This window comes from Populus trichocarpa, chromosome 3, assembly GCF_000002775.5.
Source record: "Populus trichocarpa isolate Nisqually-1 chromosome 3, P.trichocarpa_v4.1, whole genome shotgun sequence".
Lineage (NCBI taxonomy): Eukaryota > Viridiplantae > Streptophyta > Magnoliopsida > Malpighiales > Salicaceae > Populus > Populus trichocarpa.
Window position 1 is genome coordinate 17,600,049 of NC_037287.2, and position 237,320 is coordinate 17,837,368.

The following is a 237,320-nucleotide window of genomic DNA, read 5'->3' on the forward strand; positions in this document are numbered from 1 at the left end:
AATTAAAATAAAAATCAAATATTCATTATAGATTTAAAAATTTATCAGTTCAAATATAATTCATCTAGAAGAGAGTGAACCGGAGGAGGAGGAGGATGAGATGAGTCTTTGTCGGGAATGGGAAGTCAATAATGGGGAGAACACATATCACCCATCTGTGATTTCAGTTCCATATATAATTGTTGAAGTTCAGCCGTCTCAACACTAAGTCATTCTATCTCAACAACAAAGTGGGTTGTCCAAACTTCAATTATTTGGTTTAAAATCGCATCGAAATCTTGAGTTTGAATTCTCGAAAACAATTGCGAGCATCCAATAGTTGAAACACTTTGGGTCGTCAACGAGTCCTTGCTTGTAGTGTTTGAGATATTGTAAACCCGATTTTTATCAGGTCCACTTGACAATCTTTCCTCCAATCATAGTTCCAGATGGGTCGAAAGATCGTTCTTGTATCTCTCCTGCAACTGGGTGTTATATGTTTCCCAAAAAAACAAATTCATCAAATTCAAAAAAATAATAACTTAAGAAAAGCAATTGTTGAAATCCAACATACCACGAAGTATTGAGCTCGGCTATCCAAGAGTTGTTGCACCCCTTTACGATGGTTAACATTTCACACGTACGTCTCCACAAAAAGCTCAATCGGTCTTGGTTCGTGTCCAAGAATCATATCCTGCAAGAAACAAATATTGTTGGTTAAACATATTCATATAAAACAACAATTAAAAAAATAGATGTAATAAAAAAGAATCTTATCATCCATTTCACATGCAAAATAAACAAAATGGATCCGCTAGTATGCATGGTAATGGAACCGCGAATATGCATGTTCCGGTTCTCAGCACTAGACGGTGACCGTTACATGAAATGATCGGACGTCACATGCTAAATATATTTTTTCCATACAACCTTTAAGACATGGAGTTCTGAAATCCTTCTAAACCACCACATTTTTCAATCCTGGAAGCTCTCTTTTTTTAGCATATTTTTTTGGCTTTTTTTTAGTCTTTTACCAAAAATCACACAAGCTATATGGTAGAAATGAATTATCGGTTATTAAATGAAAAATAAAATTTTAATATTTGGATAAAAAAAATATTTATTTTGATTTCATTCTTTCCTAGTTGTAGCGTGATTCTCCCCATCGCTCCTTGCGACAATGTTGTTAGTCCTATCCTAGTAAAACTTTTCCTTGCAACTCAAATTTGTAAAAGAATTAGTTCATTAATGTTAATAAACTAATCCAATTAATATAATAAAAAAAATATTTAAGTTAACACTAACCTTGAACTTTCTGAATTATGCATCAATCATTGGTTTCCATTCAGGATTTTTGGAAACCTGATTCCATTGAAACAATTACACTTCCATCGACCATTTCATCGTTGATGTTATCGTTTAGGTAGCCTTAACATTTATAAACCTGAAAAAAATATGTACATTCCTTGATTTTATTAAAAACGGATGATGCACCTTATTAAAATGTTTTCAGGTTTCACCATCGGATGGGTGCACCATGACTCCATCCATCGCATCATGTGAATGATGTCATGTCATTGCTCAATAGGTTTTGGAGACATGAATAATCTTTGCAGTCTATGAGTGATTGGAAAATATCCAAGCTTTCTATATGTGGCAAGAGTCATTTCCCTACCGATTATGAGTTTGTAATGAGCATGCTCACATGTTCTGTACTTGGTCAACTCTGCATTTTCAAGGCAATAGAATATGCAAAAGTTTAGACACATGTTGACTTTCTTGTATCCTAGGCCAAGGGGTTTTATCATGGATTTAACAATGCTTATCGCCCATTCAAAAATCATGTCGTAATCGGCCTCACTCAACTCATGATTTGATTTAATGGTGAACACCTGTGTAATGATTGATAATTTACTGTTATTCGTGCACCCATCATATAATGATTTGCTAGAGTCTTTTAAAAGATCAAAAAACCTGGTCGCGTCTGTATATGATTCTTCATCTATTATTGGACATTCACTTGCATAACTCAGATTCATTCTCATTGTATCTATAATCATATTCCTATAAGGATTATTATTGTCATCTATAACTTATGCACATTGCAAACTAAAAGTTAACACAACCATCCTTCCGACCATGGTCTTATAAGGAACATATGGTTCTTTGTGTGAAAACCAACACAAGTATTTCTCTATGAACCCTTCTTGTAGAGATTGCATAGTTACAACATCTGGATTGAGAACATTTTTATTTTTATCCCTTTTAAATGGACATCTAATACCGCATCCACTAATATTTTTTTGGATTAGATAGTGTATAATTAACAAAACCCTCAACTCCATTACAATAATCTATCCCGTGCAATCTTTCAGGTGAATCTTAATACATCCATAAATGACAGTCCATTACTTATATCAAACCTATATAGAAAATTGATCATGACAACATGTATTAATTAATTATTTGAACTAAGTAAATTAGCTAACATTGGTTTAAATAAAACTTATTTAATATATTTTAATAGTATTCTAATTATTATCAATTATCTATATAAATTAAAATTCTTATACATTTAATGAAATTTTTAGCTCAACAATAAAATTGACAAAATATAAAATGGATCCATTAAATAAGGCATTATTTATTTCATTACAGAACACCTAAGTCACAAATTCAAAATGAATTTTATTAAATTACAAACAAATTTAATTTTTTAAAACTTCAAGTAAACCCTAACATGTATAAATCATACATTTAGAAAATAAAATTATATGAGATAAAAAACTATAAAACAAGTAAACACTTAAACAAATTAAATATATTATAAAAAATGCAATAAAAATGAACTTTTTAAAATGAAGTTTAAATAAAAAAATAGATAGTTTTGCTTACTTAACGTGAAAAATCTTAAAAAAATTGAATCAGAAGAGCGATACTCGCAAACTGAGTTTAAGGGTGACCGAATTTATTTGTGAGAAGTTGATTTATAATAAAATAGATGATTTTGTTATTTGTTGTAGAGCTGATTCAGTAAGAAGAAGAAATAGAAAAAGGTGAGAGGGGTGTTGTTTGACGGATCAATTTCACTTTCATGTTTATTTCTTCGGTAATTATATCTCTATAAATAATATACCAATATACCTTTTGTTTTTTCCCCTCATCGTAATTCTCTCAGTAAATATCAGTAAATATCAAGAGAACATTTACTTTGATGTTTATCTGTAAAAACTATTTTGTCAAAGTAATTATCTACCAACTTACTGGAAATTTTCTCGTTTTTGCTTGTCAATTTGCAAGTAGTGTCAATTGTGCGACGCGTTAGCACATAGCATTTGATATTTTCAGGAAACAAATGTCAGCCCCAGGTTTGGTTTGGTGCACACCTTCAACTTTTTTTCACCCTGTTGTCAGGAAGAGATTACATATACACGCTGATTTGAACCCTCTCTTTTATCATTGATTTTCTTGCTCAGTTTGATGGCCCTTTAATCATTGAAATCGGAAGACCAATAATTGTTTGATTACAAGGACAGTGATCGTACGTACATTTGTACATTTAATTGAAAAAACAGACAAAAACACAGGATTAAACGTCTTCACGGAAACACACAAAAGCCGTTGATTTCATTTTCTCTCTCTCCTCTCTTTATTACAAGGAAAATTATCAGTATTTTCATATTTTGTGGACATGGACAACAGAAGTAGCACCAGCAGTGGGGTCCTCTCGGTTCCTTTTACTAATTGACCGTTTGACCATTGCCCAACTTGCATTTTTAAAAATTTTAATTTATTTTTAAATTAATATTCTTTAGTGTTTTTTAGATAGTTTTAATGCGTTGACATCAAAAATAATTTTTAAAAAATAAAAAAATATTATTTTAATATATTTCTGAGTAAAAAAATACTTTAAAAAATTACCACAACCATACTTCCAAACACACTAATTACCACACCCCCAAATTCTTATTACAGCTAATCAATTTAAACTAAACGATACCGATAGTTGGTTTACATGTTTCAGTGCTTCCTTCAATTAAACAAGATTTTGAGTTTTAATTTTGTAAATAAAATATATCATTGCTTAATGAGTTTTATTTTTTAGTAAATTAACCTGGTTTAACTAGATTAATTAGAGTCCAGTGAAGTACATGTAAATATCAAGATCTAGATAAAAAACAAAATAAACAATTAAAGGGTAATGGATTGAGAAAGTATTTTAAGCTGTGGCCAAGAACCACAAATTGGCAGTTGAAGGCCACCTAAATATATAACATATTACCCTCCAAAAAAAAAAAAAGAATCGTTGATATTTTATGAAATAGCCATGTCAAATATTTTGCCATTTGCTTTCTCCTTGTATCTGCAAAAACAGATGGCGGCTTGAAGGAGAAAAACAAGAGCAAGATCCCCTCCATAATGAATAAATACATGCGCGCATGGACACAAGCGTGTTTCAAACAAAAACAGAAGTACTACAACTCATGCTGACGTGGCAATGCGTGTTTGTTTGTTTGTTTTTTTTTTGGTTTAGAGAATTCAAGAAGATAAGAAGAATTATCAGAAGAGGTATGGAAACGGCGAAAAAAAATATAACCAAAAAAAAAAGAGGCTGTGCATTAATTGTCAGAAATACTTTATTTTTTTATAAATAGAAAACCAAAATAAATTAAAAAAATAAAAAAGAGGAAAATAATTAAGTTAGAAATGAACTTATAGATTAATAAGTACCTAGCCATGTGTAAAAAAGGATTAAAAGAGAAACATCGCTCGGTGAAAATCTTAGAAGAGATTAATTTTTTTTGGATACATGCCCATTAAGTAGTGTGAATTGTAGGCACGCGAGGAGCAGGGTAATTAAGTGGGATAAGGAAATGTAGTGACTGTTTGTTTTCATGGCTGAGTCAAATATATTAAAAAAAATTAATTTTTATTGTTTTAAATTGTTTTTTTATGATTTTTTATTGTTTTAATATGTTAATATCAAAAATAAATTATAAACACTACATTTTCTTGTGTGATTTACTACACTTTCTTGTGTGATTTATTTTTAAAATAAAACATTTTAAAAAACAACGATGATGAAGAATTACAACCACTAACGTAATTCTGCAGAATGAAATGGGGCTACGTCACGTACTAATTCTCTACCTGTCACGCAACAAGAATGAACAGTGTGAATTTTTTTTTGTGTATATAAAGGCTGCGCAAAACTCTAGCATTCCATCCGCTCCAATTGCTTTCACGAGATCACTGAGAGAGAGGGTTTTAGTTAGCTAGAAAATCCTCGGACAGAACTCAGGGGATTCTTTTGCTTGAGACCCTCAGCTTCTCCTGTTTCTCATATATAGAGAGATCAGATTGTGTTTTGGTGTTTTTTCGGTTTATCGAGGAGGAAGTAGAGATGGCAGTGACGAGCATTCTCCATTTGGCATTCACATTCGGCATTCTAGGTATATATATAGACATAACATCATACATGCAGTTCTTTTCTAGATAGTCATTTGCAATAATGCCTATAGATCCTTACTTCTTCTACTTAATATGAACGTGATAATAAAATTATGTTCTACCTATACTCCATTCCTCTAGAGAAACTAACCTTGGCAAAAAATAGGGGAGATCACCGAGATATCTTCTTGCCACCTTGCAGAAATTTTAAAACAAGAAAGCATGAATTTTTTATTTTTTTTGTCAATCCTAATTGTGTTCGCATTCATTTTTTTTTATTAAATCAAAATGGTGATTCATGTTGTTGTTTATTTTTATCGATGACTAACTGACAAATCAATAAAATTCTTTTTTGCCTGATGACAGGAAACATTATTTCAACCATGGTGTACTTGGCTCCAGTGTAAGTGCAGGGCGTTTTCTCTAGCTTTATAAGTTCGATGTGTTCTTCTTCATTCTTGATTATGAAGTTCGATGACGGAATAGTAAGGAAACTCTTTTATTTTTTTTTTTGCAGGCCAACATTTATCCGAATTTTCAAAAAAAAATCAACAGAAGATTTCCAATCGTTGCCTTATCTCATGGCATTGTTCAGTTCTATGCTTTGGCTCTACTATGCAATGCTCAAAAAAGATACAATTCTTCTTGTCACCATCAACTCATTTGGATGTGTCATAGAGACTACTTACATTGCCATCTATATTGTTTATGCAACAAGAGAGAGCAGGGTATATATATACGTACCTTTATCGATTACTACCATTGCTTTATTTGAAACTCAAGGTTTAACTTATAACAATTAACAATCCAGATTAATAATAGGAATTGAATCTTCGGATGCAGGTCTCAACAATCAAACTACTTATTTCTATGAACTTGGGGTTGTTCTCTTTGATCCTTCTCCTTGCACATTTTCTAGTGAGTGGTTCAGTACGTGTTAAGGTTCTTGGTTGGCTTTGTGTTGCCTTGTCCGTGTGCGTCTTTGCAGCACCTTTAAACATCCTGGTGAGTTTTAACATCCGAACCGAGATGCGAGTTCATGATCTTAGCTAGCTTCATGTTTTTCATCTATCGTTTACTGGGTTTTTTGTAGAAACAAGTAATTCGAACAAAGAGCGTAGAGTTCATGCCGTTCACCCTGTCATTTTTCCTTACTTTGAGCGCGGTCATGTGGTTTGCCTATGGCCTTTTACTCAAGGACTTGTGTATCGCTGTAAGTAATTTCCATGCATTACTTCAAAATGACAAAATATCTACCTATTTCAGTTCAGCTCAGCTCAGCCATCAACTGATTCTTTGTTTCCTTGTGAACTTGCAGCTTCCGAACATCTTGGGCTTCATCTTGGGGTTACTTCAGATGCTGCTATATGGGATCTACAGGAATGCACAGAAGGTTGAAGAGAAAAAGAAGCTGCCAGCTGAAAACTTAAAGAGTATTGTCATATTAAGCGCAGTAGGGGGGCCTGAAGTTTATCCGGTCGATGCAAAACCTGACGTGAATGGAGGTGCTGAGGAGCATGACCAGACAGAGGAGTCTAAGGAGGATGAGAAAAGCATGGAAGCTTCACAGGATAAGCTCCAATCAAATGAATGTGCAGTTTGATTTACTACGTATTTATTTATTATAACCTTGTTACAAACTTCCTCGCTGATGATCATACGATGCCATGCCATCGATCCCCTACCAGTAGTAAGTAGCATTAATTTCATGTTGTACACTCTGTATAAGCGGGATGTGTCCGCTTCTCTCCTTTTATAAGGATGTATGAATCAAAAGCTTCCCGCTTCTCCCCTGTATAAGCGGGAAGACTTCTATATGTTAATTTTGTATGTTTTTATCTTCCACATCAATATACTTGACCGAGAGTGCTTGGTAAAACAGACAGTGGAGCTTAGATTAGGCTTGTTTTTATTGAAATTGCTGGCTGGCTGGCTCGCAGCATCTTGCGAACCCATCTTCATGTAGTCTTCTCTGATCGACCCTTGATTCTGGGCAGGCCACGTAAAACACTTCCACCATAAGCCCGTGTATGGAAGGTTCATGAATTCTGTTTCGTTATTGCCGTGGCTTCTAATTTTTTATCTTTCTTTTGCTTCTATACTGTATTAAATTCTTTTAGATGTTTTAAAGAACACTTTTTTCATATTTTTTAATATATTTACAGAAACCTTACAGTTTCTATGGACACTGATCCCAAAGTTCCAATAAAAAAATATAAAAATAAAGAGTCTTCTTTTTTTTTATCTCTAAACCAACCCCTTGGAGTTAGATCCCTGTCATCTAATGCAACATGAGAGAGACATCCATACTTGATTAAACATGGTGCAGCTGGACCAGAGTATAGATAAAAACCAGATAATTGGTCTGAGTATGCGCAACAAGTTGAATTAATTTTTTTCTTAACATAAAAAATTTATCCAAGTGTTTTTTAATAAATTTAAAATATAATGTTTATTAAACAATATTTTTTTAAATATTGATATAATAATACATTAAATATAGAATGATATTTTTTAAAATATTAAGATGGTAACATATTAGATCGATCCGAATTAACTTATCAAATATTTGGGTCATGAGATGACAATAATCTTAAATAAACTATGAAGATTAATTCTTAATAAACTTAATGTTAAAAGAAGAAATTGAAAAAAATTATTAAACAAAAAAATACATGAGTCAACTCAGGTTAATTTGTCAAACCTGCAACCCGGATCATGAGATCGAGATAACCCTATAGAAATAAATCAGAAAAAATTATGAAACTCAATTTTTAACCAACTCAAATTTTGAAGGATAAAATGAAAAAAATCAATTAAAAAAAGGTAAAAAAACATGAGTCAATTGAGATTAACATGTTAAACCCGCTATCTAAATTATAAAACCGAAATAAATTTATAAAAAAACAAATCAAAAAATATTATAAAACCCCACATTTAACAAATTTAATATTGATATATAACCCAGAAAAAAAATATAAAACACTGTACTCAAAATAATATAATATTAAAAAATAAAAAAATAAAAATGTTAAAAAATTAAATTGATAAAAATAAAAATAAAAAACATACCATGCGAAGAACGGGAAAAAGCAGCTCTGGTAAAGTGGTCGTTAACAGGGAAAAAACAATCTAATCTGTCAAATGGTTGTATTTAATCTTTTTCACCTTAACAAACAAATATTTTAAATGCAAGCATTCATCAAGATATTACCACATCAATTAGTTCATAAAATTACATTAATTACTCGGTGAAATCTAGTCGAGGAATACAGAAAGCAGAAATGTTTATTCTCAGAAGGAACCTACAAGAGCAAAAAGAACACGTCCCAGACGTCTTTACTCTCAAAATTTTATAAACACGTCTTGTTCTTTTCTTGCTCCCCTAGCTGATAATGTACACCCTCAGATTATGTTTTTCTTCGTTATCATCATCATCTTGCTCTATGTTTCAACGAAAAGGGAACTAAACAAAGGGAGAGAAAATGGTAAAACAAAGTTTACGAAGAAATTGGCATCAAATTCCTTACAAGCAGCTGTCTGGATGGACAGTCCAAGCAAAGCTTAAATTTCCAAAGTTTCTTCTTTACTCGGTGGTGATGAAGTGCAGGAAACAAGACAATAAGGAAAAATGATGCCAGGCATTATTACTACTATTATTGTGTGCTATCCATTACTGCCATCAAAACTTCCTTGAGCACTTTGTCGTCTTTTTTCTCTCCAATTTTCTCCCCACATCTTGGCCTCGGCAACAGCTCGTTCTCTATCCAAATCCCTGTTTAACATCCTAGCAGTTTCCCTTGGCGAGTCCTCTTTCTCAGACCCATCCAAATCCCATTTGCGTCCAGATCCTCCGCCTTCCTCATTCCTTGATAACTGTCCACCTCTCTCCTCTCTATGTCTCTTCTCATCCCTGTCCCCCAAACCTCTGTAGCCATGACCATTAGGTTCATAGGCCTGGTTCGCTAAATAAGAAAGTGCGGTGACCACATCCCCAATGAGAGGACGTGCAGCAGCTTGCTCCTGGATGCACATGGATGCCACAGCTAAAGCCTGGTAGAGTCCTCTCATTGGATAACGTCCCTGAAGTCGTGGGTCTGCCAATTTTGAGAATTTCCTACGATCATTGAATAATGGACGTGTCTGCATAATTGTAGAACCTCCGTCAACTCACAATTATTACATGAGCATAGGAAATATGTGTGACAACAAGACAATAAAGAATGGGGTAAACTTCAGAATGGTCAAAGATTATTACCCATGTCACAAGGTTCTGTTCTCCATGTGGTCGACTGCTGTCAATGGCTTTACGACCAGTAATCAGCTCTAAGAACACTACCCCAAAACTGTAGACGTCAGATTTTACAGTCAATTGTCCGGTCATGGCATACTCAGGAGCACAATAACCATAAGTACCCATAACCCTGGTGGAAACATGTGACTTGTCCCCAGTGGGGCCAAGCTTTGCAAGCCCAAAATCAGAAAGCTTTGGATGAAATCCTTCTTCAAGTAATATGTTGGATGACTTAAAATCCCTATAAATAACAGGAGGACTTGCTTTATCATGCAGGTATTCTAAGCCTCTGGCTGCACCTGCAGCTATCTTCATTCTTGTGTTCCAATCTAGTGGTTCCTTTTCAGGTGGAAGGTCTGCAGAAGAATCCATCAACTTCCAGTGAGTTAAATAAAATTAATAGCCACTCCTTCCCTTCAGCAATTTGTAATTTAGTTGACAAAAAATATGCAAAGGTGTTCGATCTTCATCAAATACCCGACTTTGCCTTTTTTTTTAGGAATTCCTCAGTGAAAAGCAACTCGAGAATTGTACGCATACACCAAGCATTAACTTCAATCAAACATTATCCTAAAATCTCAAGCATGACACTTCATTTTCCTTTGAGTGCTTCAGTGCCTGTGCGCATATTTAACATCTTAATAGCCTACTGTGTTCAAATATCAATATCTGCCTTCTTATTTGCCGATGAGACCATCATGTCCCTTGTAAATTTTACTTTCCTAATCCAAATTATTCAAATTAAAACTGACACAATCTTTGATCTTTGAAGTATTCATTCAAAGCAAGCAACCAATGAATTGACAGTTGATAAATATTAATGTGGAGGTTAATCTATTTGAATGATTAGACAATGACGATCACAGAACAGTGAATTCCAGCTTCTAATATCTCAAAAATAAAAGTCAATTAAGAAAATTAATACAGACCTTATATTTATTTTGAGCATTGCCTCAGAAATCAACATAACTGTGTACAACTAAACTAACTTATTCAAGCATAATTTTACACCGGTCAATCACCGGTAATGTAACTAATTTACAGTCAGCTATTGAAGCAATGTCTCAGTTCTATGATGACAGACATTACACCTTCACTGGCTATAATGTGATCTAAATGACAATCAAATCCACCTCAGCTACCAGAATGTTTTAGCATCATCATGGTACAATCAATCCAAAAAAGGGAGGAGAACAGAAAGACAAGAGAACAAGCATCAGGCTTTTTATGCACAACCGAGTTTTTCATTAGAGAAAATCAACATCACCTCCCAGGAAAAGGGACGAGAAAGAGAGATCATGATACCTCCTCTAACCATAATCAGTGGCGAAAGCTAATTGGTTCAATAAGCCATCCAAAATGTCCCTACTTGTATATTCTCCAATAACCTAACTGACATGACCATGCTCTTGTCTTTGCTTTAAACAACCTTAACTTTAGCTTCTCTATGACATCAGTCATGATGCTTCTTAGGTAGTCCAATCATTGAAATTTGTCTTTAAGGATATTTTTCACTTTGATGCTCAGCATTGGGCAGTGATTTTATTGTGACAGTTCAATGATTGAGTTTAACACTGATAGTAAGAAGCTAGTAGCCCTTGATAATACAAATAAATGAGAAATGATAAATATTCAAAATTGAAGGTTTAGAAATGCAAGGAATGTTACCGTGAAGGTGATCTTCCAATGATCCCAAGGGCATAAATTCATAGACAAGAAGCCGCTGATCCCCATCAGCACAATAGCCAATCAGGTTCACAAGGTTTGGATGATGTAAAAGGCTCAGCATGAGAACCTCCACTAGAAATTCCCTATTACCCTGGAGGCCATTCCTATCCAATTGTTTTACAGCAACAACCTGCAAAAAATAGGAAGAAAGGAGAAATGAAAAGCACTCAACCATTTCCACCTCTTAAAGAAAAAAATGTCCCCTTGTTAGTCCACAAATGTATAATATGAATTTCAAAGAATATCCCGAGCATAATCCCACCAGACTTTCACTGCAACATCATAATTTTATGCTTTGCGTGAAGAAGAATAAAATTTGTTAAAATCATTCGTATCTGTTGGTCTTCCCTTGAAACACTATCAATTTCAAGCAGTAACAGCAACCTGGGATGGATACAAAGTCAGTTAAAAAAAATTACATTATTGGGTTGGCCTAAGTTTAACTGGCCTAAAGATTAGATGGGCACCATTGATTATCATGGTTCTGATATCTACACAAAGAGTATAACAGCCACGCTCATCTATTGTTGACTTAACAATACTTAAATCCTTGGTCGCCCAATTCAAGGATAGTGATAGTCAAAAGACAAATCCTCATAACTTGATATTTCTGTCCTCGTCTAAGTTGGGGTAAAGGAGAAACCACTTTAGAATTGATCTCTTGTGCTAAACTGTGAATACTATGAATGAATTAGATCAGATAGGTATGCTGTGATAAATAAACCACGGAATAAAGGAAATATATCTCAATTACATTATGCCTTCAGAAATACAAATGGTTAAGGGACCATATATATCACATAGCAGTAACTGATACAGTTTTTGCAGTCTTGTTTTCTGATATATCTGATTGACCAGTGGCTTTAATTTACTTTCATGTGATTATAAATAGCATTTGACTTTGGAATCAATCTTGTATCGGATTCAAATCTGTTTTATAAGGATCCTGAAGTGTTGTTGTGCCTAGCTCTGTAGCGGGGGTTGGCAACTGTTTGTGTTACTTTTATACATAGAAACATTCATCCATCATAGAACAAAAGGTCATATTTTGTTCTACAGTGGTAATGTTTTTATTTTTCAAGATCATCATGACCAATTCAAACTTTGCAATGTCTGACTTCATTTTTTGCTTTTGCTTTGTATAGTGGTGATGCCAATTTCAAATTTTCATTCCTCTCATTATTTCCAGCAAGATAATTCTTCAACAAAAAGGAGAGGGTCTAAATCAGTGCTTACAGGTGTATTAATCACATGAAGCAAAAAAATTAGAAGAATTTACCTGACCAGTGCTCTCAAGACGCCCTTTATATACACGTCCAAATCCCCCTTCCCCTAAGAAACACTCTGGCCTAAAATTCTTGGTTGCAGCTGCAAGCTCACGAAAAGTAAAAATATGAGCAGCTATATTGACACCAGGTGCATCCTTTGGACTCGGTAATTCCCTTTTGGATTGCTCGCCATTGCTTCTTGATTTGAACCTGTCAGCTCCTGTAAATTCCATAAAAAAAAAAACTCAGATCAATAGCCATCAATTACTTTCAACTGCACACTATAATATCAAGAATGTAAGACCTCAAATTTAGGGATATCAATAAAACAGTTGCATAGCAAGGGCCACAAATTGAACCTTCAATCGATGATAGTTCCAGAGAGACTCAATACTAAGAATTTTAGCATAAGTTAGCTTTTGAACAAATTGATAACTGAATTAAGTTACTAATACCCCAATCTTTCCAACCTTGTAATCTCCAATCAGATCCAATCTGAATGCTCAAATTGATCGAAAGATCCCATTTCACTAAAGAAAGAAACACTTTTTACGACCAATATGAAAATCCAGTGGAGTCTACCAGAACCAATCTTAAACCTATCGTTCTAAGATTTGATCAAGTACTGGCAATAAAATAGGGAAAAGTGCATTATTGTGATATCAACAAGCAATCAAAATCAGAGAGTAACCAGATCAGATTAAGCGATGACATAAATAATGAAGAAACAACTAATTCAAAGAAAGCAAAGAAATTGATTATCGAGAAAAAAAAAATAACTAACCAGAAGACAACTTAGAAATGTTAGAAGAAACTGGAGGCAGAGTTTGCTTTAGATCAACAGATTGTTTCTCTTGATTCAGCTTCTCTTCTTCCCTTGAATCAAAACAAGAAAAACAACCCATCTCCAGAAACCAATAACAAAGCGGTTCACGAATCCTTCAAAACTCAGAGATGCAATCCAAAACTCAATCAGAATTTCATTACTCTAAAAACCCATTTGTCTTCTTCTTTTTTGTTTTTGCCTGAATATATGTTTCACCAAAATCCCATCAAAAGAAACATGGAATGAAACTCTGGTAGTTAGGATACCATTCACTTCTCTCTCTATCAAATCGACAAAGCAAAGGAATCGACGAGTTGAAGAAACACCAATAGCAATAGCAGAGAGGGAATATAAAGAGACTTTATTTTCTTTTTAAAAAAATAAAAAAACTTTCTTCGGTGTGTGTTATTGCTTGCTGGTGAGGAGAGGGGGGGGGGGAGGATGTTGGCAGAGAGAGAGAGAGAGAGAGAGCATAGAACGTAAGAAGAGAGAAGCCGGCTTTTGCTTTTGTCTACACTAACTACTAACTGCACACACATCCAACTTTATACAGAGAGAGAGAAAGAGAGAGAGAGAGTGATGGCAATGGCATCTCTCTGTAGACTCTACCCTTCTTTTGTCCATCTTTGACCACCATTAAATACACACCATTTTTCTTTTATTTTTCTTAGCATTTGTGTCTACAGTGTGGCTAAGCCTGTATATTCTTACCGCTTAAATACAGAAATTACCATTTCAGTTTTGGTTCTTGCTTTTTCTAGTTTTACATTACAGAATCAAACGTAAAAACGGTGTGAGTTTATGTAAAAACAAAAAATTAGGTGTCAAATGGCGGGAATTATGGAGGAAACAAGGGGGTTGAATTTGATTATTTTATCTTACGAGTTATGTAGTAATTCAGTAGCGGAATTTTTTGTTTCTATTACAGTTAACGAACGACATTTGATTTCTTAAGTTTGAATTTTATGATAAGAATATGTTTGTTTACGAGTTGCACTCGTGAAAAGCATGAAACATAATTTTTAGTGCGTTATATTTATGTTGCAATATATTTTTTAAAAGTATTTATTATTTTGAAATGTTTAAAAATAATTTTTTTTAGTTTTTTTATTTTAAACAAAAAGATATTAAAATTATTAAAAAACATTAATTTGATAATTTTTCAAAACAAAAATATTTTTTAAAAGCATAAAAAACAAAAGCTAATTACACTTGGGATATAAGATGGACAACATATTTGTTGTTAGTTTATTTTGTGCAATGCCTTGCTTTTATTATATTAATGAGTTTGGTCCATCAATACCAATTACCCGAGGTGCAATAGGGAGAGACCAAAAAATTTTAAATAAAAAAAAATGTTTAGGTCTCTGAAATTATTCGGTATTATTGTTAAACTTAAAAATATAATTTTTTTGAATTTTGTTTTTCATCGGCATAATTTTTTCTCTTAAAGTATTTCTTATTTGTTTTAGTGAACACAATATTTTTAATTAGAATAGTTGGTTCTTTTAAAAAAAACATTTTATAATTGTTAAAACAAGTTTATAAAAAATATTAAAATAGTATGTTCATACTTTATGTGTGATAAAAGTTAAAACAAATCCTAAATATGATAAAATTAAATTCAAAATCTATTTAAAAAAGACCCCACGGTATAAATATGAAAATAAATAAATGGAAAAGCAGAAAAGATAATCCTTCAAAAGGCAACTCATCATACCACAAGAAGTGGAGACACAATGAACCCAAACAATAAAAGGGCAAGAATTTGTATAAACCTGAAGATAAGTGTCATAAGTGTGGTATACATGGTCAACGATCTCGTACTTGTCGAACGTCAAAACATCTTACAGATTTATATCAAGTCTTTTTAAAATAAAATGCAATTGAGACTAATTTTATTCATAAAGATGATTTTGAAGGTCATAATATTTATCTTGATGTTAGAAGCTTGTACTTGAAAGAGTATCTGCTTTCTCTTCTAGAATTTATTACATGATCATGAAATCTATTGAAACAAATGTATTGTACACTAGAAGTGTTTCGACCAAAAATATTATGCTTTGGCATGATCGACTTAGACAATTGGGATCAATAATGATACGATGAATTATTGAAAATTCACATGGGCATCTTTTAAAGGATCTGAAGATTTTTTTATCAAGTGAAAATTCATGCACTGCATGTTCTCAAGGTAAATTAATTACCAAACCATCTCCATCAAAGGTTATTATAGAATCACCATCTTTTCTTGAAAGAATTCAAGGAGATATATGTGGTCCTATTTATCCATCATACAGACCTTTTAGATATTTTATGGTATTAATTGATGCATAGAATAAATGGTCACATGTTTGTTTACTTTCTACTCGAAATGTTGCATTTACTAGATTAATAACACAGATTATCATACTATAAATGTGATTTTCTAATTATGAGAACAATGAAATTGTTTGATACAAGGCACAACTTGTTGCATAAGGTTTCTCACAAAGACCTGACATTAATTATAAGAAAACTTATTCTTTAATTATAGATGCAATTATTTTCATATTTTTTATTGGTTTAATAGTTTTAGAAACTCTAGATACGTATTTAATGGATGTAGTTACAACATATCTATATGGATCGTTAGATAAAGATATCCATACGAAAATCCTTTAAATATTCAAAATGCCTGAAGAACTTTTATAATAAACCCAGAAGTGTTTATTCTATTAAACTACAAAAATCTTTATAAAGCAATCTGGTCAAATGTGGTATAATAATCTTAATAAATACCTCCTAGAAAAAGCGTTTAAGAATAATAAGATTTGCCTATGCATTTTTATTGAGAAAACCACATTCGGATTTGCTATTATTGCAGTGTATGTTGATGATTTAAATCTTATTGGTACTCCTAAAGAGCTTATAAAAACTGCAACCTATTTGAAAGATGAATTTGAGATGAAAGATCTTGGAAAGATAAAATTTTATCTTGGTATACAGATTGAACATCTTTTAAATGAAAAATTTATCCATCAATCGATGTATATAGAAAAGGTCTTGAAGCACTTTTACATGGACAATGCTTATCATTTGAGTGCACCTATGGTTGTTCGATCACTTGATGCGAGAGAAAAACCCTTTTCGACTGCTAGAAGATGATGAAGAAATTCTTAGTCCAGAAGTATCGTATCTTAGTGCTATTAAAGCACTCATGCATCTTGCAAATTATAGAAGATGAGAAATAGCTTTTACAATCAATTTATTGGCAATATATAATTCTACTCCCAAAAAAATACACTAAAATGGGGTCAAACATATATTTCGCTATCTCTGCAGAACAACAAAAATGGGGTTATTTTATAGTGGATCAAACTCATAATTGATTGGATGTGCAGATTCAGGTTATCTCCCTGATCCCCGCAAATGAAGATCACAAACAAGCTATATGTTTACATATGGAGGTACTGCGATTTCTTGGTGATCTGTCAAACAAACAATGGTGGCTACTTCAACAAATTATTCAAAAATTATTGCAATCCATGAAGCAAGTCGAGAATATATATAGTTAAGGTCAATTATCTAGCACATAAAAAAAAAATATAGATTGTCAACCGTTAAAGAGAGTCCTACAATATTGTTTGAAGATAATGATGTCTGCAACATTCAATTTAGAAAAGGTTATATTAAAGGAGACAAAACAAAGCATTTCTCACCAAAGTTTTTTTATACACACGAGCTTCAACAGAAAGGAAAAATTGATATCAAGCAAATTAGGTCAGGTGATAATTTAACAGACTTATTTACAAAGTCTTTACCAGCCTCAACTTTTAAGAAGTTTATCTATAATATTGGAATGCATCATCTTAAAGATTTGTCATAAAACATGTACTTTTAAGGTGAAGTCAATTCAAATTGTACTATTTTTTCTTCGCTTAGGTTTTTTTCCCTATTAGTTTTTCTTTGCAAGGTTTTAATGAGGCAATTTAAATTTTTTGTGAATCCTAAAGTATTCAAATATGGATCTTGAAGTATCTATGTAAAACCTTCTATTGAATTGAATCTTGAAGTATCTATGTAAAACCTTCTATTGAATTGAATCTTGAAGTATCTATATAAAATTTTCTATTAAATTCTGAAATATTCAGAAAACACACAAGAATATTGTGCATTTTTTTCCTTCGCTTATGTTTTTTTTTCCATTCGGTTTTTATTTATAAGGTTTTAATAAGACATATTTTTAGTACATGGTCATTTAAGAAAAAGTGTTATAAAATCTATAATTATATATATTGAATGTCAATTAGAATCTCTCGGACTCCATGACTATTGAGTTTAGTCTATTAGTTTTCCACAACACTTGAGTTTTCTAATGTCATTTAATGTTTTCATTTTCTTTTCCTATAAATAAAGTACTTGTTTTGTATTTTAAAGTATCGAAAAAAATAAATAAGAAAAGGTATGGACTTTTCTCTTAAGTTTTATTTTGAATATGTATGTTTTTATTTGTTTTTTATTTTTTTTTACATTTTCCTTCTTTTTCTTAATATGGAAATTCTTTTATAACAATCACCGGAATATTATCCAAATACTTTATGATTTTCTAAAATAGCCCTTTTTATTTTTGAAAATCACATATAACCTATTATATCTCGATCGATGACGATAACACTCTACTATCTCACTTTCCATAAATGACACTGTATATAAAATTTTTAATACAATATCCTCTTAGTTTAACTTTTATTAATGCTTAAATTTTCCACTACACTCCATAAAAAAAAAAAATCATTAATCACGTGTTAAATTATTTTCGATACCTGGAATGCCCCTTGAAGGACTGTTTCTTAAAATTCTCCTCTTTTTTTTTCCAAGTTACTTCCTTGAATTCATTACATTTTTCCAGGCTCCTCACTGTCAAAACAAATCGATATGCATGAATTATAAAGTAGAATTCAAACCAAGACAACAAGACATAGTAATATAATTACATAGCAGTAAAAACAGAACGCAAATTTACCATGTTGGACTGTTAAAACTCTCACAAAATATTGTAATTTTTTTTTATTTCGGCCACCTAACTTTATTTTTTAAAAATTACATCATTCCAAGTTATATTACCATGGTTTTATATGTTAAAGTTTTTTTTTTTCTTTTTGCGTGCTCTCGTGTATATATGCAAGGTTGATGAATATTTTGCATTGGATTAACGATTGATTTTACAAAATATATTTTAAAAAAAAACACATGGTTGCTTAGCATTTTACGAGTGTGCAATCCCGCTGGAACGGACGCGTTAGACATTGGTTTCCACGGTTCAAATCGGAGAATCCAGTCCTCGTCAAGAAAATATCATGATTCACATTGGCGTCGCAGATTTCTCCAAGTTCACTGTGCCTAACTCTTTAAAAAATAAATTATCATGGGAAGACTTTTGTATTTTTTTTTTAAGTATTTTTAAAAAAATTAATTTCTTCTTATTTTAATTTTTTTTTGACGTATTGATATTAAAAATAAAAATAAAAATAATTATTTTATTTTCTGTGGTTAGATGCCTCTTCATGGAAAATTCAACCTCTTAGAAAACGTAATGGAAATTCATCAAGTGGGCATTTGAAAATGGCAAAATTATTGTTGCCCTTTCGAATTTAACTTGGACCGGTGGATACATGTCATTGTATAGATTTTGTTTTTTTCTTTTAATTTTTCGAGCAGGCATTTGTTTCGTTATTACCATCCCACATTCCCACCGACAATCTTCAAAGGCAGACACAAAAGTGGAGCGAGGATGCTCCATGGATGGGTGTAGGAGATCAAGAGATTAGTAGGAATTGGGAAAGTCTACATTGCTGAAATCCAAATTTTTGTCTTTGCTTAAAGAATGGCGGTCAAATGGTCTTTTCCGAATCGGAGTTTTCAGTCTTGGAATGATGGCTGTGGGCTTCTGCCCCCTGGATTTCGAGGCTGTAATCCTGCTGGATGTACGCGTTGGACATTGTTTTCCACGGTTCAAAATGGAGTGCCCAGCCTCCACTAATAAAATATTGATTGACTGTATCCCGGAGAGAAGGTGAATTGGGGGAGCACGGGCGTTTGCACCCCTTTTTCCGCGGTTTCATTTTATTGTTTTGCAAGCATTTCTCATGATAAATTTAGAATAGAAAGAGATACAGAAGAGAAATGTATTATTTGATAATTTTATGATTTGCTTTTGATTTATATAGAGTTTATATAGTTATACAATAAAACATGTAAAAAAAAATTATAAAAAATATTGATCATCTCAATAATATTTTATTGTCATTGATTGTCATTTTATTTATTTATTGTAAAATAATTAATAATATACTTTGATTATTTTTTAAAAACAACACCTTAAACTCGTTATAATTTTATTTTTTTTATAAATTTGACATATATCATTTCTATTACCATTGTAGTATATGCTTATCTTCAACAATATTTATATTTTTTTACTATAAAAAAACAATTGTATTTTTCTAAACAATACTATTTTTAGCCATTATTCTCTTTTTATAGCTACTAGCCTACTACCACATTTATTTAGCAAACAAATTAAAATCTACCATGTGGTCAAGCTTTAATCATTAATCTAAAAGCTATGAATAATATCGTTTTGAAACTTTTTTTTTTAAAATGCAATTCAATATTGCTATTTTAATAATTTGAGCAGATTTAAAAGAAAAGTTTATTCAAATTGATGTTGTCCCTCTCTCTTCAGAATATTAGAAGAACAACAATGATGCTTGTTTTATTTTTATATTTTTCTAATTATTTTTACATGTAAGAAATTAAATTTATTCAAAACAATATCATTTGTAACTAAAAAAGATTAGATTTTTTTGATATTCATATCATATCCTTTATCCATCATATATAATTAAGATACAAAAGACCAAGTGGGATAATTAAAAGGATTTTATGAAACCTCCCGAGCGGTGCAGATTTTCTTTGACACGGTGAAGCCAGCGAAAACCAAAGCGATGGTGGTTATGAAAGATCCAGTGAACTTAAAGTCAAGCGTGGAACACATGGCTTTTGCTAAGGGTGCCATGAGATCACAGATTTCCCAGCTCAGCACCAGAAAAAAAAAAGAAAAAAAAGAAAAAAGGGAAGAGTCGAAGAAGCAGTGGCGGAAGGATCACATCGCTGATATTATCGGCCTGTTGCGTGACATGGGCAAACCCTACACTCCACTCCTCCTCATTCGACCGAGGCACGTCAAGTAATCCCCACCCAGAAATAAAAAATACTTGAAATTCATTCCCCCGAATTAGAACACACGCAAGAAATAAAGGCAGCTCGAAGATGCTGACTGACTGACTGATATCGATATTCTTTCATGATTCCACACTTTTATTTCAAACGCAGCATTATCTCTACTAAAGACTAGAACCACTTGATTTCTTATGTTGTTATTTATCTGCAGGAAACTAGGAGTTGTTTGTTGACTTGTAGAAAAGTGCCCGTTGACTGTGCCTCCTCCCACCATGTCCCCCATCAAATAGTAAATAATTAATTTTTTTTAGTGGATGGACATGTGAAGTTGCACGATAATACGATGGTTGAGGAGTTGTTTTCCTTTTTTTTTTTAATTACTAGATTTAAAACCTCTGCGTGATTGAAAAAAAACAGTATTTATGATTTTTTTTTAGTTTTCAAACGAATAGTATGCGGTTGACGTGATTGACGAGATGGATTTAATTTAAATAGGTTAAAATTAACCCCTCAACAAAGGAAAAAGAAAAAAATATTGGCCAAAGCATCACCAATTCACCGCCCATTGCAGCACGATGTACAAGTCAGCAAAAATAGTGGACACTAGATATCTGTCCCGTATTGAGGGTTGATATTTTTTCTTTGATGTAAATAATATAAATAAAAAATACAACAATAAAAAAATAAATTAACAAAAAAATTCTGTCATGAACGTATTCAGAGTATAAAAAAAACTCAATGTTAAACTCACAAAGTCTATAACAATGAGCATAAAATTAAGATAATTCTAAGCAGAAAAAAAAATTGAAGATCAATTCTTAATAAATTAAATAAAAATATAATAATTTCATATAAAGTAAAATAAAAAAATTTTAAGTCTTAATCTCTAGCAAATGAAATGTTGTAGGATGAAAATCAAGAAAATATATAATTAAAAAAATATTTAAAATACTCGATTAGATCCCACTCGGGGCAAGATGTAAAATCTTTGACTCGATCATGATATCGGGGTAATGATATTCGAAAGCAAACTGAATAAAATTACGAAGTTCGATTATTGAATAACACAATATTAAAGGATGGAAAAAATATTTAAAAAAGTAACAAAAAAAATATGAGTCAACTCAAGTTAACCTTTTAACCCTGCAACTATAGACAGATGATCGAGATAACCTAATAAAAAGGAAAGGAAAATAAAAGGTATAGAGACCAATTTTCAATAAATAAAATGTTGGGGAATGAAATTGAAATAAATCAATTTTTTTAAAAAAAGCCAACCTGTGTCAAGCTTTGAAACCAACTACTCTGGTAATGAACCTGAGACTAACCACATGGAAAGCATATTATAAAAATTAACAGAACAAAACTCTAAAAAAATGATAGAAACTAAGAAAACATAAGCTTTAAAAAAGGAGGAAAATCAAGCAAACTCAGGTGATCTTTCTAAACCCAATTTAATAACAATAAAAAGAATGATGATCAAATTTGATATAAAAAACTCAAGAATGATGAAATTATGTAAAAGAAATTCTAAAAAATGATCCAAAACAAAAAAAATATAATAAAACCAATATAAAAAAAAACAAAAAAAACTTTTATGAGAGAGTTATGTTGACTTTGTCTTTAAAGTCAACAAAGTAATTTAACTATTAAAAAAAAAGACCATAAAGCCTATGATTGAAAGGCATTAGTTTTTTTTATTATTATAGAGGTAAATCAATAAATTTCCTATGTAAAAAAAATAAAATTATCAACTTCCTGAACAAATTATTGAAGATAATAATATCACCATGAAAAAACTGACTTATCCTCAATGTTTAGAGCAAAAGGTTTTTGAGCCAGAGGTGATTTCATCAAATTACTAATCCAATGAATAATTATTTGTTACTAAAACTACAAGGACTTCTCGGATTTCAACTCTCTTTTTTTTCATTTAATTAGGTCCATGTTTTTTTTTTTTTTTTGAAATGAATTAGGTCCATGTTGTTTCCACTGGCACGGTGACTAATTGATGATCGGTGAACATATATTGCAAGAGCAGGGAGGTAATAAATGTCTGCAAAAGGGCTCTTTAAGACAACATTGAACACTTGTATAACTGTTCTACCTCTTTTTTGGGCAAACAGACGAGAGTCATAATGTTTCCTCCCAGCTCAAAACGGCGTTGCTACAATTAATTCTCGTAATAAAGTCTTGCTCAAATTTAGCTGGCTATTCTTGGTTTTCAGCATAGTTTGTTAAAAATATTGGAGGAATAACAGAGTCGAAACAATTTTAATTAAAAACAATCCAATGTAAATGTGTTATTTTGCTATTTTTTTTAAATTGTGCTATTTCTTTAATATTTTTAATTAATTATGCTAATTTAAAAAAAAATCAATTTAGCCCAAGTATAGGATAAAATTACGTGCATATAAAAAAAATCAAGGTACTGATCTAGAAAAGTTCTCTCACCCCTTGACTTCACTCCCGTTGACTTTTCCTCTTGAATAGATTAACTAATCCTAACTTGGGCACACAATTTGTGCCACGAATCCGCTTTTTATCCTCGCGAAATGTTGCTAATTAGGTGACCCATGCTATGCTGTTCTACATGTAATTTTTTTTTTTCTAATATAAAAACAACATTTAAGCAACGTTGGTGTTTTAAAAATTTGTCAAAATAAAAAAAAATAAAAAGTAGCAATAGAAAAAATAATGATTAAATAAGAAATTAAAGGAGAATGAAATTATAAAAAAATAAAAAATAAAAATCATTACAAGGAAAAAATTAATAATCAAAAGAACAGAGATTAAATCTATCAGATGAAAAAAAATTAAAGAATGATGAAATTAAGATAAATTCTAATTTTATAAATTATTTCAAATAAAACCAATAGTAATCAAATGAACATAGATCAAACCTGAAAATAAAAATAAAAATTGAAGAGCGCTTTGAAACTTAGAGAGTCAGACTCGAAAATCAAGGAGGAGAGAGAAAATAAGGAGAAAAAAAAGTCATCGGCTCTAAACCAGAGGTTTGTTGGCCACACACACAACCTAGGGATGAAGGGGTCACCGAGATGATTTCAATGCCACTTTGAAAGCCATCGTTGACTACTAAACACTCCCTCATGCTCGAGGTAATTTAGTTATTTCACTGTATTTAAAAAAAATTTAAAAACCGATTTATTCTTCATCGATATGATATTAACTAACGAATCCTTGACAAAAGACTATATTATCTCTGATAACTAGGTTTTTTCTTAAAAAGGAAAAATTATCATTATTTTTTCTAATCCACAATGCAATATATTTTGGTCTAAAGTGAAAAACCGAGCCCTATTAATTATTTTTTAAAAATGGTAAGTGTCTCGGAGTATAGAGGGCAGGGAATGACGAATCAGGCGTTGGTCTATCATGAGAGTGAATGATTTATAAAGTCCTTATATGTCCATCAAGTAGACACTGTGGGCTTTGGAACACCAGAAGCCTTATATAACTTCCAACCCATGCCAGGAACTTGACTCGTAAAATAACTCTGTTGGGCTCTTGGGGTAAAGAGGTTTTCAGTAGCATTTCAAACACCGAGGAAGACTGTCAATTCAAAAAGCCCTTTCTTTTAATTTGTTTGAATTGTAAAAATGTAATGCCGAATGACGTGTCATTTTTTATTTTGTTTATAAAAAAATTAAATTGTTTTAAAATAATGTTATCTATAGCATTTAGATTAATGGTTAACGTTTGATCATTAGTTTTAATGGTCAAATTTAACAAGATTTAATTTGCCGAATAAATAATAGTTTAAAAATATAATAGATCAATTGAGCTATTATCATTTTTAAAATTAACAAATGTCTAATTTATGTAATTATGTATTCCAAGTTGACTTATAAGTTATAAAATTAAAATTAAAACAATAAACATTGATAAAAATAAAATAAGAATAAAAGACTACTTGACCACTAAGCATATTGAGTCGTTTTTATCTATTAAAAAAATTAACTCAATTACTCAATTTCCTCCACTTTCTCACAAAATAAAATAAAAAAAACCTCTCGCACTAATTTTAAAAGATAAAAACAAATAATTCTCTTTATAAAATTAGTAATTCTAAACACAAATCAATTATACAAAGAATTTGATTTTTTATATATATACATACACACATGCGTTCCAATTTCTCAATAAGATCTTTGATCTCTTATATGTGTGTTTAATTGTTACTCATTTATTTTTTTTATTTTCTTACGTAGTCACTTATAGTCAATACAAATTTATATTTTTACGTCTTTTGTTATTATTATTTTAATTTGAATTAGTAGTGAATTTATTCCATTGTTTTGATCTTAAATTTCAGTACTTAACTTGATCAAATAAGGCCTGTATAAAATTGCAAAAGTAGATAGTTTTTAGATTTCAAAATCACAAGGAAAAATTGATAAATTTCTTAATTAGAATACAGATACTTCAATACAAAACATACACACTCGATTAGCAATAGAGCAAAATGTTCATACATATGCGGCGGACACTAAGCACACTAACGTGTCAATTTAACGATCACATCAATATGTATTTGATGAAATCGATAAGATTTTATTATTTTAGAAAAAAACTGAGAGTTAACACACTTTAAATAGAAAAAAAAATAAAAAAATTGATACACTGAAATAGAAATAATGGAAAAGTTATCAGACTGAATATAACAATCTCCTGGATAAGCAGCCTTTAACAGTAGATATTTAACGGGGTTAGTCACGCATGGCATGCCCATGTCCTTCAGAAATTAAAGGTGAACACACTTAGAAAGGAAGGATGTTGTGTTGCATGCTTAAATACCGTGAGCTAAGAAAAACCAGAGAATAAATAGGCAAATAGCAGTACATGACTGCATGTAATAAGCTAAAAAGGTGATTAGCTAGCTAGATTTCGGAACGTCAGGAATCCTGATCTTTCGCCGGTAGTCAGCACAACCGTACCCAGCAGCAGCGCCGACTGAATAAGCCTGTGATGCAGGCCACGCCTTCCCTTTTTTTTTACTCCCTTTCGTTTGGTTTCATAGACTTCGTCTATGAATAGCACCTGTTGTTTTGTCATTTTTTGTCTCTGCTTTAGGAGAACATACCAACAGAGGAATAAAGCTAGCAGTAGACAGTAGTGTAATTGTTCCCTTCCCTTCCCTTCCCTACCCCTTTGGATCTCTTTCCCTCCATTACGGTTGCTTACATGCTCTTGCAATTTTGTATCTGGGTAGTGAGCCCAAGGCACGAATTTAGAAATGCATAAAGATTTCCCATCCGAGAGGCTGGAGTTGAGGTGTACTGTAAATTGGAAATAACTTTTATAGGTATATATGAATATATGATGTTTTATATATTTTACGTACAAGGTAAACTTTCAGGTTCTTACTGCATTTTTTTTCTAGATTGGTGAATATTAATTGTGTGTTGTAATAAAAAGTATTGATTTTTTGTAAACGTCTCCTAAATAATCCAAAGTGCCAATTTTTAGAGTAGAAACATGGCTAATTAGAAAACTTTATATTTAAATTTTTAACCTCGTGCTGTGCTGTATAGCTGGAATGATGTGGCATGAATGCACACCATAGAACGATGACCGAGTTGATAATTTAATTAATGCAGCTTCATTAATTCTGTCACATTAATTATTAGTTATAATTATCTTTTCCCGCTACTATATATATAATTGGTAACTGCAAATAATTTTAATGATCAGCCAGCTATAGTCAATTAATTGCGGGAGGACTGCTTATCATTTTGATGATCGGACAAAAACAGTAAGGCAGTTCTTGTTGACAGATATATAAATTTTATTTAATTGAAAACGAGTATAATATTTTCTGAATAATATTGGTGAAAAATGAAAATTGTAATTTTAAAACTGAAGTAATATATATATATATCTTTGCTTTTTATTGTGAGACTAAAACCTATCGGATTAGATTTTTTAAATAGATATCTATACTTAAACTAGCACATTTGCTGACAATGTCAATACTGGATGATAATGTCAGATCAAACCCGGTTATCACTAGAATTAAGGCTCCAAAACTAAATTAACTTGATATTTTTTTTATTTTTTTGGCGCCGTTGATCGTTGTTAACAGCATTAATTAGCTAATTGCCAAGTTAATCACATTGAAAAAATAAATAAATAAGGGAGTATATTTCTTCTTCTTCTTGTTACTATTCTTCTGGTTTTGTGAGGGTCCAGAGAGGGTATATTATATTGATGATATTTATGAGCACGTCGAGCATGCTTAATTTTCCACCTCTTGCAGTGACTTTGCATAATGGCATCGATCTCTATTATCTTTCAACCGTTACGACAAAAGTGTGGTTTCACACGTTAAGGATCTCCCTAATGGCTTTTCATCTCCTGCTATTTTTTGGTGATTTGCTCGCGACAAAATTGAACGAGATCGATTACAAGATATATGTAGTAACAGCACTTTCCAGAAAGAAGATGATGTCGACGAGCAAAATAAAAGTAAAAGGAAGAAGTTGATGCCAATCCAAGCTTAATATATAGACATAATACAACACACAATGGATTATGTGCACAAGGTTTATACCAAGCTGTGGGCGTTAATATATCCATAGAACTCCAGACCTCCCTGTAATAGACAATATACAATGTCCACCACAACAAAAAAATGAGGTCACTAAGGCAACGCTAAGTGGGAGAAACAAAACAAATCAACAATACAGAAACATGTCCATATATATCAGCTTAATTTCTAGACAAAGATTTCAATGGACCAAAAGGCAAAAGCTATCATATCTTGCGATTCCTCATTTAGTAGTTTTTTGGCCAAGGCTATAGCACGCACTGGTTTTTGTTTCCAAGAACCGCATGCCCTTGAACTTCTCAAAACGGACCAGTATAAGTCAATTCACAAAGCCAGAGAAGGATGATCATGGTGGCAATGCATGCAATATTAATATTTTTGTTTTTTTTAATCCAACCCAAATAAATGAAGACCTGGCGTTTGGCTTAAAAGCGCGAAATCTTGACGTCACAGAAACAAACCTTTTAATCTCGTGATCCGACAACAAGGACAGAGACAGCCGTTTACTCTATTCAACTCTCCTTCAGGCTTTGGCTTGTCTAATGTTTTAAAAGCCTTCCTGTTAAGTTGTCTCTCGATGCCTGAGTAGATGTCACCTTTTTAATCTTTTTTATTTTTTCTTTAAGAGAAAATTAAGGAATGGTAAAACTTGTTCACTCTATACCCTCTGCAGTAGACAAAGAATTCAATAGCCGCCTTCTAAACCTGCCAAGTGCCACCTTTGCTTCCACCCAAAGCTAAAATCCCTTCTATGAGTGCCCACATAATGTCCTCTTGATACAGATATATAACAATCCTTTTTAAAGAACTAACCACGAGATTTTCTTCTCAATAAATGTTAATTTCAAGTCAATTCTCACGTTGATCAAAACGAAATCTTCACATCAAGCAAGAACCACAATATCTTCTAAGTTCTAAGCACTTGTTGAGACAACAAAAGACAAACTCCTTGATATTACAGTCATACCCCTCCATAGGCCCCCCTATATAAACCTCACCACCACCACCAACAATTCTATTCAATTACTTCACTCCCACACACTTACATCTCCTTCAGTTTCTTAGTTCTGTTGTTTCTGTTCCGGGTTAGTGTGTAAATTACAAGGAAATTAAGATGCAATATCATCAGGCTGAGTCATGGGGTTACCATGTGCCAACGAGGACCTGCATGGCATCAGACCCATTGGAGAAGGTTGCGAGGCTGGCATCGGAGAGTGCTGTTGTGGTATTTAGTATCAGCAGCTGTTGCATGTGTCATGCCGTGAAGAGACTCTTTTGTGGGATGGGTGTGAACCCAACTGTTTATGAGCTCGACCATGACCCAAGAGGGGAAGAGATTGAGAAGGCATTAATGAGGCTGCTTGGGAATTCAACTTCTGTGCCTGTTGTATTCATTGGAGGGAAGTTAATTGGTGCCATGGAACGAGTCATGGCTTCCCATATCAGTGGAACTCTCGTGCCCCTCCTCAAGGAAGCTGGAGCACTCTGGCTTTGATTTTGATCATCGATCAACAAAGTTAACATCACAAACTGGGTCCAAAACATGGAAATTATCATTACAAGGAAAAAAGAGGAGATTAGTTTATTTTTAATTTCTAATTAACGTTTTCTTTTCAATTTTCTAGGACGTACATTAGCTAGTTGTCTTAGTTGCAGCTCTCCAGTCTAAGAATATTATAATCATCAAAGCTTATATTGTGATGCTTTTCTAACTATGTCATGGAATGGAATGGATGTTCAATGAAGAAATTAATGTGATTGGCCACTCTTCTTTGTATGAAGAATGTCCTTTTCTTTCCTTTGTTGTCAGTGGTCATCAAGATTATCAGCCACGTCATCCATTCGAGCTATGATTCTCCGTTGACTTTGACCAGATTCAGAATTTGCTTTATGCCACGTCAGAACCACCAAATTCAAAACTAAAGAAATACAATTTAGTTTTGAACGGTAAATGAGCCGGATAGATGCCATGATGACTCTGGACTCAAGTCAGCAGGTCCATGTATTTTTTAAAAAATCAAAAATAAATTTTTAAAAATAAAAAATATATTATTTTAATATATTTTTAAATAGAAAAACACTTCTATGATTTTGTATATTATAAAGTACCAGATTAATAAAAAAAAATTATCCTAGCTTATTCATTTTTTCACTTTATTTTTATTTTTTTAGAAATTATAACTCACATTTTAGATCAATCTAATTTTTAAATTTCAATGAAAAAACTAAACTATTCTCATAAATAATATCACTTCAATAACCTATATTACATGTCAATTCATCATATTTCACAAAATTATTTTCCTCTCGTCTCCCATCCCAAAACCACGACTTCTTTTCTTTCTGTAAATCAATTCAATTTTTTTTATTTGTATATGCCAAATCTATTATTGAGAATCCAAGGCATATATCTACAAACATCAATCCTCCATACTCACCAATTTTGAAGATCTGGGACTTTTGACAGGAATTTTGACATTGTGGTCAGGCAGACATTGTTTCTGATGAACTTTAACTCTCTTGAGCAATTAACAATACAAGGCCCATAAGCATTGAACTTCTAAAAGCAATTGTTTTCTTGCTTTTTTAAAGCGTCCGCCCGTGACTGTTTTGGTACTGTAAAGTGTATTTTAAAAATATATTTGTATTAAAAAAATATTAAATTGATGTTTTTTTTAGTTTTTTTTAATAGTTTCAATGTATTAATATTAAAAATAAAAATAATATATAATAAAATTATTTTAATATATTAAAAAAAACACACTCATAAAGACAGAAACAAAGTTGAAACATGTCTAATGGATTAAAATTAATTTTTCTTTCTGATTAGGACATAAAGAAACAAAGTTGAAACCTGCGTCATGGATTAAATTTATTTTTTCTCTCTGTGTCATGGATTATGGCATGAAGGTTTCTGATTGACTTGGAGGTCAGTTTTAGTCTTTCAATGAACTTTACTTCAATGGAGATCAGCTTGATGTGTCCAATGGCATATTCTTCAATGGAGAACTTGATGTGTCCAGTGGCATAAGGGGTATTTATGTGTTTTTGGTAAAGCCCATATTTAGAGTTCAATTGATTTTTAAAATGTTTTTTATTTTAAAAAAATTATTTTTAATATTAGTATATTAAAATAATTTGCAAATACCAAAAAATCTAACTTGAAGCAAAGAAAAAAATAAAAAAAATTTAATATTTTTTAAAAGCGATTTTGAAATGTAAAAACAAACAAGCTCTTAAGCACTATTTGGAACACGGTTCCAAATATCGTTTAATGGAAATTAATTTTTTATATTTTTAAATTATTTTGATGTGTTGATATGAAAAATAAATTTTAAAAAATAAAAAATATTATTTTAATATATTTATAAATAAAAAGAATAGTACATTTTTAAATATGGCTAGAGTTTTTTACAATCCTATCTGAGGTATCTACTGTTGATATGTGAGTGGAAATACCATGTCTTGTAACTTCTTTTAGTGATGGGTTCCTATAAATTCCCATATTGCAAATAAAGTGTTTGATGATAAACCTAAAAGAAATCACGTCCGCCAGTCATTAATCATGTCAATCAACACGACCAAGCAGAGCACTAAGATCATCTCCATCCAAGACTCCTTTCGAGATCACATCTATTGGTACCACACCAAAAACCATCTTCATTCGTTGGTTTAGCTAGGTCTAATGTGCTGCTATTTTGATTTGTTGAATTTGGTGACAGATTTTGACGACGAGAAAAGGATGCAGGTGCGGTGATTAGTCTTTTTTTTTTTAAAATAATTTAATAGCAAAATTATAATATTTAATAAAACAGTTTTTTAGTTATTATTTAGAATATAATAATAACCATGTAAATAATCTAAACTTTTTTGTCAGCTTTTTTCCTTGCGTGGATATAAAATGTTAAATAAATTTAAAAATTGTTTCCACTCAAAATATAAACTGTAATTTTTAAAATAATAATAAAAAAGTAAAATAATGACTAAATTATAAAAGTTTCAAAGTAATTTTAGGATGAAATTTACTAGAGAGACAAATTAAAATAATGATATATTGCAGTATAATTCTAGACAAACAAAATCTCATGTAAATGATTTATAAGGGCTTGCACTTCAACTTTTAAGTGCCGGGTTAAGATTAATATAAATCTCGTGAAAAATTATAAATGAGATTTTTAAAAATATTTAAAAAATATTTTATTTTTTATTTTTTTTATATATACCTAACAAGTGAACCCTTGGACAATTTTCATTTTATACTTAAGAGTTTTTTTTTTTTTTTGTTAAGTAGAGGTAATTTTCATTTCACAAAATATAATTAATAAAAATACCTTATTTATTATTAGAGTTTTTTTGGTTAAATGAAGGCCTTGTTTCATTGAAAAAACAACTCTTAGCTTAAACCGGCTCCGATTACAATGCAATTAGAGTTTGGTTTACAATATATTGCAACATATGAGAGCATTAAAGAAAAATAAATGAGAAAATATAATTTAACAATTCATTTCATAGATGGGAGTAATGATAATAAATACAAAGTAACTTTCACCATGGGAAACCTTGGCCGCAAACTTGAAGATTGCAAAGAATCTTGGGGTCCAGACGAAGCACTAGCAGCCAGTCGATCTGGATATAAGAATTTTTCATCCTGGTCTAAACTCTTCTTGGGTCCAAAGAGCACACTTTCTCATTTGTTATCAGACGCATTCATGCAAAACATTTGCTAGTTGAAGAGAGCAACTCAAGCTGGGTTTTGACTATTGCATGTAAAAACAAACAGTTTGGTCATTGAATAGTGCATGACGAACGAAGAAATTGCATGGTGAGTGTCATCTATTAGTCAAAAATTTGCTGAAAACGCAGACACAAACGCGAAGTGAAAGAAAAAACAATAATGGGTCAGAGAGCAAAGCCACATACTTCATGCAAAACATAAAAAATTTAGGACTCCCTTCGGCGCTGCCCTTTTATGCCTTGGACTACCTGATAGTGATCTGTTCCGATCTGAGAAATAATAGAGCCACCAAATCAGTGTCCACAACCTGCCAATCTGCTACAGAGTTGTAACATGGAGTAAATCTTTTTTCTACATAATCTGCCAAAAGAGCTCTTCACATGTCTTTGTTTGTAGTGAATAGATAAAGCATTTTAGCTATCCTATTACAGTTGGTCCTAACACCAATCTACTCACGGGCTCATTACATGCAGACATAGTATATTTTTCTAGATCTATAGAATAATTCTACATTATATGCTCTTCATAGAGGAGTACTAACTAGAGATGCTTTTAGTGGAAGCTTCTTCCCGCTTCTCCCATGGCTCCAATCATTATTCATGCTCTTCTAGCAACTTTGTTTGCTCTCCCACTTTCTCTCATTGCTGAACCAGCAAACAATCCAACCTCCCGAATCATTATTGTTGGTGTTGTCTACTGTGATACCTGCTCAACCAACACTTTCTCCAGATACAGCTGCTTCTTGCCAGGTAATTTAATAACTCTTAATAAAACAAACCCTTCAATTTCACGCTGAGAAAATTTCTGAAATCTTTTCATTGCCAATCATATTGGACTGATTAGGTGCGGATGTTCACATTCAATGTACATTCCAAGCAATCTCACCAAAAACTACAGAGAAGATTCAGTTCTCTGCTAACAGAACAACAGATAGATATGGAATATATAAAGTGACAGTGCCAGAGGTTGATGGTGTTGATTGTGCGGTGGGATCGACAATTGAATTAGTATGCCAGGCAAGTTTAATACGGAGCTCATATCCAGCCTGCAACGTTCCTGGTTTAAAGATGTCAACAGACGTGATATCAGTCAAGTCAAAGCAGAACAATCTCTGTATTTACAGCATGAATGCTTTGAGTTACAGACCTTCCAAAAAAAATGCTACCTTGTGTGGGAAACACAAAGAAGAGTTGCAGATTTCTTTCAACTCTTCAAAGTTTTTTCTCCCTTACTCCCCACCCTATGGGTTCCCATGGCATACCTTGCCTAACATGTCACCATCACCCTTCCCTCCATTACCTACGCCATCTCAGCCTTTTCCTCCCTTGCCATCTCCTCGCCCACCTTCTTTGCCCTTTCCATTTCCACCCCTCTCACCAACCCCATCTCTTTTCCATCCAACGCCTCCACCAGCATTTAATCTAGGAAATCCAAGGACATGGATACCGAATACCCCTTCATTAGCACCTCCACCACCACCTGAATTTAATCTAAGAGATCCCAGAACTTGGATACCATACATCCCTCCATCCCCACCTAATAACCCTCAGAACCAAAATCCATGATATTCTGCTCCAGTTATCTCCAAATTCATGTTTCATATGTTATATTTCATAATTATATGAAGCTTCTATGTATGATGAAAAACAGATTAGTATAGGAATACAATGTAATCCATTAATCCCTTAATGATATAATTACAGCTACCATTGACTTTCTGTAAATAAATCATAGCATAAATAAACGCTACTACCCATCCATCCATCCACCTGCATGCAAAGCAAGAGCACACACACATACACCCGAGCACTCACAAGTTTATGCTTAAATGTACGGACACGCATGCATGCAAAAAGCAAAAATTCAGTCAGCTGCCATTCCCCTGCTCCAAGTGAAATAATGAACAAAATGCAAGCATAATTAAGACAGTGTTACAAGGAAAAATAAGATTCCCAAGAGATAGATGTAATTTCAAATTTCAACCAATGCTGCATGTTGGAATTATCAAATTCCTGGGTGATGAGGTTTATAATAAAGCCCTTACTGAAGATGTGGCTTCTAACAAGGTTGAGATAGACCGAGTTCTTAAGTGAGTGTGGGTTGCTAGGCTGCGGCGGCCCTGCAAAACAAAGAAAGTTCTTTAGCGAAGTTGAAGATCCTTCGATACTTAAGAAGCTAGTAAAAATAAAGGAGGTAAAAGGTTTAACAAATTTGCGGTGAGTGTTTGCAAAGCTAAAGGGAAGAAAATATGGTCGTTGAAGAGGAAAAAAGAGTCCGTTACCAGTGAGTCATGGACTATAGACAGGAGCAAGGAAGTCAATTCACTTGCCAGCTATGATTTTAAATTATTTAGGAAGAAAGAGCCCAGAAAATCAGGGAGTCATGGACTGTCCGTGTATATTGTACTAGATTATTTTTTTTTGGGTGTCGGATCATATATTTGTTTTTAATGTAAGAAAACAATATAGACATTAAAGTAAAAAAAATTTAAACCATTTGAAAATTAATTTGATGTGACATGTTTGATTTGATGGGTTAAAAAACAACCTCCAAATTTAATTTGATTCAAAATAAATATTTAAAATAATTTTTTTTATAAATATTAAGACTGATATGTTAAATCAATTCAGATCAACCCAAGTTAACCTCATAATCTGCATGTCAGGTCACAAGACTACAATAATCTCGTAGAAAATGAATCAAAACAAATTATAAACTTCAATTTCTAATGAACCCAATGTTAAATGATGAAATTAAAAAAAAATCAATTAAAAAAAAACAAAAAATCACCCCGGTCAACCTGGATTAACCTACCAAACCCTCAATATGAGTCATGAGACCTGAATAACCTAATAAAAAACAAATTGAAACAAATTATGAAACTCAATTCTCAATCAATCTGATGTTAAAAGATGAAATTGAAAAAAGAATCAATTATAAAAAGAACATAAAAAACAACTCGAGTCAACCCGGATTAACAAATCAAACCTGTAACCAGAGTCTTGACATGAATATAATCTCATATAAAACAAACCTAAACAAATCACAAAGTTTAATTCTCATTCAATCTAAAATTCCTTTGTTTTTTAGGTTTTTTTTTTTAATAAAGCAATCTCTAACTCGGTTCGAAGCGTCCTGTGAATTCTTAAAACATGCTTCCATTTAATACATGTATTATTTGTTATTGATGAGGGATAACTTTGGGTTGATCTAAGATGGTGGGGACTGGCCAAAGTTCTATCCGGGTCCGGGTCCTCCAAGACGACCCTACCTGGAGGGAGGTCAGTTCTTTTATAAGGAGTTTTCCGTAAGGGAAAACTTCTTTTTGCGTCCGGACATCAAGGTCCTCCAGGATGGAGGCACGAGGGGCCTCCGGTTGTTCACGGGTGAGTATATCCCTTGGAATCTGAGAATATTGTGTTTCATTGGTGTTACATTCCACGGACGATGCACTAGAAATATTGTAACCGTTTTTTCAATTTGATCTTATTTTTTATTATTAATTTTTTCCTTAGTTATTTTATAAAAAAATTTTAGGTTTTTAATTTTAATTTTTAATTATGATATATTATTTTTCTAATTTGATTTTCATTTTTTTTATATTTTTTGTTCTTTTATTATAGTTTTTTTTCTTTTTAATTTTTAATTTCAATTTTTTTGTTAGTTTCTCTAGTTTATTTTTTATTCTTATTTTTTTAATTTTGAATCTTTTTTTTTAATTTTGAATCCTTTTGCATGATTTGTTTTTCTCAATTTCATTCTTTAGTGTTTGATTTGTTGGGATTGAGCTTCACAATCTTTTAATATATAATACTTCTAGTATAATGATTCGGGTCATAAATTTAAAAAGTTAAGGAGAGTTGATATCATTTTTTTTATTTTTTAATTTCATCATTCGATATTATTTTTTTTAAAAAAACAAAATTTTAGTTTTATAGTTTTTTTTTATTTCCTTTTCTATTGTGTTTTCCTGATCTCATAATCCTAGATGCAAGTTTGGCTGGTTAACCTGGCTGACTCGCCTTTTATTCAAGATTAGATGTTTATCATGTTAACTTGGATTGACTCGTACTAATTTTTTATTTATTTATTTTAATTTTATTTTATTTTATTTTTTTATATTTAATTAGTTGAAAATTAAACAAAAAGGTTATGTTACCTAGTCAGATCCAAGTAAGAAATCCAGTTTTGAAAACAAAAAATCATCAAGATTTTGAGGAGTCCATTGGTTAATAAAAAGTAAAAGATCCATCGACCACTAAGTCATTTCAATAAAGTGGAACAAAAGAATGCAATGGCCATGTAGCTGGATCGCTAATGCCATCAAATCGAAATAATATGCAAATCAATGAACCCCACCACCCCCTCTTGAATAATTAGAAATGAAAGCACTTGCAATTGAGGTATTGGTCTAGTGATAGAAGAGACTTGTTTTTTTTCTCTGCATCTGGGTTTGAATTTTTTTGTGCATGCCTGTCATCCCCGCGGTGCCTTACATACTTACTGGGTTTGTAGGATGTTCAGTGGGCTGTGAGATTAGTCGTGGTGCGCGCAAGCTGACCCGGACACCCACGTAAATAAAAAAAAAAAGAAAAAAGAAATGAAAGCACTTGTGTTAAAGCATACAGAGAACAATGGCAGAACAAAACAAAACATAGCAGTATTACATGTAAAATCACAACAACTTAGTCAGAATGCAAACCCATACTGACAGAAGACAGTAATCATACATAACGTTATGTTAGAGAAGAAACAAATACGAGGCAGACAAATTTATCCTTGACAAAGTAAGGGGCTTTAATCTTTATACAGACAATTACAATAAACCCAAAAATAAAGCAGCAGAAATTAAATTAATTTTAAATTAAAAAGAAACTAAAACATCTTCAGGTTTTACTAGACCTCAAAAACACAAAACACTGTAATTGACAAGATTATATTATCTTATTAATATTTTAAAAAATAAATTATCTAATATATCACTATTTTAATATTAAATTGAGTTGATGATTTTTTTTTCTATTGAAAAACACATTAGCACTTGACATTTTTTTCTTAAAACAAAATAATCCGACGACGTAACGTGTCACAAATATCTAAGTGTAAACTATGCCTATTATTGCTTCAATCATTTCTAGAGCACCAACAGTTTTCCCTACTGGCATATATGCCTTGATGCACATACCACAACTATTTTTATAATTATCATATCATATATGTACTACTACTAATTTACAACCTCTCCTGCTTAAAACTAAATTAATTAACTAAACGAAGTCCAAGAATATTGCTTAATTAGTAGCAGTTCTTTTCAATTTTGCAGCTTAGGAGCTCCTTGGCTTCTAGCCGTCTCGCCCTCTCTCTTAGATCCTCGATAGCTTGGGATCCACCCTGCAGCAAACCATAAAGAGAAAAGGGTCTTGTAAGAATCATGAAATAGTGTTATGGTAATCAAGCTACTAGAATGAATTAAACTCCTCATCCAAACCTTAATCTTCTTCACTAATTCATTCTCTCGTTCGGTCTGCCTGGTCCTTTCTTCCTGTATCATAACTACAAGACACTGAAACTCTTTCTCCAACAGTTCTGTTTTCTTTCTTTCTGCCTCAAGCTCATTTGTTCTCTCTTGAAGCTGAACGAAACAGATAGATAAATTGAAAAGGGGAACATCGAATAGATCCATGGTGTGGAAATCAAATCAAACTAATTATTTTTGTCCTTGATTTTTCTTCTGTTCTTTTTCAATGCACGTTCTCTTTTAATTTCATATAATCTTCCAAGTTTCAATAATGAAAAACTAAGAATACGATATATTTTTTACTCATCTCAATCAATATTCAACATCTTTTAAATTAAAGTGTTAGCGGCACAAAATTCTGATCAACATCTGAAACTCCACGAAGTCGAAGTTCTGAAAATGGAAACTTTCGAAGTATTGTTGCTATGAAAATTCCCATGCACGTTGAGAGTGCTTGAATGAGAAATTGGGGATACTAAAAGAAAACCAAGATGTTTTGACTGATAATTAAGCAAAAAAGCGAGGAAAATTAAAGAGAGTAATCGTTTTAAAACAGATGTGAATAATTGAATACTTGGCTACACTTTTGAATTACTTTCATTCCTTGAATATACAATTCGCTCTTACTTCTTTCAACTGTGTTCTTGTCTAAGCTTTACTTGGAAAAATGTGAAACAAGAAGTGGATTTCTATGACCATGTTCGTCTTTTAACTCCTATTTGAATTGGTAAACCTTAGTTAAGCATGAAATTGAAGAAACCATGACACAGTAAAATTTTGATTTCACTGTTTCAAAACAACATACCCTGACAAATTAACAAGCGCAGCATAATTTGAATTTATTAGTTAAGTTAGGAGCATATACCTGGCTTTCAAGTTTCCGGCACTTGTCCCTTTCATATTGCAGAAGATGATTCTCAGTCCCACAGATTCTATTCAACATGCAAATAACAAGAAACAGAGTATTTAGAAGTCGTGTATATGGCACAACCAAAATCTGAACAAAATGGAGGCTCTGTTTCCAGAGGAACCTTGATTCACGATCCTCTGCTTTTGAGTTGGATATAGTCTTCACGTTGCCATTGGTGGTAATTTGGCCATTCTCGCTGATGACAACAGGCTGCAAGTTGACATAGACATCAAAAAAAAAAAAAAAAGGTTATTACAGAAATATTTATGCAAAAAGGCTTGGGTAAAAATAAAAATAAGCATGTGGAGAATTTACCTTGGGATATGAAGGAGAGGTTAACAAGTGGGTGCTTTGATGTTTGATGGGGTCGTGCAGAGATTTCCTGGAAGCAAAGGGTGCATTATGTCTAACACCTTCGCTTGCATCATTGACATCTGATATTTTGCAGGAATTCAATCCGTTTTTCATTCTGGACTGTCGACTTTCAGAGCCATGTCCATTCTGATAAATTGCATTATCATGTGAGGATCTTTTATTTCCATCAGTGAAGCACTGTCCGTTCTGACTCGTTCGTGCAGAGTGTATGTCTTTATTGCATGCTGATTGTATTGTGTCTGAAGAAAGGTTCTTAGACTGCCTCCTCACAGCATAGCCAATCTTATGGCAATTTGTCCTCCTAAATGCCAACAAAAAAAGTTTTTGAAAATTCAAATGTCAATCACTTGGAAATATCTGAAAGCAAAGCGAGTGAGAAGTACAAACCAATAAGTCTTTTGCAGATTAATCAATTTTGCCTCTAATCTTGAAAGCACACTTGTGCGCTCAAAACCTTGTTTATCATGAGCAGGCTCAACAAAATTTGCTTCCAATACACCTGTTCCAACAAAAAAGCACACCCGGAGAGACGGAGATTTAGCTATATACTCGTTGATGGAATGCAGATTACTCTTAAGTACTTCGCAAGACTAAGAAAATACCTATTACCCCACGACCATCACTTCCAGCAGCATTCCACACCCTCCAAAAAGGCTGAAGAACACGAGTTTGGATAAAATATGACAGTTAGAATGATTACAGATTCCTAGAAACAATTATGATACAAGCCTTGAAATGAATAATTTTGTTCTGTATGCTTGTGCTGGCAATACTGTGAGGATGCAAGGAAAAGGACAACCAATCAGAAAGGAGCTCATAATCGCAAGATTAGCATAAAAAAATACTATTCATGGATTTTATTCCATGCAAATCGTAGCTAAATCTTGTGGAAGCTTAGTTCAAGATATTGTGTAAGAAAACAAGTGCGATTATCTTAATGCTTCAAGCTAGCATGGTCGCTCAGCAATGCAATTCTTTTCTCTACAAATAGCAGGTCAAGTATATATCCAACAGTAGCAGGAATGGATTCTTTTTCATCCGCAGCATATAAAAACCACAGTGTTATTGCAATGTTGCATTAAGACTTTGGTCTTTCCAACTTGATTGCCAGATTCAATCAAGTGGAAAATGATATGTAATGCGCAGAAATATAACCTTGATAAGTCGATTCTTGTGATAAACATTAAATCCCTGAACGTCAATATGATTGCCAGCATCCTTCACAAACCCAATTTTCCCGGTTGCAGCCATCTGCCAAAACAAAAACCGGGTCACTGGAGGGAAACCAACAAAAACCGAAGAAATCGAGGAGTTTGTTAGCGTTACATTCTTATTCTCTTGAACTATCTCTAGAACATTCACAGGCTTGTATGAAATATCCTGCTCTAGCATCATATCCTTCACTAGGTCATGGTGTTCCACTTCTTTCCCGCGCAAGATAATTCTGAAGCTTGGTGGAAGTTCTAGGTAGAGAATTGATGCATAACTCTAGAAATGGAAAGAAACGAAAGAGCACAGTCAGCAACAATTATAGAAATACATAAAGATTTTTTCAAAGTAGAGAGAAGTTATGTTTTTCTTTCTGTGTTTCAACGATAAAAACTTAACAAAAAGAGATAACTAGCCATAGCATGAACTTCCAAGCGAAAAGAGATGACTGAAAAATCGGCATGTACCCCAGTCACCTCAATCCAAGTCCACAAACAACATAACCTACTAATTTGATCCAAGAAAGATATACAGATCCCCTCCCACCCATATATAATCCACTTAGATATTGCAGGCAGGCAGGCAGATGACGAATCATGAAAAAATCATGTTCACGTATCACTTATTGTAGCTTAAGTTGCTTCTAACCCTAATTATCTTGCACTTGAACCCAGGTTTTCTTGGGTGGATCCGTTCTTGAACAAATTGGTCATGGAAAATCATACTTCAAATTATTTCTTCAACGGAAATCACAAAGAATGTTTGGTGGAAACCAATTAAACAGTGGCAAGAAGGCTTTATTTTAAAGATACAGTTCTAACATCTGAATAACACAATCAAGCAAGAAAATTGAAGTAAATAAATAGAAACAGAAAAATATCTATGAACAAGGAGATCCAAATATCTCAAATTTAAGTAAAGATATTGTACGTACTCTTAATGAATGTTGATAAGTTAAAAAATGTCTGGAGTTCGGATATTTTGTTGCCTTTACTACATTATTAACATCTCGATGGTCTCCTCTAATTTGAATGTCCTGTGATTTCCAATTTCCACCAAAAAATATCACATTAGAAACCACTTTCAGATCTGGATTAATTCCAGATGGGGAAAATGTTGACCAGAAAGTAACAATGCTGAAGGCATACATGTGCATCGGTGTAGAAATCCAATTCCAGATGCCCATCTTCTTCCTCCCAAAGATTGTAGATGATGATACGTGTTCCTTGATCTTTCAGGAAGTTAAACTACAATATAACATAGCATGCGATTATAGAATGGGATACAATGAAATAGGAATATAACTTATAGTATGTTTGTACTTGCATCTGGTTGTGCAATGATGCCTTGCCAGTGAGGAGCTTTAAATTATCATTTATACCAGGACGACAATGACTATGGCAGCAAAATGATCTGTGTAGATCATCGAAGGACGCTGAATTATTTGCGAATGAAATGAAATGCAGTTCAAGGAAACCATACAGGGGAAATCAGCAAGCAAGGACTATAAGATAGTATTTTAAGACCAATATATATCTTTAACCTCTATTTTCCCAAGCATTGGCATGGTATTTGAAAGATCTTCTCAGGTCCTAACCTGAGAAATTCCTAGCGGGCATACACTCCAGCTTTTGGAAAATACTTAAAGCTATTTTGTCCTGTCTTACGAATTCTGGATGGAATATCTCAAATGCAATATAATACGTTAATGTGCATGAAAAAAGTCCACAATCTGTCTCTATTTTCTAAACTACATATGATGATTGGTCCTTTTTTCCCTTTAATCTTCTTCCCTTTTCAAATAAATTCATGTTTGTGAGAATGAAAAGAGCAAGTGAATGAAAAGTAGCGCTGAATGGAGAAATATGACATAGTCTCCATCAAGCCTTAGACGGGTACAAACAAGAGAAGGATTTAACATGAAACTTACCTGCTGCAGAAGTTCTTCCTCACTTGCAAATGGCGACCACCGCGATATGGTTTTTAAATTCATATCCCAATCATTCGAAGAAGAGCGAATTTTCTTGTTCCAGCCACGTCCTCCTTTCTCAAAGTCAATCTTGAAATTTCAACAGGAAAATGTTAATTTTTTTCAGGAGAATAGTATGACAAATTAATCGTAAAACATGCATGTCAAAAACTATATCCAAAACAAAATGTCCAGTGGAAATTTTAATTATGGTTAGACACTAGAGGATAACATTGGCTGTCCATTACTTTTTCTCAATCTCTTATATCTCCTATCTGAATAACATTCCATCATTTCTTCACCACACAGATCCTTCCCTACTTTCATTCTTTTTAATTGCTCAAAAGAGAATTCCAAGAGTGTTGTCTGTTGACCCACAATTTACTTAATTCCTCAAATAACAAACTTCTCCAATTGTATAATCATCTCATATCTGGTTCAAGCATCAAAGCATCAAGGTCTTACCATTGGAACCACTATATCTTCCTTTCCAGTGGCTGTTAAAAATGTGTAGGACAGCAGTCCGATACTTTGTGTTACACTACAAAGAAAGAAAATTGCATTATCGGTCGCTGAATGGCCCATGACCAATATACAGAGTGAAAATTTTTGTTTCTGTTCGAGGTGAAAATTGACATCAACAAGCCAGAATTGTTATATCGGCACATCAAACAAGCATGTCAATGATCGAAATGAACACTTTGGCCAAATGAGAGTTATGAAAAAACCTGTTTCCATCCTTCCCCCGACAGCGAGAAAACACAATCACATCTGCCCCAAGCCTCATTGTACTAGTTTTGAAGCCATTTCCATCTGAATAATATAAAACAAAAGTTTGATTAAATGGCATATTCCAGAGTTTCAGTAAGAGCTTATTATTTGATTAAATGGCTTACATTGACCAATAGTATTAGCCATTTTGCTTTTGGCAGAGTATCCAAGAGACATGCATGCCCGCATCCTGTCAGGAGTCATCCCACCACCGTTATCTGTAATCAACATAAGCAAAGATTGGAAACCAGTCACACAATAAATAGGCATGTGTAATATTTCCTCATTAATTCATCGCACAACGAGAAGCCCTTTCTTGTGTGCTCTGGAATCTGTACAAAATACTCAATTGAACTTCAATTTTTTTCTTTTTCACTTGAAGGGTCTTGAGTAGTTGAGCTTCTTAACAGGAATAACTCTTTTATTTCAGAAATTCTTAGGGGGATTTGCATCCGAATTCATTACCACTTGGTATGCACCAAGCCCGTCAAATACAGAACTGACAAGATATCAGCACAGAACAATTATAGAGATACATACCTTCAACTAGCAACATCTTAGAGAAATCTTTGCTGTTATTCAGAACATCTATGCTTACACAAGAAGCTCCATGACCAACCTAAACAAAATCGTCAGCAGTCAAGAAAAAGAAACGAAAAGAAAATTTTCGTTGAAACTATGCAAGAGCAACAAATACCTCATCTACAGCATTGTCTAGGAGTTCAGCAAAAGCTGCAAATAAGAACCCAGATGAATAAAACTCACCTATTCGAGCTAAGCAAACATACACACACATAGATATTAGTACAATTCAACGACCACTAATTACCTCCCAGTGCCCATTTATGGCTGGTTGCGTTTGAATGCAAGAACTTGGGGTGCACCCTGACATGATCCATGCCAACTATACGGATATCAATACATTGATTAGAAAATATAGCAGTACAAAATGCATATTCCTTAATTTTGTGGCCTCTATAAAATGGACGTAAAGGAAGTGACTTTCCAATGCCAGCGAATTATGAAAGAACTCAAAAAACAAACTAAAAAGGGCATTGCATGCCCACTGTTCTTGTAAACAGGAATTAAGTAGCTATTACAAACAATAACACAACTAGAATGACATGCTCACAAATATTGCAAACAAAACAAGCAAAACTAAGCCACAAATTAATTAGAGTAGCATGGACTATAGAACCACCAGAATGATCAGCAGATGAGTCAGCAACGCTGCCTCCCTCATAATCCCCTGCTTTCCAAAACTGCTTACAACCACGTACAACCGGAACAGCAGCCACTTGATTATCCTTGTTATTGTTGTTCTTGTTGTTGTTACCAGCACCGACATGGCCTTCTTGATGATCATTGTATGTTAATGGTGGGGGTGCCGTTCTAAGAGGAACAGGAGCAAGACACCCACGATCAGGCACAGCGAAACCTAAATCTCTCTCTTGTTTCGGTTTCTTCTTCAAAAAGCTATGACCATTACTGTCACAATCATTCAAGGAGTCACTGCTACGTTTAGCAGCGGTACTCCTACCTTGTTGTTCAAGAAAGGAATTGTCGACGTCCATATCGTCAAGACTATCAGAATGAAGGCTTGAAGTACTCCCACCACTAGAAAACTCAAATAACTTGATGTAAAAATATTGGGGTTGTTAATGCAGTCTTGTCTTGATGGAGAAGCAGCACTGTTTGGTCAAACAAGGTTCAAGAATTTCTTGCTTGATTCTTGAAACCAAATTATATGACTTTGAGAGTACTTTTTGTTGGTTTTAAGGGTTTTGTCAAGATGAATCCGAGAGGAATTGTAGGAGAGGGAGTTCGGGAGGGAGACAAACTTCTGTATGTGAGTTGTGAGACACAAGAGTGGTGCGACTCTCCGTTTCTCACCCTCTCTTAATGTTTATCCAGGGATTCGCACATGTTTTGCCGGTAAAGAAATGGTTCGATACCTGAGGCTGAAAGGACAAAATAACCGCCAAGCATACCCTTTCCTTTCCTTTTAAATTAAATATTTTATTATTTTGACATTATCATTCATATTAGTCGAATAGTCCATCATGGTAATATCTAATAGTTTTTTTTTATAATAAATATGAATCTATGTTACTATAAATTTTAGTTAATAATTAATATAATAAGATAATATTTGGTATGTTGGACAATATTGAATGAATTGGACTGGATTAAACAAAAAATTATATTATTTTGTGATTGGTGTACTTTAAACTGGACTAAATAATTTATCTTATTTTGTGCTTGATAAATACTAAATAAGACTTGGTTGATCTGAAACCTAAACTGATATCAGCTTAAAAAAATTAAAAATAAATTAATCGACGTTACTCATTTAAAAATCAAAATTAATTTGCAATATGATAAAAAAATTCAAATCAACCAACAACACGGATTAAAATCTGGATCAATTTGTGACCGTTGCCTTTAACCTCTCAGCTCTTATTCATTATATTCCACATTATTTCTTTTCTTTTGCAAGATAACAATAAACTTTGACCCTGACTTATATTATACATCTTGAATTTGGATTGTGTCGTTGTGTTTATATATACACACAAAACAATGATATTTCTTTGTTTGTTACCACATTAAAATTCTCATTTTCTCTTGAAACAAGTTTTCATTACTCCATTACAGTAAAGGGTTTTGGATCTAAAGATTGAAAAGCCCATCAGATTATTTCTAGCCTTGCTTTTGTTTTTGTCTTTCTAATTTTTGCTGAATAGTTTCTCATAATTTTTACTTTTTCTTGAATGGCCGGGGATCTGGGTTTTTGTTAACTGTTACAGATTTGTGTTTCCTGGGTTTTAATCTAATCCCGTGTGATTAACGACTGTTTCTTTTAACTTAATAGCTTTCAATTTGAGTAGAAAGTTATACAATATACTTTTGTTTTGTTTTGTGTTGGGATTCTGCGCTGCTCCGCAGATAATGTAATTGATTTGAATTACAAATAGAATTTAATTGCTAAAAACTAATAAAAAACAAGGAAATACCTTCTGATTTGCAGAGTAATTTCTCTCAAAAATACCATTTAACAATACAAATCTTTTTTATATATATAGAAACCCTCCACTGTCTCTTTTCTTCTCTTTTTAAAACGCAGTAGCATGTATTAATGGGATATCTCCAAGTCATCCACATCAATCATTTATTTGATGGTCCACTGCAAGCAGAAATTTTGTTTCTTTTCAGCTCAGCAAGAGCTGATGTTGCTGCTCCGGCCAATATTGTTCTTACTGAAGACAATCACAATCAGGAGCAGGATTCGCCAGGATCAGTGGAGGATGGAGAGATTCTCATTGTCTTCCCATGCAGAGGTAACTGGTTCGGTAATGGCCAATAATTAGACGATAAGATTCTCTTTTACTAGTTGATAGGATTGTTTTGGATGCGATGCTATTTGTTGTGATTAAAGCCAATTTAAAATATGACATGTTCTTTGTTTTCTTCTTCTTTTTCTATAGTAAACAAATGAATAACAACAAAACTTATTTTGCGTGAAACTTTATTTCACACGTTTATGATGTCCAGTTCAAAGGAAACACCAGAGATGATTCTGCGATCAACCAAATAAAAGATTTGTTGGGTTGCTTATCATCACCTTCTACCCAAATGCCATTCTCTTTTTGTTACTCAACTTTGGAATCCATTTCGACTTAAAACTTTTTTCGCAGGATAGGCTGTTCGCTTTACACCTCAATCCATCGTTTTGGATATCCAGCCTACACATCAACTTTTTTTCCATGGCCAGTTCATGTCTTTTCATTTTCCTATTCTTGGCTATCAGAACTGACAACAGATCATTTGCAGGAAGAGTAACTCTCCACGGTGGCTGCGTTGGATTACTAGGGATTCAGATTGGTGCTGAATTTGACTGTGTTGGATTACCAGGAACAGTAACTCTGAGAAGGCAGCGTGGGAATTCTGCAACGGTAATACAAGGGTACTTCAACACCTTTTTTTTTACAAAGGGCCCAAGGGCCGAGCACAGATTTGGCCCCAGATCCACTTGATCCTTGAATAGAATAAGCTTAAGCACTTGACTATCAACCTTTAAGTTTAGAAATCTTGCCCCCAAACTCCCAGTCAGATCCAAACCGTACCTGACAGCCCAAAGCTCAGCCTTAAGAGCATTACAGGCACCAATTCCAGCAGCAAACCCAGCTACGAATCTTCCCACTGAATCTCCTCATAAGCCTCGGTAACAGCTCTACAAAAAAGGGAATTGAAATCCCCCTTCCATGCTGACTTTATTTCTGCGGTGTAGTTGCAGATAAGACGAACCATATGATTCTGATTAATATGGAACTGCACGGGGATCAAACACCTTATCATTGCACCATCTCCATTAAAACCAGCAAGCATCACAAAAAATAATAGCCTGACCATTGAAAGCAATCCTCGGATTCTACATTGAAGAATTTATCCCAGAATTCTTTTTCCATAAGAATTTATCTCGTAGCACGTGAATGGTTGACTCGAACTCAGACAAACACAAAGTACAATTGGCCTCCATTGAAAGCTTTCTTCTGCTTCTTTGATCATTCGTTAAGAGCTTATCATTGTTCATGAGCCATAAGAAAGCTTTCCTGTGGGGACCTGGCCATTGCCAAATTGCATTCCATAAAAACATATCATATTATAAAATAAACTAATTTATCTATGTCTTTTAACATACATCTTATTATTTTTCCTACACTCAGTTATTGTGGACAGCATTGCAGAGGACCAATGAATTTCTCCTTGAAGTTTTTTTTTTATATATATTTGGACCCTGTAATTTTATGGTTTTATGTTTTAGCCCTTGTACTTTATTGTCATCACATTTCAATGATTGAGTCTTGTGAAGGGAGAGAGAAAATCATTGGAAAAAAAAATAAAAAGAGAGAGAATTTTTGGTTTATCACATTCTAACCAACCATAAAAGGTTAATTTTTGTGTTAATAAATTTGTTTTAGAGATAGGAGTTCAATTTAGGTGATTTTGTCCTTTAACTATGTTGTAAGAAGTAGATTGAGAGCCTAAAATATTTTTTTTTAGTTTAATTTTTATTTTCTAGAGTAATTGGAGGGTGTTTAGATATTGGATATGGGGTTATTGATATTTTTATTATATTTTAGGGTGTTTTTAAATGAAAACAAGTTGAAAATTAAGTTTAAAATATTCAAAAACCCGAAACCTATTTTTTCAATGATAAAAAAATATTTAAGTGACACGTTGTTTGTACCTATTAAGAAAAACAAAATCGAGCATGCGTACTTGGCCCTTCGGCCCTCTAGATCTCCCACACTTGGGCTTTTTTATTTTGGGCCAATCATGCATGGGCCTTAAAGCATAAATTTACGTGTCTTTTTAATGGTTTTTGCACTTGTTTTTACTTAATAATAATTTTAAAAAAAAATTGATTATAACATTTTTCAATTAAGATTAGAGCTTATTTTCAATAATTATTTTATGAATATTTTTATATCAAACTTGAATTATTTATTTTTTTATACAATCACGTGATAGTATTCGGGACATTAGTTTTTTTGGTTGAAGAGCATGATAAATTCTTATTTAAAAAACTTAGCTTCTAATAAAAAAGAAGAAGCATTGTTCGTAAAAAAAAAAAAAAATTGAATAACAAAAAGGGAGTTTCGTCTAAATAAATACATATTTCTTCTCTTAAATTTAAGTTATTTGAATTCTTATAAATTTTTATTTTAATTGCTTTAAATTTCTATTAAAAAAACCATGTTGTTGATAAAAAAAAAATTATAGATATGTTAAATTAAAAAAATACATAAATAAGAAGAAAATTTTTTGACTGAATAAATATACTTTTTACTCTAGAATTTAAACCCTTAAAACTCTTTTTAAGGTATTTGTTTTAATAGCTATAAATTTTTTTTAAAAAAATGGCTCTTAAAAATAGCCTTACGTGCAGACAAAAAATAAAATAAAATACTAGTAGTCTAAATTCAACTAGCTAGAGACTACCCAAACTCCACCGGCCAGATGACGTCTGATGGCCATTTTTCTTACAACCATGGACCGTCCGTCATTGCATACATAATCCGCAATTAATGAATTGACCACTAACATTTTGAAATTATTTGATGCTTCTAGGAGCAGTGCTTCTCCACTATATGTGCTTGGAATTATTGCATCTTTTTAAAAATATTTTTATTCAAAGATATATTAAAATTATTATTTTTATTTATATCAATATATTAAAGTCATTAAAAAACACTAAAAATGTTTTTTTAATATTTTTTTTAAATTAAATATATTTTTAAAATATATCTAAATACAATTCTAAACACAAAAACAAACAATATTAATAGATGTTATTATTATTAAAACGAAATAAATATTACTAATATCAGTATAAAATCTTGGGTCAGAGTTACAACGTATGATATTAATATTGCACGACCTTTTTATTTTTTTTAAAAAAAAAAAAATTATTGCACGACCTTTTTATTTTTTAGAACAAACACTTATTTTGAAACATTCAATATTGTACTAATTGAATATAATTACTTGATGTCATCTTAGTGATTTGCATTAAATTCCATTCCTTAAAGTAAACTAAAATGATGATTGCAGAAGGGGTGAGTGGTCGCATACCTAGCTAGTTGAAATAAAAGCATAGGAAATAAAAGCTTGCATATAGGTGTGCTGAGTAACCCATTTGTGCCCCGATTTTCACAAAAAAAAAAAAATTAAAAAAAGAAAAGAAGAAGAACTCATGTGCCGATTGCCGAGGGAACCTTATGGTGTTCTTAGCTCTCAAAGGACGGGAAGGTTTTAATAGACCATGTATACAGAAACAAATTCTTGCAGATAACTTCTGGTGAATATGGGAATAGAGTTGAATTATGAGAGAGTTTTCTTCTTAGGAATTTCATATTTATTTTAAGTTTTAGATAGCATTTATTTACTGTCAGAGGAAACTGGATAAAATTTATATGGCCAAGACCCATTACACCTCCATTCGTGCTAGTACAATAAAATTTTACAGAGGAAACTGGATTATTGTCTTTTAGAGATAAAAGGTGTTGGTTTTTTAACAAAATAAATTAAAATATATAAGGATTGATGTAATGTAATCGACTTGATATGTCTAAAAAAATTTCAGATGACAAATAAAAATATAATTTGACTAAAAAAATTAAGATAATATCTTTTTTAAAATATTAAAATGATAATTTATTAGATCGACTTAGATCAACTTGAGTTAACATTTCAAATCCATTACTTAGATCATAAGACCTTAGTAACTCTATAGAAAGCAAATAAAAAAATTATTAGACTAAATTATCAATCAATCCAATATTAAAGAATGAATCTAAAAATAAAATTTAACTAAAAATAAATAAATCAAGTGATGGAGAATCAAAAGGATGATTGAAAAAATTAAAATTCTTCCTGAGCTTTAATTTGGGGCCTTGAAGAGAGAGAAATTATGTTTGGAAGAGAAAAAATTATGTTTTTGTTTTTTGTTTGACTTTGTGATATATTATATATAATGGTAATTAATTTGATCGTTTTGTTTAATTTAAAAATTTATGTTGAATAATGATGCAAAGTATAATTTTCTAAAACTTAATAAATTAGTGTAATTTTAACTAAATTATAAAATGTTAAGAGTAATTTTTTTAATTTGTTATCATCATCACAAATGGCTTATTTGTTATGTTGGCCTAAGCTTTAGGTTCACAAAAACAAAAATTAAAAACTCCAGCAATATATCCCCTCTTGTCACAAATAAAATATCCATTAAAATCGTGCATGGTTATTTTATACTTGATTCCTATTTTCATTGTTATACTATGGACGTCTACCAATTTTTCTTCGTATGTTTTTTCTTCCTATGCTTCCATATGGTATTTTTGGGCTATATATTATTTATTTTTAGATAAGTTTTTATTTTCAAAAATTAGATTTATTGTCCATAGCTGTCTTGTTTCATGATTAGATCTTGTCCTCTACTCTTTCCCCACTCAAACGTGAGTAATGAGTGTCTCTAAGAACCTTTCTTTTTTATTTATGGCTTATAGTCTTTTGAAACTCCTTTCAAGTATGTGATAGGCTGATAGCTTGTCAATAATCTCACAAACAATAAGTTTATCTTCCATTTTTAATTAAGCTCTCCCCCAATAATCTTTATAAAATCTTGAGCTTGTGCCATCCACCATTTAGAAATCAGAAAAGTGGCTTGCAACATATATATTTCTTAGCACCAACCTTAGCCGTCTTAATTGGATACTATTCTGTAAGGGTTTTTATATCTTTTTTGCTGAGGAATAAGTATATATAAAGATAAAAAAACACAAAATTAAAGAGATAATACTGATATTTATACCCATTTTGTTTATATTTTTTTAACCTAGCTCGATGAGCTATATATTCTTCATCGATCATGTTTACGATGCCAATCTTTATCTAATTCTTCCCTGAAAGGATGTAAGCAAACTTTGAGAAAGTTGTTATAGAGTAACCTTTTTTTTTCACCTCATAAAATACGCATCCTTGAATAAAAAAGCTTGTTAAGATTTCCGACACTATTCTCAATGAGTTTCTCCTGTCGCTGCATTGAATTTCTTTTAAATTATCAGCGCTGCTGTAATAAAATCTGGGAAGAATTATATATATATATATATATATATATATATATATATATATATATATATATATATATATATTTGGTTTAATTGATGGATCAAACTGAGTTCCTTATCAAAGATAACGCAAATACGTGTGTCTTTACGTTTTTAAGGTACTTACAAGTACAAGGATAGTCTGGTTTTGAAATAAATTTACAAGTACATGCATAATTGTTTTTTTTAAAAAAACACGCATCCTATTTTTAATTTACTCAAATAATATAACTGTTCGAGGGGAAAAATGAAGCGTCCATGATTTTGTTGTCGGCCCATGTTTTTCTGTGTTTTTTGAGCAGTGATGGCGGCCTATATTGGTTAGCACGCAGTAGCTAGCTTCCATGAATCTTCCACGAATACTGTGATGGTTGTGAAACATATGCAAAAATTTAATTATACCATGAATTGTTCTGGTCAGATTATGAAATGGAAATTCTTTTTCCTGGCTCTCTTAACTCCTCCTAAGTCACGTGCAAGCAAAACTCAAATTTATTATTATACGATTGAGGTTTGTATTTTAGGGAGAGAGAGGTTTGACTTTTGAGTAGAGGCGGAGTTAGGGGACTGGTGGCGGCAGGAGCAGGGGCAGGGGCAAGAATTTTTTATTTTTTTTCTAGCACCTCTTCTTCCATAAATTAGATTTTTAATTTTAAAAATAAAAAAATAATTAAATTTTAGTTTTTCTAAAAACATTTCTTTGATTTGATCATATCAAACTAAAATTCCTAACTCCATCTTTGGGTGATGGCCGCCCGTCTCCCTCCCAAAGATTAAAAAAAAGAAAAGAAACCCTTGATTTGATGAATTTCTTAAAAATAAACTTGTTAGCTATTTTGATATAAAATGATCCTGTGGGAATTAATGAGTTATTTATTATCTTTTAATATGCAATTTCGAACAATACATAGATTTTGAAATGTACATGATTGCAGGTTCTTATCATTTCACCAATACTGGGTCCGCGAATTATATATTTGTCAGCAGTATTTAGCTAGCTAGAGATTAATTCCTCGTTGAAAAAAACAAAAATTATATATATCATATATAATATATACCACTAGCAACGTCGATCCAAAAACAGTTCTAGCAGGTGATCTAAGAAGAAATCTATAAAAATAATATTTTACAGCCATGATAACAAAAAGTAAAACCTGGCTGTCCACTTGTCTGTAAATTTCTCAATTCACAGAAACTAGCCACTTCTTGTCATTTTAGGGATCCCGGAAGCCAAATCTCTCACAAAGAAAAGAAAAGAAAGAGAAACCCATAAAAGGCCAAAGATAGAGAGGTAACAGAAATAGACCTTTCTTGCGTTGACAAGAGGGCATCTTCAACAATATTTTATGTCCATTTGTGGGCTTTATATATGAACTAGGACAGAGCTAGTTATAATCGTTCCATGCCGAGATTGACCCCTTGAAGACGCAAGTGAGAGAACATCTTGTGAGACTCGATCTGTTCTGGTTCCTTGATTTGCCCTCTTCCATCACCCTCTTCATCCCTCCCCCAATTCTTGAGATATACTCCAGTTATGTCTAATATTTTATCTTGAATCATCTTTCTGTTTCACTTTGTTGTCAAAACAATTTCTAGCTGTTTGTTTTCCTTTAATTTGCACGACCACTTCTTCTCTTTGTTTAGTAGATATGAGTAACTCAATGATGCCAAGGATGAAGGTCATGGTTTATTTGGTTTATGACAGAGGTTAACCTGAATCCACTGTACATCTGATTAACATATGATCAAAGCATTCTTTCTCATTTTCTTCTTAGTTAAGTAGAAACTCCATACCCAAATCACCAATTCTTTTACCTTGTTTTCAATTATAAGGATTGAGGAGGTGGTATGTGCTGCTAAGTCCAACAATATATATCAATACTTTTCTTTAGCTATATTTAATTAGTTCTTGCCGTACAAATTTTGTGTATTTCGTGTCATCATAAACATATATTTTTGAATGGATGTGAGCAAGGGGAAAGGAAAGTTCAAAGGTAATCTGATCATCAAGACATGGGAGAGATGCATATCGTTTGGCAGGGGAAGCAAGAGAACGTCAAGACTGGAACGTTCTTTAACACCAAAGAGCAAATCATGCCCGCATATTAAAGTTTCACTTGAAGACGACCATGATCAAAAACATTCCAGGAAATCACGCGTAGCTCCTGAAGGTTGCTTCTCAGTCTACGTTGGACCCCAGAAACAAAGGTTTGTGATCAAGACAGAGTATGCAAACCACCCACTATTCAAGATTCTGCTTGAAGAAGCAGAGTCTGAGTATGGTTACAACCCTGAAGGCCCTCTAACACTACCCTGCAACGTTGATATCTTCTACAAAGTGTTGATGGCTATGGAGGACACTGGTATTGATAACAAGATTCATCGCGGATGTAGCTTTGCCAAGAATTATGGATCTTATCACCTTCTTAGCCCATCGAGGATGATTGTTTTGAATCAGTTTTAAATCAAGTCTATGTAGAATTGTGTTCTTGTTTCGATAATTAGAGCTTGTCAGGTGTGTGTGTGGTAAGGTGAGCTGTGGGTTTAAGCCTTTAAGGTTGAGTTATGTCTTATCCTATGTTTAATCATGTACTACTGTACAGGATAAGCAGAGGACTGGAAAAGTATATCCAGGCCATCTATGTAAGATTTTTACTTCTGTTATGTGAATTTCTGTTTAATTAAGCTGTCTAATATTGCTGGCTTATCATGTGCCTACTTTTGTTTTTATTTTGATATGCGAAATATAAACCCCAACAGGAAATCATTAAATTCAGGATAACAATTTGGGTGGATTAATCAAATTTTTTTAAAAAAAAAAAAACTCTGAAATAATGTTTTTTTTTTTATAATAAAAACATCTAGGTTATTCACTTGTCTAATCTAAGTTGACGGGTTATCAGGTTAATAATAAAGAAGGAAAGAAAACTAATTATACAAACAAGTTATACAGAACTGAAGTATGTGAACTAATTGGTTTTGACTTGGGAAAAATCAAGGTGGTGGAGGAAGTTGTCAGTATGAATCCTCCTTTCCGCAAACGATTCAGCTATGAAAAGGCAAAACATGAGAATCTACACAATCCTTCCCAAAATAAGAGCAATTTAGTTGAAAATGTACGTCTTATGCCAAGGCGGGCTAGTTGCAAATGGTATATGCTTAGTCTTTTTGTCCAGTTCCCTCTTTGTGTCCGCTCAAAGGACAAATATCAGACTATAATATTAATAAATTAATAAAGTTTAGAATCTCAGCTTCAGAGCTTGGAGGATTCACGGTTGGAAGACAATTAACCTCGATTATCTAATCCAAATCTTACGAGACCGCCCATCTGACCACAAACTAAAATAAAATATTTTTCGTCTCTTAAATCGATAATGAAGGGAAAAAAAAAAATAGAGGTATCAATCATAGTCAAGAAAGAGATGCACATTACAATTTATTAGATGATGATGAATCCAGCGATGACATGTAGGGACTCTTGTTTAATAAAAATTACTTTTTAAAATGTTTTTTTATTTTAAAATATATTAAAATAATATTTTTTTTAATTTTTATCACTTAATACATCAAAATAATCAGTTGAAACCTCAGAAAAAAATAATTTTAAAATCAAAACTAGCGTTGAACCGCAATTATAAATAATATAGTAATAAACGAGTTGATTATACAGCACAGTTCAAATCATGAGATTGACTTCTTCCTAGGGAAAATAAAATTGAATCGTAATTAAATGATGTCACACATGGAGGTGTGTTAGCTAGCCACTTGTAGGTGGTGATCGCTCGATTCCTATCCTAAGCTCTGCTATGTCCAAAATGTATTATGAGAATAATTAGTTGTGTTGGAGTAATCAATAAGCCATGTCTTGCTTGTATTCTATTAATTATACTCGAAATCATAAACTTTGGTCGGTTTTTAAAAACATTTAATACGTGGCCCCTTAATAATATAAACGGTCATGCACTCCCTCTACAGCATTGGCAATCCTAGCTTCTCTTCCGAATTTCGGAACTAATTCGATTTTTATTTATTTATCGGTTATTGTTGTCTTAAAGACAGATTTATTTTGGCAATAAAGATTATAATATGTTTTCTCTATTTTTCTTATTTTGAAAAATATTTATGTGACTAAAATTTTATTATTAAATAAAAAATGAGCAATTATGATCAGCAATAGACCATTTCTTGCACCAGGCTACCAGCCAGGGGCATTTCAAATGTCACCCCACCATCCAAGTTGACTACGCATCCAACTTTAATTATTTATTCATTTGTTATTATTTTTGTGCACATTTTAATATATTGAGTCATTCACACAAAATCTCCCCCTTCATGGTTATGACAATTTATTCACTCATGATGGGGGGGAAAGTCAAACCAAACCTGTTCAAAAAGAGTCAACCGAGCTCATAAATAGAAGAAAGCTTACTTAATCTAACTCTCTCATCTCTTATGGAAGTTTTCTCGACCAACTGAACCTTGCACCTAGATCATTTTTTTTCTTGCCAATAAAGAACTTGTATTATTTTAGGCCAACATTTTCATAGATGATTATCAATAAAGATGATTATGTATCGAGTCTCCTTGATTGATCGTTATTTTTATTAATAGCTATCTATTTTTTATCTTAGCTATTTTTATCACCGATGACTTTTTCACAAGCATCATTCTATTCATCAAATAATGACTTAAACTTTTAAAAAAGTATATATATATTTTTATTATTATTTTCTCTTTATCAATAAAGTTTATTAAATATCTGACATCATCAAATAATACAAGTTTTAGATAAGAATCTACAATGCACATAAATACTACAAATCACCATGTATGTAAGAAAGAAGGTAGACTCAAGCTCTCTTATTAATTTAACATACATAATTGTTCTCTCTGCCACACGCTATCTTTTCACACATTCATTTCACTTCTCCTGTGTTTATTAATTTAAACATTATAGAATCATTTATTTTAATTAAAAAAAACTTATTTTACTGGTACGTCACCAAACCAGAATGCAATCATAGAAAACCATATCTAGTATGAAGTTTATGAATTCACAAGATGACGATGTGTAAGTAAATTTTATTATTTATGCCAGCAACGTAATCTTTCCTAGGATAAATATTGGATTAATAGAAGATTAACGTTACTTTTTTAAAATATTAATTTACCGTATATGACAAGATGAGTATACGAAAACTTATTTTTAAAATATAGCCTTAATATTCTAAATAGAAATATATATTTGGCTAGAAGTTTCCATTTTTAAATAACTCCGACATTAAATTATCATTTAGACAACATCATACTTGGATGCCCTGGCAATCGGGGTGCTGCCCTGCCCAATTTATATTTTCCTTCCCTGACGAAATCAATGTCCCATTTGTAGTCGTTGGTTGTAGGTTTTGCTTATGTACATGCATGCAAACAAGAAGTACGAATACATTAATTAAGATCCTCTTGATAATAAAATAAAGCCCAGCTGCCCCCCTCTCTCCCTCCCTCTAGCCATCACACCTTCCAATCCTAGCTAATCTTAGCTACCGTTGGCAGGGATTATATATTTTTCCCTTGGTTTTTTCTAGTTTTCAAATCTAGATCTTAAATCTTGATCTAGTTTTCCTTTAATTGTATCTATAAGTCTAGATTTAATATCTGGATCCATGTCTTTGTTTATTTGTGAAATGCAACAAGTTCCTTCACGAATAATTCAAATTAAAGATCGATTTTAAAGAATTTTATTTGTTGTTTGTATCATTAAAAAGATCAATTATTATCTGAAAGACAATCGGTCGATGCTAACAAGAATTCTTTCAAATGTCAAGTTGCAATTCTATAATTTTATTTATTCAATAATAATAATCTATTTGAAATTTGTTTAGTATTACATCATCAATATCGTTGGCAAATATTTTTGCCCCTGTGAAGGGAGTGGGGAATCACTTCAATTGTACATGTACAAAATATACTTTTTTTTTTAGTTTAATGTGGGTGTTCGGGCCAGCTTGAGCGCACCTCGACTAATCTCACGGGCTCTGAAGTTAACGACCATGTAAGCCTCCAGTGGCCATCATATGAGCAACCACAGGGCTCGAACCTGAGACCACAGAGGGAGCAAACCTCTTGGTCCCAAGCTCTTACCACTGGGCCACCACCTAGATGGTTCAAAATGTATGTACTCTTTTTGTTTCACCATCAAAATGTACTTTTTGTAGGATACAGAGTTTATCCTAAATGACAGGATAATTTTTCATATTTTACTACCTCAATAAAAGTTTTGGTGCAGCCACAAAATTTGTTGAAGAAATAAACTCCAGGTGGAAAACCAGGAAAAATTTCATATTTTCATATTTGAACGGGTTGACCACTCTATATGGATGAATAGAAAAACCATTCCACCTAATCTTGTAAAATAATATAATCTTCTATAACTTAACCATAGGACACCTCCTTAATAATGTGTGTTCACTTTCGTATACAGTCAGCTTTTCAAGAGATATATCGCAACTAAAATGGATTCAGCCCCGTAATGAGTTGTGTCCTTGAAAATGCATTTCTTAAAAAAAAAAAAGATTCTTGTGTTATATAAACAACTAAGATCAACATATCCTAGCCGACGTGGGATGATGATGCATCTGTCTAAGAACCATCTCAATCTAAAAGTTTAAGCTATTAGGTGAGGCCTCAAGATATGATTTATATTATTTTCTAACACACTCCCTCAAGTGAAATCCCTTAAGGCTTGAAACTTGCACAGACCCACATTACCTTGTACTTAATTTTTATCAAATAAATAGGGATTGTGAGATTTGAACTCGTGACCGCTTGGTCATCAAGGCTTTAATACCATGTATAAGAATCATCTCAACCTAAAAGCTTAAGCTATTAGGTGAGGCCCCAAGATATAATTTATATTATTCTCTAACAACGTCATCATAGCCTCTTAAGCAAAGGGTTAGGGTAGCACAGCATGACTGATGTTCCTACATATAATTGTCAATAATTATGTATATAATTCATATTCACACATGATAAGCATTTCAAGATGTATTGTCTTAATTGACGTATGTTCAGCCACTGTCAAAGAACCATCTCAACCCAATAGCTTAAGCTTTTAGGTAGGGTCTCAATATATGATTTATATTATTCTCTAACAGCCACATGATAAGTTTTATCATTGAAAAGATATCTCGTAGAGAAAAAAGAGATCCTTGTGTTGTATAAGCAACTAAGACTCTCGTCTTCTAACCGATATAAAATAAAAATAGCATGACCTTCCTCTACTTTCTTTGATTTTACAGAAAAAGGTATTTTATTTTAATCTTACCATTTTATTAATCCTAGATTGTGAAACTTGATCCCATGACACTTCAAAACAGCATAGTAAATTAGGTTCCACAATGGTGAAACAGAAACAATTTAATCATGGTACCCACAATATCATAATAACCATTAAACACATTCAAAAATCCACTTAGCCTCTAAGCCAGAGCTATCAATAACAATAACAATAAATAAATAACTACGTTTTGATATTGTACAGATGCCTCAACTCGATCAAATACCTAGTCATCTTTGAGCCACTAAAGCCACCAAACATAGATACACACTAGTCCCCAAGCTTGCATTCTTGTTATTCACCGAAGGGTGGCTCCGTTGCTGACGGAATATTGCCCATTTTTCCAAATTTTCAATATTCAAAATACCAGGACAGAAAAATCATGAAAATGAAAAAAAATAATTACAGTTATGCTTTTACTTATTTGTTTTTTCTTTTCCCCAAAAACATGTTTTATAGGCAAGTTTAAAACCTTAGATAAGCTAGGATTCCGATAATGAAGTTAAGAAAATGCAGAATTATGAACTACTAATTTAACTATAAAATTATTGTTATATATCACTAATGAATAAAAATGTCTTCTTAAAAGTCAAAATGGAGTAATCAAATTGTTAAAAACTTCATTTTTATACACATTTAGAGCTAGGCTGCATTTTAAAAAGTTATATCGAAAAATCTAACTACACATAAATAATATAAAATTATTGTTATATATATATATATATATATCACTTCATTTTTATTTAATTTTCTCTCTTTAAATTGTAAGTTGGAATCTACTAACCTTCTTTATACATGTCTAGAGCTAGGCTGCATTTTAAAAAGTTACATAAAAAAATCTGACTATACGGGAATAATATAAAATTATTGTTATATATCACTTCACTTTTATACAACATTCTCTCTCTAAATTGAAAATTGGAATCCATTGACGTTTCTTTTCTTCTTCAAAAAAAAAAACTAAAAAAAAAGAAATAAAATTTGGTACTAAAATGTAATGTTTAACAATTTTAAGGACTGATTAATTAATAACTTAAAAAAAATGAATGACTAAAATAAACTTTGTAAGCAAATTGCAGAGACGCCTTCTATTTTATCTATTTTTTTTAATATCAATCTTTTTTCTTTCAATTGAGCCCTTACCCCTCAAAAATATGTAATTGGGTTATAATGTGGGATTGAAAGGACTTAATTGTGAAAAAAATAATTCAAGAACCAAATTTTAATTTTTTAAAAAAAATTGCCAGCCAAGAACAAAAAAGTAGTTTCATTGTGAGTTAAAACAATGAGCTCTTTTAGTTTTACATATAATATAATATATAATGTACCATTTCCTGTCATGACGGATTGATGTGGATGTAATCGATCGATGCGACACCATTAGCGAGTGTCTCTTTCTTCTTTTTTTTCTGATTAATACACCATTAGCAATTGTCGCTGACTAGAAATAAGCAAATGCTTTATTTCTAGTATCGTGCATGAGATTTTCTATTCCCTTTAGAAACTTATGCAACAAAAGTTAATCACGGAGTATATTTCATTGAATTGATGGAGCATCATTAACCTTTTTCATCTCATGACTTGTTCCTGGAAACATCGCAGGAGAGAATTGGTGCATCTTTTACTAATTTGCATCGTGGAGTGATAATCACTCGAGGACCAATTTCATTTACACGTCAATATTGACTCGGTCATACATCCAGTCACTTCGAATCTTCTTCCCTCGAACACTTGAGAATTATCGGTACCAAGACAAGTACATCGATCCATCTCCAGCATCAAGCATGTTGACTTTCTAATATCACATGTCTTCAGATCTTAATTATAATGCATGAAGACGCTAGCTGTCTGCAAGAAATCTTAACTTTTAATCGACCCTCCAGGGATTTTTGCTATATACACCCGGTAACATTCCTTTTCTTTTCTTTTTCTAGATGCAAACCCGTATCCCCACCTTTTTTTTATCTATAAATGATGAAAACAATTGAGACGAAATGGATATATCTCTGTATTTTATGTTCTGAATTTATCCAAAATTAGTTTAGAAATAGATTTATTTTTTATTTCTATCTTAATTTCTCTAACCAAATACAAATATATCTCTTTTATCTTGAGATATTAACCACACATAACTTATTTAAATAATATTTAAGAAATTGCTTAAAAACCACCTGTATAACAAATGATTTCTTTTAAATCTTAAATGGAGTATCTCAATTCACAAGTATCACACACGTCTTATGATGAATTGCAATTATTTTGATTACATAATTAGTTTGTATGATCTTGCTAGGTTGTGAGGGGATCCAAGTTTTTTTAAATATAAAAAATATACATGTCTCAAGAAACTTGTTGGCATTGTCATTAAACCTAAAAATATAGTAGTTTTTTTAAAAAAAAATATCATGATAATTTTTTGTATTAATATATCTCTTATTTATCTTAGTCAAAATAATATTTTTAATTGGAATAATTGTTTATGTTTAAAAAATTATGATGATGATCGCTAGCTAATGATGGATTTTGACATGTAAAAACAAAAGGTGGCTTAAAAACCTTTCGGCAATAAGGATTTCTTTTAGAGCACGAGAGGATGATCGATAGCCCCACTCAACATTGCATCAATAGACCATAAGGCTATTTAGTTCATACTATTTCTTGCTCGCAGCATCGGATCAACTTAAATTTCTTTTAATGTACAAAATAATATCCATTGAAATAACTTGCAGTAAAAAAAAAGAAAATATTATAAAGCTAGATGTCCAATAATTTTAAGTCAAAATATAAATTAAAAAAATAATTTTAAAAAATAACGTTGAAAAAACAAATTCGAGTTAAATCAAGTTAACTTGAATTAACTCATCATCCGCAATATAAAATCAGGATAAAAAAAAATAGACTTTCAACAGAAGAAACTAGCAAAAAAAAAAACTAAAGTTAAATAAAAATACATTTAAAAAAATTATGAGTTAACCCGGGTTAACTTGATAACCTGCACTCGGGATAACCTCACAAAACAAAAGGCAAAAATATGACAAAGGTCAAAGGCCAATAATCTAATGCCAAATTATTAAATTCAAAGAAATCAATTTCATAAAAAACATTAAGAAAAAAACTTAAGTCAGCCTGAATTAATTCAATTAACCTGTCACCCTCTGTATGAGATCAAGATAAAAAATAAAAACTAGACTTTTAAAAGAAGGACTTAACAAAAAAGATCAAAGTTAAATAAAAAAAGACGTTAAAAAAACACGAGCTAACCCATGTTAATTTGCCTAATCTGTATTGAGATAACCTCACATAAAGAAATGTGAAAAAATCACAGGGCTCAAGGGTTAATAATTTAATGTCAAATAATAAAATTGTAAAAAAAGTCAATTTAAAAAAAATTGAGAAAAAAAACATGAATCAACTCGAGTTAACTTGACTAACTCATTACATGAGATATAAGATCGGGATAACAAAAAAAAAAAAAGTGGAACAAATAATGAAGCTCAAAGTCTAATAACTATATCTCAAATGATGAATTTGAAAGAAAAAAAAAAAGGTTAATTTTTTATAAATGATCTAAAAAAAGCTTAACTTAAATTGGGCAACGGAACCCAACAGAACCTCCTTCCTGAGCACGCGCCACATCACTAGAAAAAAAACATCACCAGAAAAAGAACAACTTGTCGGTCCCTAATGTCCCTGTAGATGGCGGCATTTAGTAACCAAACAACCTCATATATATTGACGAGTGTGTTGCAAGTGTCAATAATTTTTGTGTTAATAATATTTATTTTTTTTGAATTATAAAATAACCTCTAAGTAAACCTAAAGAAAGAACAAGAATGAAAAGACTAAAACACCTTCTTCTTCTTTTAATTTAAAGAGTAATTGTGTCACTTCAAACAAAAGAAAACGATGAATAAGCTCTTATGTGCAAGTGTATTTTATTTTTATTTTGCTTTTAAAAGTATTAGCATGATTTTACTGTTTAAATAATTTTAAAAAGAAACCCTAGTCGAAAGGTATGGATTTTTTTTTCACTTTTAAAAGAAACAAAGTCATTTCACTGTATTAAAAAAAATATACTCACCAATTTGTTCTCAATCAATTATTTTGCAAAGCCTGATAAATTCTTTAGTAAATATAATTTTACCCTTAATTATAAACTTGTTTAGTTTTCCTGAGAATGACAAAAGTTTCATTCCACTGTTATAACAATCAATGAAATGTGTCTTGTATGGTACTGTTTTTGTTCTTTTGTAATAATGTACATAGTTTCAGGCTTAAGACACGAGAAGCTAACTCCATGATTGATAATTAAGAAACATTAGGTGATTTACATCCCCACACTAAGGACGAAACATAAAATAGTTTTATCAATGTACGGAGCTAATTAGATTCAGATATATCGCACGAATTGTGATGGATAGATTAAATAAGAATCTCCTTGTTACCCAACCATTAGGAGATATATGTTCTAATGAGAAGAATTTAAAATTAAAATTTTGTTTTTTCTGTAATTTTAAATTCGAATAATATAATTGTTAATATAATAATTTACATGGTTGTTAACTTCAGAACATGTGGGATTGGTCGAGATACATGCAAACTGTTCCGAACACTCGCGTTAATTAAAAAATAAAAAAATCTCCTTTATACCCGAACTCTTTGCTTATAACATTGATTCTGTTCCTTAATCGTCTACAAATCCCTTTCGGTAATGTCACTTATTCATGTTTTTTCCTTTTCTTTTTCTCTACTTTTTCCTTTCAATTATTGGTATAGTATAAAACAAAACATTAAAGCTTTTTTGAAACAGTATTACTAAAGAGACTAAGAGTCTTTTATTAAGCTGACTCACTAAACTGGTATGATTTTTGCGAAATTAAGGCTTATAGTGTTGTTATTAAGATTTTTTTTTAAAAGAAAATTACTATGGTGCATCGTCCACCACAAGCTAATGCATAATTGAGTTTGTGTCTCAGTAAAAACTTGCTATTTGATTATGTGTTCTGCTGGTCCAATAATTTTATTTAATATATATATATATATATATATATAGAAGCTTCTCGACAGCATTTTTTGCTATAATAAATTCCCAGCCGAAGAATCTAAAATTTTATTGTTGTTGTTTGGTTATTTATAATTTTCTGCATCTTATATGACAAGAATTCGTGTAGTGATGGGATTAAGAATAAACCTCGAGTACAAGGATGAAATTGACTTTTAAGCCTAAAACATCTGCAAAACGGTGCGATCTAAGCCTTAAAAATCGAAGCAATTATCGGAAGTCAAAACTAAGAGTGAAGCAGGAGGCAGTAGCACAAGCACAGAGTGCGAGAGAAAGGGAGACGAAGAGCAGTAGCAGCAACTCGGTGACGATAATCCAAAATGCCATGATCGTCACGATGGACTCCGGGAGTCTGGTTTTTTTTTTAAAAAAAAAATCGGAATTAAGTTTCTTTTATTTATTTTAATTTGTATAGGTGACTTGCTTTGCTGAAGCAGGGGCGAGCTGTTGACAAATTGGGCTTGCGGGCCTGGTTAACTGATTCAATTGTGGATTTTCATGAGGGCTTGCCTACGTCTTGGGCCCTACGAATAACTGTAATCATAAACTTTTTGTTGAAATCGGGGAGCTCATTACTTCGATATGTTGAATATTATAGGCATCAATTTCTGAGCTGCTAGGCAGTTCGAGTTCAAATCAGTGTGAAAATACAATTGGGTTTCAGCTCCTTGCAATTTCAAATGTTCTTATAAATTTTATTCTTCCTCTGGAGGGAGCAAGTGAGGTGCTAAAAAGAGAGTTATGAGATCTGATGAAAATGCGACTTCAGATGTAATCCTACTTTATAATCTTGTTAAAAGTCGAGTGTCCGTGATTTCCCACTCAACGACAAGTATTTGTGTTGATATATATAATCGAAATCATAAAAAATTTACCAAAAATATAAATGGCGGGGAAAGTTTACTGAAGATTAAAGAGAGTTTATCGCGGATTGTAGTAGTAAATTGATTTTCTTGTCCTCCATCTAATCAGCCAAAAAAACTAAGTTTATGGAGGTGCGTGGAACGTTCCATGGAGTTTTGGTGGCGCGTGAAGCATTACCTAGTGGTCAAAAAATTTCTCCTGTCGTGCTGTCAATTGCCTGCAGCATCCTCTTCTTCTATACACAACACATGTTGGGTTGTGATGGACGGATTTTTGTCGTGGTTGTTTTCTTTTCACTCTCCTCCCTCAAAATTCACGCTCAGCATTGAAAATTTCAAGGCAATCTTCTTGGTTGAGAATATTTAAGTATCAGTCCTCACTTCATGTCCTGTTTTCTTATGCATGTTTTCTTTTGAGCCGCACACACAAACATACATTTTATTGTTGCATCTTGCTATTTGTTCAAGTCTCAAAACATTTTTGTTTTGGAAGTGTAGATGGACTGTGGAATTTGCCAAATAAATAGCAGTTGTTAGTGTGACAAGACTCGTCGATGTTAAACCATACTTCAATTTGAATAAAACAACTATTTCCAAGCTCGTTCTTTTAGCAAGTTGTATCAAATATTTACACTAGGGTCAGAGTTCTCCCTGGTCCTTGGGATAATAGTAGCTGCAAGTTTATGTGGAAATATTCTGGTTGCAGCTGATGAGATGTATCTAGCTTCTTTGATCAACAAAAAACGGGAAGTTCACGCAAAGTGAACAACTGATCCTACAGAATGGCAACCATAAATGATGCAAAAACAGTGATCCGGGATAATGAAATAGGATCCCTTGAAATCTAGAAAAAGGGTGGACTGTTAAAGCTAATTAGGACTGTGCTGCAGTCCTAAATGTAATCGATCTAACTTAGATCAGTCGCTTTTTCCCTCCTCATCTACCTTGCTGATCTCTCCCTTCCATCCTCTCTCTTGTTTAACTTACAATTAGAGATTTAGCTTCTCCAAAACTACAACTATTTGTTTTCTTATTGCTCTTCCAGACAATTGAATCTGATTAATCTTTGTTCTCATGATTTGGTAAGCTGACATTACTGTTATCCATCCCATCTCATGGTCCATGGTTCCAGTTCATGACTGGTATGAAATTAGCTTTGAAGTTTTTGCAACAGTACTATAGCTCTTCATCTCATGTTCTCAGTGCCTTAAACTTCAAAGAAGTTGCTCGAACCTCTACATAGTGCATGCTTTTGATTGACCATATGTAAATGCTTTTATCACTTCTCATTTAGGGTTTTTGAGATGTATCTAGAATCTGAATTATAAACAACTGTCAGGTATTCTGTGTTGCCACCAACAATTGCAGCACATTCCTTCTGTTTAATTTTTCCTCTTTTTCTTCGGAACTGTTCTTAAATGAAGCGCGGCATTTGTTCTATATATATACTTGGTTCGATAGTCTTGATGAAGTCGTGAAGATTGGCTGAAGTGCTTGGGCTGGGTTGTTCCCCGCTCTCATGCAATAACAAGTTCGACTTTTTCATGTTTAAGTCAGTAAATTATAAGAGAAAAGGAAAGAATAGCCCCAAGAAAAATGAGAGCTTAGGAGAGAGAAAAATATATATGGTTGTGGTGTCTATTTTGCATATTATGATCGTGTAGCCTCGAGTAGTCGAGTTCCCTTGAATGGCCTTGAGTTGCCTCCCCTCGATTTCTGTTCCAAGTGGTGTTATTGAATGAACTTGTTCTTTCGTTTAACTGGCCATCCAAGACATTTATATGTCTTGTTCACAGTAACTTTCTTTATAAGAGCGGAGTAATGAAGAAAAAAAATTACTCTTTAATATTGGAGTTTAAAAAAAATATTATTTTTTTATTTAATTTTATTATTTTTTATTTTTGCTTCCCTGTTCTGGCATTATTAGATTTTTCTAAATTTTCTATTAGAAGGGTTTTTTAGTTTTTCTTTATAAAGGATTATAATAACTTTTTGAAAAAAAAAACTTAAATAAATAAAAATTAAATATTTTTAGTGTTTTACTTGTAGTTATGATATTCTTTATCTTTGAGTGTTTTGACTTTATAACAAATTTTGTTATCATTTGCATCAGTTGATATTCGAGTCTAACAATGCCTTGTTGGAGGTCATAAGGGATGGGGAAGTTTTTCCTCGAAAAAATAATAATTTAAAACTAGTGTATTGTTTATGTTTGCATGAGTTATTGTTATTGAAAATCTTGATGGTAGGATCTATAATAAAATGGTACAAAGATGTTATGTTATAGATTCATAATGGGGTGTCCTACACAAAAATATTAGAGGTATGCAATGCGGTGAACCACACATAAAAGGACATCCACGGTGAATAACGATTTTTTACTAAGATCTGAACTCAATGATAAGTTCCTGCCAACCCGAGCAGATTGATATATGAATTTTTTTGGAAAAATAAATATTTTTTTTAGTTATTTTTTTTCTATTTTATTTTTCTATTTAATATTATTAGGCTTTTATAGTTTTTCTATTTTAAGAATTTTCTAGTTTTTTCTATATAAAAGGTTGTGATAACATGTTACAAGTGAGATTTGAATAAATAAAAATTTGAATATCTCAAGTGTTTCCTTGTGGTGTTCTTAGTTTTTTAAAGTTTTCACTTGTAAAGAAACTTGTTATTAAATATATTTGTTTATGTCACTCTCTCTTGTTATATTATTGGTGAAACAATTAATAACTCAAATATGATTGGTGTGAAAGTAGATGCTCTCTTAAAAAAAAAATAGAAAAAATAGTTATTGGTGAGAAAAGTACTGATAATTCATTAATAAGCATAAGATATTGTGGTGTCAAACTATCTCTGTTTTTTTTTTTAAAAAAAAAAAAACAATAACTCTACCTTGGTAGTGTATTATCATGCACTCAACTTCATGAGAATTTGCACAGGATTAGATTCAGTCGTAGAATGATTGGGACTAGGCCTGATTTGTTGTTTAGGGCCTTGAAGGATAGGCATCCCTGCTATTAGGCCTTGACCCAAACTGCATGCCATTGCTTGCTGTTTGGGCATGGCCCAAACAGCAGCAAGCCATCCCCTTTTTATGTATATATATACATAAAGGTCATGGGGTTTGATATTTGTTTTATCTGTATTCTGTAGCATTTCAGGCATTGTGTATAACACGAGGTGCGAGAGTATTGTCTTCTTAATGTGCAATAGCAAATGGATTGTGAAGGAATTTGAATGTGGATGAGCTACTTCGGACTGCAATATCTTAGGGAAATTGTTGATTGCAAATTGCTGTAAAATAGAATAGGGAAGTTGTGTTAGCGGCAGAGGAAGCTCCAAGCAAACTTCTGAAGAGGGCTGGCATTAGCATACCCAACAGAATGAATTGATGTCCTCTAATTGTTTTCTCTGAAGGTTCTGATCCATGTTTGCAGTTCTTCATGAAAAGGTTGCTGTTCAGCTTAAAAGCACAGCACAGGGATAACAAACCAAAACTTTCTTCTAAAATAAAAGGCCATGTTTCTTCTTTCCTCTAATCTTTGTAACCCAGATGACATAAAGGAGTTCATATATTTTTTAGTTTAACGTGGGTGTCCGGGCTAGCTTGCACGCACCTCGACTAATCCACGGGCCCTGAAGTTAACGACCATGTAAGCCTCCAATGGCCATCATATGAGCAACCACAGGGCTCGAACCTGAGACCACAGAGGAAGCAAACCTCTTCGTCCCAAGCTCTTACCACTGGGCCACCACCTAGATGGTTGGAGTTCATATTTAACGAGAGAAGATGAGTCTTGGACCCAAAATCGGCTCTCCCCAAATCGCCATTTAAAAAAATATTGAATTTGTAAAGATTAAAATAGTGTTTGTTGGTACGGTAATGATTGATTTTTAAAGTGTTTTTTACTTAAAAATACATCAAACTAATATTTTTTATTTTTAAAATCTATTTTTGATATCAGCACATCAAAATGATATAAAAATATAAAAAAAATTAATTTAAAAAAATTAAAATTACAATTTAATCTTAAAAACAAACATTATCTGGCATAGATTTAACGAGGTTGATGGTAGTTTGGCTAGATGATGACCTTTCTATGGAGAGGCAAATCATCTTTGCAATCTTTTTTTTTAAAAAAAGAAAAGAGCTAAAGCTGGCTTTACATTTCAGTGAAATCTTAAGTTTAAGTGATGGGATGCTGATATTTTCATTTATTAATTTAAAATATTTTTATTAATTAAATATATTATCGTTTTGGAGGTACTTCTACTAGAAAAACCATATTGGAAAATTAGAAATTGAGGAAAGTACTTGATTGGCAAAATCGAAAGAAATTGGTGCACCAGAGTAAAAAACAATACAAAAGGGTTACATACTCAATTTCTCAAAAACACGCAACCGACGACGGACTAAGAAAGAAAGGAAATAAGCAAGCAATCGTCACGCGACACGTCAGAGTCTTTTTCACTGGACGCGCGCGCAAATAGAACATTCGACTGTTTTCTAGAAGTAGAACCCGGAGGAAAACCTTCTGGAACTTGCCAGTCCCATCCGGAATGGAACGAATGTAAAATCCTTCTCTATAAATCTCACACCATGTAGCCTTCAGAAAGTATCTTCGCATACTAAAAGCAAGAAGAAAAAGAAGAAGAAAAACCTCAATTTCCAACCCAACAAGATCCGATTTCAGTTATGGATACTCCATTCTACAGGATTCACCGCAACTACCCTTCCTCTTCCCCTCAAATTCCAGTTCATCACAGAACGACGACGGTCCTTCCAAAGAAAGTGGTTTCAATCCCAGTCCGCTACGTCGGGTCGGAGCGGAGCAGATCCGAATCTGCAATCAAGATCCAGAAGGTGTTTAGAGGCTTCCTGGTGAGGAAAAGCATGAAGAAGATTTTGGCGACAAAGAGACAAGTGGATGAGATTGAGAAGAGGATTTTGATGAAGGAGACTGTTGAATTAATGAGAAGAGATCAGAAGGAGAAGTTGAAGATTAATGAGATGCTAATGAGTTTGTTGTTGAAGTTGGATTCGGTGCGAGGAGTGGATTCTGGTGTCAGGGATTGTAGGAAGGCGGTTATTAAAAAGGCGATTGCGTTGCAGGAGACTGTTGATTCTATCGCTGCTGCTGCTAATGGTGATGATTCTGTTGTGTCAGCTGGAGAGAAAGGTGTGGATGAAACGGGAGAAGGAGAGGAAGAAAATGGCAGTGTTGCGAATGCTGCTGATGAATTGCAGAATGGTGCTGCTGAGTCTGAGGCTGTTGTTTCTATGCTTGCTGACTCAAGAGAGACCCGGGAAGAGTTTAATGGAGCTTTGGAGAATGTTGACATGGCTAGTGAAGGTGAGAGGAACGTGGAATGTGATGGTGATGTGCCGACATCGATGAGTGATTATTGTGATTCGGTGCGAGGAGTGGATTCTGGTGTCGGGGATTGTAGGGAGGCGGTTATTAAAAAGGCGATTGCGTTGCAGGAGACTGTTGATTCTATCGCTGCTGCTGCTAATGGTGATGATTCTGTTGTGTCTGCTGGAGAGAAAGGTGTGGATGAAACTGGAGAAGGAGAGGAAGAAGATGGCAGTGTTGCTAATGCTGCTGATGAATTGCAGAATGGTGCTGCTGAGTCTGAGGCTGTTGTTTCTGTGCTTGCTGATTCAAGAGAGGCCCGGGAAGAGTTTAATGGAACTTTGGAGAATGTTGACATGGCTAGTGAAGGTGAGAGGAAAGTGGAATGTGATGGTGATGTGCCGACGTTGATGAGTGATTATTGTGAACCAGAGAGGGTGCTGGAAGTGGTTAATGAAACTGTGGAATTGAAAGAGGCGGAGAATGATGAGACGGCTTGCCAAGGAGAAGATAGAGATTTGGAAAAACAAGTTGATAAAGATGGTGATTGTATGGGAACGAGTCAGACGGAAAGTCAATCGGATTCCTCTGCGAGTTTGATGGAGGGAGATGATGAAGAAGAAGAAGAACATTCCGGTGGGGTGGAAATTGAGAAGAAAGGGGATGAAGGAGAAGTGAAAAGCAATGATGAGAGTACAAGGAGGGGCAAAGAGTTACTGGAGAGGATGATGGAGGATAATGAGAGAATGATGGGATTGATGGCTGAGTTATTTGAGAGGAATGAGATGCAAACAAGGTTGTTGAGCTCGCTATCGCAGAGGGTTGAGCAACTGGAGAGGGCTTACATATGTGACCAGTTGAGGAGAAGGAAGAAGAAGAGGAATGCTGCTGGGTTACTGGATTGTTTGGAATCAACACCCAAGAAATTGTAAATCGGAACATGCATAGCTTTTTTTAAAAAAAAATGTTTGTTAATGTGTTTAGCGCTCCTACGCTTTCTGTAAGTTTCGGTCCAGCTCTAGCGCAACTGATTGAATAATTCCATTGACGGAAAGTCTTTTTCCCTAGTAAGTTTCGTATTGCATATCTCATAAGCGTTACCTTCATCTGGGCATGGAAAACTTATTACTTTCATACGATTTAAATGATCTAGCAAAAGGAAAAAAAATATAAAATTGGAAGGACGGGATGGATTGTTAAGTTTTGATATGTTCAGCCCATACCATCCAATAGCATCTTCAAAAGTCTCTGAAAACATGGAGACTTAGGATCAGGCATGGGCGTGTGAAAGGCTACGAGAAACATTCCTCATTTTTTTCCCATGCAATTAACCATCTTCTGTTGTGATTTGCATGGCGGGGGTAATCTCTTTTGTACAAGCTCATGGAACCCATTGGCCTTGGAAGAGTTGCATCACTGTTTTGCCCATTATCCACTCCAACTCGGATGATGATAAAGGTACTTGATTGGCGATGGATAGTACTGCTTCTTTTCCACCTTTGTAACCGCATTCGGGAACAACATATGGGAAATCGCTGGAGCGAAAAGAAAATGTCAAGAATAGCCACTGATGTTTCTGTGCATGCCTCTCTCTAATCTCTAGGGTGATAGGAAAGATGATAGATAAAGCAGTTACCTGCCCCACATGACTCGGCTTGCGCCAAAGCTCGAAACAACTTGGGAGAGGAGGGAGGCCAGATCCTGGTATGGGAATGGCATTCTTGACACCCTGAACAGGGCACTGAATTTAATATACACCTGCACGTATAAAATTTCATTTTGACAGATAAAGAATCAGTGGAGTCAACTGGATGATCTGAATGCCATATAAGAAGAGGGAATAGAATTTCATAGTGGAACAAATGAAAAATCCGTGTCATCAACTGGATGATTTGGATGCTACATGGAGAAAAAGTAATTAAATAGATGAAAAGGTTCAGAATAAGGCATTTAACAGCGTAACTAATAATTGAAATTGACTTCAAATTCGATTGAAATGTTTTGATCATCTCGGAAGCTTTATGTGTAACCTCATGAGGAGACTAAAAAAGATGTCTGCGAAAAGAAGTATATTTAATGAGAAAGTCTAAGACACCTTACATAGAGCTTGAGAAATCTAAAAAGGAAATCTAATAGAAAGTAAATTCTACTTGTCTTAATTTCATGCCATCTATGATTGTCTTTTCCTAAAAACACTGTAAAACAAAAGGAAAGAAAGTAGAGGCTGTCTACCACTGTTCTGGGTTTGATTAAAATTTAGGCAGCCTTGGATTCATGAAATGGCAGCATCAGTCATAAATGCAAATCAAGCAAGCATCGAAACCATACCTGAGGGAATTTTGATAGCTTCAGAAGCTCAGAGAAGGCAAAACTTTCTTCATCATTTCTGCACGGTAACATGCACAAAAACAGCTAATATGTCTTCCACCCAGATAAAGATTGAAAAGCTTCATCAAATCAAGAGAAGTTAAGAGACAAGACAGCTTACGTTGGTGGTTTGCAAAAACTCAAATGATCAAGCAAAACAACTGTGGAAGGAAACTCTGTGCATAATTCCTGAATTTCTGAAATATGGAGATTGAGACCCTGAAAAGATTTTACCTTGTAAATGCTATCCCAAACATTCAGGCAAATATTGCAGTGCACTTGGAAGTAAATTTTACATGACGAGAAATAGGGTTCTGTTAGTTCTTTTGAGCTTTTGGTTTGAGTGGAAAATTGGAAATAGATAAGAATGGTTATACCTTCATGCACATGAAACCAACTGGTACACCAAGTTCTCCTGCTTTGGAAAACAGTGCCTTTCCAATGTCATTTGTCATCTGCATAATTTACCAACTTCGATGAATACAGCTTTCTTGGTAATTATCTCAGTGCACTGCGTATGTCAGGGAATTAAGATTTGATGTTTGTTACAAATTTCAAAGGGGAGTTTACATTGCATCTTAATCGTCTAGTTTATGAGTTTCGAAGACCTAGATCAACCCAACCCCAGCACTTCTCTATTTTAATCTAATGCCCAGCAATAAAAAAAATTTATTGATAACTCTCATGGAAGTTCAAGCCCCATCTCTTAACAGTGTACTCAATTGCTATTGAAGATTTTCCTTCTTAACCCACGTTAGCTCAGAAAAGCAGATTCATATCCTACAAATGTACAACATTTTTAAAAGGGTCCAACTACAGAAGTTAAACAGTCCACTTGTTTCTGTGTTTCTTGTAATGAAGACAAACAATAACAAGTTCAAAACGTATCTATCAGTCCAAAGCAAGAGAAAGCAGCCACAGAAAGATCTTCCCCTCCTGCCTTTAACTTATTGAGCTACAAATGTATTAGAAACTTGACAATTTCAGGTAACCACGAGCAAGAATTTTACCTTTTCTCCTGATGACCACAGATATGGGTTAAAGCGAACAGCACGATAACCATCCTAGCATGAATAGACACCAGAGAAAATGTTAGAATGATCTGTCAAAGGCAATGTTACGGCTATGAAATAACAGAAATACACCTTCAAAATAAGTTCTTCGAGATGCTTGAGTCCACTTCCATCTTCTGCAGGATTTGCAAGGCAGCAACCAACGAACTTGTTTGGATACTTCTTCAGGACACTGGCCAAGGAAAATTCTGTCATTAAACAATAGCTTATAGCACTTTTGGAGAAGTACATAGAAAACAGCCAATGAAATTTGTTTTTAGAGGAAAAGTATCATCTATTGTCCTCGTCTTTAAGGATCATGCTCCCATGCTCTGTGAACCACCAGATTTTTTTTTGGAGGGGGTATAATAAATATCAAAATGCCATTTCTTTAACCAAAATCATATGAGCAGAATAACTTATCAAACATTGCTAAACCCCAGACTACTGAACTCTGTCTTTCTATCTCTCGCATATGAGCATTGAGGGGTTTCAGAAAAACTGTCTGTTTATATGCTGATCGCTGAATTAATTACAGTGGATGTTCCATACATTTTTATGAGGCTTTCTACCAATATGCCAGTTCATGTACAAATGCAATATATGACATCCAGATTAACTAACTATAAACACTGAAAACATACAACTTCAACAAACCTTGTCACTAGAGAATGGTCAAACTTATGATTAATGGGCTGTACAATGAGTGCACCATCTACACCTGCTTCTTCCAAGGACTGTAGCGGAGCAAAACAGAACAGCACGAGTTATCCAGTTATTACATGAAAGTTATTAAAAAAAAAGTGTGTAGGTTGGGAGCAGTTTTTCTTTATATTTATTAATGTATTACATGAATTGATTTGTGTTTGAAATTCAAGATTATCGACATGAACATCTAACAAACAAGATAGACAGATAGCAAATATGAAAGGATTGGTTTCAGTTAGCAGCAACCTCTCTCATTTACATTACTTACAGAGTTGATTTGGTCTTGAAAACAAAATCGAGATACTAAAAAACAAACTACGGGGATAGGGAATGACTCGTCATGAATTTAGTCTACAGCAGCACAATGGGATCAAAGAAGTTAAAAGAAGTCATCATGTTTCACCAAGTCGAATGAAGAAATGTTGATGCACAATCAGTTTAATATGACCACAATGTGTACTAGATCAGGATACCGATTTAATACGAGAGTAAACAGTGACTTAATTTCTAAACTGACATTCTTGAATTTCAAAGATCTCAACATAATATATAGGCAACCTTAAACCCAGACAATCATGTAGGTTGATGTAAAGACATATATACCTGCAACAAGAAATCTAAATCTCCACGTAAAGTGGGTTCTTGACCTGGAAAGTAAGGATATTTACCTGCAGCCTTCAAGCACAGCACACCAAATACACAAGAAGAATAAAAGGAATTAGAAATCAGGCCAGTACGGAGAATTTTGAAAGTAGTAGCACTTGTGGGTATTCATCATTAGGCAAGAAGCAAAGCAATTATCTTAGATTGAAAACGAAAGAAGTGGCTGTAAGTGTCTCCAATATTGGGATTTTGGGTTTACCTCTTCAGGAGATGCCCAAACGTGCAAGTGTGAATCAATGACTTTGGCGGGGTTTGTCTTGTTGTCAGCTCCGCTACTGGTGGCCATTCTTGCTGCAGAGACTTGGGTTGGTGTCTCTTTAGTGAAGAGCTTGAACACTGAAACAGTAGACAGATAAGAGTGGGAGGAGTGAGAGGATCTTGCACTAACAGCTGATATCAAGGGCTTCAACAACCCTTGGCCACATGTCATTGACATGGTGAGATGAAATTATAGTTATAATTGTTATCGTGGTTGTTGTTATTTTGGGGTAATACGGAGAACTTTGGGCTTTTGCAGGTCGAAGCGTTTGAGTGGGTTTGGCAATATTTGAAAAAACATGTGTGTGTGTGTGTAGAATGCTCACTTTCACCTTTTCGTAATTCATGAAGGGTTTGGATTTTAGGAATGTAATTAGTCATTTGACTCGCGACATGCACATGGATATATTTTTTTTAATTAAAAAAGTTATATACACAAGTTTTTTTTTCATGTTTTTGTATATAAAAAATATTTAAATGTAAATTAAAAAATTTCTATATATATATAATCAAATAAATCGAGAAGTGTAAGTATTAATAAATAAATAAAATAGTCATTAACAATAAATAAAGATAATAATGAAAAAATCAAGAAACATATAAAGATAGAGATATTTGATATTGCAACACATGCTTTTGACTTCGCTATGTTTAATGATTTTATTTGTTAAAATTAAATTTTTATTTAATCAAAATATAATAAAAATAGACACATGTAAAATTGATTGAATAAAATAAAAAATAAAAAAATATTACATAAGGTTATATATATATATTAGAAATATTATTAAAGAATAAATATTTACTATTTATATAAAACAAAAAAAAATTATTGATGGATTAAAATAGCATGTACAACAAATTAAATATATACAATATAATTTTGCTCTTTCTTAACCATTTTAGCTAAGCTAGCCTTCAATCAAGCCCTCGTAAGGTGAGACAAAAGAAAAAAAATTACTAGAAAAAAAAAATAAAAAACTCACTAACACAGTGAATCCTCAATACTCACGAGTTTTTGTCCACATGGCATGGGGGAACAATATTTTCCCGTACCTTTTATAGTATTTGTAATATAATTATGTATGCTTGGGTTAATGTCTCCAAACGAATGAACATAAAAGAATCATAAACATTTTAATTGAAAAGATAAAAATATAAAATAAATCTAATACAATTTTAGAATGATTCTCTGTATTTTTTAAATAAAAGGTACTTTAAATATTTATTTTATTTTATTTTATCTCGAATAGTAACCAAACAATATATAAAGTTGTGTGGCTCGTTTTACCTTTTTTATAGAAAGATTTGGATTTTAAGAACGTTATAGTATGTAATAAAAACAGTAATTTGAAGTTATGCGGTGAATTTTTCATGATTATATTAAGAATATCCTTTTTATATTACGATAGAACGATGTCGTGTTATTGGTTTTTCAAATAAAAGAATCTCTACATTTGTATTAGGATTCAAGTTGAAAGTGTCTGTACGGGTTGAGTTGAATGGATACGATGAAGGGGTTTTTGGACCTCTATGATTTGCTAGATATATTGTTTAGAATGCTCTTTCATGTTCATGGTATAATTAAATTTTAAATAGCTAAGGAAATCACAAGCATTATTTGCAATATACTTTGCCTTGATGATTATTAAGTGTCTACAGTCAACAATAATGATTTACTGATTTAAAATTAATTATTTAATAATTGATCTGATTTAACCTATAAGTTACCCAGTTAAATTATATCAATTAGTTTTATCAAAATAAATACATTTTTTTTAAATTTCCTCGATGTTAACCTCATTGGATTTGACAAATTACTAAAAATCTAGCAACCCACCAGACTTAGCCGAGCCAACCAAATTTCAAGAGGTCAATATTTTTTTAATTTAACTTAAAACCCGACATGGATTAAACTTAATAGTGATTGTATTGATAATAAGATGGTGGAGGTTGTGGTAGTGGGTATTGTGATGGTGGTAAGATAAAAAAGATTTACAATGTTAGTGATAAAAGCACTAATGGTGATGGATATAGTGGTAAAATTAATGATAATTATAGTAATTATACTAAAAATATTGATGATAATAAATGGTCATAGAATAATGGTTGTTGTGTTAGTATTAATAGTGATGAAATTATAATTATTTTAATAATAAGATAGTAATGATAATAATAATAGTTACAGAGGCAAAATGATAATAATAATGATTATATTGGTGATAGTGTTATAAAATTACATGAAAATAATAATAAAATGATGATTATACTGATAATAAGATATTTGTAGTTAATGAATAATGATACTAGTTCATGGCAGTGATGATGAAAACTTATGGTGGAATGATTATAAAACAATGTAGAAAATTTTTTTCTTTAAATTTGTATTATTTAGAGATTAATCTAAGATTTTTTTATTAATTTATTTTTAAGGAAAATTTTTTTCTAAAAAAATATTATATATATAAAAAAAAACTCTAAAGTTAAAATCTAATTGATATTTATAGCTGATATATCATTCAATGTAAAAATAAAATAAAAAAATCCAAGACATCGATCATTACATAACATATAATCTCCAGTGATTTGCTACCATTAATTTCAGTTGCCCAATCCTAGTTTTTTTAAATTAATATGTATATATTTTAATTAATCTCTTAAATTCTAAAATTAACAATCATATCCTAAAGTTAAAATGAGTTTTTTTTTTAATTTAATATAAATATTCGAATTAATTTATGTATACCCCGACTAATTTTATGGATCAAAATGGAGCATTGGGATGGTTATGGTCCTTGGATATTCGACACTTACCCCCAGGAGATTCTGGGAGGACATACTTGTCATTTTCGTAAACCCAAACACAATATCTGTAATTTCACAATCATCGTCGCATCATCTTCTCTTCTATTTCTATAAACTAAAACCAAGGAAAATCACGCCTAACGCCTTCTCTCTCTCAGACACATACCCATCAATGGCGGCTTCTTTTACAACCCTGGTAGTCCTTCTCCCTTTTATTTTCTCAGTAACCAAGCACACCCCATTTTTCTGACCCAACCAAAAAATGTGTTTTTTTTTTTTGCAGACAAATGTGGGCTCACTATCAACTCCACAAAATACTATGTTGCAGGTAAAATCAGTAAGATCCACCCAGTGTAATGCTGTGAGGTTTCCCACTAGAAATGTGTTACCGTCAAATGTTTCCTCGTCTTCATCGAGCTTCTTCTTCTCGGGTCCGCTTCGTTTTGCTTCTTTTACAACCTCTTCTCCGAAGAAATCCCGTGTTCTCAGCTCCGTTCGAGCTAGTGCAGAGGTTAGGGTTTTTTCAGGTTTTCCCCCCTTTTTTCTGGGATTATTCTATGTTTCTAGTTTATAACGTGGTTTTTATCGGTTCAATTGATTGAGAGTTTTTTTTTTGCTTGAGACCTGGACAGTGAGATTTTTTTAGATTTTAGTGAACTTTTTATTTTTTTAACTTTCTTGAGTTCTGACGACTATATTGAGCACTTAGAGATATACGCTACTGTTCATTGTGTTCAAGGAACAAATTTGGGATCAGAAAATTTGATTTGCTATGTGAAATGTGTATTAGAGTTTGTTTTGTGATGGTTTTGATGTGGAATTAGTTTTTTGGATTGATGAAGTTTGAATTGTATGTGGTTTTGCATATCCATGTCTTGAATTATTTTCTTAAAAAAAATTTCAGGTTGCAGAGTTACAGTCAAAGGTGACCAACAAAGTGTATTTTGATATAGGGATTGGGAATCCGGTAGGGAGGCTTGTTGGGAGAGTCGTCATTGGGTTATATGGCGATGATGTGCCACAAACGGTGGAGAACTTCCGTGCTTTATGCACAGGTTGTGTCATATGAACTTAAGATCTATACTATCCATCAGTTATTTCTTTTCTAAACATCAATGCTTTGAATATTTTCTTAAATCTGGTTTCAATTGTGTATTTTGATCAGGAGAGAAGGGCTTCGGCTACAAAAATTCTGCTTTCCACCGTGTCATCAAAGATTTCATGATTCAAGGAGGGGACTTTGACAAAGGAAATGTGAGTTCTCTCTTCACACTTTTGGGTGCATCTCAACTAAAAGGATATTTTGTTGTCTTGTGATATATTCTTTTGTTAGTCAGCTGAGATTTGAATCCCTGTTTTGTAAATTTTAAGTATACATACAGTCAAAGATACCAACTAATTTGCCGTGCTAGAGGCCTTTATTATTTTTAAAGGCAATCTTCACCTTCTTTTATTGGCTTGCTAGAAATAGTAATCGGCTTAATATCCAATGACAAACCAAGAATTTTGAGCTGGTATGCTATGAGAACTTCAATGTCTCATTTCCATCTCTATTTTCTTACCTCCTAAACATTTTCTTCTTTCAAGTTCCTATTGAATAACTCTCCTAAAAATATATAAAGTGAATCAAGAATCAATAAGATACTGAAAACAAGCAAAACAAAACTAATATTATGATTTTGCAGGTAGCAAAATGAATTTGTGCAAAATATGGACGATACGGAGACTCGAAATAAAACATTAGAAAAAATTAATGAAAACACTTATTTGACTCCTAAATAACCTATACATAACATAAATAAACTGAATAGGTTAAAAAAATAGTAACAAATATGTTTTTGCAAATTTGACCCCTTTGTTATTTTTAAAGGCAACCTTCACCTCCTTTTATTGGCTAGCTAGAAATAGTAATTGGCTTAATATCCAATGACAAACCAAGAATTTTGAGCTGGTATGCTACGAGAACTTCAATGTCTAATTTCCACCTCTATTTTCTTACCTCCTAAACATTTTCATCTTTCAAGTTCCTATTGAACAATTCTCTTAATAGTGCAGGAGGTGTGTTGTTCAGTGTATGAGACCCTTGAAATTTGCCCTTTATTCAATTTCTATGCGTTTGTTCCCCTTTGTTTCTCCGTGTGTTTGTTAAGAAATGAAACATTGTCAATGATATTCTAAGCTCATGTTGTATCTTGTACATGCATCTGTGCCACTACCAACTAGCTTTGTACTTGGGGCATTGTAAGCGTTTTCAATTAGATTTGTATTCTGATATTTGGAAAGACTTGCAGGGCACTGGAGGTAAAAGCATATACGGTCGTACATTTAAAGATGAAAACTTCAAGTGTAAGTTGATACTTCTCATGTATCTATTGTACTAGTTTGGAAACCCCTGCTCAGTAAACTGTAAATCTCACCTAGGATGTTTCCTTGGTCGAAGACAGATGATCGCTTCTCCATCTCTCACTCTCTTCGTGTCTGAGATTGAGCAGTCACTGAACTGAAACTTCCCCATATGAGTGATTGATTCTTCTTGGTCATCATTTTTAAATGTTGGTGTTGGATGTTGTATATTTTATCTATGTGCCCCTGCATGCCTAATTATGAAATCTCATATCTTTTGCAGTGTCACATATTGGACCAGGAATTCTTAGTATGGCAAATGCAGGGCCCAACACCAATGGAAGCCAATTTTTCATCTGCACTGTCAAGGTAGATATTGTCATTTTATTCAGACACATATTCCTCATGCATGTGTGTAGAGGCATGCTCATTTGTGGCTGGGCAGACAAACACGTGATATCCTCTTGTTACAGTTTCTTTGATTTGGCTGAGAATGCTTTGAATCTTTGATGTTTTTTTTTTAAATATAATTGGTGCAGAATCTCAAATAGAGAGATTAAAGAAGGAAAATAATTCCTCTATCTACTAAATTTTCCTAGGGTCTCTCTCTTTGCTATGTTAGGAAGCTAATGTCCCTGCTACTAGCTGGGTTTGGTGGTGTTTATGGTATAAAATAAATTGTCATGGTTACTTGATTTGAGGTATACTGGAGAAGTGATCAATAGAATTAGGATAGGTGGTTGTTTCTGAAGCCAACTTTAACATTCTGCCTTTCTTTTCTTTTCTTATCTTTTTGTTTTTTTTTTTTTTTTTGGGGGGGGGGGGGGGGGGGTAGGTTTAAAAACTGTTAATTGTAGTTAAATTGGGTTTAACTTAACACCTCCCCAGGAAAGAGGATTAGGATAAAAAGTTCAGCAGGGTATTTTCCGGGTTACCCCCCTTTTTCTGCTGGAAAGTATGCAGGTGGTTTTGCCTGCCGGGCTTTTCTGTATGCAACGTGGCCATTGCAAAGAAAGCAGAATTAGTCTATATTTAACACAACTTCTTGTTGACCATACCTGCATTTAGATAGTATATGCAGGTCTTGAAGACTGGAATCCATTTTTTTGTTTGTGGTAGCTGATGGTCTATATCATCTAAATTTCACCAACAATGTTCCATTCTCTTAGAGTAGCTTCCATTTTCATGCTGGCTTAGCACCTATTTGTTATACCTAACGTGGTTTTTAGTAGTCACTAATGGAGACAGGTTATGTTCTACAAATGCTTATTGATTTTGTTGATCAATTCCATCTAGTTAAAAGCTTTGTCAAGTGGTCAAATCTTTGCAGATTTATGCTACGTTTATATGGCTTGACACATGTTTCTTTGTTTTTCTGTTCACGGGAAATGACAGACTCCATGGCTAGATCAGAGGCATGTTGTTTTTGGTCAAGTTTTGGAAGGCATGGACATTGTTAAATTGATCGAGTCACAAGAGACAGACAGAGGAGACCGTCCCACAAAGAGAGTGGTGGTCCTTGAAAGTGGTGAGCTTCCCATGAATGAAGCTTGATGCTATCAATTCTATCCATCACTTCTCCTCAACATCGAACATGAGAGTAGTCTACCCCATTTGGAGGGCTGTCGTTAAACGAGTATGGAATTAACCTCTGATAAAGTTTCTTTCTTCACTTGTATTCATTAGAAAGCTTGAGCAAAAAGGGTTGTTTCTCGGATAGAAAAAAATTAAATAATCACATGGTTGTTGGAGCATATCATTTTCAGTATATGATCCGAAACTTCCACAGCTTTGTTTTAAATGTGCTCATGATGGCATGGCGATGGTTTTTATTTTAAGTGTTCAGAGTGGACTTGGGATGTGATTCCAAGGTAATAGCAGTGAAAAGGTTATGAAATCACCGCACAATTCTTTGTGGGGTATAGTAATTCTGTTATATAATAAAATATATTTAAATAAATACAAATTCAAATACTAGATATTATCTCCTACAGTCAAGGAGTTGTCACAAACATGATTTGAGGAGGATTCTTTGGATCCTTGTATAACTGAAATACCCTCCCCTCTAAAGCCTGTCCAAAATGCGTAGCTTGGAATGAAGAAAAATGAAAGCAGATCGACCAAGGCTCTTGGTAAACATGTCTGTAATTGAGAGATTAGTTGGAAGATAGTGAATCTGAAGTTTTTTCGAAGCCACCAATTCTCTCACAAAGTGACGATCCAAATCAATGTGTTTTGAATGTTTGTTTGATACTGAATTAACAACATTGTGTTTTGAATATTTGTTTGGTACTGAATTAACAACAATAAAAATGGAACTATGACTGTCACAAAGCTTGATCGAAGGCAAGGATGAAGACACCTTGAGGTCTTGAAGAAGATGACCAAGCCACTTGATTTTAGCGGCGGTAAGTGTCATAGCCTGATATTTCGATTCACAGCTTGATCAGGATACCATTAGTTGTAGAACTCCAGAACACAAGATTATCACTAAAATAAATTGCATGATCAAAAATTGATCTTCGCATGTTACGGCATCCAGCCCGTTAGCATCAAAATAAGCAAGAAGGTCTCATGAAGAAGATGGGGTGAGAGATAAACCATTGAGAAATGCCTTCTTGACTTCAAGCCAATAAAGAGGTCAATGACTGGCAATTGCAAAAGAGAGAACAGCCTGAATTGTGGATGCCTTAACAGTAAAAATTAGAGGTTGAAGTCCACGCTGAAGAACATATATATAGCCCATTTTCAAGTCACCACCATCCCTTTGGTGACTCAATTATATACAACAAAACGATCATTAATAAAGGTGATAGAAAAAGAAAAATCAGATGTATGTTTACTAATAGATATTAGATTTCTGGTGAGTCCAAGCACGATTAAAACATGCGGTAATATAAGTGAGGCACCAGTACGGGAAACTGGAAGTGAGGCATAATTACCACCAAGAACAGTAAAATAAACTGGAAGTGGGTTAACAGTAACAGAGTTCACAGCTGGGTTTGCGATGAATTAACTTGTGCCCGAGTAGGGCCTTGGGATACAAAAGCTCCATGAAGCCACCAGAAAACCACCACTGTAACTCACATCAATCATTCAGACATCGAATGTTTAGTTTTGGTACATCAAGTAAAATGTCATGACCGCAAGTTGCAAACGTTGTCTCCATCTTGAACACGTCAGGAATTGGCTTCCTGGTGTTTTGTTAATTATGACTACGCCGACGACGACGTCGCCTCTCTCGTGGGGTGACCATCATTATTATTATTATTATTATTATTATTATTATTATTATCATGTTGTTGTTGTTGTTGATGATGTTTTGTTTTAATAATTGTCGTTAAATAATTCATAGCCAAGCATTTAGTCGGGTATTTCTCGACACTTTCTATCAACTTGTGTTTGCTAATATTAATATTTTTTTTTAAAAAAACAAAACTTGTGGTAGCTAAAAGCCTCGAAGTAGCGTTGATTGATAAACTTAAGGAGACAAAACTCTTTTGAAAAAAAAAATCTATAAAAACCATTTCTAAGAAAATTATCTTATTTTATGTTTGACCATATTATAAAAAATAGATAGAAGATACTTTTTGGTGTTCGAAAGCACACATTGAAAATAAATTTATTTTTATGCTATTCTATTTTATAATAAAAATTTAATGTTTGTTACATTTGATTATTGTATAATATGACTTTGTATATATTTTTCTAGAAATATTATATATGCTGGTTTTCTTATCTTTATATTAGACAAAAATAATACTAATATATTATATATTGACATATACCTATATATTATTTCCTAACAATTTTAAATAGAAAAAAAATTAAATATCATATGTCAATATATTATATATTGACATATATATGCGACACAACATTTAAATAGAAAAAAAATGATGTCTTATGCTTATAAGAAACTTAAACAAGTGTTTGACAATACGTTTGAAAAGCACTTCTAAAAAAATTTGAATTTGTTTTTTACTTTAAATTAATATGTTTTTAATGTTTTGAAATTATTTTAATATGTTGATTTTAAAAATAAAAAAATATTATTAACATATTTTTTTAAATAAAAAATACTTGCGAAAACTGCCTCTTAATTAACAAAGAAGATAATAAAATCAATTTTAATACTATGCTTGTAGCCAGGTACAACAGCTGTTCGATGTTGTCATGTTAAATTTGACTACGTATCTCCATACTCTGCATAGTAAGCAGCCAGCAACACTCGTCTCTGACATTGTAAACGTAATAATAATGTAATGCATGATACAGTAGCCGTAATGATTTTGTCTCAAAAATTCTACCACTCCATCTCCTCAACTTACGTGCTTCGAGGAAGATTTATAGAGGATCTCAACTGCGAGACCTACCATTTTATTCTATTCGTTCAAGGATCCAGTCCTCTTCCGCCACCGTTCGAAACGGCGAAACAGGGTCCCACGACACCAGAAAAAGGACCCCACATGTACTGGCGGCTGACGTTTGTGAGATCCTAATCCGGCCACGTTTACGTTGCTGATGCAGCTATCATAAATCAGAAAGGGGAAAGGGACACATCAATGAGGTGCTGGAGGATGTGGAATTACATAACATCTTTCCTCCCCGGTTGAGATTCTGTCGGTGACTTTTCTGCTGTCTTTTTTCATAAGAAAGTCTTAATTACGAAATGATTACGAAGTCACTAACAAAGTCTCCTATTTGCATCGTTATGATTTTAGACTTTAGATTCCCGTTCTTATCCAATCGCCGAGCCTGCATTTTAGAGTTTTTCCTATGCCATAATTATGTTATTTGTCTTTCACATGCATGATCTAAGGATTGATCAATTACTCGTTAAAAGTTTTCCTCGCTGTGGAATGATCCAACCCCTCAAGGGCCGAAGTTGAAACTCTATCAAAAGCTAGAAGTATAGAATCGATTGTATCAATCATCTATACTGGCATTTAATCATACTAGTTTATATCGTGCTCTGACTTTCATGTTCAGCCCCTCTCCAATTATAAACGGATGTACAGAAGAAACCAAAAGCCTTGAATCATGAACAAGTTTTTTCACAGATTTCTCAAAACATGCCATATTCAGGAATGCAAATTGGCCTTGAAATGATGGGTTCCCACATTACTTGTTCCACATGGAAAAGAGGGATTAGTTTGGGGTGTACCGTTTTTGGAGTGCCCCTTACCTACTCGTGATCACTTGAAGGTGTCACTTGCTTCAGGAAAGCCCTGAATCAAGGCATGTCACCACCACAACCCAACTTCTATCGAGTCATGAGCACTAAGCACTTTCTTTAGTCGGAATTGCAGCAAAAGTCAATCTTGATGGCTTATTACTATATACATACAGGGAAGTTGAACCACTATCAAACTTCCCTGTCCCATTACACATCACCATTTTGTATACTCTTGGTAGGCGAAAGCACAACTAAAACATCCCACCAATAGATATTTGTATGCCTAGGCCATAATGTTGCTAGGGGAATATAATCTTCAACACTGTAGCGCCTGCTCTCTATTCATGAGTTACCTGCTAATGAGAAAAATGCTAAGAGAGGGACCAAAGGAAATATACAATCAAATTAATGCACAGCTGTGCGATGGAATCACCACTCTCAAATTCAATGATCCAATAAAATCAAATCTGCAATGCATCCTGCACTAAAGGAGCCTTTACATAACATCAGGATCCAAAATGCAAATCATGTTGATCATAGCGCTTAAACCATCACGCAGAATATTGACCCTCAGCGCTGCATTTTGGATGAAGTTTTTGAGCCAGTATAACAATATTTACAAAGTCACATGGGACAAGGAAGCTCGAACAAGATATTTACAACAAGCTTTACGAATTCAAATTTGATTGCAACTTTCATGCCTCGTCCAAGATCAACAGGGAAGTGAACTGAAGCTCTAAGGAACAACCTGTGCAACTAAGTCAAACTATCCAACATTTACGTGGCTGACCAGCCTAGTTTAGCCATTGAACAGCTCAAGAATTTGACTTTATTAGACCCAAGTGATAAAGGAACTTCTCTGACTTTGATCGAAAGATATTACCTAAAGACAATAACCCACGTTCCTGGGGCGGAGACTTCGAGTAAGCATCATCATTCACATTAAGTATAGTCAAACCGATCTCTTTTCTAACTGCTTCAATAGTTTCACTCTTCACTGGATGTCCTGATGAATCAGTGACGAAGAAAACATTCACAGCCTGGGAACCTCTGGTAGTAACCTCAGCTCGAGTGACTGAAAGACCGTTTTCCCTAAAAATGCGAGTCACGTCAGACAAAAGGCCGACCCTATCCTCAGAACAAAGTTCCAATCTTACGCCCTGCATCAAGACAGTTCAATAAATCAAATACTAGTGAGATGTTGACAAGTTTGAAACTAGCATTAAAATCAAACATGAGCATATCTGTACCTCAGAAGTTCTCCTCCTAATAGCAGCCTCCAAGCAATTAATTAGTCTTTGCCTCTCTGCTTCGGAATTAATTGGGGACCCATCCATATGCCTAATAAAATACTCCTGTATTACAAGTAACAAATGAGATCCTCCGTAGCAATGTTTAAAAGCATTTGTTTGGTAAAAAAAAAAAAAAAACAGAAAATTATTAAATGCATCTTGAAGGAATAAAGAGTAACCTGGCAAGCCTCCGGTCCTTCAGCTATGATAATTGCATGATATACTACATATTGCATGTCAGTTAACGTGCACACTGTATCAAATATTAGCTTCGGCCGGTCTGGACACCTCAAGTTCACAACAGTGTAACCCTTATCTACACAGTTTTCCACCGTTACAAAACGGTTGCGTTCACTTGCTGAGCTACAATCTGCATCATCCACGTCATAATCACGATCAGCATACATCATCTGATGCAGCCTCCTCTCCTTGTGAGTGGAACCCACGGACACAGCTGTATTGGCACTTCGTTTATCTCTATCACCGATTAGAATACATAGGAGAAGTTGTTTGATCTTAGTGAGCCTATCAGGATCATCAATTGGCAATCCAGTAGCCTCATCAGTGATGTAAACAACAGATGCCATTCTTGAATTGTGGGTCCATATTTCTGAGGCCACCACATTACATTTGAGGCCAGCAAGAACAGCAAAAATTTCTGAAAGCAAGCCTGGTCGATCTCTTCCTGTCAATTCAATAGTTGTGTGCTCCGCAGCTCCTTGCACATCCACAGACCGTCTCAAGGATCGGAAGCTTGGTCCTCTTGGTCCCAGTGACTGTGACATGTAAATTAATTCATGAACATGACTTGAGACTTACATGGCTCCACACATATTGTTGTAAAACTTTCATAGTAGAGACCCAACAACAGCCACCATTTCTTCCTCGTCTGCTCCTTTCTTTATCTCCTTGAGCGAAACTAAGGAGAATAATTAATTTAAAGGACTTGGATCCACAAAAAGAAGTGCCCAGTGACTTCCTCACTGCATCTGGAATTCTATACAATTTGACTTGTCTGTTCCTTCCATGACATTTATATATCTAACCAAGGGTTTTCAACAGTTTTGAACTTCTCTATGAATTTCTCTACCTCCTTTTTGAAAGAAAAATTGGAATTCAGAGAGAATAGAAGTACTATAGTCTAAAAATGTGCACAAAAAATGAGGCCTTGCTCTCGGATTCTTGTCAAAATTTAATGACGAGTGAAAAGGCTAAAAACACAGAGGCACTTGCTGGAGCTAAGGCTCCATTAGGGCATAAAACATTTAGAAAAGAAGTCAGGACTCAGCACCAAAGTTATATGCTTTAAAGTCTCTTTAATTCCACTTTCACATGGAAACTATAAATGTAAATATTTCCATTTTCCAGTTTTGGTTAAAATGGAGGCCAGTTTAGCAGACCTACCTGTTGAATTCTTTCAGCCACATCATCCTCGGATAACTTATTCCCATGTTGATCTGTAACGTGAAACACTGCAAAAGAACCATTTTAAGACAAGAAAATCAACAACAATTAATTGACTTACAGAGCCACCAAACTTGAATGAAAAGGCAAAGGACAAAAAACTAACCATCCATGAACCATTCTCCATCTGAAGAAATGTAAGCTCGTCTGATTAAAAGATTCAAATCAGTCAAAACCTGAACCACCTCTAACAAACTACCACGCTTATTAGCACTATCAACCTGAAAATTATCAACAAAACAAAATCAAGTTACAGACTTTAAACTCACAAAAGCTCATAAAACGAACCAATAACATCCAAATGATTCAATCAAACACCTCAATCAAAGTGGCTGTCCTGCTTGAGGCATTATCAACTGTAACCCTGCAAAATTAAACACAGACAAGAAACAATATCACACACGCATATTGCCAAATCCTTAAAAAAATCTGAACTTTGAGCTCAAGAAATGAAAATTTCAAGAAAACACAACCACCCTTTTCAATTCAAACAAAAACTCGCACATTAAATGAAATTAAAAGCAAACAAAAGTAAATTCACCTTGGAGGGTTCATTCGAATTACAAGCTTCTCAAATTCATCATCCATTGTGAGAGGAGACCAGCAGTCCATATTCTCGATAACAACTAGAACAAGAACAGGGAGAAGAACTAGAAAAAGTAGAGATTTATAAAACCAAAGCAGAGGATTATGTCTGTGTGTGTCAAAAACGTAGAGAAATGGGTTGGCTTTGTTTTGGTTTGCTGGTGTACTTTCTTTCCATCAGTGTCATCAGTTTTTTGTACCTTCGGATTCTGAATTCTGTTGTGTTGTGTGTTTGTTGGGTTCTCTTGGTTTGGACGAAGAGTTTTGGAGGGACTTCACATTAACAACACTAATCCCTTCAAAAAGAAAAGAAAAGAAAGAATAATCAGCATAAGAGAAGAGAGGAGAAAGCAAGGGACGGGGCACTGTCAAACAGGCTTGTTGTCGCCTGGTAACATGGGGTCTACCTACGCCCCTCCTCCCAGAACTTGGTCTCCTCTTCTTCTCCGTTAGAGGGTTTGTGATTATTGATTGGTATCCTTTCACAAGGCGGCTCCAAGTTTTTCTCTGGCTAGTGTAAGTGGGTTTTCAACATTTCTTGCCCTGGTTTTATAGACTCTTTTTATCAATAGCACGTCTTAATACTCTACGGACTGCAGAGTTTCTAACTGGTTTTCAAAAGGCGTTACATTAAATATTGATTTTTTTTAATTATTATTTTTTCAAGATTATTTTCATATACTTTAATCAAAATTAATTTTAAAAAAATAAATATTGTCACCCATATTTTTACTTTTGGTCTATTAAAATAATATTTTTTTATATTTTAAAAATTATTTTTAATATCAGCGTATCAAAACAATCCAAAATATAAAAAAATATATATTAATTTTAAGTAAAAATAATTTTAAATTTTTTAAAAATACAAATTAACCCGCGTTTCAAATACTGTCGTCACAACATTAATTATATTGACATCTGGTTGGACTTTGTTTGGATTTAGGGTTACTCTCTCTTCCTTTGATTTTATGGCAAGCTCCTCGTTAAGCTTGTGTTTGGTATAAAGTTAAAATTTGAAGGAAAAAAAACGTTAAAGAATTAAGATTTAATGAAAATATTAAATATATAAAAAGTGTTAAGTGTTAAGGGATATTTGATCTGAAATATAAGTGAAAGAATAAAATAAGAATAAAACAAATTTAAATTAAAAAATGGAAAGGACACAGGACTTCAAGATTCTCCCCATTTAAAATTTCCTAACCCCTCTCTCATCGCAAACTTAACACTTAACCCCATTTTTTAAAGTAAAATTCTAATCTTCGAGAAACTTTCTCATCTTCTAATCAACCGAACACAAGTAAAAGGGACATAAAAATTATAAAAGTAACTTTTTCATCCTTTTACTCTATGCTAAGGCATCATTTATTTTTATATTTGAAAAGGCGTTTGAAATTGTTTTAAAAATGTGTACGGCTGGAAGATATATCACGATGGTTTTTTTGCCAGTATTTTTTTTATGATTTTGATGTGTTTTATGTTAAAAATAAAAAAATTTATATATAAAAAATCATTTTGATATTTTTTCAAATTATATTTTTAAAAAATATATTACACTACATTACCAAACACACACTAAACATATATAATGTGGGAGAAATCATTGTCTTTTTATTTAGATTCTTCATTTAGAAAAAAAAAATTAGATAGCTTGCCTACACTTCGTTGTGGGTTGACCTGATTTTTTTAAAGCGTAAAAAAACAATGACAAAGCGCTGTAGGTGTATTTTCTTAAAAAAATTAACGACCTCCACATCATATAAAAAGAATGAAAAAAAATACATGTTGTCAATCCCTAGAAATCCAAACAATAAAAGATAAAATTGGGGAAAAAAATCAATGAAAAAAAAATACCAGCAAACTCAAGTGATAAAATTGGAAAAAACCAAGATTATGGATCCAATGAAGGTCAAGACCCAATAATTTAATGCCAAATGAAAAAAATGAAAAAAAAAATTATAATGAATTTTTAAAAAGATCAAATTTAAACCGGACTAATTATCAAAACTGGTGGATCGAGTCATGATTATAAAAGACAAACACGAAAAAATAACAAAAGAAAATTCTCAATCATAAAAAAAATTGAAAAAAATAAAAAATAAAAACAATGAGAACTAAATCATGCATAGAAAAATAATTGAAAGAAAGTACATAGATATTATTGAAAAGGATAAAAAAAAATGATAATTGAAACTAAAAACCTTCATTGCCGTCGAACCGCTGCTAACCAGGCCAAACGCACCATACTAATAGTTGTGCCGCCATGTGACGCGTCAAATGACATGACAGTTGGTGGATTTCGGCCATCATAACATGTCTCGCGCGCCACCCGTTTGGTGGAGGGATAATGACGCGTTGCACGCGTCCACCTTTTATATTGATTTATTAATACTTTAATAATTAAAATTACTAAAAAGCCCATGAGGGCATTCTAATATCACAAAAAAAAAAACATATGGAAAAGACAAAAATACTCTCCCTTGCTAGGCTTAGATATTTTTAAGTCAAAGATTAGACATGTCATTTTACTGTAGAAAAAACATACAAAGAAAAAAAAAAAACCTTTCTGCAAGGCCAAAAGTTTTTAGTTTTTAAGAATATCATCGTCCTTTAACCGTGCAACTAAAATTGAAAATACACAAAAACCCTTACCAAAGGCTTATCTTTTTAGCTTTCAAGGGTGATGAATTAATTTGATAGTATTTAAAAAACATAAATTTGCTATATCACCTCCTATCAATTAACAAATGATATTTTGATCATATGAAAAGAAAAAAAAAAAGACAACTCCACTCCTGAAATCAAGATGATTGTTCAAATGACAAAAATAGTTAACACAATGCTGGAATAAACAATGTTTCTTCTCGCATATTATAGGAAACAACTGATCCCTTTTAATTTAATTTTTTTAAAAAAAGAACAAGAAATCTTGTATCTCCCCTCCCCTCCCCTCCCCTCCCCTCCCCTGAATAGACTGGTTCGGCTACTTGCAGAAATATAGAATCGTTTTCGCCTTTTTCCTTGGAACCTCTATATAGGACTCTGTTCCATCCATGCATGTAGACTAATGAAATACTTGGTGGATGCCAATTAGAGGAACTCATCACAATCATTTGATGTTCCAATTTTATACATCAGTATATTTGGTTATGGAAATCCTTCTCACCCCTCACTCCTTGGAATCGGAATATGTATTTAGTATCTTATATTGGGGAGTGGTGTGCTGCTGGTAGGAATCTGTGATACAACTGAACATTATATGATACCGATAGCACATTTTTTTTTATATTATTTTTTTCACATCATTGGATAAAGCTGGAAGAGATAGACTCGTAAAATTATATGATTTTTGAAAACTTGAAAATTAGTAAAACTGATTTAATTCATGTAAAATTAATAAACAATTAATAAACTCGATCAAAATCATGTAAATCACGAGTTTATTATTGATTTTACAAGTTTAAATAAATTATAAATACCCTTCCAATTTAATTCAATTCGTATTTCTTCTAAATTAGACCAGAAAAATAAATGCAATATTTCTTAACAGGTTTTTATATGGAAATCTTGTGATATTAAGAATAAATTTTATTTTATTAACTCAAACCAATTAATACTTTAGGGATCCAATATCAAACTAAAATAAAGTGTCAATTTTTTTTTTATAAGAAACAATATTTTTATTTCAGTTTCAAATTCAATCTGTGATCAACAAATTTGTTATTATTTATAGATACGTATAATTCATAATTTATATTATTAAATATATGTATAAATTTTTTAATTTGTATTTAAAATCTTTTTTAACAGTAAAATAAATTAAAAAAATTAACAACGTGGGCGCATCTTTTTTACATTTTTTAAAACAATGTTTCAGTCGGCAACATAACACAGGGAATCAATCTAAAGTATATAAAAAAGTGAGCACGTGGAAGTAATAGAAAAACGGGCATAAAGAACAGACCACAGTAATGGGTGTAATTACTCACCATCCCCGTTTCTTGTGCACATGGAGGTTAGAGGGATTCAGAGTCGTTGAAATTTTTGTTGTCCTAGTCATCTCGGACAGTATTACATGCAACTCTGGTCATTTCGGACAGTATCACATGTGACATGAGTGAGCTAGGTATTGCTTCTATGGCCGAGGTGTTTTTTTTTTTTTTTATCAAGTGATTTTAAAAAATTATTAAATTGATTTTTTTATATACTCTTGACATGATAATATAACCCTTGAGTGTACTCGTGGAGATAATTTAGTAAAATATTATATTGTTTTATTTTTTAAAGAGTTACATTGGACAATTGAGTCACCATAATTTTAAAGCTGAATAAATAAAATTAATATTACTAAATTAATTGTTTTATGGTAAATGCTAAATGTACCAAATACCTATGCAACATGGCATCAACCTCATTGGTGTTTATTTAAATCAAAAGTAGAGGGAAGGACAAAGGGACAGATGTCCGTACCAAGCCAGGAGGTAAAGGTTATACAAGGCCCACCTGCCGTGGCAAGGGAGTCATCCGCCTCTTTGAGCTCCTGCTCTATACAGTATACGTGTTTCAAAAATATATTTTATTTTTTAAAAAATAATAATAAATTAATGTTTTTTTTAATACCTCTGTATTGATATTATAAATAAATAAAATTAAAAAAATATTTTAATATATCTTTAAATAAAAAAAACCTTTAAAAAATCATCGCTGCTCATTTGGCTGTGATATGTCTTGTCCTTTCGATGATAGTCAGTGAGCAATCCTCTGCACCACTCACAGGTGACAACTTGAGGTAAAGAATCAATTGTTTTTTTCTTCCAAAAAATTTACCCCCAATGAGAAAAGAAGAAGAAGAACCATCCATGAAGTAACATAACTTCAAACTAAAAAATTTGCTTCTCATATAATTTTAAATTTAAATTATGTAGTTATTAATATGATAGTCATTGAAGACTTATATAGTCGTTAATTTAAGAACCCATAGAATTAATCAAGGTGTATACAAGCTGACTCGAACACCCACATTAATAATAATAATAAAAAAAAAGAAAATATGAATGAAAACCATGAATGCCAGTTAATTTGCATGATTTATCAGCATACTTGGTGATCATATTTTCTTTAACAGCTGAAAGCAAATAGATTGACATGGAAGAGATCATCCCTATTCTCATTACATTATTTAACAAGAGTATTTGGTTGTTGTATTGAAAAAAATAATAATAATTAAGACATAATAAACATGTTTTACTATCTTTTTTTCTTTTAAAAAATAAGATTTCACTTCAAAATTATTTTAGAAACATATATATTTTTATATTTATGTTTAAATGTTCTTTAATTAAGCATGCTTATATTTTTTATGTCTTTTTTGTTATAATATATTAACCAAAACACAGTTTAAACATAATTCCACTTTTAAACATAAAAGATAATATTTATTAAATCTCATGCATAAATTATGTACATCATGAAACAACAATTCAATCTTGTATATATGTTCACCAAACACACTTCAATTTCATATTTTCAAAACAATTATTCACGTAGAATCTTGTGCAATTCTAGGGATTATATAGAAAACTTTATTCCATCCTATCAACATTTTCCGTTTCGACAACTAACATTCCACCACATGGACTCTCGACCTGTTTATTAACAATGAGTAGTATAGGCAAAAAGAGACTTTGTTTTGGTTTTTTTTTATTATTAATATGAGTATTTAGGCCAGCTTGTACGTACCTCAACTTATCTTACAGACTCTAAAATTAATGATTATATAAGTTTTTAATGGTTCTAAAATTTATAAAACTCGAACAAATAATTTCAAAAAAAAAAAAAAAAACCTGCCCTTCGGGCTACAGCTTCCTTAACTTCAGTCGGTAATCAATGCCATTATCAGACGAAGCATAAAAAGAACATCATAATCAGCATCAATTCGAGTGACTGTGGATTCTAGAGCGATTCCGTACAGCTTGCTTTTAAAAGCACTACTTCTTGATTGGGCTGAGCTTTCGGGTGATTCCGAGAGAAAAAAAAATTGCCAATAACTTTTTTTTCTCAAATTCTTGATTTTTTTTCCAAGTTTTCTTTCAAAAAAATTCAAAAATTATCATTTTTTCCGAGTTTAGCTCAATACACTTTAGACAATTCGAGCTTTATTAAATAATAATTATCTATGAACAGGTTACTTATTTATTAATGAATTAAAAAACAATAAAGAATTTTGGGTAAATTCCGGGCGCCCCAAATTTTTTTTTCCTCTTATCCAAGTTTTTTGAAATTTATTTAGGAGAATTACCCGGATTTTTAATTCCTGGAGAGATCTTAAAAAATCTTATCAGGTAATTCAAATTTTTTTGAATAGTGCCAAACTGCCAACCCTCCTCTTCGCTGGATTGAATTTGGATCCTTCAGAGTAAAAACAAAAAACATGTTCCGGCAAGGGAAGTGTCAGTGTGTGCTGTAATGCCATCATCCTTAATGGACTGGACCCAAATTCATCTGTAAGTGGTCCAAGAACCCATTTGATTTGGACCACTAGCCACTTCACAACGTTGAACTGTCCACTTGTAACAAGCGGTTCTGTTGTTTTCGGAAAAGTAATAAATTTTGTCCGCTTACTGGCTATAGGGTTTAACTTTACATTATGAAGTCATCATGCACGTACCAGATCAAGCATGTTACGAAGTCTTGAGTTTCTAGTCACATCTTGTTTTTATATTTTAAAAGTTTTTTTTTTATTTTTTAATTTTAAATTAATATTTTTTTTATTTTTTTAGATCATTATGATACGTTAATGTTAAAAATAATTTTTAAAAATAAAAAAATATTATTTTGATACATTTCCGAGTGAAAAACTGTAACGACCTGACCCAACATGCTGTATATTGTCCGCTTTGGGCCTCCCAGTCCACCCATTTCCAAGGCTTCCACCTAGGTCCACCTCACGGTTTTGTTCTTGGCAGCCACGCATGGCTCTAAAACGCGTACAACATGTTAGCAACCGGCACCATTTATAAGGCCCTGGCTCTGGACGCTCGTTTTTGATATGGGATATCACAATCCTCTCACCTTAAGACGAGCCGTCCTTGCTCTGATACCAAATATAACGGTCTGGCCCAACATGCTATATATTATCCGCTTTGAACCTCTCAGTCCACCTATTTTCACGAGCGTAGTTTTCTTTTCAGAAGGTCAGGTCATCTCAAAAACATTCTTCGTCCTGGGCTTCAATTTCAGAGAGAATTCTAGGCTTGCCATTGTTACACCCAAACCATCCTCTCATTAACATCTCAAGGATTGAGGAGATCTTCACCATCTTCTTCTTCAGCTCCTTCAAATCAGGAACCCAACTCAATATATAAGCCCAAAAACAAATATCAAATACTAAAAAAACTCAACTTTTGGGATATCTCGACCTGGGTTTCTACCGTCCAGGGAGAGATTTGAAACTTCACAACTAGGGGTACCATATAAAAAAACACGAGGATGAATTTGAAAATAAAATAAAGCAAAGGAGAAGATAGACCAGAAACCAGGCTTCCCCGTCTAACAAGTAGTTCCGTCCTTGCTGATATCCACATCCTTCCTCTCCTCGAGCAATGTCGGATTCCGATCTCTATTTCCTGACAAAAAGAGGAGAAGTATACTGGTTTGGGGCAATTTATTTGGTGTTGGGGATGAATTGGTGTACCAGTGAAGGTGGATTAAAGAAGTTTTATGGGTCACTGCTGTCAAATACTGGCGAATGCCTGGTTGGGCTTAGGCCATGTTGCCTAATCTAAGATATACAAATCCTGATAAGATAAAGCCACCTGGGGAGGCATTAGCATATTTTTGGAACTTGTAAGCTTCATTTTATCATTTTTTTAGATATCTTGCCTAGGTTAGTCCCTTTTTTTTTACTTGGATGATAACTAAGAGTAGAACTTGAAGATTTCTTGAGAAAAAAACAAGACTAGAATTTGAACCCAAAACGACCTCACTCCCTCCTTCAAGCAAAATGAGAATACATTGAGCTATAACGCCCGTTGGTTGCACATTACAAATCCACAAGGTATAGTTTGGATTAAAAGATATACCAAAATGCCTGTCATATTACAATAAAATATAAAGCTCAACTAGTGTCTGGATTAAAGACGTTCATATTACATTATCTCAGGAAAAACTAGGGGAAAAAAGGGGGGGAAATCATATAATTGGACTTCATGGACATCGTTCATTATTCCCCAGATTCATGGAATTGTAAGAGCGTAGCAATGTAGCAAAGTTTGAAATGAAGGGGCAACTTCTTCTTTTTTTTTTTAGAGGGCTATAAGAAATTCCAGATATTTTTGATGCTGGCACCAAGAAGAAGAAGAAGAAATCTTTTAGGTGGAAATTAGAGTCGATTTCAGCATAAGCTGAGGGGGTGAGCTGTGTTCACCCCGCTGAGAAATGCAGTATCAATTTCATACCCACGAGTCTGAGCTGCTTAGGATTTAAGTTAATTGGATAATGATCACTTAAGCAGGCATTTGTCAATCTGTGTTAGGACCTACGAGAACTCCTCCTTGGAGAGGAAGAAACGAAATTTCATGCATGGACTGCCGATATTGCAAAGCAGATTTTCATTTGGGAAAAAAGTGAGTTGCAAGGAAATGTGCATTCAGCCTGAATATTAAATCACTTAGGACTGTACCGGCATGAAATATCTATGCTAAAGATTGGAAAACATTCTGTGGTGAGAACTGACCTTTTTTCTCAAAATGGAAATGTATAACTTGTAGGCTTGTAGCCATGTGACGCTGCAGGCAATGAAGCTCAAACTTTCTTTCTTGTTGCCAAAGGTAAAATAGCTTAAAGGGATGACTTAAAGGACCCAACCAGCTATATGCTGCTTGATTCAGAAAGGTTATCGTTGTGGCTGCGGTTAATGCAGGAAACAATATCGAGCGAAAGAAACCAGAGAAATTGGTTTAATTAGATTCACCAGGGTGACTATTCAAGAATAGTGTATGTTGTTTAAACAGGAATATAAACTACTCAATTTTATCTTTCAGAGAAACAATAATTCTTGAAAATATAGGCAAGAAAACACAGAAACATGTAGGTCTAATAGTGGCAAAAATATTTTTCTTTTGATCATCTTGCACCAAAATATTTGTGAAACAACACTCCCGCAAAAACATATATGAAACAAACTCCAAATGTAAACTTCAAACCATGTTATCTTCAAATTTCAACCTGCATATGACAAATTATAAGAAGTTTATTTTTTATTTATACTTCTAAATAAGAAACGAAGAAAATATGTACTCATTCACTTATAGAACTAAAGAAAGGCAGAAAAGCACCTGTTTTAGTAAACTTAGATGAAACTGTTGATCAAGAGATTGGCCAGTGCTGATCAAGTCTTGCACTCATTTCTAGTCCTCAAAGGCAAGAAAATATGGGAATGTACGCTTTACTGTTCTACTGATTTCTAATGGATATCCATCCATTAGAAACTTATCTCGTATTTCTACTGCCTTGATCCTTGGGAATCATCTTTATCAGGAGGTTGCTCTTGCTGCTTTTCTTGATTCAACGAATCCAAGACACCACGACCCTGCACCATCTGATGGTAAAAGGGACTCAAAGCTTGAGGATTTAACATCGCACTGTGGCCATCCTGTGAAAGTCCAAGCTCCAAGCCAGGAAGTTGCTGGTTAGTGCCACTAAACATGGAGTAAAAACTCATTAAGCCCATGTTAATATTTGGAAACTCAACCCCTTGGAACCCATATTTCGGTAAAGTACTGGAGTTTTCGTTTCCAAAATTCGATGTTGATTGACCAGAATTGGGAACAAATCCTAACCCAATTCCACCAACAGATGGCCAGACCCCAGTTGCCACATTAGATATTCCTAATTTAGTATTCGACAGGGTCCAATCATTCCTATCTCTGGACCCAGTAACTCCTGGTCCCAACCCTTCCATTTTTGCATGCAATCCAGTTGAAACAGAGCCCCCCTGCTCTGAAACAGAGGCTCCTGCAGCTGCAAGAGCTGATGCAGGAATGGTCCCAGTACCAGTCGCAGCAATAATCGATGGTTCTGCCTGTTGCAACAACCACTGAATTGTTTCTCCATCAGATTTATGCTCCAATTCTCTTGTCAATTGAAAAATCCTGGCCGCGCAAAGAGCTGGAATCCTTATCCTCCTTCCTCTACCTTCCACTTTCTTGTGCCTGTCTTTGTTGGAGCTTCTCTTTGGTGCTAATTTCTTCTTGCTATCATCTTTGTCCGCCATCATATTTTGAAAATCTTCGATATCTGCAGGCTTGTTGTTATTGCTGTTGATGTTGTTCTCTGACATGCTTGCTTCTTGTGGAGGATTCAAGAAAGAGGGCATCTGTGGTTGATATTGATTTGGGCTCTTAGGTTCCATGGGAACAGGGGAAAATAGGAGCCTCTTTGATTGAAGAAGGTGATCTCAAAAGGGCACGGCTTTCTTGTCCTTTCAATCTCATTTGTCAACATATTTGGCTTCATGTTCAAAGATTGAAATTTCCAACCTTTTTTTTTTTGTCGCAATGTTTCAACTTAAAGTTACTACAAAATGATTAAGGTAACCGCTTTTCTCTTTCATTTGACTGGGCCATATCTTTTATTATAGCCAGTAAAGTTTAATGTTCATCGTGCTAGAATATTTATGTTTCAAGGATGAAAGCTTTTATGTGATCTGACCACTAACATTATTTGTTAAGCAGTTAACACATGAGCTGAACCTAATACATAATTTGACGATACTATGATTAAGGTGGTGGTTGTTGTTATGCTTATCAACTTAAAATTACCTTCCATTTGTCTTACATAATGTACATGGTAGGCAATAATTATCTGTTTGTTGTTGTTGTTTAGTGGTTATAAGGATAATGAACTGCACAAGGATGGCTTGATGGTTAAGATTCAAGAGTGTTCTTTCTTTATCCACTAGGATTAGGAGTTCAAGCTTTTCCGAGAAGTTAATGCTCATAAATTCCTTAATTTCGGCACACGTGCCTTTTTTCTTACGAGACTGAAAAGATTAGCTTATTTCTGATGAAAAAGCGAAAGAAATTAAAATAGAGGTTGTAATTAGGGTGACTCAGGTTTTTGAGTGACCACAATAGTTAGCACTAGCACGTGATTGTCGGTTAGTAGACTTATGGGCCGTGTGCAACTGTGAATGTGTGAAAGCAGTGAGTTTTCCTATTCTAGTAGAGAAGAAGAAAGGAGTGAAGATAACAATTTACATGTCCTGTGGTCCACATTGCAGACAATGAGTGCCTTGAATCCAGGAGTTACATTTAGTTCAAGTTTTTGGATCATGCAAATGCAGTGGACCCTCCAGTTCCTTAGCCTTTGGGACCAATCATGAAACATGGGCTATGCAGACAGTTTCATCTTCCTCGTTAGCCAGCATGATTGCTTATGCAGTGTGTATGCGTGAGAGAGAGGTTGTTCATCTCTGTGTAATCATAAATCTTGTCGATACTAAGTCCAGTTTAACGAGTTTGGAGAGTGATGTGCTGCTTCGAAGTTCATTCTGGAAGTCTGAAAATAAGAGTGTTGTTTTCAAGTTAATATGATTCTTTAATGTGGTTAAATATGATCTATACTTGAAAAAAAAAATGCAATACTACCCTTTAGGGATTTTTTAACCAATTTAAAGCTCCATTATTTACAACCTCAATATCCTTCATATGGTTTTTGTATTCTAGATTTGTATAGGCTTTTGAGGCGACCTAAAATCACATCTTTAGTTCTAAACCATGGAATCTTTTCATTTTTCTATTAGCATAAATATATTTGAAATAGTGTCTATAATAGTGTCTGTGGGTTGCCTTTGGGAAAGTCTCTGCTACAGCTTTTGGTAGACTCTATGAACAAAACATGCATCAAATAAGATGAAAACATCAAATGGGTTGCAAAAGTTACATAAAGAACGATTAGCTGCAAATGGGATATTCACCTTTTGTCTGTCAGACATGATGCAAAAAGGCCTCTCATTTTATATGCTTGATTTATCCATAAAGTGCATATAAAACCATCTATATGTGTCCTTGTTTTCACACTCATCAACAGCATATGCAAGGGGAAAAATATTATTACCTTTCAAACCAACTGTTGTCAACAATACTTCTCCATTAAGGCTCTTGAGATGATTTCATCGATCCTAATAAAAGGTATACATCCATTAACAAATCATTACTTCATCGTCTTCAAACATACATATATTCTTTGAAACTTTCTTGGTGAATGTAATTTAGAGTTTTAATTAATATCAAGTCCTGTTAACACATCAAAACTTGGGATGTATTGTTTTAAGACTCTCTATGACTTCTTTTCATGAAAAAAATAAAATTGTAGCCTTAGTCTTAAATCTTCGTAGTGTTGGTGTGGTTTAATCCCAAACTTTTCATTCAAAGTTTTATTGAGGGCGTCATTGGAAATGTTTGGGTCAACATTAATTATTGAAAGTAACTTCTTTGCTACCCAATTAAAATTAGCTATTTTTATATTTCTAAAACTAACACAACTATGTTGGTCTCGTAAAGACTTCATCATGAAATCTCACTACCAAGAACCAAATAAGTATATATCTTCCACTAACAACCATCATCCATATATGTAGCTCTAACCTTTTCTTTTTTATTAATGTATTTTTTTTCAAATGATATCTATGTTTCACTTCATATTTTTTCATAATATCTATTATTTATGAAGTAAGTGACATTAATGAAAATCTGATATTTTGCAAACTTCAACACCCATCTTAAATGTCTTACTCCTATAGCTAATTGTAAGATCAATAATTTTTTTTTCCTGCTTCTATTCATCATTGCCGCTTTCATCCTCATCACTTTCATCATTACTATCAAAGTTTTCAAACATCAATATCATCCACATCAATGTTTAACTTTCATTCATTCTCCAACTTTGATGCACCCTAAAATAAGTTTTTCCTTGTAAGCTATCAATCCACTTATCTCTCATTTGAAGAAATATAATCCTTATCATCTTTATTAGTTTCATCATCCTTGTAATCGTTTTCACATTTAATACCATCCTTTTCACTAAATCCAACCCAATCACTTCTCATATTAATATCTAAACTACCCACATCAACACCCATTTCAACACCTAATTAAGAATCAACGCTATAACTTTTGACATTAACACCCTTTTTAATACTAACACCAACTTCAACACCATAACTTATCATCTTTAACACCATCATCATCTTTATCTAAACTTAAACCGTCTTCTCCAATAAACAATAGTACTTTATTTCTGCCATTAATATCATCATCATAAGTAGATAAATATTTTGTTCCAAGAGACTTGCCACTAAACTTGCCTGAATAACATTTTGGCATTTTGATTGTCAAATGAGCAATTTTAAAAGTAACATCAACATATATGTGAATTTGTTCCTCTCCTTCTTGTTCATACATATTAACATCTACATTGTCGAGTCATCATCAATTATTTTATTACCCTTGTCATTCCTTATACTAAATCAATACAAGTTTATGTTGTATACTTGTTTGCATGAGAACAATGTATCTATTTAATATTTAAAATTTATAGTTAGAGTAGCAATATCTTAGGATATTTGAAGCAATTCCATGATGAGCAATAATGCATGGCCTTTTTTTTATCATACCATGGTGATTCAGAACTAACATTACAGTAACAAGGGCCAAAATCAAGTTTGGATGAAAACTCATCTTAAAGTCAAGAATAGTGAAATGGTTGAGAATTGGCTGAATTGCTTTGTGGACATATTTTCACAAAAATCTTTGATTTTTTATATTTTTATTTTAAAATAAAAATATAAGAAAAGTAATAAAAATAAACAAGGGTCAAAATCAAGTTTTCATAAAAACTTGTTGGAAGTTTGTAAAATGATTGAGAATTGACCTAATTACGTTGAATTTATATTTTTTTGTTTTTTTATTTTAAAAAAATATTTTAAAAATTAGCATAAAAAATTAAATTACGACTGGCTTAGTAAACCTCCTAATAGAGAATAAAAGGGAAAGGACAAAACTAAAGTACAACGTGTTTACTAAAATTAAACTCAATTTGTATTTCTTCTAACCGTTTGTTTGCAGGAAAGTAGTTTTCTTTTGGAAAGTGAATTCCGAGGAAAGTGAATTCTGGGAAAGTATTTTTTGATATTTGGTAGTGTAATGGAAAATGAACCGGAAAACATTTTCCAGTGTTTGGTTATGTTATGGAAAATGAACTGGAAAATAATTTATTAATGAATTAATTTTTTTTTCAAATTTATCTAATATATAAAAAATATTAAATATAAATATTTAATCACTTATAATATAATTTATTAATGAATTAATGGAATATGTCATTGGGGTCATATTTACTTGAATATAATTGCATCAAAATTACAGTCAAAGCTTTTAAAAAATAAGCAAAGGATGTCAAAAGCAGGAACAGTCATAATTGTGCCACTATTTAAAATTTGAAGCAAAAAGCTTCCTGCAACAACAAGGATTTTTTACAGGAATGGGGAAACGAGAATTATTTGAAATGACACAAAAAAGCCTGGTTGCTAAAAATTCGATACCTTGCGTCCAACCAAATCAAAAGTCACAACCACTTTACTTCTCTTAGCCAGTTCTGCTTCTTCTGTTTCCTCTTGTTTCTTCCTCAAGAGTTGCTTCTCCTGTAAAGAGAATTTTTTTAAAAAAAAAAGATAAAAAGGTAAAAGATAAAGGAGAGAGCTCAACTCCTTGTAGGCAGTTGCAACAGAGAGAATGCAACCAGTATGTTGCATATTGCAATAACTTGAATACCTCATTTGATAGCCAATTGTTGCCTTCTATCTCATAGTAATCACTTTGGTCGTCAATAACAGTTGTACGTGCTGCAGAATTTCGATCATACTCCACAAGCCTTTTAGCATAAGCCTCAGCTGCAAATTTAGCATCAGATGTAGGAGCCGTGCTTTCTTCAAGACCATCATACGTACTTCCTTCCTTTAACACAAGGGCGCCGCAGAAACTGCAAGGCCCCTCTCCTTCTTGTTCGCAGACAATCTTGCCACAGGATAAGCAATTACTCATCAGTCTATGCTGACGGGCTTGACATGGGCATGGCTTCCCCTGCTGGAAGACAAATGACCCTTTGGCAGCCTCTGCAAGTGAAACAACTTTTCCCATTTTGATGTTGGAAAGTGGTTTGCTAGTGTGAATATTATCGCTGAAAAGGCTAACAGAGATTTTGGAGATGAAGACGAGGCAAAGAAAAGGTGCTTCATGGGAAAGTGTTTTCCTTAGAATAGAGAAAAGAAAACACTTTCCTCTCATAAAACTTCTTTTTTCCCTTTGACCAGAATTGAGTTTCCTTTGACTCATTTTTCTTATGTTCACCAAACATGGAAAAGTGGGGAAAATGATTTCCAGAAATTCATTTTCCTAGAAACAAACAAAGCATAATTTTCACCTCGAAGAACCAACAATACATGGCAAAGCCAAAAACAAAAGGATTATTTAAAACACAAAAGGAAATATATTCCTCATCTTCAATGATAAATTTTGCTTGCTTGCACCAGTAACTGGCATGCTCCTAGTGTCCAACGAGTTCATATACAAGAGCTCTTTCGTAACCCACAAAGATAAAGAAAATTAAGTAACCCTAACAAATGACAGAAAAATAACAAAGCGATCTGCTCGCCTTATCCCGCTACACTATTAAGTGTCAAAACCCCCCCGAGTTATTGCTCTATACTAAGGTCGCCCCATCTGACGTTGTATCTTGCAGCTAGATAGTGAGCCCCAACAGGGCCTCGACTACCATAAGGATAATATTCGGGGATAACGTTTTTCTCTTCAAGCTCCTTGAGAACGGGAGTGAAGAGTGCCCAGGCTGCATCCAGTTCATCACTCCTGATAAACAATCTCCTTTCCCCTTCAATTGCATCCAGCAGAAGCCTCTCATATGCATCTGGAATCTCCTTTGAATATCTACAAATGGCATACCAAGTTAATTTGCAATCAAGATATTGTTGGATGGACCTTGCTGCATATAAGGAAGACTTTTCATGTATAACATTCAAGTGATCTTAAACATTACCTTGCTGCATAGAGAAGATTTAGATTGCTACGGTCCAATCTCATTCCCAATCCAGGGACCTTGTTATTGATCTTCAAATCAATAGCTTCATCTGGCTGCACTCGAATAACAAGCTCATTTGTAGCCAGATCAAGATCATTCCCAAAATCCTGATTGTATAAGCTGCCAGGCACATGCCGGAACTGCACCCTTATCTCGGCCCTGGGAAAAACAAGAAAATTACATGTATTATAAACATATTACTCGGTCATAAGAGAAAATGTTAGTTTCTTGAAGCAAACACCTGGTACATTTTGCCATCAATGTAGTAATGCTCACCTCTTCTTATGTAATGCTTTGCCAGCTTTCATTAGAAAAGGCACTCCATCCCATCTTGCATTATCTATGAAGAGAGCAGCTGCAGCAAATGTTGGAGTTAAGCTGCCTTTTGGCACAGTGCTGTCATCGATGTATGCTGGGTAAGTAACTCCCCCTTTTGTGTGGCTGTTGTACTGCCCAACAACAACATCTTCAAGTTGTAAAGGCCTCATTGATCGTAAAACTTTGACCTGCAATCCAACAAGAAATGATATTTAAACTAGGGAAAAAGATTATGCTAAAATGGCTCACTTTCAAGCAAGTAACAATAACCTTTTCGTTTCTGATGTCCTCTGCATCCAAACTGACAGGTGTTTCCATCGCAAAGAGGGCTAGTATTTGAAGCAGATGGTTCTGCATTATGTCTCTTATTATTCCGTAATTGTCAAAATACCTAGTTGCAACCAATTCAAAAGTTTTAACTGTAAGCTCTTAAATAGAATACAGAATTGCAAAGTATACTCTCATTTTATAATGCAAAGTACCCTCCACGTCCTTCAGTGCCAAAATCTTCAGAGAATATCAGCTGTACGTTTCTGATATACCGCCTTGACCATAAGGGTTCAAAAATGAGATTAGAGAAGCGAAGAACAGACAGGTTTTCCACAAGTTCCTTTCCCAGATAGTGGTCTATCCTGAAAAAAGGAATATCCATCTGATCAGACTGTGCTCCAAATCCCTTCATAAAAGCTGATTGAGTTTAGAAATCTTCTACCTGAATATCTGATCCTCTTCTAAGTATTGCTTGAGGGCTTTTGTCAAAGCAGCTGAGGAATCCGAATCTCGGCCAAAGGGTTTCTCAACAATGACCCTGGTCCAGCCAATACTAGATGAAGCTGATGAGCTTGTACATTTCACTGCATCTATAAATATATTTGGAGGAATTGACAGATAAAAGAGGCGATTAGAAACTCTTCCACCCTGCACATGCAACTTTCATTATCAAGCAGAATCCGATTATATAAATGCTCATGTTGTAGAACTATTTATAGAAAATTTGTAAAGAACCCCATTGTATCTTAACCTTAAGAAAAAAAAAAGATTCTACAAAATTCTAAACAACAGATAAAATACTAATTGCATCTCAGTTGCAGCATAGTTCACCAGACATAAAACCAAAATAGTAAAGAACAATGAGAATTATAGTTTAAAGGCGAAATCATGAAAATGATAATGAAGGATGGTGATAACATTTTAAAGGTGCATCCAGCAATATAAAATGCCACCACTTTGCAAGCTCAATCGCCATGCCCATAGTCACAATGACCGGTTGTGAAAATTATATGACCAAATACGTCTTTCATTAACTGCAATGCTGCTTTTCATTCCTAAATGCACCTACCCAACAATTATACCCATAATTACATCGAAACTCTTTCAATCAGCTTGGAAATGGTAAGTGGTAACACCAATATAGAGGTGCAAGAATATTCTATATGATATAGCATTGCAAGTTTCCAATACAATTAAAGGATGTGCATCAATAAAGAGGTGCAAAAGCTAAGGTGCATAAAATCTAGGCATTGCAAGAAAATATCTTAACTCTAAAACTTCCCTAACACCCAATCAGCCAATTTTTTGCACCTAACTAGGAATGTCTACAGATAACAATAATGCACAGTTTCCAATTGACTCCATTAGTCAAAGTGATATACTTATCAGGAAGCCCTCCAATCCACATAACCACAGATGGAAAAGAGAATTTTCCTAATTGTTCAATTTACATGCCAATCACCAATAAGTCATCTACTACTAAAAGAGATAATCCATTCTGTTAAAGTGCTGACCTAGACCCTCATTACCTCATGTTCTTTCAACTTCTTGTCTAACTCAGCAAAGTTTTCTAGTGAATCATATTGACCAGAATGGTAGAAACATCTCTTAAGAAACTGGTCCATCTTTTCACCACAGTTCTCCCTGAAAATTCAGAAGCAGCAGCACATATCATGTCCCAACCTCCAAATAAATCATGGATATTTATAACATGTAAACTTCACGTCAAGGCCAAAAAAATGATCCAAAGTCACCTTTTATCAATCCTGCAAGTAAGTGTCTTGCTAACCATGTTTCTAAGTTCAGCATCAGTCATCTTGCTCCGAGCATAGCCAAAGATTGTAAAATGCTGCCACCAAATAACTTCACAACTTAATATATTATCATAAGCTCAAAAAGAAAACTTTATAAACAATCGAAAATTGAAATCAAACTTTCAAGTGTAGACAGACGACACAAAAAATCAAATTTGAACCTTCGGGAGACAACCCTCGTAATAAAGAGCAAAAAGTGCAGGAAATATCTTTTTCTTCGCCAGGTCCCCAGATGCACCAACCACAGTGATACTGACAGTTGACTCATCTTTATTCACATCAAAACTAGCTGCTTCCTTGAATTCCTGAGTTGAAGGCACCGGAGACAACAACCCACCTTTCAATTTCTTAAAAGGAGTCTCATTTTCAACCAGGGTCGCTGGAGCGGCCACTGCACCTGCAATCATTTACCATTCAAATAAGAACAAACAAGAGGGCATAGATATTCATTATTCACAAAGAGAGAGATCAAGTAATATCTCAAAAAATGACGAGCGAAATTATCAAAAGCAGAAAAATTCTCTGACTTCTATACTGTTTTTAAGTTTATATATATATATATATATATATATATATATATATAAAACCTGATCACAACCGAAGCGATATAGATTAAAGGGCATCCTTGGATTTTATAGCCATAAAACAAAAGGCAAATCAAGCATTCAGCAATCAAAAAGACACACAACGGTACAAGTAGGCAATTTAACCAAACATATCAAAAAATATACAAATAAATCTGCTAAACAATTCATACGACTAAAAAAACAATCGTTTTTAGAAAAAAAAAAAAAAAAGGAAAAAAAAGAGGATGAGAACAATAAAACTAAAAGGACTAACCATCTTGCATGAGAACCACATTTAAATGATAATTTCTTCGAGAATGGAAAGAAACCTTAGCTGGTAAAACCCTTTTCGCAATATAAGAGGAGAAGTTTAATCGTTGATGATTCTGCCCATGGAATGATGATGATGAAGAAGAAGAAGGTAATAGAGAGTATGAATGTGAACGACATGTCGTCGAATAAAGTGCAGCCATTCTTCTTTTGTTTATCTTTGTAGATTGATAACAATCTCTGCTTTCTCTTTTAAAAGTGTGTGTGTGTGTGTGTGTGTGTGTGTTTTGGGAGAATCAAAGAGATGGGTTTTGAGGGAGTTGGCAATGGTGGTGACCGAGGCCTCAGAATAACCTCGGAAACGTCGAGGGGGGAGCGCAATCGCAAGGCCCTTGAGATCTCCGAAAGGCAGCTCTTTTGTCTTTGCAAGCAACACCTGTATTTTTTTTCTTTTTTAAGAGAGAGAAGGAGAATAAATTAATTAATTACTTCTTCTACTCCTTTAGAGAGACATTATTGTAAAACCTCGGCTGATTCAGCGGGTTAATTCAGGATTCAAGAGACATTCAACAATTTATTTTTAATATTATCGATTTAAAACTAAAGAGAAAAGTAGAGAATTAATTTGGATCATTTAACAATTCGTGGTTTATTTAATATATAGTAAATTTGCATAAAATTATTTTTATGTATTTATTTAATATTTTATTGTATTTCTTTATTCTTCAATATGCTATATGGGTGTAATATTCTGTAATGATACTGTTCAATTTTATTTAAATTTAATTAACGATACGATATCATTTTACATGGGAAAAAACCTAAAAACTCAGGAAAAATAATAATAAAGCCAGCATTCTACATGACTGTCAAAACCAAGAAACTCATCTAGTCTGGTGTGCGGTCATAATTGGGCTTCTCGGGTGGTCAAAATCATGCGAATAAACTGTATCATGGAGGGCTAAAAGGGTTGTATTTGGTTTTATATTTTAAAAATATTTAAAAAAAAAGTTAAAAAAATATTTTTTAAATTTAAAATAATATTTTTTGATATTTTTATATTATTTTAATGTTCTGATATAAAAAATAATTTTTAAAAAATAAAAATAATATTATTTTAATATATTTCCAAACAAAAAATATTTCCCACAATTATGTTCTCAAATACTTAAAAAAAAAACAATTGAACAAGACAAGATAGAAAGATTTATGATGCTGTGAGAATACTTAGTTATTTTTAAAATTTATTTTTTAAAAAAATAAATATAATTAAAATAAAAAATTATAAGTAAAGATATTTTTATTATTTTTTATATTTTTTTTCTTTGTACTCAATTTTTTTTTCAATATAGATTCCAAAAAAAATTAGAAAAATATCACTAGAAAAATAAAATTTTCCAACAGGACCCTCGAAAGGCAACTACGAAAAAGATATATAGGAATTTCTCTAAAAAATAATGATGATGCGAATCCTGCTCAAAGACGTCAATTGTGTTCCAAGCTTCAGCACCTCGACCATGGCTTTTCATGCGCCTCTCTCTAGCAACCATTGATTCTTGTTAAAAAAAAAACTTCTCAACAAGGTACATGAAGGAAAATATTTTCAGAAAAATATTTAATTAAAAAAATATAAAAATATACTACAAGTTAAAATATAAAACTAATAATATGACACATTTAATTATGATAATGAAATAGGAACATTAGGGTACGTGCATGATAAATAGAGGACTGATGATGGTGACATGGTAATTGTTATAGTGATACAAAATTAAGAATGATTGTTATTTTTATCAGTAAATAGTAAAGATAAAAGGGATAACAATGGAATCTTGGAGAAAAAAAATTTAAATATATTTTCAAAAGTCATTGAGTTAATGGTATGATTGAGTTAATAATGATGATGATATTAAAATAAAAAATGATAGTGAAGTGAAGTTGAAATTGATGATCTTGATTATCATGATGGTGTCATACATTAAAGTTGATCAAAGAATTATGAAATCTGAATTAGTAATAACAAGTCAAATTTGATTACAGAAGTGACGAAATAAAAGTATAAAAAAATTACATGACACAAAATTCTTAAAGTAAAAAATAAAATAGAACGAGTGAATTTAAAAAATGATGCAACGCAAAAATAATCCATAAAAATTAACAATAACAATTACTCTACAATTAAATCAAGTTCACATGTTTTTTTAAACTTATTTATCTTGTAATCTAATAAATTTAGTAGTACGTCTGTAATCCAATAAGCTTGTAATTTTTATAATCAAAAAATAAAATAAAAAAACATGTTCTTCTATCAAGAATCTCACTCAAATCAAGAATAACTCTACCACTAATTCAAATTTCACTAATTTAAATTTTTTTTAGTTGATGTAAACATAAAAAAAGCCTAAAATAATGATAATAATCATTATAACAATGATAGCGATCATTATTATGATATTAAGTTAATATTAATGGTGGATTGTTGTTATGAAGACATTAATATCAGTAATATATATTGTTTTTTATATCAGTAATATATCATCATGTACATAAAAAAACTCAATTATAAAATATAAAAAAGTAATTTTATGTTGTTTTTAAAAAGTTTTTTTCTAATTTTTTTACATAAAAAATAAATGCAACACTTCAACTAAACATGCTTAAAACAGGAAAACATGATAATATTAAACAATACCTTAGTTTACTATTTTCTAGAATCTTTTTTTTTAAAAGAAAAAAGACTGAAATTATTTTTCCACAAATAAACTCAAACTAGCTTATAAGACCAACTCGTAAATGGGCCGAATGGCCCGATACCCCCACCGCAATCAAAAGAGCACAAGGGCCTAACAATCTTACCTGTCCCAGCATGCCTTAAGAAAATATTATTATTTTTTAACTAACAACCTGTCAACTTTTAATTGGCCAAAGCAAAGAATATTATTTTTGAGTAAATTACAGAGCCATACCGTGAGTTGCATGCAATTTCACTTTAAAACCCATCCTTCGAAAACGAGCCCCTGATAAAGTTGTCTCCATTATAGATTACGTAGGCCGTGTACAATTGATGACGAGTGCTTAATCAGTCCATAGGATGACACGTGTCTGACAGTGAGTGCCTGCATTTAATGCAAATATATTCTGTTCCTTTAATTGGTGACAAATGGGCTATGTTTAAGCAAGGAGCTTCAAGAGATGTGTCGTCTGGCTCGCTGGTTGCTTACGCAGAAAGCGTGATGGGCCGATGACACCTTCAGGACCAAGTCGAGGATTGCTCATCTCTGGGAGCATTGGATTTCCAAGGCACCCTAGGGCTAAGTAAAGCTCCAAAATAGTAAAAGTCCAATTCAGGAGGCTTGTATTCGGGTTAACTCTGAGGCCCGCAATGATCTTGGGCCTACATTCTTATTGGGTACAATAATGTAAGAGTGTTTACGAGCCCGGTCTAAAGAAATGTCATCTATCATATTCTCGACAAACCCGTGTAGTTAAACTGATCAGATCCTGAATTTACTATTCAAATATCACTAGTTTGAGTATCATAAACCTCAGAGCTATTGGAGACTTACCTGGTCAGTTAATTTCATGTTATCGGAGGATTAATCGAGATACGCGTAAGCTGACCCGGATACCCACAGTTAAAAAAACAAACAAACAAATAAACCCGTCTTTACATGACAATTTATGGTCATGTGTCAAAAAAATAAACAAGCTTTCAAATCCTGTTCCTTGTTTTTCGAAAATAAAAGTAGAAATCATAAAACGAAACCGACATCAAAGAACCTCTGGCCTTTGTATTGGAACTTAAAAATGATGAACTTCAATGTATCTAAACCGTATTCTTGCATGTAAATCCAAAATATGAAAATTTACACCTCCCTGAACACAACTTTTCTTCAAGTTTTTATGAAAACAAAGTTTCTATGTAGGAATAACTTGAAGTTACCACACAGTCGCACTTAGATTTCTTTGTGGGATTCGAAACATTGCGGGGAGCGAAACATGTGAAAAGTAGAGAGCCCTTTTATCATGCTTGGGCTTGCTACATGACAAAAATCAGCTTCATATATATTTGTTGTAATATAATGCACTTTCATCAAAATTGTAGGGACGCAAGGGCAATGCAACCATGTTAGGTATTAACACACCAAGAGCTTAGCCACCACCCACCAATGAAAGTTTCAACCAGCCTGCCCTCTTTTTTTAAAACCAACTTGTACATCCAAATAAAATTGACCAAAAAAATCTTCAAGAATGCAAAGAAATGTAAAGAAATTCTTGAAAAGAAAAGAAAAACCCAAAAAACATGGGTCAGGCGTTGTAGCCTGAGCTCACGCTTCCTGCATTGGTGCATAGGCACTATCTAGTGCACTGGCCGCTCGCCCCGTGCACCCCAATGGGCTTACGCCCATGCAGGGTGTGCACCTAGCACAAAGGATGTTGGGCATGCACTCTAATATCCTTGTGGGCTTGGGCTGTCACACTCGAGGCTAGTGTGTTTAGGTCCAAGCAGCGCGCTCGAACCCACTATCATCTCTAATGGGCTCGGACACCTTTCCTGAGCCCAACACTCGCCAAATAATTTTTCTCGAACCCCACGTGGGTCCTTCAATATTTTATATTGATCAAATAAGTATTATTTTAAATAGAATACAACTCAAAATATCACAAGAATAAAATTACACTCCAGCCATTTCTCTCTATAAAATGATAAGATTCATGTGCTATAAATATATCATGAATCCTTTAAGTCAAAAGTTCACAATCTTTTCATTCTCAACATTTTTGTCATACATATTTTCAGAGTCTATCTTTCTAAAATATCATTATATTTTTTTTCTCTATAAAGTTACCGACTTTACTATTAAAGAGTCATCACATCCATCAAAAAAAAATCTTTTACATGTATCAGCTACTAGTCATTTGACTTACCAAACATCACCCACTACTACCATTATTTTTGGTCACTTATCTTATTAGGCATCACCTACTACATATCATTTACCAATCCTCTTAGCTTTCCATATCAAATTGTTATATACCTTAACTATAAAAAATAAATTAAATTACTTGGCTAAAAAATCAGTCGATTATTCAATAAATGAATCTTATTCCTGAACATCTCTTATTTGCTAAGGAAGGAATATGAGCCATGCAGGGGTCAAAGTCACAATGGATGCAGGCTGGCCCAGAAAATACTCCCAGATTCCAAGGAATTCCATTTGAAATAGCGCTGTCTTGCCTCTTAAAAAAGCAATATTCCCCTTGACATTTCAAACCCACCGCTCACCACCCAAAGAGTCAACAGAAACAACTGGATGTTCTTCCATGTCTCACGACCCAACATTACACTGCAAGCTGGTGATAACTGGGTGTTTGTTAGAGCATATTTTATGCAGACAACCAATAATTTTCTTTCCTGTCAATGACTATAGCGAGGTTACACAGGTAGCTAATTTTGTCCATCTCTTTAAACCTCTTTATATTGTGAATTGTTTTATTCTATAGATAACTCATGTCCAATGACTTCACAAATTACTTAACAAGGGAATGGATCATGATTTCAAGTGTCTTGGAATTCCACAGCCATGATGATGTTATATATTTGGTAATAAAGAATGGAATGATTGGGGTGCAAATAAAGCTTTAAAATGAAAATGAAGAGTATGAAAATTAAACTTGTGAGATTAAAAACAAGGAATAAGAAAAATTTACTTAATCATGTCATCTGGAAGTCCTCGAATGATTCATTAAATTATGTAATTTATGTATATTGAGGTACCTCGCTTAATTAAAAAATAATAATTCATGGATCAAGCTGGGAGTTGCAAATGGGCTAAGATAATTAAGAACACCAAATTTTCCTTTACAATACCATATTTATTGTCAACACTTCTGTTTAAAGCACCAGAGCATTTTTTTTTTCCTCCTCTCGCCGTTCCTTTTCAATTAATAAAAGGTAAAAAAATTAAAAATGAAGAGTCCTTTATTTATAAACTGTATGTCAATAGAGATAAATATTTATAAGTACAGATTATTTACAAAGCCCTTCTCCTAAGTTCCAAGTACAGAAAACTTGGCAGATTTATTGTGCCAAAAATAATGACCATAGCAGCAAGGAATACAGCATTTACTCCAACTTTCTGATGGCACTACAGTGTCTGGATCCTAGTAATCATGCCTTACAACAGACTAATAACTGGGCTTGAAGCCACCTTTGCTTATTAACCCTTGCAATGAACTCTTCGACTCTTCTGTTCAGTTCCTCTGGAGGCAATCCACTCTCTCTTCTTCTTCTTCTTCACTTATTTCCTTCTCCTCATGCCTATCTTCTTTTACTTTAACCTCTTCATGAGCATCCTTCTTTCCTTTGTTGGTTAATTCATTAGCTTCTCTACCATCTTCTTCCTTCACCGCTACTTCTTTATCTCCTTTGTTGGTTAATTCATCAACTTCTTCCTTCAGTACTACTTCTTTATCTTGAACATTAGTCTCTTGGTCAACCCAGTTCACCTCCAGTTTACTCTCCTCTGCCTTGTCTTGATGAGTTGACACTCCTCTAAGACTCCAGCTCCTCTCTACATATTCATCATAAATTTCGCCCACTGGAGATGAGTGAGACCCACCAAACCTTGATTCTCCAACAAGAAAGACAACAATGACATTTACCAGTATAAACAAGCACTTGGGGCTAAAGAAGGAGGAAAACTTATTTGGGATGGATAGAGATAGAAATAGCTTCATGGATGAACATAGGGATGGAAACCAAAGAGGAAAGGAAAAAAGCAAACTACACGTCAAGGCAAGGAATGAACGAAACATGAGATTGTAATAAAACTGAGTCTTCAAACTGTGCATAGCTTGAAGCTTTTTAGCCTTGCTTATAGTATCCATTGTTGAAAGAGGTATAATTAACAAGAAGTTTAGTGGGGTTTCTTAGTGAGTTTAGAGATTATGATTTTAATGGGGAAAGCTAAGGAGAACTTAGTTAGAAAAGGCTCAGTGAGGACACACATCTGACAGACAATGGTGGAATGGAGACAAGGACTTATATAGGGAGGGAAAAGGGAAATGATGGAGGATATTTTGGTGGGGATTCAAGAAATCCTACTTTATTGTTGTTTAGGTGTAGAGGAAATTGCTTATGTAAAAAGGCATGGCGGGTTGAGAATATGTTATAGCCTCCATTGCTTTCCACTATTGCTGTTAATGGTTTTGAATTCTCCATCTAGAATTTTACTTAATAAATATGTGTTAGCTAGCGTCAGCAACCAGTGAAGACCCCTAGTTTCTGGATTCAACAATCCAGTCTGTAAAACCAGACCCATAGGCATAACATAAACATGAACTAGGACAGAATTAAGTATGCATGTAGCATAAATACATTGTTTCAATCTATGTTATTCAACAGGAAAATAAGAAAGAAAAGAAAAGGTTACTCGTAGAAAGAAATACATGTTTAATATTCTTCTTGCTTAAGCTTTTGAACAGAAGAGAATTGTGGTGAAAATGGGCATTTCATTTCTATGCTTTTTGAACTTTTGTATGCCTTTTAGTCTATAGTTGAAGCAGATGGCAGCACGTTTGTTGAATGGGGACAATAAAGGAGCTTGTAAGGGAGGTGCAGCGCCCATGAACACTGGTATCGAGGTCATTGTCAAAATACTTAGAAAATTAGGTTGGTAACTTTTTTACGAGGCAAAGCAAGATTCCTATATGTACAACCTGCCATGATCACCTCCACAATCTTTAGTATCTAAACTAACAATCAAATACATGGCCATGCTTGATTTTATAGATGGAAAGCTACTTTATTATGGCCAACTTAACATTTGAATTGTTACTTTACAAGCCATGTGACACATACAAAATTTTCTAGATCGAGTATATATAGTTTCATTTTTTATGTTTAATTTTCATGAAGAAGGTGGAAAATAAAAAAAAAACAAAGAACAACAATGATTTTTTTTAATAGATGGTGCAAAGATAATAGTACTTGTACTTTATACTATTTTTTTTTCCTATTTAAATAAAACAGTAGAGATCGCCTCATATTTTTTTAGCTTCTCTTTGTATAGAACTATGGAAATAAACCATTTTAGCCAAGCTGAGTAATTAATATTCAGACACAGTTCAGCTTGCCTTCATTCAGTGCCTCCCAATTTCCATGACCTGAGTTCTCAGAAAATAAGCTGTCATCATAGTTCCACAATTGTGGTGCATAGATGAAATTAATCAGTCAAATTAAACTTTGAACATACAAGCACTGTTCCATCTTTGGCCAGAAATTCAAGATCATACAAGCACCCTATGAAAACCCAGCAACAATAACAAATGCCGATGAAACTCACTACAAATACTACAAGTGCAGGCAGTGAACCTGCAAGTCAAATGATGATCGATGCTAAATGATCTTAACAAAAAATATATCCTCCTGATTATTTGGGGAAAAAAATATCAGGAGAACATTGCAAGTCTAACTCTGTGGAGAAAAACAAATTCGGCGGCTACTTCTATTCAACCTCTCTCTAGGTCACAAAACTGCAGGGACTAATTCCCTCAAAGTACAAAAGCAACTTTCTCCTGGGAAACAAGTGAAGATGGCTGAGCAATTAAAGGCTCGTAGTGATCAGCTCCAGCACCACACCAGCCTGTATTAAAAATAAAAATTTAATTCTTTAGCCAACAACTAAAGTACCTAAAATTCAATCAAATAGTTAATCTTTTGTGGTGGGTTGTCTTTGTGTACAATATATATATATATATATGGAAAATCCATGACGAAAAATGAACTTAATTTTCACCCTGAACATTCAAATAGATTATGACAATTTCATTACCTGTTCCTTTCATAAAGAGAAAGAAGGGGTGTTCACAAATTTCAGTCCTGGGACGATGTGGGAGAAAGAAAACACAATTTTCTTCATCAACCATTGCATCAGATCCATGTGCTTGCACCTGTAAAATGTTTGACCAGAACATGAGAGCTAAATCATTACAAGTGGAACTCTCTAACAATTATCCATGTTGGAAAGACTTGATAAACTAAACTCAATCAGGTAACAACAGCAATACATAGTTGCATGGTAATGATAAAGTATTTTCTTTCCTAATATTCCTTTTTATGCATTAAAAACTACATAATGTTGAAGTGAGACAATGGCAACTCCTACAAGTCAGATTTACGAGGAAATTTGAGCGTTCGTAATACAGTTAGCTTTTACCATATCTCCATACCAGAAATACAAGTTAGCTTTTACAGTATCTCTAATACCTAAAAGTCAACATACAACTTCTACAAGTCTGGTTTATGAGGAAATTTGAGCGTTCACAATGCAGTTAGCTTTTGCCGTATCTCCATACAAGAAATACAAGTTAGCTTTTACGGTATCTCTAATACCTAAAACACAACATACAACTACTTGCCATACAACATCAGATCCATCATCAATAGAAATTTACATATAAAAATTAAAAGACTAATGGTAGTTTTAATTTTAGGACCATGGAGTTTTAAAACTCCTAATTCTAGAACTCCATGGTCCTACATCAACATCACAGATAGGAATTTGATATTAAAATAGCAGAACAAGAACTCCAAAAAGAGTGGCTATACACAATGACCTCATGCAGCTTGCTAAACAAACACAGACGGAATATGCAATAGCTATCCAACTGAACTGACCATCTATAGCATCTTCCTCCATATCAGTGAAAGGAAAAGCTGTTACTCTAGCAGTGTACAAGAATTTTATTATTATTATTATTATTTATTTCCTACCATCTGCAATCAGTAACTGAAAAAATTCATTTTTCAAATCTCTCCAGTGACATGCATCAGTTCCACAGCTTCACTCATGCAATCCACTACATAGAATGGAACTCCGCAAACTAAAAAAAATAGCCACTTAATATCGGTGATAAGAGAAAGGGAGGCAATCCACTAGATCACATGGTAGTGTAACAAACCAATTTTAGGCTACAAGAGATTTTGTCATCTGAGATAGTTTGATCTCAAGAAATGAATACCAAGAGCAAACCAGACAATATGTGAACAAGAAAAGGAAAAAAAGGCCAAAGGAAATGCCTCGGGGACATAGAATGAATATCTTTATATCCTGACAAACACAAAATGTCCATTTTGTTAACAGATTGGAAAATATTGTGCATTCACTTAAATAACCATATAGTTACCATTATCAAATGGTGCCAAACAATCACAGACTTTTGGCCTATGACAAGACATGTATGTGTAACAAACAACAACTAGGTTGTGAGGCTGTTGCATTGATGGTGCATTTCTGCAATATCAGACTTGGAACCTAAATGTAGTTTATCTAAATTACTAGTTGAATATGCCACACATCTGATTTAGAATAACATGAATTTTACAATCATACTTCTCTGTCACAATTCATTCCTAGCATACTTGCATATACATTGCTCAATTATGTAAACCAAAATATAAACGATTAAATGGATATGTTGATTCAAAAAAGAAAAACAGAGAGAGAACAACAAATTAAACTTCCAAAATCTAGTCCTTACTACATAGATTTCACGCTTGAACTCTGTTGCAAGACACTCAATGGCAATATCATCACCAAAAGCAGCAGCATGACCTTCTCTATTCTCATCTACAGATAATAAACCTTCCTCGGTATACTGCAAAGTGATGATATCATCCTCATCATCAGGTGAACCAGAGATCAACATGTATTTTGCCCAACTCGGGCCATCATTCACCGCTATACACCTCTCTTTGTATATTGACTCTGCCGCCATTTCTCTTCAAATCACAAAAATAAATTCTAATAAAAAAACAAGCAGAAGCAACAACAATCATCTGCAATAAAAAATAATCTTTTTTTCAGTTGTCATTTCTTGAGCCTAAACACAGTGACGATTCACTCTTTCCATTTAGAACCAACAGATCCAAAGAAACGCATTGACAAAACCCTCAACACTTCGTTTTAAATCGGCCAAAAACCATATTCTATACTCTTCTTAGACAAATAAAAATATACAAAAAAATAATGTGGCAAAAACCATCTGCTGCTATAAAATCCCAATATAACATATCATTTCAAAATTACAAACATAATTTTTTAATTAAAGACAGGAAAAAAAGAATAAAAAACAAAAAAATCTTCTTCATTTCTTGAACTTCAAGAAAGTAACACAAACAGATCCAAAAAACAAATAACACAAAAAAAAAAAGATAAGAGAAAGAAACAGTGAAACAATCACCTTTGCATCCCTAAGAGAACAAGCTCCTCGATAGCAGAATCTAGCGAACCACGATCTTCTTTGTTGGCTAAGAGCTTAACCTCTTGAACGACATGTATCCCCCACCCGTTCTTCAGATCCGGCGAATACATATGCTTTATAGCACCATTTATCACTTCCCTCTCTTCCCCGCTAACAGATCCAAAGTCCTCTACAAACCTCCTCACCGTCCTACTCCTCAGCTTCCGCGCGTCCATCTCACGCACCGCCATCGCCCTCTGCGAGGCCGTGAACAGGCAGTTCCCGTCCGCCGAAACGTCTCCCCCGTGCGACAGCCTGAAGACCACCGCCGGATAAGAATCGTCGTTCTTGGGATGCTTCCACAGCACTCCTTTGGTTTGGAGCCTTTGTAAGTGGCGTCTTTGCTGGTCTTCCAACCCAATCACGTCCTCCCACGTAGGTTGTGCGGCGATGGTCAGAGTCTGCTCTGAAAGATCTACGGTGGCTTTTGGATCGTCCCTCCAATGAACAGCCGGTGAAGTTGGCGTTTGAAATGTCGTTTCAGCAACGGCTGCTGTTGAATCGCACAACAACTTTCCCATTTTTGAATTTTCTTTAAATCAATAGCAGCAAAAAAAAAAAAAATTCTTGAATCTTTTTCTTTTCTTTTCTTTTTTATTTTCCTTCTTCAACGGGGAGGTGAGTTGCAGAGAGAGAGGAGAGAGAGTTAACGTTAAGGTTTAACGGATAGATTAAGACGCGGGAGTTTTAAGTACACGTGGAAGAATCAATGTGGTTTCAGAATTTATTGCTCTTGGTTGGTGAGAGACGCTACCGTAAGCCGGTGGACCATTAGGGGCAAATCTGAGCCAGAAATATTTTTTTTTGTTGAAACCAGAAATATTATATTGAGTGTTCAGATGGCTTCCTTTCAGTTTCCAGAGTTCTTAATTACCTTCAACAAAATTACTAATATAATTTCAAGTAAAACATATCATTTATGCCTCATTTACGCGTTTTCTTATTTTTAATGGTCAATTCTTTCAAAATTACAAAATTACCTTTTTTTATGGGATTTGATTTTTGATATAAAAGTAAATTTTTGTGATGATAAACATAAAAGCATAATGATCTAATATTTTTGTTATGTAATAGTTTTCGGAAATATTTTTTTATGAATTTCGAATTTGATTTTTTACTTTCATCATCAAGAAATAATTAATTTGATTTTTGTTGATGATAAAATTGTTTAATTTTGAACATTGAAAACTTAAAAATGAAGTTGGTGGCATGGGGGTATGTAAATGCTGATGTGTCTAGGCAGAGCAAATGGGGTCTTGCCAAGTCATCACAAGTGGGACCTGTTTGCCTACGAGGTTTTGTGTCCGTGAAAGCACGTGTGTGCGAGACTGTGCGGCTTCGGGGAGGCGTTACTTGTGAAAGGCGTTGCATTCAAAGCAACGGTCAAAAATGAGTATTGAAATCCTCAACACCTCTTTTATCCAAACTAAATTGGAAAATTATTGAAAGCAAAGTCATTACACGTACCCGATTGTTTTTTTTAGTGCACCGCACGGGAACAAGCAGTCGGAAGCTCGTATGTTTGGGAACGTCATCATCTTATGTCCACCTATTTATATTTTTTTAAATGAAATAATATTTTGAACTGTAATTGTTATTATAATTTTAAATACATTTTAAATTTGTTATTTTCCACATGTTTCATTGTGAATCGAATAGTTTAGACTTTCTTTTTTTAACATTGAAATTCAGCAAATCTCTTTTTTTTTAATTAGGAAATAAAATAATAAAGTTTGAGAATAAAATTAAATTTCATAAATTATCATGGACTAAAAACTTATAATCTAAAAATTTCGAGGATTGAACTATACATTAAGCCCTAATTTTAACAAAGTCATCTCTATTTGCCATATTTTTCATTTTAGTCTCTTATCTTAGAATCTTGACTTTCCTTAATAAATGTGTTTTAATCTGTGATATCATGTCCATAACCATTTGACGGAGTTGTTCATAATCCGCCGAGAGTTGCTTTATATTTTTTGGTGAGATGAGTTGCGTGTTGTTGCAAGGGCATGAACTCTTGAGACCAGGTGCTCGATACTGATTAGGAGTTCCCAACGGTTGAGACACTACGGGCCGCTCGCAAGTTCTTAGTCGTAATGTTGGAGAGTCTATACACCCGATTTCTATCGGGTCCACCAGACGATCCTACCTCCATCCACAAATCCGGATCGAAATCTGAGTGGGTCGAAAGATTGTTCTCATATCTCTCCCTCAACCGGCTGTTATATGTCTTCTAGAAATAAAAACTAAACTCATCAAATTCAATTAAAAAATAATAATAACTTACGAAATAAAATGGTTGAATGAACATACCATAAAGTGTTGAGTGCGGTGTCGATGAACTGTTGCACCCGTTTTTGGCGGTCTTCACTCCACACGCGTGTCTCAACAAAAAGCTTCATTAGGCTCGACTCGCGTCTAAGAGTCATAGCCTATAAAAAAAATATTGCAAGTTAAATATATTTATAAATAATAATAAAATAATTAAAGATAGATGTCATTAAAATTAATATTATCATCCGCTTCGCATTAGCAATGAACGGAGCCGCCAGTGTGCATGGTAGCCGAACCGTGAATTTATCGGGTTTTTTCTCGACACCGAATTGTGAGCGTCGTATGAACCGCTCAGACATCACGTGCTGATATTACGCCTATATATCCTCCGGGATGTATGGCGGCTTAAAATTCTTCTAAACTGTCATGTCATTCTAGACTGGTAGAGCGTCATCTCTGACATATTTTTTAGCTTTTTTACGCCTCATATCAAAAGTCACGCAACTTACATAATACAAATGTATTTTATATGAGTTAATGACAAATGAAATTTTAATACATAATTTTTTAAAAAATTATATCGTATTGTTTTTTATGTTACCTAATTACAACGTGATTCTCTCAAACCCTCCTCGCAATATTATCATTTGCGTTATCCCACTCAAAATTGTTATGTGTATAAAATTTTTATAAAAAATAAATCAATAATTTCAATATAACATAAAAAATAGTTAAAAATTTAAGTTAACATTAACTTCAAATATTATAAATCATGCATTGATATAAGGTTTCCAATCAGGATGTCTGGAAACCTTGTTCCATTGAAACAATAGAATTTTCATCGATGATTTAAAGGCCGATGTTATTACTTAGGCGGTCTCAATGTTTGTGAACCTGAAAATCGATAAAATTAATGAAATATTAGTTATTCACAAATTGTTAAACACAAACCACCTCAAATTAAAACAAACTTCAAAACAAACTTACATTGAAAGGTCATCCTTCGAATGTGCCTCGTACTTGTAAGAGAATTGATCCCGCTGTGAAGGGACACCGCCTCTAAATTGTGGAACCGTGTTGGAAGAAGTAGCGTCGTGAGTCGACGCAGATGTCTCTTCTTGGTTGGCACCTAATTTTAACAAAAAAATCTCTATTTGTTATGTTTTTCATTTTAGTCTTGTATCTTTAAATCTTGACTTTTCTTAATAAATGTGCTTTAATAGGCTATTATTTGTGGTTATAAAGGTGCAATAAAAAAAAAAACTAAAGAAAAACAAATTAATATGGCAATTTGCAGTGAACAATGGAATGAAAAATAATATTTTCCTCATGTTTTTTAGAATATTATTTAATGTATATCCGAGATTGTGGTATACTTTTTAAAATAGTTTTTCATTTAAAAATATATTAAATAATTTTTTTCATGTTTTTATTTTACATCAACACATCAAAATGATAAGAAAACATAAAAAAATATCAATTTGATGTTTTTAATATTAATATAAATATATTTTTAAAAAGCATTTAAAAACAGAAGTAAAAATAATCAGAAACACATCCTGTGGGTTTTAAGAAAAAAAATTGAACCGGTCAATTCAAACTGATTTTTTCTAAGAAATCTATGGATGTTAAAATCTCGGGGCCTCGACGCCAGCCAGAAAATTGATCGCATTTTTGTTTACGTTATGTCTTTTGTCTTTTGCTCCATGCGCAAAAACAAGAAGTTCCCTGGTTGCTCGAATGGATGCTGTAATGGTCTTGTCTTCGTTTCTCAGAATATTCTGGATACTGTGTAAGGTTTTGGCGCGGATCAGTTGATTCGGTTGCTAGATGATCTGATTTATGTCCAGAGCCACCCCACGTGCGAGTTTTTTTTTTTTTTTTTTAATGATGTGAGATTTTAGTCTGTACACTAACTCTTTGCTTGTTTTAAAAATTCAATTATTCATTTCCATTTAAAAATATTATTACAACAATAAAACAAGACGTGATTGTAATCTCTAGATGGTCTCCACTCCACGCCTAGATTTAATATGATAAATAGGATAAAATTAGAGATAAAAAAAAAAGGAGGTTAATTACATGATTAAATATTTATCTCAATACATTTTAAACAGTGAATCACATGGCTTAATATATTTTCGAATCCATTCTAAAAATAGTGGTTTGGCACGTGCAAGGCTGACAGCATCCCCCATTCAAGAGCAGCCACCAGGCACGTTGTGGCAATTACATTTGCAGCACAGTCACCGCTAGTTAATATTTTTTGACCCTTTCTGTTCGGTGATCATACTTTTGAATGATTCATTCGTTTGCATTTATCAGTAAGATCTCTCTTCTTCTTCTTCTTGAACCACCAATCCCCTTGTTTCAGGTTCTTCTTAATCTTCTGGTGGTATTGTATCGTTGTCGTGGTTTCATTTTGCTTCTTCTGTTTTCTTTGGAGTATAAAACATTCATCCAGCCTTTATCAGATGAATATTAACTTTTGATCACCTTTATTGCTTTGCATATCAGTAATATTAATGTTTTTTTAGGCTGTTCTAGTTATCTTAACCTCTTACGTTGAATAATTTTCCGATTATAGTAGTTGTACAGTCCCGTCTTTCGTTTTCTGTTCTTTTTCATTTTTAAATAAATCCGAATGGCCAGTCTCTTTAGTTTTGATGACTTTCTGTTTAGATATTCATTCATTATCTGATTTCTGTTTGACATTTCATGCTAATTCTGCTCAACACATTTTAACTGCTACCATTTTTTGCATGCCCTGTTCTTATTCTGAACCATCCAAACTTTTAATACAGAGAAATTTATACCAAGTTAAAGGAGAAATGTCGGGTGTCTCTCTCGCTGTGAATCCACCATATGAACCTAATGGAACCACTGTTTCAGCAACAAAGGCTCAGCAAAAGGCTCCGCTTAGGCGACAGGAACAGCAGAATTCGATGGTAGGAGGTTTAATGGGATCATTGCGTGTTATAGAACTTCAACTAGTAGCCTTCATTATGGTTTTCTCAATTAGTGGCCTTGTCCCACTACTTGATCTAGTCTTCCCAGCCTTCACCTCTGCTTATCTTCTAGCCCTCTCGCGCTTCGCTTTCCCTTCATATGGCAGAACCTCATCAGGGATTTTCCAAGGAAGCAGATTTTTTAGATTCTACGTCATTTTGGGAACAACCATAGGACTGTTCTTGCCCCTAGCCTACGTGTTGGGTGGGTTTGCAAGGGGTGATGATCAAGCAGTCCGGTCAGTAACACCTCATTTGTTCTTGCTCTCGTTTCAGATCCTTACTGAGAACATAATAAGTGGTCTGTCGTTGTTTTCACCGCCAGTGAGGGCATTAGTACCCTTGCTTTATACGGTCAGGAGGATCTTCGTTATCATTGATTGGATAAACGATGTGTGGCTTACCAAAACTCTACCAGCAACTGCTCAAGTTAAGGTACGTGGTTCTTAATTTCTTTTCCATGATTTAGATTTAACTTAAATGAGAGCCAATTAGCTTAACATATTTCATGTGGTTGATTCAGGACATTGCGTGGTATTGGTTTGGGAGGAGTCTAGCAGCTGCCAATCTAGCATATTTCTCAATCAATCTTCTTCTTTTTTTGATCCCGAAATTCCTTCCACGGGCTTTTGAGAAGTATTTCAGGGAGATGGGTGAAAATGAATCAAAGATGGCAGAGGACAAGCGTTTTGCAGCTGCAAACAAAACCAAATCAGCAGATAAGAAAGCTGCTTAGTTCACTTCTGTTTATTTATCATAACATTTGGAGCAGTTCTTCTACTCGTGCAAGGTTTTTTTTTGTTATAAAAGGACATATTTCTGATCAGCAACTTCCGAACTTTTACTTTTTATATAACCTCGTAGACTTGAAGCGGTACAAGCTATTTCTACACCACCTATATATATACTCTAGAATAGGCAACAGGAGTCCCAGATTAAGCATGTTACATGTATCAAATTTAAATCATAAACCAGGCCTATGCGATTCCCTTAGAAAGAGAGCATTTGGTATACTTTACTCGTTCCTTAAAGAGTTTAGCCTACTAATTGGTTTCCAGCATATGAAGTGTCAACGCTTGTTGCATGAAATGGCCGCAACACTTTAAGCGACAGGCAAGAAGTGTCCGACCGCCTCCTGACCATTCTGATATATATGTAGAGATATAGTCGAGAAATCACTTTCATAAAAAGATAGGAAGTGAATTGTTGGAGAGAGTTAAGGGACATTTAGTTTGTGAAATTTTTGTTATTTTTAGGATAATCTTGGTGATTTCATTTCATCGGCTTATAATTCAGTCCAATTCAAATCCAATTAAGGTTTCGGGTTTGATCCGACTGCATTACAGCTCAAATATGCGATCTAGTATTCCGCAATGCAAATCTCAAAAACATTCCATGATTCTTTTCATTGTCGAGAGGTCAAGAGACGCTAGTGGGAATAAGAATCTTAATTTCCTTATTATGGGCATTAGGATTTCGTTGCTTTTTGACGACTGCAGAGTTTGTGGTAGGAGTGGGAAGCATCTGTCGAGTTTGTTTAGGCGAATGTCTTGGCTGCTTACGCTCCGCTCCCCAAGTGAATAAAGGCCATTCTTAAGCGGTGGCATGTTTAGACATGTTTTATGTCCACCAATGCAATGCAATTACCGAGGGGATAAAAACAATTGGTATTGTATGCAATTGTGTATGTCGTCGTCTTCTTTTTTTTTTTTTTTTTTTTAACGTAGGTGTCCGGACCAGCTTGCGCGCACCTCGACTAATCCCACGGGCCCTGAAGTTAACGACCATGTAAGTCTCTAGTGGTCATCATATGAACAACCACAGGGCTCGAATCTGAGACCACAAAGAAAGCAAACCTCTTGGTCTCAAGTTCTTACCATTGAAGCAATTATGTATGTCTTGTAATGAGATGCGGTGGGGTGAGACTAAGTTTTTTTTTTTAATGTACAATTTCTTTAAAACACGAAATATATCTTATTAAAAGCTAAAATACATATTTATTTATTTATTTTTACTTTTTATAGATCCCACTAAAAACACTCAAATTTCACCTTTCACGGCTGCCCTGCCGCTGAATCTGCAAGATGGATTCAAGAGTTAGGAAAATGTCCCTGGGCCCTGGACTGATAAACTAGCCTCACAGCAAGGCCATGTCTTCATGTATGAAAACAAAGGATCGCAACTTTTTTTTTTACTGTGTTGATTATTTTTATGTTTTAAAAATATATTTTTTTAAAATAATATTTTATTTTTATTTTTTTTAAATTAATTATTTTGATATTTTAAAATTATTTTAAGGTGTTTATATTAAAAAAAATAATTTTAATATATTTTAAAAAAAACAACAATTACCACGATGCTAAACATGTTTGTTTTAATATTTGCCATCTAAGGGCATTTTACATATTATTATATTATTTAAGGAAAATTATTCAAAGAATCCTATAATTTTTTTTTCACTATACAATTAAAATTTTAAATATTATATTTTGCAACTTAGATTAAAGTAGATTTTGAAAATCAATAAAATAACAATAATATCTTCATATAAATTAAAGCATGGAATATAATCATTACCACACAATTTATTCTTTCTCTTCATACTAACCTTCTCTTCTATTTCATACTCCCCGTAAAAAATTATAGTCTCTTTCTTAAAATCCCTGAAATTTCATCAAAAATCACCTAAAAATCTTAGCTTATCTTTTTTATTGAAATGGCTATGCAAGACTAGATTTCAGGGTCTGAGAGTGTAGTATCAATTATTTTTCAAAGTGTTTTTTTGTTCAGAAATACATTAAAATAATATTTTTTTATTTTTTTAATTTATTTTTGATATAAACACATCAAAACGATTTAAAAACATAAAAAAAATTTAAGTAAAAAAAATTAAATTTTGACCTCCCTTTATTTTAACAGCACTCCTGAACAGGGGCTTCAACTGAATCATTTCACAACATAAACACACTGTGACTGCCATTGTCGACCTCATCTTTTCAATTCCCATCATTTACCCAGCCATTTCCTTCAAGCAATCGACACCTTTTGAAAGTAATGGTTCTTTTTCTTACTCTATCTTGATTTTACGTTAATACATACAGTTAATAGTTTTTCTTATACATTGGTTTACAGTACTCGGATATTTGGTGACTCTTACTCAACCCTAAACCAATGACAAACAAATCAAGTTCATTAAGGCTATGAAAAATGCAAGATTCCCTCAAAACCATGCCCACGACCCAAGCCCATGCCCAGATAGAAAAACCCAAATCAGAAATTTAAAAATTATTTACTAAACTATTGCGTTTTGTGTTGGGCGACCATGCTGCCATGTATTTCGTTCAACAAATTTCTCGCATACTTTCAAATCTATCACACTCAGATTTGACCAATTCCAAAATCGTAACTTTAGGTCAACAAGGACAATAGGTAGATTCCTAGCAATTCTACAAGGTTCACATCCTCAAATCAGTACGTGAAAATATTCAAAACGAGCCATGAGTTTCTAGTTGCTGGATATTAAGGGATGAAGGTGACAAAGTGGGTTTCGACGACGTGAAGGAGAAAGCTTATTGTGCAGACAAAAAGAAGGAAGGGAGTGATGCGGTGGAGACGATGGTTCACGATGGGTAAAGAAGGTAAATGATGGAAAATCTTAACAGAAAAAAGCAAATGATAAAATAAAATAACAATACTATTATTTGGAGAAGGTTTCCCATGTTAATTTAAAAATATTGATTAATTTTGTCACAAAACAATAAGTGAAAGTACCGGTGGCAACGGTAATTTACAAAAAAAAAAAAAAAATACAAGTAAAAAGTCCGGTGGAAAAGGGAAAATGATAGAACAAGGCAGCCACCTCGCCGGCGCCTACTCTAAAGTTCAACTCACCACATAAATATCAGTTTATAAGGATTTGGGAGGTAAACAGATCTGAGGTAGATTGTTCAATAAATTTCCGTTGACTCTGCCAACACGCTTAAATGACCCATTCCATGTTGCATTTTCCCAGGAAGAAACGTATACTGTGATTTTTCAATGCCAAAGCTGCGTGGTCTTGCATGTTTTCCCCGGTCACATCAAGGAAGAACCTTCGCCATTTGCCAACTCCGTCGATCAAATTGCGAAACTGCGCCGATGTCTGTACGAGGAGTTCAGTTTATACCGAAAAGTATGAATAGGATTGCATCTTATTAGATAACGAAGGATGAATAGGATTGAAAAGTAAAAATTATACCGAAAATTTAACATAATTTTATTTTATAAAATAATAAAAAAATAGAAAATAAGAATGAGAATAAGAATAAAGTAGAAAGTATTTTATCAATAGAACTAAAAGTGAAATTTTGATATAATTCGTACATGTATTAGTAGAAAGTATTTTATCAGGTTTCTCTTTCAAATTAATTATCCTAAAATTTTATTTCAGTTTTTCTTATTTAAATTAATATTTTTTATTTTTAACATTTCTAAGAGCTTGTTTGTTTAATATTGTAATAGTAATTATTTTTTAAAGTATTTTTCATTTAAAAATATATCAAAATAATAATTTTTATTTTTTAAAATTTATTTTTAATATCAATACATTAAAATTATATAAAAAAATAAAAAAATTAAAATTTTCCAAAGAAGAACTCGACCTGGCATGGTTGGATTACAGAAACTGCATTAGGAGTGAGAAATTCTTTTTAAAACATCACGAGCTGAGCAATTACAATTGCAAGGTCCAGCCCATAGCGTACACTTTACGAGGCTGTGACTCTGCAGCTTCTGCAGAATGGACAGTAACCGAGGGGGTTGCTTTAGCGTTTTCAACGGAAAAACTTACCCTTCCGTCTGTCTCCTTTTTAAAAAAGTCAAAAATCAGGAGCAGAGAAAGTTAAAATATATTTTGATTCTTTGACCAATCCTCGTCTTACATGTGCAACACCGCACCAGTCAGTCCTCTCTAAAAAACATATTGAGTATCGTGACTGAATTTCTTACACCGTGCTCTGTGCTCGTGGACGGTTGTCCTTATCCGAATTCCGACCCAGAAGACAATCAAATCTAGACACGTAAGAAACCGTACCAGGCCTCTGTGCTTTCGGCTTCGTGCTAGAAATGTTTGTACGATCCGTGGCTGAGAGGAGATGGGCAAGCAAATTGCTTCGCCCACTCGTATCACAAGACAGTGGTCCCTTATCTGTTAAGTAGTGGTGGTGCCAAAACCACGCGCCAGGGACGCCCTTTTTTAAAATCCAGTCAGGGTTCGACCCGCCAAGAATCCGGGTTACGGATCATTTGTTTTGACTCGATCAATCTAAAAAAATAAAATAAAATAAAATTCCACTGATCCACTTTGCTAAAAAAATTTAACAAAAATAAAATAAAATAATAATAATAAAAAAAGGCTAAGAAACACTTTAATATAATTTCACAAGAGCAATTAAGCAGGCTACTACAAGTCCAATACAAAACAATTAACTTGTTACTATTCCAAATCTCATGTATTTGGTAAATACTTTATCATAAACAACATCTTTATTATTGAAAAATTTATATTCTTTCTCTTTCAACCAAGAAAACAAGACATTGTCTGTTTTTTTTTTGTTGTTGGATATATTCTTAAAGTGTTTTTTAAATTGATTTATACATAAAAATACTAAATTAAAATTTTTTAAAATTTATTTCTACATGCTAATATTAAAAATAAAAATATATATAATTTTAATAAAAATATATTTTACACCGGAACAAACATTAAAAACAAACTACCCCATTCATATACAAAACAAAAATCGGAAGCCAAAAAAAATGAAAACCTCTCCCCTCCATTTTCTCGTTTTGTTCTTCCACTTTCCATAGAGACTATCCCATCACAAGATTCATACTTTAATAATTCATACAGTATCCGTAAATAGGAACTTCGTCTATTATTACCGTAAACTTCAACTTTAATAATTCATACGCAGCACCTCTCTCTTCGTTGGTTCTCAAGTCAAACAACACAAACCCTAATTTCTCTTCCCCTTCCCCTCTCTCTCACCTCACCAAATATCACAATAAAAACCAAAAAAAAAAAAAACCACCCTCATCAATTCTTTTCTGTGCCCATCGGTCGCTTCATCGAGAGAAAAAAACCGAACCAAATTCCAAAAAAGGCCAAGAAAGGGAAAATGAAGATAAAGAACAAAGGTAAAGTATATCCATCTCCAACTCCATCTCCATCTCCATCTCCATCTTCTTCTTCTTCTTCTTCTTCTTCTGTTGGTGCTAAAAGAGATGGTGATGTTCTCTCTGTGTTAAAGCTTTTACCTGCTGCTATTCTTGCTTTAGCTTCTGTTCTTTCACTTGAAGACCGTGAAGTTCTTGCTTACATGATTACGAGGTCCTTAAAAACCACTATCACAAACAACCCGTCTTCTTTCCTTCAAGATTCTAAGAAAAAATCCTCCAAGAAACCACAAAACAATAATAATAGCCAGACTAGTAACCATAGAGCTCCAATCTTTGATTGTGATTGCTTTGACTGCTATAGAAGCTACTGGTTCAGGTGGGATTCTTCTCCTAACCGTGAACTCATTCATCAAGTTATCGAATCCTTTGAAGAACACTTGACCAGCGGTGAAATGTCAAGGAAAAGTAATAGAGGTAAAAGGAGAGACAAAACGGGTCATCGGGCCGGTGAAAAACCGGTTCTTGATGTTCCGGGTCAACCCGAGATACTACCAGTTCTGGAGACCAGTAATACTTCCGCCCATGAATCCCCCCCTACTGGGTCGGTTGCTGATGTTGCTAATGTCAATGTTGGTTGTCCGGATAATGGCTTGTCACCTGAGAAGATAACCGAGAGGGAAGAAATGGAGGAGGCTGTCAAGCTTTATGATGAAGTGTCAGAGGAAGTGGTGGCAGCGGAGACAGAAGTGGAAGCGGCTGCTCATGGGGTGGCGGTGTGTAGCCGCCACAAGGGTTTGGCAAGGAAGGTGTTGCCGGATGTGTTAGGGTTGTTAAATTCTCGTTTATGGAGTCTTTTGAGTCCGAATGTGTAAGTTCCACAAAACAGAAATTATTATTATTATAATTTCTTTTTGTTTTTCTAGAAATTTGGATTTTTTCTTTTTGTGTTGGGTAAAGTATATGGGCATGATGGCCCCCTCCCAATGGAAACCACTGCCCAAGAAGTTCTCTCTCTTTTAATATCATTAATGAGTGATATTGCTGCTGGAAAGTATACGTACTTACCAGCACCAAGTCATTTTCTCGGCGAGGAAGTTGTTTGGATGTTTTCCCATTTGACATGTATGGATTAATGTGTTTGCTTAGGAACTAAGCACTGTGATTAGCCAATGAAATGGTGGAGATTATACTATATTGTGTATAAAAATAAACTGGGATATAGGGAATCTCCGAGACATGAAGCTTGCTTTATTTTATTCGGTGCTCTCCTTTTTTTGAATGTGGTTTTCTTTGCTTTCTTTCGATTCCTTTCGGCTGGGTTAACTGCTGGTGGTGGGCCAATGAAATGGCGATTAGACTACATTATGTATAAAAATGTGCTAGCATTTCTTCATGGTTCTGCCCTTTGCTCGAAACGCTCTCTATTTTTGCATTTATTGCTACATCAAACAGATTGGGAGTTTGGGACCCAATGAGATAGCATAAGATCTTGTTGTTTGAAATGGCGATTAGAGGCTGAAGCCTATAATGTTTACCATAGGACGAAGCGTGCGCTTCTAACACAAGTATTCAAGAGAAGTTCTAAATGCACGTCTAATCACTCTCTAGGATTAATTAAGCAAAATTTAAAGGGTGCGGGGAAACACTATGGTTTTTTTATTTTTTCTATCTTTTGCTATTGATTTTTTTCTTTTCAATTTTAGTCTTTGCATTGCCTGTTTGTAGGGCTTTTGAGAGATGATAATTTATTTTGAATTTTTTTTATGGTTATGTGATATTGGGAAAAATATTTTGTGATTGAATGGTGTTCAGTTTCATATAAAATAATTTCGTTTTCATTTTTATATAAGATAATTTCATTTATTGTTTAGATAAAATTTAAAACAAAAAATCAAAATTGAAAAATCAAACAAACAAAGGATTATCCCTTTTTATGTTTTTTTAAAAAAGCTGCTTTCAAATCTAATCCTTTATTTTTTTTTTGGCCATGTTTTTGTGATGGAAAAGTATTTTTATATATAAAAAAGGGTGTTTTTTTTGATGTGTTGATATCAAAAATAAAAATTATATTAATTTGATGTATTTTCAAATAAAAAATAATTTAAATAACAATTGCTAATGGGTTTTAAGTTATTAGATTTTTTTATTTCATTTTTTTATGCCATGTTGATTAAGATTTTTTATTAGTAATTTGTTTCAATAAAAACATGTTTTTATGTGGTCATTGATGTATCGAATAATTATCCTGATATTGCACTTGAGGTTGTAGCCTAGTGGTGGAAGGGGCTTGTTCCCTTTCTCTGCACCAGGGTTCAAGTTTCACTGTGCACGCTTGTCATCCCCGCGGTGCCTTACATGCTCACTGGGCTTGCAGGATGTTCAGTGGGCCCGAGAATTAGTTGTGGTGCGCGTAAGCTGGCCCGGACACCCTGGGTTACCAAAAAAAATATCATAATATTAAATTGATTAATTTTACATGAATGAACAAAAATTAAAGAATAGAAAAACATTGAAGCCCAGGGGGTGAAAATAAAATTGAGACAAGGAGATAGAGAAAATAAAATAAAAACTCAATTTTTTTTTTAAAGCACGTTTATGCCACCAAAACAAACCTCTCAGAACTGAAGTCGGCCGTCATCTTCAGCTATGGCTAGAATTTCATCTCGGCTCAATTGTTTGGAAGTGTAGATGATTTTTGCTGGGCAGTTCAAAGAAAAAGGCGATCGGAAAAAAATATGGTGAAATTGTTGACACAGAAAAGTGTTAAGCAATATTATTGTTTTGTTTTATTATAGCAATTTTATGTTGTTGGGTTTCTTTTTTTTTTTTCCAGTAATAATAAATTCAAAATCAATATATAAATGAGGTAAGCCTATTATAATAGATTAATCTAACTAGTTTAAAGCGTGCTAAAAAATAATTGTAAATTTTGGATAACTAGCTTAAGCAATTTATGAGACTGTTTTAATTTGAAAATGGACAATTTATTTAATGCAATTTAAATGTTTTATAACCTTCTGAAATAGGTCTCGAAAATCTTAAGTCGGGACTATACAACCTTTTAGAATAATTTAATAGAAGATTTTATATGCTGATCTTAAAATCCGAAAAGATATATTAAAAATTAATGTACCAATAAATAATCTAACAATTAGCTAGTTCGAAATTCTATAGGATGTCCGAAAAAGAACAGTATTGTGTATGTGCCCACTTAAAAATTTATTCAGGCTAATTGAAATGCGCCCATTCCACACAATAAGATTGGGCCACGTGCAAGCCCTCTCTTGTCGACTCGATTCAAACCCTCCTGATCCTCTAAGAAGTCTAGCCAAGTAAATAACGAGAATTCTATTTCCTGTTTTTAGTAATTGAAAATGCTGTTCTTTTTCGGACATCCTATAGAATTTCGAACTAGCTAATTGAAATGCGCTTTTTCGGGTATACATTTTAATTAAAAAAAATCAGCTGAATACAAAATAAATCGAAAATCAGCTGTGTCAAAAAAATAAAAATAAATTGTTAGATTATTTAGTTTAAGGTTACCATATTTAGATGAAGTTATGAATTTAATATGATGGATGTAGTTTTATTTTCTTATGTTGTGAATATTTTTAATAAGTTTTATTTATTGTTATTGTATTTTATTTATTTGTATTATTTAAATTAGACTGCCTTTAATTTAATTTTTTTTATGTTAAAAAACATTTGGGCTGGGCTTAGCAAAACACGGGCCCTATAGTATACAATTGGATCATAAGATAAAATAGAATGTCGTTTATTGAAAGACCTAAAGTGTATCCGACAGCTACTAGGTGCCGAAAACGCATTCGGTGAATATCGAACCCTGCCTGTTTCTATTAGGCGAAGTTAGCCTAGTTTCCCAGATGTCAAGTCACATTTTTAACAATTCCTCTTGGCTTTCTTGCCTGAGACTCGGAGGCATTCACGTGTTATGCAGCGACTGATCTTCAATAATTAAGCTAGCTGGAGCTATTGTATTCGGAGCAGTGGTTGCAGGAGGCAATAGAAAAGGAAAGTTTTGATGCATATATCTAATAATAGATTGCACTTTTTGACAATTTCCCTCTGATTCTTGAACTTGTTAAGGACTTGTCAGACGTTACCTTTCTAAATCCATGAACCTTGAATCAAATGACAAAAGAGCAGGTTAATTTGGATATTGACCAGGACGGGATGGATTGAGTCGACCACCAACCCCTGCGTATGTTTAGAAACGATTCGGACGTTAGTCCCGATATCATCTTCATTTGGCCAATCCTGAACTTCTCCCCTGCTAAGATATAAAAACTAAAGAACATGTTTCAAATGTATGTATCACACAGACACTCCTGCATGCATGATACAAAAACATCAACTGGACAGTGATTTCTCTCTCTTAGATCCCATGTTTAACAAGATCCATTCATTTGAAAGGATATCACATGCATGCTCCCACAGAACAAATTACAATTCGACAAGCCCTGTATATATACATATATATATATTCATGATGGATACATGCAGATGTAAAAGTTAGGTTACATATAATGAAATATAAACAAAAGTTTAATGGAAAGTCCGTGTATTTTCCATCCATACACACAATAACCTAAATGCTTAATATAGACTAGCTAGAAAACACTTTATTTTTTATATATTCTATTAACTTTCCATGATTAACATATTAAAATTATCTTACGTGTAAATATCACATAATTTTACCAACAGAGGCGGAGCGAAGAGGAGCTGGTGAGTGGTGACCGGCTGCCACCCTCCAAAGTTCAAAGGCCCCCCCCCCCCCCCCCCATAAATACGACCTTCTCAAAATTAGCAAGTTACTTATTGACTTTTATTATTTAATTTCAAACTACATTTTTATACACGTGGATGACTTCTTTTTTACCCCAGCATATCCACCCCCTCCTCCACACAATAAAAAATTCCTACCTTCACCAGTCATTGCAGCAACTAAACAAATAAGATAGATGGCATCCACTCTCCTCTCTTAATGAGATTGTGGATTGTTGTAGATGCTTGTAAATGTAATCCAGTTAGCTGTATAGAGGCAGATTGTTTTTTCTTTTTTTTTAAAAAAAAATTGAATTTCTTTTTATTTTCTTTACTTTAAATTAAATATTTTTAGTATTTTTATAATTTTTAATATTTTAATATCAAAAATAAATTTTTTAAATAAAAAATATTTTCAAAAACAAAAACTAAAAAGTTAAAGAACGCGCTTGGGTGGTGGTTTAATCAATTCAACATAACGTCCCATCAGATGGTGATGGATGCTGCCATAAGGATCATGTTAATAATTAATATTGCTGCCAACTAGACGCGACATCTTTACAAACTGTTATATCGACGGCGTTTGAGAAAATTTTTGTTTTTGTTTTTAGTTTTTTTTAATATTAAATTAATATTTTTTAGTTTGTTTTTTTAATAGTATTAATATGATAATATTAAAATATTATTTTAATATATTTTTAAATAAAAATTATTTTAAAAAATACCTTGTACTATAATTTCTTGAAAATAAATTTTAATCGTTAAGTGTATTAGTATATTTTTTAAGATTTTATTAGTTAAGTATACTAGGGTAGGTTAAGTGCCTTTATATATTTCTTAAGATTTTACTAGTTAAGTATAATAGAATATTTTTTAACATCCCCTCGTAGGTATCCATTTAATCTAAAAGGATACATTAATTCTTGATTATTTGAAAGTCATGATAATCAACGGAATGTGCCTTCAATGATTTACATTGATGTGCATTTTTATTTATATGAGGTAGCTAGAATGTTAGAAACTAAAGTTTTTTAGTATTTGAATGTGAATTTATCATAACTAGATGAAAATTTAAATTAGATAGATTATGCTAATATTGTTTTTGAGTAGTAGAACATGTTTGAGCCTAAAAAAATTTGATTGCACTAGACTAGAGCAGTGGCTTAAAATAACGATAATAAAAGATTCAATTGTTGGACTAGACTTAAATTTTTTCAGGTAATTTTACATATAGTTTTCCTCATAGAAACACTATGTCGCTCATCGGGTCATTGGATTTCCTAAAATTAGACCTAAAAGTTGTTATTTGAGTTAATTTTGTTATTTTTTCTAGGTATATTTTTGGATTTTGTTTTAATTTTTTTTATACTTTTGGGTTCGTATTTATTTTCTAGTAGATGTAGAGTTTTTAAGTCTATTTTAAAAGTATTGTAAAACTTTAAGAACAACAAACTTTATTACCTTTATTTTTTAAAGAAATAAATTACGAATGTAGAGTTAACACCCAAATTCTTCCTTATCTTCTTTATCTTCAACACTTGCAACATTTGAATTCTGCCGATAAACCATTACTACCGTGCTTGAATGTTTTAGTACTCTATTGTAATGTACTGTGTATTGATAAACCTGCAACTGTAAATGCATATAATGGAGAACAATTATATGGTTTTGGTATTAAGAAAACCAAGATCATTCTATTCCAAACGCATATTTTCTTTCCCAATATTTTCCTTCCATTCCCGCAACAGCCATTTAATTATTGATGCAGTGAGTTTATGGTTCACTGAACCATTAGATACAAAACAAGAATTTTCCAAATCCAAATTGCAAGCGGCTTTCACAGTATCAAGCTATCGCCAACCAGCCAAGCTTAATAGTTCTGAGAGAGTTGCGCATGCATTATTTTCTTCGCCTGGCGAAAACTTCAAAGTTTAAGAAATAAATGAGTGCACCATTTTCTCCGGATATCTCTGGTGCAATTACTCCTTGATCAGAGCATAAATCTCTGAACTGTAAATTATGCTTGAATCAATCAATTAAAATAATGAACATCCTAAACCAAAATAGAAAATAAATAACTATATGAAACCTGCGATTGAATTGAAATCAGGACTCCTTACAGAGAGGTTTTTCAGACAAAATCAGAAATGACAACTCTGGATGGATTATGATCAAAACCAGAATCTGTCACTCTCCTCCTTGCTTTCTTCTGCACAGAAGCATATGAATGTCGAGGAGCAGTCGGGCAGGTACAGAGTGATGATCGGCCTCCTTCACCGCAATCCAGGACAAGCTCAAAAGGCCCCAGGTCCTGAAGACCAAAAACAGCATAAAGACCATTGCTGATTTAGGATGATTTGTCTCCTAGTTTTTTTGCTAATTGAGGTTGATCAGAGCCTCTCGCTTTCAGCCATGATTGGGCTAATGCCTACATTTATTTGCGCTATCCATGACCTTACAGTTTTAAGGCTTTAAACGGCTATTCGATACTATCCACAATTGAAGTTGACGAAGATGATCCAGTACTTTACTATGTCCGATTATTCGAGATTCAATCGTCCAGTAGGGTCGACACCGCCTGCAAGAATTCAAGAATATGAAGTCATCCTCATTCACGACTCCGTTTGTGCATCAGCACCACTTGCTTGACGCTATCTTTGTGCTTGATATTCTTTGCCGCTTGGTAGCAAAAACCCTCCTGGTCAACAGAGGGAGAACTTAAGGTAGCCCCACCATCTTCAAAATTGATTCGAAAATGAGAGTTCACTAGGATAGTGACAAACACCACCGTAATTCGGGATCAGACCTGCACTCGTATCACCGTGGGGATCTGTGTGTCTGGACTTGATGATAGGAAAATGTTAAGCGGGAATGGATGACCTTTTCTAGCGTCTCCTGCATAGTCGGCTCCCCTCATGTTTGTGGCAGTAAACTTTCCACGGGTTCGTATTCTAGTTTCATGTTGGTAATCAAAACAGGTTGGAACAGAAACTCACCTGACCCATAATTTGGATGCAAACACATGGTTTGCTCCCTATATATGCAAGCTTTCATTTCCAGAGCATTTTATTTTTAAAAATATCCATATATCAGGTAATGTTCCCCCCCCCCCCCCCCTAAATTAATACCATGTATTATTATATATTTATTTTGTATAAAATTTATAAGTGGTAATTAAGAGTTTAGAACCTATTAAACTCTAGTAGTGGACTAGACACGTCTACGACTATATATATATGAATGAAAAAAATAAAATAATGTTAAAAAATCTTTATTCTAACTCCATTACGATAAGTAATGTGTCTTTTATTAACACACAAAAATACATTAACATTATGTTTAATATAAACTAGAAGACTCTCTTTAACAAAGTAAGTTATTATTTAGTAATTGTCTAAACATTTAATTAATCATGACACAAAATACATATCTTATTAATTTTTATTGTGATTATATGCGTTTCCATATTTATTTTATTCTATCGATCATTTGACAGCAGAGCCACTTCTTACTATGTTGAATTGTATTGATACTGAATTTCATAGCTATGTATAGAGAGACAAATTGACATCCTCATTAGTCTTGCTTGGTTTTTAATTTTTATGATGAGAGTACTGTCTCGGCATAAAATTGCACGACAAACCCTAAATCTCCCATCTTTGTTTTCATGGCTGCCGAATTCATGAGAATATGTCTTAGGGGATTGCTCATATTCCCCTTCCCTGAAATCTGCTTTTATTGCTGCCAACTTCTTAACTCAGTTCAGTAATTTACTAGTCCGAGATCATCGCTTCACGGCGGGCTCGAAAAAAATCTTAGTGTTAAAAATAAATACCAAGAGTGATGGTGTGTTTTTTAAAAACAAGAAAAAGTTGTGATTTGGATAGTAAATTCGGTTGGGTGAAATTAAAAAAAAATTAAATATCTTACAAAAAGAAATAGAAAAAACTGAATTCAAAAGAAAAAACATCAAATCTTAAATCAAAACAAAATAAAAGGAAAAATAACTTTTTAATATTAGAAAACATAATTGAAAAAAAAATCAATTTGATAAATTTGATAGTACACAAATTAAGAGGGAACAATATCCTGAGATCATGAAATTTACCCTGTATACAATATCAAAGTATATGGCCCAGTTATCTTTGATTAACTTTAAAAAGTAAAATCAAATCGATGGTGATAGATTAACTAGCATATCAATCAATCAGCAGTACAATTATTTACTAGCTTCCGTCCTCGGCAAAGCTTCTTTAGTATTTAGGATTTATAGAGTATTTTCTGCCAGGATTTTTTTTGTTAAAATAAATTTATGGAAGCAAATTCAAGGTAATTCTAGATATCCACTCGAAGTCACTGGTATTAACATGGAAGGTGATGTAGACCAAGCACTAGTAGATAGTTATTAGAACTGAAGTTTGCCCAAACACAGGCTTTAGAAAGCCTAAGAACATGTGAGCTGAGGTCATGCAGTTTCACTCAGAAATGGTTTACAAGCGCTGTCATCACAGAAATCATTTTGAATTTTTTTTATCATTTATCGAAACTATCTGTTCGTTCCAATGGAGCTTTACACATTGTGCTCGGTAGCCCTGTAGGGCTACATTTATTTTTATGATGTGTTTTGCGTTTTGTCTCAATTATTAATTTAGAAATATTTGATTAATAGTTTTATATGAATCCATTAAAAAGTCTCTTTTTTTATCCTCCTGTACACTTACTGAAACCAAAGTTGCTCGATCCTATAATGCTACTTGACTATCGTGGAAAGATTGTTGTTCTCATCAAGGATGACTCTAGCTATTATTACCTTTTGTCTCTAAGCTAAAAACACTTTCCTCATTTTTCAGCTCTCCTGTTCATAAAGTTGCCTGTGGGGCACGGTCAGTGTTTTATAGCCAACAGGCAACAGAATTTTTCCAAACGAGCTAAGAAAACACATCTAATGATTGTGATATACTATAATTTTTTATGGCTTACTCTGAAAACACACAACTTGATCAGTATTTTTGGCAACTTAATTAGCCATCCACGGCAGAAATTTCCAGGAAGCGGTGTAGATCATACGGCCTGAATGTGATTAATAGTAGTGTTACCTGGCATGAGTAAAACCAGGCTCTTAGGAGCTCCATGGCACCAGAACTGTGAAAAGGTTTAGATTTTAGCCATGCCTATGATGTTTACTGCGAAAGCAAATCATGGCAAAGTTTACGATAAAAGAAAATGCAGAATCAAGATACTTATTAAATATAATCACAATTCATTATTGTTCATCTGATAAGAACTTTCAGAAATTAAAATACCCCACCCTGAGGTCGACCAAGGAAAAAGCAAAAGGATAATTCAGCATATTGTACCCCGATAAGAAAAGATCTTCTTCTTTGTCAGTTTGTCCTTGAACTCATTAAACTCCGACATGATGTTGTTCTTCTCAGTCCCCGCTTTTGCATTTGAAGTCTTTCCACGAAGTAACTAGTAGAGTATCATAGGAGTATTAACAGTTAGTAATATTAAAACAATATAGAAATTGCATGCGTGTAAACATGTCAAATTCGAAAGGCACATATAAGGGCCATCTATTACAGCTAATGCCATTAAAATGCACCTGCAAATACAGGTCTATCAGATTTGTGACAGATAAGATTTTGCAACGCTGCTAAAGATATAATGATCAATGTGAAATCATGTAAAAAAATAAATAAATTATCAACCTCATACCCAAACAAGTACATGGCTTATACAGAAACATATGCTCATAAGGTCCAGGACCCATTGTCCATTTGGCCACATTATTTGATCTTGACAAGGAATGGCCAACCCGAATCTTGGAACTATCTCTGTGGTTCTCTCGAGCCACCTTCATCTGAGATCATTGGAGCTTCCAGGTTGGATTTGACATCTTATTCATAAACAGTTCGACTTGTAATTATGAAATGCAACTCCTATCCTAGCCCCTCATAACAACCAAAGTGATTGAAACTGAGGTTTTCTCAAGAGAGAAGAAAGATGAAGGTAAACTCTAATATACTCGTGAAAATGAAAGTATTAATCTTTCTCAATGCTTCTTGATCTAATTGCCGAATCCCACTTTATTGCAGTTACTAGGTTGGATGCACCGTAAGCTTCGGCAAAATGGTAGTGAACCACTGAAGGATTTTGCTATTGGTAGGTATCTTCCATTTTTGTTTTTCTGCAAAACATTTCCTATTTCCAATAGGCATGAACATAGAAATGATGACCATTAGATTTTTGAGAGGGTAGAAGATTATCCATGTAGAGGAAGAGGCCAAATGTAGGTGCAAAATTAATAGGTTGTCATGCATGACTCAGAGCATACACTTGCACAGAAGACAGATTCTTGGCTTTCAGGATCTTATTAATCTCCTAGCAAAGGTAGTTAACCATCATGAGAGACCTGATGTGCGATGCCACTACCAAAGGAAAACAAAAATGATGAGCATATTATAATAGAATTATTTCCAGACTTTCGGAAAAGGCGATAGCTTTCCATGCTGCGTGCTATTATGACTGGAATACCATCCATAAGACCCCGAACGCAGAAAAAATGATAAATTTTGTACCTTAGTTTAGCAAAATACGGTTAAGAACCGAGGCATGGCATTCCTGCCAAAATGCACTACTAGAATCAAGTTCATTTAACGTTTTCCTTCTTTTGTGTGTGTGTGTGGCAGGCAATGCTTGCAATTGCCTTACTGGACAGCCATCACTTGATGACCACCAACACTACAGAAAACCGAACTATGGGACCAGAACATTTAGGCAGGCCCAGAAAGAGCAGCTTCGAAATTCTTTTTCTGGCTTAGAAGCAGCTCGAGTAGAAGAAGAAGAAAAAGAAGAAGAAGGAGACTACGAAGAAGAATCATCAGCTGCAATATCCGAGCTATTCCATGGTTTTCTGGCAATCGGTACCTTTGGTTCAGAGCCAGTCAACACTGACCCATCAACACCAACATTTCCCATCTCTGTCGAGAATATAACTGAGAAAGAGACTGAGGTGACAGAGAATGAACTGAAGCTCATTAATGATGAGTTGGAAAAGGTTCTGGCAGAAGATTGCTGCAATGACTCATCAGGAAGGAACAGTTATGTTAGTGCTGGAAGAAGCAGTCATGGCAGCACTATTACACTCAGTGGCAAGCCAATGGAAGGGCGAGATTCCAATGCAGTCTGTCCCCTGCAGGGATATCTCTTCGGATCATCAATTGAACTTTCAGAGACAACACCAGTGGCAAAGAAGGAACACAGGACATCACTTGGCGAGCTATTTCAGAAAACAAAAATAGCAGAGGAAAATTCTGGGATTAAATTTGAGAGAGAGGAGAAGCGCATGGAGAAGGAAGCTGATAAATCTGCCGTGAATCTCATGAAAAAGACTCTGAAGAAGAAAATGCTCAATGCTTCTTCTAGGAGCTCTACTTCAGCTGGAGGAGGAACTCTTGATTCTGCTTCAGCAGAAACAAAACTGAGCAAGGTATGTCTACAGGTATCATAACTTCTAAACTAAAATCATTATTGGAAGTATATATAATTAGTAGGCCAATTCGAGAATCCCAATTTCAAATCCCAATGGATTGCGATGGGAGGTTTGTAAGATGAGGGAATACAGATACTGTCCCTGTTGCTTTACTCGAGACCTGCTGACAATCTAATGAACTTGAAAATAAGAATTAGGCAAAAGTGACGCAATTCACCAACTCTAACAGTTTTTATCTCCCAGCCATATGTTCTTCAAAATGCTTAGAAAATTCTTGAAATGACCTCATTAAAAAAACAAACACGAAGACAGAAATACAGATCAAGTATTGCACATATAATCGTGCACCGAACATTTTATTGGACCCCGATAAAGTAGTGTGCATATTTTCAGTTTTACTGAATAAGTGCAATATCCTGAGTTGTGAAGTTCCGCTTGATGTGTGGTATGCAGATCCTACACATGTTCCACAGGAAAGTTCATCCTGAAAGCTCAACATCCACGAGGAAGGCCGGCAAGCCCCAAAAAAATGAGAATAAGAAGAGCAACAACAATGGGGGTCAGGTACTCCCGAATGAGGACATCACCATAGTTCCTCGAACCCTTTCAAGGAGGAGCACAAGACGCTTCAAGAGTCAATCTAACCCACCCCACTTCACGTTTACGGGCTGTGAATCTAACGAAAGCAGGGAATGCTGGATTAAAACAGATGCAGACTGTAAGTATCCCTGACAGAACTGCTCTTTTACAGGACCATAATTGGGTAATCAACCTTCAAGTTACATGTTCACTAAATTTATGGTCATCACAACTTGACTGTTTAGAACTCGAGTTCTGGAAAATATGGCTGGGATCAGTTTCTGACTCTTTATGATCAATGAAAACACAAACACATCTGTTCTTTGACATTACATGGGATATTCTTCTGTTTGAGATTCTACTCTAGATTCTTTTAAGTGTGACTTCTTCTATGGTCTCCATGTTCTTTTCAAGCATTGTGAAGATTGATTGTTCAGGGACATAGTGTGGATCAGCTAATTTTAGCATCAGAACGTGGCATCATATGTCTAATTTTGTGCTTGTTTTGGTGGAAACTGTAACTGTCCTAATTCAGTTTGTGTGTTTTGCTTTGCAGACCTGGTTTTGGAGCTGTGAAAGGCAAATGCAGCTGTCAAGTATGGTTTTAAAGTATCTCCTTCAATTGGAAAGAAGTAACGTTGGGTTTGAGAACATTTCCTTATAGGTGATTGTTGCTTGTAATATGTGAGTGAGATTATTATATTATGAAGAACTCGTGTGGGAAAAATAAATAAAAAGGGCAGTTCTCACAGTAACCTGCCTTTTGAGTGATTGTCATGTAATGTAAGGTATATCTGTTTGCGGTAAGCATATGGCAGTTATAATCCAAATGAATTTCGAATGTCAACCGTCATTTCTTGGGGTAAATGAGCTGCAAACGACAGATTGGCCCCAGACAAAGAGGTCACACACCAAACCGAGCCAGAAGGGTACAAGCAAGTTACACAGGAAAAGGTAGCTCAAGCTGCCAAAGCTTTTTTACACAGGAGTGACTAACAGTAACACTAAGGCTTCGTTTGGAAATGCAGCAAGTTATTCTAAGTGTGCAACAAATTAACCACTCATGTATGGTGAGATAGTGAAAGAAAACAAAACAATAAAACTGGATTTAAGCGCAGAACATATTAAACAGCACTAAATGACACGTTAAATTAACGATTGTTATTAAAAATGGCTCCATACGAAGCTTGTAAAAAAAGGCAGAAGAAGAAGAAGAAAGTCTTGCTATTGTGGGTCTAGGATATGGTCACGCAGCAGAAGAATTGAATCCACGCTAAGCTTAATCATTATTAAGACTATTCAAGGACTGTATTGCAGATGTGTTGCTTTTGGTACTGATACCAGCTATCATGTGTCTACTATTCTGTTTTGCTGTTGATAGCCTCCTGATTCGTGCACATATTTTGATTATAGATTTTTGTCTTGGAGCTCTAAGAGGCATTTGCAGCAGTCAAGCTGCTACATTTTGTCAAATCTTATCCATTTACGAGTAGTTCTACCTTTTCCAGTCTTTAATATGGGTAGTCTTCTGGGTCATTGTTGGCCGTATCCCTATAAGCCAGATTGATACATCATTTAATGTGCTAAATCTGTTTCAAGGGGAGCATATTCATGGAGGTGTCTCTACCATCTAATTGTTAAAATCATCCTTGATTGTGACTACACACATGAGCTGGGAATCATACAGGATGAAAAAGGGTAGCAGGTGAGCCTCATCCTCAACCCTGCAGAGCCTTTTTATACATGAATGACTACACAGGTGACCTATCCAAAACATTGGAGCGAATCACTCGCCAGAGTGACCAAGACAGTCGACGATATTTGTTCTCTTTTAAGTAAAATACAGAAAGAATAATTGATGACCAGGATACCGAAAGGCAAAGTATGGAGATCAGAGAAAGTTTCACAATGAGTAGAAAACATTATGCGGTGAAATTGCTTACATGTAAAACTTCGACAGAGACACCTTCATGCCCCAAGATTCGTCAGAGCACCGTAATTTTGTGAAAAACATTACCCCATGCATCATCCCAACACACACCCACGTAATAACCTTGTTATATAACGGAATACGGAGCACTACGTTGCTACTTTTCGGTGTTTTAATAATGTTATTGGCAATTCATAAAAATAAAAAGTTATATACCATTATTAGCTGTTATATTGATAAGAACAGTCTACTTACAGACTTTATTTTTTCTTATATTTCAAGTTCATTTTTTCCCCTTTCATTATAGTTATAATATGCTGTTTATATAATCTTTATCTGCTACAAATGCTATTATTATGTGTATTTAGGAAAATCTATTAGCAAATCATGTGTTATTAAAGTTCATTACGACTTAAACATAAATTCACGTACAGCAACAATGCTTATAACCCATTATTCAACATCTATGAAGTCCGCAATCGCGACCACAACAATCGTAAGCTGAAACCGTGATTTAACATTATGGTGTGATGTGATACAGTATGTATTTAATAATATGGTGTAGAGATAAAAATATTTTCTTAGCTTGGCTGAATCCTTTTGGTTTCTTGTTTTTTTTTGTACTTTGTTGTGGGTAGTTTCAGAAAGCAAGTCTTCCATATTCTTTTGCGTATTGGCGTAAGTGGATCTCCAGTTTGCATTCTCTTCATCTACATAATCTATCTTCTGGATCAATTCCTATCTAGTATCACATCCTCATTCACATAATCTTTCTAGGTCAATTCCCATCTAGTATCAGATCCTCACTGAGAACCTCTAGTTTCTACATCAGCATCAAAATGGAATTTAACCATTTCAATTACTCCCTAGTTAAGTTGGCAGTTGGCCCAAGCATCATAGGACTGAAAGGGGTTTAGGACAACAGGAAACGAGCAATTTCTTCTACTATATATTTCATAATTCAGAAAATACACAGAATGGCATAATTTTTTTTTATCCAACCATATGCTGGGAAGGCTTTCAAGTAAAACCTAGATGAATTTGCCATATTTTTTCTAGTTAATTTAGGATTTTTTTCCTATTTAGTTACTCTTATTATTATTTTTTAAAAAAACTTTGTTAATAATGTTTTTAAGAGCTGAGTAATAAAATTCTAAATTGAATTTTTTGTATGGTAACCCATCAGGCATAATTTTGTGTTGTAATATTCAGTTTTGATCATAAAAAAAAAATTGAGTGATAAAATTCTGAATTGAAATTATTGTATGGTGTAACCATATTAGGCATAATTTTGTGTTACATGTGATTGCTCTATTTCTTGTGCTGTTTCAGTTTGCATCACTTCACCAACACGTTCTAATACAAATCAATGGTGCAAAAAACAATGAAAGGAAAAAGAACAGACACAAAACCATAGCATGGAAATGTCATTAGCATGTACTGTCCATGTAGTTCACCAGCAATTCCTGAACCATGCCTCTATCTGGTATCTTCCCAGCAGCACCATATATTGGAGCTAGGCCTCCATTTATTGGACCAGGATTCTCTTTCACCTGGAAGATTTCAGGAAAAAAAAAAAAAAAAGGGACGAAAAATGAAAAATCAAACGAGTGAAACCATATCCGGAGGTCCTTCCCACTAGCACCTCCCAAAAGCAAACATAACAACCCTAAAGATGAGTAAATTACAAGAGTTACTTTGATAACTCCTTTGGTGAATACAACTTACAGTTTGTACAGATTCCTTCAAATCCCGGAGGAAGTCCTCAACAACGGGTGCATGTTGAAGGGTAATGCAGATATGAATGCTGATTCAACCACATGAATAATTGTAATCAGTGTATAAAAATATGCTCATAATTGCATGCTCAGAAGCAATTCATGAGACTGAAATACAGCAGGGAATAAACTACTTATACCAGCCACTGCAAACAATTAGAATAATAATATTAAATCGAATGCCTCACATCAATGAACAATAGCTTGGCGCCAGAGGTGGCTATCTTCTAACAAGAATAATGAGGACATGGGAGAACCAAGCATAAATGCCCTATATAAACACAGTTCTCCTTCAAAAACAAAAGCCTACCTGTTGGGTCTTTGCAATGCATTCAAATGCCAGCCTTTGGATGACATGATATCATTGACTTCAAATATGTCTAGATCATTAGATCCAAATGCCACAATTGTCATGTCTGGCCTTCCAATGATAAATAACTCTGGTATTTCTTTAATCCTGTAAAAAGAATGAATCATTCTCAATTGTTCAACGAATTTACAACCCAAGAAAATAGGAAAATGAAGTTAAAAACAACACAGACCCTTTCTGTATTCTCTTTGATACTTCCATTATTGCTTTAGTGTTTTCCAGGTACCCTACAGGATGTAATGAAACATCAGGTTAAACAGAAGCATTCAATGGAACATCTGGATAGGCAGTAGGGGAAAACAACATGATAGTACCTTCTAGCCCCAGAGCCATCAACGCCGCCCAAGCCCCAGCAATCAAACCTCCAGGCCTGCTTCCAGCAATAGTAGGAGAGACATAGAGCCCACCTGACCACTCAGTCACTGCAACAACAACACAATGAAAACACAATTAGAATACCAGAAGCACAGGCTTCAAACAGCCAACTAGAAAAGCCTAATGTATAAAACTTGTTATTAAGATAAACTGCCTCTTTTCCGTGTTGATAATGCTTATGAATGCCCAGGAAATTTACTAAAGTAGGTCTTGAAAATCATCCAAAAAATAAGGCCTCCTTTGTTTGATAATCTATTTGATAAATAGTAAAACTTACCAGCAACAAATTGATGCTGTTGGGAAACAGCCGAGCGTACAAATTATCAGTAGCATGCCCCCCAAGATGTCATCACAAGAAACTCATATCAGAAAAAAAATCAAGAATTTAAAACAAAAGAACCACCAATAAAAAACATGAAATCCACAAGTCAAGTAACACATTTGATATGGATCTCGATTATTAACAATGTGAGTGATGCAAGATTTCTGCAATTTGAATCACTGATGATGAAAAAAGGAACAAATAATTAACTATGTGAGCTACACAAGAGATCCACAAGTCAAGGAACTGAACACTAGTTCTGAAATGCCAGGCAGCGTGGTGAGAACTAAAAGCACCAGTATATTATCTTTCATCAACATTTGTACAGCCAGTTCAGGATCCAAATTTGAAATAGAGAGACATACATCACTCATAGTTTTTACCTTTCTAATATCATGATTTCTGTATAGAGTTACAGATAAAACTATAGTTTTTACCTTTCTAATATCATGATTTCTGTATAGAACTACACTTGTTCCTTTTGGTGCCAGTCCATATTTATGCACATCCGCTGATATTGAGGTTACTCCTTTAACAGAAAAATCAAAAGGTGGAATCGGGTACCTGAAATGGGAAGAAAACCTGAACTTGCGGAAAAGCCAGAGCAAAAAAATGAGAGAGCAACTGACAGTCTGATATTTCATACCGTGTACCAAAATCTATAAAGCACACAACAGACAGATGTAGAATAATAACAGAGCCAGTTACAACTATCATTGAAGTTCAACAATGGTCATATGTTGTCCTGGTGGAAGCATAGTGGAACCTTGGACTGGACCCTTTGCATAGACCTAGAAAGAAAAGGAAGTTCAAGGTAGAATAAGGGCTCTAAACCCCTTAACCAAGACCCCATAGCGCTGCCCATGGTGATGGGGTCTCACCATAGACATACATTCTTTGTTGAGCACCATCTACCATGAACAGAGTGCCTCATGGTCCCCTGAGTGTCAGATTTTGAGAAATGATCTTTGTTGAGCACCATCTACCATGAACAGAGTGCCTCATGGTCCCCTGAGTGTCAGATTTTGAGAAATGATTTAAACTAGGGCAACACTGTTCAATATACACCATTTATTGCATTTCCCTGTCCAATTTCCAACAGGAAAGATAACTCTTTTTTTCTTGCAGGAAACTAACATCCTTCTCGTGGACCTACATAACTTAGAGCTTAATTATGACCTCAATATAGACTAGTCTTCGATCAATTGCACTCTCTTGGGTCAAGTAATTAGTGTTATGGGCATTAATATAAAACCATTCTTGGGAATTCACCTAAGCTTTTGAGTTGAAATGATTTTTCGACAACTAAGAGACAAGGCTACAATCTTCTTTCTTGCCAAACCAGTTAATTTTGTAAATTGTCTGCAATCTTATTTCTCTCTTATCAACTATGCCTTAAGGAGAAAAAAAGCCCCACAGCCAAAATGCTATCCAAGAATTTCACAATCAAGCTTTAGCCCCAAATAGTTATTATTCAAGCATTAGAATAACTTCTGGTAGTGTACATTTCACAGAAATATAAAAAGGGCCACAAATTTGTGATATTTGCAGACTCTGTATAAACAAAGAGGCATTTGTAAGAGTTTCAGGGATAATGGCAAAAATGGCAAACAAACCAGTAATCACTGAGGAAAAAACAGTTGCTTGGGAAAAAGATATACCCTAGCTTACAAGCGAAAGGCAATACAAAGCCACCAAGACAAAGGTCAACATGGAAACATATTCCATAGCTATATGCCAATTCACCAAGCTCCTACAAAATCAATTTTGATATTTTGGGAATTAAATGATACTGAACATTGATAAATATGAATAAATTGAGAAATGAGAAGGTAGTGGGTGTGTAGATCACTCACCTCAATAGGATCAATGATGCCATGAGGAAACCCAGGTGCAGATCCAACAATCTGCAGTATCATGGTATCAATATTAGGCCTACTGGTAAGTAAATCTTATGTTAGAGCATTTAATATGATGACAACATCAACACTGGAGCTTTTTCTTAGGGCAAGAGCTCAAGGTGTTGAATGACAAAATGAAACAGAAGGGTTTACAAATGTGTACCAAAACAGTGTTCTTGTTAATCTGCTGTCTTATTGCTTTGACATCAGCTTGAAAATTTTTATTGACTGGAACACGCCGCAGCTTGATGTTGAAATATTGTGCTGCCTTGTCATATGCTGAGTGTGCAGATTCAGGTATGATCCTGTGCTTGGGAAGAAAATCACTCACATTAACAACTTGCAGACCAGGAATTAATAAAAAAAAACAAGGTGTTTGAAATTGGCCTACATTTCTGGTCTTTTGATTCCCTTCTTAGCTTTCATATAGTCACGGGATGATTTCACGGCCAATAATATACTTTCAGTTCCTCCTGAAGTCATGTTACCGCATATTTCTCCTCCGGAAGATTTGTTTTTGCTGCCAAGTAGTGCTGCCGTCATAGCTACCACTTCTGCCTCACATTGTGCTATGGTTTGGAACACGTCCATATGCAGTGGATTAGTATGTGCAAACCTGAAAATGAATTCCAATTAAGCTTCACTAACACATTTATGAGGATGTGTACATGGGAGGAACAGGAAGACCTACACTAATCATCATATGGAAAACCAATATATGAGGGTAAAATCCTTTATTGGACAGCACATAATGTCATAACCATGATGTTTTCAACAGATATTACAATCCCAACCAAATTTAGTGCGTCTAGGGATGAAATGCAAAGAACTAAGCGCATCGTAGGAACCACATTAAAGCATAAGACAAAACTGCGAGGATGAAATAATTTTCTTATGAAGGTGTCAGTGTTAACTACAAACCTGACTAAACTTAATGTCAAAAATGTCATTTTTTGAAAGATCTCTCAAATGCCCGTCTTTCCTTTTTGACATTAACAAAAAAGAACCTGTTCAGTTTCTACAAACACAAATGACAGATATATTCCAGGTTCAACAAATAACATAGTTTTTGATAGTTCAGAGTAAATATGTGTAAGATCAAATTAATAACTACTAAAGATTCAATGTTTCTAAATAGTTTTTAGAAAATAAAATGATCCAAGCAATTATGACTACCTGTAATGCCCACTTCTGCAAGGACACATATCCACAGACAACGCATAACAGATGTCTTCAAATGACCACCAGTGTTCTATGATTAACAGACGTGACAAGAATTTCTTTTCTGAATGAGTAAGCTTAACAATACTATAGAAGTTAGCTCCTCCATTAATTTCCGTGGTCATCATGAGTATGACAAGTACTGAAGGTTGCACTAAACATTCAATACAAACTTCAGGTTTATTAAAACACACAGCATCCAAAATTTTAGTAAATACTATTCAAACTATACCTCAAAGAAAAGACAAGTAACTTGTAATAAAACTTCACACTGACAATAAATAAATAACTAAATAGAGCACTACATGTTCCGTATCTTACTAACATTGAGCATGCCTCATTTATCAGAGAAAAATGTCCTTCAGATTCACTCCCTCCAATGTAGCTGGACAACAAAAAAACAGGTAAAAAAAAAACACAGTAACTTGCTAAACTCGGATAGAGCAGAGAACCATCTCAATACGAAAGCACAATTTTTTTTGTCTTAATATGTGCGGTATTAATAGCAAACATACACGGTACCAGAACATTTTCCTTGCCAAACCACATCATTACTTTTCTCCTGTTTCAATTTCTCTATCACTGCTGCTCCTAAACCTTCCTTTGGTAGCTCCGATCTCCAGCCATCTCTTTTAGATTTACTTCCAGACTGCAACTTCTCCACGACCTGCATGTTCAACAAACCAAGTCCTTTTCCAGATGAAAAATCAACACGATGAAAGAGTTAAAAAATACCATGGTTCTACACCAAAAGGCTTGACAAGCAGAAATAAAAGATCAAAGAAGGGCACATGGTGGCCCTGAGATCGCTTTAAGTTGATTAAGAAGAGGAAATAGAGCTCATAACCTGCTCTAATTAGACTTAAAACTCCCTGATTGTCTTTCTAGCATTAAGAAGGCACTGCTATTGAGAAGTCAATATACAGACTCTTACGGCTTCTAAGTGATTAATGTCATAAAGATACGACATTAAAAAGCATTTTTTAAAAATTTATATTTTTTTTATATTTTTTTATTTCAAATTAATTTTTTTTATGTGTTTGTATTTGAGATAGATTTTATGGTTACGATTTTAAAAAAATAAGTTTAAAAAAAATACGATTAGTTATGGTTAGTTAAATTTAGATACATGTTTGGTAAAAATTATGGTTGAAGTTTATGCATAGCAAAAAACATGTATAGAATGTTTGGTGGAAATGTGGTTGCAGTTGCTTTTCAAAATGTTTTTTACTTAAAAACACATCAAATAATATTTTTTTTATTTTTAAAAATTATTTTTCATATCAGCACATCAAAATGATCTGAAAACACTAAAAATATATCAATTTAAAGCAAATAAAAAAAATTCAAATTTTTTCAAAAGCGTTTTTGAAACGCAAAAAAAAACAGGGTTTCACGGAACTAAGTTAAAAAAACATGTAAAAACTGTTGCATAAAAACTACGTTTAAGACTCAATTTTTTAATGGGCTCTGCAGTACAAAACACAGTTTGGTTTGTTACCAAACACCTTGCTGTGTTTGTTTCACTGCAGAAACTGGAGAAAAACAAACGCAGCCCATCCAACAAAATAACTTACAACCTGTTGTAATTGTGGTAACGGTTGCAGTTCAAAATACTTTTCGTTTAGAAATACATCAAAATGATGTTTTTTATTTTTAAAAAATTATTTTTGAGATTAGCATATTAAAACAATCTAAAAATATAAAAAATAAATTTAACAAAAAAAATATTTAAAATTTAAGAAACATAATTATTTTAATGTGCTGATATAAAAATAATTTTTTAAAAAGAATTTAACATTTCTAAACTAAAATCCTTCGAACCAGCACCTTAAACCACTACGCTATAATCCCGCCCTTAGTATCCTACCGACTTTTTGGGTAGTATCCTCATTAATAAATGCAGCAAATCAAAATCTGCTTAATAGATTCTCCATTCAGCCAATTAACTTAGTAAGCCTGACCGATTCTCATGACCATCAAGAACAGCCTACACGTAACAACTACTGCAATCCACACGGTCCCAGATGAAAATTAACCAATAAGTAATCTATTCATCAACCCAGAAAGCAGAGCAGATCCCAATATTAAATTAACATTCATATTAGTTTTTCAAGGAACCAAGAAGTGTAAACCAGAAAAACAAGCATTTAATGCAACAGTTCTTTTTCTTATATTTATATAAATTTCATTCTGATCATGTTTCAATGCAACTGAAAAACACCCCTTTTAATGTTTCCCCTGCATGATTCAAAATTCCCATTTTCATAGTTATCTCAAGATAAAAATAAAAATGACCCCACAAAATCAGACATAAAAGAATACAAACAAAACCCATCATTTAATGAAATAAAAGAAAATCATCTTTCTCACCTTCTGTTTCTCTGCTTCTATATAACCCTTGACACCAGGCACCATCCTTTTTTTTCAAATTAAAAAACAAAAAGAAAACAAAAAAGACATCATGTGAAAATTATTAAAACGATCCCCTTTCAGAAATTAACATACAATCGATTAATCTCTTACTTGATGGAGGTGATTAGAAACCCTAAAATGGTGGGTTTGAGACCATTATCGTGAACAAGAAGACATAATGATTGAAGAATTCGGGCAGTAAAAAGAGTGAGAAGAGGAGCAAGAAGCAAAGCTAGAGGCTCATAATTTGATAAAAAAGAATTAGCAAAAGCTCTAAAATCAATCAAAGAAGAAATAATACGATCCATCATCGTAGTTGTTAGTGCTGATGAAGATGATGGATAGATAGTATTAAGAAGGCGATAGAACCACTGAGAAATGCGTGTAAGAGTCAATAAAACGTCTGTCCTCCTTTTATAGAGAGATTAAGACACGGCACTGGTCATCAAGACAGATAATTGGATAGATATCGGAATCACCCTTTTTTTTAAGTTGGTATTGCGTGCACGGTACATAATCTGTTTTGTGGAGTATCAGTGTGTATTTGCTAATATGATGCTAGGTTAAAAAAATGTTTTTTAATTGAAGATTTATTAAAGTAATATTTTTTAACTATTTTTAATTTTTAATGTAAAAATGTTAAAATCATAAAAAAAAAAAACAAAAAAAATATTAAGTAAAAAACAGTTTGAAAAAGATTTTAAAAAAGAAATTCAAAAAATAAAAAATAAACACACCCTTAATCAATTTCTTGCCAACCGCATTGATGTTCCCTCTTTCGTGCCTTACTTATTACGTCACTGGTGATTGACTTCTTGTCATTTTAGTTTGTTTTTCAACAACGTTGTTCCTTCTCCTAAAAATAAAAAAATAAAAATAAAAAAGAAAGAAAGAAGAAGAAGGCTGGCGGATACTTTGAATTTATTGTTGTATTATTGTAAAATTAGATACAATAAACATAAACAAACAAGAGACATCTATGGAGACTATTTTTAAGAATATTTCTTTAATATAAAATTATCTTATAAGATCCAATAAGTTTTCCCTCTAAAAACGAGGGTTAAAGAAACAACAACAACCAGGATAAAAAAGAAATATAAGCAAGCCTTGTAAACATAAAAAAAAAATACGATGATTTTTTTAGCATATTTTAATTATAAGAGTACATGGTATTTATAAATTGCTAACATGTAATAGTTAGAAAATAAATTAAAAATTAAAGAATTGTTATAACAGTTAAAAAAATAAAAGAGCTGTTGGGAAATTAAAGAGTTATAATTGTTTAAAAAAATTTTAAAATAAAAGAGTTGTAGTTGTTACAATAATTAAAAAAATAAAAGAGTTGTTGGGGCAATTAAAGAGTTGTAGTTGTTTAAAAAACTTTTAAAATAAAAGAGTTGTTACAACAGTTAAAAAAATAAAAAAGCTGTTGGGGAATTAAAGAGTTATAGTTGTTTAAAAAACTTTTAAAATAAAAATATTGTTAAGATTTTGTGACGGTTAGAAAATTAATTCTAAAAAGAGACGTGATGTTTTACCATGCCTCCACTATTTTTAATTTAGAAAATTATCATGGGTCCCACACAACCATAAACACATCATAATTCTTAAATTTAAAGTGTTTTGGGTCTGACACCATAAATACAAGTTTTTTAGATGTGGCACATTTGCCTAACTCATATTTTCTTAGATTTAATATGATAGTCAAACTCAAATATTTTAGATCTGGCATGTTTACCACACCCTATAAAAATTTATGACAATCACCATCACAATTCCAGACAAGACTCCAGAGCTAATTTAGTCGAGTTTCCAATAGAGTTTTCATCCATATCTAATTTTACAACATGCATGTTTGAATGTTGTCATGTAATAAGAGAAATATACTGCATATGGTAATTTTACTCTCCCAAGCAGATTAATATTCATTGGTTTCGCTAATAGTAATTTGGAAAATATTGGTATGTGCATAAGTCGTTTCAGAATTGGTTTCGCAGAGATAATTGTGAAAAACCGACCATCGACTGAAAAGGAGTCAGTGGTGATCCATGGAACTATCCCTATCATGCCTTGAACACACGATTCTGGAACGTGGAGCTGTCTCTTTTCATTTATCATTGCTGGGGGCAGAAATCCCATCAAGGTCTGCTTTTCCTGTCTCGCATGTGAAATCAATTTTCTTGTTCGATCGTCAAGATCAAGTGTGACTTGAAAATATTAAAATTAAATCATAACTGGAAAAAATAAATTAAATATTTCAATACAATCAAAGGATCAAAAACTAAGTCACCTGTTGACAATTTACAAACCCCCGTCGAGAAAAATAGCCTTCTTGCCACATCAACAGCAGATATATGCCTCAGCACAATCACAGCAGCAACCAGATTCAGATCTCTCGTGGCCTTTTTCTGTACAACTAGCAGAAACAACAATAATAAAATAAACTGTTAAACTCTGAGTTTGTTATTTGAAAATCACCATTTCAGATTTTATAAATTTTAGAGTCACTAGAAATTTACGTGTTCGTTAACTTTAGGGCCTATAAGATTAGTCGAGGTGTGCGCAAGCTAGCCCGAACATCCACATTAATTAAAAAAAATTAAATCATAACAAAATAATAAAAAAAAAGAAGCAAAATGAAAGTTGAGCTTCTTTCACCATCGATAAAACTGGGATAAAGAATTTAAATTGTTTCAAGGCTTGGCTACGCGGCCGGCCGATACTTTTGCCAAAATCTGATTTTTTTAAAATTATTTTTTTAAAATGATTTTAGATTGTTTTTATATGTAAATATTAAAAATAAAATTTAAAAATTTTAAAAATATATTATTTTAATATATTTTTAAATAAAATAACAACTGGTATTGCAACGTGAAACACTACTCTAAAAAGAAGGGCGTGTAAAGCATGACATCTTAATTGTCGGTAGAGATTTTTTATTGGATTGTGTTTTTAATATTTGTTAATATTTTCCATCAAAGCTTCTTCGCAATAGCTTCACTGTGTTGTATAAAATATTTGCATTAAACAAAAAAAAAATACTGATAAATATCGACAGAAGGATCTAGTTGAAAAATGTGTGAAATATCAGGAAGCAATGAATAGCTAAAATTTTGTATTCGGACGAGGTTGAATGAGATAATAAGACAGTGCAAAAATCATCAGGTATATCGAAACTTCTCTCACATAAATGTGAACTCTATCATAAAATTATTTAGATTAATTCCAATCAACTTATGATCTTTTGCTTGAATTAAGGTACGAGCAAAGTTTATTTACTATGATTATACTTAGAGCCAATAATATTTTATTTGAATCTGAAAAATTGAACCAAATTTTTAATTAATATTGATTTTTAATTAAATTTGGTCACTGAAACTGAATTTATTGTAGTTTTTTAGTTTATTTAGTATCGTGGAAGTGGTTATTTTTTAAAAAAATTTTATTTGAAAATACATCAAAATAGTATTTTTTTTATTTTTTAAAATTTATTTTTGATATTACCAAATCAAAATAATATAAAAATATAAAAAAAATTAAAAAAAAAACATTTTTAGAATGTAAAAAGGTTTGGCTGTACAAATTTTGAATCGGTGCCGCCCGAAAACCGAATTTAGGTCCCGTTTGTTTGCTGGAAAGTAGTTTTTTTTGGAAAGTGAATTCCGGAAAAGTGAATTATTTTTTAATGTTTGGTAGTGTAATGAAAAATAAGTTGGAAAACACTTTTCAATGTTTGGTTATGTCATAGAAAATGAGCTGAAAAATAACTTATTAATGTTTTATTTTTTTCAAGTTTATTAAAATAACGAGGAACAAATCTTACAAATTAAAAAGTTGAAAGAGAATGAAATTGAAAAAAATATAATTTCATAAATTATCTCAAATAAAATAAATAATAATTAAAAAATAGAAATCAAATCTAAAAAATAAAAAAATTGAAAGATGAAGAAATTAAAATAATAATAATTAACATTTCATAAATTATTTCAAATAAAATAAGTAACAATTAAAAGAATGATGACCAAATTTAATAGATAAAAAATTTTAATTAAAAAACAATAAAAAAAATAAATAATAATTATTAAAATTTCAATTAAAAATAATAAAATTTTAAAAATAATTTCTCGAGAACTATTTCCGAAAAACAACACAGCTTTAGTATAACCCTAATTCCTAAAATAAACAGCACATGACCTGCACGTGTTTTTCTTTCTTCTTTCCTGCTCTGCCTCCTACTCCCCCGGTCTTTGCTCTCTGTCTGGCTCCAATTCTCTATACCAAATTAACAAAAATCACAACTACACTCCAAGTATCAAGCCCATCTCAGCCACTAACCTATCCAAAGACCACCAGTCTCTATCGCGAGCAGCGGCACTCCACCTCGTCTTGAAAGTTCAAAGGCAAGTTTCAATTTTTCTGTTTCCTTATTTGGACAATACATGAATTAGAGTTTAATAATGATGTCTTTTTTATAATGGTTTTTGGGTTTTATTTAATGATTTTACCGAAAATTGAACTATCATTTTGATTTAATTGAGCTTTAATTGAATGGAATGCAATCCCTTTTTATGTCAATGAATTTGTGTGTGTGTGTGTATCGCTCTTTGTTGCACAATTTCTGTTGCTGTTGCTCTTGAGCATGCCTTCTCGTATTCTGGGTGAGAGTGATGTGTTAGCCGTTAATCTTGACAGGTTCAGTTATTATCTGGGGTTTTGAGTGTCATTGTATTGGGTATTTAACAATTAGGTGGATGGCTCTTCAAGGAAAGCGAGTTCGGCTGAGCAGAATTTGTGTTCAGTTCAAATTGCTGAAATTGGAAATAAGTCCTCTGATTGAATTGGTTTTCAGAATGTTTTAGGTAAAGGGGCTTCTATCAAATCACTGGTTATCTGACTTTTATTTTTTGAATTTCTGTTGTTTTCAGTTTTGCATGAGTGGTTGGCTCAGCTGTAGCTGTTTAGGTTCAAGTGAGATCAATATTCATTACCCACATGGGTACCAAAACGGTGGGGAGGCAACAGCATGAGAAAAGGAAAACAAAGGATGAGGATGATTCCTTGAAAGCCAAAGATTCATTGCTTGTGAGTGGAGGGGAGGGTTTAACTCTGAATAGTGAATGCAAGAAAAAGACGAAGAAGAAGAAGAGTGAGGGCCATGAGGATAGCATTGAGGATTCTGCAGTAAGTTCTAGTCTAAGTGAGGGTAATGTTAATGCAGCAGGCAAGGGTGAGAAGAAGGAGAAGAAGACAAAGAAGAAGAGTGAGAAATATGAGTTAGTAAGTTCTAGTCTAAGTGAGGGTAATGTAGACTTGAATAATGTTGCTGACAAGAAGGAGAAGAAGAAGAAGAGAAAGTTGGAGCATGTTAATAATGAGAAAGAATCTCAGGTGTCCAAGAAGAAAAATAAGATGAGTGAAGTGAGAGAGGCTTTAGGGGAGACCCACATGAGAATAGATGATAATTTGGGATTGCAAAAGAATGTCCAGGTGGATTTTGTCAGCAATTCTGAGTCAGAAGTGAGAAGAGATAGGAAAAAAAATCACAAGGAGAAAAACAGAGAAGGTAAAGCTATCACTGTTTCTTCTGTGCTCAACAGTGTCGATGATAACAGAAGGGGAGAGGTGTTTGAGGTACAGAAAGGCCCTCGGAATGAAGATATTGCTAACATGAATAACAGGGAAGGACAGGGCCGCAAGAAGGAAAAGAAGAGGAAACAGAATAAGTATGATGATGGCAGTGGTGATACTGAGATAGTTAAAAGTGTAGCTGATGGAAAAGATGCTGGAAGAGAGGAGTCAATTGAAGTTGTTCAGGACAAGGTAGAGTCTTCAAAGAAGGAGAAGAAGAAAAAGAAGAAAAAGCTCAATGTTGTTCTAGAGGCTGCATCAATGCAAATTATGGCTGAGACAACAGGTAACCAAAACAGTGTAATAGAAGGTGATGGAGGTAACAGAAGTTCGATTAAAAATAAGGCTAGAGATGGAAAACTAAAGGTCAATGCTGAAGGTGGAAACAAAAGGAAGAAGAAGGCCAAGTCTTTGGAAAATCGTTCAAAAGAAAAAAGTAGTGAAAGAGTAACAGAAATGGAGGAAGACGCTGAAAGCACTCGTCCATCTGAAAAATCTTTATCAAAAGTGACATCTAAGAGAGTAAGTTTCTGTGAAGATGTCGAGATTTTCCCTTCATCTGATGGTCCTAGTGATAAGAAGGCTGTTGGGGAAGACGGCTTTGTGCGAGGGAAGCGGTTCTCACTTGAGGAGGATGAGATGGTTAAAGAAGCTGTTTTAAACTATATTAATGTTCATGGTTTAGGTGCAGACGGTCTAAACATGGTTCTGAATTGTAAAAAGCACCCTGCGATTAAACATTGCTGGAAGGAGATTGGGGCAGCCTTACCCTGGAGGCCTCGTGAGAGTGTCTATTATCGAGCCCATATATTGTTTGAAAGGGACCAGAATTCTTCTTGGACCCCAGAAGAGTATGATCTCATCCGAAAGTTTCATGAAAAACATGGATCAGACTGGAAGACACTGGCAGAAGCCTTGGGTAAACATAGGTTTCATGTAAAGGATACATGGCGCAGAATAAAATTGATCAATATGAAGAAAGGGAAATGGTCTCAAGATGAGTACCAGTCTTTATTTGATTCGGTGAACTTGGATCTGCGCTTGAAAGCTTTTGTTGAAAGGAAGACAAAGCATGGGATGTTACGAGATAATATTAGTTGGACAGCAATTAGTGAGAAGTTGGAAACTAGGACTGATGCTCTCTGCTGCCAAAAATGGTATGATCAATTAACGTCACCTATGGTAGCTGAAGGTAAATGGCTTGATACAGATGACTATCGGCTGCTGATGGAGCTCTACGACTTGGATGCTTGCTGCATGGAAGATGTTGACTGGGACAATCTTCTAGAGCACAGGTCTGGAGATCTGTGCCGGAAGCGATGGAACCAAATGGTCAAACACCTTGGTGACCATCGTAACAAATCATTTGCTGATCAAGTTGATGTTCTCATTAACCGGTACTGTCATGACGTGCTTGAAGCAAGAGAGGCCTACAATAGCAAACCTGCTGTTCCTTGAGGTTACAATCCTTTTGGGTGGTTTATTGCTCCTTTTTTATCCGTGTCTGAAGTGTTGGTGTCCCTGGTTAGGTTGGCATGGAAGTCTTTTTCCCAAGCAACTGAAATTTCTTAAATTACCTTTCCTTTTTCTGCTGCTGTTTTGTCATTGTAATTCATAGATCAATACTTTTTATTATTTTGCTTTCTAGACTGATGCTGTTCTCCACTGAAATATTTCTCCTTGTGCTCTTTTATTTTTTACCGTCTTCATATTTCTTCAGCCAAGAGAGGATATTGAGGAGGTGCCTGAATTTAATTTACCTCGTCATCAAAAGATGAAAAAATGATCTCAAATTTCAGTGAGGACCAAAGCTCGAGGTTCCTTTGGTTTTCATGGAGGAGATGAAGTTTCCTTGCCCATCTTTATTTGTGAATGCAAACAAGCAGTGCCTCTCCAAATGTTTCCATTGATGATGTAATTTATAGCTTGGATATGCTCCAATCTCAAACCCAAGTGTTGAAGTCAAGGAATATATGGACAAGTGGGAGTAGCCTAGTAATAAAGACTCCTATCTTGGTATAACCGAGTCTGGTTCCCCCCTCCCTTGATCCACCCAAAAATAAAAGAAAAAGAAAAGCAAAGTCGGAAAACGATTCTTGAATCAGTTTCTAGAAGTGGTTCAAAAAACGAAAAATCTTCTGAAAAAATCCAATACTGGTCTCTTGTGCTGCTTACCAAAAAAAAAAAACAGATTTCAATCTTATTTCAGGAAGAATACCAGTGCTCATCAAAATCATTTTCTTTTGCTTGTGGTTCAACCACTGTTAATTAATCTTCCTGTTAGATGGATGGAGCGTTATGATATTTGATTAAAGTTAAATATCATAAATGTGTTGAGAAATTTATGAAATATTTTTTAAAAAATATGCATGAAGGACGTAAGAAAAAATTTATTTTAATTATTATTAACTTGTACCTGGGAGGAAGAGGGACACGGATGCCTACAGCTTCTTTTGACAATGTTAAAAATAATTTGATAGATGGTAGGTCTCCCTCCCATTTAAAACAACAACAGACAGCTTAACTGTTTGAATCTCCTACTCTTCCTCCCTGCCATTTCTTCCTCCGAGAAAAAACCAAACCTTACCCTCCTCCCTAAATCCTGAGGCCTCTATTTCCCCTATTTTCCAAAAATCAACATCCCTTCCACTTCCTCTCTTCCTCTTCATGAAACCCACCTCCTACCAACCTTAATTTCCTCTACATTTTCTTAACAATCTTTATTTCCTCGTAGGTACTCGACCACATACATTACGATATAGTCAGTCAGTTACTTTTAACATCTTTGAATCTTGAACTGTTACATTTTTTTTCTTAACAAAGATATGAGTAGAGAGAAGTTTAATAAATTAAGACACGACCATTGTTGTTTTCTCTCTGTATCCATCTTTGTTGTTGCATTTGCTTTATCATTGAGCCCTGCTTATTGTCAAGATATCGGTGGCTATGATGACAATCCAGCCACACAGGAGCTATTTTCAGAGCTGGTTTACAAGAGTTTCTCAAATTTTACCTCCGTGTTCAAGCAAGATATTGTCAAATATTTTGGTTTCTGCATAACAGACGTGTAGATAACTCAGCCACTCTTTTGTATAAATGTAATGTTAGATTTCAGGAATGGAAGCTGATTATTAAAAGAAGGTAATTTTCTATTTTGATTTGGATTTGCAGGGATGAAGATTGGAATATGGCATTCAATTTCTCCAAAGGTACACAATTCATATCCAATTGCGCCAAGAAGACAAAAGGTACGTACAAAGTTTGGAGCCATGAAAACAAGGATTATTTGATTAAGGTTCCAGACTGCTTTTTTTGTGTGTATTTTATAAAGGTATCTGCCTTTTGGGGTTTAAATGAATGCTACACAACTTAATTAGCTCAATGGATATTTTGTTTGAATTCCCTTTACCTTATGGAAAACCAATTCACAAGCTGGAAAGAAAGAGGGATTTGAGTATTTGCTTAATCAGATGGAAGTATCTGAAGGCAATATAAAAAGCCTATACGAAAAAAGCCATAGCAGTCTTTTTTTAGAAGAAGTCGATATATAGAGCATAGAGCCATAGCAGTTCCCTCAACGAAAGAGGGTTGAGGTATAGAGCATAGAGCATGCCTGCTAATTTTCCTTTATTCAATTACAAAGCAAATTATGATGCCTAATTTAACAGATTAAAGTTTAAATTCTTGGTTTACTATCTTACTCGGATCGATGTACTTTGGTACTTGCCTTAGTTCATAAAGAAACGATATTATTGAAATACCTGCTACTCCCCTTAGTTTATTAATCCAATTTCTTTCTGTAGTAATATGTTCCCGACATTTTTCATGTTATTTTGGTGCTTCAGGAGACATGCTAAGGCGTACATGCACAGCAGCAGAAATAAAGTTCTATTTCAACAATCTCTTTGAAAAAGGAGCAAAGAAAAGCAATTATTTGAAACCTAACAAGAACTGTAATTTGAGTTCATGGGTTTCTGGGTGTGAGCCAGGATGGGCTTGTGGAGTTGGTAAAGGTGAAAAGGTTGACCTCAGAAATTCAAAGGACATGCCTTTTAGAACGACAAATTGTGCAGCTTGTTGTGAGGGTTTCTTCTGCCCTCATGGTATTACTTGCATGATACGTAAGTATTTGGAAAACCATCATCAACCATGGAAATAGTTGAGAATTGCATTTGTTATGTGCCCTTGGTATTTTTGCTGCATTCCTTGGGCTAATTACAAGTTTTTTATTAGCATGAGTAGATCTTCTTAATCTGCGTGCATTGGACTGGTGACCACTTCTTTTTTTCTCCTGTATTTTCATTCTCAGTGAGTACCTCACATCATGAATGATGAAACCATTCAAATTATAGCTTCGAATGTTATGTCAATATTCCTTAAAAAGAGTACGGGGATGTGGTTTGCACATCTCCACTCCAGAATCTAGATGAATCATAGGCCTTATATATCCTATGCAAGACTCTATTTTCCATCCGAATACTCATTTCAGCTCCCCCCATGTCCCATTTTTCTGAAGAGCAAAAACTGGCAAGAAATTAGTACGTTGGCAATAAGAAAGTATTAAAGTATTTTCACCTTTAATGGAGGAAAATTGATGAAATGAACTTTCCTAGTCTGAGTCTCTAATTGCAATTTTATAAACTTCTGCCAAGGAAAGGGAGCATGAAGAAACCACTTATTTTTCATATTTTGTCCATGCATTACCAGAAAATAGAAGATGATCCAATGGACAAAAAAGTCTAGAAAGTATCTATTTATTTTTGAAGCTTGGATAGTTATTTTCTCACTTTCCAAGCTTCCTCGATGATTATTTTTTCACTTTTCCGTTTTCACCGAAGTGTTCATTCAGATATGTCTAGGAAAGTACTAGTATAAACTCTCGAGTCTGTATCAAGTCAATGGATCTCCTTAGTATGTATATACCGCTCCTGTTTCTAGGACATGGACTTTTTGAAACATCTAGGAATTTGTCTGATGCATAATAGTGAGATGTGACACTGCCACTTAAAAGAGTGTCCTTGGAAAACAACAACGATTGTATTAGAGGCCCACATATAAAAGGCATTCACCGTTTGGTTCTATATATGTTGAATTGTTTTAACAATGTTTCTGGCTTTCAGTTCTGAACTTTAAATTGTTGTTTACATTGATTTCTTTCTGGTAAGTTAGTTTGTTGGATTCATTGTTTGTGCATATTTTCCTAATTGAGCCACAACTAATATTCTTTATATGTTGGCATTTTCTGTCTGTCTCTGAAGCTTGCCCACTGGGTGCTCACTGTCCCCTTGCAAAACTGAACAAAACCACTGGCATATGCGACCCGTAAGTTCATTCGTGTTTTGTGCTTTTGTAGTTTTCAAGTTTTTTCTTCTTTATCATACATACATTAATATTTATTAGCAGAAATGTTTTGCAGATATCATTACCAATTGCCTCCAGGAAAGCCAAACCATACTTGTGGTGGAGCGGATATTTGGGCTGATATTTTGAGTAGTAGCGAAATATTCTGTTCAGCAGGATCATACTGTCCGTCCACAATTCAAGAGATTCCATGCAGTCGTGGGTATTGTTAAATTATCCTTGAACTTCCAGCAGTAATCTATTGAATTGCATGTCTCACCTCTTCTTTAATTTGATGTTGGCATTTTTTGCTTCAAACATATCACAGCCATCTGTTTTGCTTTTCCTGTTACTAATTAAACTAAGTAGCTTTTTTTCAGACATTACTGCAGGACTGGTTCAACGTCTCAAACAGGGTGTTTTAATCTGGCAACTTGTGAAACACAATCAGCAAATCAGAATATCACTGCATATGGCATTTTATTTTTCGTGAGTCATCGATTCACCTTCCAACTTTCATGATAGTAATGAAACACTATTGGGCACTACATGTTCTGTTGGTGGGAAATATTGATGATATACTTTAAACACGAAATATTCTCATGATCTAAGTTTGCATTATAGGTCATCTTTTGTGCACAACCATCAGATCTAATCGCTTCACTTGTCAATGTAGGCTGGATTAAGCTTTCTGCTTATCATTATTTATAACTGTTCTGATCAAGTTCTTGCAACTCGAGAGAGAAGACAAGCAAAGACAAGGGAGAAGGCAGTTCAAAGTGTAAGAGAAACTGCTCAAGCTCGTGAAAAATGGAAATCTGCAAGAGACATTGCCAAGAAGGGTGCGATTGGATTACAAACCCAGCTGTCACGCACATTTTCTCGTACAAAGTCTAAAAGGCCAGTAGAACAGCTAAAAGGTTTTGGTCAAGCTAAACCCGGATCGGATGCTGCTTTACCACCCATGCCGGTAAGCAGTTCATCTCAGCAATCATCTGGAAAAGGGAAGAAAAAGGGAAAGAGCAACCTCTCACAGATGCTGGATGATATTGAGAACAACCCCGAGGGTCACGAAGGCTTTAATTTGGAAATTGGAGATAAAAATATCAGAAAAAATGCACCAAGGGGTAAGCAGTTGCATACTCAGAGTCAAATGTTCAGGTATGCATATGGACAAATCGAGAGGGAGAAAGCTATGCAGGAGCAGAACAAGAATTTGACCTTCTCTGGGGTAATTTCAATGGCTAACGATACCGAAATCAGGAAAAGGCCTTCTATTGAGGTTGCTTTTAAAGATTTAACCCTCACTTTGACGACTAAACACAAACATCTGCTAAGATGTGTGACTGGGAAATTATCACCTGGCCGAGTTTCTGCTGTCATGGGTCCGTCTGGGGCTGGAAAAACAACATTTCTTTCTGCTTTGACTGGAAAAGCAACTGGCTGCACCATGTCTGGTATGGTTCTTGTAAATGGTAAGATGGAACCAATCCAAGCATACAGGAAAATCATTGGTTTTGTGCCTCAAGATGATATTGTGCATGGAAACCTAACAGTGGAGGAGAATCTCTGGTTCAGTGCAAGATGCAGGTATTCAACTATTAATTCACCATTCATTACTAACCCCAGTTTTGGTAATCTCAATTCATGTAGCCCTCAGAATGATGAGTCAATGTTTGACATCCAACAAGTTTTCATGTATTCAGCAAAATAAATTCATCTAATGTTAGTCCTTCCGGAGTTAAACCAACATGGACAGATACAATTTCCTAACAGATGGAAGTAGAACCTGGCTTCCAGGGACTGTTTAACAACAGAAACTGTAAAATGATTTTCATGTTAATACATTTCAGACTCGTAGATGTTTGAGTTGGTAAACATTTAAACTTAAGAACATTTCTAGAAATTTTTATGCATTAGGTGGTCAATTTCGATTGTACACACATATATATACTGTTTCTACCAAACAAAAGAAGTTACCTGTGCTAAAATTTTCTAAACATATCTGTTATTCCAACTGATGGCATTGGAGCTTCCTGAAACTTCGGAGTTTCGACATGGTGTGCCAAATATTTTTCCTCGTAAGAGAAAACCTTTCTGTTTCTTCTTTCAATCTGCTTGGCATCATTCATATATGTAGGCATTTTGCTTCAACACAACATGAATGTGCAATTGTTCTCTCCTCTCTGTTCCTTCTCTGTTAAGTATTTATTTGCTCTACCTGCTTAGATCTCCCTTTCTCAAAGCCATACCCTTTATATATTGATTTGCTCATGCTGCTTAGATATTTCTCTCTCCCTCTCGTTCATAAATTCACCGTCACAAATGCTGCGGCTGTTCAATAGTACTTGCTTTTTTAGCATATTTGTTTACTGGGTTTTTGTTATATAAACTTTCTGATTAAGTTAGCGAATACATTTTCTGGTTTTTTTTTATTATTATTATTGCAGACTCTCTGCTGATCTACCAAAACCAGAAAAGGTTCTAGTTGTTGAAAGAGTTATTGAGTCCTTGGGACTGCAGGCAGTGCGAGATTCTCTGGTTGGGACGGTGGAAAAGCGAGGAATTTCTGGAGGTCAAAGAAAACGTGTCAACGTTGGTCTTGAAATGGTTATGGAACCTTCACTTCTAATATTAGATGAACCCACATCAGGCTTGGACAGTTCATCGTCCCTGTTGCTACTTAGAGCTCTTCGACGCGAAGCTCTTGAAGGAGTAAACATATGCATGGTTGTACACCAACCAAGGTAATTTACTCCTATTACGATAAAGAGTTGTGTTTCTTGGGGATGTGCTATATTTCAAGTTTTTCTCTGTTCCAATAAGTAGAGATTTCTGATTATGTAATATAGTGGCCGTAAGAGAATATTAACTTTCCTGTTCTTCCTTTGCTTTCTCGGTTGCTTCAGCTATACATTATTCAGGATGTTTGATGATTTGATACTTCTAGCTAAAGGTGGCTTGACAGCATATCACGGATCGGCCAAGAAAGTCGAGGAGTATTTTGCTGGCCTTGGAATTACTGTACCTGAGCGCGTGAATCCTCCAGATTACTTCATTGATATTTTGGAGGGCATAGCGAAACCAAAATCAGGGGTGAACTATAAGCAACTTCCAGTTAGATGGATGCTTCACAATGGCTACCCTGTTCCAATGGATATGCTGCAGAATACAGATGGATTGGGAGCATCCTCCAGTGAAAATTCTGCTCATGGAGCAAGTGAAGTTGGATCTGAAACAGGGTCTTTAGCTGGAGATTTTTGGCATGATTTGAAATCTAATGTTGAGTCAGAGAAAGACAACTTGAAACCCAACGTTTTGAAATCAGGTGACTTATCCGAACGGAGAAGCCCTGGAGTATATCAGCAGTATAGATACTTCCTGGGGAGGTAAGAGCGATCTCATTTCTCTATCTGTGCTGCATGTAAAGTGTAACCCTTTACTATTATAATGATAATAGCGATTGTGCTAATTGAAGTTCTCTCAAGTGAGATAACTTGATTTTGGGATGATTATTTTTATTGACTTTGTGTTCATCATAACAAGCTAACATAATCTTCTTGAATGACTTGTTGCAGGGTTGGAAAGCAGCGGCTACGAGAAGCAAGGGCACAAGCTGTAGATTATTTGATTTTATTGCTAGCTGGAATCTGCTTAGGAACACTAGCTAAAGTGAGCGATGAAACTTTTGGGGTGGTTGGTTACACATACACCGTCATTGCAGTTTGTAAGTGATCGAAATCTCCAAGTTCTTATATACGCAAGGCTCCATTAGAATATTCTTGCTTGGGACCTAGGCTTCTGATGTTGAAAATGTAGGGTAACTTGTAACAAAAAAATCTGCACTCTGTTAGGTGCCTGTTGCTTTACATGCCAATTCGCCTTTTTAAATTGAAAGTCAGCTTCCCTATGTTCCTTTATGAAGTGCACTTTTGTACAAGATTCATTCTCACCAGTCTAAGTGTTTTTGTCGGACTTTCAGCACTACTGTGTAAGATCGCGGCTTTGAGGTCATTTTCTCTGGATAAGCTACATTACTGGAGAGAGAGATCTTCTGGGATGAGCAGCTTGGCATACTTTCTTGCAAAGGATACAATAGACCATTTCAGCACAATTGTCAAGCCACTTGTCTATCTGTCAATGTTCTACTTCTTCAACAATCCACGATCAACAGTCTTCGATAACTACATAGTCTTAATCTGTCTGGTGTATTGTGTGACTGGAATAGCCTATGCATTGGCCATTTTCTTTGAACCAGGTCCAGCCCAACTGGTGAGCATTTGAAGAACAGTTTGCATTCAGAACTCGTTATCTCCATAAATCAAGTTGACAAAACATGAATCCATCATCCATTACCCTTGTATACTAAACACCCAAATCATCCACATACACAAATAGAAATGGTTTTCACTTGCACTAACAAGGCATTTTTTGTGTCGTGCAGTGGTCAGTGCTGCTTCCGGTTGTTCTGACCCTGATAGCAACCCGTACTGAAAATGATGGCGTTGTGAATTATATATCTAATTTGTGCTATACTAAGTGGGCGCTGGAAGCATTTGTGATATCAAATGCTAAAAGGTTTGTGCCTGACCTTGCTATTCCTTCTCCATATGTGAAAATTAATTTGTCTTTTGCATGCAATATACCAGTTCCTTAACCTCTGAATATTGTGCCATCCAGATATTATGGTGTTTGGCTGATAACAAGGTGCGGTTCACTCATGGAAAGTGGGTATGATTTAGGTCATTGGTATCGGTCTTTAATCCTCCTCGTTTTGACTGGCATAGTTAGTCGTGTTGCTGCCTTTTTTATTTTGATTACCGTCAACAGGAAATGAAGTTTTTCTGTGCTTTCTTTTTGTACAAAATAGAAAAGAAAATACCAACTCATATAGATTATTTGAGAGGGATCGAGTTTAAAGCCACGCTGCTACATTGATGTGGGTGTAGATTAGTGTTGAAATTAAACCATACTAAGGTACCTCTGCTTCATTTCTGCGTGATGATTTGTATAGACAGATGGACCTTTTTTCTTCCCTATTTCTTACAACATTACACACCAGGAATAGAAATCTATTACACTTTGCCTAATTCCCTCCAGGTTTTGTGTTTGATGAACAGGATAGAAGGGATACACTGCACCGCCATTTAAGAAAATAATAATCTCTTTTGCCATCTGAATATTGAAATACAAGAGACTTCAAGGTAGATGTGAGATAAATTGAATAAAAACAGGACAGTTTTCTATTGTAAAATATAAAAATATGTAACTGTACATGAATGTCTTCAGTAATTTTGACACAAAAAAGCAGCATTGAGGTAAACAAGGTAAGATGATTATTGTCTTAATAGAAACTCCTCAAGTGCTAGTTCCATTTTCGATGGCTGCATCCAGCTGAACAAGTGCTTGAACCCCTTTTCCCCCCCAAGAAATCTGTAATCGACAAAAACCATGGCCCCTCAGAGCTATGCTGCAGTTCCACCCTTGAACACATCAATTATAACTTGTGAGGTCGACTTAAACATTTATATAACAATATAACAATAAAGAAAAATACGATAGAAAATCAACAGAAATAAATATGATATATATTGACGGCAGATACAGATATTATCACGTTGTTTTGTGGAGTGGCGTGTTCTGTTTCTACCGTCATGTTCAAAGAAACAGTATTGAAAAGTATGTTTGGAAGTAAGGCCTCAAGAAAGCAATGGCAGCAAGTAATACACGTTATGATGTAAATGTTTCTGCTTTAATATGCTATTGTCAGGGACATGGCTGCTTGCTTGAAAACTTAGTCGAATTATACTTACAAACTAAAAAATTAGGAGTCATACACACATGCTTCACCTTTGATATATTTACAAACTATAAAACCAGGGGCCATACGAACCTTCTTCTCGTTAGCTAGTTTTTTTTTATAAAAAAAAAAAAACTTTCCGGAGCAACATTATCTTATCATTCTAAAAGCATGTTTCAATTCTAAGAAAATAACACCCTAATATTTTTTTTGTGCGAGTGTATTAAAAAACATGATAAAATTACAATGCTCGTGTTTTGTGACGAGAAAACCTTTGAAAATGTCATTTTTTTTATCAACCCAACACTGTCAATTTGTCTTTAACCCTCAGCAACTGCATGCAGAGAGAGAGAGAGGGAGAGAGTAAAGTAACGTAGCTAAAATAATTTATACTGCAAGCAAACTTAAGTCCCAAGCAGCAAAAAGTGCCGCAGTGATCGCAGGTAATTTTTGTTCTTCTTTTTTTAAAAAAAAAAGCCACACAAATTTAAAAAGAAAAGGGAAAAACACCCGATAGGCGATAGATACAAAAGCTCATTGGCGACGAGGACAAGAAACTATCTGGACAAGTGGAGGCAGCATAGACTCCAGCAAAAGAAGAACAGTAGCCAGTAGGAACCATGGAGCACCATAGAGTCAAGGCCAATGAAAAACCAACAAAGCAAAGAGAAAAGGAAAATAAAGACCGGATGGTAATGGGTTACTTGTCAGCAAAATTTGACTAGACTAGTCATTCTCGATCGAAGAAACTTCAACGTGGATTTTATTGCAGAGACAAATCACAGTTGTAAACACTACTTTTTATAGAATTATAACAATATTGATAGATAAGATGCTCCACCAAATTTTCTAATGTTGACCAGCCACCGCTGTTTCTATTATTCGATGTAGCGTATTAGACATTAAGCATGTGCTCCTAGTCCTGATTTTTATTATAAAATCTGGGATAGTCAGGATTTTACCCCTGAGCTTATAAAATGTACTTTTCAAAAGGTAAGGTTTTCTCAAATTCAAAAAAAAAAATTATTAGACATTAAGCATGTGCTCCTAGTACTAATTTTGATAGTAGATTCTTAATTAATTTGTACAAGATTTAATATATATTTCCAAATCCCCGTAAACATGTTTTTGTTGATTAGGTGCAGCGTGAACAAACGCAAACAATCCCTTTCATTTTTTTTATTTTTTTTTGTAATTGTAATTATTCATATTTCCTTACATACATCTCAATTAATCTTTTAAATTCTTGAAGTTAATGATAGGTAAACCTTCAATAACCCTAAAATTTATGATGCTCGAACTTGTGACCTCTAAAAACAAACTCATTTCCCTTTTATTTTTTTTATTTTGACATGTGGATGCATTCGCTAATTAAATTGTAAGATTATAACACAGTTGCTTGATAACTGGCTTCTATAATAGATGATGTCCCAAAAAAAGGCCAAACCCCTTTTATTCAATCTGTATAATCTCTTAATTTACTTCATCTTAATCACCTTTTCCTTTCAACAAAGGTCCATTACGTTTAGGAGTACTGAGCACACAAATGCAATCATTCTCCACCATCCCTGTATCGCATTCTATTTTTAGAAACAAACTAGTTACTTGATCCTGTATCGGATAAATTTTTTTTTTGGTAAAAATATAAATATTCAAACATTTCAAATATGTTTTTTTTTAATTTAATTATAAATCAAAATGTCTATACATATATTTAATTAAATATATTGATAATCATTTGTGCCAATAAATACAAAAAAAATAGTTAACATATTTATTCAGCTCATCTTGCTGCAGGCCGACTTTATTTTTTTCCGACACGAAAGAATTAATATGTAGATATTATTAATGTATTTTTTGATATTGAGTAAGAAATATAACCATGAATAAAAAAAATCAATACTAACTTGTAATAAACTAAAGTAAAAATTATATGGGTTAATAAAAACATGTAAGGTTCGAAGTTAATTTTCAACCTAACAAAAGAATAGAATAATCACTAAAGTTAAGTGACATTCATGTATAATGAGAAAAAATATATAAAAAAAAAACTTGTTTTCTAGCAAAAATAAAAAGAAAATAAAAACTAAAAATTATAATTTTATCATTGATACAGTATAAGAAATTGACAAAATATACGATTATACTATTTCTATCTAATCTAGAAGCACCATTTCATTTTATTACATGTATAATAATCACCGGGCTTGAGTGGATGGCAAGAGCATATAATATATAATCTTTATCTTGGGAAGCCAATATTTCGTACATAAAAAATTGTTATACGTTCAGCAATAATTTTAGAAACTTTTCAAACCTTGGAGGATTAGAGCCGTCCTTGAACTCTCCTTGATCCACATATACATACTTTTCAACTCGAAAGTCGAAACGTGCAAATATTCTGCATTCAACACAACTCTCTTTTCTGCGTTTGTTTTGTAATTGCTTTTGTGATTGTGGAGCAACAAACATAATAAAGTATTTGATAACAAATTAAGTTGTATTTTATATTATGAAATTTATTAAAAATTTAAGTTTAAAATATAGTTTTTATAAAGCAGTTTTTACATAGTTTTTTAACTGAGTTTCAACAACCCTGTTTGTTTTCGCGTTTCAAAAGCGTTGTTGAAAAAAATTTAAAATTTTTCTATTTTTTTCTTTACTTCAAATTAATATTTTTTTGTATTTTCAGATCATTTTGATGCGCTGATATCAAAAATAATTTTTTAAAAAAAAATTTATTTTGATGCATTTTCAAGTAAAAACCACTCTGAAAAGCAATCGCAATCACACTTTCAAACACAAACCAAACATTTTATAAATATTTTTTATTACACATAAACTTCAACCATAATTTTTACCAAACACGTATCTAAAATCCAACTAACCATACTTTTTAAAAACTTATTTTTTAAAAAAACCACAACTACAAAAACTACTTCAAAAACAAACACACTCTTAATTTTCACAATTTGTAGGTCACATTAATTTGTTTCCTCTCAAATGATTCCAATGATAATATTTTATAATAATTGTTGGTGAACACTTGTTTGCCAAACTCGGATAATTTTGTATGTTTATAGGAAGTTTGGGAATGTAATAGTGGTTATTTTTCAAAGTATTTTTTCTTGAAAATATATTAAAATTATTTTTTATTTTTAAAAAATTATTTTTTACATTAACACATCAAAATAATAGAAAAATATAGAGAAAATTAATTTAAAGAAAAAAAAATTAAAAAATCTCAATTTTTTTAAAAAACACCTTTAAAACTCAAAAGAAACAGGTATCTCTGTTTCTATATAATTGTCAGAAGCTAAATTTCCTAGAAACTTCAAAGCTAACTAACTAATATGGTTGAAATTCTCTTAAAAAGAAAGTTTTACCACGCCAAGTGAATATGTCAAAATATAGCTAGGTCGCGTCATGGCTTACTCCGCGTATAATTTTGTGCTCGGTATTCTTTTCAACATGATATAGAAAATGGCTCGTAAGAGATTAATCAAGAGTCTAGTCAGATATTTAAAAGGGGACACGTCACCGATCCTACCTGCCTTCTTTTCTTGTTCCTTTTGCCTGGAGAATCGATCTGGTTTCGTGATGACTGATGCCACTAGCTAGCTACATGAGCAAATACGTGTAATTAAAAAAACATGGAGTAGATTATGAGTCTGTAGTCCTTTTAGTTTTGTAAAATAAATTAAATAGTCATTTTAGTTTCAAAAATAATTAATTAATCCCTATATTTTTAATCTATTTGTAACTTGATCCTTCCCGTCAATTTCATGTGCCAGTTACACTTTTCATGGCGGCTGAAAGAAGATAAGACTGCTGGGTCCATGATGCATGCAGTAGTCAAATTCAAAACAAGTGGAGGAAACCAAAAGTAACAATATATATATATATATATATATATATATATAGGTTATTGACAACCGCGAGCTGTTGACGTGCCGCTGTCCAATACTGACCGTCAATTTTTCAAACCGCATGCCATTATGCATTTGGACATATAAATGAACTTTTGTTTTGGTTTTCAGGTACATAAAAAAATATTAAAACCCACACTTTCATTTGTTCATTATACACACACACATATTAAGGGAGTAATATAAAAATATCCATGTAGTGTTGCTAAAAAAATTCAGTTTTTGTTTTAAAATGATTTTTTGATATTATATCATAATTTTAATAATCAAGTAGTTAAGAATTTAAATCTTATTATTCTATTCTTTTCTAATTAAATTAATAAAATTAAGTATAATATAATTGTGGTCGTATATAAATTCCAAGCAAAACAAGCTTAGTTTAAGAAGGTATATTATTATTTATTGAGTTTCATACGATAACTTAAGTTTTTAAGCTATGATGATTATTTTTATGGTATTAAAGTTTTAATGATCAAATAATCATAAGTTTTGGTTTCACCACCTTTATTATTTTAAAAAAAATCAATATAAATAGTATGAATTTATATAAGTTTCAAACATAATGAGCTTTCATTTATATGATATATTACAAAATAATATAAAAATTATTTTTAAAATCTTATCTAATTTTTAAATTTTTAGATTAAATTAATTATTTTATTATAAAACATACATCTCCCTTTCAAAAGTAAAAGAAAAGGTTAATTATAGCAAGATTTGTCTTAGTGTAAAATCATTGGGCTCAGGCTCGGGCTTGGTATCCCGAGCTCAAAGTACAACAGGGGGCAATGAGAGATGGACTCGGATGTTGTAGCATGGACACAACTCTATAGAGGGTATGGGCTCGGGCAAGAAGCTCGAGCCCAACATGCTTGGGTCTAGGCACACACCTGGACGCATTTCTCACCTCTGAGCCTAACACTCGCCAGAGATTTTTCTGGAACTCCACGTAGGTCTCTTAATAATTTATATTGATCTGATATGTATTATTTTGAGTAAAATATAACTCAAAATATCACAAAGATAAAATTACTCTTTAGTCTCTCTTCTCCTTAAAATGATAAGATTAATAGGCTATAAATACAATATGAATCATTGAAATCAAAGGTTCACACAATCTCTCAATTATCTACTGCATATATATTTTCAAAACATCTCTCTCTATAATATTATTGCATTTCTGTCTCTATAAAGTTACTAATTTTATTATCGAAAACTCACGTCCATAAAAATAAACTTTTTATAGGTGTCAGCTACCGGTTACATGATTTACCAAGTACCACCTGCTACTACCACAATTATTAGTCGTCTGACTTACCGAGCATCACCAGCTGCTACTACAACAGCTATCGATCACTTAGCTTCCCAAACATCATTTGTTACCAATTACTAATCATCTGAATTTTTTATATCAAGTTATCAAATATCTTAACTATAAAAAATAAATCAGATTAATTGAACATTAACCAATTATTCAACATATTAATCTTATTCCTTAGCATATGAGATTTTGATACTCCTGGAAAAAAAATGATAAAAGTTAGAAAAATCAAGCTCAACAACATGCTCTTAGGTAGCCAGCTACTGCCATACATATATCCGTTTTAAAAGAAAACAGATTTAAATTGAGCTCGTGATCATGAAGGATGCTTGCTTGAATATCATAATTCTTAACCGGTCTTTCACCATCTTAAAAAGCTAGCAGTACATCTCAAATTTAAAACCTCAAGCTAAACGAATATTATCTTTATCACTTAAAACAATTAACCAAAGATTTATGCTATATTGATTCTACATTTATTTTTATTTTTTTAAATGAAACATACTGAGCTACGTACGATCTCTATACCGATCATATTTTAGGCTAAAAGCTAACATTTACGGGATGGATTAACGGGTCAAGAGTCACCGATTTTGAAAATGTAACTTTGAAAGTACTGTTGTTAGTCCAAGCCTACATAACTATATGCCGAGAAAAAAAATCAAATAATTAATTTAACCATAGTTCTAGCAACTAGCTCTATATATATACGTAGCAGCCCATACAAGGGATCTCGATCGAAGCTTCGTGTCTTGTACAAGTTCAATAAATTTAGTTCAGATCGTGTTGATGTGAAAAGTACAACAACACATGTCAGATATATTATTAATCTATTTACACATTCATTTTTTATATATACCAAAAAAAAAAATCTAGCAAACGTTGAGATATATGACAAAAGGATCGTATCTTGTGGGTGTGATCTCTACCAACTACTGTTTCCTCGACATCTAATGCTGAAAATTCTGTGTTTGAATGGAAGTGTGTGTGTGTCTGTCTAAACACGTGCTGCGACCAAGAAATTAAAGGGCGGCGTCCTCTTCTTCTTCTTCTAGTTGTTTTTTTTTTCTCTCGGTGGGAAACTGTTAATTCTCCATGCTATTATTCAGTATTCACACCCATGGAGCTTCTTAATATTTTAAACCATTGAGTACCGCTGAACGGAATCAAAGTTTGGTCAAAATCAACCAACATATTTAATATCGTACGTAATATTCATAGAAACAAGACTATAAGAATTAATTGCTTTGATGTTTTTATTTCTTTAACTAATCATAAAATTTTAGACTATCAAATTTTTTATATTGAACAGATAAGATGTATTACTCGTCCACTGATCAATCCATTTCCAAGTAAATAAAAGAGCAATATACCAAAAATAATTAATAATTTATATTCAATATTTATTTATTGAATCTTTTTTATAAATATACACAACTAGTAGGGTACTATCTGGCGTCTTTTTAGTTTTTACACACACACACACACACCACCCTATGTATTTAGCACAATTAATGGCATGACACCATCCTTTGTATTTTTAGAAAGAGACCCTACGATAGGATTTATCATCAAGGTCTAGAAATTATTGTAGAATTTTATACCAAGACTTGACCGCTTCTTAGAACTTTATTCTCGTTTTTTTTTTTATAAGATTTTAATTAACTACTTCTATAAATCCTCATGGGTTGGGATTAATTTTGAGTTTAAACTTTTAAACTCGATTAAATTTATACGTGCCGTTTACGCCACCTACCATAAGATAAAGAAGCTAGACCCACGATTAATTAATTAAGCATGCCGCCGCCTTATTGATATTTTGAGAGAGCCTTATTGATATTCTCAGAGTTCTGTTAATTCAACCTTTATTTATAGCTAGCCACACACTCGCACATCCTCTTACTTCTACTCTTTCTCTCTCTCGTGGACGACGACACTCTATTTCTTCCTTTTAGTTTCATCTTCAACAGCTACCGCTGCTTCTTTCATGTCTTTGAACATGATCAACTCTTATGCTTCTACCGACTTTGAAGGTACTAGGGGAAATGGATTGTTGGGATTGATGCAAGAGATGCAAGCTCCAGCCAGTTTAAATTTTGATGACATCTCTCAGAACAGAGGCTTTGTTGGGTCTGGAATTGAGGGGAAATTGGGAAAGAATAAGGGAGAAAAGAAGATAAGAAAGCCCAAGTACGCTTTTCAAACAAGGAGCCGAGTTGATATCCTTGATGATGGATATCGATGGAGAAAGTATGGTCAAAAGGCCGTCAAGAACAACAAATTTCCCAGGTAACTATATCTTTTTTACTAACTAATCTACTATACTCTTTAATTTGTTCAACACGACATGTATGATTTGCTTAATTATAATTTTTTTTCTCAACCTGTGAAGAATTCGAGCGGTAGCAAAATATAGTTGAATATTAAAGTATATTGATATGCTTTGAGGTGACAATTTTTACATCTATAAATTATTGAGAAAAAGGTATAAAAATCTTCCAAGCATCATTTGGGCAATTGAGGCCACGGCTGTTGTGATTTGGGGGGCTCCATTCCTTTTTAATACAAATAAATGAACAAGAGAGGACACTTGTAGTGTCCTGATTTATGAGACTCTTATCCTGCCAATCTTATAGTAAACCATGAAGGCCATTAGTTTTGGAGTATACACGAAAGCAGGATACTCATAAACTTTGGGGTATTTAGGGGCTTGCGCGAAAACGTAGGTTGAGGGGGGCAATGGCCGACAAAATCTTTGAAAGATCATTTTAGTCCCTATTTTCTTTTCTCTTCTCGACTTTCGTGCATATTCTTACTCCTTTCACTTTATCTCGTTTAAGAGAACTGAAAACCCAAGAAATGCATCTCTATTTTTTAGTTTTTTTTCAAGAAAGTAAACAAAAAATAACGAAAGAGATTCGATCTAGATGTATATGCGTGCACGCGACATTATGGCTGAAGCTTGACTTTTTCTTTCTGTAGTTAATTTTAGGATCACTCCAGTCAACGTGTATTTGCTACTGTAAAGGCTAATCCAATAATTACTTCCCTTTTTTTTCAATAATCGTAGAAAGGGAGGCTCTCATATGTAAAGAATGGATATGAGGATTTAAAATGGGGAGCGAATTAAAATTAGAAAATACAGTGGAAAAATATCATTTGTCATGTGCATGGTGCAGTACTACTTAATTTGGCTACTTTTCTCTGTTTGTTTTTATATTTTAAAAGAATTTTTAAAAAATAATTTTTTTTATTTTTTAAATTTTAAATTAATACGTTCTATTAATATATTTTCGAATGAAAATTAAAAAAATATTATTTTGGTTAGTACTGATCATTACAATTTAGTGAAATATTGTCAGCACGTAATATATTCCTCACCTTACTTGCCTCAGTTGAAGTAGCCAACGACAGGAAAGTGATTCATATTCTATCTGATTAAGGTATCTATGATCTGGAATAATGAACAATCTGGATGATGGAAACGTCAAGTATTTTAATTATATTAAGGAAGAAGATATCACTAGGTTAAGCTTCCTGGAGTTACAAGAATTTGATCCCGTTACATTTTGGTGAAAGAAAAATGCTGGATGGTTTCCTTGAGCTCCAAATATCTGAAGCATCTTGCTCAGCTAAACTAACATATGGTTTCCTTGAGCTCCAAATATCTGAAGCATCTTGCTCAGCTAAACTAACATATATAGCTTGATTTACCTTAAACATGAGTGCATATATAAATCTGAATTTGTTTTCTGTGTCTACAGAAGCTACTATCGGTGTACACATCAAGGGTGCAACGTGAAGAAGCAGGTTCAGAGATTAACAAAAGACGAAGGAGTCGTGGTGACAACCTATGAAGGAATGCATTCTCATCAGATCGAAAAGTCTCCAGATAACTTCGAGCATATCTTGAGCCAGATGCAAATCTACTCCTGATCCTTCTAATTAAGTCCCTAGCTAGGCCTGAATATCATCGTTACATGAGGAAATTATGGTATCGAGATATCCGTAGACTTTTACATCAATAAACTGTAGACAAATTAAGCCTCAAAACGCCAAAAACAAAACGTTCTATTAATTATTTTGATTTTATGTATTCACAGCCCATCACGTGTAGAAAATTCTTTCTCGCTTCAATTCATTGTATACTAAGAATACGTGGTTTTATCGAATCCTTTCACGTATATTGCTTGATATACTGGGACTTGGGTTATAATTGCTTAATTCTTCAGATCTCAAAATTATGCTAAATTAGCCCTCTGAATAATCATAATTAATAAATTATGCTCTTGTGGTGCATGTTTGTGCTATATTTTTGTTGGAAAGTGATTTTCAAGAAATCATTTTCCAAATTTTCTTGTATTTGTTTACCAATATGAAAGTTGGTCAACGAAAAACACTTTCCAGTCAAATGAAAATTTGGATTGGTTTTCAGGAAAGTGTTTTCCTGAAAAATTTGGACGGAAAACACTTTCCGGAAGTTGTGAAAAATTTAGAAATGTCATATTATTTGTTGTTTATATTAAATTTGGTCCTCAAACTTTTGATTGCTATATATATTTTGTTTTGAATATTTATTTTTTAATTTCATCTTTTAAAATTTATTTTTTATAATAACTTTGGTTCTCATTTTTATAATTTTTATTTGCTTTTCCCTTATCATTTTTTTATTGAAATTTTTTATCTATAAATTTAATCCTTATTTTATTTGAAATAATTTATAAAATGTTAATTATTATTATTTTAATTTCTTCATATTTTATTTTTTAGATTTGATCTCTATTATTTTGATTATTATTTATTTTATTTGAGATAATTTATGAAATTATATTTTTTTCAATTTCATTCTCATTCAACTTTTTAATTTGTAAGATTTATTCCTCATTATTTTAATAAACTTGAGAAAAATAAAACATTAATAAGTTATTTTCCAGCTCATTTTCCATGACATAACCAAACACTGGAAATTGTTTTCCAACTTATTTTCCATTACACTACCAAACATCAGAAAATAATTCACTTTTTTAAAATTCACTTTCTAAAAAAAATTACTTTCCAGCAAATAAACGGGGCCTTGAAGTGTGAAAAGGGTATGCGTGGTAAATTCTGAACAAAAAAATAATACAGTTCGGTTCACTATAACTAAATTTAATTTTGAATAATAATAACAACAACAACAACACAACGACATCACCACCAAAATAATAATAATAATAATGTCTTTGGATCCAGCGCCTTAGGCGCAAGTCAGGCGCGCGTTGTCCTCGGTTCCAAAGACACGATGGTTAGCTATTTCATGCTCTTTTCGCTTTTTTAAAACAATTAAAAAACTAAAATACCTTTAAAAAACACCATATATGCTATCTTAGGCTTTTTTAAAAAATAATCTTTTTATCATGTTTTTTTTTTAATTCTCGGTCTGCATGGGAGGCAAGTATTCTTTTAACAAATAATAAATGTTATAAAAAAAGATGAATGACGAGTGTGGCAGAGTATGATGACAAAAAAATAGCTAACCATCGTGTCTTTAGAGAGGGTATATGACGGTGCAGCCAACAAGGTGAAGTGTGCAATTCAATTTGTGGTGGTTTAGTGACGACAAATTATTTTTCTCCCCTGTTATTTTCTCTCTTATGACCTTGAAATTCATACATGACCTTCCAAAACTCAATCGTGTTTTTTTGTTTGTATTTATTTTAATTTTAACTCTTGTTATTTTGATTGTTATATATGTTGATTTTTAAGTTTTTGAAGTTTCTTTTTCAATTTATTCCCTCAAATTTATTTTATTTAATTTGGTCATCGTTATTTTTATTGTTGTTTTTTTATTATTTTCTTTTTTTTAATCTTGTTCCTCCTAATTTTATTTCATTTAATTTTTGCGTTTGATTTTGGTCTTCATTCATTTAATTGCTAAATTTCTTATCTTTTTACTAATTTTTTTTTTCACTTTAGTCTCTTATTATTTTCTTTTATTTAGTTTCTATACCAAATTTTGTTATGGTTGTGTTGCTTGATATTTGTTTTGTTTTAAATTATTTTTATGATTGAGAATCTTGCTTTGTTATTTTTTTATGTTTTTTTTTTACAGGTTAATCACGATCTTATGATCGAGGTCACTAATTTCAAATATTAACCTAGTTTAAATTTTTTTTTAGGTCTTTCTTTACAAATTGATTTTTTTCTTTCAAATTTACCATTCAAGGGTTATTGGGCCTTGAGCTCTTTGACGTGTTTCACTTTTTATTTATGGAATTATCTCAATCTCATATCCTAAGTAATGAGTTAGCCAAGCTTAGTGAGTTTTTTGCATTCTTTTATGTTGGGTCATCCCAGGTTTCGGGTTGATCAAGTTAACCTGGATAGACTCTAGTTTTTTTTCCATCATTTTATTGTTTAATTTTTTTTATCCCTGTCTTATTTCATATGTAGCGGGCCAATCAAGTTAACCCGAGTTAACTAAGATTTTTTTCTTTGACATTTCTTTTATTGAAATTGATTTTTTTTTTCAACTTTAACCTTTATCGTTAAGTTATTCGATGTTGAGTTTTGTCATTTTTTCTACTCTTTTTTTACAAGGTTGTTCAAATCCCATATCCATGGTCACACGATAATTAAATTATTTCGAGTTAATTCAAGTTTACATTACATGAACATCTTTTTTAACATTGAAAAAAAAAATTACCCGGCCTACAATGTGGCATGATCACCTATCTAATTTTCTACGAAATAGTGAATCACCATCGTCAATTTATCTTTACAAATATAAAACAAAGTATTAAATTTTAAAAAATCTTTTTCTTATTTTATTTTTTACTACTGTTTAAACAATGATTTTACTTTTTTTCATTAAAATTTTATAAGGATCATTCCCTTTCCGTCTTGACTTTTTTTAGGAATTCCACTCGGGATTTATTTTACAAATTTCATAACATCCGTCATATTGAAATACAACATAACATTGAGAAAATAAAATAAAATTCAAGATATTAAATACCACTTAATATTTTAAATATAACAAAGCACCGTGTAAAAAATATTATATTCTTAAAGGATACCTTTTATAAAATAAAATCTCGTATTCAAAATATAAAGAAATAGATTACATGTATACTCACAAATCGTCGCACTCATAAAGTATAAATACTCTAATTAGTGAATATTAATATTCATAGGATGATACATCCTAAAAAAAACAGGATGATAAAAAAAGATGGAGCCAAATTCGACAACGTTTTCATTATGTCATTTGTGATTACATATAAAAAATAATCTTCTACTTTTGGATTTTTTTTTAATTTCTTCCCATCGTATCATGATAATTACTCAAAAAGCACTAGAATATATATGAAAGAATATTTTGCAAGAAAGAACGAGTGAAAAAAAGAAAGAAATAATACAAGGCCATTCCACTACAAAATATCAAGAATACATGGGGACCAATGCGCAACCATAGGAAAACTTGAAGTCCTTTTCTTTAAATAATGAAACTCGAATAAAAAAACCGTGACGCCAATGCCGCCTCCCCAATGAAAGAAAAACAAAAAACAGAAAAATCGACAAAAATTAAAAGAAAAGAAAATGGAAAAGAAGAAGAAGGGTATTTTCGCATATTCGATGGTAGAGGGGTAAACTTGTAAAATGAAGAACCGAAATTAGAGGTGGATTAGCCGGCCACCACACCACCAGCAAATAATAGGGTTGGTTGGTGCGTTGTAGCTGCGTTAATTAATAGCTGATTCGCTTCCCAGTCTCTGATCGCCCTCTCTGATGTATGCAGTCTCAGTCTCGTCTGCCACCAGACCAGAGCAGACATAAACCTGATCTAGCAAAACCTAGTAACACCGGAAAACACAATTATATATAAAAAATAAAAATATTTTCTTGTTCTACGATCTTATATTCCTTGCTTGCTTGCTTTTCACTCTCCTAAAAAAAATCATGATCGCACTCTTTTGATTCAAAATCAAATCTAGAAAAATTCCATCTCTTTTTATTTATTACTGTTATCAGTGGCTGTCCATGGCTCTTCCTCTCGGCAAGTTAACTATTCTCGTCGGTGCAGGTCAGTTCAATTTGTTTGATTTTCAGTTCCTAATTAATCTATTGAATTATTAACTAATTTGATTGTTTTTTTTTATTTTAATTTCGGATGTTTGGAACACATTGAGTGAGTTTTAGGGTTTTTGGAGGTAAACCCTAGATTCCATGGTTTAGTGTGTGTGTGTGTGTGTGAATATGTTGTTCTTTAGGTCTACATTTGAGGCGAAGTAAGTGTCTGTGTATGTGTGATAATGTTAGGAGGGGTCCTGTCAGTGTTAGTACTTTGGCACTTGAAAAAAAATTGGGTATTTTTTTGGGCGTGTTTGCTTTCTTTGGCTCTACTGTTAATTGCAACATTTGATTGGTGAGATTCTAAGCTAGCGTGTTTGGTGAAGGGATTTTGTTCTGTTGCATTGATGTCATCTGTCATGCTTGATTTACAGTTTAATTACCCAGCTCATTTTAACTAGAACTGTCTTTTATTTTTATAGTTATTAAAATTGATTCTGCTTGTTGAAACTCGTCTTTGAATTGAGGTAAGTGTTTGGCTTTATTTGGTGCAAAAAAAAAACTTGAAATTCACTCTTCTTGCCACTGGGAGTTAATTTAGCTGATGGGATAATTCTAGAATGCTGGGCTAGTTAGCAATTGGGTATTTATCTAGATAACTGTAGTGTCATGAAATGGAATAAGAAGACGTTAAAGAAATTGAAATATGTGTTCGTGGGGCAACAACTTCTAGGCCTTAGAATAAATAACTATCGTATTTAGGTCATGTCTTATTTAGTCGGAGAACTATGACAGCAAATAGGTGGACTGCTGAGGAACACTCTCTTAGGGTACTTTAGTGACCGGCAATTAGTTGGATGGAGTAGACTGGACATCACCTTTTTTGTTCCAGCTTGTTCCTTACCCCTAAACCTCTCACAAAGGTCCTGATCAAGCTTTCATAGAAAGCTTATCCATGCACCTTTCACCATTATTTCTACCACCTCATTGGCCCCCATGGTGATAGTCAATAAATCTCATCTCTGTTATGCATGGCTAATGTTGCTGTCTATTGTATCTTAATCAGACTGCATTAGGAATGTCCATCTGTGATCCTAGCCTTGATAAGCAAATTTATCTCCTTTGTACCTTCAGATGTTTCTTTTTGACCCAAATCAAAACCATCCTCTGTGGAAATAATTTTCTTACTGAATTAGTTGTCTTCTGCTCTTTAGGTATTCTTGGCTCAGTTCTTGCAAAAGAGGGGCGGCTGCCTGATGTTTCTAATTTCGTTTCAGGTGCTTTCAAGGTACTTATATGACTTATTGTGAAGTCTTAGAGATGCACAAAGTTCATTTAATGTTTTGGGGTTTATCTTCATTGATAATAATGATAGTAGACCTGATTGCAGTACCTCCACTATTTATATCTTAATAGGTAAACTATGTTCCATCACATCTGCCCTATTGCCCTTAACTTTGTATTTTCTTTAAGTGGGAAGACTAGACATGCCTTTGCAATGGATAATATTTTTGTTTTCCAAGCCAATTGCTTGTCTTAACTGGCCTTTTCAGTGTCTATAGTGGAGCATGCTGGAAATTGTTTTGCGTTGTTTCAATTCAGTTTAATCTCACGCCGTTTATCAAATAATTATTTTCTTTTGTTTAATTTCTGGGTTTTTATTAATGTAGAACCTCCTTAAATGCAATACTATTTGAAAGCTATTGTGATGTTGTCACCTTGATTATTTGAACGCTGCGCATCAAATTTGGTCTACCACGTTGCTTGTAGCATCCACTGTCACATATTAACTGATGTTTAATCAACTCTTTGAATAAAATATTTTGTCCAGTACTTTTTCTTACTTATTACCTATGTCTTTTAGAAACAATAATGCAATTGCAAATGTAGTGTTAATTCTTGGCTATTCTTAGTCTATTTCTTGCTGATTGATAGTGATTTATCTTGCATTGCAGATTGCTTTCAGGCAACTTAAACAGGATGATTCTACTTCATCAGTTAGCAAGTCTAGCAAACCTCCAAACGACTCTTTGATGGCTCAGGTTTGCATGTCATCTTTATGGTTCTTTATAAGTTCTCCTGTGTTGAAATTCAATTTATAACATTTTTATATGCTTTCATTTTTTTAATCATATTCAGTTGTAAAATAGTGTTGTTGGTAATGATTATGAATGCATTTTAAAGTAACTAAACTAAATCTTGTTTAAAATGTAATTTTCATGCTATGGACTTGTTTTTTTTTTCTCCTTTTCCATTTGGTAGCAAAAGTAAAAATCTCAAAGTGACAGGATAAGGTGGCGGGCAAGAGTAGCAATGCTCATTTTGCTGTGCTTCCATTTATGTAATAGTTTACTTTGAACACTTTCTTTCCAGACATTTGTTTGGACAACCGAAGAAACATCACAACTCGTACTCTCTAAATGACTTATTCTGTAGGAATGAAATTTCCTTCAGCATTCTTTATTTATTTTTTAATGTGAATATCTGAATGTTAAACAGTTGCTCTTTGGAACCAATTTGATTGTTTGAGTTTAATTTCTTCAAATTGTCTTTTGTAATTATATTTGCTCATCATTTCAGGAAAATGAATTATAAATTGCTTTATGTTGGAAGTGTCTGTTAGAGATTGTGAATACTGAATTACATGTTTTGCAGGTTAACAGCCTTCGACAGGAGCTGCAAATGTTGGCATCAAGTAGACCAGTCACAATTGTAACTGCAAATGGGACAGGTTTGGATTCTGATCCTTCTCTTGCATCTGAAACAGGAGATGAGTTATGTTTCATTCATCTTTTTCTAAACATATATCTATGGAATAAACTGATCGAAATGGAGATGGAACTTATCCCATCTACAATGCAAAATATGAAATACGCTAATATAAATGTCTCCCCTGCTCTTTCTCAAATATCAAGCTTAAGTGTGTTATATAATATCGAGTTGGATTTTCCTTTCCAGTTAAATTTTATGTTCTCTTGCAATAATGAAATTTCTGAAAATCCATGATGCAATGCACACCAGAATAAATTTATTGACTATTCTTGTAATGTCCACTTTTCTTGGAGGGGGAGTGGTGTTGTAATGCTGTCAGTCCTAAGTCATAATGTACCTGAAAAATTGATGTGCATAGATATCCTTGTTCTACTCAATCTTTTACCTTCCCTTCTTTATAATGCGTGGTATGTACATCACTGAACTGTATCTGATTTCTCATTCCTCAATGGCATGCTTTGACAGTTTCGTGTTTTGACCTTCAATTAAAGCTGTCTAATGATGTTGCATACACATTGTGAGCATGGGTTTTTGTTTACTTATTTTCTTACCTTTTAATTTCCAATTTGGGAAATGTACATAACTGAAATTTATCTGGATGCTCAATAGTATGCCGTGTTGGTTCATATTTAACCAACAATCGAATTTGTCTTTGCTGTTATACATCTGGGTGCATGAGTGCGAGTTTGTATCTCTTTGCAACTTCATCTCTGTATAATCTCTCGAGAAATCTTAGACTATCTTCTTAATTCTTGATATCAAGTGCTGTTCTTCCATATAAGCAATAACTTTTTACTTGCCCGTCTGTAAATTCCTATAATGTATTGTAGCTTTGATTATGCACTTATTCTGGACTGTTCTCTGACACTCTATAAATATGCAGGTTCTAATAAATATGGTGTAGTTATTGTGGTGGTAGTTGTTGGATATGGCTATGTTTGGTGGAAGGTAATGGTTTTCTTTTTTGCTTGATAATTTGACGTGATGTGTATATAGGCACAATTTTCTAAAACCAAATGATATACCATAAAGATCTGATTCATATTTTTGGTATTACAACATTAAAATGGAGTATAATTAATACTAGCAATAATTTTGTAGAGGTCCTGAAAATATCTTTCTTCCATTGAGATTTGAAGTGCTGTATTAACCATATTCAGCAATTGGAAATAATACTTAAGATTATTATCACCATGCTGCTTGTTGATATATCTTGAGCTTCATCTTGTTCTTTGGTTTGACTGGTGCTCTATTTTTATAATGCTGTATACTTTCAGGGTTGGAAACTTCCTGATATGATGTTTGCAACCAGGCGTAGTTTATCTGATGCTTGCACTTCTATAGCCCAGCAACTAGAGAATGTTTATGCATCAATCCGGGTAAGTTTTTGAACTTTTTGTATCTTTTATCCATCTAATAAAAAAAGGGCTGGAACTTATCATTGGTTGTTTATGGAATTTAAAATATAGAGTGTTCTTATCCCAATGCAAATTCTTTTGGTCTGTAGAGTACCAGGAGGCATTTATCTTCAAAGATCGATGGCGTGGACTCAAATTTGAATGCTGTTGCAGAACTGACAGCCAGCACTCAAGAAAAGGTGGGTCTAACCTAGTTATTAGCTAATATGTTGGTGCAGTAGTTGTACTTACATAAAAAGTATGGCGACACTTGTAGGTTATTGAATTGCGAGAAGATTCAAGTAGGATTGGCAATGATGTTCGATATGTTCGTGATGCCGTTGAAACTCTGGTGATCAGTCTTGATACTCATATTTCCTTTTGCTCATCCAATCTTTATAAATTCATTATAGATGTGAAATCAAATGCTGATTTGATTCATATTCTTTTTTATTCTTTTAGGAACTAAAAATTAGCAGAATTGAAGGGAAACAGGTAATTATCATATCAACATCATACACATTGCTATCAGTTGTTTATTCTACCTGTGGTTACTGTTATAAATTTTGATTTTATATCAACATCATATGCAGTGCTATCAGAAAATATTATTAATTGCACCTGTGGTAACTGTTATTGATTTTGATATATGTTTAGGATTTGACGACCCAAGGAGTAAAGAGGTTGTGTGACTATGCCTCCAGTTTGGAAAACAACTTACTTGAAGAGAATATCCAGGCATGTCATCATTTTTTTGTTTCCTTTTGGCCTTTTCAATACTCTGTTACTGAACTTTACCGTTCACCATGGTCCACAAATTCTGCAGACTTCAGCATCCAGTTCACGGCTGACATTCTCATCAAAGGTAATATTTTTCTTCTGCATTAGGGCATGTGTCTAATAAAACATTGTAAATAAAGTAGTTGTTCTTGTTATTGGAGACACCATATCTATATTTCTAAACTAGATATTGTCTATTTTACCGTCTTGGTTAGTGGGGAGATCTATTTAAGATTGGAATTTAATTACTTTTACTGGACATGCCCAGGCTGAAGCATTCTGTTATCCCAAACCAGAGGCCACATGCTTAAAATAGCTTTGCTTAAGTGCTTGCATATGTTCCAAATATGGTTTCTGGTGCCTAAAGTTTTCACTAGTTTTTGTGTTGTTATTTACCAGGCCGGGGCATTGCCTGCTCCATCAAGTGAACCATCAACTCCTGCTTCGATTGGATCTCAAGAGGTTTGTTTACTTTTGAAAATTTGTTGCCCGTGGCCAAAATAAATTTCTGCGAGCATCAATGAGAGATTGTTGACAATTTTTCTTATATTGCGACTTACCCTGTTTTCCAGTCCATGAATAAGCTAATATAGCCATCTTGCAAGTTTAAAGAATTTCTTTATGACTTTTATTCCATGCTAATAGCTTGCTTGATGTTCCCTTTTCAGTTTTGTTTTTTACAGCATAGGATAACTTCTCTGTCTGGAACTCTTCCCAGCACTTTTAAGAATATAATTACCTCAATTTCCTTTCCTTGATTTTTCCCTTTCTCAGGTTCAAAGGCCCCCTCGTAATGCTGCATCACCCTCAAGCCAGCAGGTTTAGCTTGAATTTCAATTTGCAGTTAACATCTTTTTTTTTTATATATATAATTTCTTGACATCTAACTTTTTAAACGAAACATTTCCGTGTTTCTAGAGAAGTAACGGGATTTCAGGAGTGGCTGAGCTTGCTAGCGGCCTCGGGATTTCTAAAGGTATCCTTACAGAAGAAGAAACAAGTAATGGAACGAGCTGGTTTAAACCTGCATTTCTTATGAGAACGCGAAGCGCAACAAACAGTGTAGTGCAACAAACAAGTTCAAGCAGACAGCAATCGTGATGGTTTTTCCAATGAAAACCATTTTATTTCTGTGCGGCAATTAGTTTTACTCTGGGAGGTCCTTGAAGTTTGGTTGTTCTGGTGATACGAGCCTCTCCCTATGAATATAAATACCAGGATGGTGCTGAATTTTGTAGAGATGCTTATTTTGTAAGGTTAACTATCATTTTTGATATGTACAATGTAGGTTAGGAATATGAATAATTAATCTTTAGAGGGGGGGGGGGGGGGGGGGTAATGGGTTCAGGGTACTTCTTAATACCTATGAGAATTCCCGCTTAAAAGGATTGCGTCAAATAATTATGGAAGAACTCTCCTCGCAATGCCTTGAGCTTGACGAGGAATTCATTTTTTCGATGTGTTGATACTTGAAGTGTGTGTCGTTGGGGCAGACAGTTTTTGGTTCAAGACTGTTAGGCATTCTCATTCCTCGGAACAATCAACATGATATCGAAGACCAATTGAAATAATCTTTCCAGAATGGTACGTTATCCTGCTTGTTTGGTCTCTTGCTACTATCTTCCTGAAATGTGTTGTCAACATGTTTCTTCGTTTATGGACTCCACCCCCATTGGGTTATATTAATATTTTATTTTATTTTATTATATCTTATAAAATACTAAGATTAAATACTAAATGCTAAAATTCAATAAATCTCCTACTAAATGGTGGAATTGGCAACAAAAGAAACTGAAAGATATAAAAAAAAGTGCAAAAATATCTTAACTTGATTTTTTGATTAGTATTTAGTTTATGGATTTTATTTGGTCGATTTTTATTTATTTATTATATGATAAAAAATAATTTATTATCAATCTAATATTTTGAATAAAAATCTCTTTTTAAATAATAAACTTGAAAAAATAATAATTAAAATAAAATCTCAAAAAATAATATGGCTAAGAAAAAAACTCAACTGCACTATAACGGACCTGACCTAAAACGAGGAAGGAACGTTGGCTCGAGTGATGCCCATGCGTCTAGCTTTTTATATTTTATTTTATTTTTATCTTATCCTTTTTTTAAAAAAAAAAAAAACATGAAGTTTTAAAACCAAATCACTCAAACTTGCAACCTTGTATGTGTACCTGTGCTTCAACCAAATGAATTATCACATCAGTTTGTTCCAAGACTTTTAAGATAATATATTAACCATTTTTTTTTGTTAGTTTAGAAAAAATATGGCGCCCCAAGTCTTAAACTCGCAATCTCAAGTTATTTTCACATGTTAATCACTGAATTATGACTTTTTTTTTAATTGTCAGTATAATATAATTTTATGTTTGCAATTTTGTAACAAAAAAAAAAGTGTAAGAAGAGAGAAGCGGCAAGGAAAATATGTTGACGCCTGGTTGGGTCGAGGGGCCAAGTTTCCTGGGGACCACGAGTTAACACGCCATGGTCTACCCTCTGCAACCGAGTTTCATTGGATAATCACTCGTTTCCCGCCAATGAAGCCCTCCTTGGCGCGCTAACACAGAGAGACAAAAAGAAATAGAAAATGATGTTAAAAAAAAAGAAAATTCAGATCAGTTACTACTTCTATTTTCCATTACGAACATAAAGTGGATTTCTAGTGAGAGAGAGAAAGAATGGAGATAGTCAAGCCTCAATGGAAGAAACCTCCTCCATCTGCAAACGACGTAGTTTCCACCCTCCCTCTCTACCGCTCCGCCCCCCCTCTCGAAGTCAGATTGGAAGATTTCGAGCTCTACGCCATCGATCGCCTCCGCGGTAACTTTTCCTTCTTTTCGTTACCTTAATTATTAACTAACCAATTAATTGCAATTTCTAGGGTTTAATTTACTCATAGAAATCAATAAAATTGTCTCTTGATTTTCCAGTTTTAAAAGGTGTATCTGACGGACTTTCTCGCGGAAAAAGACCGGAAGAAATGGAGAAATTAGTAAATGATTTGTGGAAAGCAAATATGAGGCATCCACTGCCATCTGAAGTTACTAACAAAGATATCATATCTCACTTCGTTTTACGTCTCGTCTATTGTAGAACGTAAGTAAGATTGCTTCATTATATAGTTATTTTATACCCAACTTTACGTATTCTCTTCAAAATTTGTGACTATTGTTGGTGTGTGTGTCTGCCTGTCAGAGAGGAGCTGAGGAAATGGTTCCTTTCCAATGAGATTGCACTTTTTAGATACAGATTTCGGCTTCTATCACCCGAAGCTCAGGTGAGATTCATCCATTCATTAGGTCATTAATTTCTTAGTTTAGTTTGTTCCTAGTGTCGGATGCTGATTGGTTTGTGGTTTTGAATTTGCAGAGGTTGCTTATGGCCGAGTTTGATCTTCCATACAAGCCTGTTACCACTGCAGAATTTGAGGTTATTTTAATTAAATATAATGCCAAGGCATTTTAGTTTTTTTTTAATCACTCTTTGTAATTGCTTGCAAACTTTTTTTAAAAATACACCAATGTTTGGTTTTAGGGTTATTTTGACCTATTTTACTTGACAGGGTGTAAAGGAAAAACTGCATCTAGTTGCCCGATCAACTGGTCAGCTTAAACCCACTGGTAAGAGCAGATTGGTTGCTTGTTTCATTGTAATCCCCTCCTTTTTTTAATTATCTCTGCAGTAAGCAGTCGCTGACCATTTTAAATGACCGCAAGTAACTGGATAAAATGTGTTTTGTTTCAATTGTGGTTCTGTTAGTGCACCCCTGAATCATTGGCTGGTTGGTGAATGGACTATTTCATATATATTAAGTTCTTTGATATTAGTCTTCTTCTCAATGGTCGAGAGTGAAACAGATCACATAATGATAACATTTCATTGCACAACCAAAATGCTAAAACAATTCATGCATGAGACCAATTTCCATTTAATTCATTTTCTTAATTAATTCAGTGCTCAACTTCATTTTTCTATAATAGCCTTATTACCCCACACGTTCATTCACTACCACCTCTATGCAAACTAGACTAAGATCCATTCATAGCCAACAATACACCAATTTCTGATTTGAGGCATAATTTCAAAGGAATATGCTGCTCACACCCAGTTGAATAATGAAAGGCTTTTAGATGTTCACATAGCTTGCAGTTTCCTGAATGAGTAGATGTTGCTACTCTTTTGCCCAAATTCAGCAATCTTGAAAGTACACTGGTGAGATAACAAAGAGTGATTTCTGTTATAATCATCTCCTTGCTGTCAAATACCTATTAATAAGGCAGGCTGTCTATATAATTGGTTTACTTCATTTTATTCTGTTTTGGAATTTTAATAAAAATTAACCAATATTTTTGGTGGAGAAAATTATGTTTCATCTTACCTTTTGTTTTACATGTTTAGGGCTTAAGACCATAGCCCATCTCTGACAATTTGTTTTCATTTCACATTTACAATTCTAATCCACATCTTTTTTTTTACTTTATTTCCTTTTTGCAGCATCTGATGCCATATTCTACAAGGTTTGTTTGTTTACCTCTGCTTGATTACTTTACTTAATCAACACAAGAACTATAGTCTTAGCTATTTTGAACTGAAGGTACCATTTGAAGAAGTTCCTGAACTTGTGGCTGGTCGTAGAGTCTTCATCTGCAAAGGCTATGCTTATGTTGCTATGAATCAGGTAGAGCGAATTCTTGTTTCAATCATGGCATTACACCTTGATAATGGATATCAACAATCTGTTAATGTATCTCTTCTTTCATTTTCTAGGTTGTTTCCCTTGTTGTTACCCAGTTCCGCGGTCTTCTATCAAAAGCACTTGTTCTAACAAACAGGTGGTTATTTCTCAATGGTTGATGTTCAAAAGCTCCCTTCTATTTTTTGTTTGAATATCTGCACTGATCTTAGTTATGCAAATAAAAGAACTAAGATTTTGATGTATTGAAAGAAAGGTTTAATTTCCATATTGTGTCCAAGGTCATGTTGATGACTGCAACATGTCTTTCCATTGCTGCACAATACATGCTATGCACTTGCTTTTATAGAACGGGGTTTGCTTTCTTTAACATTGAAGTCTTATGTTGAATGTTTTTTGTTTGCAGAAAATGGACATCTACCATCAGAGAACAAGAGAAGGATCGCCTAACTCCTGTGGGTATTGAATCATGAACGTCTTAAGTTTAGATCGCTATTTTTATTTTATTTTTAAAATGCAGCGCTTCACATGTAATTTTGGTGCCTTTTAGATCGTGGAAACCCTATGCACAAGCTATCTGGGTCCTGACTATTCTCAGGTTCTTTGTTACCTCTTATAAGCTCATTTCTGCTGCCTTTAGATCACATGGTCAAGCTAACCATGAAGAGTTTGGTTCACATCATTTGCAGCCCAAAGAATTTGCTGAAGTATCAATTAAAGACATTGACCAAGTAGCTAAGAGTTCATTTCCCCTGTGCATGCGTCACCTGTTTGAAAAAGTGAGAAATTCTGATCATTCAAACAAGTTTTTTTACCAATCCTCTTTCAAGTGGGGATCTTTAATCTTTTTTTTCTCTTTTCCAGCTCAGCTTTTTCTTCCTGCATAAAGTTGTTAGTTTTCAACCAAGTCTTCACAATTTCCTCTCCTTTTCATTTACTTTTCCATGAATGTTTGTGCAGCTCAGAGAAGATCATCATTTAAAGCATGGAGGGAGGATGCAATTGGGTCTCTTTCTCAAGGTTTTATTGTACTTTACACCTGTCTTGTTAAACTTGTGCATATTAGCTGATTTAGGATCATTACTCATTTTTCCAGCTTGTCCTACATTCTATCCCCTCGTTTTGGTTCTGCCCTCATCATGTACCTGCAGAATTTGTAGTAGACAATCTCCCTTGTGGCTTTGTCTTGTTTCTTTTATTTATCTGAGAAAGAGCTGTATAGCAGTCGATAATGTTTTCCTTAGCCTTTTTCGCCACACTAGAAAATTGGTAACGTGTTTCCTTTATCTGCATGTTAGGGTGTTGGATTGAAATTAGATGACGCTCTTGCATTCTGGAAAGCAGAGTTCTCCCAAAAGGTTAGTAGCTCAGTATAATCTGCACTAATATGTGCAAAATTGTGGTGTTAATTTAACTACCAATTTCTTATAGATGTTGCCGTTTGTATATTTCGCTTTGTATGTTAGGAAGGTGCATTTTATAATAAATTAGCAAAAGGAGGGCAGATGTCTAGTAATCTCTCTCCATAATTAGCATTTTAGATCAACATACAATTTCAAGGTGCCATATTTTTCATATGATATCTTGGTGCATGGAAATCAAATGCTAATCAATAATGTTCCTCATCTTTATATCTTTTGTCCCCCTTTTGTAGGTTGGAGCTGAGAGGTTTGACAAAGAATATGCATACAGCATTCGCCACAATTATGGAAGAGAAGGGAAGAGAACAGTAAGATGTCTAGCCCATCACCATCATTTAGTATGTAGATGTTGTATGCGTCGTCATTGTCATGCTAGACTGGTTAGATTGAGATTATGCATCATATTGCAATTAAGAAGAATTATGAAATGAATATGATTTGGAAATTTAGTAGCTTCAGAATTCAATTTCCTGATTGATATAATTCTTGGTGAATTGGTCTTTTGTCTCTTTTAGTTCTTCTGGAACTTGGTCCTCATTCCTCTGCTTGCATATATGTTCATTTGTTAGTGTATCATGACTGCCTAAAAAAATGTAGTTTTTTTGTTTTTGCAGGATTATACTCCTTATTCCTGTCAAAAAATAATCTCATCAACTCCTGGTGTCGGAGATCATCATGGTTGTCCCTATCGACATTTCAGGTCACTTCTCTTACTAATGTGATGTTTATGATGACATGAAACTGGGCAAAAGCAAAATAATTGCTGCACTCGACAAGGGTTTAGTTTCTTTAAAATCCTAGTTACCTCAACGAACCTAATAACTATTTTGCTTGATTTTGTTATTAATATTTAGAGTATTTCATAAACCAGGAATTCTGACGTTGAATACTCAATGCCTGAAACTTAGTAGTTGATGCTTATAAAAAATTTATGCATTTTCGTTTTGCTGCCTGATTTGTCATTATGTAATGATGTTCATTTGACCTGACATGATATTTTGACTTTGATTTTGGTATGCTTAAGTTGTGTTAGTGGTTATGACAGTGAGGAAAACTTGAGGGCTGCACTCAGCAGAATGGGTGTAAATAGTGGTGAAATGGAGAATGTAATGGATAAAGTGCGAAACAGACATTATCAGGTTATCAGATTGTCAGATTCTGATTTCCCTCCAGGTTCTTGTATTATCTATTTTTAACTTGGATTTACATGTATAAAATTGTCTGCAGTTGGCTTGCACGTTGACATTTGAATCCATTCATGGTTCGTCATATGATGCTGGGATTAATCATCCTAACCAATACTTCAGTGACAGCCAAAAGTTTTTCAAATCTAAGGTACATGCTGATATGATTTATGAACTTTTATCCCATTTAAGTCTCAGAATGTGAATTTTGATACATTTAGAGTTTTGGTGAGGATACGATGTTGAAATTCCACCCCAAAGGAACTGGGATCCAGCCATTAATGGGTCCGAGCAAATATGTTGTCATTAATATGATGATGCATTGCCCTGGTTGAATTATGGAAAACTGATTTGAATGGTCAGAAACAAACAACAGTAAGAGATTATGTAGTAGTTATTCTAACTACTTGTGTACAAGTACTTGGAATATTTTTTTTTATCCTGCTTAACCCCACTCGGGTTGGAATCGCTGATTCAATGGAATTTAGTATTTGTTCCATTTGATTTTTAGTATATCGTAGTGGTCTATGGCACTATCAAACCTAATGTTATGTTTACTATATTCTGTTCTTGCGGTGTCACTTGAGGCATGCGTTTCTCAGTTCCTCAAATATTCAAGTCTGGAGGTCCTAGTTCACTAAATTAAAGAAATCCAGATGCCTTCTTCTATAGCTTTTTCGCTATATGAGAGAAGGTGGAAGCTAACTTTAACGTTTATCTTGCAGAACAATCCCTCTGGACAAGGAGAACCTTTGGACGACCGGTCACCTATATAGGTTTGTCATTTTCTGGACCTAGGTAGCCTCTTCATCAGAACAGTTCATTACTTGTACTGTAGCTGTGGTGGTCGTGCCACAAATGCTAATTTATTGATCGAATAGTCATTTTAAACTAAATTTTAATTCTATTATCCAGATTTCATTCAAGCAAACCTAGCCTGATATTCCTCTCTGCTTGGAAAAAGATTCAAACTTTTTCCACTAGTTGATGTAGCTAAAAGATGTTATGTTTGTCCTATTGTTGCATGGAATGCCCCTCTATCTCCAATTACTCAACAGTTGTGTTCTGGTATGTCAAGGCCTACGCAAAGGCAGAGACAGGGTGGATTTCAATTGAACTAATTTGACGGTGTCACCTTCATTCTCAAGAACTGACCAATTGGAACACAGAAGTGGTCGGCCCACCATTTTCGCTCCATAAATTGGTTGGGTGGTTTAGCTGGAGGATGTCCCACCTGGAACTTGGAAGGGCCATGGTTTCTTGTCGAGTGAAAAATTGTGAAAGATGATGTATTATGTGTGAAGGGGTTTCCTTAACAAACAGAAGTTTAGACGAAAAAATTGAAGAAGAAGAAATTGAGGGATAGAGTTAAGGGTTTACACTGCTAAAATGTCCAGTCTTATTGCTTAATGAACATTTGCAATGCTTTTATACATTTTATTCCAGCTGCTAAGCACCTCTAACTGTTTCTAACTACTACCTAACTAAAATCATTAACTAACTCTACTACATGTTCAGGACTAGTAACTGTAACTAACTTTAACTATAATCACTGCTACTAATTTGCAAGCTTCTGCTATTACTAATACTACTCCACCCTTAGTTCAGTAGTTTGAGCTAGGGGTGAGCAAAACCGGTTCGGTTCGGTTTTTAACTAAAAAACTAATCAAAATCAAAATTTAAAAAACTTAAAAATTCAAACCGAAACCGGTTCGAACCGACCGGTTTTGGTTTGGTTCGGTTCGGTTTTTTTAACAAAAAAACCAGAAAACCTGTATTATGATTTTTTGGGTTTTTTTTGGGTCTTTTTGGGCTTTCTAATGGGTTTTCTGATGGGCTTTCTAATAGGCTTGTAATTAATGTAAATATTATCTAATTTTGTTACAAAATTCTATAATATATTTAATATTTTTTGTCACTAAATATTTATTTATATTAAATTATTAGTGTTAATATTGTGTTTAATATGTTGCAAGTCTTTCTAATATTTGTGTTTTGGAGTTTGGATTCCTCATGCATCAAAGTTTAAATAACACACACATCAAATTAAAATTTAAATTACAAAGCATTGCCTTCAAAAGGGCTTAAAAAAAACAACAAATAACATTACTATAAAAAATAAAACACTTCATGCAAAAAATATAAATCTTCATTGTGCACATCATCCCAATCAAAAAGCACATCAAGATGACAAGAACATTGCACTTTGATTCCGTAATATCATTGACATCAAAACCTGAAAATCAAGATCTAAAATTATAACATGATAAAATAAATTAGAATATGTAAAAATAAAAAAGTAGTTTTTTACCATCAAAGTAACTTTTGAACTAATTATCATCCGTTACTAAATGTAACTTTCCACCAAATTCTACAAAATAAAAAAGTAGACATGTTAGATGATTACAAAAAATTTAATTAATAAATTACAAAATAATAGGTGCAAGTTTATTAAAAAATTTTACTTGACTCAAGGTTTTCGTAAGTTTCAAGATCATTTATCAAGCTTCTAATATCAGTTGAAATTGATCCATGATGCAACCAATTTTATAATTTATAATAGACTTAAATGTACTAAAATTCAAAGAAATTATCAAACTAATAAAAACTTAAATGTCAGGCAAACAAAAAAAAAATAAAATGGAAAGTAATATCAGCCAAAACATCTGCCAAGCTTAAGTTCACTGCCAACCAATCCTAAGTTCACTGCCATCTGCCAACCATCAAATTGTCCTTGAAATTCTGATTAACAGTCTATTTCAAGATGCAATAAGAACAAATTTACATCCTATATTATAAAAGCAACAGATTCTTAGTCATAGAAACCAGTTTTGAAGACAATCCTAACAATATCTGTGCATAATGAAACATGCTGCCAAACATAACCAATTTCACAACATCTATATCTTTTCCTTCCAACTAACATCAAAATGAAAGAGGAAATCACACAATGCTTTTCCAGAACTTGAACTGTAAACAACAGCATGAAGAAAATAACATCTACCTTAAAAAATAACAAAGATGGCAACCAGAAAAATCCAATAGCAATTTCAATACTGTGAAGAGACATATGATGAGAAATCAACAAACAATCAGGAAACAGCAACAAAAGAAAAACATTATGCAACTCCCAGATACTAAAACACCCTAATTTTGAAGAAGAAAAAAATAATAAATACACATAAAACAGAGTAACACACTGCAGCAACAAACAACCTAAAATGATTGACAAAGAACAGGGAAACAAAATACAAAAACAAACTAAAAGAACCAAGAAACTAAATAAAAAGGAAAAAAAATAAAAACAGAGATTGACAGAAAAAAGAAATCATACCTGTGCGAGTTAGGACACGATTTAATTTCGGGTGTGAAAGGCAACTTGAGGCAGCAACAGAACAGACTTTATGGTCTCAAACCAGCCCACAGGTTGATCATGTTTTCCCTTCAAACACATAGTTTGTTTTTTTCGTCACACAACAAGAAAAAATGACAAGGTAGCACAATTTGAAAAAATAATAGGAAAAATGGCATAGTTATAAAAATCAACAAAAAATACACAGAATGCTCAAACATTGATTTTTTTGGAACGATATACCAAAAAATACATAGAATCACAAAGCATATGTAAAAAAAAAAAAAACAGAGATTGACAGAAAAAATATCATACCTGGTGTGAGTTGGGACGCGATTCAAGTTTGGATGTGAAAGAGGGAGGGACTGGTTTGCTAGATTTGGACTTTGGAGTGGTGTGTGTGTGTGTCGTGCGACTCGTGGCCGTGTGGGAGAGGGATGTGGCTGACTGGCTAGGTTGTTTGTTTTGAAGATGAAGATGGTATGGGAGAGCCAGAGAGGGATATGGATGAAGAATCGAAGATGGATTTACTTGATTTTGTTACAGAGTGAGTGAGAGTGTGGATTGTGAGGTGCGGCTGTGAGGATTGAGGGAGCGGCTGCAAGGAGTCGCTGGAGAGGAGAGAATCTAGGGTTAATTAGGTTTTAGAAATGAGAAAGTGTTTTTTTTTTTCGTATTTATAGTACCCCTTAAACCGAACCGGTTCAGTTCGGTTGGGGTTTTGCCGGTTTCTGGTTTCGTAAACCGAAACCGAACTGAACCGAAAATTTTAACAAAAAAAATAATCGGTTTACTCGGTTTTTTTTTTCGGTTCGGTTTTTTTGGTTGTTTTTTTTCTCGGTTTACTCGGTTTCTCGGTTTTTTTGCTCACCCCTAGTTTGAGCTTTTGTAACAATACCCCTTCTTTAAGAGGGTCCTGTTCTCAAGAATCTGTGTAAAAATCTAGAAATTAATCCTGATAACCTTGAGAATTTTATCATGAATTGTACATAATGAAGATCCTATGTCATGAAGCCGATGTTATTCATTTTCTTGGAGCTCTCTTTGGCACAAAGAAAATAACACCCTAGCTAACACCATTAAAAGAGAATTGCTTAACAACCAAATAATACTCCCAAGCATTGGCCAAGCTTTTATAGAAAGAAGAATACTCTTTTTTTATGATGTCCTTAGGCTTGCACATCTAGATAGGCTTATATGATGCTAAGGAATTGTCACCCATGAAAATCCTTCTTAATCCTTTTCATATTGGATTCAGTCTCTTTTTTCTCATTCATTTCCTCAACATCACCCTCCTTTTTCTTCCTTGATCTATAATCTATATAATTCTCAGCTTTATGCACTTTCACATCAAAACTCTTCATCTTTTCATCAAATCAATTCATAATAAACAACATTCTTTTCATTCAAAAAATCAAATTTACTTTATTTTTTAAAAAACCCATTTCTTGTTTCTCTCTAAAACTAATCTCATATTTAGTTAAAGAGAAGCACTTTACCTCATTGAATGTATTTTGATCTATCGTAGCAAGTTTTTGATGTGATGTGAATTAAACATAAACATTCATTTCCTTCGTAGTTGGCTGAGTATTTATTTAGTATTGGAGAGCATTGATAATTAAAGGGATATTTTTCATTTGGAGAAGAACCTAATTTTCAGCGTGAAACATAACAAGCTTCATTGGACAAATGAAGCAAGTCATTTTCATAAATTCATGCCCCACGTTGCGAACATGGATAGCTTTCAAAAGTGTAGTCATTTTTTAGCAACCCTCCTTGAAAGAAGTTGAACTTGGATTGTCCCGATGATTGACTTTTGATTATACTACTTTTGTTTACTGAATCACTACATTGATTTCTTGAAGTTCTAGATAATTTTTTTAACATTTATTCTTCAAATCTCTTGTTGTGTTCCTCCAAAGACTTCACCATATTGTTTTCCATCATGCTTGTTCTTTGATCAATGTAAATTCTTAAAGACTGGTCAAGGATTATTGGCTCTGATACCACTTGTTAATGATCTTACTTAACAAACAAAAGTTTTAAAGAAAAATCAAGGGAGAAGTAAAAGAAATTGAGAGAGATAAAGCTAACAATTTATACTACTAAAAATTGGCATGAGTCTGGCTTACTACTATACCCATTGACCATGAGCTTGGTAGAGTACTAAGCATAAAGAGCTTGTTGATATTATTATAGGCTTTATATTGGGCTATAAGACTCTGTTTACATATTTTTATGACTTTAAACATAAAATATCAATGTTAAGAATATTCATATCTATTCTCCCATTAATATTAATGCTAGGGATATCCTATCTCACATTAATATTGTGTAAGAATATTTATCCCTCGTTAATTTTATCAAGAGAAAATGACTCTTCAGCCCCTCAACTCCAGCAAAACGACAAGGTTTAGGGGCTATAAATACCTTCTAAACTACCCAGACAAAGGGTTCACAATCTCTATTCTCAACAAAAATATCTTCTTAATTGCAAAGCATTTGTCTCATTAAAACTAAGATCAAACACTATTGTTCTTAAGAATAAATGCTCATTCTCTTATTTATTGTAATAATTTGCTTAAAGGTTACATACTTTATCATATGAAGGTCTTCAAATCCCAACAAAAGGGATTATTTTGCAGGTTATAGGCTTTTTACAACAAGTTATAAGTCTCACAAACCATGAAGAATAGACTATCTTGTTAGAACCTGTGATTAACCTATAATCCAACCGTTAAAAAGTTTGTAACATCATAAAAAAATGCATGTGCAAAGTTGCTACTATAAATTTTATCTTTATGCGTTTAAATTAAAGCTTTCTTTAGTCTACCATTACTGATTCTTTGTCTTCCATTTTGGTTTCTTCATTGGAAGTTTCCATAACAAGTATATGATGGAAAGTCCCACAAATTAGCCTCTATGTTTGTGGGATTTAGATAATTTATTTTTAATTCTACTTGTTCTAGATGATAATATATTGTTATCTTAATATATTTTAAAAAAAAATTAAATTTTTTTAGTTAAATTATATTTTTACTGGTTATCTAGGTTGTCCTTAGACTTGTCAAATTAATCAGGTCATATCAGATCGACTTTCACATGTTTTAATTTTTTTCCTACTAGTACAATACTACTCCAAAACAGCCTCCAAAACTAAAATATATCATTTCAATTAAAAAAAAAACAGAATGCCAACCATAACATATTTGTAGCATTCCTTCTAAACTTCCATCTTACACCTCACTGGGTCCACCTCGTGCATCATTTTTTTTTACAATTGGTACCGTTGAAAAGATATCGATAAAATGAATCTAACAAAACCAAGAAAGGTCACCAACGATGGTTGGAATGAGTCACACGAGCAGCCCAAAGACAAGTGAGTTTCGATATGCTTTCGAGATTTTTTTTTTCTTCTTCTCTCTTCTTCTCCTCTTTCTTTATTAAATCTTATTTGTTATCATCAGTTTCGTATAATTCCAAGTTTTTTTTATTTTTCTTTTATACCTCTCTCCTGTCTCCTCTCTCCTTATTAAATCTTATGTCTCAAATTTTACAACCTGAAATTGTCGGAATTACAATTGCTAACTCGCAATCATCTATGACTTTTTAAAATATATTGATTTTTTAAATATTTTTTGCCCTAAAAGAACTCATCTTTTATAAGCAAAGAAATAAATTGCCATAACGTCATGTGTTTCCTTATTTCAGCATCGGGCGTTGCCTTGGCCGGTGAAAGTCGTACTTTTAACAGAACATGATTCTATGTTATGGTTCGGCTCCGTGGTTGGGAAACGTTTAAGACGGAAGAAATGAAAAGCAGATAGAATATATCAGTGGAAGGGAATATTCCTCAACAGAGTTGCCATAGCACTGCTACTTTGCACTGTTATGTAAAAGTATCTTTTAAATAGTTTTTTTTTTGGAATCTTCTTTGAAATAGTTGATGGCTGTAGTGAAAACATATGAACTTTTCCGGGCTTTTTTTTTATGTATTTTCTGAAAGGTTATTTTTTAAAATATTTTTTATTTAAAAATACATTAATTTTTTTTAATTTATTTTTAATATCAGCACAATAAAACAATTTAAAAACATAAAAAAAATTTAAAACTTAAAATATAATTAAACCGCAATATTAAACACCATTATATCTCTTATACTCATGTTGAGCAGTGCAGTGAACCGTAGAAAATATAAAGTGATTCGTGACCTTCTAGGAGGGTCATTAGTCTTAGACTTAGTCATTTTAAATCATGTTGTGAGATTTTGGGTCATTTCTATGCTCACACATTTTAATTTGTGGTTACATGCGATCCCTTAATCCGTTTTGTATATCTGAAGAACAAGGTTTATTGGAAGGGACCATGTGTGGGAATTAACTCAAAGTGCGAGGGTTGTTAAGCCCAAAATTAAAAGTATAGGGGCTAAAATGAATAAATATAATTAAGCCCCTTGTAGGATGAGGGTGGGCGTGGTTCTCCGCCTCTCATATTCTTATTATAGACTTCATAATAGAAAATGTAGTAGCAAGTTGTACCTTGTAGGCTGAGGGTGGGCGTGGTTCTCCGGCAAATAAGGCTTTGCTATGCCGGAGCAAGGCAAAGTTTCCAATTTTTCTCCATCACATTATTTTATTTATTTTGCAGCATCACTGAGATGGGATCTCAATATTCTATCACAAATATGCAATAATTTAAGATGAGAGTTCGAACTCAAAAGGTAGAATAAAGCAAAGGGCCCAGCTTTTTATCGATTTTGTATTTTAAAAATATTTTAAAAATATTTTTGAATAAATTTTAATTTTTTTAATTTTAAATTAATTTATTTTAATATTTTGATATTATTTTAATGTGTTGATATTAAAAATTATTTTAATATATTTTTAAATAAAAATATTTAAAAATAACCCCCTGAAAACAGCCTTAAAATAAAAAATGAGTAACTGGTCATGAAACTTCTGGGACTGCTGCGGGCCCCAGTGGAAAGATGAGATTAGATGTTTCGTCTTCATTTTTTACATTATCACATTAATTAAGATAATATAAAAAATTTAATTAAATTAAAAAATAAAAATAAAAAAAAAAAAAAAAACAGGCTTACGCTGCACTCCCAAAGAAATATAAAAGTCGAGCTTTGATTAGAGACCAAGTTACTAAGTGAACTTTAAATTTTTGAATAAAATGAATAATGCTTTAATGTGCCCCACCACCCTACCCTACCCTACCCTACCCTACCCCTCTTTTTTGTCCTTGGGTGTTCATGCTCCGTGTTGAGAAAAGGATTCCTAGTGGTAGGATACCTAATGTTCGTATCTTTTGGTAATTTCCCCTGTCCCCAACCACAAATACTTGACTTTTTGTGTTTCGTAAATGTCAACAATTACTTGAACTCCACTTAACAAAAAAAAAACCTAATCACTTAATTACCTCTTAACTACTCTTAAATTCTAAAAAAATAATTTATTCTTAAGGTTATAGAATCTTAACAATACTAGAATTCCTGGGGACTCTAAATTTAAATAGATCTAAATCCTAACTGACGTTGAATTTTAATAGCAAACTTGTTTAGTTTTTAAAAAATATCTTAAACTACAACATCCAACGCAATCTAAAGTAAACACTAGAGGAAACGTTTCGAATGAAGATCCAAATGGTAAGAGTAGAGTACTGCACCCTTGTACAAGTCTAGGACTGTAAGAAGTTAAGCAGAGGAGAGAAATTGTGAGGAAAATACGTGTCCAGATCTGGGTTGATCCGAAACTTGTAAAGGAAGGAAATCAAGATCCAACGGATAAGAGAAGGCTACTACAAACAGCTGCGTGGGACTGGGAGGGTTCTCACGAGTATCAAAAGGGTGTTCGGCTCGGCAGCTCAAGACTCGGAGCCAAGGCCCCAGGAAGGAACATCATGGAATGTGAAACACAAGAAACTCACACCTCTCTCTCTCTCTAAGTTGAAAGCAGCAACACTCTGTCCCTTTCCCTACCACTCATTTTTTTTGGATTTTGTTTTTTTCCAGAACACTATTTTATTATATATTTCTTTACTCTTATCACAAGGCCACAAGCCTAAAAAGGAAGGAAGAGAGACTTGGAAAGGGCGAGTCTTTTACTCCTCATAGCAGTCTCCTTTCCATTTCTCACCTCTCCTTTTCTTAACACTGCACTTCCAAAGTTGAATACATTATCCACTTTCCATGTTACTTTCAATAATTCCTATAATCACACCCCTCTCCCCCAAGTCACTCTCATCCGTTCTCTTGTCCTCCTGCTTCTATGCCTTAGCAGATAGTATAAGCTAAACTCTTTCTTTCTCTTTTAATTAACACTATTGATGCTACTTTTGCTAGAGATTTGTTGGCTGTGATCAAGTCAACAGGAACAGAAGTCGTCTTTCCTGTTCTTCTCTACCGTTGCTAATCTCTTTGTTTCCTTATTTCCACGCTGCTTTAGATTCTGAAGTTTGGCTTCTTTATACTTCAACCAGCAGTTCTTTCCTTTCCCGCCTCATTTTAAAGATTTCTGCATCCTGGGGGTTACCAAGGCTGGATTTCCCCTCTTCTATGCTTGATGGCCTGGTTTTTCTTCAGGTACCAACCTCTAAATTTCAACTCTTTTTTCTCTTGAGCCGATCATTTTATGCCTTAATTTTTTATTCAGTAATAGTATAATTTGCATAGCTTAAGAGTGTGTGTCTCTCTCTATCTCTCTCTGTTGCTTGCGATGATGATAATTTTTTGTGAAAGAAGGTACACCCTACAATAGTAACTTGTAAACAGTAAAAGTTCCAGTGACACATGTGGAATAAAGGGGTGGTGGCAGCTTTTGCCAAGAAAAGAAATTGTCTGTTTAAATTAGAGAAAGTTTTTGGCATGCTCCTCTCCCGCAATAATTGTCCCAGTTAGATGCAATCATTCTGGCCTGTAATCAGCTTGTTTAACGGGCTAACCCATTCAAACAAGGTATTTCTGTTCATTAACGAACTTAAGTTTACTTCTGTTGTTTGAAAGCAAAAATGATGTGGGAAATTGTTTTTTCATGAAAACAAATATGTTCAAGGCCTTTTGTGGCTGGGATGAGAGGGCTGACTCCCATGATGTGACAGGTATCCAGTCTTTGAATAGCATCGAAGTGTGCACTTTATTATTAAAGTGCAACGATTGTCGTGGCCCATTTTACTCATTTTCCTACCTTCAGATACTATTGCTCTATCCTATTAACTGCATTTATATGTGGATATTTTGTCATGTAACTTGGATAAAGAGGTGTAAGCTATCGCTTTATCTACAAGCAAAACACCAACTAATTCTTTGTCCGGGTATATTAAGTTCAAAGACAAAATGCTTGACAGTTCTTGCTTTCTTTGATCTTTATTCTGGTAATTATTTGCTGTTCTTGCAGACTGTGCAATGATTGACTTGGTGGATCACTTGGAGAAGCATTTAATGGTAGTGTGGGAAAGAGAGAAATAGATTTGCAAAACAAGAATGCTCTGTGTTTAAGACTCCTTGGGAATTAGCTGAATTGGAATAACAAAGCAGTCCTCAGTTCACTCAAATTACTGTACCTAGCAGTTTAAGAGTACCTCGGGCAACAGGGTATTGTTCAGTAGACTTGAAGCTTGGGCAATTCTGGTGATTTCAGGGACAAGTGTAAGGATCCTAGGGACTCTTTAATGGAATCAGCTTCTTCTGGATCTTTGAAGAGAGCCAGGACACTTAAAAATGCAACCCGAGTCCCCTCATGCTTGGTTGATGGATGCACTTCAGACCTTACCAAATGTAGGGATTACCACAGGCGGCATAAAGTATGTGAGCTCCACTCCAAGTCTCGTCAGGTTTTTATTAAAGGTCAGGAACAACGGTTTTGCCAGCAGTGCAGCAGGTAAGGACTGACATACTTGTGAATGTAGAGAGTTGTTTGAATTCTAGCTACTTCACCTTTTTGCTTTTTGCTAATTAGAATTGATTTTTAATTGAACAAAATGGAGTGCAGCATCCTTTTTGTCGAAGTTGCTGTATGCTCACAGCTGTGGAATTGTTTAAATTCTCTGTGCATGTTCTCCTTGCACTTTGTTTTTGATTTGTTTCCAGCTCTTGGTTGTTGAGTCTGACTCTCTTGTTAAATCCATAAACTTACATGACTATATATTAGCTTTGGAACAACACTATCATGGGGTTTAACGCACATTCTTATCTTCAACAAGTGAGACTCTATTGATTGTCCATCATTCTTTGCATTACACAAGGTTCATTTATAAATTCAGAATATCGGCTCCCTATTTTCCTTCTAATAAAGTTTTGGCTTACAAAATGTTTGGGTGCTATAAGATCAAACAACCAGTTTGCTTTGCTATGATTGTCTAAGCCGATCCAATGAATGCCACTCTGCTGTTATGAAGAGGTCTAAATGGAACGTAAGTTGTGGAAGAAAACAGATTGGTCGAGAAAGGTGTAGTTGATCCAAGCTAATTGATTGGGAAAATGTTTGCGATACGATATAGTAAAAATGAGGGAAAAGATCTAAGATTTTCCCTATTTTGGATGACTTTGCAAAATGCTGTCGATAGTGTATGGCAGCTTAATAACCCATACAGTTCTAGGCTTCTAGCTGTATTTTTCATACCCGCTTCCTTTCCCCCCGAGGTTGGGGATAGCGCCTATGGCCTTTTAGGCATGTAGCAGATCAATCACGCATTCTGGAAAGAAAATTTTTTGGCCACAATTCTCTTTAGCTGGTGCGAAATACTAAATGCCCCTTCAAATAGGTTCCATTCGTTGGGTGAGTTTGATGAGGGAAAGCGAAGCTGCAGAAAACGTCTTGACGGACATAATCGGCGGCGAAGAAAGTCCCAGCCAGAATCACTTTCAGTAAATTCTGGAAGGATATTTTCCAACCAAGGTTCGAATTCTAACTTCAATAAAATTGTGTTTTGGAGAGTTGTCTCTTTCCCACCATTCAGTTTGTCTTCTTGCATCAAAGGAGTTCAAAAGGACACCACAACTTTGAATATTGTTGAATCATATAAATTTACTTTATTGTAGGTACTAGATATCTACATTTTGGTAGCTCTCAAATATTTTCAACCAGTGTTATGAACGCTGTTTGGACTGGAGCTGCAAAAGCTGAGAGTGATCCAATGCTGAATACTAGTCAATCCTCGATGAACTTCGGTGGCAGAAAAAATCTTTTTCCTGGCTCCTTGTCTTCCAACTATAAAGAAGGAAAGCAGTTCTCTTTCTTACAGGGCACCAGTTCCACAATTCCTGGAGATTCTGTCCATCTAGATGCCAATTCAACGTTAGGAAACAGTGGCAACAGCCAGAAAATGTTCTCTGATGGGCTAAACCGAGTCATAGACTCCAACCGTGCTCTCTCTCTTCTGTCATCTCCACCATCTGAGACTCGGGAGATTGGTTTGAGCGACATGATGCAGCCAGACCTGAACTCTCCTGCTCAGTCCTTGATCCCAAGCTTGAACTATAATGCCCTTGGAATGGAAAGTGAACCAGCAGGATCTGTTTTGGTATCTGATGGCAGCAGCGGCAATGCCAACCTCAATGGTCAGCATATGTTTCAGATCGAACCTGATGGGTCATCTGCAAATGGATCTCACCAGACACTTTCCTTCTCGTGGGAGTAGTACATGCCATTTCTAGTTCTAATCTCCCCCTCTTGATCTAAATCTGATCAATGAAAGAGTTTATTGCCCTTTAATTCTGAAACTTTTAAGATGTTCCATTTTGTTTGCATCACCACTCCAAACTCTGGTGATTTTTAAGATTCTACAATATTGTAATATGTACGCATGAAATGTTCTCTTCATAGGAATTAAATCTATGTACCTCCCAAAAAACAAAAAAGCATGACAATGGAGCTATCCTAGTGTCATTCTTGAAGAGCTCATTACAGGATGAAATTGTTGCCATGCTTTTATCAGGTGCTGGGTGTGTATCTCATGTATAGAATGTGATACCCAAGGAAAGATTCCGAAGTTATAGAGACCTCCAGATGCTTAATAAAAAAGAAAAAACGAAGGATAAAAAGGATGGGATAGAAATGCTGTGACTCTTTATTTTGCCAAAGGATGCTTTGTAATTCAACTTTGCCTCATGAATCATCCCCAACTGTCCAGGGAAACTTTAATTCATTAGGCATTAATTATAATCCTATCAACATCTCAAATGGCAAAAAACAATTTGTTGTGTTTTTCTTTTAGCTCTTCCCTTTAATATACTCTTTCATAAAAAAATAAATAAAAAATATTTTTTTAAATTTATTAAAAGATTGAAGACAGATAAAAAAATTGAAGGAAAATGAGATTTGAAAGAAATTTAATTTCACTTTTTTTTTTAAGTTTCAAAAGGTTTTTTTTTTTAAAGAATAAAACATTTTTTTCAAGGTTAATTTTTTATTTGACTGAAAAATATTCTCAAAAACTAACTTTTTTTAAGGTTATCAAATATTGAAAAGTAAAAAAAGTGGTTTTTTAGAAAAGTGTTTTTTTTTTTAAGAAACGGGGATTTAATGTTTAATTTGACTACCAAAAGTTGTTTTACTGTGTTATTAAAGTTCAGAGTTTTAGAAAATTCAAAATTTACAAAGAACTTAAGAAGTTAATTTTCTTTTAGCAAAATTAACATGAATATGGGAGTTTTCATACAGGAGAAACTTATTCCTAATGTCTGAAAATTGGTATGAGAATATTGTTGAAATTAAAAGAAAAAAGAAATCCAGAGGTTCCAGATTGTTATAAATGATATTGGAGCCGACCCTCCTGGCCCGACATTTCGTACAGAACAAGAACCTTAACAGGGAGTTGTCAATTGGGTCAACCTTTGAAGCTATTACCTTACTTCTACGGGCCAATTAACAGTACAGCATTCATCCAATCCATTTCCGTTTTAATTCCTTCGTCCACTCACAGGAAGAACAAAAGCAAATCTCTTTGATTAAATTAATGTTTGTAATTGTGAAAAGGTTATTTTTTAAAGTATTTTTTTATTTTTTAAAAATTATTTTTAACATAAACGAAAATAACCAGCAGCACGATGGAAAGAAAAGACCAGTCCCTCTGACAGAGATGTTGAATATCGAAAAATGATACTGAAGGAGGGATGGGTCCTTAGAACACCAGAGGAAATAGTGCGAGCTGCCTCGAGGGAATCCGACTCCTTCACAACTTGCTGATAACCAAAGTCTCAAGCAAGTATAAGCCCTTCCCTTGTATGATAGCTTCTAACTCAGCCACCATGATAGATGTGCCCAATATAACCTGGAAATCCCAAACAGGCAACAGCCATCTGCCAACTTCAGCCACGATAAAATAAGTGTAATTTTTTATTTGACAATTAGATCAGACTCGGTTTTGTAGGATATTCTACCGTACCAATTCTAAAATTAATTTATAGTAAAAATACACACATTATATCAAATTGTACATCAATTACTATGATTTATTTTAGCATGGGGGACCTTGGCGACTTCTTTTTCTTGAACAAGCAACGGCAATGATTTCCTCGCTTGTGAAATCCTTCAACGAAAGAACCTTAAAAAACAGCATGGAAAACAGGTAGATATGATGCGATGGTTCTTGAATCATCAAGAAGAAAAGGCTTGCAGTTGCAGAGACAAGGGCGGTCTCCTTTCGGTTAAGCGAGTAACCGTGGATCCACAAAAGGTTTGCCATGTATCTGAGTCCTTGGGTTGGCACTTTGCAAGTCAAAAGACATCAGAGAGAAATTCGTTTTTCATGCCCAAACACAAATCTGATAGTATCGTAGATTCACGTTCATATATCTTTTGGACCGTCCAAGGATGGTTTATGCTCCATCGTAGCGTGTAATAATGTCCATAACTTTTGGAGCTTTTTATAATTTGGAGGTCAGTAATGGGGTCAAAAGTGTTTTTTAAAAGGTCCTACTTGCCCCCAATCACATGAGAATGTCTTATTTACTCTATTTTCTTTCATAAGTTCTATATCTTTTAGCTATATAAACAAATACATTCACAGTCTCTGGGAACATGCCGTCGAAACCAGGTTTTTAAAAAATTTAAAAATTATTTTTATTTATTTTTTCAGATTATTTTGAAGTGCTGATATCAAAAATAATTTTTTAAAAATAAAAAAATATTATTTTAATATATTTCAAAATAATTTTTTTTTTAACCGATACTATATTTTTAAATATCTTTTTTTTTTATCATGGATAATAAATTAAAAAAAAGATGAAGAAAGGGAACCGTATCTTCTTAATAGTTATGTGCCTTGGTAGGGAAGTATCAACACTATGTTATCCATCATCCATATCTCAGGAAAACAGTTCAAATTAAAGCATCTCAAATTTATCCATTCAAAATCTTGGATCGTAAGGGGCGGTGGGCGAACAGTATGTTTCATGTTTATCGAAACCACTCTTTTCCAATTCACACCGAGGCCCTTGGATTACATTAATTTGCTCCAATTATCGGTATTTCGGTCATTTAATACCCAATCAAGGGGCACCAAATCATCATAAGAAGGAACAATTATCCTATCTACATATATTGGAGATATTGGAGGGGTACATTTGAAGTTTTAAATGGCTAGATTCGGACGCCCCTTGCTCCATCTGTATATATAGCTCAAATGCGTCTTCGGAATGGACATAGGCAAAAGAATTATAATCTTAAGTGCTACCATATCCAGCCACACAATTCCTCCTAGCTTTCACTAGCTTAAGAAAAGACAAAAAAAATGGAAGCAAAACACCGGGGATCAATTCGTGGGTTTGTGAGAGGTAAGCTGGTCAAGTCTTTGTTTCGAGTCACCAAGCCTTCGAAGCCAGTGCAATCTGGTAGCAAGGTCAGTCCTAGCACGTGTACCCTAAATGGTACTCACGTAGATTTTCCGACTCGCCAGAGTTATTACGCAAATCCTCCATCCTTCCAAAAGGTTTCCACGACCAAGTTGAGAAGTTTTCCAGACTCTGGTGGTGACGAAAATGTAGACATGAAAGCTGCAACCTACATTTCGTATGTTCGAGAGCGATTCGAGCTTGAAAGAGCTGATTTCGAGGCATTGTAAGGTGTAAGCATGAATTACTCCCTGTGATCACTCACTCAGAGTTAGAGATTGATCAACTTGTTTTGTTTTTTTTTTTTTTCACAAAAAGATAAAAGATACTTATATGGAAATAAATTAATAATTAAATTATGTATCTTACATCCTTCCTTGTATCTATATATGAATCTTATTATGGATAATTTTATATATCTGTAAATTTGCAGTCCTCGATATAGATCGACACTAGAAATATATTTAATTACATAAGAAGAAGAAGGTAAGCTAGTCCCTTCTCATGTCAGAGATTAACACAGTCAGTACTTGTATATATTATTTAAACCAACTGTATGTTTTAAATTTTTAAATTTAGATAGTGTAGTGTAGTGATAAGGGGAAAAATGTATTGCTCATATAATTAGATTAAGATTTACTCATAATAAAACAAGAAAGTACAAAATCATGATCAGTTATGTTATCTTTAACATGAAATCCTATTACTAAGTTGAAAATAATTAATAGAATAAGCTTGGAAAAAATCAATTGTTTGAAGTTTAACATCATTTTTGGAATGGATTCGGATATTTGAGTACCACACGTACGATAGCCATAGCGATTAGATTGGTTAATTCATCTAGAAGCATCTGATATATTAAAATACACTTCCTGCATTCAACCAGGGACGGAACATTTTAACTGGAGTGCCATCATAAAAACTCTAGGGTTGGAGAGGGTAAATGCATAACTGTTGTGAAAGTTTTAAAAATTTGTAAAATTCCCACCATGCTCAGAATTATAACATAATATTATCTTAGTATATTATTTGAATAAGCTAACAACACGGGAAAACTTATCATATCCAGACATAATAAGAATTGACAGACTAAGAACTCTTTGTTTTTTTTTTTTATTATTAACGTGAGTGTTCGGGCCAGCTTGCGTATACATCGACTAATTCCACGGGCCATGAAGTTAACGACCATGTAAGCCTCCAGTGACCCTAAAAAAACTCGAATTCGTGACCATTGGAGAGCAAACTCAAGGCCTGACCAGTTGAGTTACCCCTCAGGATTGATTGAGAGCTCTTTTTTTATTTATTTATTATTAACGTGGGTGTCCAGGCCAACTTGCGTGCACCTCGACTAATCCAACGGGTCCTGAAGTTAATGACTATGTAAGCCTCTAGTGGCTCTGAGAGGACTTGAACTCGTGATCATTGGAGAGCAAATCCAAAGCCTGACTAGTTGAGTACCCCTCAGGGTTACTAAGAGCTCTTTATTATTATTATTATTAACGTGAGTGTTCGGGTCAGCTTACGCGTACCTCGACTAATCCTGCGGGCCCTGAAGTTAACGACCATGTAAGCTTCTAGTGGTCATCATATTAGCAACCACATGGCTCGAACCTGACTAAGAGCTATTTTTTTTTTATTAACGTGGGTGTCCGGGCTAGCTTGCGCGTACCTCGACTAATCTCACGGGCCCTGAAGTTAACGACTATGTAAACCTCCAGTGGCCATCATATTAGCAACCACAAGGTTCGAACTTGAGACTACAGGGGGAGCAAACCCCTTGGTCCCAAGCTCTTACCACTAGGCCACCTACTTTTATGGGTGGTGGTGCATAATTGTTCTTAATTGGTGGAGTGATTTGTCTGATCAATTCGTTAACAAACGAGACCTTAATTTTCTAACTAGCTATGTGGGAGGTAACCCTCCGCAGCCAGCTTTTTAGATGGATTATGAAGCTATTGATCCCATGACACAGCTCAACAAAATATATAGTTATATCATTCTATCCTTATATATAGTTATATCATTCTATCCTTCTAAAGTTTGAGAATAGATGGAGTGCGTTGCAAAATTGGGATATAGAACATATTCACATATAAATAAGCCACCCAATTATATGTGCTTAGACCCAGAACCTCTTATCAGAAGATACCACAGAAAATTATTGTTGTTGTTAAACTTGATCGGTAGTGGGTTTGCTGAAGTGGTGCAATTTGATCTCATGAAAGGGAAAAAAGAGATCCAGTTCCGTTGACATAGAGAAACTTCATAGATATATAGGGGGATCTTTGGGGTTGGCGCAATTCTACTTCGCCGGTTGTGACCTGTGATGTAAAGTGTAAACCCACCAAGTAAGCATGGGCCAGAATGTATGTAGATTATATATTCCACTGTGCTCCATTTAAGCTTCTCAAGGGCCAAGCCCAAATGATATGCAAATTCTTCTTCTTCTTCTTCTTTTCTCTGGCAGACGTCTACTGGGTTCTCTGTTATTTTTAGCTTTCTTCCTCGACGATGTTGCTTGGCATACTGTGATTCTCTTCCTCCAATTTTTTAGCATGAATCTTTCATGGCTTATTAAATTTTTTTTACTTAAGGTTATCAGCCCAGATAGGGAATTATGTAATCTCAGGGTACTGATCCATTTTAAAAATAAAATAACATCATTAATTGGCATTATATATATATATATATATATATATGAGTGTCATTTTTTTTATTTCAATAGTATCCACATAAAATCCCACCAAGAATTCTAAGCGTGAAGTCCACAAGAGGATCCATCAATCCAAACACTCATAAATAAGATATCACACTGCTTCCAATGAAGTGTTTTTTTTTTTCAACTTGGATAAAATTATTTCTTTGTATTTGTTTTACAAACTATTCCAACACCAATTTCACTATTTACTAATCATTGATAAAAAAAAAAATCGGGTATTTCTATTTGAGTGGATAATTAACCACAACAGTGTATTAATTTATAAGTCATTTAAATAAATAGAATTGTAATTAGCCATTGATTTTTTTATAGATTGTTTGGAATTCCGTGAATTTAATTCAATTCATATTATTAAATTAATTATTTTATTTTGAATAATTTTTGGAGTATTAATTTGAATTTTAAATAAGATTCAATTCATAAATGTGCAAAAGCAAATAACTTTTGGGGAGTACTCTAATTTACTAACATAATTTCTCTTAAAATTAACATTAAAAATAATATTTTAAAAATATCCACTTTTTTTTTCCTCCTAAAACCCTACAATAAATAAATCTGTCTCCGTAAAAAAAAAAACCCTCCTTATTTCTTCGTGTTTTTTTACAAATTAACTATTCCAACACCAAAATTACTATTTACTAATCATTGATGAAAATTTCGGATTTTTATATTTGAGTAGATAATCAACCACAGTTCACAGGATAAGGATTAATGGTTTACAAGTCTTTTTAAGTAAAATAGAACTGGACGCAGCTGGTTACTTTAAGTACGTAGTTGTTTAGGTCTCGCTGGAAGCTTATCTATCTCATGACAGCAAAAACCAAAAACAACATTGCAGGTTCGTCCTTTGCTTTTGAGTTTAGGAACTGATAAATATTTAAAGAATATCTGTGCTTTTGCTAGCGAGGACAATACTTGTGGAACATCTTTTAGCTTGCAATTTAAATCGATAAAGTTGGCGATTGCTATTTGATTCCACGGGTGGAAGAACACGGCAATAAATGGAACTCTTTATTGTGATTCTTTTACATCTAAAAGATATGCACGTCGCTGTTCTTGCTCTGCTTCTACCATGTGCGCAGTACGGCGTCGGCTAGTGGCCTGAAGATAAATGTAAAGTCGGCAAGCTAATATTATTGGTGTAAAAGGTGAGCCCTAAATTACGGTATCACCATCCTTCAGCATGCATTGATTGAGTAAATTATAATTCAATCCTTGTATTTTTGGGATTTTATAAGTTAGTGTCTCTAACTTTAAACATTACACATTGATCCTTTAACCAAAGTAGACTCTTTTTAAAAGTACAAATCACACTTTTGATTTATATTAGTTGGGAATATAGAACTCCATTAGCGACAAATACAAAATTAAACGGAGTCGTAAACCTCTTAAAATGGACCCAACAAACCTATAAAAACAAAAAAAAAACACTCAAGAAGCATGAGTTTGAACAAGGAGCTTAAGTTAGCTCAAAGAAAACATCTAAAGATCATGGGCTTGGACGAGAAGCCTGAGCCCAGCTCCTAAAGATAAGGGCTTGGGCAAGATCTTGAGCCCATGCACCACGCATGGGCATATGCTCAGCTTGCTAGGCGTGACACACTCAGCTGGCGCTGAGCGCACACCCACCACCTGGCTGGGAGTGTTGCTCAACACACAAGGTGCTGGGTATGCACCCTAGCACTTCATTGGGCTCAGGCATGCCCCCAAGCTCAACACACTCAAGTGCAAGCATGCACTTCGAACTCAACATGTTTGGGTTTAGGGTTACCCGAACCTATTTTTCATCTTTAATGGGCTCGAACACCTTGTTCTAGCCTAGTGCTCCCTTGAGAATTTTTTTGGAATCCCATGTGAGTCATCCCATGTGAGTCCCTCAATATTTCTCACTAATCCTATATGTATTATTTTAATTATAATACAACTCAATATATCACAAGAATAAAGTCTATTTGTAAGGATCTAATTAAAAATAAATACAATTTAATAATTTAAATATAATGAGATATAAATTCCAGCGACCAAATAGAATGAAAACAATGTTCATAGACGTAAAGTGTTTATCACATGCCTTGTAGTCTATTTGTTAAATTCTCTCATGTGCCAGTAAATGAGTTGCCAGCATGAGTAGAATTCCAAGCAATTATCAAGAACTTTTGTAACTATCGTTGCCGCATGTCTTTTATAAGCCATTTCCTAATTTTAAAATATAAATTTTTTTACTTAGCTCAACTAATGAATTTTAGATTTGTTTTTTTAATAATTATGAATTTAAGTACTTTTAAAATCACTAAAGATATATGTAATTATTAACTTTAAAACCTATAAAATTAATCGATATATATAAAAATTAAATCAAACACCCACATTAATTAAAAAAATAAAAAAATTCTAAAGACATCGAAACGGTGCGCACGGTGCTCCAAGACAAAAGACATGGAAGACAACTAGGCAAAGAAAACTTGTTGAGTGTTTCAAGGAATAAGACTTTGGCTAATGTATCAGAGAACCAACCCCTGTAGATCGATTAAAGATGTTTACAAAATAGGCTTACGGTCCACGTGCCATTATTGCTGACGTTGATAGTGTTTACCTTAAAATAGAAAGAAATCTGACATCGCTAAAGTACTAGCCTCCTAGGGTGGCCCTCTTCATCGTCTCCGGCCATCGGATTTCCACTGCATCTTCATGGTCCCCCACCAACCATTTCATTATTTTCACTAACCAAGTTATCTCTAATTAGTAAATCACATACAATCAAGTTAAGGTTAAACTTGGATTCAAGGAGTGACTCAGTTTTCCTCATCTATTGCTAATTTTGGTATCTTGCAGAGCTTGGACTAGAACCCGTTCCAAGCTTTGCAGAATTAAGAGATAATTCATGGGTGTAATCAACCATTTAATCTTCCTATTTCATGTAACTTGAACATTTAGATTCTTTGTTTCACCAAATCGGCAAGTACTTGAACGCAAAGTCAAATTAGCCGAGGAAACCACCCCGAAATTCTCTGCTTTTAACCCCTTGAATATCAAGCAAACAGTCTATCAGCATCAATTGATACGTACCGCGTTTGATTTCACAAGGAAAAGCACTGCAATAAGTTTGGCTAGGGGAGATGGGTAATGGTAAAAAACATATATATTAAATTAACATGAATGTATACATCAGCTTATTCACACATATCAATTAATTCTATATATAAACTCTAAAATTAATGATATATAAACTTTTAATAACCTTTAAAAAAAACTCAAACATATACCATTAAAAAATAAATTTAAAATCTAATAAGTGACGCTCCCACATTCACGGTAAAAATATATTGACTACAGCTTGTTGATGCATGGGGTTCCATTTTGTATCTGTACGACCACCTCATCTGTCAAGTGGCCCGCCACCCACCGTGATCATAAATAAAGGAGCTGCAAGTAAAGATTGCACATGGTTGATCAGTAGTCGCAATCAAATTAATAGGGAAGTAGCTTCACTCATTGCCATGTACGTAAATTAAATCCTTCTGTTGTCTACGCTTACAAGTGTGCTAATTCTTCCGTCCTTGCCTGTCTGAAAACATAATACATTGTCCCAATTTCTCCGTCTGTCCATGCATGATAGCTGGTAGGAAGCTTACCGAATATTATAAACCATGAAACAAAGCAAAAGATTGGAAATTAAACCGAAACTATGGAACTCAAAAAAAAGAAAAAAAAAGACAAAACTAATCAGTTACTAGTCCGTGTCAGGCTAACTTGGAAGCTTTAATTAAGATATTGGAAATTAAACAGTAACTATGGAACCCCAAGAAACTAAAAATAAAGCTTTAATTAATTTGTATTATTTATCAAGAACCTGCATTCTATAGCTAGCACCAGAAGAAGCAAGTTAATTAGCCATGCCTTTGCACATTAGGATCGGTGAATTGGACTGGATAAAGCCACAGTTGTTCTTACAAATACAGGCCTGCGTGTGTGATAAATATCATATCATGCATGTATTAATTGTTTTTGGTTCAAAGGCTAGTTTGTGAAAGGTAAGTTATGTTGTTGTTAATAATAATAATAATAATAATATCAAATTAAATCTTTGCTCCTCATTTTGAGACCAATCAAAAGAGTACTCTGTCCAAATTGATACAATTTAATAGTTATGTATTTAATAATTTTGCTATATGAAGTAAGGTTTAGTTTTATTTTATTTAGTTGTTTGGTAATGTTGGAGAATAATATAAATTATATTTTGGAACTTCACATAACAGCTTAAGCTATTGGGTTGAGATGGTTCTTTAAAATTAAACACAAGGTAATGTGAGTCTGTGCAAGTTTCAAGCCCAAAAGACTTTTACTCGAGGAGGTGTATTGGAAAATAATATAAATTATATCTTGGAACCTCACCTAAAAATTTAAACTATTAGGTTGAGATGTTTCTTTAATGTAATGAGGAAAAATAATTCAAAACCCAATAAAATTTAATGATAAACAAAAATAAGAAAGTGGGTTCTCATGACTTTTAATTTCCAATAATGTTGAAGATGTAAATTTAATCTCTATCCTTCCTCTAACTGTTTTATAGTTTCAACTCTTAAGTGATTCATAAATATGAATTTGACCCAATTTCTCTTAGGAAATGTTAGGTTTGTGTTTAATGCACATATTCTTCTGGTTAATTTTCTTCCTCTAATTCCTCTTCCTTTTTAGCCTTCAGGCACTACTAACTAAACGGTTGGAGGTTTTGGCTATTTGATATTTATTTTGGTTTTTTTCTTCATACGCAGTTGTATTTACTCGGGAAAAAAATAAAGAAATATTGTACAATACCATTCATCATAGCATTTATATACCTAGCCCTGTTGCTTCCACTTAATTCTTTAATATTCTTTTGATTACCGACCCTCTTTTCTTAGAAGGAAATAATAGTGGACCACCCGATTCTAGCATTTCCATAGTTGCAATATGGAAGCATTTCACTGGCATGCATGCATGTTACTTTGATAAATGCTCGAGATAAAATGAAAATGCTCACCACTAATTAGCTTTACATATATATATATAGAATTGAATGTTAAATTGCAGTCTGGAACTTATTTACTACAGTTAAGCTATGATGTGTTCCCAAATCTAAGCTAGGAATAGGAGGTTTACGTACATTCTTTATTTGAAAGCTTAGCAAAGATGAAGGAACCCCGTAGATATTTAATTGGAATAGAACCTTGCAACCATGATATGCCTTTAAACCCTGTTTTTTTTTTTTTTTCAGGAAAATATATAGCCGGCCGTAAGAGAGAAAGATCTGCTTCTCTCTATTCGTCTTTGTGTTTAATTCTATGTCCAATTCTCGCCAACATATACAAACTTCAATTATAAGTATCCTTCTCCCATATATGCAAACATGCTTCCCCATAAAAAAAAGAAAAAGAAAAAAGAAAGATATTTTGAAGTAAGTATCTAGTTCAGCTGAAATTTGATATATAGTTATCAAAAACTAGATTTGACTTAGTAGCTCGACTTGGTATGTCATCTATCCAGAATCTAACCTCGATTGAGTTTGCTTTCAAACTAAATTTGAAGTTGATATAATTAAACTCAAATGATTTATGGATTAACTTGTGATTCAATTAATTTGGTTGGGATTAATTCTAAGAATGTTTTTTAAATTTTTAATTTAAAATAATATCGTTTTAGTTTTTTTTATTTTTTTTAATTATTTCTTTTAAAAAATTCAAAACAATTTTGTTTTTAGAATACATATTGGTTAGCTATAAGTTGATTTGACTGACCCGGCTTTAAACCAAATTTGATAACTATGCTGGCATTTATGTTAATTTTGAGTATTGAGCCTTTGTGTAACAGAAAAATACACTATCTAATTAATTTGAGGATTTGTCCCGCTATGCATTTTCAGATTAAGAACTCTCATGTTATCAATTTAATCCCCCCTAAAAGTCTCGTGTTATCCAAAATAAAATAAATAATATAATACTAGTGAAAGATGATTCCGTGTATCTCATACCGTGACATATTTTTCTGGTGGTAGTAAACGCCATTTGCTCCTTCATTATCTTGACGTTGAGCTTTATTGCCCATCTCCGGTTGTCTGCATTAAATATCAACGACAGAGCTGCTTTGCTCCGTCACTTGATCATGACTGGTCGAACAGTGATACGCAAAGGCAAAGGCTCACCAGCCATGTCTTATGTTACTGGACCACTTCACAGTACTGTTCGAAACTGAGCTTTCCAGCAGGTGACCACATGTGGGCTTTGTTTTTGTCATCAGCGCTCTTGATGATCGACGGAAACTTTTATCAGAACTTTTCTCCTTGTAAATCTTGAATACGGTGGTGGTGGTGGTTGTTTGTTCCCCCGATGAATGCAATTAATATCAGATAGGAGGTAAATTACAAAAATTATACATGCTGCTATTTATTTATTTTTTTGAAGAAAACAACTTAATTATAGCACTAGCTAGTTATATTTTTCAACAAACAATCTCTCTAAAATATATTAAAGGACTAGAGTCGGTTGAAAAATAAATTGCAACTATAATTCACTCACTGTAACTAATGAATTTGATAGGTGAAAGACCATAAATTAATAACAATAATTAATGGAAAACAAATAACTGGAATTTGTCCCACAACAGCTAGCTCAGGCAAAGAAGAAAAGAATCGTCAATTTTTTTCCAGGAATATAAGGTGGTTGTATATACACACATATACATTTTGGACAAACTTAGGATCTCTTATAGATGAAATTAGCTACTCAATTGCAATATTTGTAAGGTCCTCTGTGATGATTTACAGTGTGTTCTGTTGTGTTGTTGCCTTTAATAATAATAATAATAATAATCGGATGAAAATTGGAGTTTTATTATAGAATTAATTAAGTTTACCTCTCATAATTTCATTATTATGAATTGAGCTTCTCAAGATTGAATTATGGATTTTCTTCTTATTTTTTCCAAATTGAACCATACATTTTGATTACACATGTACGTACACACAAAAACTTATTGATGAGCACCGTTATTAACTCAAAAACCTAAGATATGAGATTATAAATTGTGATAACTTTATAAAAAATAAATCAAAATAAATTATGAAACTTAATTTTTAATAAATTCATTGTTAAAGATTAAAAAAAAAAACATAATAAAATAACCCGAGTCTACCTGGATTAACTCGCAAAACACGTGACCTGAGTTATAAGACTATAATAACCTCATAGAAAAAAAATAAAAAAAAATCATAAAAACTAATTTATAATCAATCCAATACTGAAAAATAAAATAGAAAAAAAATATCAATTCAAAAAAACAAAAAAAAATTAAGTCAACTTTGTTAACATATCAAACCTGCGACTTGAATCATAAGACCGATATAATTTTATAAATAGTAAATTAAAATAAATCATAAAACCTAATTTTCAATCAAAATAATTTTGAAAGATAAAATTAAAAAAAAATATTATCAATTTAAAAAAAAAAATCTTGAGTCAACTTATTAAACCCGTAATTAATTGAAAGTTTAGACAACATATATTAGTTGTGAATGAAGCATGAGAAGAAATGTTTAAGCTTAAATGGTAAAGCTAGCATTTCGCCTATCAGAATTGCCATACTTAACATATTCAAAAAGATCTGGTGGCGATCGAGCAATTCGAATCTCTTATAGGCGACAGTACTGCTGACCAATTTATTTAGCACCCTCTTGTTCTTTGTTTTAAACAACGGGAGGTCCACAATGAGAGTCGTTGATGATGTTCAAAACTGGTCGGAATAGGAATATCACGACAGCGATCTGGTCAGATAGCCATGGACGTCGGGCACTTTTGGAAACCGTGGCTTCATCATATGATCAGTAAGCCTAACCAAGAAAACAAATTGTTGAAGACACCAAGAACAAAGAGTGTAATCTAAGGTGTTAATATGCAGAGATCAATTACTCCTTCTCCTATACGTGAGATAGACTGATATATGTGTTTTTTTTTTTTTAGTTTAATGTGGGTGTCCGGACCAGCTTGCGCGCACCTCGACTAATCCCACGGGTCCTAAAGTGAACGACCATGTAAGCCTTCAGTGGCCATCATATGAGTAATTACAGGGCTTGAACCTGAGACCACAGAGGGAACAAACTTTTTGGTCCCAAACTCTTACCATTAGTCACCACCTAGATAGTTAATATATATGCTTTTAGTTAAGAGATAACTGTACGTGTACGAGAAGTTTAGTAGCAAATTGTTGACTATCTCTTTATTCAAAGGTCCAATTACCATATCAGAATATGAAGCTCAAATTAACCACGCTTTCAGAATTAACATTGATTAAATCTGCAATAAGATTCTGTCAACTTATTTGTTTTGATCGATACGGTGCTTGTTTTTATTTTTAGATAATGATTATTACTTTTTTCATATAATTAAGTTGACTGGCATAACAAGTCATGTAATTAATAGTAATGTGAAAGGATTTCAATCAATCAACACTTGACTGCATTGAGATTAATTAGCATGTTGTCTCAAAATATAAATATAATATAATATACATAATCTGTATATGTATAGATAGATAGATATATATATAGATAATGGGAAATTGAATACTCAGCAGGAAATTAATTCACAGGAAAAAGACACCAAAATATTCCCATAGTCTTGAACAATAAGCTTATAGAAAAGGAATGGTATAGAAACAACACAAATTCCATGAAACAAACAACACAACTATCCATATTGACTTATTTCACTAGCTAGTTTGCATCTGCAGATTCTTTATCATCATGTAAGCCAACAACTGATCAATGCTTCACATTTTACATACCATCCAACAAATCACAAATTAATAAGAGAAAGCAAACACTAACACCAGAAACAACAATAATCTATGTCACATCCACATAATCGATCGGTTCTGAAACCTCTAAAAAAGAGAGGAAAAGATCTAATGCATTCAAACACAAATAAACCCATAAGCCAAAGGGATGTCAATTAACCAAAAAGAAAAAAAGAAAAAAAAATTCAACATTCCGATGAAAATAAATGACATCAACATAATCCACATCCAAATTGGGGTTGCTGTGTCCAGAGACCTGGACCAAAGAGTTTACCAACTTTCCTTCTTCTTTTTTATTGAAAGATGTTGTTGCTGGTGATGGCTATAAATCTTTAGGTCGTGGAGGAGATGATAGCTTGTGGATCTCAGGTTGCTCTATCATCGATGTTGATGATCATGGTGTCATGAGAGATGAAAATGAAGTTTGGTTCGTCGATAAGGAGGAGATGAATGATCGAGTCTATTAGGATTGTGACGGAGAGACCGTATGTGATGTTGTTGTGGTGGTGAAAAATAATCGGTTAAGGCTAGTGAAGCAGTTGTCGTGGTAGGTGAAGACTGAAGAGTCCTTGAATTTTATTTCTAATGAAAATGTAAAATTAGTATTAAAATCACGAGATTACCAATTTTAATTTTAGTCCTTGAGTTTTATTAATTTTTTATTTTTTAAAATAAATATATATTTACTTGTAAAATCTAGCGATTTTAACAATCTTGTTTTTGCCCCATCTCGGCCCTTTAATCCCGCGGAAAAACAGCCGAACAGCCCTTGGCCAAAACCCAAAACACAAAAGTGAAAGCAAGGGCATCATGGTAAAAGAAAAGAAACTAGGAATAAAACATTTTAAGGTTAAGTCACCTGATTGCCCAAATCCGAAAATAGTCAGGTGGATAATCAGAAGCCTTTTCACTTTATCTTTCGACACGTGGAACTTACCCTTCCTACTTTACATTTATTCCTCCAATGCCCCGATCTTCTCTCTTTTTCAAGTACACTTCCTTTCTCCAATCTGACTTGTTCTCCACCGTCCATCCATTCTCCCAAGTTCACCACACAATTTAAAGCCCCTGTAGCTAGGCACAGTACACCTTCGTAGATTTATGATTTGTTTCGTAATGCCATCCTGTTTTATAAATTGTTTTTAGTTTAAAAAATATTAAATTAATATTTTTTAATATTTTTTTAGTGCTGATATAAAAAATTAAAAATTTAAAAAAATACTTTTTAATATATTTTTTATTTAAAAAATACTCTTACAAAAATATCTTTTACCGCGTTATCAAACAGTTGCTTTTTGAAAATAAAATAAAATAGAGGCTGTCAGTGTCATTCTTAATTACTGGGAATCCCTTTTCTACTGCTATATATTATTCTTACTAACTAGTGTTAATTTCTCAATAATAATAGAGTAATTCTTAAAAATTTCGAGGGATGGGTTACTCTTAATTTCTTTTGTTGATTAATTGTGTTAGTGAGATTTCTAACAAGGGTGAACATAGATTAAGTGATACTAATAAAAGTGTTGGTGATTGGAGAGGGGGTGAGAGAGAGAGAGAGAGAGAGAGTAAAGAAAGGAGAAGAGAAGCCTTCTGTGTGTGGAGAATTGTTGGGATTTGTTGACTTGAGTGCTGAAATAAAAGAAAGATTTTTTTGAAGGAAAGAAAGAAAGGAGAAATTATGGGGAGAGGTAGGGTTGAGTTGAAGAGAATTGAGAACAAGATCAACAGGCAAGTAACATTTGCAAAGAGAAGGAATGGACTTTTGAAGAAAGCCTATGAGCTTTCCGTTCTTTGTGATGCAGAGATTGCTCTCATCATCTTCTCCAATAGAGGAAAGCTGTACGAGTTTTGCAGTAGTTCAAGGTATCACCAAAACAAACCAATTTTTGTACACGTCGACACACACAAAAAAAGAGGAAAGCTTCTCTCTTTTACCTCTCTCAGCTTCCTTCACTCTCTTAGCTAGCTAGATCGATTCGATCAGTTTTTCTTTGACCCCCTTTTTGTTTCTTGTTTTGAAACCTTCTTTAGATTTTCAGGGCTTGGGAAGTTGATTTTTTCTGTTTCCAGAGTTGGGTTTTTTAAGCTTTTGTTTTGAGAATTGAAAAGAGAGAGATGGAAACAAAAGTTGGTTTCTTTTTGTTTCCGTTTCTGTGAATGTCTCGGCGTTTATAGCAGGTAGAGTGTGCTTGTGGTGGTATTGATGTTAGATCTGCAACTGGAAAACAATAAAAAAGAGAGATAAATATCTCTTCAACTGTTATATTGACTCAACTCTATCACTCTCTTTTTTTTTTTCCAAAGTCTTTTGCCCTTTCCCCTTCTCTTTTCCCTCTTGGCTTACTATCTGAATTTTCCATTTGTATGTTCATTTTTCTTCTTGGAAAGTGAAATTCGGATGATCCATTGCTTTTCAAACTGTTCAAAGCCCACCAAGCTATGCAATTTTGAGTTTTCTTCTTAATTAACAAGCTAAGAGTTTTAATGCATCTTTTTTCTTTTTTTATCACTCTTTTCCTTTCATTTTCTCTTCAGGATCCAACATAGCACCGTTATTGCACGAGTTCAGAGACAATCTTCTCTTCTTTCTTCTCTCATTTTCTTTGTTAATAATCTTTGAGAGTGTTGGCCCTTTTCATTTAACCTTTTTGAGGTTAACTTGGCCTTCAATTGACAACTTTCTTGAGTTTTGATTGAAGAAAGTTGGCAAGTCAGCTGATCCTGCTCTCTCTCTCACTTGCAATCTATGAAGCTTAGGGTTTTTCTTCAATTTACCTTTATTTTTTCATTCCATGTCTTATTTGATTTTCTGTCTGATGAATTTTTAATTTTTTAGATTTTTTACCAACAACCTCACGGAGTCTTCACATGTTAATTTCAAGAATAATTTTTTTTTTGTTATGATTAAGATTAATTACATGATGGAAAAGACAGGTTCTCAATAGTTCATGCTCTCTACCCCCATACCTTTTGCAGCAGATTTTTCTCCTTTTTTTTTTTATGAATAAAAAAGAATGAGACATTTTGCCTCCGCTCTTTTCTTCAGATTAGTCCTTTCACATAGGAGCATCCATTCTTTCCATTAGATCTTCAACTCTCGCCTTTCTGTTCCTGTGGAGAGAGAGGCTTTTCAATCATAAGAACTGATGGAGACATCTAGGGTTTTGATCTTTCCAAAGCTGCTAGGATCTTAGGGTTTTTTTATATATCTACAGATCAGTCCTCTCTGAATTGTCCTCTTCCATTCAGATCAGAAGTTATATAAGTAATGTTGAGTTTTCGAAGTCCGTAAGTGAGTTTTAGGGTCCTAGGGGTGATCAATCTAATGTCCATGGATGTTCTAATTCCTCTTGATAGGTAGTTCCTTTTTTTTCTTGTACAATTAACAGTACCCTTAATTTCAGTCCAATGTTATATTTCATGTTCTTGATTACGCCAGGGTTTTGTGTGTACTTTGTACGATGTGACTGTTTATGTCAAAACAATTTTAATTAACTAAGCTTTTAAGGTAGGGCTAATCACTTTTCTTCTACTGAATTATTGGACCAATTAGGAGATTTTTTTCTGGAATTATTGCTTGATTGTTTTTAGAAAAATTACAAAAAAAATAGATGAAATAAAATCTCTTAATTAATTTATAGTGTGTGTTATGATAGAAACTTTCGTTTCCATCTCCTGTGCCTTAATTAAGCTTTAATTTCAGCTTAGAATTGCAGTATTTATTTTCTTTCGTGACAGAAGAAAATTCCAGAACTGCAATAGCAACCACACTTTCGTGGAAAATAAATTACGAAAAGAAAAGTGTTTTATCTGGGGTGGGAATAATTCTACTGTCAATTTAATTTCTTATCTTTGACCACCATCCTTCATCAAACCGAGCTCAGTCATTGTTCTTTTTAAACTTCATTGCTCAAAATCATCATCATTTGTCTCCCAGTATACTGTGTTAGCCGCTTAATTGCTTGAAAATTGGCTTCCCATTTCGGCTGTCATCAATAACATGACCATACCTCTACGCAACCCAATTTATTTTTCAAATTTCATCTAGAAAAATCCAAATTTTGGTGTTTTTTTTTTTTTTCCAATCAAGAGTTCTTAATTAGGAAGAGGGTGTGCTCTTCGTATCCTTTCGGGTGACCTTACTAGCCAAGAAAAATTATTGTTTTACATTTAAGGACTCAAATAGATCTAGTTTAGTATCAATATTAGGAAAAGAAAGCTCTGTAATAAGAGAAACACAATCAATTTTTTAAATTTTAAATTTAATGATCGATTCAGATCGTTTCAAACTTTTTCACATACATGTATTAAGTTTAAACCGGAAAAAAAAATCCATTAGAAAAATATTTGGCCGACTTTATGTCAATTACCATGTCGTAACTACACTACAGGATCTCTCTCTCGTTGTGAATCGTTTGTTATTAGTATCCATTGTCGAAAGAAATTTCTTGAGTTAATAACAACACGAATTGTAAATGAGTTTTGGTATTAATTTAAACAGGAGAAGTGTGAAAATCTCACACTTTCTGAAAAGGATTGTGCTGAAAAGAAAACCCTTGCTGTATATATTGTCCCCATACCTGTCACTACATGTTGTAACAATTTTCAATCTCGATGGTTAGATCTTAAGATTTAAAATTACTGATTGATACTATTGTTGGTTCAGCATGCTCAAAACTCTTGAGAGGTACCAGAAGTGCAACTATGGAGCACCAGAGCCAAATGTGTCAGCAAGGGAGGCCTTGGTATTTAAATTTAGCTTCTCCTTTAATTTTCTTTGCATTTCTCTCTCTCTGCTGGTCCTTAATATAATCCTTCAAAATTTGAACTTCAGTGATTTTATAAAAACAATCAGGTTTGTATGACAGTTAGCATTGCAATGAAGAAAAAAATTCCTAAAATTATCACAGAGTATGGATATATGATGCCCTTGAGATGTATTTCAGAACCAAAATGTTTGAGGCAAAATATTATTTATTTTGTGCTGATTATGACCAATATTTATCCAGCAATCATATTTATTTCAGCCAGTTAGATTCTGTTGAACTGTGTTTGTTCTCTTACAATGTTGAATTAACTAAGTTAATAGTATCTTTCGTGACACATAACAGTACTTGTGTTTTAGCTGTTGCAATCTGCTGCTGCAGCTTTTCTTTTCTTGTGTTCTTCTCCAAGCAAACTGGCCTTTATAAATGGTGCTCTTTAATAATATATAGGAAAAACGCTATCCTGGGCTCCTGGCTCATAAAAACATCAATAACAAAGAACGACGCGACTGCCTAATAAGACTGAAGTGAAATCCTGTGCAGTGACAAGAAGCAAGTGTATAGCAAACTGTAACCAACAGTAATTGGTTGGTGAAGATTTTGCCAAGTGATACAGTTAGCAGTGGTCTTTAAAACCTACTTATAATACCATGTCCTTAGAACACATTCTCATAGTACTCATGATTAATGCCATTTTTGGATTTAGTCTTTTTATTTGATTTGATTATATTTTAATTTATATTTTATAATGCTAGTGTGGGTAAGGGTTTGAATCACTTTATCATGATTCCTTTTGATATCCGAAGATCTAGAGGTTATACTTATTTAGTTTAGATTGAATGCAACAAGGTAAAAAAACATAAAATTGTAAAAAAAAAAAAAAAAAACTTGTAATAGAGTTTAAAAATAAAATCATAGTATGTATATTAAGCATAAATATATAAGGTAGCACTTGAATCAATAAAAATCTTGCTTACTAACACATATCAAAACAATTATTATACTTAAACTAAAAAAAATATAGATGTAAGGTATTTACCTATTAAAGAACTTAAAATTTGAGTAAGATAAAAAAATATGTTGTTATTGATTAATCATTTATCTTTAAAATTTTATTGATACTCTCTTAGTGCAAATATAATAATATCAATAAGTATACCAGCTAAGATTTCAACATTATTTTATTTAGTTGTGTTCCTAAATAAAGTTTATAAACTCAAGGAAATAGAACTCAAAATTCTCAATGAATGTCAAGAACTTAAACTATAGGATAGAGTAAAACGGGGCAAAAATTAGAGGCTAAAAAAACTGGAATACATAAGAGAATAAGGCAAATGAGTCATTGAAAATATGCAAAACATCTCTTATTTAACCTTTATTTATACTGAATTTTGGAATTTAAATGATGCATAATAAGTTATGGTAGTTATCATAATTAGTTTTTGCTATTTTTCTATAATTATTTTATGGTAAACACCTGATAATTTTTGGTTTAAAAATAAGATGTTTTTACTTATAAAATAAAATTGTTTAAGAGGTCCTCCAACTGTTTATTCATAGATTAATGAAAAAATAATTTTTTATGGGCAAAAGAACTATTTTATAACAAACTTGTACCTAAGTTCATAATAGACAAACAAAAAATAATTCTTTTTAGTCTAAACAATTATTTAACAATAAATACAAACCTAAGTCTAGTATCAGGGGCTAAGGCTCGAGCCTTAACATGCGCTTGTGGCTTAAGCCTTATGCTCTCACTTTACGTAAACTTATTTGTAATTTTTTAATTTTTCATTATATGAACTACAAATCTTGTATTTTTTCAACTTGAGATAAAAGGTTTTAGGTTCCATAAAAACATGTCAACCAAGAGTTTTTTAAATCAATTTTCTATTCATTCATAATTTATTTTAATTATGTCAATATTTCATGTTAAAGAACTTTTGTTGAAGAATAATTTCTAATAAAATTTTAACTCCAAAAATAAGTGGACCACACTTTAATTTGGCCTCAAATATGCCTATTAACCATAATTTTTTTTATTAAATTTTTTTGGCTATCTCTTATATAAATGAAAATTGACTGACCAGTAATAAAGACTTCAAGATTTATAGAGATATAATGATTTAGTAGATCACTACGTCAAGATGGATGACTTTTGGCTTCTAAACTTCCTTGATAAAATAGTATCGAATTTACTCAGTTAAATAATAAATGTTTTTCTTGAATTATTCAACCTTTCATGTTTTTTTTTTCTTGATAAGCATAAGCATAATAATGCCTTAATAAGATTAATACAAAAAATATGTAAAATACAAAGACCCGATACCCAAAACACCATATTTGTTTGAAATAAGCCCTCGAGGACATCTAAAACTTAGTTCCTCTCAAATCCAAGCCATGAAGTCATATATTCTTCTAACATCGTGTTTTGCAAAGTTATCAGCTATATGATTAGTCTTACGCAAAACATGACGGAAAGATAAAGAGCCCAATTATGAGGAGAAACTAGATGCCAAAATAAAAAGTTCATGAAATATCCATGGCCTGATAGATTACTTATTCATCTAATTTACCACGAACTAAATTAGATTCAAAGATGAAATTTCTATCCAAAAAAGCATCTCGTTAAGAAGATAATTCAAGAGTTTTAATTATAGTAAGCAATTCGGCCTCATTTGAATCCTTAATTCCCACAGGAGCAGAGAAATAACCCATCACAAAGCCATTATGATCATGAAGAGCCCTACCAATACCAACAAGACCAGGTTTCCCAATAAAAGAGTCATCAGCATTTCACTTAAGTGCATGTGCTTTTGGAGGATACTATAAAATGAAAGGTCTAGAACACATGGTATTTGATGAATAGACTGATCAACCTTTTATGTAAATCTAGATAATTTGTTTGGCCATGGACACCTCATGATTTCATGAGTGCTTTAGATAATTTGTTTTTTTTTTAATTCTCAAAGAAACAATCATATTTATAACTTATATAGATGATATTTTATTAAGATTATTTTTCTATACTCTATTTGGTATACTAAGATATGAAAATCATTAAAAGCAGTGTTCATCCTTTATTATGTTGCAACTGGTGTCTTTTTCATCATTGGAATAGGTTGGAAAAATAATGATTTTTGAGTGCTACTAAAAATATTATGACTTATTTTTTTTTTAACCTAGATCTTGAAATTTCTAGTCAACTAGATTAGATTATCATCATTACACTTTTTTATCCTTAAAAGTTTTAAGCTTATTTTTCTTAATTAATTATACGTAAGCTTTAATTTTCCGTAAACCCTTAGTTAGCGATCCACTAGATTTTTTTTTACTTTATAGTCAATGGAAATAATCTTATTCAAGAGCACATGTTTAGCGGTATTACATCTATAACGTAAATGTCTAAGCTTACCATTAAACCTCACTTTTGATTTGGCATCAAATATACCCATTCACTATGTTTTTAAAACAGAAATGTAACACCTTTTACTTTAGAAGTGAATAGAAAAGCTCCGTGTTTATGTTTCGAGCATGCTGCATTTATTATATATGTATATGCATGTGTGTGTGTGTGTGTGTGTGTTGTAAATTATCGGTTTTTATCATAGAAGTAACAGGTAGTCTCCATCAAGAGAATGGAGAACAAAACGTTAACCTTTCCAAAAAGATTGAAAATGGCATTTATGGACTATATATATACGTTCAGGAAGCTAGTAATTTAATGTATTATATTAATTTGGAGCATGGCATGGATAATATTCTCAACATTATCAATAGTATGTTGACATATTTTGGCAACTGCCTCGTCAAGAAGTACTGATAGTTCAGTGCAATTGCATTACTATGTAATGCAAATTTTATTACCATAATCTGCAGCTATTTTGAATCATTCATGCTCAAATGGGTTTTATTGCTGTGGCTGCAGGAACTGAGTAGCCAGCAGGAATATCTGAAGCTTAAAGCACGCTACGAAGCTCTGCAAAGAACCCAGAGGTGAGAGTGCCTGAAGCAACAGTGTTTAAAATTAATGTACTCTTAGAAGGGTGATCCTCATTTGAAAGTGACCTTATCTACGCGCACATAATACTGAAATCTGATTTGATATTTAGTTCTAATTACACACTAAATATGTGATTGGCGTCGCACCACAGGAATCTTTTGGGAGAAGACCTTGGCCCTCTGAGCAGCAAAGAGCTTGAATCACTTGAAAGACAGCTTGATATGTCACTGAAGCAGATCAGATCAACAAGGGTATTTAATCTGAGTATAGTTTGAAGATAAGGATACATACATACATCTAACTACTGAGTTTGATAATACAAACACACACACAAACTCAGTAGTGAATTAGCGTTCTGATTAATAAGTAAAATTCTGAGAATAGAACACATAGACAATTACAGTTAAAACTGCCTGAATGCTGGATTTGACTTGGCTGCACACAAACAAGTACTTTTTTTTATGTAATAAAGCACTTGACACTAATTAGCAGTATATATCTCAACTTTATAATTTCTCATACCGTTCTACAGACCCAGTACATGCTGGATCAGCTCAATGATCTACAGCATAAGGTACGGAAACTTCTGAAACTCCCTTGTTAATGTCTATTGATTTTCTTCTCTGGCTCTTTCCACTTAACCCCAGCATTACATGCAGGAACACATGTTGACTGCAGCTAATAAGTCTCTGAGAGAAAGGGTACGTTACATTTCCAAATTAGGGAAGGAAGTTAGTTTAGAAACAAGAACCCCTGAATTTAATTTAAGTCAGAGGTTTGTGTTAAATAAAAATGGAAAGTACTGCTAGGCATTAAGTTACTTTCATAGATTGAACATAAATTAGTCCAATTTATTTGATCTCCCCTGTCAAGAATAGCGTGAATATGATGATGACATGATGGTTGGTATATATGTTTAATTTTGCAGTTGATGGAAGGCTACGAAGTAAATTCACTCCAGTTGAATCTAAGTGCAGAAGATGTGGGTTTTTCTCGACAACAAGCTCAACCCCAAGGTTATGGATTCTTTCATCCTTTGGAGTGCGAACCTACTTTACAAATTGGGTATGTCTGCAGGTCTCTTAGTCTGATCCTTTCTGTTTTACAACCTATCAGCGGGATGATGGTCATTGGAAAAAACAATGAATGTGCTTATTTTATATAAGTTATATCACTGGAAGCCATCGTTTCAATGTTGTAGAATCAGTTTGCAGTGCTAAAACAAAAGGGACGAGGAGGATTTGGCTTACTACGATTTAATTTTGAATTGCAGGTATCAGCCTGACAGTGCTATAACAGTGGTCACTTCTGGCCCAAGTATGACTGCTTACATGCCAGGTTGGTTACCATGATAGGAGGACTACCGCGCGCGGTTCCCAGTCATGGAATGCATTTCCTCAACAGCAAGGTTGATTACCCATTGTTCAGAAAATCTGCGCGTCTTGTATGTTACTGATGAAACAGTCTGTTATTATGAGGTGGATCAATCATTTATCATAATTCTACTGCACCTAGGACCAGTGCAAGTAATGCTTTGTGTGTGCGTGTGCAAGCACTGTGCTGCTGCTTTCAGCAGTTGCAGGCTCTCTCTCTTCTTCTTTTTTTTAATTATTTTTATGAAGAATAATTCTCCTTTGTATGCAAGACCATGAAATTTAAGGTGTTTCTATCTATCCTTTCGTGACTCGTCATGTTTAAGGATTCAAAAAAACACACAATAGGGTTTTGGAATTAACTAAGAAGAAGGATGCTAGTTAGATAAAGATTCCTGACATGTATTCGTTGACTGTGGGTGTATATTGACTTTGAAAGAGTCCGATCATTTTTGAAAGCATGCAGGCTCGTGGAGGAGAATATCGTTAGCATATCTTCATGGCGAGAAAAACTTGTATGAGCCTGGATCGTATTAATTATAACTATGGGTTCTACAGGCTTGTTTACGGGGATTCATGGAGACTAGCTAGCTGGTGCAACTTCGGGGCTCTCTTTTGGAGTGTGAAAAGTGAGTTTTATTTAGAAATGCTTCGAGGTATTATTTTTTATGTTTTAAAATATTTATTTTTTATATTAATATATTAAAATGATACAAAAATATTAGAAATACTAATTTAAAACTAAAAAAAATCAAAATCCAATATAACCGCAATGCCAGCCTTTATCTCCCTCGTATAAGCCATGTCATTCGTTGTCGGTCATTGTTGAGGGTGACCGGTTGACAGGCAATCACAACCAATCAAACCACCTAGATTTTCATGGCTAAGATTGCCTTGCAATTTTGATTGAAATTACATCAACTCAAATTATTATTTTTATTATTATTATTATTATTATTATTATTATTATTTCATGAAATTGATTGACATGATGTCCATGGTAACTAATGAATATTCAACATGGACAACAATCAATTGCTATGAAATCTTGATTAACATGTTACTTCAAGATCCGGCAACTCAAGCTGTAAAGCAATGTACAGTGAACCCAAAAAAAAAAAAAAAGGGAAAAATTCTGGCCTCACATGGATTACTTGGAGGTGAGCGCTGGGGTAAAGATTTGTCAATTCAATTTTTTTTTCTGATTTTTTTTTTCAAATTCTCCAGCCCGAATTAACTTTTTGATTCTCCGAATTATATTTTAAAAAATATAAAAAAATGAATTTTCAAAATAATCCGAAATCTCTTTTTATTTCACTGTATTTTCTTTCTTTTCCAATCTAGTAACAAATTACTTTTATATATATATATATTAAAAAAATTATTACAGGTAATTCGGGTTTTCCGAGATTATTTCGAAGAAATGCCCAAATTTCTATTTTCCAAAGGATTTTAAATAATGCTCATCCCTGCATAGATTCTCATTCTCCAAGTAAAAGTTGTGGGAAGCCACATTGTTACGACAAGCTTGTGTAAGGCCCGCAACTTTGCTTGGCCGGCCCAAGCCCGTTTGGAGCTTATGCTGGACAAGTTTTCTTAGCACCGGCATCATAGTGGCCTTGTCACCTCGGTTTATACAAAATAATTATGCTTCACTTCGTAAACCCAAACATGTTTATGGGCCTCACTCGTAATGTTACTACTTAGGGCCCGTTTTCTATCATTGAAGGTTTTTTAGTTTTTTAGTTTTTAAAAAATATTTTTAAAGTTTTCAGTGAAAGAATTTTTATCATTTTGTCTGATATTTATTCCATGTGTTTTGAAAATCATTTTCAAAAATTCTCTCAGGAAAATGAGTTAGCCCAATCAAAATGCTTTTCTACTTCTTCATCGTCACCATCACTAAAATTACTTATATTATTTTTTATTATTATCATCGTTAATTTAATTATCTCTTAATCATTATTTCTTTTTATATGAAAAATAAGACAATAAAATTTTTAAATTTTCTTCATGTTCAATGTTATTATTAAAAAAACGGTGTTGAAATTAAAACATCATTTTGATTCCTCACTCTGATTCCTCCATTTTTATTTTGTATCTTCCGTTCTCAATAATTAAAGAATAAAAAATAAATGATGATGTTTAAAAAAATCAATAAAAAATTTCAAGAGTATACATAAATCATTAAATAAGAAAAATCTACTATAATCATACATAACTTGCAATCTCTTACAATCATTATTATCTTTTCCTATTAAAAAATATTTTTGTTAAAGATTAAAAGAAGCTAAAACTCCCTAGAAAATCACTATAGATGCACACTTATAATTTATAAACATTGTTTATTGGAATGGAATAGTATAGTGACGATTCTTCCCCTCCATTCATAAAGTTGAACCATAGTTTTTAAACCCGGTCCGGTCTAAGCTCCGGGTTTTGACTGGATCACCGGGTCACCCAGGTCAATTTCTATTTTTTTTAAATTCAAAACGATGTTATTTTAGTAAAAAAAAAAGTCAACGGGTTGTAACCGGGTTTTTCCGGGTCACCGGGTCAACCCACGGGGTCAGCCAGGTCACAACGAGTTTCGACTTTTCTTATTTTTCTTAAACCCGACACGGTTCCAGCCCCGGATCGACCGGATTTCAAAACTATGAGCTTGACACTAACTTTCAAGGGCATTAAAATCTTTTTACATGGATTATTTGTTATTTTTAAATTGACCGGGGACAAATATATCCTTTTCAAGGGTATTGTTATTATAGTGTCGATTAAGGGCAATTTGATATTTAACCAGGTATAAAAAATAATAAACAATTAAAATACACAATAAAACAACCATAATGCCCATAAAATAAAATAAAAATCAAACCTAAAGTCAATGGTTTTATATAAAACAATGTAAAAAGATAAATAAAAAAAACCATTAACTTCAGGTTTTTTTATATATATATAT

At 33.5% G+C, this 237,320-nt stretch overlaps 25 protein-coding genes and 2 long non-coding RNA genes across 39 annotated transcripts; 15 read left to right on the forward strand and 12 right to left on the reverse strand.

Annotated features, from left to right (window-relative positions):
- The first annotated feature begins 5,218 nt into the window (after positions 1-5,218).
- Positions 5,219-7,311, forward strand: LOC7496553 (bidirectional sugar transporter N3). The gene is made up of 6 exons (XM_002303730.4): positions 5,219-5,432; positions 5,797-5,833; positions 5,948-6,158; positions 6,274-6,435; positions 6,524-6,643; positions 6,749-7,311. Exons 1-6 carry the CDS (start codon positions 5,384-5,386, stop codon positions 7,031-7,033), a joined length of 864 nt encoding a protein of 287 aa, XP_002303766.2. The 5' UTR covers positions 5,219-5,383; the 3' UTR covers positions 7,034-7,311.
- Positions 7,312-8,613: 1,302 nt separating this feature from the next.
- Positions 8,614-14,098, reverse strand: LOC7481198 (serine/threonine-protein kinase PBS1). Its single transcript, XM_002304628.4, has 5 exons — positions 13,505-14,098; positions 12,732-12,940; positions 11,393-11,582; positions 9,689-10,080; positions 8,614-9,573 (listed from the first exon to the last, which is right to left on the reverse strand). The coding sequence occupies exons 1-5, from the start codon at positions 13,623-13,625 to the stop codon at positions 9,097-9,099; spliced, it is 1,389 nt and encodes a 462-aa protein (XP_002304664.2). The 5' UTR covers positions 13,626-14,098; the 3' UTR covers positions 8,614-9,096.
- A 13,948-nt stretch (positions 14,099-28,046) lies between these two features.
- LOC7496554 (glutaredoxin-C1) lies at positions 28,047-29,143 on the forward strand. Its single transcript, XM_002303731.3, has one exon. The coding sequence runs from the start codon at positions 28,459-28,461 to the stop codon at positions 28,837-28,839; it is 381 nt and encodes a 126-aa protein (XP_002303767.1). The 5' UTR covers positions 28,047-28,458; the 3' UTR covers positions 28,840-29,143.
- A 2,690-nt stretch (positions 29,144-31,833) lies between these two features.
- Positions 31,834-34,473, reverse strand: LOC127905047 (uncharacterized). The gene is made up of 2 exons (XR_008058701.1): positions 34,361-34,473; positions 31,834-34,198 (listed from the first exon to the last, which is right to left on the reverse strand). It is a non-coding gene; the product is annotated as an uncharacterized LOC127905047 (long non-coding RNA).
- A 2,706-nt stretch (positions 34,474-37,179) lies between these two features.
- On the reverse strand, positions 37,180-44,679 carry LOC7481200 (protein MICRORCHIDIA 7). The gene is made up of 19 exons (XM_024596401.2): positions 44,030-44,679; positions 43,661-43,735; positions 43,529-43,563; positions 43,372-43,450; positions 42,957-43,049; positions 42,789-42,873; positions 42,526-42,601; positions 42,022-42,150; positions 41,240-41,338; positions 41,026-41,127; positions 40,209-40,370; positions 40,038-40,133; positions 39,485-39,536; positions 39,270-39,381; positions 38,823-39,183; positions 38,629-38,717; positions 38,463-38,529; positions 37,568-37,711; positions 37,180-37,470 (listed from the first exon to the last, which is right to left on the reverse strand). Exons 1-19 carry the CDS (start codon positions 44,403-44,405, stop codon positions 37,375-37,377), a joined length of 2,328 nt encoding a protein of 775 aa, XP_024452169.2. The 5' UTR covers positions 44,406-44,679; the 3' UTR covers positions 37,180-37,374.
- Positions 44,680-52,693: 8,014 nt separating this feature from the next.
- On the forward strand, positions 52,694-54,197 carry LOC7481201 (auxin-responsive protein SAUR32). The gene has a single exon (XM_002303734.4). It carries the CDS (start codon positions 53,464-53,466, stop codon positions 53,965-53,967), a length of 504 nt encoding a protein of 167 aa, XP_002303770.1. The 5' UTR covers positions 52,694-53,463; the 3' UTR covers positions 53,968-54,197.
- A 15,182-nt stretch (positions 54,198-69,379) lies between these two features.
- Positions 69,380-71,198, forward strand: LOC7481202 (uncharacterized). Of its 2 annotated transcripts, none has more exons than XM_052451216.1 (2): positions 69,380-70,124; positions 70,497-71,198. In XM_052451216.1, the coding sequence occupies exons 1-2, from the start codon at positions 69,467-69,469 to the stop codon at positions 71,057-71,059; spliced, it is 1,221 nt and encodes a 406-aa protein (XP_052307176.1). In that variant the 5' UTR covers positions 69,380-69,466; the 3' UTR covers positions 71,060-71,198. The 2 variants fall into 2 exon arrangements, with proteins under 2 accessions (XP_052307176.1, XP_052307175.1); XM_052451215.1 differs by having other exon boundaries at positions 69,381-70,039; positions 70,412-71,198.
- Positions 71,199-71,235: 37 nt separating this feature from the next.
- Positions 71,236-75,458, reverse strand: LOC7481203 (uncharacterized). The gene is made up of 10 exons (XM_002304630.4): positions 75,117-75,458; positions 74,858-74,929; positions 74,204-74,283; positions 73,640-73,739; positions 73,505-73,558; positions 72,872-72,949; positions 72,616-72,713; positions 72,456-72,513; positions 71,764-71,885; positions 71,236-71,662 (listed from the first exon to the last, which is right to left on the reverse strand). Exons 1-10 carry the CDS (start codon positions 75,351-75,353, stop codon positions 71,509-71,511), a joined length of 1,053 nt encoding a protein of 350 aa, XP_002304666.2. The 5' UTR covers positions 75,354-75,458; the 3' UTR covers positions 71,236-71,508.
- A 2,552-nt stretch (positions 75,459-78,010) lies between these two features.
- On the forward strand, positions 78,011-82,124 carry LOC7496556 (photosynthetic NDH subunit of lumenal location 5, chloroplastic). Its single transcript, XM_002303736.3, has 7 exons — positions 78,011-78,176; positions 78,264-78,491; positions 78,885-79,035; positions 79,146-79,234; positions 80,272-80,326; positions 80,607-80,692; positions 81,719-82,124. Exons 1-7 carry the CDS (start codon positions 78,153-78,155, stop codon positions 81,875-81,877), a joined length of 792 nt encoding a protein of 263 aa, XP_002303772.1. The 5' UTR covers positions 78,011-78,152; the 3' UTR covers positions 81,878-82,124.
- Positions 82,125-85,907: 3,783 nt separating this feature from the next.
- On the reverse strand, positions 85,908-89,406 carry LOC7481204 (ACT domain-containing protein ACR4). The gene is made up of 7 exons (XM_002304631.4): positions 88,800-89,406; positions 88,577-88,622; positions 88,365-88,479; positions 88,199-88,266; positions 86,974-87,570; positions 86,753-86,857; positions 85,908-86,662 (listed from the first exon to the last, which is right to left on the reverse strand). The coding sequence occupies exons 1-7, from the start codon at positions 88,868-88,870 to the stop codon at positions 86,318-86,320; spliced, it is 1,347 nt and encodes a 448-aa protein (XP_002304667.1). The 5' UTR covers positions 88,871-89,406; the 3' UTR covers positions 85,908-86,317.
- Positions 89,407-97,772: 8,366 nt separating this feature from the next.
- Positions 97,773-99,367, reverse strand: LOC7496557 (transcription factor TCP20). Its single transcript, XM_002304632.4, has 2 exons — positions 98,176-99,367; positions 97,773-98,065 (listed from the first exon to the last, which is right to left on the reverse strand). Exon 1 carries the CDS (start codon positions 99,249-99,251, stop codon positions 98,343-98,345), a length of 909 nt encoding a protein of 302 aa, XP_002304668.3. The 5' UTR covers positions 99,252-99,367; the 3' UTR covers positions 97,773-98,065; positions 98,176-98,342.
- Positions 99,368-103,207: 3,840 nt separating this feature from the next.
- Positions 103,208-104,271, reverse strand: LOC7496558 (uncharacterized). The gene is made up of 2 exons (XM_002304633.4): positions 103,672-104,271; positions 103,208-103,541 (listed from the first exon to the last, which is right to left on the reverse strand). Exons 1-2 carry the CDS (start codon positions 104,230-104,232, stop codon positions 103,428-103,430), a joined length of 675 nt encoding a protein of 224 aa, XP_002304669.3. The 5' UTR covers positions 104,233-104,271; the 3' UTR covers positions 103,208-103,427.
- A 92-nt stretch (positions 104,272-104,363) lies between these two features.
- LOC7496559 (glucose-6-phosphate 1-dehydrogenase, chloroplastic) lies at positions 104,364-108,695 on the reverse strand. Its single transcript, XM_002304634.4, has 10 exons — positions 108,235-108,695; positions 107,556-107,791; positions 107,335-107,429; positions 107,110-107,224; positions 106,023-106,228; positions 105,793-105,942; positions 105,581-105,701; positions 105,269-105,498; positions 104,951-105,151; positions 104,364-104,841 (listed from the first exon to the last, which is right to left on the reverse strand). The coding sequence occupies exons 1-10, from the start codon at positions 108,431-108,433 to the stop codon at positions 104,592-104,594; spliced, it is 1,803 nt and encodes a 600-aa protein (XP_002304670.3). The 5' UTR covers positions 108,434-108,695; the 3' UTR covers positions 104,364-104,591.
- A 5,497-nt stretch (positions 108,696-114,192) lies between these two features.
- Positions 114,193-116,296, reverse strand: LOC7496560 (uncharacterized). Its single transcript, XM_002304635.4, has one exon. The coding sequence runs from the start codon at positions 115,119-115,121 to the stop codon at positions 114,486-114,488; it is 636 nt and encodes a 211-aa protein (XP_002304671.4). The 5' UTR covers positions 115,122-116,296; the 3' UTR covers positions 114,193-114,485.
- Positions 116,297-116,428: 132 nt separating this feature from the next.
- Positions 116,429-120,345, reverse strand: LOC7496561 (uncharacterized). The gene is made up of 4 exons (XM_002304636.4): positions 119,478-120,345; positions 118,776-119,016; positions 117,068-117,185; positions 116,429-116,878 (listed from the first exon to the last, which is right to left on the reverse strand). The coding sequence occupies exons 1-4, from the start codon at positions 120,056-120,058 to the stop codon at positions 116,787-116,789; spliced, it is 1,032 nt and encodes a 343-aa protein (XP_002304672.3). The 5' UTR covers positions 120,059-120,345; the 3' UTR covers positions 116,429-116,786.
- Positions 120,346-124,019: 3,674 nt separating this feature from the next.
- On the forward strand, positions 124,020-125,702 carry LOC7496562 (uncharacterized). Of its 2 annotated transcripts, none has more exons than XM_002303737.4 (3): positions 124,020-124,138; positions 124,619-125,257; positions 125,346-125,702. In XM_002303737.4, exons 2-3 carry the CDS (start codon positions 124,646-124,648, stop codon positions 125,556-125,558), a joined length of 825 nt encoding a protein of 274 aa, XP_002303773.3. In that variant the 5' UTR covers positions 124,020-124,138; positions 124,619-124,645; the 3' UTR covers positions 125,559-125,702. The 2 variants fall into 2 exon arrangements, with proteins under 2 accessions (XP_002303773.3, XP_024452142.1); XM_024596374.2 differs by having other exon boundaries at positions 124,038-124,188.
- Positions 125,703-130,698: 4,996 nt separating this feature from the next.
- Positions 130,699-132,260, forward strand: LOC7481205 (uncharacterized). Its single transcript, XM_024596335.2, has one exon. It carries the CDS (start codon positions 130,981-130,983, stop codon positions 131,851-131,853), a length of 873 nt encoding a protein of 290 aa, XP_024452103.2. The 5' UTR covers positions 130,699-130,980; the 3' UTR covers positions 131,854-132,260.
- A 5,154-nt stretch (positions 132,261-137,414) lies between these two features.
- On the reverse strand, positions 137,415-138,851 carry LOC112326903 (uncharacterized). Its single transcript, XR_002980918.2, has 2 exons — positions 137,890-138,851; positions 137,415-137,779 (listed from the first exon to the last, which is right to left on the reverse strand). It is a non-coding gene; the product is annotated as an uncharacterized LOC112326903 (long non-coding RNA).
- A 2,797-nt stretch (positions 138,852-141,648) lies between these two features.
- Positions 141,649-144,690, forward strand: LOC7496563 (protein LAZY 1). 2 transcript variants are annotated; one of them, XM_002303739.4, is made up of 5 exons: positions 141,649-141,781; positions 141,868-141,934; positions 142,462-143,273; positions 143,718-143,982; positions 144,400-144,690. In XM_002303739.4, the coding sequence occupies exons 1-5, from the start codon at positions 141,776-141,778 to the stop codon at positions 144,417-144,419; spliced, it is 1,170 nt and encodes a 389-aa protein (XP_002303775.2). In that variant the 5' UTR covers positions 141,649-141,775; the 3' UTR covers positions 144,420-144,690. The 2 variants fall into 2 exon arrangements, with proteins under 2 accessions (XP_002303775.2, XP_024453956.1); XM_024598188.2 differs by having other exon boundaries at positions 142,462-143,261.
- A 2,315-nt stretch (positions 144,691-147,005) lies between these two features.
- Positions 147,006-154,559, reverse strand: LOC7481207 (sphingosine-1-phosphate lyase). Of its 3 annotated transcripts, none has more exons than XM_052451366.1 (15): positions 154,267-154,559; positions 154,114-154,159; positions 152,256-152,407; positions 152,066-152,125; positions 150,911-151,135; positions 150,683-150,824; positions 150,475-150,525; positions 150,280-150,371; positions 149,002-149,182; positions 148,574-148,589; positions 148,236-148,343; positions 148,094-148,148; positions 147,862-148,008; positions 147,502-147,580; positions 147,006-147,326 (listed from the first exon to the last, which is right to left on the reverse strand). In XM_052451366.1, the coding sequence occupies exons 1-15, from the start codon at positions 154,464-154,466 to the stop codon at positions 147,204-147,206; spliced, it is 1,677 nt and encodes a 558-aa protein (XP_052307326.1). In that variant the 5' UTR covers positions 154,467-154,559; the 3' UTR covers positions 147,006-147,203. The 3 variants fall into 3 exon arrangements, with proteins under 3 accessions (XP_052307326.1, XP_052307327.1, XP_052307328.1); XM_052451367.1 differs by having other exon boundaries at positions 149,056-149,182; positions 154,267-154,558; XM_052451368.1 differs by lacking the exons at positions 154,114-154,159; positions 154,267-154,559 and having other exon boundaries at positions 152,263-152,405.
- Positions 154,560-158,354: 3,795 nt separating this feature from the next.
- Positions 158,355-161,476, forward strand: LOC7496564 (RNA polymerase I termination factor). Its single transcript, XM_002303740.4, has 2 exons — positions 158,355-158,555; positions 159,081-161,476. Exon 2 carries the CDS (start codon positions 159,148-159,150, stop codon positions 161,239-161,241), a length of 2,094 nt encoding a protein of 697 aa, XP_002303776.4. The 5' UTR covers positions 158,355-158,555; positions 159,081-159,147; the 3' UTR covers positions 161,242-161,476.
- An 865-nt stretch (positions 161,477-162,341) lies between these two features.
- LOC7481208 (ABC transporter G family member 28) lies at positions 162,342-170,213 on the forward strand. 2 transcript variants are annotated; one of them, XM_002303741.4, is made up of 13 exons: positions 162,342-162,850; positions 162,955-163,031; positions 163,629-163,904; positions 165,042-165,105; positions 165,200-165,346; positions 165,504-165,612; positions 165,800-166,713; positions 167,574-167,870; positions 168,033-168,512; positions 168,702-168,850; positions 169,106-169,395; positions 169,568-169,701; positions 169,804-170,213. In XM_002303741.4, exons 1-13 carry the CDS (start codon positions 162,609-162,611, stop codon positions 169,958-169,960), a joined length of 3,336 nt encoding a protein of 1,111 aa, XP_002303777.3. In that variant the 5' UTR covers positions 162,342-162,608; the 3' UTR covers positions 169,961-170,213. The 2 variants fall into 2 exon arrangements, with proteins under 2 accessions (XP_002303777.3, XP_024453010.2); XM_024597242.2 differs by lacking the exons at positions 162,342-162,850; positions 162,955-163,031 and having other exon boundaries at positions 163,828-163,904; positions 165,187-165,346.
- A 7,830-nt stretch (positions 170,214-178,043) lies between these two features.
- Positions 178,044-180,369, forward strand: LOC7493246 (probable WRKY transcription factor 75). Its single transcript, XM_002304705.4, has 2 exons — positions 178,044-178,462; positions 179,938-180,369. The coding sequence occupies exons 1-2, from the start codon at positions 178,161-178,163 to the stop codon at positions 180,107-180,109; spliced, it is 474 nt and encodes a 157-aa protein (XP_002304741.2). The 5' UTR covers positions 178,044-178,160; the 3' UTR covers positions 180,110-180,369.
- A 3,485-nt stretch (positions 180,370-183,854) lies between these two features.
- On the forward strand, positions 183,855-190,756 carry LOC7481210 (uncharacterized). Of its 3 annotated transcripts, none has more exons than XM_024598385.2 (14): positions 183,855-184,238; positions 185,440-185,513; positions 186,181-186,267; positions 186,881-186,956; positions 187,881-187,945; positions 188,275-188,376; positions 188,505-188,594; positions 188,672-188,746; positions 188,857-188,889; positions 189,052-189,132; positions 189,221-189,259; positions 189,574-189,636; positions 189,949-189,993; positions 190,093-190,756. In XM_024598385.2, the coding sequence occupies exons 1-14, from the start codon at positions 184,196-184,198 to the stop codon at positions 190,273-190,275; spliced, it is 1,056 nt and encodes a 351-aa protein (XP_024454153.1). In that variant the 5' UTR covers positions 183,855-184,195; the 3' UTR covers positions 190,276-190,756. The 3 variants fall into 3 exon arrangements, with proteins under 3 accessions (XP_024454153.1, XP_024454155.1, XP_024454154.1); XM_024598386.2 differs by lacking the exon at positions 183,855-184,238 and adding an exon at positions 184,308-184,365; XM_024598387.2 differs by lacking the exon at positions 185,440-185,513.
- An 882-nt stretch (positions 190,757-191,638) lies between these two features.
- LOC7481211 (probable DNA primase large subunit) lies at positions 191,639-197,943 on the forward strand. 3 transcript variants are annotated; one of them, XM_024596712.2, is made up of 19 exons: positions 191,639-192,009; positions 192,120-192,285; positions 192,385-192,466; positions 192,559-192,618; positions 192,752-192,809; positions 193,684-193,706; positions 193,784-193,867; positions 193,957-194,021; positions 194,289-194,337; positions 194,433-194,480; positions 194,572-194,661; positions 194,843-194,902; positions 195,181-195,240; positions 195,537-195,611; positions 195,918-196,003; positions 196,349-196,442; positions 196,531-196,638; positions 197,213-197,285; positions 197,403-197,943. In XM_024596712.2, the coding sequence occupies exons 1-18, from the start codon at positions 191,868-191,870 to the stop codon at positions 197,261-197,263; spliced, it is 1,401 nt and encodes a 466-aa protein (XP_024452480.1). In that variant the 5' UTR covers positions 191,639-191,867; the 3' UTR covers positions 197,264-197,285; positions 197,403-197,943. The 3 variants fall into 3 exon arrangements, with proteins under 3 accessions (XP_024452480.1, XP_024452481.1, XP_024452479.1); XM_024596713.2 differs by having other exon boundaries at positions 197,213-197,263; positions 197,546-197,943; XM_024596711.2 differs by having other exon boundaries at positions 191,642-192,009; positions 197,213-197,263.
- A 7,951-nt stretch (positions 197,944-205,894) lies between these two features.
- LOC7481212 (squamosa promoter-binding-like protein 16) lies at positions 205,895-209,676 on the forward strand. 2 transcript variants are annotated; one of them, XM_052451709.1, is made up of 4 exons: positions 205,895-206,428; positions 207,240-207,722; positions 208,606-208,739; positions 208,883-209,676. In XM_052451709.1, exons 2-4 carry the CDS (start codon positions 207,514-207,516, stop codon positions 209,479-209,481), a joined length of 942 nt encoding a protein of 313 aa, XP_052307669.1. In that variant the 5' UTR covers positions 205,895-206,428; positions 207,240-207,513; the 3' UTR covers positions 209,482-209,676. The 2 variants fall into 2 exon arrangements, with proteins under 2 accessions (XP_052307669.1, XP_052307670.1); XM_052451710.1 differs by lacking the exon at positions 205,895-206,428 and adding an exon at positions 206,519-206,943.
- Positions 209,677-225,602: 15,926 nt separating this feature from the next.
- Positions 225,603-234,661, forward strand: LOC18097110 (agamous-like MADS-box protein MADS4). 2 transcript variants are annotated; one of them, XM_024597233.2, is made up of 8 exons: positions 225,603-226,082; positions 228,886-228,964; positions 232,914-232,981; positions 233,140-233,239; positions 233,521-233,562; positions 233,648-233,689; positions 233,917-234,053; positions 234,262-234,661. In XM_024597233.2, exons 1-8 carry the CDS (start codon positions 225,898-225,900, stop codon positions 234,338-234,340), a joined length of 732 nt encoding a protein of 243 aa, XP_024453001.1. In that variant the 5' UTR covers positions 225,603-225,897; the 3' UTR covers positions 234,341-234,661. The 2 variants fall into 2 exon arrangements, with proteins under 2 accessions (XP_024453001.1, XP_024453003.1); XM_024597235.2 differs by lacking the exon at positions 225,603-226,082 and adding an exon at positions 227,074-227,576.
- The last annotated feature ends 2,659 nt before the right edge of the window (positions 234,662-237,320 follow it).

Coding starts and splice junctions, on each gene's coding strand:
- LOC7496561 (XM_002304636.4), bottom strand. CDS start 120,058: ATGGGAAAGTTGTTGTGCGATTCAACAGCAGCCGTTGCTGAAACGACA. Junction 117,186..118,775: donor TCAAGCGTGAAATCTATGTA/GTAAGGACTAGA, acceptor AACATTTTACAG/GTGCAAGCACATGGATCTGA. Junction 116,879..117,067: donor TCTCTTTATGAAAGGAACAG/GTAATGAAATTG, acceptor TTTTTAATACAG/GCTGGTGTGGTGCTGGAGCT.
- LOC7496553 (XM_002303730.4), top strand. CDS start 5,384: ATGGCAGTGACGAGCATTCTCCATTTGGCATTCACATTCGGCATTCTA. Junction 5,834..5,947: donor ATGGTGTACTTGGCTCCAGT/GTAAGTGCAGGG, acceptor TTTTTTTTGCAG/GCCAACATTTATCCGAATTT. Junction 6,644..6,748: donor TCAAGGACTTGTGTATCGCT/GTAAGTAATTTC, acceptor GTGAACTTGCAG/CTTCCGAACATCTTGGGCTT.
- LOC7481202 (XM_052451216.1), top strand. CDS start 69,467: ATGGATACTCCATTCTACAGGATTCACCGCAACTACCCTTCCTCTTCC. Junction 70,125..70,496: donor TGTTGACATGGCTAGTGAAG/GTGAGAGGAACG, acceptor TGGCTAGTGAAG/GTGAGAGGAAAGTGGAATGT.
- LOC7496559 (XM_002304634.4), bottom strand. CDS start 108,433: ATGGCTGCACTTTATTCGACGACATGTCGTTCACATTCATACTCTCTA. Junction 107,225..107,334: donor ACTTGCAGGATTGATAAAAG/GTGACTTTGGAT, acceptor CTGAATTTTCAG/GGAGAACTGTGGTGAAAAGA. Junction 105,702..105,792: donor GGCACTGAAGGACGTGGAGG/GTACTTTGCATT, acceptor GGTTGCAACTAG/GTATTTTGACAATTACGGAA.
- LOC7496562 (XM_024596374.2), top strand. CDS start 124,114: ATGATTCATTCGTTTGCATTTATCAGTAAGATCTCTCTTCTTCTTCTT. Junction 124,189..124,618: donor CACCAATCCCCTTGTTTCAG/GTTCTTCTTAAT, acceptor CTTTTAATACAG/AGAAATTTATACCAAGTTAA. Junction 125,258..125,345: donor CAGCAACTGCTCAAGTTAAG/GTACGTGGTTCT, acceptor TGGTTGATTCAG/GACATTGCGTGGTATTGGTT.
- LOC7496556 (XM_002303736.3), top strand. CDS start 78,153: ATGGCGGCTTCTTTTACAACCCTG. Junction 78,492..78,884: donor CCGTTCGAGCTAGTGCAGAG/GTTAGGGTTTTT, acceptor AAAAAATTTCAG/GTTGCAGAGTTACAGTCAAA. Junction 79,036..79,145: donor CTTCCGTGCTTTATGCACAG/GTTGTGTCATAT, acceptor TATTTTGATCAG/GAGAGAAGGGCTTCGGCTAC.
- LOC7481208 (XM_002303741.4), top strand. CDS start 162,609: ATGAGTAGAGAGAAGTTTAATAAATTAAGACACGACCATTGTTGTTTT. Junction 162,851..162,954: donor GGTTTCTGCATAACAGACGT/GTAGATAACTCA, acceptor TTGGATTTGCAG/GGATGAAGATTGGAATATGG. Junction 166,714..167,573: donor TGGTTCAGTGCAAGATGCAG/GTATTCAACTAT, acceptor TTATTATTGCAG/ACTCTCTGCTGATCTACCAA.
- LOC7481212 (XM_052451709.1), top strand. CDS start 207,514: ATGGAATCAGCTTCTTCTGGATCTTTGAAGAGAGCCAGGACACTTAAA. Junction 207,723..208,605: donor TTTTGCCAGCAGTGCAGCAG/GTAAGGACTGAC, acceptor CCCTTCAAATAG/GTTCCATTCGTTGGGTGAGT. Junction 208,740..208,882: donor AAGGATATTTTCCAACCAAG/GTTCGAATTCTA, acceptor ACTTTATTGTAG/GTACTAGATATCTACATTTT.
- LOC7481203 (XM_002304630.4), bottom strand. CDS start 75,353: ATGTCAATGACATGTGGCCAAGGGTTGTTGAAGCCCTTGATATCAGCT. Junction 73,559..73,639: donor TCGAAGAACTTATTTTGAAG/GTGTATTTCTGT, acceptor TATTCATGCTAG/GATGGTTATCGTGCTGTTCG. Junction 71,886..72,455: donor AGCTATCAAAATTCCCTCAG/GTATGGTTTCGA, acceptor TTATACGTGCAG/GTGTATATTAAATTCAGTGC.
- LOC7496557 (XM_002304632.4), bottom strand. CDS start 99,251: ATGGAACCTAAGAGCCCAAATCAATATCAACCACAGATGCCCTCTTTC.
- LOC7496564 (XM_002303740.4), top strand. CDS start 159,148: ATGGGTACCAAAACGGTGGGGAGGCAACAGCATGAGAAAAGGAAAACA.
- LOC7481201 (XM_002303734.4), top strand. CDS start 53,464: ATGGATGTGAGCAAGGGGAAAGGAAAGTTCAAAGGTAATCTGATCATC.
- LOC7496558 (XM_002304633.4), bottom strand. CDS start 104,232: ATGAGTCAAAGGAAACTCAATTCTGGTCAAAGGGAAAAAAGAAGTTTT. Junction 103,542..103,671: donor ACAATTGGCTATCAAATGAG/GTATTCAAGTTA, acceptor TTCTCTTTACAG/GAGAAGCAACTCTTGAGGAA.
- LOC7493246 (XM_002304705.4), top strand. CDS start 178,161: ATGTCTTTGAACATGATCAACTCTTATGCTTCTACCGACTTTGAAGGT. Junction 178,463..179,937: donor AAGAACAACAAATTTCCCAG/GTAACTATATCT, acceptor CTGTGTCTACAG/AAGCTACTATCGGTGTACAC.
- LOC7481200 (XM_024596401.2), bottom strand. CDS start 44,405: ATGGACGTCGACAATTCCTTTCTTGAACAACAAGGTAGGAGTACCGCT. Junction 40,371..41,025: donor CTTATCAACATTCATTAAGA/GTACGTACAATA, acceptor TTCCATTTCTAG/AGTTATGCATCAATTCTCTA. Junction 39,537..40,037: donor ACAAGAATCGACTTATCAAG/GTTATATTTCTG, acceptor CGTGTTCTTCAG/CCTTTTTGGAGGGTGTGGAA.
- LOC7481198 (XM_002304628.4), bottom strand. CDS start 13,625: ATGGGTTGTTTTTCTTGTTTTGATTCAAGGGAAGAAGAGAAGCTGAAT. Junction 12,941..13,504: donor CATTTCTAAGTTGTCTTCTG/GTTAGTTATTTT, acceptor TGGAATTTACAG/GAGCTGACAGGTTCAAATCA. Junction 11,583..12,731: donor GTCTTGAGAGCACTGGTCAG/GTAAATTCTTCT, acceptor TATTTTTTGCAG/GTTGTTGCTGTAAAACAATT.
- LOC7496563 (XM_002303739.4), top strand. Junction 141,935..142,461: donor ACTGAAGGATTTTGCTATTG/GTAGGTATCTTC, acceptor TGTGTGTGGCAG/GCAATGCTTGCAATTGCCTT. Junction 143,274..143,717: donor TGAGCAAGGTATGTCTACAG/GTATCATAACTT, acceptor TGTGGTATGCAG/ATCCTACACATGTTCCACAG.
- LOC18097110 (XM_024597233.2), top strand. CDS start 225,898: ATGGGGAGAGGTAGGGTTGAGTTGAAGAGAATTGAGAACAAGATCAAC. Junction 226,083..228,885: donor GAGTTTTGCAGTAGTTCAAG/GTATCACCAAAA, acceptor TTGTTGGTTCAG/CATGCTCAAAACTCTTGAGA. Junction 232,982..233,139: donor GCTCTGCAAAGAACCCAGAG/GTGAGAGTGCCT, acceptor GTCGCACCACAG/GAATCTTTTGGGAGAAGACC.
- LOC7481205 (XM_024596335.2), top strand. CDS start 130,981: ATGAAGATAAAGAACAAAGGTAAAGTATATCCATCTCCAACTCCATCT.
- LOC7496554 (XM_002303731.3), top strand. CDS start 28,459: ATGCAATATCATCAGGCTGAGTCATGGGGTTACCATGTGCCAACGAGG.
- LOC7481204 (XM_002304631.4), bottom strand. CDS start 88,870: ATGGACTGCTGGTCTCCTCTCACAATGGATGATGAATTTGAGAAGCTT. Junction 88,480..88,576: donor GGACAGCCACTTTGATTGAG/GTGTTTGATTGA, acceptor GATAATTTTCAG/GTTGATAGTGCTAATAAGCG. Junction 86,858..86,973: donor AAGGACCGGAGGCTTGCCAG/GTTACTCTTTAT, acceptor CTTGTAATACAG/GAGTATTTTATTAGGCATAT.
- LOC7496560 (XM_002304635.4), bottom strand. CDS start 115,121: ATGGATACTATAAGCAAGGCTAAAAAGCTTCAAGCTATGCACAGTTTG.
- LOC7481211 (XM_024596712.2), top strand. CDS start 191,868: ATGGAGATAGTCAAGCCTCAATGGAAGAAACCTCCTCCATCTGCAAAC. Junction 192,810..193,683: donor TGGTCAGCTTAAACCCACTG/GTAAGAGCAGAT, acceptor TCCTTTTTGCAG/CATCTGATGCCATATTCTAC. Junction 194,338..194,432: donor AGAAGGATCGCCTAACTCCT/GTGGGTATTGAA, acceptor GGTGCCTTTTAG/ATCGTGGAAACCCTATGCAC.
- LOC7481210 (XM_024598385.2), top strand. CDS start 184,196: ATGGCTCTTCCTCTCGGCAAGTTAACTATTCTCGTCGGTGCAG. Junction 188,890..189,051: donor GCAGAATTGAAGGGAAACAG/GTAATTATCATA, acceptor ATATATGTTTAG/GATTTGACGACCCAAGGAGT. Junction 189,637..189,948: donor CTTCGATTGGATCTCAAGAG/GTTTGTTTACTT, acceptor TCCCTTTCTCAG/GTTCAAAGGCCCCCTCGTAA.
- LOC7481207 (XM_052451366.1), bottom strand. CDS start 154,466: ATGATGGATCGTATTATTTCTTCTTTGATTGATTTTAGAGCTTTTGCT. Junction 148,149..148,235: donor GATGGCTCTGGGGCTAGAAG/GTACTATCATGT, acceptor TACATCCTGTAG/GGTACCTGGAAAACACTAAA. Junction 147,327..147,501: donor TGAAGGAATCTGTACAAACT/GTAAGTTGTATT, acceptor GAAATCTTCCAG/GTGAAAGAGAATCCTGGTCC.